The sequence below is a fragment of the Hirundo rustica genome, chromosome 1, assembly GCF_015227805.2.
Source record: "Hirundo rustica isolate bHirRus1 chromosome 1, bHirRus1.pri.v3, whole genome shotgun sequence".
NCBI lineage: Eukaryota > Metazoa > Chordata > Aves > Passeriformes > Hirundinidae > Hirundo > Hirundo rustica.
The window spans coordinates 40,078,082-40,366,439 of record NC_053450.1 but is presented as its reverse complement, the minus strand read 5'-3'; the positions used below and the strand labels follow the sequence as shown (position 1 = coordinate 40,366,439).

At 39.6% G+C, this 288,358-nt stretch overlaps 5 protein-coding genes and 2 long non-coding RNA genes across 11 annotated transcripts; 2 read left to right on the top strand and 5 right to left on the bottom strand.

The window, feature by feature from the left end:
* Positions 1-40,331: 40,331 nt before the first annotated feature.
* LOC120762906 (uncharacterized) lies at positions 40,332-41,881 on the bottom strand. Its single transcript, XR_005703993.2, has 3 exons — positions 41,764-41,881; positions 41,359-41,540; positions 40,332-40,405 (listed from the first exon to the last, which is right to left on the bottom strand). It is a non-coding gene; the product is annotated as an uncharacterized LOC120762906 (long non-coding RNA).
* A 33,280-nt stretch (positions 41,882-75,161) lies between these two features.
* ATP6V1H (ATPase H+ transporting V1 subunit H) lies at positions 75,162-124,938 on the bottom strand. Its single transcript, XM_040074923.2, has 14 exons — positions 124,778-124,938; positions 123,297-123,423; positions 115,137-115,239; positions 113,652-113,741; positions 108,364-108,477; positions 105,585-105,689; positions 104,459-104,512; positions 102,270-102,367; positions 100,641-100,833; positions 97,470-97,648; positions 96,582-96,707; positions 94,326-94,427; positions 89,371-89,484; positions 75,162-78,100 (listed from the first exon to the last, which is right to left on the bottom strand). The coding sequence occupies exons 2-14, from the start codon at positions 123,398-123,400 to the stop codon at positions 78,040-78,042; spliced, it is 1,443 nt and encodes a 480-aa protein (XP_039930857.1). The 5' UTR covers positions 123,401-123,423; positions 124,778-124,938; the 3' UTR covers positions 75,162-78,039.
* Positions 124,939-132,128: 7,190 nt separating this feature from the next.
* Positions 132,129-167,525, top strand: RGS20 (regulator of G protein signaling 20). Of its 4 annotated transcripts, XM_040076418.2 has the most exons (6): positions 132,129-132,488; positions 136,203-136,205; positions 160,015-160,163; positions 164,224-164,310; positions 165,144-165,378; positions 166,606-167,525. In XM_040076418.2, the coding sequence occupies exons 1-6, from the start codon at positions 132,366-132,368 to the stop codon at positions 166,792-166,794; spliced, it is 786 nt and encodes a 261-aa protein (XP_039932352.1). In that variant the 5' UTR covers positions 132,129-132,365; the 3' UTR covers positions 166,795-167,525. The 4 variants fall into 4 exon arrangements, with proteins under 4 accessions (XP_039932352.1, XP_039930796.1, XP_039930003.1 ...); XM_040074862.2 differs by lacking the exons at positions 132,129-132,488; positions 136,203-136,205 and adding an exon at positions 150,000-150,061; XM_040074069.1 differs by lacking the exons at positions 132,129-132,488; positions 136,203-136,205 and adding an exon at positions 151,244-151,342.
* LOC120758694 (uncharacterized) lies at positions 152,070-159,624 on the bottom strand. Its single transcript, XR_005703061.2, has 2 exons — positions 159,285-159,624; positions 152,070-157,125 (listed from the first exon to the last, which is right to left on the bottom strand). It is a non-coding gene; the product is annotated as an uncharacterized LOC120758694 (long non-coding RNA).
* A 4,708-nt stretch (positions 167,526-172,233) lies between the features above and the next one.
* On the bottom strand, positions 172,234-198,540 carry TCEA1 (transcription elongation factor A1). Of its 2 annotated transcripts, XM_040070285.1 has the most exons (10): positions 198,430-198,540; positions 193,582-193,644; positions 189,032-189,137; positions 181,116-181,203; positions 179,963-180,111; positions 178,063-178,119; positions 177,043-177,197; positions 175,545-175,691; positions 174,559-174,630; positions 172,234-173,522 (listed from the first exon to the last, which is right to left on the bottom strand). In XM_040070285.1, the coding sequence occupies exons 1-10, from the start codon at positions 198,496-198,498 to the stop codon at positions 173,514-173,516; spliced, it is 915 nt and encodes a 304-aa protein (XP_039926219.1). In that variant the 5' UTR covers positions 198,499-198,540; the 3' UTR covers positions 172,234-173,513. The 2 variants fall into 2 exon arrangements, with proteins under 2 accessions (XP_039926219.1, XP_039925406.1); XM_040069472.1 differs by lacking the exon at positions 172,234-173,522 and having other exon boundaries at positions 174,484-174,630.
* Positions 198,541-203,826: 5,286 nt separating this feature from the next.
* LYPLA1 (lysophospholipase 1) lies at positions 203,827-217,128 on the bottom strand. The gene is made up of 9 exons (XM_040071917.1): positions 216,999-217,128; positions 216,550-216,581; positions 213,416-213,481; positions 211,840-211,887; positions 210,925-210,995; positions 210,280-210,353; positions 209,474-209,575; positions 208,711-208,887; positions 203,827-207,326 (listed from the first exon to the last, which is right to left on the bottom strand). The coding sequence occupies exons 1-9, from the start codon at positions 217,065-217,067 to the stop codon at positions 207,273-207,275; spliced, it is 693 nt and encodes a 230-aa protein (XP_039927851.1). The 5' UTR covers positions 217,068-217,128; the 3' UTR covers positions 203,827-207,272.
* A 2,874-nt stretch (positions 217,129-220,002) lies between these two features.
* MRPL15 (mitochondrial ribosomal protein L15) lies at positions 220,003-227,226 on the top strand. Its single transcript, XM_040064208.2, has 5 exons — positions 220,003-220,147; positions 221,030-221,187; positions 223,501-223,666; positions 224,134-224,257; positions 225,501-227,226. Exons 1-5 carry the CDS (start codon positions 220,049-220,051, stop codon positions 225,836-225,838), a joined length of 885 nt encoding a protein of 294 aa, XP_039920142.1. The 5' UTR covers positions 220,003-220,048; the 3' UTR covers positions 225,839-227,226.
* The last annotated feature ends 61,132 nt before the right edge of the window (positions 227,227-288,358 follow it).

The window sequence follows — 288,358 nt, the reverse complement described above, 5'->3', positions numbered from 1 at the left end:
GGCTAAAAATTTAATTTCTAAATGACAAGGAGGAGGAGAAGGAAAAGAAAATCAATAGAAGTATAAGAGAAAATTACAAGAGCAACTCAAGCTGAACAAAACCTACAGAAGGAGAAAGGGTTGACTAGGCATCAGTGCAACCAAGTGGCATCAAGAAGAAATATCAAGTGAGAAATAACAGTTTGGAAAGAGAACAAAGAAAATCATCAAAGACTTAATCATTACACTGAAGTATGCTCTATGGCTGGTTTGTTTTGACCTTTTTTCTGATTTCGCCTCTTTTACTGGTAGTATAAATGCTTATTATTACAAATTGTCAGCATATTCATTAAGTAAATGGCACCAAGGCAGTCACTTTTTATTTTAATAAACTAGAATCTCATACCAGCTAATTTTCCAAAGTACTTTTCAATTGTGGTGAAAGAAGATTACTTAATGCTTTAGGTTGGTAATTGCTCTACATACCAAAGGATATTTTTAGTAAATGCAAAGATCCTTTGAAATCTTATGAAAAGAAAGCATTTTTCTTGCCCAATGGCTGTATTTTCACTGTTTTAATAGTGTGACTTAAGTGAAGACACGAGTGTGTCTCTACTGCCTGAGAGTTCATACTTGCTCTGCCGCACAGTGACAGAAACTGCTGCTTTCTACCAGTAGGGAGAATTGGCCAGACAGGCATCTTACACAGGTGGCTGCTAAAAAAAGCGAAATAATCTGTCCATGAAGACTATCGAGGGACGATGCATTAAACATGCTTAACAAAAATGTTTCATTCGTATTGAAAAATAAAATAAAATAAAATAAATCACTATAGCTTTAGAAAATACAAGACATGCATATAGCTGGTCATGTTCCTGGCATGTAACCCATGGTTTTATTTTTATCCTACAGATAGAAACTCTCCTTGAAAATACTCACCTTAGATGAACTGAATCCGGCTGCCAGTTTCTTATGCAGATTTACAGTTTCTAAGAAAATCTGCTTCATAATTAAAACAAATGTTATGCCTAAATTTTATCAGAATGTAAGCACTTTTTATAAGATGCACCACTAAGCAATTTTGCACAAAAAGCAGACAAATTCTCTGAGAATGTCCTGTGATCAACTGACAAAACTCTGTTTTGTATAGCAGGGTTTCATCAAGCCAGAAAGAAACAGGTTGTCCTAAGACATTATAAATTCCCGATCCTTGAAAACATTCAATGTCAGGTTGGACAAGGCTCTGAACACTGATCTAGTTCAGAATGTCCCTGCTCATTGCAGGGGGTTGGACTAGATAGCCTTTAAAACTCTCTTGAAATCAAAGTATTCAGTGGTTCTAAGATCTGCAAATAACTCATTCCTGAACAAAATACCCATTTATTTCAATGGCATATTTTTTACTACCAAAGATGGAAAATGCATATATACGTATTTACGGGGAGATTGAGAGAGAGGGAGCTCCAGCAGCTGAGGCTGCCAAATAGCACTTTTAGGCTTTATCTTTTTCTCTTGGAGCCAGCCAATTGTAGAGAAAAACTGTATTCAGAGAAAGGCAGATTGCTTTTCTAATCTATTGAGCAAAACTCTTGCTAGACATGTTGAAAGCCCAGACTCACCTCCTTGCTCCAAACCAGATGCTATAACTGCCTTGATCTCCCATATAATGACCAAATGAGCCAGTAATGTTTTTAATTTCATCCAGAATATTCATATTTAAATTTCCAATAGCAATTTAACCTGTACATTACAGTAATAAAATGTACATAGTTCAATGTAAATGATAAAATCATCTCACTATATTTTTAGGTGTGGATCTGAGTGTCTTACTTAAGTCATTCAAATCCAAACTTTTGACTGTTGATTTTGATTTCTTTTTACCTTGATTTTACCAAGTATTTATAGGATGTTGTATGCTTTAAATTCACATCACTTGTAGAATGTTTGATACACCTCTTAAATTAATTGTTATGAAAGTGTCAAAAATTATTTATTTTTTCAGCTAGTCAGCAATAAATTCAGACAAAATTATGGGTCTTCTAGCAGGATAAGTTTATTATTTATGATGTCAAAATTGTTACAAAAGAGGCTTTTTAAAAGTCATAAAGTGTTGGGTGTTAGGTTTGTCCTTTTTTTTTTTTTTTTTTTTGGCTTTGAGAATTTTTCCCCATAAGTTGCTAAGAGACTAAGTACTGGTGCTTGACCAACACAAAAGACATGGCCGAAAGTGAGGAGGGGGAAGATCATACGAGTTTTGAGGGAGGGAAAAGGACAGTGCTGGGGGAGCTGGGGTTTTTCTTCTTGCTCTCAGCATCAGAGAGGACAGCCAGGCTGCTGCTTGCTGCAGGAGGAGTCCACTGTCAATAGAAAGTCCAGTCCTGGGAAATCTACCATCATCTGCTCATGTGCCCAGGAATTCTGAGCCCCTTTGCCTGCTCTGCTGGAGCTGGGCCAGCCCTGTCTGGCCATTGTGGCTCCGTCAGCGCCGCTCACTTTGCCGGGACATTCCCCCTGCCTGCTGGGGACACCTCGCTGTTCCAGCCAACAGCCTGGGAGTTTTTACCTTTCCAGCTTGGTGCTCTTGGTATCCCAAGGGATCAGACTGCCCCAGGTTTTGTGAAACAAAGTCCCTTGAGGCTCCTGGTTCTGTTGATTATTAATGCTGTAGTTGTTGTTTGTTTGCCTTGTTATACTTACTAGTAAAGAACTGTTATTCCTTTCCCCATAGCTCTGCCTGAAAAGCCTCTTTGATCTTCTAAATTATAATAACTTGGAGGGAGGGGATTGGAATTCCCCATTCCTAGAGAGGCCCCGCCCCTCCCTAGCAGGTACCTGTCTTTCAAACCAAGACATAAAGGAAACTTATTCAAGGAAAATTATGTTCTACTGTTCTGGAATAGTCATGGGAGTACAACAGAATTAAAATATTTATTTCAGAATTGAAAATGCTGAATCCTTCTCATGCTGCCTATCAGTGACCCACACGGTATTGTTTCAGAAACTACAGAGTACATTTCATCTCAGAAGAGGGTTTCAGAGATCACTTTAGACATTTTCAGGGATGAATCCTCTTTCTAAGAAAATGAGGTTCTGGGTTATACAGACAGATCCACTGAGTGGTAAGGATCATGATGAGGTGTTCTTTTTATTATTCGTTACAATGAAGGATACCTCTGGCAATTAACTTTCCCTCCGTTATGAGGAATACTGAAAAATGGGACCAGCTTCTAGGAACTGAAGAGAACAAAAGAAACAAGAGTTATTCTACAGGAGAAGTGACACTAAATTTTATATGTAGCCCGGACAATAGAAGAATGAACCATTTGATACCCCTGGTCTTGTACCTTTGTTGCCTCTGGAAAAAAAAAAAAAATGGAATGATCTCAAGGCCGCTGCAAAGAGTAACATTCCTGGCTTTCTATGGTTGTCATGGGGGGGAAAAGCACATAAGTTCTTCCTATAATTAGATTTTTTTCTTATTTTAAATGTCTGTGGCAACAAAGTGATGAGGTCTCTTCAGAATTCAGAATTCAGAATCCCTGCTGTTGAGCCAAACCACATGAAAAAAAACCAGTCCCACTGCTCCTGGAAGTGCTTCATGCAGGCACACCAGGTTTTAGGTGAAGGTCTTCTTTCAGGGATGTTGCCATGGAACCTTCTTGGTAACACAGTTCTGATGAGCCTTTGCTGCGCAATTACCAGCAGGTGGTTTGGCTCAGAGAGCCTCCAGTCCCTCGGCACTGTGATTAATCTGAGTGGCGTGTTTGAGCTGACACTGCTATTATGCGTCTGGGGTTTGCCTTGACTTGTTGGCCCTCCATTCAAACTGTTGGTTTTCCTGGTCACCCATTCTCCCTGCAATTCCTATTCCATAGCTGCTAGTTAACTCCATGGCTTAGTATATTTTACCGGAAAAATATATATTGGGGGAAAAAAATGTAAAAAAAATAGAGTAAATATTTAATTATTTACTTTTGCAACCCAACTATTTCTGCATATCTAAGGCAATAAGGTGGTGATAATCAGGTGAAATAATGACCTTGTCTAAATCCTATGAGCTTTCTACAGACATCATTTCTGCAGCAATTTATTTCAACAATTTGAACACCAGTTTTATTTACTATTTTGCAGACTACGTTCATGAATATTGTTCTTTTACAGATTCTGTCACTTGAAAGGGTAAGTAAGACTTCACCATTTCCAGATTAATAATTCCTCCTGGAGACAAGGTGTTTCTGACAAAGGATCCAGGTTCAAGATTTTTGAACCTATGTACCATATATACTCACAGCTACTGCTTTCCCTCTATGATTACCCCATGTTGCTTTAGAGTATTGCACAAATGGATTTTTGGGGTGCACTCTACTTGAACAGTTTGAATTATGATTATTTATCCAGCAGGTAAATGAATTGCATGTGATCGTATAATTTTGGTAAGCTTTGGTACATCTGTGAGGTTTGAAAAAGATCTCTTTAAGAAGTATGAATTGATAAAAGGAACTTCAAAGTGGTGTAGCATTATGATCTTTTCAATACAACCAAGAAATAAGAAAAAGGAAGAAAGGATGGAAAGTCATAAAACATAGTATCATTAAGGTTGGAAAGGACCTCTGAGATCTTTAAATCCAACCATTAACTTAACACTACCCGATCAATCATTAAATCATGTCCCTGAGAACCACATCTACACATTTTTTTAACACTTCCTAGGCTGGTGATTCTACCACATCCTTGGCAGCCTGTTCCAATGATTCATTTAATTCTGACACAGATTTATCTATCGGTGCAACCACCACAGATATTACTCCAGAAGCATATATGAGATATATCTGCCAAGTTACAATTTTCTCCTCTTGGGGAGGATTCAATTTTGGGGGCTTAAAATTCTATTAAATATTAAAACAGATTTCAGAAATGGCTTCAAAGTAATTGATTCCATTAAATACTTGACTCCACACTGTTCTTCTACCATAGAAGATGCATGTATTTTTACTTCTGAAATACTATACATGAACATCCCCCTAGAGAAAGAATGAAGGTATTAAACCTTTCCCATGGTTGTTTTAAACAATATTTTTTCTTTTGTCTTTCAGAATTTTTCCCTCAACAGGAAAGACATATTTCCTTTACAATCAAATCTGCTGCAGCTACATTCTGAACATATGACTACTGATCTCTTCACTGTGAGATCCAAACTTAATTTCTACCACATATGTATTTGAATTCTGAGATAGAGACATCCACATTTAAAAAATGCAATATGAGATAAAATAGGACAGCTTCCCTCGTTCAAATTTAGACTTTTTTATCTCCTGAAGTACCAAATTTGTTCTATCCTGATGAGCTTAGTGACTCTTCCTCAATTAAAAAAAAAAAAAAAATAAATAGTTCTACACCCATCAAGATTTTAATTTAAGCAGCATAAAGACAATTATACGAAAAGAAAGAAAATGGTAGATAATATTGAACATCTTCTGAGAGTTGTATAGTTTTACCAATACTATCATTCCTATTTTCATGTAAAGTCAAATTGTCAGGAGTAAAAAATCATCAAATTCAAAAAAGACAGGTTATGCATGACTAACAAGGAAAACACTTCCAGAATGAATAATATTTGAGAAGCTTAACCTACACTGTCCTAAATATACATCCACTGAAAACTGGAAAACCAGAATAAAAATTAAGAAAATATGCTTCCTTTGAAAAATGTTCCCAATGGCTTAGATGGCTACAAGTAGTTATTGGGATTAAGCCACTTTGTCAAATCACCAAGTTCAGCTAAAACAATATCGTGGCCCCAACCGCCTTGTCCCACAGCAGCCAAGAGAATAACATTGTCATAAATCCCTGGAGGAAAATGAGTGACCTCCATCTACAACAAGCAAAGAAAGTCTCCCCCTGCCCCTTTTCATATTCCACAGTGGAGGGCTATTCCCAGAGGGCTTAAAATTGGCCTTTAAGTTACTGCTGCAGCAGGGAATTGCTCAAATGTCCTCTCTGAGACACTGTTTTTCAGTTTTTAGGCAAACTTTTAATACTGTATTATGTTAATACTGTTTTGTTGGTGGTGGTGTTTTTTTTTTTTCCTTCATGCTAATTTTCAGCCTTTAGTTTATTGTTTTTGAGACAAATTGGTAAAGATGAAAAGCAAAATACACAGAGGGAAAGGACAAAGAGGAATATTATAAGGCTGGGGAGACAGGACAAAGAAAGAGGCAGAGACAAACAAATGCAGATGGCTGTTTGCCTTCTGCCTTTGGACTAAGACATAATAGCTGTATAAACTACATGGATTATTATTTTTTTTTTTTTAATAAGGTCTGTAGAAAGAGTCCCGTCTAAGAAAATAGTCTGTGATTCGTTTTAGCTTCTGAACAGAGACAGTAAATAATACTGAACATAATTCTGAACACTTGAATAGTTTGTTCTACCTATTCCACTTTAACATTCTTTTTCCATAGCATTTCCTATCAATACACAAATCATTGAATGACATAGAATAAAAGCAGCTGAAAGTGCAAGGATTTGAGTGATGTCTCCCCATATTTTTCCAAAACAGAGGGACAGAACAGTAAAATTAAGAAGCTTTGACTTTTCTGGCCTGTAGCAAATGCAAGACTCAAGGCTCTCCCAGTCAGACTACAGGGAATTACTAGTGCAGGGAATACAGTTTATTTTACGGCTTATTCTTTTCTTCTACAAGCCACGTTCAGCAGGGCATCTTCCAAGTTTCCAATATTCAATCACAATGCTCATGCTTTCCTCCATGTTGCCTTTTTACTTCAGAAGTCCATAGCAAATACCATAAAATTACTTTTTTTCCACCTCATTACAAGGCGGATGTGAAAATTATCCCCCTTTACAATCACATTTATTGTTTATTTTTTTTTTTTAATGCTTTGAAGTAAATCACCCAAATAAATTGAATTTTGACTTGGAAAAAAACCCGACCCTCTGAAGTTCTGTAATTTCACTGCTTGATGTCTGCAGGTATTTAGCACTGCAGGTGATGAGGTCATATTTTTGCCCCTTTTGTTAGACTGTTTTATTATCTGCTATTCTGTAGTCTGACATTTAGAACCTTATAGAGCCACAAGAGCAGACTCAGGCAGGCCCATCCATTGATAAACATTTGTTGCCTTCACCTCCACCACTGTGAAATTAACTTATTTTTTGGAATCAGAAAAAGAAAAGATGTCCTCAAAACAGCAGAAAATCTACCCTGGGTTGAAGGGTTATTTCCCATTTCTCTGCCTTTGCCTTCTAGTTTTCTCCATTCAAAACTCTGTAGTTTTTGATCCAAAATGTATTAATAGGAAAAAAAAAAAAAAAAAAGAGAGACACTATTTCACAAACCACTTTGGTACTTCCAATAGGACTAGCTGTAAATCTGAGGTAATAAAAACTAAACTAAAAATAGAGGGAAAATCCTGAGCATTTTCCAGTATAATTACAGAATATCAATCACTCATTTCTTCACCATTATGACTGTATCTGACATTTACAGTGTTTACGGGTTTTAGAAAACATAGTAAAGGAAATTTTGGGTACCTGAAAGATGATTTTTTTTTTCTACACTGAACTCTTCCTAACTGCATATCCTGCCTTCTTTAAAGATCTTTAAACATATTTCTATCGAGTTTTTATGTAGAAAACTTTTCATATGCTTTTGTAAGAAGAATTTGTTGAACTGCCTATTTGCTGTTAAACAATAATAATAATTTTAAAAAACCTACTTGAAAGGACATTTATGCTGCCATGTGAGTGCTTTTAATTAAACCCACATAAAACTACCATGAATAAGTGTCTAAGAAAAGTAACAATAATTTAGTATGAAAGCAATTTTTCAATATTGTTTTGATTATGAACATAATTAAATATTTAATATTTGAAAGGGGGACCAAGGATGGATATCAGATGGCACTTTTTATTTTAGAAAAAAATACAAAAGTAACAAATACTGCTTTTGCTATGATACCAACACAATCTTCATGGCTAATTTAGAGTGCAAAGCTATAAACCAACATAATAGTGTCCTAGGTTACAATGTAAGATGTGCCCAAAGTATGTATTCTATCACCATCTACATGAGATGTTGAAACTAGGTTGGGCAGTGTTTCCCTTGCCCCCTCCCTCCAGACTATCTTCTGTTAATGGCCCATCAATGCCCTGCTGCATGACTCATAGGTAACTCCCTCCAGGAGCTATCTCTGTTTAATGGGCAATCAAGGACCCATTGTAAATTATATCAGCCCATTGTGAGATGCTCTGCCCAGGGGGAGGAGCTAAGCATTCCCACCTGGATATAATCTGGCATTTGGGACAGCACAGGCAGCCTTACCCACTGGATTCCTAGAGGACAAGAGCTACCAGACCTTTCTGCAGGAGCACTACTTCAACAAGATCACTTCATCTGGACTGCTATCACCACGGTTTCAGGTTGTATTCTGACTCTGTCAGTGATCTTTTGTACTACTGCATGTGTTTTATTTTACTTTGTTTTACCTTTTTTTTTTCTCTCCTATTAAATTGTTTTTTCTGACTTAGAGTCTCTCGCTAGTTTTGCCTTCAAGCCAGCACAATACTTAGTTTATATACAATTGATCCAGTTTATATACATTCTATCTAATTTATATATGTTTTGCAGAGATTACATTTTTCCAGTCTAGAGAAAAATTTAGAAGAACATGTTGTTTCTGAAGTTAATCAGCACACTATTCACAGAGAACCACTCATTCCAGAGTTAGAGACACTAAGAGATTGTCATAAATGCACTGTGTCTAGTGGACAAGTGGTGCTCAAACTGGCATTTGGAAAACACAAATTTATAAAACACTTCATCATATAATACATTTTTAAGTGTACTTTGTTTGGAAGGTATTATGTGTACATCGATTGTGTTGGTTTCTACTTTACTGATATAAATAATAAAATAGTCCACTGTGCCCCCAAGACAGGTAATCTAAAGCAAGCCAGATCAGTGATCACCATGGAGACCTTTAAGAAGTCATAAATGCTTAAAAAATAAAATCAACTGTCCTAGAGATACTGGAATAATTCATGTCCTTTTTTAAACCTTCTTCTTCAGCCTCTGCCTCATACAGGGCACCTCATGTGCCCTCTCTTTGCCATCCAACCAATCAACTTTACCAAATGCATCTCATGAATTAAGTACTTTTGATTAATCCTTTGACAAACTGTGTTAAAATTGGCCAATTATTTTAAAATCCATTAAAAGAAATAGAAAGAAAGATACAGGTGACATTTAGTTTTCTTAATTTTACCTAAAAACAAATGATGCAATTTGATACCTACGGAACTGTAGACACTCTGTACATAACACAAGATCACCATGTCAGTCATGGCATAACTTCAAAACTGACCAGGTTTCTAAGCCGGGAGATTAAAAGATTGGATTCTGAAAACACTGTTCTCACCCTCCAGTCCAATGAAGCTGAGGTTTTTATAAGTAGTGACCAGCCTCAGAGAAGTTAAAGATGCATAGAAATTTCTCCTCTTTCAGGATAAATGTGATGCATAAAAATGAGTCCCTGTAGTGGAACGCATTGGAGATCTGGGTTGTAACAACAGCAGAAGGAAGGAATGGTCTTCCATGAATTACTGTCTAATCTATTTTATATATATATATATATATATATATATATATATAAAATGAAAAAAAAAAACCAAAACAAACAAAAAAATGAACATAATAAAAACTTTTTGAAGATGAACTCCTTACAAGGAAAAATGTTGAAAAAAGAAAAAAAAACAAACCTCAATGTGACAAGTTCATAAAGAATATTTTACCAGACATGTACCTGTTAGGGCAGGTTCAGAGGAGGGTCAAGAAAATTATCAGAGGACTGGAACACTGGTCTTATGAGGAAAGTCTGAGAGGGTTGGGGTTGTTCAGTCTGAAGAAGAAGAGCTCCAAGGCTCCAGTGTGGCATTTCCATGCTTAAAGGGGGCTTATAAGAATGACGGAGAAAGACTTTCCACCAGAGCCTATAAAGACTATATAAAGGCAAACAGTTTTAATCTGAGAGTAGGTTTAAACTGGAAGGAGTTTCTTACGGTGGGCATGGTAAGATGCTGGAACAAGTTGCCTAGAGAAGCTGTGGGTGCCCCATTGCTGGAAGTGTTCAAGGCCAGGTTGGACAGGGCTTTGAGCAACCTAGTCTAGCAAAAGATGTCCCTGCGACACATAGCAAGAGGTTTGCACTAGGTGATCTTTAGAGGTGCCTTCCAACCTAAACCATTCTGTAATTCTACAATCCTACAATTTTTTATAAGTCTAGTTTAATATGAAATCTACTTGTTCAATAAAAATTTATTATCCAATGTTTATAAGATTAAAACTTGTACCTGTAATCAGGAAAGATCAGTGTAGACAACAAATTGTTTAGAAAAATCAGCTTCCAGAAGGAAGGAAGAGAACCGCTTGTATTATGCATAAAAAATTGAAGTATTTATCAGGAAGAGAGGAGTTTTTGTACCCAAGCCCCATTTGTGGTTACTAAAGAACTCCTCTCCCCAGCTATTGCAGCTACATTGAAATAAGGTAAAGGAATTGAAGAACAATCAATGCACATTTCATGAAGAAACAGAGATGTTGACTCAGGGTGAAAAGGTCAAAATTAGGCAGAAAATAAGCATTAAGCACGGAAAATACCACGGGTTTAGAAATAAATGCATTATTTTCTTCTGGAAGAAGATTGCTTAACAGAAGCAGGAAGTGAAGTGATGAGAACACTTTTGGTCTCTGTGGTTTGGAAATAAATGATGGTCTATGACACCTAGCTGAGTGATTTCAAATAGATGACAAAGCAGAGTGAGGAGCCCTTCCTCCACTTTAAAGACAGAAGATTACCACACAGGCATTTCCAGGGACAAAATTTTGCTTTAAGTAAAAGCAAGCTACTGGGGTGAAATATACTCGTTTCCCTGTCAGTTTTTTATTTGGACTAATGTTTAAGCTACCAATGAAAGAAGTTGGATTCACAGAACTGATCATCCTTTGAAAAGTGTGTTGTATTGCTAGTTACCTACTGGCTGGGTTAACACTTACAAAGTTGGTGGTTTGCTTAAAAGCTGCATGTGGAAACCAAGGAGGTAGGTTAAAATATTTTATTTTGGTTTAAGATTAAAATAGCTCACATGGACAAAGCCTGGAGAAATGAATCAAAGGTGTCACTGCACACACACAAGGGTACACTCACCATTTGTGACACCCAACAATTCATGGAGAGCCAAAATGTGAAATGCTGCTATTGATGGAGTAGAAAATGTGGCTTTTGACTAATAAGGCAACAAGGCCCAGTTTTGGGGAGAGTCAGGAAGTATATCCTGTTCTTCACTTGGACCTACTGCTTTGGGAAGTGCAAATTTTCTGCAATTCAGGCATACATATGATAGGACCAAAAAACCCAAAAGGCCCCTGCACCTTCATTACCTTATTTTTCCCCGCTCTGAATTCACTGGTGTGATAGTGCCTTGGGATGGGGATGAGAAGACATGACTGAGAGAAGTGTGAATTAATTTTTGCACAGAGCTTTTTGGCATCCACTTACCATACAGCAACCATTTGCATTTGCACCCATTTTATGAGTAGCTCAGTCACGGCCCATTTAAAAGGCCAGTTTTGACTATGTTCAAAACGATGCAATTATCAGACCATTTGTTTTACCTCGATTTGAAGCTAAAATTGAAAAAGAGGAGCGAACTATTGGAAACATTAACTACCCTAAGGAAAAGTCATGCCTTTTTCATATTTTCATAAACCAGCATGAGGTCGATGGCTTTCAATTAAACAATTATATTTTCCTCTCTTTTAAACTCTAATCAACACCAGGGGTTTGTTTTCGAAAATATAAGATGAAGTTTCTTCCTTCCCACAAAATTAGTTTTGCATCTTTGTATTTCTACAGTTGATAGAATTGGCAGTACTTGGACTAAGCTTATATCCTACTTTTTACTTTAGGTATATTTATCATACATTTTATATATTAGATCTCTGAAAGTCTTCCAAAATATTCTTTATTAAAAAAAATAGTAAATACTTACTTTATTTGTAAAATTAATGTTTGTTTCAAGATCAGTAGGAAACGGGAAGCAAGGATTTGAAACAGAGAAATAATTTTGGCAAAAGTAGATTACAGTTTTTTCCTTGTCCAGCACTGATAAAAGTGTAATTAGTAATATAATAGATTAGCTAGAGAATTTTCCTAATTATGGAAATGAGTATAGATTGGAGGTTTTTTATAAAACTCATTTCAAAAGTAGGCAGAAATCTTAGGGTATTCTTAAATCACAGGGCAGAGGGAATAATTCTCAAGAATGATGACTGACTTGCGCTGAAATTTTTCATTGTAAAGGGTAATGCATGCAAAAGAAAACAGAGGAAATAAAGCTTATAAAATATTCTGAAAAGTAAATTATCACACATATCTGAATCAGAGGAAACAAATCTTCTTGGTTCCAAGAGCCATATTGAAATATCCAAGTAGCTGGATTGGAGAGCCTGGAAATTTCTCACAGCTCTACTAGAAGTAGTCATCTGGGTCTTCCAGGAAACTGGGGACCCCAGTGAGAACTCTTTGCTGTGAGCAGCACTGGTCAGGATCCTGCTGACTTGCCCACACATGGAGCAGGAATACAGTCCAGGAGATTCAAAACAGGGATTTCCATGAGATGCCCATGAGGTGGGCAGCAGGAAAATTCAGTCCAGTCCAGCAGCCTAAAGATAGTTCTAGTGTGGGGAATAATGCTGAGTTAAAGTGAGTAGAACAAAACTGATAGTGAGCTGAGCAGATGTGACCTTTTGGCATCTGGTACATCATGGGCTTAATTACTGGATCGGAAACAGGAAAATGAAGAATAGCCATCTCTACCCACAAACTCCTTCTGCTGCACTTAGTGGTAAGAGATACATTAGAGCCAACCGGATAAATGACAGAAGCTTTCCTTCCGCTTAACCCACATTTCCACTATACTATTTCCAGCTAGTTTGAATCCTACTGCTTTTTAAATTTTTTCTTTAATTAAGGTCTCTGATATTTGAGATCTTTTCTCTGACATTTATGTGACAGAAACATCCAAAATTATGTTGTGCTAACCTGTCTTCCATATTGTAAATTTTCTGTTAAAAGAGAAATGCAATGACAAGCATTTAAAATTCACAGCAGTCCATATTGCTGTCCTTACACAAACAGCAAGGAAACCCATTATGTTGTCTTAGCATACTCTCTACAGCATAGAGTCACAAAGTTTTGAGTCACTGAGACAGTGCTTCCCTGACATATGGGAATTAGATAATTTCTAAATTTTAGCTCGAAATTAGTTATAAATGCTGATGCCTGTCTCCTAAAAGGCAAGAGTGCCTTAGGAGTTTCAGGACAGGTAGCAGCTCATGGTCATTCCAGTTTTCAGCACTCATAGCCATGACACTGAGTGCTTGACCAGTTAGTTGCATTCATGGGTGTTTCTGTCTCATTTGGGGTGCTAGTTGTTTCTGTCCTATTTTAGGGACGGCAGTTGTCTCTGCCCATTCTAGGGATGGCAGTTGTTGGGGGCTCCTTTTTAGGAGCTTAAATTCTCTGGCATTCAGGTGGTTTTAGAGTTCTGGCCCTCTGCAAAGCTCTGTGCTAAACGCAGGAAAAGACGGAGTCTTCAAGGTTACATGCTTCGTTTATTAGTTTTTATCTTACAATTTTCTCAGTGTCCGAAAGATGTTTGCTGCGGCTCGGACATCTGGTGACTCCCCCCGTCTCTGGGTTGTCCTTATCTTTTATACTAATTGCTACGTATTCTTTATTTACTATTTCTTACTAATGTCTATCACTATTACTAAAAAGGTTATCTTTACTCTGACTTAATTTTCACTAACTACTTTGTGCTAACGTCACTGCAGAAATGGAGTGAGGGAACAAGAAGGAAGAAGAAAGAGACAACGCTTTAAATTCTCCATCTTGCCCCATTCACTTCAATGCCAAGAATCCCAAACTCACTGTTTTTTCACCCTGTGATATACTAAACTACTATTTTTACACTCTTGTGGCCTGCAATGCTTCCTGCAGTGCAAGAAGCCTCTCCCATGGACTGAAATCAAATCCAGTGTCTCTCTGAGCTCTGGGCTCTGGGCTGGGGTCCCAGACCCCCCTGCCCAGGTCCCTGACCCTCCAGGGCAACCAAAGGAATACCCTGGACTCCAACACATGGGAGCATTCTGAACATTGCCAGGTTCCAATTCCATATCCATTACATCCATCAGTGCTCGTTAGCAGCATGCTTAGCACAACCCCAAATTAAGATCCTTTAAAAGACCTTCCTACACACAGTGGTAGGCCATGTATGCTGCAAATTCCTTATTCCCCAAAGAGAGAAAAAGAGAATTTCTTATTCTCCAAAGGCAGCCCATCTGCAGGACTGGGGCTCTTCCAGGTAACTGGGAGCTTGGTGTCTACTCAAAGTTAGTTCTCCAATTTCCCCCTATAGTCTGTGAGAGAAACTCACCACATCAGGTGTGGGCATCAAGAAGGTTGGACTTGCCGCTTGCTGAGAGTGGTCACTAGATCAGAGGGTTATTTTGCTTAAATCTGAAACAGCAACCTATGAGTATCTCTGATCAAGCGCTTCACCTTGAGGATGCCCTTCAGAGATTAATTCAGTCCAAGCTCTAAATCTCTTTGAAGAAAAGCACAAATCACACTCATGGCTATAAACAGAGTAAGTGACATTAACTCGTCTAAAAGAACATATTGTTGCTAAAATGAAATGTCCAGTGAAGTGTTCTCTGAAGAATGTTTGACTTACCCACATTTCAGTACCTAGGAGGTCAATAAAATTCCTCATAACTTTTGGGACTGCCATTAGGTCTTGATAAATAAATTAGTCTATAGCCACTTAAGCAGGCTTTATTCCTTGCTTCCTTTAAAATTTTAATAGCAAATTTTAACAACCACATTGTTCAAGCGCTTTGTGCAATTAACTTAGACAAGCGCTTCATGCTTGCAGACTCTCCTAATGCCATTCTTTAGAATGATATTCAAGTTATTTTTAAATACAAAGGGAAAAATTATTGAAACCTGAAATCCTCCCCCCTGAGAAATCCAGCATTGATACAGTACATGTTAGACTCCAACACAATATAAAATAAGTTCAGAACATTTTCACTGCTCTAAGGAGATTATAGTCCTACAGGGATATAAAAAATTTATTGGAGTTTCACAGACAGCTATTTTTTTATCCTGTTCTGGTTGGATTTTATTCTGTCCAGAGAGAATGAAGAAAGGTCTCCTGACCTTCTAAAAATGCCTAGGATTACTGGGTTAAATTCCACTCTTATTCAACAGCATGGAGGTGGTTTTTTTTCTTCTTTCTGTTTATTTCCCCTAAAATTTCATCTTTTTTTCTAAAATTTACTTAAAAAATTTTGTAACAACTTACTTGTCCATTGTGTCAGTACATAGCTACACTTCCGTGTACAAAAGTAGAACTTTAAATGAAAATTATTTTTGTCTCTAGGAGATAAAAAATATAAAATATCTCCATAGTTGTTTATTTTCATTGTATTTGGAATATTCCTGTAATTCACAGGGTACTGCAAGGATGGCATCATTGATATTCATGTTTACTGTGTCTCAATACAGTGTACATTGATTTAGAAATAAAAAGGCAGTTTTCTAACCACCTGCACCTTGAAAGCTCAACACCACCCATAAGAATAGGAGGATTTTATGCTTTTTTTATTTTCATATTCCATTCTGATCAGAAATAAATATTTTTTAGATCAAATCTTATCCCTGTCTGAATTTCAGTAATTCTAAAGACTTTACCACCTGCTTTTGGAGACAGCTGTAACACCACCATATTTTGTACAGAGATTCATCAGCCCGTGATCTCCTACAGCAGTGGGTACATATAATTTCTTCACTTTAGCCAGTATTTCTTAGACAAGACAGTAACTGTAGCTTTATTGAATCAGAACAGTCATGCTTTCAAACATCATCAAAAGGCTATTTCATCAATCAAAGTTTACCCTACAAGCTCCTGGGTTTTCTAGCACAGTGAATTTCTAAGGAAAAATAAAAGGGATAATTATAAACCCTTCATTTGTTTCTATACCATTGCCATTATCTAGGGCAAAGGCAAACCAATTTTTAATTTGCTTTAATAAAATATTTTATCTAACTGATGTTTTCTTCTTTGTAAGAAGGTCTCAGGTTGAGTGTCTGGCCTCACTAAATCCAGTCTGATTGTGCCCAAAATTGTCAGTCATACCCTGTCACTTCTGCCACTCCCTCAGCCATTAAGAATGGAAGGGTGTGAGGAAATGAGGCTACGGTTTCTCAAGCAGCCACAAGAGCTTCGGGGAAGTGTTTTTTTGGAGAGACTTAGCAAATGTTTTCCCTTTGATATTTCCCAGCTATGCTTTTGTAACCTTGTAAACAACATGTCTGCAAGCACCAACAAGCCTCATGTTGTTTTTGAGCTGGTGGTACACCCGGACTCGAAATAAAAATGTTTTGCACTTGCATTGAAAAAATAATGGATAGATGTATTCAGACACAAGGGCTGTAAAATCTTGATGCCAGTTATGATCTTCTGGTTTACATTAAAAACCAGAACTCTATCAACCACAACTTTTTCACATAAAACAGATAAGATATTGGTCCAGTGCTGGTCCAGGACAACACATATTTATGTCAGTGCTACCATCATTATACAGATGTTTCCAAAGATAGCCAAGCTGTTTTCAAACATTTTGTATATCCTTGAAATTTCAAAAAATCAAGCCTGGATTGAAGATTAACTTGTCCTTTAAAATGTGCAAAAATTTCAAGTTTGTATAGTATTTATATACTATAAAATGCCACATTTGTCACAGAAGCTTACCACAGGACTCATCCAATCCAACCAGCAGGGAAAAAAAAATCATAGAGCATGAGGGACATCATACATCTTGTAAAGTCCATCCATATTTTTAATTAACACTAAAAAATATATTTCATCTCAGCGATCCTTAATTCTTGTCAAATTATTATGAAATTTTTAATCTTGATTCTGGTATCAAAATGTTATTTTAAATGTTATCAGTAAACAGACATGATTTTTAGAATGTATTTATTGGACAAACATTTGATAAAACATTTCATAAAATATTTTAGATCTCAGATAGTCTCACATAACTTCTGAAAATACATAATATTATCCATATACAAGTGCATGTCTCTGTGTATGTATGTGCAAAGATAAACAGAAATATTCAAATGTAAAACTGTAACAGCTGATTAAATTATTAAAGCAATTTTAAAAAGCTTTTTTTTTGCTGTGTTTAATTCCAGTAGCCTTTTCCAGATTACTGAGGAGCTATTATTTATCTTTAATTATTATGGTTGAAATTTACTTATTTAAATGCAACATTTTCAATGTGGGAAGATCCCTAATCTGGGCACAGAAAATCTTGGGTTTGACTTGGCTTTATCTGTGCAATTCTCCCTCCTGTGTATACGCATTGCCATGGAGATTTTGAAGGAGATGAACTGTTTTGTTGTTACCTTCAGGATTTCTGCTTCATGCAGGGAACACATTCAGGGGAGAGATGTAGTTAAAATATCAGTATAGCTTTATTCATTATGATCGAGGTGAGCTGGTGCCAAGAGCAGCCCAACATCATCATTGCAGCTGTGGGATCCTGCAGGAGTTCAGGCTCCAGTTTAATCTCAGAGACAAATTTCTTTGTAATGTTAAACAAGCCCTGCCGGGCATCACATTTGCTAAGGGAAAGGCAGCAATATTCCTCAACCTCACAATGAGAGATTAAGAATAGCATCTTGCTACAAGCATGCATTTGCTCACAACTGGACAATTTTAAAATAAATTCAAGTCTTAATTCCATGCTGAGTGAAAAGAAGTTGCATGGGCTGTGTTTCAACACCTCTCTTCACTCTGATCTTGAGATACTTCTTATAAATCTACAAAGCATGCAGCCTCTCATTGCAGGCTCTTTAATTCACCAACTATCACAACCACCTATCTCCACAGTTAAGAAGAAAGGTGAACAAAACATATATGTGTTCATCATCTATTCAACATCCACTCACTTCTAACCTTGCTCAGATAAGGAATTACTCATTTCAGAACCTTATTGAAATTATGTTTATTTTCTAAATTTTTGTCTGTTCTCCTGTTGTGTTCCTCTGAGGAATGGTTTTTCCCCTCAGAGTCCCCCTGAAACCTGTGCTATGTAGTTCAACCCTTTTTCCCTATCATACCTACTCCTGACCCTATTGGCTCAGGGCCAATATCTTTCCTTGGCCCAAAACTAGATATACCCCTGTTTCTTCCTGGTTCTCTCTCTCTCTCCTCGGCCTCCTGGAACATCACATCGAGAATAAAGCTTGGACGGAAGCTGGGGGTGAGAGCCACTCTTTTGAAATCTCTATTCTGTCTCTCTGAAATATATTTCCCTAAAACCCCTGAATAACTGAGCTAGCGAGAGCCGGGGGGTGGCTAGAGGGAAGTATATTTTCATTCTCCACCCCAACTGATTTTTAAACAGCATCTTTATGTCATGTATCTGTAGCAGGTAAATTTTTGCTGAATGCCAGGTCCTCACCCAGCTACCCTCACTTCCCATCTTCAACAGCACAGGCGGAGAAAATAACATGGAAAAGCTAGCATCTTGAGGTATAAACAAGGAGATGACTTATGAAGTGGTCCAGAAAACCGGCTCCTGTGTGGGCTCCTCTCCACAGGCTACAGTTCCTTCTTACAAGGAACCTGCTCCTGCGTGGGCTCTCTCCGTGGTCTGCAGGGGACACATCCACCTGCTGCAGTACAGGATCCTCCAGAGACTGCAGTAGGGATATCTGCTCTGCTGTGCTCCTCCATGGGCTGCATGGGGACATCCTGCCTCACCCTGGTCTTCACCACAGGCTGCAGGGGAATCTCTGCTCCAGCACCTGGAGCACCTGCCATTCCCTCCTACACTGACCTTGGTGTCTGCAGAGCTGTATCTCTCACATATTTTCACTTCTCTCTCAGAGTTGCTGCACAACATTTTTTACTCTTACTTCAGTATCTTTTCCAGAAGCAACAGCCGCTGATGGGTGCAGCTCTAGGCGGTGATGGATCCATGTTGCATTTCCCTGGAACTGGCTTTTACTGACACGGGAGCAGCTCCTTAGCTCTTCTCAGACTGTTCCTGCTGCCCACCCCCTCCCCACCCCCAAAACTAAAATCCTGCCACACAGACACAGTCCCATAGACTTTATTGCATCTTTCCCACTCTATCTGAATATCAGTTCACATTAGGCCCAAACTTTGAGACACATCAGACTCCAGTGTGTGCATGAGTAATATGAGAAAAGATGAAGAATCATAAAAAGGCCCTGAAAAAAAATTTTTATACTTTATAGAAAAGAGAGAAATATTTCATCAATCTTCTTGCAAAGTATTTGCCTCAGTATTTTTGACATTTGCTAAAGGCAATATTTATCATTTTCCTCCATAACACTTCATCGTTCTCTTTCAATAGCACTTAAATAACACAACACTTTTTTTAAACTCCCTGTGAAGTCTGTAAACCAGTTTAGTGCTTAGAACACATGAAATTCATTATTCAAGCACCAGTGCTATTGATAGAATATCAAAAAGGTCAAATGAGCAGATTAAACCCTTGCAGTATGAATTAAACGTATCAGTTGATCTTTATGACATCGAATACATTTCACACAGGCAAAAGAGACTTGTACATTTCCTGTTAACAAATTTGGGCACATCTTTTGCACTTGCTGCTTGAGGAAGTGCAAAATATATTTGGAGAGAGGCAGATGACAAGCATAAGGTAATAAGAATGAGAATTTTTTCCAGTAATTTTAAAGGGAAATACTGACTGAAAGTTGTAATAGAAAGAGCATAAATGTTAATCCTCCTAAATAAAAAAAAATAAAAAAAGATTTCTGACGAAAGAGATGGACAAACTTTTACATTTGTGAATTCCATATATGCATATATATATATATATATATATAATTTTTAAAAGCTTCCCATAATCAGTTTACAGAAGTCAGATTTACTTTGTAGGCTGTACATATTCTTTGCTAATTTAGGAAGCATAATTTTGAACACAGCACATAGGTCAGAGTCCATTAGACTAGAAAATCCAGACACTGGAAAAAATATCCAGATGTAGAGAGTAATACAAATTTCTAATATTTATACTATGGAATCCATTTTGATCTGAAAATGAAATGAAATGAAATGAAATGAAATGAAATGAAATGAAACGAAATGAGGAAATGGTGAACTGAAATATACAGAAATATTCTGTGCTGGGTTTTTCTCCTGGTCTCTGTAAGCAGCAAACTCCTAAGAAAGTAGGTGTGACTCATTTTCCTCACTGACCTCTTTCAGATAAGTGGTGCCATCAGCTCAACTGATGAGTGTGCAGTGTTGCATCCTCCAGGTGATTGACAAAGATACAAAGGTCCCAGGACAGACCCCTGTGGTGCTCTGCTTCTCACCAGCCTCCAGGCAGAATACAACCCATTAACAGCCAACATCTGGGCCCAACCATCCCACCAGTTTCTAGGGTTTAGCAGTGCCAGAGAAATTGTCTGATGAAAGTAGCCCAATGCTGTTGTCCACGCTAGGCCTTTTCTGGTGGAGAGTTTTTTCCTAACTGAGTTTGTTTGTCTGAGTAGCTGCACCTTCCAGATGTCACAAAAAGAGAAAAAAATCAAACTAAATAGGCTTGGTTTTTTCACATGAGACTACATTGTGCCAGGCCATATAAGTGCTCATGGCTCTAAAACGATAAAATACACATTCAGACAAAAAAGAGAGACAAGTGACCAATAATCCACGGGAGACCAGTATTACGAATCAGCAATCATAAAAGACTACTGAGAAACCGAATAGAAAGAAATATCAGTCTGAACCCTATGGAGTAGTTGGGCTGATTCTACTGCTGGTGTTTTAGTCTTTAAATTTCCATTTTTCCACAGCAAATTAAAGGAGAAAGAAAATAGTTTTGGTTGCATCTGCAGCTGTCTGTGAAGTACGACAGCAGAATAAACAACAGCACTACAAGAATGACAGGTATGTTTGTCCAAAAGGAATTTATCACAGGAAACATCAGATCACTGGTTAAAGACGTCAGTGACTGTTTCAGTCAATTGCTGTTGAAACACATGGCTACCTCCTGATTTCACAGCAGAGCAGTACCTACTTTCTGCTCCTATTAAGTTTTGAAAGGACTACACAGTGATTATAGGCCTGGTCGCATGATAGTGCATACACATGGTTTATACATTCTATAAATTTGTGCAAATTCTGTAAACACAACTTGGGTAATGTAAGTTTCTCTGTGTCAGTAGTGATTAAGCATCATTAGGTATTCCAGTCTTCCAAGCTAATGCCTACCACAGCTCTAGAGAATACTGCTGTTCATGTCCAGACCTTTTCTTCAAAAAAACCCTTTAGTTCCATGACCTACCAGTCCCCAAGCTTCAGAATAGAGTACCACACCAATACCCCCTTTAATGATTCCTGCCAGCCTGGGGAGAAGAAACCTGGCAAAATTGATACCTGGATACTGGACTAAAGCAGAGAAAAGAACATCCATACCCACATATAGCTTCAATTCCTCTTAAAATAAATATGTCAAATTCAGGGCTTTATAGATCAGTAGCTCTGGCTGTACATGTCAAAAATTCATGTCAAGCAGAGCTCTCATTCTGAATGCTCAGTCACAAGATTTTTCTTCTCTCGGCTAAAATAGCAAATTGGTATAACGGTGCTATAAGCATGATGACTTCCTCGGAACAGTGGCATCTCTCACTCAGCAACACTATTGATATGTAATTTGTATAGCCAAGCATCTCAAATGACCTGCTCTGTTATTATTATAATAAGACTCTGCAGTTCCTGGTTTGGACTGGTTTATTTCAGTACCACTCCAGTTTTTCCTTTTTAGTGTAGACCTTGGATTTAATCTGAACAACTGCCCATTGCAAAAATGATCAAGCAGTAATCCATCCAACCAACAAAGTTCTTCAGGCAGGATAATTCTCTGTAATATTTCACCACTCTGATTTTAGAAGCCTGAACAATGCAGTTTCCACCATATTCAGCTATTTTGAGATTAAACATATTTTTTCTTTTAGTGGTAAACTGTAGGTGAAAGGAATACAGGTGACCTCATCCCTGATAAGTAACAGCTTTGTTAATTACCCAATACAGCCTCGCCCCTGATAAGTCACAGCTATAACCAATAAAGATAAGTGTGATAAAAGAGAATGGGTTAGCTGGTGAGGGGATCGTGAAGGAGGAGGAACCTTGAGGAAGAGGGACTCATGAAGAAGAAGAAGGATCCTGGGGAGAAAGAATCACTGCTGTGAGTCTGAGTCTGCAGTTACAGCCTGTTGTTGGAACCTACAGTCAGTCTAGCTTGGTGAAAACCTGCAGTCAGAGTCTGCAAACTAATACCTGCAGTCATAGTTTAGCAGAAAATAACAGACTAATACCTGCAGTCACAGTCTAGCAGGAAATAACCAGCAGTCAGAGGCTGCAAGGGAAACCTACAGTAGGAGCTTGCTGCAGCCAGAGTCAGCAAATACTTGGAGTGAGGATAAGCTGTAAACAGGATTAAACCAGGACCCTTTTCATGCTGTGATAAACAAGAAATCTGTGTCTCGGCTCATTTCTACTCTCTAACAGGAGGGCTACTGCAACAGTAAACAGTCCACCACTCTCATTTACACCCACATATATCAGTGAAACCAATGGGTTTAGTTCAAGACATCCTAAGGGGCAAATTGATTAGCACAGCATCTCTGGCCTAATTCCTGTTCACTGGAAATGTAGCTTCCCTGGAGCCAAAATATCAATTAACTGCTTTTTGTCCAGGAACCCCAGGTTGCTAAGACTCAGGAGAAAATGTCTATAAAGAGAGGAGACATTCTTTCTGAAGCAGGCATTTCATATCTCCAATTGTGCATCTGTGCTGCCATTACAAGCATCTGAGACTCAGGAAAAACTAAAAACATGCTGTAGCTTAAATTAAAATAATCATCAAACATTATTCCAGACAATGCAGTGCATAAGCAGTCAAACTACAGATAGAATTTGCATTTTTACCTTCAGAAGTATCAGTCTAATTTTAACTGAAATAAAGCTAATACCATAAAGTTTTAGAATCATAAAATTACAGAATTTGCGGAGTTGGAAGGGTCACCACAGGATCATTGAGTCCAACTTCTGGTCTAGCTGAACATGTAATAATGAAGATGGTTTCTACTCACAAATTAGTCCTTTCTTCCTTCCTGTTTTCTAAAAGCGTTTTTTAAAAACTGTCTAAAGTACTGCATTTGCAGATCTGTTAAATAGAAAAAATACCTATGTCCTCTGATAGTATTCTCCTGTACCTTAAGACCAGCAGAAACCTGTCTGGTTTTCCTCTGCATTTATATGATTTGTCATAATCAAGTATCACAGGATTACAAAGGGTTAAGGATATCACCAACTATAGTTAAATTGCTGCCCACTGTCACACCGAGATTTCTTGGCTATGTTTTTCAAGGTTTGTGCTTTTACGGAACTTTCCAACCTCCTTTCCATTCCCATTTGCATTTTTTCAATTTAAATGTGATTTTAGAGTGTTTTGTCTCCAACTCTAATCTGTCTAGGTAGCACTGAGTTATTCTGATTTAAATGGTTTTTGCATATTGTTACTCCTGTGGACATTACTTTGCTAGCAGAGTATTTCCCAAAGATCTCTTTGTTCCAGCTCTGACTTAAGTTCATATACATATAGATATATAGACATAGATAAAAATAAAAAAGGAAGCTTGGATGGCTTCTTCCTGCACCTTTTTTAAGTTATCAGACTCCACAGTCTAAGATTATCATTCTGTCTTCTTCCACAAGACTTGAATGTAAAATACTCCCTTAATATATCTAACACATCAGTTCAGAAAGCAAAGGAGTTTTAAATTAACCATGTTTAGAGCCAATGGAACTGTCATGTAAACTACAGATGTCACTCCAGCTCTGTCACCTTAGTTACATAAAGCAGGTGGTTAGACCATGTGTCCATGTGAATTTGAGCTTCTGATGCATCTTTCTTTCTGCCTTCTCCTCAGAAACTAGGATAAAGTTAATGCTTTTAATTGACCACAAAACCAGCTTTTCCCCATGTCCTGCACAGGGGCTTGTAACAGGGTCCAACATCCTGCACAGAGGTTCACAGCAGGTAAGACAGGGTACAGACAACCACAGTGCCAATCCAGGCTCCTGAATCCATAGAGAGTCCACCTGCTCCGAGCCAAACACAGCTTTGTGCAGCATCAGCCCTTAACACCTTCAGGAGCTACAGTTCTCAAAAAACACCCCCCTAAACAGCCTGATCAGAGGGTATTGGTGTACTTTTTTGGGCTGTGACTATTCAAATGGGCTTCTCTGGAAGAGAAAGAAATTTGGGTTAATTCCCTATTGAATGTCTCCACTATTGTAGCTCTGTCAATATAAATGTTCTCATTCTGATACGCACATTGTGTCACTTAGAATTCATTATGAATATTTGATAAGGTGTTGTTTATTTGTGGCAAGTTGATTGTTTATTTCTCCCCCACAGATACAGCTTCAAGCAGTTACATAACCAAGATACACTTATATATCTGTATATAAATACCCTGTTAAGTTCAGTCCATGTTCTTAGGCCACAGAGACAAATTTAAGCAACAGCAAAGTTCTTTGAGTGATAAGGAGGACACATAGAAGGGGCTCTTGACAACAAAATGTTTCAAAATATTTCACCCACCTTCTTTATAAAGCCTGCATTTCTGGAGAAGTTCAGAGATGCCTTTAACTAATAGGTGAAAAGCCTCCCAGCCAGAAGTATAAGTAGAAACGCTCAGCAAAAGAGGATTTTGTCAGAAAAGCTAAAAACTGTGTTCTGACTTTAACAGTCCTTGAGAGATCTCAATATGCAAAAACTGGAGTAGACCTGCAAACATAAATACCAAGTTTAAGTTTCCCTTATCACAAAGTAGTTCCAGCTGAAGCACTTTTCTTTTTTAACCCATCATTTAAGGGAATAAAGCAGAACTGATAATGGATAACCTTCCAAACATTAATATATTGGTCTGTAAACTCCCAAGAGGCAGATTCCTCTTGCTAAAATGGGTTTTATCTGTTTCTAAGGGTTTCTTTCTGAAACTCCAGATCCACTCGCACAGAACAGAATGAATTATAATCCGTTGCTTTCACCTTTATTATTACTGAACACCACGTTCAATTTCAGACATAGGTCTATCACTTCTGCAGAACTATTTCTACTTGCTTCTAGTCGGAAGAGTGCTGAAAGGAAGGAAATAAGGTAATTAAGATCATTCTCCTCGTTCATAAGAGCATGCACAACATCCAACTAAATTTATATTAATATCACTGAGATATTAACTTGTAACTTCTTATGACAGTTTGAGAACCGGTGTAAATTGATGTTGTTAATTTGAAGGAAAGTAAAGCTTTTCCATAGGTAGCTCCTTAGAAGTAACAGTGATTTATTCTATCTGAGTCTAAGCTGGAATCCAGAAAAATCAATGTTACTGTAAAAACATCAGCTTGCATAGAATCTGCTTAATAAATAAAATGCCTTTGCTTTAGGACAAACAGTTTTACAGAAATACCTACTCTGCACTGAGCAAAGCATCAAATTCTGAATATCAGATGATCTGCAGACCTTACTGCAGGCTTCTCCCCATGCAATGGACTTCTTGCTCAGCCTCCACTTGGAGTGGAAGTGTCCTCCTGTCCTTGCCCAGGCCCAAGCCATTCTGCGGTGCAGTGGTTTTCTCTAAAGAGTACTGCGGCAACACTGAAGAAGCACGAGGACCACGTTTGCCACATGGCGGGGCTCAGCTCTTGGCCATGCTGGGCATGCTGGCATGACCAGCTGACCTGGTCAAACACAGAAGTCTGGTGTGCCACTAGGTGATATCAGTGTGCTTATCCCCTTTTACTGCTGGTGAAGAAATTTTCCCTTTTAAGCTGTGGGAAAACACAAAATGCCACCCAAATTTCCTTTCATAAATGCATTATTCATCCCACATGCATGTTTTTCAGACTCCTGCTTATGAAGGGAAAAGTCTGCACAGGGGAGTTCAAAGTAGATGAAGAGACAGGGAGGTCTTTTGCCACACAAGCAATTCTGCAACCCAATGCAAAAATGGCACAAGCAGCCATCCAAATACCACGTGCAGTCACCAACTGCCTGCTGACACACAGCCACCACCTTTCCCGCCACCATCAGCTCCATGGGGCAGCACCTGGTAAGTCCTGCCTGGGCCAGCCACCCTGGTGGTGGCTGTGGAATGTACCCATGCCAGCGATGGTGGATGACTGACTCAGGACAACTACGCCTTCCAGGGTCAGTGTCTGTTGCTTCTTTCCCTTGGGCATGTTGTGGAGGGTGATTGGAGGAACCTTCCCAGGCTTGATCCACCATGACCTGGGCTTTTCTGGATGATCACTGTCTGGCATTTGGTTGGATATTTACCCAACCATCTTGCCACGATTTTATCTAGTCATCACAGGTCTCCAGTAGACCTTGTATCCATTTAGTGATAGCTTGAAAAAGGGTCATTTAAGGTCAACAGTACCTTTTTGAGTTGTACTGATGTCTTACAGCTCATCAGTTAGTCTTGTAGATGTATGGCACGCCCCAGGTTTCAAGGGAAGGCTGAGTGGTCTTCTACATACATGCCAGCTTCTTAAACAATATCTTCTTCTGGAAAGAAGCTCAATAATTGCATCTTCTCCCATATTTTAGCATAAATCTGTTCCTTCCCATCTTGAAAAAGACTACAAAAAGGCCACATAAAATGGAAAGTGGCACTGAGAGAGATTGTTGCTACCTGTTGCCTTTTTCCTAACCTGGAAATGAAGCTCCAGATAATTTTAATAGGGAGGTAATATGAAAGAGGATCTTTATTTGAAGGCCTTCAGAGGCAGTTATGGAAAGATGTCCACAAAAGCTCACCCCCAGAGGGATGAGTACGTATTTACAGATTTTAGGAAATTAGCATAACTGATAAAAAGCACCAGTTAGGAGGACAAGTGGTGATGCAATTCCCCCCCCCACCCAGGTCAAGCCCCTTCACTGGAGCCCCTCCTTCAGCACTAGCTGTATTTTGTCCGTGAGAATGTATCTCAAAGAGCTGCTCTTGGCCTTGGTTCCCAGGAAGAGCCAAGACAGTACAGAGCCTTGTACCCCCTGGGGCTTGGAGCTCTGGAATTTATTTTGTCTTTCTGTTTAAGGAAAGGCCATGGAAAAGTACTGGGAAAACAAGTCCCTAATACAATAGGCTCCAAAGCTACAAATACATGTGCAAAGAATCCAGACAACATATAAAAGAAAAAAAAGGCAAAACCCAAACCAGCATCATAACCATGGATTAATTCCCAGTCTGACCAGCTGTACATGCACTTTTCTGACTTCAGGTTAATAACAAAAAACAATAAGACACTCCATGATCAGAGGCAACTGGGGAAAATAAATGTGTAAAGAATCAATGTCCAGTGCCATTCTATTATCCTGTCTCAGTAAGAACTGGAAACTTCTGGGAGAGAAATTGCAAGACATAAAAGAAGGATTTGTATAGCATGATTTCATGAACAGGGACTGTCATTTTCCCCAAACAGAGCTTTTCTCAAATAGGATCAAATATAGTGAATCAATACTTTAACCCAGATGGGTTAAAGGAACCAGAGGAACCCTTCTGGAGGAAGGTACACATTTCCTATAAATACAGCTGATATTTTGAGATATTATAGCTAAAGAGAGTTATAGCTCCGTTTGGTTTAATTTTAATTCTGTTATCATAGTTTGGGAGAGGGGGAAGGGGAAGAAAGGGAAGAAGAAGGGGAAGGGAAGGCTAGCTGTCCTGACACACTAGAGCACAGACCAGGTGCGGCTGGAAAATGCTGCTGCTTCCCTAGAAATATTGTATCTGTGGGTACAATAGACCCAGGAGGTTAGTGAGCAATAAACAAAAGTATGTTTGTTATTAGCTCATGTTCTTGCTTTTATCAAGTCTCATGTTTCTTTTCCAGAAAGAATATCATTAGCTTTCCTGCTTTACCTCCCAAATTTATTCAGGCTGTACAAACTGGGGAGGTTATTCCTCAAATACACTTTCATGCATTTAAATAAAAAAACATATGTATATAAAGACACAGAGTGTGAGGTAATTTTGATATGAGTAATATGTGTAAACAATATATTATTAATTAATAATTTATTATATATTTAGGAGGTTTATAGGTAAGTATATATGTATGAAATACATATATTTGAAAAAATAGCAGTGATTTTTTTCAATCTATTTAGCTCATTTTATGAGCTGTGGGAAGCGGCAGTGTAGCAGCCCCTGGCAAATAAAAAGGAGCAGATGTTACACTGAAGAAGGGAGATTATTTTCCTTTTTATATTCAGTATCTGCTTTACTCTCCTTTGACCTGTTGAAAGATTAAGCTCCAGTAAGACTGTTTGCATTTAGATCTTCCTGAAGCCTCCTCTTACCAGGAAGGATTCTATGACTATTAAGAAGGATTTGATGATCTACCTATTCAATATTAAAATAGATAATTCAGCTGCTTCTTTGTTTCAAAAATAGCATGTTCCCTTCCTGTTACCTGGTCACTGCTTTGCGTAGAAAAAGTACTGCACTGAGAATTAAGACATTTTCCCTTTGTACAGCTTTTGCTTGTAAACTTGGGTCACTAAAAAAAGCAGTTGTAAATATACAAGATGAAGTAGAAAGACTACATTATGTATCTGTTACCACTGAGCAGTAGAAGTCTCTCATCTTGAAAATGCTAATATTTGAATACTAATGGCAGACAAGTGACCTACTGTGAACTCTTCCGGTTGCATGCATCTGTTTTGTCCAGACTGTACTTCCAATACAAATGCTGGGAGTTGTAATTGTTGGTGGATACAGATTTTAATGACTGAAATAGAGACACATAGAATGTTGCAGCAACCCTCTTATTAGAGAGTAGAAATGAGCCAAGACACAGAGTTCTTGTTCATCACAGCATGAAAAGGGTCCTGGTTCATTCCTCTTTACAGCTTAGCCATCTTTACTCCAACTATTCACTGACTCTGCCTGAAGCAAGCTCCTCCTGTAGGTTTCCCTTGCAGCCTCTGACTGCTGGTTATTTCCTGCTAAACTGTGACTGCATGTATGTTTGCAGACTCTGACTGCAGGCTTTCACCTAGCTAGACTGTGACTGCAGGTTCCAACAACAGACTCCAACTGCATACCCAGACTGACCTCACAGCAGTGATTCCTTCTCCCCAGGATCCTTCTTCTTCATAATTCCCCTGCACCAGCTAATCCACTTCCTTTTATCACACTTATCTTTATAGGATATAGCTGTGACTCATCTGGGGGGAGGCTTTACTGGGTAATTAACATAGCTTCTCAGGGATGAGGTCACCTGTATTCCCTTCTCCTGCAACAGAAGATCTAGCTAAAGCCTTAGCCCAGAAAGAATATTAATGACATATTAAACATAATCAAGTAAAAATTTTTTTCAATGCATCTTATTTCTTTTTCCAGTATATGAATATTTGTTTCCAATAAATATATAAAAAACAGAATATAGAACTATTCCTTACAGCTGCTTCTCTGATGCTACAAACAGCCGAGCCGACTGTTTCTAATCCAACAACTTCACAGAAACATCCTCTGTGTCACACATTTCATCAATTAAAAAGTATGGACTCTTTGGTACCACTTTGATGACTTTAGGTTATTGGTGTGAAAGGAAGAGCTGAAGGGACACCGTCCCCTCCAGTGCCAAATATCATCCATTTCTACCAAGCTGTACCACCTTTACTGGGGTAAGAGTCTATACCCATGTAAGCATGGATGTTCATGGAATACTACTACAAAACCTACCTTACAGTGGAAATCTTACATTTCAGTTTGAAGGAATTGACAATCTACTCTTCTTTCTGTCCTATAAGAAAACATAAACTTCATATACTTTGTAAAAACTATGACAAAACAAAAGGAAAACCTGGAAAAACAGACTCCATACTGAAGAACCTTGAATCTCCTCAGAAAGATTTTGGGGATTTTTATGATGAGGAAAATATATTGTGATGCTCTCACTGACCTCATTCACTATTTCAGTGGTGAGTAACTCCTGAACTAATAGGGTCCTATCTGTTTAAGAGAGTCTCAGCAGGCAGATGAGTAAAGACACAGAGAAAGAGCAATGAGCAAAACACCTCTCTCAGGATCATCTTTGCATACTCTCTTATTTTAAATACCTTTTGCTCATCCTTTCTAATTTTCTGATAAACGTCAGAAAGTATATATTTTCAAACACATTTGGAAGATGAGACAATAGGGTGTGTTACAGCACTACCCAGATACGGGCTGGCAGCTCCTATTCACAGCCATTCAGCACCAACCTGAACAGCTTTGTGCATGAGAACAGGACTAAAAGCATTCACATGATGCAGCAATTGCTGGTAGAAATTCTAATTTTGATTATCATCCTGGTGGCCTTGCAGAATTCACTTCCCTTACACTTGTTTGGAATGGGAATCCTCATACAATTACTGTGTGATAGTAATGATTATGAAAATGATGATAATAATAATTATAATAATGATTGTTATAATAATAATTTCATCTGGTCATTGCAAGGACTGAGTGTTCTTGTATGGCTTGAACACATTACACATCACAAAAATAGAGGTTTCCCAACAGACTATTCTGTATTAAAAAAGTGTATAAGTAACATATGCTCTTAACACAGAAAAGCTATAATTAGGAGCAAGATGCTTGTGCTGTTGGTACCTGAAATTAAATTAGATATTGCTTTCACATTCACTTAGGTATGGACATATTTTTTCAGGAGAACAACTATAACTTCCCCTAAAAAAATCACATTGTTTCCTTAAGCTTTAATGATTCAACAATTATGACTCCCTAAAATAACAGACAGAAGTGTCTTGAGTACCTTACAATGTCAAAATAATATCTAAGTTTTAAGTATTCAATAATTATGCCCCCCCTAAAACAACAGTTGGAGGAATTTTCACTTAGATACCAAGAGAGGCTGAGCATGTAACTTTTATTAGACATGAGTTTCAATGATGAAAAAGTGTGTTAAAACAAATTATCTGACTGTGCACCTGAACTCTGAGAGAATCCACACTTTGACGGATTTTGATCTCCTTTGAAAATGGGGATAACTGCCTTGTGCATCATCAGAGAAATTATATTAGAGCAACCAGCTTACTGGTTATTATAATTTTTTATAATAAAATAAATTATTACACTCTTAAAAACTGCAAAATAACTTTTTCCAGTAAAAAAGAGCTGTGAGAAAACATACCTGGTTGTGGAGACATGCTCCCTTGTCATAACACTGTTGGAGGGGTATCATCATAGATTTTAAAAATAAATTTAAATTATTTTTTCTTAGGACTGCAGACAGAGCTGAGAAATTTATCCTGAAATTTAAGGCCTCACAGAAATGTCTTTAAATATACAACAACAAAGACATATTGATAGCAAAAGAATATTTTGGAACAATTCTTGGTATGTAGATGATAAGAGCAAGCTAAAGATTTTGAATACAAAGCCTTCAGTAGCTAGTCAAAATTAATTACTCCTGCTTAAACATCCACCACAATTGAACCTGAAGGACAGGGACTGTCTTTGCAAATAGATTCAGTATCAGGTGTGCCCCTTGCCAATGAAGCTGTACTATACAGAGAAAATGTGGTTTTCTAAATAGGGAAGGAAGCATTGTTAAATGTTTGTTTCTCCCTGGATTAATTATTTATACTGTGCTACCTCACCTGGAAACTTAACAAATGCTTTACAGACTTTATGAGGATTGTACCGGTATGTCATGTGCAAAAGAGGAAGGAAAGACTACTGCTAATCTCAGCAACAGCTATCAGAACTGCAATTATAAACCCCTTGAAATACCACTCAATAAAACCTGTATGAAGAATTTTGCATTTTAACTGTTTCTAATATCATTTTTAGAGCCTCTAACCAGCAGTTTGCTCATAGTGTGTGCTACAACCCATAGAAATAACTTGCTTGGGATTTTAGAAAACACAAAGATCTCCCAGTGCATCAGTTATCTTTAGCATATGCAAGAGAAAATTAATTTGAAGAATGTCAGTGGCAAAATCCCTCAGGCTGCAACCATTGTCCACAAAGACAACAAGCAGAAAAGTAGCCAAAGCCTGCATGACCCATAGTGGGCAGGGGGAATGATCCAACTACAGTGCAGATTCAGCAACTCACATGATTGGTCATATTCTTTAACAGGTGTGTCCATAGAAAAGACATTCAACCCCTAACAATGTCTGTAGGATGAAAGCAATAACCATGAGCACCATTGGGTGCTTTCCAGTATTAGTCTTGGGCACTCCTCATGTCTTTGAAAATTTAGTCATCTCCATTTTAATTTTTGGTGAAAGTCTCTGTTTTTGAGCTTGATGTCTGTTTAACATAAAGAAAATAAGAGAGATTTTATAGCTACATTGTCATGGGTTAATACAGTTTGGGTTTTTTTAGTTATAGAAGAATGTAGAATAATTCTCCAGGTCAGGACCTGGGAATTGCTTTGGAAGAGACAGGGACCTATCCGAGGGTTAGTTGGAATATTGGCATCTGTTTTGACCACTAAAAATTGTTTGCTACGACTTTGGAAAGTACCATATAAAACCCCTTGATGTCCTGTAGGTGGGTCCTTTTTCTTCTTCCTTTGGCCAGAGAGACACAGGTAACATCGAGCTGGGCCTGCTGCTCCCCCCTTTTGGGGTGAGCTGGCCAGTGGCCTGGCCGGATTCCATCGGCTCCCAGGTGGAGGAGGGGAGGGAAGGAGAGGTTGCTGCTTTACAACTACTTTCTCTAAACTTCCCTGGAGCAGGGAGAGATCTCTGCCGGGCCCCTGATAAGAGCTATGGGCACGATTTAGGCTGAGGCTGCCCCAATTTACACCGAGGGGTGGGCTGAGAAGGCATTTGTGATCCTGCTTCATTTTTTTGTTTTTCCAGACTGCCCGGGTGCTCCAATCTCTGGTGTTTCTGTGTGAGTTTTTCCTCCCTCATCAGCTTGGCCTTGAACATCTAACACCACAAGCTACAGAGGGAGAGACAAAGACTCTGGGCAGATTTAACCCTTTCCTGGCAACATGAAGCTTCCAGAGCTTGGCCCTTCTCTGAGAGAGTAAGAAAGGACAGAGTGAACATAAAGAAAAAAACAGCATGAAGTCAGTAGAGTGAGAGGGAAAAGACTATTGGGACAGAGGGTGGAAGAGTTGGTTGTTCTAGTCTTACTTGAGCCATGGAAATGAACTCTATATTTAGATCATTCCTTTAAATCATAGCAGAGATAAGCATTTGGGGAGATGATTGTTCAGATTTGTGTGTGGATTTAAGCAAAGGTGTTTGTGATGAACTAAGTAATATCCTACAAGATGCTTGAACAGAGATAAAGATGAGAAGCCCCCTGCGCCAGTGAAGAAGTGAGAAGATGTCTCTGTACTTTGAAGTGAAGAATCCTTTGCTTTGGAGTTATTCATCTTTAAAAGGTGACACCCCAGGATGCAAAAGTCTAAGACCCATGACCCATAAGCAGCTTGGGAAACTGCTCCTGGGAGGGTCACAAAGGCAGGTTTTCTCTGGGTGGTTGTTTTTGTGACGGTTTAAAACCCACAAGAGAACTGTTCTAAGTTGTCAGTGGGATCCATGACTCTAAGAGAGACTCCTCCCCTAATGAATTAATAAAAGACTATTGTCAAATAGTGAAACTGACTGAAAATTACAAGTTTTGTTATTTTATGTTGTTTTATAGGAAAGTGAGCAGTTTGTAAGGGGAGGGAAGAGTGTTTTTGAAGTTTCATTCTGTTTTAGTTTTTTTCCAACTTTCTTTTTTCTATTCTTTTAGTGTGTGTTAATAAAACTATTTTTAATTTTTTAGGTTGAGCCTGCTTTGTTTTTCTCCTAGTCTCTCTCCCACAGAAAAAGAGTGAGCACTAAGACCAAAATTTAGTGAACGTGAAACCACTACACTACATATATGTGTGTGTGTGTTTGTGTATGTGTGCACTCAAATTGATATCTATCTATAATATCTATATATTTATCTATATAATCTATATCTATAATATCTATAATTGGGAGTCACTCTGGCAATAAGAAAGATAACTTCTAAATAAAAAACTGCAACTCCAAGACAGTTCTCTCAACCCTCCTTTGTTCAAGATGAGAGGGATTGGGAATGGGGATATGGCCAGATAAGCGCCAGCAATCTGGGAGCTCAGCTCCTTAATTAGACCCTCATCAGTCCTGAGGAGCTGCAGCACAGGGAGCAGAGTGGCTCTGTAGACAGTGCACAGCTGCAGAATGCTTCCCTCTCTGTCAAATTCAATCCCCAGCTGGATCAGCTGAACCTGGTGTTAATAAGCCAGATGTGAAACATGGAAAATGCCTGACTAATACAAGACCCACCCTTCTCCCACACCTATTTATGAGTCTGGTAAGCATAACAGTCTCTCACAGAGCATACCAACTGAGGTAGCGACCTGTTGGAGTCCAGGGCATTCCTTTGGTTGCCCTGGAGGGTCAGGGACCTGGGCAGCGGGGTCTGGGACCCCAGCCCAGAGCTCAGAGAGACACTGGCTTTGATTTCAGTCCATGGGAAAAACTTCCTACACTGAGAGAAGGTTTACAGGCCACAAGAATGTGAGAAATAGTAGTTTAGCTTATCACAGAATGAGAAAATAATAGTTTTAGGTTCCTAGCATTGAAGTGAATGGGGACAAGATGGAGAATCTGGGGCGTTGTCTCCTTCTTCTTCATTCTCCTTCCCTCACTCCATTTCTGCATTGACGTGGCACAAAGTAGTTAGTGAGGATTGGGTCAAAGTAGAGATGACCTTTTTAGTAATAGTGATAGACATTGGTAAGAAATAGTAAACAAGAAATACGTAGTAATTAGTATAAAAGATAAGGACAGCCCATGCAGCTGCGAACATCTTGTCGGACTCCGAGAAAATTGTAAGATAAGAAACAATAAACGAAGTATGCAACCTTGAAAAATCTAAACCTGAGAACTCCGTCTCTTCCTTCGGCTCGGCTCGGAGCTGCGCAGGGGAACAAGGACCCTGAAACCACCTCAGTGTTGGGGCAAGCCCCCGACAGCGACCTTGCTGTCAGATTAAGAGTTTGAAAAAATTATGCAAAATAAGCAATGATTTTGATTATCTTAGTGAGATTTCGGCTTTCTTTGATTGCTTCTGGGAGGACAAAGAGGCCATTCCCCAAGCTGGAGTTTGGCTGTGGGAGAGGAAACCAGCAATACAAACACCATATTCCCCCAGGAAAATATGATCTGCTGTAATATCCCTTCACACACTGAACCCCTGGGTGAAGCTACCAACCTTTTGTCCATGAAGGGTGAGCATAACCCCAAGAAAAGGGATAAAAACCAACACTCTGTGTGTGTGTAAAACAAATAAATTCTTGGCTTACTTTTATGTAGATGTCATCCTTCTTTGCCAGCAGTCAGGATTTTGAGCATGGCAGCACCAAAAATGTGAGACGTGCCACGCCAATACATCCTTCACAGCACTGTGGCAGGCTGCCAACACTTCCCAGTCTGAGTTCCTTAGCTTGAATGCTGAACAGAGAGATAGTGGGAATGATCTGGTGGTGGTAACCTTTCCACTGGAAAACATAAAGCAGGGTGTCTTCCAGATTTAGGTCATAGAGAGAAGCAGGATTTGAAATACCTCTCTCTGCCCAAAAATACCCTGTGTAGGAAAGTCACTAGTTAGTCACTGATTTTAAGCTTTGTGGTTCCTGTCCATGTACAATTCCTTCTCTTAGCTGCATTCTTGTTCAGCACTGGGCAGTTCTGGGCTTTTTATTAATGTGGTATTATCTAATTTTCATTCATACACTTAATACTCTTGTAATCTTAAGATGAAGGCAACATAATTTTTTCTCCAAGGTAATGGTAATGTAACTCCTTTATTCATATGATCATTATTAAAATTTACAAGGGCATGATTTGTACAATAAAATAACATAGGGAAAAATAACCCTACGTGTGTACAAACACAATACAAAAAATTTGACAGAAAGAGAAGAGAAAACATAAATAAGTTTAACTTTTCATCAAGATGCAATTATTTCCATGTCTTTCAAATAAAAATGGAAACTATTAATACCACCATATTTAGAGTAACATACTATTAGATTCTTGGTAAATCACATCCATCTGTCTTAAGCCTTTAATCAGAGCCCTACCTGGCCTACTAGCCAAAATTATTGCTCACATCAGATCCATCTTCTGCTGTCCATCTCATCAATGCAAATCATTGCCAAATCCCAGTAATTCATAAGCTGGTAAACTTATAAAGAAAAACATGAAAACCAATGGAATGCATGAAATCTCCTGCTATAGAATGATGTGTAAGGAAGGACAGGTTCTACTGTAGAGATTCAAAGCCATGCCAAAATTTAAGATCCAAAAAAACAAGTCTAGATTAAATCCTATCAACCACCTTCAGGGTATTCAAAGGGAATTCAGTAGTAAAACCCAGACCACCAGATATAAATGCCATTATTTATGGAAAACCAGATATAGAAGATGAAATAGGGACATCAAAGAGTGGAGATGAAATCCAGAAGTCTCCTGCTCTGATTCTTCACTGCTTTTTTACCTTGTTCTAGGCAGAATTTGTCAGTTCCAGCTCTATGCTACATTAGTTCATATTGATTTTTTACATTAAGTTGAGCTATAATTCAGGAAAACTAAGTCCTAGGAAAATTCTAAATCAAATTTTGTACACCACTTCTGTACCAAGCCAGTAGCTTGGGGTATACTGAGACATTATGCCTGCCCATTGCATAGACACAACCATGTTATCCTGCAGTTGTAGGTATTCTGATCCAATTGAAAATCAGCACTGGGAGAGAATTCTGGTGCATAACAGAATAACCTTGGCTGAGAAAACACAAGGAAGCCAATAACCCATCTTTCATTTCAGATTTTTTGGTCTAAAACCAAGCTAAGTTCAGCTGTTTGGCTGTGCTCTATCTCCGCACCGGGCGGACGCCGGCCTCTGGCTGGCTCAGATCGGCACAGCGACCAGGATGTTCCCAGTTCGGATAGGCACACAGGTTATCTTCACCTGCTGGCTCGGCTTCTCAGCAGCACCTGGACTAAACAGTGTCGTGACAGCAGCGGCAGTAGAAAAGGATGGCTCTCAGCTTAGCAGGTTATAAGATGTTTATTCAGGCCTAACTGCGGTAGCACCACAGCTAGCCCAAAACCGCAGGCCAGAGAGAGCTTGAATCTCTCTCCTCCACCTTATAACTGGGGGAGGGGTTCAGGGGGGGTTACAACAAGGCAACAAATCAGGGGATTCAGGGGGCAACAAGGAGTGTCCACCTCCAAGCCTCGGACCATTGACATTAAGGGCAAAGGAATTCGCCCCGAGGCAACCCATCACTCAACGCTCTCCCTCTGAGATTTCCCAATCTGGGGAGGGGTCCCGAAGTGATAGACAGGCTGCCCCAGAGCCATGGGGGGAGAGGGGATGGACAAGGATAGGTGGGGGGTGAGATGATTGACATACAACACCTTGTTATACAGAAAGCTCAAAAGGGGATGGACTGTTACAGAACTGGGGATACAGTGAACTGAACCATAACATAAAACTCCTTATAAAAACCTAATAAAACAGTTCTCGCACCGCCACACAGCTGACAGAACAAGTTCACAAAATGCAAGACGCTCTAATGCAGCCTGATGATTTTACAGACATTTTGTTTCAACAAGGCCCAAGCCACCAAAGAATGTGGCCCTTTGCCAGAATACAGCAGTGTAAGAGGGAGGGATGGCATATGCAGGTAAACCCTTTACTGTTTATTTAAATCCAATAGCTTCATATCAAAGGGCAGAGACTTATTCCATTATAAAACCACTTACTAATGAAGCTTATTTTACCCTTGAACAATACTGAATTGATGGTTCCCTGCTCAGGCATTCCCTGGTGCAGACAGCTCCACCCTCAAGCAAGCTTTACCTTGGAGGCTCTAGAGCTACTGAAGTCAACAACATCCACTCACCACAGGGGCCAGGGACAGAGCCTGGAGTCCTTCACAGCCTGCAGGGTTTCTTTCTTTTGTGCACAAAAAACACCTTGCACTTTTTGGATACCTGCCTGCAACATCAGGCGGCTCATTTAAAGTAGCCTTTTAGGTTAATGTAAGAAAATAGATCAACTTTGACAGTGTGCTGACAACAAATTGATTTTCTCTGCCACTCAAAACACAGGTCCCAAAATGCAAAGCATTCGTAAATCAATTAATGAAATAATTGCTATGCAGGAGCACTCTTAGAAGTAATAAGAGTACCAGACATGCAGACTGATCTTTCACACTACTAACAATTCACATGGTTGGTATTTAAAGGAAGGGAAAAACTCACATTTTTCAATACTTTTCTGGAAGAAGGTCAAAGATTATCTGCCTCACATCCCTGGAGGCATTCAAAGCCAAGCTGGATGGACCTCTAAGCAACACAACTGGTGTGGTGAAAGGTACCCTTGCCCATGCCAGGGTGTTTGGGAACAGATGATCTTTAATTTAAGGGCCCTTTCAACTGAAAAACTCTTCTATGATTCTAAAAGTGAATTTTTGTCAATTAGGCTACATTTGTCACACAAACACATCAAGTCATACCTTTTTTCAAAACCTCTTTCAACCTTTTGAATTAAAATTGTTATCCTGGAAGAATTTAAACACTGATTTGGGCCTGGATTCATTTACATTCCTTGTTTTTTCCTACCAGCAAGAAAAAGGTCAGTTTGGTCAGAAAGTATATTTGAGCCAGTCTGAATTCCTCAACAGGGATGTGTTCTCCATCAGTTGTATGGAGAACACAAAATTGAACTAACATTTGCTTTTGTTTTGGGTTGATTTGTCTTTAGTTAAAGTAGCCAAAGTTTCCCAAGAATTTTGAAAAAAAGCTTTTCCCCACAAAATAAGTGCTGGGAAAAGAGAGTATTTTTGTCTATTTTATTTCCATCATTCATGTAAGGAACAGTAGGAGAAAATGTACATCTTTCTTGTTTTCAGGCAACTTGAACCATAAACAAGGTTTTCCAGAATGCCAAGCACGTGCACAGCTACAGATGTGATATACCCAAGCCAGGAGTAGTTTTCTGTGTATGTGATGCTCAGCCTGATGGAGAAGAGGGATGGAAACCAAATCTTTCAGTGGATACACTTCAGTATCCAGTTTCCTCAGCTGAGGATATTAGATGGAGAAGAAATTTTGTCAGCTTGCTCCCACTAGAAAGCCCTGAAAAATGTCAAGTATAAATACTCTGTCCGTCTGTGATCCCCACAACATTTTTGACACTTACTTGAGTGCCAGAGTTATTTGATAGAACAGAGGGACAAGTTAACCTTGGGGAGGTTAAATGAAAATTAAAGAAAATAAAAGCAACAGTAACAATTCAGACAAAAATATTCTGATTTTCAGATCCAATAATTCAACATCAGGTATGCCAAGACTGAGATGATCTACATAGCCTCCAGGCAGGTCTTCTGGGTACTATAATTATGTCTTTGGGTTAAATGTTAGAGTTCTCCTCAGAATGCCTGCTTTATTTGGTGAGCAGGATGACAAAATCATTTTGAGAGCAGGAAATGTGCTACAGAAGTTTGACTGGCTGAAACTAAGCTGCAGATATACTTTCACATAGGTAATATTTTTACCACAAGATCTGTTGTGCAAAGTTTGTGTAAGAAAGGTTTGATTTATCTTTAAAATAAGCAAATTCAAGTGCTCTGTAAACAGTCTAATTTAACTTCCAGACAGAGAGATAAATTTCTTCTGAAACAATTTATTCAAGACCAGACAAACCCAGCCCCCAACTCTGAAGTTGTTTGTAAGTTCCTATAAATGTTTCTAGAAAGGAATAGTAAAAAACAACTTGGAAGACAGAGCAATATCATTTTTCTTGCCAGAAGTTCTGCTCACTTGCTTTAAGTTTAAAAAAAAAAAAAAAAAAAAAAAAAAAAAAAAAAAAATTTAGTCCTTAAATATCCCTGTACACCTGCATACAATGATACCAATCAAAGTTCAGACCCATATCTAGGTCAGTGTTATTCTTAAAGGTGATGGGAAAATTTTTACTGGAATATGAAGAATAAGACAGTAAAAAAAATCCAGTTTAAGAAATATTTTAAGAGCAACTCTTACTTTGCAATTTGAAGGACTAATATTCTTTTATATGAAAGCTGCACACTCAGAGTGGTGCACTTTGCACATGAACAGCCAATGCTTTATCTGCAGAAACAGGAAAACACATTAGTAACAGCAATATTTCAACTGACTAAAAGCACTATTTGCATAAACTGTTCCTGTCACATTCTAAAGGCAATGAACAGAAACTTGTCATCATTTCTGCAAGTTGTCCCCTACTGCACAGAAGCTTAAGTGTAATTTATGACTTGGCTGTTGAAGTAATTCAACCCCAGATCCTTTTGATGACAAAATGACATGAAAAGCAAAATGAAAGGGAAAAGCACAATTAACATTAAAATTAAAAACACAGGGACTTCCATTCATAGTGCATCCTCATGTATAGATTCTTTACAGAACACCATTGTCTCATTTCTGGTATGTCATTCTTCTAATTTTTTTTTTATAAAGAATATTTCCCTTGCTATTAAATCAAACTTCTGATTATGTAGGTGTTTTTTAATTTTACATTCCCTTTAATTATAACAGCATGAAATTTCTTTTACCCTTCTCTTTGAGCACTCAGTAATGAAGAACTGCCTCGTATAATTAAAACAGAATTATTCTGTGTTCTGAGACACACTGAAACCTCTCATTAGTGTCTGAGGCATGTCTGTAAAAATGTGCTTATGTAAACAGCAAAGTTTTCTAAGGACACGATTTTAGCAATATTTGTTCTATGAAGATTTGCCTGTGTGTCAGAGAGAGGTAAAGGACCAAGAGTATGTTTCAGATGGGCTTGCAGCATCTCAAAGAACCACAGAATTGCCTGGGTTGGAAGGAAACTTAATGATCCTTTAGTTCCACCCCACTTGCCAAGGGCTGCGACACCTCACATTAGACCCGGTTGCTGAAAGCCCCATCCAACCTGGCCTTGAACATTTCCAGGAATGGAGAATCCACAGTTTCACTGGGCAACCTGTTTCAGTGCCTTACCACACTCATAATGCTCCATATCCTATCTAAACCCACCCTCTTTCAGTCAGTAGCCATTGTACCTTGCATTTGAAGTAGGGCATTCTGTGCATCCCAAGCTTCCAAAAGCGTAACGGTGCTTCCATGAGAATGCATCCACAGGCATGATTCACTGTCAGTGGGAAAAGCTCCTCCCCTGTGACCAGCCATCAGTGTGTGCAAGTAACCAGCACCATCCCAGCATCAGCCTGACAACTGTTTATCACTGGGGAGAAAAGAAATCGATTAGGCAGTGAAACATCTGAGACACTTGAAAGTGAAGCTGTTGACTGAGGAAATAGCAGAGAGAATTTTGCCAAAATCGAGAGAGTTTCATTCACACCAAGGAAGTGAATGATTTGGGGGAGCTCTGAGAGATCCGGGAATCTTATTTCTGAGCTTGCAACTGGCACAAAACCAGCATAAATGCACCTGCAGCAAGCCCTGACCTCTGCAAGGTGCACAGGCTGCAGGCACGTGTCACTTGGCAACTGTGGGGATGGACAGGCCACCTGCCTGGGGGTATTCTCCCCCTGCAGTGTCACAGCTGCCTTCTCAGGTTGATGCACTCAGTTCCTCTGAGAGTGTAAAAGCTGGTGTTGTCATGGAGCCAGAATTATCTCCCCGAATGTAATTGTCATGGTTTATTCCCAGCTGGCAGCTAAATACTCTGCAGCTGCTCATTCACTCTCCACCCCAGCCCGGGTGGGGTGGGGAGGAGAACTGGAAAGAGGTAGAAACCACGGGCCAAGATAAGAGTGGTTTAGTGAAGAAGAAGAGGGAGAAGGAGAATAATGAAAAGGTCGACTACAAAGAGAGAGAGAGGGATAAAACCCTCAGGTGATCTCAATACAATCACTCAGCATCCTGAGCAGGGATTGTCCCCTCCTAGTCCATTCCCCCAGTTTATGCACTGAGCATGACACTCTGGTATGGAATATCCATCTGGCCAGTTCAGGTCAGCTGTCCCGGCCATTCCTCCCCCCGGCTTGCTGTGTACCTGCACACCAACAGAGGGTGGGGAACTGGAAAGTCCTTGACTTGGGGTAAGCCCTGCTTAGCAACAACAAAACCATCAGTGTGTTATCAGCATATTCTCTTACAAAATCCAAAACGCAGCACTGTAACAGCCGCTAGGAAGAAAACTAACTCTATCCCAGCTGAAACCAGGATACTAATATACCTAAAGCCTAGAGAAACTCTCAACTTTACACTGTAGGGAGGGATGAAACTCAGTATAACCTAGGAGAATATTGTTAAAAGGAGATTTTGTTTAGAATGTAACTAAAGAACGGGTGAGAAGGGGAAACACCACACTGCTGTATGAGAAGAGACCCACAGCAGGCATCCAAGCAGGAAAACAGAAGTGACTAGAAGTCACTTCTTTGTATTAGGAAGTGCTAAAAACATCACCCCAGATCAGAGCAGGCTGGGTCCATGTACTGCCTTTCAGAGCAAACAGGCATCATCAGCCCAAGTGGACAATCCTGAAACAGGATCTATCCAGGATTGCCTCCAGCAGTATAGCAAGTAGAAAACAAAATATCCAGGTAAAAATAATACCCACACCCAGCCCTCTCTTCTGCCCCAAAAGCCCAAGGCACTGACCCACCAGTACAGCAAATGCACCAATTCACTGTCTTATTTGTTATTCTGGGGTAAGTAAACTTTCTTCTGAATCTGGCTGTGATTTCCAGGTTGAACTTTAGAGGTCTGTAGAGGCAGGTGTAATAAATACTATCCTATTCTACAGAGACATGGAAACAAGCCCTTTGAAAGACATTTTCTGACAAAACTGGAAAGAAAAAAGGTTCGAAAGATCTTGAGAAGTTCAGTTTCCTCTAGAAATTAAAACCTTAGTAACCTTTTGTTAACATTAAACAGCCAGTCATGTTAGGATCCATGCTGTACTGATGAAACTTTAGGACTGACTCCCTCAGTGTGTTTGAACACTTTTTTGGAGCAGGGAAGGAAGGCTTTATGATTTACTTTTTTTAGACTTTGATATAGAAGACTGGAGAGCTGCCTTTACAGCCTGTCAAGTCAAAGACACAACAGGGATTTTAATGCAAGCTTTCAAAGCCCCTAACAATTTTTAGATGAAAGATCATTTCCATCTTTTATTCCAGATTCATTTTAGAGGAGCAAGTGGGGGGGTTTGTTGTTGTTTTGAGGACAGAGGATCAAATAGGAAAAAACCCAGAACTTTATTCATTGGTTGCCTTGTTGTTCTGCATGGCTCAAGGACTTTAAAAACAAGCTGTCTTGTGCTTTCTGACCCCTACAAAGGAGTTTGTGACTTTACCGAGAATCTGGACTATGATTTTGTGTTAAGATGATGACAGTGCAATTCAGAGAAGATCAGTTTGCTACAAGATTGCCATGACTTTCTTTTTAAGACACAAAATTGAAGTTAGACTCTCATCAGGAGACCTGAATGCAACTGGCTTTTTAGCCACTATCCCACATCTCCATTTTTCAGCAACAATAAAATAGCTGCAAAAGAAAGGGACTGTAATGATTGCTAATGGTGGCCAAGATAGAAGAGATTCAGGCAATGCACAACACCATGATATCCATTAGGATAAGATACAGCAGTCACCAAGTACTTCTGACAATAAACAGAGAAAGTACAAAGTCTCATCTGCTTGAAGTTAAACACAAGCATTTTTCATCCTCAAAAATAATTTTAAAATCCAGTTAGATGAAAGGATGGAACAGGTCCCACAGCAGGCCCAGGAGAGAGGAATTTTGGGGTAGTTTCAGTGTTACGTCAGAGTCTTGGGAAGAAGAGAAGAGTGGGAAGTGCAGGCACAGGCTAAGGTACCTAGTACAGAAAACACTCCTCAGAGACAGTTGAAATATTCAAAAAATTTATCAGCCATGCAGAAGCAGTTCCTGTCTATTTCCATCCCAGTTCTCATCAGTGAGATGAGTCCAGACCTCCTAAAGATGCTCAGCCACATCTGTGGCAGGGAATGAGGGCTTGCCTACCCAGGAAAGCTATTGTTACAGGGGAAGACAAACCCCTCAGGAAGGAAAAGGAAGTGCTTTAAGCAATCAGTACTGAGCCCCCCTGCCCTTGCTCTTTCACCACTTTGAAACACTAATGGCCTTTTTTTTCCCGATTTCATTGAGGAAAGTCAACTTATCAAAGATTATTGACAAGAATTTTTGCAGACCATTGCCACGCAGTCACATCCTTCCATAGCAACCAGACAATGACTTGCAGGAGGAAATCCTGCAGTGATGCACAGCCTAGCACATCTGGCAAAGCTTTTGCTTTCCAACTGTCATCAAGAAGGACATGGAAAAAGACTGCCCAAAACCACTATTTCTGAGTATTCTGAAAGCTGAAGAGCCACCTGCTTTCTTTAAGAGATAATCCAAATGCTGTCCCATGCTCTGATGCCATAATGAATAAAAAGAAAACAAATTAATAAATTTTGAACCTTCATTAGGATAAGCCTTATATCATTATTTTCTTTCTGCTTACCCTATTCAGGCATACCAACATGAGACTATCAGGATGTCTCAGCTTTTTATTGGAGTTGGTTTTTTTTGAAGTTTTGCAGTCTTTTCAGAGGAATTTTTGAAGTGGTCTGCCCTGGAAATACCCTCAGGTTACAAGAATATCACTATTCTAAAATTCACTCTGCCTACAAAGGCCTGAGCAGAAAACCATGCTTAACAGCCAACCCCTGATGCAATTGAGACCAAAACAGATTGCAGGTATTTTGGCAGAAGATTGCTGACCCTTGTCCTTAAACCTGAAAAGCTTAACGGACTACATGCCACAGAAAAACACCTTGAACGCCTTTGAAAAGTGAGAATTCTCACAGCATGCTTTTCATGCTTGCTAGTAGGTCCACAAGCTGCTTCAGGGTGATTCCTCAGACAAAAGAATGCTTTTAGAAAGAAACAGCATGCCAGAAATAGATGAAAAATCTCCATAGTTTGTTATTCCTTTGGAAAGTTATCAGTGTTTTAGCTTTGCAAATGATAAATTTGTTCTAGGCTCATTTATTTTCCAGTTTCAAACATAAAAAGCAACTGAAAAGTTTATTTTCAATACCACAGTTTCTGCTTTACTTATGTAGTTTAATTAATGTTTGATCAACTTTCTGAAGGAAGAATAAATTGAGAAATGCAGGAGGATGTTAATTCATGATGCTCTAAGAAAGCATTTGTGATTTCAGAGTAAAGAAAACTTGGAGGTTTCAAGCAACTGAGCTATCAGTGCTAGGAATGGGATCAAGTCATGTTAGTACCAATATTATGTTTGTTTTTCAGAAACAAGAATACCCTGAGAGCTTCTTAAACACTTATACTCTAGTGTTTGTCTCCCACCACCTGGATCACTCACTTTCGAGTTTTACGAGGTTTTAACAGTGCAGAAAACCAGCTCACACACAGAGCTGAATATTTCACCAAGTTCTGGACATTTCAGAATGTAATTGCATACTCTGAGAAAAAATATTTTGTCTTTTTGGGATGTCTGCTTGGTGAAGAGTTCAGTACCACAAAAGTGGAACTCAAGGACCAGCACACAGAGCAAGGCCAGCAAAACAAATCACTTCATACAAGGTCAAAAAAAAGGTGTTATTCAACCAAAAATAGAAAATTCTGGGGGAAAGGGTAAGGGTGGACAATAGAGAGCAAGCAATCAAGTTTTCCACAATGCCCTGTTCAATACCATCAAAGCCTGATTGGCAGGCTGCTTACTTCTCAGGATGGAAAAGTTAGAGAATGTTCAAAAAGAAAAACACCTAATGTCAGCATGGTATCAAGCGGAAACCACAAGAGAGATGCTCTGAGGCAGAATCCTAGCTGTATAAACAGGCTTGGAAAATTGAGCAAGGCAAATGCCCACCATTTGCACCATTAGGATTGCAGGGTAAACGTGCACCTTCTGTGTGGAGCCATGGAAAATGTCTCTGCAATTTTTTCTCCCCACACAGCTAATGCATCTGGGACCCAGCCAGCCCCAAAAGTTGCAATAACATCAACTTGGTGCCTTTGCTGTGAGCCAGTAGAGCACAAAGTGTTATAGCAGGTGAATATTAGATGATAAAATAGAGGGAAGACTTAAAACAATAAGGCCGTGGCACTTTTCCCCAGAGGATTTTGCAGCAGGCTCCAGTTTATTGCAAACTCAATAGAAAATAACTGGAAAAGTTGCACATGGCTCTTCTGCTTGAAATGGCTTCCCAGAGCAAACCCTGGGCCAAAGAAAATCGCAACCAAAATTTCAAGCCCTGATTAAACAATCCCATTTTAAATAGCAATATTTATTTAAAATATTTAAAAGCATTATAAACACATCAGGCATGTGGTACAGCATTTTTACACAGATGACTTTGTATTCCGTTCATCTACCTTAAGTATTCAGGTGTAAGTATTCACATATTGTGAATAACTAAATTTTAGGCATAGCTTTTAAGAAGATTTATGAATCTATAAAATACCTAAGAAATTTTAAATTATATTTCCTTTACTGCTCTGAAACAGCAACCATTTAAAAATTGCAGCCTTTTCCCACATTGCCCCTTAGATTATGTAACAGATCCTTGCATTTTTCTACAGGTGCCGGCATGATTCAGATGCCAAACAGCTGAGGGCACCTTTAAACTATTTAGGATGTAGAAGACATGAAGAAGAAGAAGAAGAAGAAAGTGGAAAGAAGTGTTGCAAATAGTGTCTGAATTCCTAGTTACCCTCTTCTGATTTAGTCTTGTCATAGAGGGAAAAAGAAAGGGTCATCAGCTACAACAGAAAATCACCAATCACATTCATAGATGCAAGTTCACTGTGCTGCTTCTCTTGAGCCTGCTGGAGTTTGTTCCCTCATGACACTGAAATCAGAAGCCATTTACTCATGGATAATAAATTAGTAGAAGAGGGGTTGGGGTTTTTGAGGGGTGGGTCCTTTCCAAGTTTTCTGAAAAATTATAAAACCTAAAAACTCAACAGTAATATAAACTTAAGAGCTGATTTTTATGGAATTTATTCCCCACACAAAGTGCTATCAGAATTTCTAGTATTTTCACTAAAAGAATTCAGAAAATGTACAAGAGAAATTGCCCACTTCTCATGCAAGATAAGCACAGAGCATCTGCAATAAAGACCCCAAATACATCAACAGAAATAATTCCATATAGCAACTTCCAATTAATACAAGGAAGAAGTCAGAAATCCACTTTCCAGTTAAATTTCTAACAAAATCAGTTTTGCAGGCAAAAAGGAGGTTCAGTGTAGTGAAACTGGAATAAGGCATCACCTTCTTCATGAGATCTCCTGTATGAAACCAAGTACAGAGAGGTACTGAACAGTCCTCATTCTTGTATAAAAAGTCCCATTTTCTCTCCTCTTTTGGATTTTGTGCTTTTAGACATCCAAGGTGTCTTTCACATACAGAAGCTGTAGCTCTCATACAAGAACACCCAAAGGAGGTCCCAGAGTTCAGAGGGGAGTTGAACGTCGTGGACAGGGTGGGAAGCACACTCCAAGCACATACAATGGGCACGACCTATGGCAAAGTCTCATAGATGCAAGACAGTGGAAACTAGCAAACCTACATATTCTCCCCACTCTTTTGTCTCATATGAGTGTAGCTTGCAATAGCCAGGGCAAAATTCAATAACCTCCTTACTCCTTCCACCATGTAATGAACCTGCTGTATGAGTAAGAAACAGACTTGTGAGGAAAATTTATGTGCTTTCCACATGCCAAGGAAACACAGGCATATAGGATTTTTCCAACCAGAACTTTACTAAACTTGGGACCTAAAACATCTGCAGTGAACACTAAGCAAAGTTTTCTTGAACCACAAAATTGATTGATTCACATCCAGCCTAATGCAAAAATTCAAAACACTTTCACTTGATACTAGAAGATAAAGCTGTCGCTCTCATGAGAAAAGGTAATGTCAATATAGAAAATCCAGCATCTAGTAGTCTAGATGAAGAGAAAAATAAAAGTATGTATATATATGTACTTGCCTCATGGCCTCTGTCCTGCACCATCAGACCTTTGTATGTGCCTGCAACTGTCAGAATAGATCATCAATCTCTTTGGTAAAAAAGGTGACGTGAAGAAGTCATCTCGTATGACTGATGGCACTTACTCCAATGGTGTTACCATTTTCCAGCAGGCATTTTGCAGGCCATTCACTACAAAATGTATCTCTGGTTATATCTGTTCATCTCCAGGCTTATGCTCTTCAGTTGTTTTCCCCTTTGCTCTCCTCTTCGAGTTCCAACTAGATGCTATCTTCCAGCCTTGATTACAATGGGTTGGTGTCACCACTTTAGGCAAGATATTTGCTGAGATCACATAATCCCTTTCTACATGAGCAGGCTATTTACTCATAGTTTAAAACATTTTTGTTTCTCCTTCCTGTTACATCATTTTGTTCAGGGACTGAAGTACTGTGATTCAGTAATCTCAAACTCAATCCTACATTTCCCCCAGTGATTCTTGTTTCACATTACAGTTCAGAATCCGTATGTTTGGTTTCCTGTGTTCCCTCATATAAAGATAAGGTTATCTGCATTATCATCTAATAGTTATACTGACATTTATAATTTGCAGTAAGGGGTACAGAAACTTCTGTAACTGTCAGAGTTTCTAGCTCCTGAATTCTACCACAATAAAAGCAAATGCACTTTATGACAAGACTTTATCTCTTTAACTTATCTTCATTTACATCATAAATACCCTAAAAATTATTTATTAGTACACAAGAAAGTTCTCAGCTGTTGTACAGCAAAGCCAGATTCTATCACTCTGGTACTGCCAGTTGCCAATCATTTTTAAAGCTGTATCTTCTCATTCTTCCCCACTCTTGAATTTTTATCCAGCAGTTTAAATCCATTTAAAACTCTGTGGAAGAAGATTTGTTGAGAAATCTTCCTAAGAATGCTTGACATGCCATCAAAATAAAATGTTTGCAAGCCAGTTTTCCAGATAGGTATCCAAAATGACAGCCAGACATCAAGTGACACAACCCTCAGCCTTTGTCAAAGCCTCTCTCGCTAGCACAGTGGCTGTGAGAGCCGTGTCAAAATGAGCAGCTGTCCCTGACCCTCCTTGGCTCGGGCGGCAGTGCTGAGCAAAGGCTGCACTCTGCTGCAGGGTCAGGTGGGACCTCGTGCCCAGGAGCAGCGGCAATGAAGGAAGGAGGGACTCTTGTGTGCAGTGCCCAAGAACAATTTATTCTCCACTGGGAGCCAGGGACAAGAGCCAGAGAACACTGACAAACAAGGGTTTTTAGGTGGGGGAGGAACAGGGGGGGTGGTCACCACACATCAGCCACTGAGGATTGCTTGGGGGCAGAACACAAGGTGGAGAAAGAAAGCTCTACAACCAATAAAAGTGCATGAGAGGAGGGAACGGTCCATACTAGCCGCTAGGGCTTCGAAGACTGAGGGATTGACGTGGAACCTTCTAGAAGAATGGGAGGGGCCAGGGGAGGATTGGCAGTCCCAGAGACAGAGAGAAGGGCTGGTTCAGGGTAGATGGACAAGTCAGCAGGTGTGGCTAAGGGAAGGATCTGGAATAAGGATAGAGTCAGGGACAAGATTGACATGGGGTTGGGAATGGTACAGGGCAGGAGGGCAAAATGTGTAAAAGGGGAAACCCAATAGAGTAAAAACAATATAGGGAATTTAAACTGGACATTCAAGCACATCACCACAATCAAGCAGAACCACCTTGATGGAGGGGAGAAAGAAGCCTTAATGAGAATGGTTGCATGGCTTCAGAGAGCTGGGTAGCTTCTCCATCGCTTAATTTTGATTAACTAACCCTTCAGCAGAAAGGCAAAATTAATTGTATTTCTAATTCCTCTCAGAATGCTAACAAAAAATAATTATAAACATCACTGAAATATTAACTACTGTCAAATTTCCTTACCAGCCATTCATTTATATGCAAGACATGCTCACAAACATAACTCCCTGTGGTCATTGGACTTGCTGAACTCTGAATGCTTCAGTTGGTATGAAAAACATTTAGAAGTTTTTTCTGCTTATTAACAAAATAAAGGTCTGGAAAGCCATTGAGTTTGACTTCCTTTAACTTAGAACACCACAATGTAATTTAGAATTACATTTTAAATTTCACTTCTTTGTCTATAAAAGTATTATCTTTGCAATATTTCATGGAAGTAGTTAATAGTTCAGAACATACAGAGCTATTATTGGAATATTCAAATACTATAATGTCATAATATTAATTCTTCTCATTTCAATCTTAAAGTTATTATAGACAAACATATTTAATATGAAATAGGACCTTGTCTTTTCTAAATTAGAGCACCGCTTCCCATATTGCCATGAAATATTTCAAGGATGAAAATGATCCACTCAAAAGCCTTTAAGCACTGACTTTGGAAGTGGCAGATTTGTGTTCACATACCCGTTGCAGTGCGTGGAGCTGTTGCAGAAGAGACTGAGAGGCTAATTGCAAATATTCAGGAGTTTTGTGGTTGGCCCATTTCCATAGGAGGCTGATCTGAAATCAGTTCCTTGCTCAAAATCAAGCAGAACAGAGAAAGGTTTTCCTTCAGTCTAAGAAGCACCTTATCCACTGGTTTGGGGATGGAAAGGACATGTGCCTACAGCCTTGCAGTCCCAGAAGTACATTCCAGGACCACTTTTTGTAAGTGGAAAAGAACATTTACTTTTGCATGAGACTGGGCTGCACAAGCAAGGTAGACCTGGTTTAACAATCACCCTGGCTGTGCCATAGCTGTGGCCTGCAGTCATGGCACAAAGGCAACAGCAGCATCTAAATGTTGGCCACAAGGCCCCTGTTAGATCCCTCTTGGACTTCAGCAGTGTTCCCTAATGAGCTGAAATACAGGGAGGAAAAACAGAACAGTGCTGTAGGAGGGAGAACAAAACTTCTCAGTTTTCTGCCGAAAAGTTCTGCATTGCTCCCCAAGTAATTTCTGCAGATGGAAAAACAAGTAAGGTCCAAGTCTGGGAAACCAGCAATCTGAGCTGGTTATCAGGGAGCCACTGTAGAAGTTGTGCTCCTATTGCTTGATGTCCTAGGTTACAATGTAAAATGTTCCCCAAGTATGTATTCTATCACCATCTACATGAAATGTTGAAACTAAGTTGTGCACCACTGTTTCCCGTGCCCCCTCCCTCCAGACTATCTTCTGTTAATGGCCCATCAATGCCGTCCTGCATGACTCATAGATAACTCTCCCCAGGAGCTATCTCTGTAATAGGCAATCAAGGACCCATTACAAAACTGATAAAATGATATCAGTCCATTGTGAGATGCACCGCCCAGGGGGAGGAGCCAAGCATTCCCACCTGGATATAATCTGGGCCTTGGGACAGCACAGGCAGCCTTACCCACTGGATTCCCAGAGGACAAGAGCTACCAGACCTTTCTGTGGGAACACTGCTTCAACAAGACCACTTCATCTGGACTGCCACCACCACGGTTTCAGGTTGTATTCTGACTCTGTCAGTGATCTTTTGTACCATTGCATGTGTTTTATTTTATTTTACTTTTTTTTCCTCTCCTGTTAAATTGTTTTTTCTGACTTGGAGTCTCTTGCTGGTTTTGCCTTCAAGCCAGCAGACTTGAACAAGATCCTGAGAAGGCCCCCATGATTAAAGCATTAACCAGGGCTGTGAGAAATAGTTTTACATACCTGATCTAAAGGAAGGCCTTTAAGAGACAGCCACATCCCAAGCAAGCACTGGGTTACTAGCTCCACCATTTTTCTAAGGGGGGAAAGAGGTCATTCCTGTGAAGAATGAGAACAGATTCCTAGAAAGCAAAGAAGCTTTTTTACACAACAGTAAAAGCAGTCAGTGAAATGGAACGGTGTGTTTGCATACATAGGTGTGCATGGTGTGGGGTCATTCTGCCAGTAGTAGATCATATCTAACTTTTTATTAAGAATACTGGAAACAGCCTAAAATAGGTGTTAAAAATACATATTAATGTAAACATATTAAGACAATTATAGGTGCACTGATAAAGTTGTCTATCTTATTAGATTTAAGGACACTTAAGAATAATTTTAAAATTAGCCAGAAATGCTGTTTACCCCAGAATTAATTATCCATAAATTGCTTATTGTCAAATCTGTATATAATTTTAAATGCACATAAGTAGCTTTAGAGCCTAAGTACCGCTGATTTCCAATGAAACCTCACATTTCTTTTTAGGATCTAGAGAGTAATTCATAGGAGGAGCAGCTGAAGGAACTGGGGTTGTTTAGCCTGGAGAAGAAGAGGCTCAAGGGAGGCCTTATCATTCTCTACCGCTACCTGAAAGGAGCTTGTAGCAAGGTGAGGGTTGGGTTCTTCTCCCAGGCAACCAGCAACAGGATGAGAGAAGGCAGCTTCAAGCTGAACCTCAAGGGAGGTTCAGGTTGGAAATCAGGAGGAATTTACTCACAGAAAGGGTTGTTAAGGATTGCAATGGACTGCCCAGGGAGGTGGTGGGGTTATCAGAAATGTTCAAGAAACAATTGGATATGGCATTTAGTGCCAAGGTTTAGTTGACAAAGTGGTGTTTGGTCAATGGTTGGACTTGCTGATTTTGGAGGTCCTTTCCAACCCTATGATTCTTTCATTCTAATATCTAAGCCACTAGAGAAGTAAATTTAAATCAAAAAAATCACTTGGGCTTTTTTTGAAAATAAAACCTATTAATTGTAACTCACTCATCCGTGATTAAATGATTATGCTCTTTTCTAATCCTGAAGATTTTGCAACATGCCAGGAAAATATAGTGATGCTTCTATACGATACATAGGCATTATAGCCTTGTTCTGTTAACAAAATAATGTTTATTTTGACAGAAGCTGCTGGGAGCCTTGTGAATACCCTAATCTTACTGCCTACCCATTCCTCTGCTAAAGATCTTAGCAAGCCTGACAAAACACATAGCTCCAAGAACACTGAGATGTTTTCAAAGATCAGTAAAATCCTTTTCCTGAAGTTTGTCACTGTGTTTATCTACTTCTCCTCCTCCATGAGAGGGGGTTTGAGGAATGTGGTCTGTAGGTTCTGGGTGCACATCAGGTGGGGACTTCTCCATGTCACATTGGAGAGTGAGTGTTTAAGACGTGAACACCACACTCTTCAGTGAAGGGTTAACCTCTGCTTCTCTCTCCCCCTCTGCCCTGGGGTCTCTGGAAAGGCAGGAACCAGGCTGAGTGCCCAGCCCACACCTGGCTGCAGAAGTGGCTCCTGAGGGATTCAGGCACATTTCAACACCCCTCACAGTGCTCCTCTTTAGGCATGATGCCAAGGAGGCAAAATATCATCAAGGCTAATCAAGACTGGCGTGTGTACATTATCTCCTGAGAAGGAGGGTACACCACAGCCTTAATAGAGGTCTCCAAATTGTCTGCTAATATTCTGCAATAGCATTACTCCCCTTTCCCCATCAGCACCACCCCATTTACTCTTCTCTCCAAGCTAGCTCATGAATAAAATGCTACATGAAGCCTTCATTTTTCTAAAACCTCCTATGCTTCCTTCCCAAATGAACTGCTTTGGCTTCAGCCACAGCACCTGTGGTTTGCACTATTCAGCTTTTCAGGATGGTTTGGCTCAGAAAAACCTACTCTGAAAAAGAAAGCAAGAAATAACTGCCTCATTTAACTAATACGTGTTCATGGCAAAAGGCAAGCTGTCCCCCTGTCATCAAGAAAAACCATGTGCTCTCAGCAACACTCTGATAGTGCACACAAATTTTAATCTGGAGCTAACTGGAACTGAAATATTTGGCTTTGTGCAAAATATTACTCCTCGCCCCATATGTTTTCACAGTGAATGGGTTTTAAATGTCTATTCATTACCCTGAGATTCTGTTACACAGCCACTGGGCTTGAGAACAGTCCAGACCCTTATGCTGCCCAGCACTGTAGGATTCAGTTCCTTTACCATATCCCAAGAAATACTGCTAATCCACAGGCACACACCACAAGGTTTTCAGATGACCTCCCCCTTTTACTGCTTACAGCAGAGCAATTATGCAGAACCCAGGGTGGGGGGAAAGGTATTTCACATGGCTCATTTTGCTGCCCCATCAAACACAAAGGGTGTCAACAGCAAGAGACTGTGGAGCTCCACTCATGTATTTTCGTGCAGAATTGTAGCAGTTTGGGCAATTTTTTTGAATTTACTTAACTTTAAGTTATCGCATTATCATATATGGGAGGAGGTTCAGTCACAGTGGACATTCAAAGAGGCTGAAGGGTCTCAGCCATTAGGAGAAATGAATAAGAATTCAGAAAAATTGGCAAACCAGAGGCTCAATTTTTCCTGTCTGATTACATCACAGAAATTTTAATTACAATAATTTGATGTTGTCCGGATTGTAGCGCTCCATCAAGTTAATGAATTTTAGCATGGTGACAAATGGGTTTTGTTTCTAATTCTGCTGTACAGTGTTCTCCTTTCAGTGAAATTATTTTAAATTATTAAAATTTCAATAAATGTCAGAAATAATTTTGCATGTAAAGCATAGGAGTATTTTGCAAAAGCTTTGCCAAAGTTTCAGCACTCTATTTAAAAACACATGCAGCTAATTTCTGTTAATTGGTCCTGCCATTCAGTGTCACATCCAAAACCTGAAAATCACATAATTCCTTCTACATCCATACATCACCCATCAGATATTGCAGAACACTCTGCTTAAGAGTCAGAGAGGCACTCGGATTTGAAAGTAATCATTTCTGTGTTTTCAGAGAATGAAAATGTGGTGATGACTGAGCAACCTCACAGCTGCAGAAACAAATGGTATTTTTCCTTCTGACTGCCTTCACCGGCATCCTCCCAGATGACTTTTGCATCCTTTTTCCTCAGTTACAGAAACACTCTGCATGTATAGCCATGTACATATTGATGTTCTGCTGTTAACAGGGGCTTGCCCTGCAGAACTTCTGATTACAGGCTTGGGCCCTGTGTGGATGATTGTTAAATTAATAAACTATAACTCCATAATTTATGGCACCCCCTGTGTGTGGCTTTCAGGTGTTTTTTTTATTTTTATTATTATTATTTTGATCCAGAGCATAAGAGTGTTAATGACATAGACACAAAAAGCAATACTGGTTCAGAAAAAGGCTTATGGGATGGCCTAGTCAGGGGCTAATATAAAAACATGCATCCTCTTTTAGGTACAGGTCAAGTATTTGATCTTTTATATTGCATAAACCTAGTGTCTGCTTCAAGAAGAGATAACTAATATAAAAGGAGGCAAATTGCTAAATGACTTGTGGGACAGAGATCCAAGACCTCAATTACAAACAATTTGATCAAGGTCCATCAGGTGCTGAGCACTTCTTACAGTGAGATTCAAGAGGAAACAGAAGACATCCAGCACTTTCCAGGACTCAACTCTGATGTACAGTTTCTGCTAAACAGGAGTAACCTTTGAGAGTGAACGATGCTATACCACAGCAGGTTGAATTCATCCTTATGAGAAAAGAAGAATAATGCTTTTCAAATATTAATCTACACTGAATTGCAATTTTTGTCCTTTTTTTGTTGTTTTTATTGTAATGTAAACTTACGCAAATTAGAATAATCCTCTCCCTCCTGAGTACAGGAAAGATTAGATTTTTAATTTCATCCGCTGCAGCTGAAAAATTTAATAAGTGCTTTTTATGAAATTATGTTTTAAAATAATTACCTTGACAGAAATAATTACACCATCACCTCTGCCTTATATTAGCAAATAAGGTAAAAGAAGAAGAAAAAAATCCGTGTGATATAATGTGCACAGGATGGATAAATGGAGGAAGTCAGTCTAAAAATTAATGAGGTAGGAGATAACAAACATTGAATAGAATAAATAACCATTCCTGTTTCTTATGTAACCGTGGTGAACCTATGAACCAAAACTCTAGGGACACTTGGACTCCAGCAGGGAGAAGCAGCTCCAGTGCCTCCATGCTGAAAGGCTGAATGCCTGTCAAAGCAGCCAAGACCTGACCCCAAGATAAAGCTTTTAAATTCTCTGGTCCTCTCTCACGCCTTGTGTCTGTCATCTGGAGCAGCAGCACTTAGGACATTTGCATCTCTGATCTTATCACTGAGTCAGTTTTTACTTTTGAGTGTGCAATTGTCTATCCTGAATGCACAAGAACACAGTTTATCCAAAAGAACCAGTGCCAAGTTCTACACAATCCTACCGGCTTGCTGCTGCTTAGAACTTTTGTAAATATTCCAAACATTTACAACCAGAAGAGAATCATTAAGGTTGGATGCAAGATATTAATTATAGCCAGGCATCCAGGTATAACTAAAACCAGAATCATCCTAATAAAATATCATGGAATATCATAGAATATTATAGAATATCCTGAGTTGGAAAAGACTCACAAGTCTAACTCCAAGACAATAAAGCATGTCTGCAGAACATTCCTCCTTTTCCAACATGGTACGTTTAATATGCTTTATTGCTGTAGCAGCCAGAGTATTTCTTTTGAGCCTCAAGAGCAGCAATCCCTCAACTACAGTAGCTGCTGCATCATTCAACCTTGGTTGCAGAATTACAGTTCCCAGACCTCATCTTTCATTCATTTAAGTCACTGAAGCACTTGACCCAGACATGCTCCTGGAACCTCAGAGTGACAGAGAAAGTACTGAAAATGTGAATTATTAATTGTCTCAGGCTCTTCCTAAGGAAATATCACTACCATTTTCAAGTGTTCTTCTTAATCATCTATGAATTGTAAACAGAAAATGCAAACATCATCATGCTTGTTAATTCCTCTAGGACAAAATTATATTTTTCCTTTACAAATTTTAGAGGCAGCATTGTGTCTACACTGCAAGATCCCATTTAAATTTACAAAAAAAAAAAAAAAAAAAAAAAAAAAAAAGGTGTATACAGTGTGTATTTTGCTTCAGTAACTCTGACCTTTAGAAATATTCAAGCTGCTGTTTGATTTAACATTTCAGCAGCAAATACATTTTAATGCACAGAGGATTATTCACCAAAGTTCACAAAACTGATTGCATAGATGAAAAAAAGGACTAAAAGATTGTAACAGGAAAAAAAAAAATAGCTGTAGGTTCCTTCCTAGTGTGGAATAATCTGAAACCAACAAGGTTTCTTATACACAGGCTGACACCATGGACTTCTGATCACTCCCAGCTTCAGAGCCGCATTTCATAAACAGCTTGGTACAAAGTTGACCTGGAAAACTTCCACTGTATCAATGGATATTTTCTCTGGATTAAATCCTTCTCGCTTCTATTAGGCATTTTCCTGCAACAATGTCACAGAGCAGAATCAGAAATTATGTAGGAAGGACGTAATTTCTGCCGAATTTCTGATTCTGCTGTGTGACAGGATATGAGGAGAGACACCGGAATAGAGGTGAGGTTACACCATCACCACCCCCTGGCTCCTGTCCTGGTCAGGGATCACTCATCAGTCCACTTGTTTAGACACAGCAGGACCCCCAAGGCAGATTGCTCTCGCTTCAGCCAAATTGGTCTCTTGTTTCTTTTTGCTAGGTTTAGTGGCATAATGCAACTTTAATCCTTCCAACTGGGCAAATACTCTTTTTATGGCCATTGCTTTTCTTTTTCTCTACTGCATTATTTAAATATTCTCTCATAGATAATGGCACTCGGGCTAAATATTTTAAAAATCAATCCTTTCAAAGTATTACTTATGTGGAGGTAAATTTTAGCATGACTGTACTGGATTTCACTTTTATAGGGAAAAAAATTAATTAAATACTGCCAAGTATACTGAAAATTATGCATTGAATTATTCATCGCTTTATTCAACACAAGACCCTTCTGAAAATATATTTTGTAAAATCCAGGAGTAACAACACAGTGTGTGAAGAGAATGACACCAAGAATCCAACTCATGCTTGGACTGATGCTTCGTTATCCTGTTCTCTAAGAGGACAGAGAACTCAAGACCATGTTTTATTGAAGAGTCCAAGAAAACTTTCCTCGTCTTCAATATATAAAACTCTGCTTTTATTGAGGATGAATTTGAATTACTATTTTACCTCAAAAGCCGAAAAGAGGCCCAAAAAAATATCTTTGAGTTGCTGCACTTATTCCCAAAAAAGAGCAGCAAGAGTAAGTGTGCAATTGCTTTCTGACTAAATCCTAAAAGGCTGAAGGTAAAGTGGGGAAAACAGATCTCTAGCAAATGATTTTGAATGCCTATAGAGTTTCTTGCTTCCAAGAATAATTTTGTCTCCTTGACATGCTTTACTGGGCTGTGTGGAGGCTACCTGCCAGTGTCTCTCCCACACACCAACACAGACATGACTCCAGGGTTTGAGTATACAGGGATTGGGAGGAAACAAAACTGAGTGTCTTCACCCAAGAGGTGGTTATACTGCAGGACTTCATCATAGAACTCTGTGGTTATGAAGACCTGGGTTCAAAATGGCTCTGGACAAATTAATGCAAAACCAATTAAACCTGAAGATTATTAAAGACAGATTTTGGTGCACAGAGAAATAAACCCCCTCCAGAAGCTCCTGAGCTTTACTGGATACTGGCAAAGCACTCCAGGATATTACCAAGTTTACCCTGCCCTTCGCCTCTTCTCTGGCTTTCTGAGATTGCCTGGTCTTCCAAATGGACCTTAAGGCTCATCAAGAACAGCCTTCCTCACAGTCCCGTGCTCTTCCTCTCTGCAGCACTCCTGCAGCCAGCCAGGAACGTGCTGGAAAGGCATCCCAGCATGACGGAAATAAAACAAGTCACTAAAGGAGCCATAAAGTCACACTTTACGACAACATAACTTCTCCAGGCAGACTGATCCTACAACAGATCAAAGTTCACTGACAAAGAGATTTGCTTCCCAGAAAAAAAAAAAAAAAAAAAAAGACAATTCTCACAACATAATTTTCCAAGTCCTGACAGGAGCCCCAAGATAAATATTGTCCCAAGTCACTTGTAGCACAGTCATCTTCCCAGGGTGATTTGTCTGAAGAATAGGCTTAAAATATCCTCAGAGCGGTTCAGTGCTTGGGCAGTGAGTTACAAATATTTATTGATTTAGTTTTCCAACAGACTCAAGTGTTCAGCCTGTTATCTGGCATGTAGGTATGTATTTCCCTCTTGAGTCCTGCCAGGAAAGCAGAGGATTTCTGCCAATCTAGTTTATTGCTATTCTCTTTCTCCCATGGCTGTTAGTACCATCGAGACTCATATGCCAACCTTCTGCACAAGGATTAATTTTACCCTCTGGCCTGCTACAAACACGGTGAGGTTGGCTGGTACCTTCCTAATGGACCTGCTTATTCCTCAGAGTACTCTCCCGACTAAACATAACCCAACTAAATATTTATAACCAATATCCTTCCTGAAAACTGCATATATACATACTTTTATGTGACAGAAGAATCATTACAGGGAGAGGTACAATCCAGCAATGCCACCAGATGATTTCCCATACAATTCATTCAGCTTTGTTCTGTGCCAGACATGAGACCATGAGAGCTGCTTTCCTAAACACCTGCTGTACTTCACAAAACCAGACTCAAAAAAAAACCCCTCAATGATGGTAATTTTTCCCTCATGTTAAGAACAGGTCTAAGATGAACAGATAATCAGAAAATTTCCTTTGAAACTATTGTGTTTTCACTGATTTGGTTTCACAAGCTCACTGTTCATTGTACCCTGGCAAACGCTCTGCACAGTGCACACTTATAAAGCTATTATCTAAATCTGATGGTTTACAGCCCCTGAGGATTTGGCCACGTAAGTTTAAGACAATACTTATCAGCTGTAAGTACCATAGGGGTTTTAAATTATTACCAGCCATCTGTAACTAAATTGGCCAAAAAAATTGCTATGCTTTTATGTTCAATTCATCATACACATAATTTTAGTGCTGTGACCTGAAGTTGCTTTGCTTGCATCCTCTTATTAAGCAGAAGGATCGTGATCCTGTTGTTACTGCACCTATGTCACCTTCCAAAGCCCAACCAACCAGCAATACATCAATGAACAGAGGAAGCCAAAATCTCTTTAAATCTCAATTCCCCTGTTGTCTTTTTTACAAGTTTCAACTTTATTAATATGCCTGCTTTTCATCTTTTAAAAAATTGGCAGTTGCTCAATTGCAAACACACGTTTCATCATTTAAAAAGCCCACAAATCTCATTATGCCCTCTCCTCCTGCATCCATGGAGAGCAGCCCAGTAGGCATTTGTTAAACCTCTCCTTTGAAGTGCTATTGTTCGGATGTCATGGATGTTTCTTCCAACCTGAGCTTATGAAAGAGATGATAACGCTTTTCACGCTCTCATTTCCACACAATTTAGAGACCATGTAAAGCAAGGAAATGAGAAATTATGCTTCTGTAAATTTGAAAAAAAACACGGATCTGGGCTGTGATCCCATCTGTGATACCAGTTCCTGCTGCTTCTGCTCCTCACAGTGCTCTGGGAACCCTGGAGTTCAGCCTCCAGGCAGAGGAGAGCCCGGGGAACCTGGTTTTAACCCCTCAGACACAGTGACCCCCAGCAGATGCAGGCACAGGCAGCACAGAGCTGTAACACGTGTGCTGCTCCCTGGCCCTGCAGCTGCTCTGCTGCAGCTGGGAGAAAACACTCACGTCCAGCCCTCCTTTGCCACGGCCTCCCTCCAAACACACCGGCAACAAGCACAGCTCCCAGCACCCGTGGGCTTAGGTGCAGAGGCAAGAAAAGACCCAAAGGGTTGATGTGGCACGATTCCTTACATCGCATCTAACACCAGCCCTCTGCACACAGAGCTATGTCAGGTGCATCTCCTGCCACGGGACATGGAGAGGAACCACACACCCCTGTCCAGTTTCAAGGGGCTGCTCCCCAGGCAGGTGGGGATGTGCTCAGCAAATGCTTTTGGCACCTTCGTTGGCCAGTTCAGCCACAAAGGCCACACGTTCCCAGCAAGCTCACGTGCCATGCCACCAGCCACCACCTCCCATGCTTGCACAGGAAGAGCTCACACTGTAAACAGAGCATCTCCCTGGCACTTCTGCCACAGCAATATAAAATGGTTGCAGCTTCCTACAGCATCTTGTCTCTACCCTTTTGGAGTTCTGTGTTCCTTGATTTTTGCTATGCCTTCATTGTTACAGCCTTTATGCTCATGTCTCATTTATTTGGTTTTATACCTAAAAAATTATTTTGGTTACTTCAGTCTCCACGGTCTTTTGTGCAGTGCCAAATTACATCTGAATATGTATATTTATATACATATATATGTATATACCTCAAGAACACATGAGGCTTCCTTACAGAGCAGTCAGATCTAGAAACTGAAGAATGTTTTCTCTCAGGTGTTTGGAGCAGATAAACTCTTAGGGGGACATTAGAGACCTGTTTTGGGGAACTGTATTTTGAAGAGGAGTTTGAAGACAGAAATTAAGACCCAGTAAAAAAAATGATAACCCTTGCTCTAGTGTAAAATAGGCTGTAAATCCCACTAGAAATGTAATGAAACATAAACCAGAGAAAATAGTATTTTTATTTTCCAAATAATGATCACACATAACAGGATTCTTTAGCTTGAAGTCCATGGTCCATGCTTGCTTATTTCACTGTGAAATTTGGATCATAAATTATCTTTCAAGATGTATATGGTGAGCATATGTTTAAATTTCCCATTAAATAGTTCTTCTGGGTTTTTTCTCTCCTTTTTTCCTACCATTTAACAGGAAACAAAAAACCCCAAACTAACTTCTTTACATAAACTTATTATTCCAATTTTTTTGATGGCTAATTAATCACTGTTCTGCATTTTCAGCAGAACTAAATTAAGAAAACTATTCTCTCATTCAACTAAACAGAGTATTTGAGACCTCAGCAGGTAAAATACATGTGCCAATGTGTTTTTCCTCTGTTTTCTAAATAACTAAAAAAGTGGTAGCATTACAGGAGACCTCTGCCAGCTAGCATTTCCAGAGCGATTTCAGAGAACAAAGTCTAAGCTTGAGAGTGTTCATTTGTAATAGCAAATGATTAAAAAAAAAAAAAAAAAATCACTAGTTTCAAAAGCACTGGAAACTCAACAAAATAAATATTATCCTGTAACACTGAACTCCCCATCATACAGAGCATAAAGAAATGTAATTCTGTGAAGAGCTTTAGGGAAATTTAGAATTTGAATTTTTGGTTTTTTTTATGACAAACATCTCAATTTAATAGGCAGATGAATAAACTGAAGAACCAGAACTTTCCTTTTTAGGATAGAAAACCAGGGATGAATTTTAGAAACTAAATATGAATTATATTGCTCACGCTCTGACAGAAGTCATTCATTTCACCTTCAGCATTTGTGATTTTCTATATGTCAAGAGATATTCAGAGAGAATATGGCTTCGGCCTTTAAAACAAACACAATAAAACCACAAAAAAACCACAAAACCAAACCAAAATTGAAACCACTCCCCAGTATAAAACAGATTATCCAGCTCATTGTACAAATGCAAATGAAGCCACCACTAAAGATCTGTGCAGAGGATTCAGTTCTCCTTTTGACCTTAGCTCTCACATGCAATTACCTGCCTTGTTTTAAATAGTTCTTCCCCAGCCAGTGAAAAACACCTGCTGTTTCCATAGATGTTAATCCCTCTGCAGCTGAACCAGAGCTCTGCTGCAACCGCCCTTTCAGAGAACGTAAGGATTTAGGCTGCTGCAGACTCCCATTTTCTTGGGCAGCCAGAGATTCCTCCCTTCCTAAATCATATATCATGTATCATATGTCATGCAGATATACCCCCAGAAGGATGGGGTAAATCAGACATGGCAAAGACACTGCAGAACCCTGGCAAAACCCTTATTCCCCTATTTTGTACAATTCAGGTCACTAAATATCACAGAAATTCTGAAAGCAAAAAATGCCAAAGCTCCAGGGATAATTTACTGACATTTTGTAAATGTTTGTGGACATTTTACAGACACTTTAAAGGGATTTTCCACACACTAAGGGAATGATATCTGTGTGTTAATAGCAAGGATGGGAAGGGCTGGTGGTGCTTAATGAGGCTAATAATGTATTGGCTCGTGGGGCACCTGAGTGTCACGTTTCCCAGAGAAGTTATGGATGCTCCATATCTGGTAGTTTTCACAGAGTTTTGAGTAACCAGGTCTAGTAGAAAGTCACTGAACCAGATTATATTTAGAGGTCTCTTCCAACCCAAACCATTCTGTGATTCACTCTGTTGGCTTTGCTCAGTTCATGAAGACTCACAGTAAAACTCAGGAACTGAGCATTCAAGTCCATCTGTTAGGACTCAAATCTCAGTGAAGTACTATAAAATAAAGGAGAAACTGCTGCTTTGCAGTCTAGAAGGTAAAACACCTTGCAAATTTGCAAGATAGCACAGTATGGATTTCTGCTTATGGATTATTGTAACCTTGTGGTAACAAATGCAGAGCTGATGCCTTTTCCACAAATAGGGAAAAGCATGCAGTAACCAAAAATTATCTGAATGGGTCTTTTCTCCTCCTAATGCTGAGATCTGTCCCCCACCAAACTAATTCAACAAATTAACATTTGTCACTGTCCATGACTGCTGGTAATTCATCCTCTGCTCTATTCTACACACCTAAAGAAAGAGGCTGAGTAGTAAACTGCTGTCTTGAATGTGATCACAATTTTTTTTTTTTTTTTTTGGCTGAACCATCTCACTACATGTGCTCAAGTTCTAATTATAAATAATAGTGCTCAACTTCCAAACACCCAGGCTCTGCAGCTAATACTGCATGTGAGGGAGGAGGGGCCCTGCTCCAGGCAAACACAGGAGATGTTGTCAGTGTGCTAAAGGCCAAGCAAAAAGGACAGGGAGAAACTGCTGCAATGGAAATAATTTGCAAAAGAAGATTTCATTTCACACCTGAACTCACAACAGATATAAAAACAGGTTATCGTGTCTGGGATTGGCATTTTAGATACCACCTAGGTCAAGAAAATTTCCTGATCCTTTCATTTACTGTTGTTCCCAAGCATCAAATCCTTCTCCTTATCCCATGGCCTCCACTTTTTTTCTTAATAACAAAGCTGTTTTCCTCCAGTCAAGATACATAAAGTGATAGATTTTGACTTATGTAATTACAGCAGCTCATCTAGTTCAAACCAATGTCATCAGTTAATCACATAACTGCTGGCAAAAATCCAACAAACAAAAACCAGGTCTAAACAGAAAATTAAGTCAAATAAATTAAAGAACAAATCACCCTGATGGAATCACAACCTGCTTGTAAGGCACTTTATGAGAAAACTTCATCTCAATAACCCAATAAATTCTGTAGTTATCCACTCAATACCGCTTTTATCCAAGTGGATGATATTTTACATTGAATTTTAGAGAGAAATAATAAACTGCTACATTAAAAATCAAGACAATATTATATCAGCTCCTCTGTGCTCATGAAAGCCATTTCCAATCCAGGTGTTAAGTGGATTAACTTATATTGCCATATAAGAAGAAATCAAGTTTCCCCAGCTGGATTTAATTTCCATTCTATTTAGGGAGTCTTTCCATTAAGTCTGAGAAGCATTTAAGCTGTTTATGAACTTAAGTCTAAATGAAAAAATCTCCAAGCCTCAAAATAATGGTTTGACTACTCGTGTGGCTGCAAATACCCACATTCAAACACCTCATCTGTCTAGTTTGAACTATCGGTTTTAAACCAGGTAGCTCTCCCCAGCTGGGTGTTGTGACCACCAGCATGGAATTCTTCAGGAAGTGTCTCCATTTGCTTTGCTGGAGCAGATCCATTCTGTGTAGCTAATTCACTGACACAGATTTGAACGGTTTTCTGTGTCTATAGCAAACGCTCAGGCTATTTTGTCCCATTCTCTGCCCCAGTACTTAATTTCCAACATGACACAGTGTCATGCATCATGAGACAGTCCATTTCCAGTATCAGCTCCACCATCCACTTGGAGCTGGATACAAACTACAACCAACCACATGTACTGATTTCAAACTGGGGACCCTCCAGCCCCCAGCTCATTCTCTTGGAGAGCCTAATGTTTTCATCATTAATTCAACAGTTAATAATTATCTCTTTTTAAGGTAAATTTGCAAGATGGATGGTAACATGGTCAGAGTATTTACTGATACCATTGCTAAACAATTTATTTAAGGTAAACAGATCACTGACAGCTCCTCACCTAAATTTTTTAAGACTACAAAAATAAGAAAAAATCCTGCTGCATTAACAACCACCCTGTTAAACCTCAGAAACACCTGTGAGCAAATCAGCTCAGGAAGAAGACTGCAAATCCTCTTAATTAGGGTTTGTTGTGCAGCTACATGCATGCTAAAGTAGTCCTGCGTTTTGGGAAAACATATTAGAGGACTTTTAAGTCTTGCCAGAAAAACCAAGAGTTAACATCTCCTTAGGTCCAGAACTACAGAAAGCAGGAAAAGTTTCATCCTCTCTGCTAACAAAATCAGTAAAACCTACATACACATGTATTAGAATATATATAAATATAATTACACTTATATGCAATGATTTTCCAAAGCTTTAAAAGCTTTTATAGACTCATACTAGTTATATCCCTCCAGAATGCAGATGAGCTCATTCACAACAGCCAATATTTAGTTTATGTTGGTGATATTTAGGGTTATCAGCCAGAGAAGGAGGAAGAGAATGAACAACACAAATGGGGGAGGACAGGTAGACCCCAAATACTGATGTGAAATGGGAAAGGCAGTTACAGGAAAGGTAGTAACTCTTTCCTTAAGGACCATCAGATTAATAAAGTAGCACAGAGTTATCTCTGATTGAACACCTATTTAATGCTACATATCTTCCCCTCTTTCCTTCACCTTGCTACGCATGAAATAAATTATGAGGTCACTGTGATGGCACAGATGAAACAAGAATACCTGTGTGATGTGAACAGAACATCCTTGCACCTAGATCAAAAAGAAACTACTCAAAGAGGGAAAACAGCTTTGGAAGGATGGATTTTCAGACAACAGAAGTGACTTCCCTATTATCTTCAAAAGAACATTGCCATGGGAATGGACTGTAGCAATAGTATATAATACCCAAATTACTCAGGATGGTTAAGAGGGAAGTGAAGATTGATATATTTGACCACTGAGTTCCTCAGAAGCAAGAGGAAAAAATAATGAATTCAGGTAATGGTACTGAAGTGTATTGTCATATTACAGGATGGTTCTTTTTGTGTGAAATAAAGACAAGCCGGCAGTCTCAGTCACAAGAAAAATATGAAGAACTAGATTAACAAAAAGCAGCTTTGCTCTCCTACAGAAGCAAACAAAAAGTAGTTGCGTGAGTAAACAACTTAATTAAGGCATTTTTAAATGTAGACCTAACACTGCAACCTTTCTCAGACAGCCATGAGTCTGACCTGGCAAAGACAATATAAACACAGCATACCCATGTGGCAATTGAGGCTCCAGTTACACACCACCTTGTGAGTTCTGCCTGTGCCCTCACGCTTAAGCTCCATTATAGATAACAGATAGACAGACATCTGGTTTCACAAACCAGATCTTCCTAACATGGATGGGAGGTTCGTGTCAGGACTTTCTGACACCTCTAACACATCAAGTCAGTGGCACTCTTAATTTTTGCATTCTGGTTCGAGGAGGAAAGCAGGGTCTGTAATATTATCAGGACCCATTAGAAACAGAGGTAACAGTCATTCTAAGTGATTTCTCTCTAATTTACTAGAGGAGATGTCTGGGGGAGAGCTGCTGTCACCAAAGTTTCAGCAGCCGTAGGAAAATACCAGCACAAAAATGAGTTATAATACCCAGGATGAGGACACAAACTGAAATGCAGGAAGTTTCATTTGAATTTGAGGAAAAGTTTCTGTAGTGGTTTCACATTCACTAAATTTTGGTCTTGGTACTTAGTCTTTCTGTGGGAGAGAGACTAGGAGAAAAACAAAGCAGGCTTAACCTTAAAATTAACAAATAGTTTATTAACATACACTAAAAGAATAGAAAAAAAGAAAGTTGGAAAAAAAATTAAAACAGAAGGAAGCTTCAAAAACGCTCTTCCCTCCCCTTTCAAACTGTTTACTTTCTTACAAAACAACTTAAAGAGACAAAACTTGTAATTTTCAGTCAGTTTCACTATCTGACAATAGTCTTTCATTAATTCATTAGGGGAAGAGTATTTTCTAGAGTCATGGATCCTACTGACAACTTAGAACAGTTCTCTTGTGGGTTTTAAACTGTCACAAAAACAACAGCCCAGAGAAAACCTGCCTTTGTGACCCTCCCAGGAGCAGGTTCCCAAGCTGCTTACAGGTCATGGGTCTTAGACTTTTGCATACTGGGGTGTCACTTTTTAAAGATGAATAACTCCAAAGCAAAGGATTTTTTATTTCAAGGTACAGAGGTATCTTCTCATTTCTTCACTGCCGCAGGGGGCTTCTCATCTTTATCTCTGTTCAAGCATCTTATAGCATATTACTTAGTTCATCACAAACACCTTTGCTTAAATCTACACACAAATCTAAACAATCATCTCCCCAAATGCATATCTTTCCCATGATTTAAAGGAATGATCTAAATATAGAGTCATTTCCATGGCTCAAGTAAGAATAGAACAACCAACTCTTCAACCCTCTGTCCCAATAGTCTTTTCACTCTTGCTCTACTGACTTCATGCTGTTTTCTTTATGTTCACTCACTTTCTTACTCTCTCAGAGAAGGGCCAAGCTCTGGAAGCTTCATGTTGCCAGGAAAGGGTTAAATCTGCCCAGAGTCTTTGTCTCTCCCTCTGTAGCTTGTGGTGTTAGATGTTCAAGGCTGCGCTGGTGAGGGAGGAAGAACTCACAGAAACATCAGAGATCAGAGCACTCAGGCAGTCCGGAATCACAAAAAAAACCCAGGCAGGACCATAAATGCCTTCTCAGCCCACCCCTCTATGTAAATCAGGCCGGCCTCAGCCTGGTGCCCATAGCTCTTATCAGGGCCCGGCAGAGATCTCTCCCTGCTCCAGGGAAGTCCAAAGAAAGTAGTTGTTGTAAAGCAGCAACCTCTCCTTCCCCCCCTTCACCCAGGAGCCGATGGAATCCGGCCAGGACTCAGGCCAGCTCCCCCCCAAAAGGGGGGAGCAGCAGGCCCAGCTCGATGTTACCTGTCTCTCTCTGGCCAAAAGGAAGAAGAAAAAGGACCCACCTACAGGAAATTCACAGGGTTTTATATGGTACTTTCCAAAGTCGCAGCTAACAATTTCAGTGGTCAAAACAGATGCCAATATTCTAACTAATTCTCTGATAGGTCCCTGTCTCTTCCAAAGCAATTCCCAGGTCCTGACCTGGAGAATTATTCTACATTCTTCTATAACTAAAAAACCAAACTGTACTAACCCATGACAGTTTCCTTATTTGGAGTGGGACAGCACTGGAAGAAGCTGTCCGGAGAAGTTGTGGAGACTCCTCTGGTGATATTCTAAACCCACTTGGATGTGCTCCTATGTGACCTGCTTGGGACCTGATGGTCTTCAGAGGTCCCTTCCAACCCCTGCCATCCTGTGATTCTGTGATCCTTACCATAGTTTCAGTAGATCTGGAAGCAGGAGGGTTTAAAGCCAGAGGAACGGGTTTCTGGTCCAGCCTCCCAACAGGAAGAACAGGAGAAAGGATCAACACTTAAAATAAAGGGAGTTGATATTGCATTCTCTGAGAATGGGGACCCAAAACCAACAAGCCAGGCCTTGACTGATCTTTCATGAACTTCTCTTATAATCACAAGACAGTGCTCTGCTTCCACAAATTCTAGGATTCACAGTCCTTCAGGGACAGTGGTTAAACCCTAAGAAATATTAACGGAGAAGCAGGGAGAGGCTCTGACTTTGCTTCAGAGCCCTCCCATCTCCCAGTGCAAACCTCCTCCATTCCCTGCTGCACCATCACCTCCTGCACAGACACTTGCAAGAGCCTGAATCCTCTGGTTCAGGAGAGAGAGGTCCCTGCCAGGATCTGTCCAGGAAAACCAGAGTTAGCCTTTGAAAGGGATGAAATCAGGAATCACTTTTACGGTAGGGCAGTGCACCAGAGCAGCTAAACACAGGAGAACCCTCACTGGTGCCCTGCTCAAGCTGCCATAGCGGTCTGGGGAGAACGGGGTGACCAAGCAACGCCCTGCACTGCTCACGGCGTCTGCTAAAAGAGCTGGGCTCTCCTCATGAGAACCTTCTTGTTTAGTACAAACCAGGGACCTGCTGATGCCGTGCCTCAGGAGGGAGGCTACACAGCAAGTTAGCTGTGGAGCCTGCTCATTTCCCCTGGCGTAAACCCAGCTGTTTTCATAACAAATTGCATCAAAACACAGATTGCTTTTGTTTAACCGCTTTGGCTTATTACACATCCCGGGCTAAAACAGTGATGATTAAACAGCATTCCCAAGCAGTGCTTTAATTAAGCAGTATCACTAAGTTATTTATGCTACACAGGAGCTCCTGATAATGTTGCAACCTTTAGTTTTAATTTCTTTACTGCGAAGCTGTGCTGAGAAAAAGCACTTTCCTCCACTTTGGTCACCACTTAGTACTCACCAGATACTCATTTTCAAAAATGCTAGGAAAAGGGCATGCATTTCAGCTAAAGTAAAGTTTATTAGAAGCAAATTCCCAAATATTTAGAGAAGCTTTATGCAGATCCCGTTATAAGGGCCTTTCATGGCAATTATTGCATTCAAAAGACAGTAGCCAAAAGGTACTTTAAATGGACAGATCAGTTACTACCAGGTCTGGCAGCAGAGGTTCTTAAAGCTGAGAAAAGTCAACAAAACCATTAAGGCTTTTAGCCTTTGGTCATCAGTGAGAAGGCTCTCTGAAAGCAAACCAGAAATGATTACATACTTCAGGTATATAAGGCAACACTTTAATTTGTCCAAGACCAATATCACGAACAAAACCAGGATGTTGGGGCTTGGGACAAGTGAACTTACCAGAACAAGAATCCAGGTAGAAGCTAGAGGAAGCTGCCCATTTCCCTCTAGTACCCCCTTACAGAGCCCAAACCTCCCCATCACCTGGACCTGGATTATTGCCAAGGATCCTCCAGGCTATCTCCCTGCCACAACTCCACAGCCAGCCTACAGGGACACAGCAGAATCCTTTAGCTGCACAGACCCTTTGCTGCCAAGTATCTTTGACTGCACAACCCTCCCAGCTCCTCCTGCCCCCATTTGGTGAATGATGACCTCTCAGGCATGGCACAGATGTCAGCCTAAAGGCAGAAAGCCACGAGACTGTTATTGGCCCTTTGCGTAAAACTCAGCAGTATCATTTGATCAGGTCTGACTCTATTTCCCTCTCTTCACAGGCACTTCAGTAGGCAATAGCTTACCTACCACTTCACAAAATGACAAGTTTTATCTGCAATTTCTAACAGCACCACATAATAGAAAAAAAAGAATATAATCAACACTGAAAAATAGCAGCTTTAAAGGAAGTACTAAAAATTCTCACCCCTGGAAAAGCTGCATGAAGCTTTTTAGCCATAATTGCACCAGGAGAAAATACCACCTCTCTTGGCTTGCTTGGTGTTTGTGCTGCAGGGGGTCCAGGTTTTCCTGCAGACACGGTAGAGGAGAGAAAAATTAATTTTATTTTATATTGATAATACATTACCTAATTCTGTCAGGCTACTGAGTTCAGGGCACACAGATTAAATTTCAAGTATCTGTATGAACTGGCTTTTAAAATCTTTTTTAAATTTTAATTTGCCTTATTTGCCTACCACAAAAATTAAAAGCTGTAGTCTCACAGCCAGCAAGGGTTTCCATCCCCATTGTTCCAGAAAAAAACGTCCCTGTCTCCTCAAAATACAAACTTAGAATTCCAAATTTTCATAAAATGTGCCAGAGATTAGTAGCAGAAAGAAAGGCTAGAGAAGACCAGAGGTCATCCCTGCACAAGAGATGGAAGTCCTCAGTTGTGTACAGTTGTTTTGCATGCAATGAACCAACTAACAGGAAATTCGGACTGTGCATTGAGAGCAGAGGCACAGGATGGAGAACAGAAGATGAAAAAGCAGGTCAGTGGTTTGATGGAATGATCCACCACTTGTCCTCCATGCTGACTTACAACATCACAGGAGTCCATAGATGTTATCAATTACTATAGAGGATTAGGAAACAAAGATCATAAAAGGAAGATTCCAGAAATTACCAAAATTCCTTTCATCTCCACAAAGGGCACGGAGGCATGACAGGACAAACAGACTAATACAAAGAAGTTACAGTGCCTAGTCCCTGCAGTCATGAAGTTCAGCCCAGGTTAAAGGCTCTTCAGATAAGAAAGTTGGAGCTTCCATAGACATAAAATCTATGAAGCTTAATGTATTCTCTTGAAAGAAAAATTTCATCCCATTCCAGATTTCTTAGAAGAAAAAAAAAAAAAAAAATCATCACAGCACATATGAAGTCAGAGGTGATAAAATTCAGGACATTCAATGTCTCTAAGTGAGAAAAAAAGAAGAAGAAAAAAAAAAAAAAAAAAGGCTTGCCAGATTAAGAGCAATATGATAAAAATCTTGTCTATTTTTTAGAAATAGTATTTGATAGAATTTGAACTAGAATATATACAAAAAAACCAAGTAAAATACAACAAGATAGAAGAGGTATAAATAGTCTTTTCTTACCAGAGGAAAGTAACTATGTTTTTCTAAAACATTTCCCTTATTCTAGGTCTCATCCATCACCTGCTTGACATAGCAACAAAATATATTTAAATTGGGAAAGTCTAAAAGAAATAAGGATATAATATAGAAAGAACTAGATTACAACTAAGAACTGAAAATTTGAGGTGTGACATTCAGACAAACAACACAAGGTACAATTTATGCACTTCCCGTAATAGGACTTCACCGAAGACACCCCAGATGGATTTTAGTCTTTCACCAGTGATCTTCTGCCCAGACCCTTGGATAGAAAAGCTCCTTTCAAGTGCACCAGCTGAGGAAGCCAGATAAAGTGATTCCTTCTAAATGCATTGTAATCTTTGCAAATCTCAAAGATTGAGATAGCCTGTGATCTTCTAGCAGAAAAAAAGAAAATAAAAACTGTTGCCAGGATGTCCACACTGACAGACTCATAATCCAAAGCTGCATTTTAGCCACCTACACCCAACAGAACAGGCTTGTTTTGCACTCCTCCTTACCACATGAAAATTGCCTAGAGAATGATGACCTTTAAGTCCATAATTTATCGTGTTTTCTTCCTATAAAATAGTCTGATACTGTAGCAGTTCTGTGATTTCCAAATCAATAGGGTTTCGCTGTCACTGCTGCAACCAGCTGTCCAGTTTCTTTGCCCACTCTTGGCAGAGCTGGATACGTGCAGCCTTTTTAAAACAGTTAATGAATGACACTGAAAAAGTTATTTGCAACTTGACAGTTTGTCTCTGCACAGAATCCAGCCATGGAAAACTGAAGAGCTTTGGGAAAATTATATTATGAATATACACAGAAGGGCACCAAAGATGGCTCTTGAAAATCTTATTTCTTATTTTTCCCCTTTTGCAGATTTAGTTTTCAAACAGAGGGAAAAAATTGTGAACTTCTGGAAAAATCTGTGAGATTATCAAATGTGTGTGTGTGTGTATATATATATATATATATATATATACACACACACACACACACACATATATATATATGCACACACAGCTTTCTGTCCACTTTTATATGAAGAGGAATTTTTTTCCTTTTCCCAGTTTTGCCTCAAATTAAAACTACTTTCCCATAGTACAGAAGTTATCTTGGACATTACCAAGAAAGAGAAACAGAAACAAAACACGGCAAAACAGTCATGATTCCTTTTTTTTTTTCTTTTTTTTTTTTTTTAAATAGACTCCTTAGTATATAGAAATTTATGTTAAAAACAGCAGTAAAGCCAAGGGGCAGGCCATAAAAAATATTCTTAAACAAAGGATACTGGCAGTTGTCAGCAAAACTTATGTTCAGCAATGTCTCATGCATCTCAGAACCAGCTGTGCCAATGAAATACCTTGCACACCCCACGGTAATGAGAGTTCTGAGGTAACTCCCTAAATGCAGCACCTAACATTTGCAGGACAGGTTGCTGCTTTCTGTGGCATTCAAATGATGATCCCCTTGGCCATTTTGCTGAAGAGCAGTTCAGATTTTTTTAATAATCATTTTGGAGTCTAAGAGGAAGCAAACACAATTGATAACATACCTGGTCATGATGAGAGCACTCTTCTCAGCTCTGACAACATATGGCTCTAAAAGGAAAACTAACTATTCTGCAGAAGCTGCCAAATGGAAAAACAAAAGCTTTTGTATGGAGATGAGTCAACCAATTTCCCTCTGAGTCCTTGTCACTTGCTGCACTAAAACCCACATGTCATAATCCTGAAAAAGTATAGACCCAGCAGCTCTAAGTATTAGAAATTAGTGACCATCTTTGTTCACACAGGTGCACAAAGGTATCTTTGAAGCTCAGATGAGGTACTAAATGAGATACTAAAAAGAGGTCCGAGGTAGCATGGTACACTCAGCACCGGGGCAACTCATCCCCTGCTCAGCCCCTTTGTTTCTAGAGTATCTCACACTGGCCAACAGCAAAATCAGGCCTCCTCTTCACCTGACTGCAGGCCTTAAGATCTCAACCAGCTTGTGGGAATAATAAACATTCAGTAAACACATGATTAAAGACATTTTCCTGCCTTATGTTCTAGGTGTCAGTACTGCATCATGTATCCCTCCTACATAGAATTGTTACAGGTTTAAACTCTTATCACAGTTGCTAGGTCCTGAAAACTTACTCAAATTTACTTGCCCTTTGGATTTCAGACCAAAACCAAAGTACAAAGAAAGTCATTTTATCAGAAAAAGAAATCTCTAATGCAAAACCTAAAAATCAGTTTACACAAAGATTTCAAAGGCTCTGTTACTTTAATTAAACTCCAGGAAAATTAAAGGAAAACTAAACTCCATTTATCATTGGATGAAACATGGGAGTGAAATCAAAAGTTAGGAAAATGGTGAATTTCAGAAAGAGAAGATTGATTACCCTAATTTGCAGGACGGGGACTGTATCTCCTCGCTTTAGGAGCAAGTTAGTCATTTGGTCCTTGGCAGCCCATCTCCAGCCGTCTCTAAATCTTCATGTCACCAGAGGGAACAAAGAGAGCTGCTGGCACACATTTCTCTTCCTGACACTGAGCTCTACCCACACTGTCATCACACAGCCTCGAAGCACCCAATCTGCCACCATGGCATCTGCCTGCCTGCACCATGCCAGATTTTGGGGGAAAGAGGCTGAGCAAGTAAAGTGAGTAATCCAAACAGGTGAATAGCAAAAACAATGCCTGGTAGCAAAAGCTAAGCTTGTGATCCATAAAAACAGATTCAGTAGAAAGTTTTATTAATTAATTAGTTAAAATTCAACAAAAACTTTTGGTTGATTTTTCTGATTCCAAAGGTTAAAACCTCAACACCTCTGCCCTTTTCTCTCTTGGGACCACAGATGAAGGCTTTGCACTGCCAACAAGTATGGGCCAGCCATGGGATGGGAGACGAAGAACCCACATCTGGAAACTGCTCAGCAGCTCCCTGCATGCCAAGATTCCCCAGGACCTGTAGGACACTACGAGCAGTCTGGCTCCTGCAGAAATCTCAGCTCTGGCAACTTCAGTGCAAATTACTGGCTGCACAGCAAAGCCCTCCATAATACCCTCCCCTGCAGTTTTCCAGGCTTCTTAAGGTACAATTGTTGGCAGGAACTCATTCAGATCCAACCTCTAAGCCACCTGAACGTTACCATCAGCAGCTGGAGATCTCAGAGCTTGCAGGCTTTCAGGTTTCACAGGCACCAGGGCATCAATAACATACAGGGATGTAAGTGAAACTTCAGAACCATTTCTTTAATTAGAAAGCAGTTGGACACAAGGTAGCAACTAAATGTCAGAGAATGCCAGGTATCACACAGCTTAGAAACACACCACATGATGAAGAATTAAATTATGCACAGGATAATACTAGCAAAGCAGGAGAGGAGAATTTATTTGTATAATACATGAAAATAATACCCAGATGTTTCAGGTCAACCCCTGTAAGCAATTTTGTTTCACATTATGAGTACCTTGGTTATTTCTAGTTTCTCCAGAAACTGAAGAGGTTTCCAGTGGTAGTACTCATCACATTTACTCCTAAAATTCAACCCCAGAACTCCTTACCCAGCAGTGCTTTAGTGTTGCCTTTGGAAAAGGAAATAACACACTTGGTTTTGAAGGTGGGGAAATACTCCTTTCCCATGAATGCCATGTCACAGTTCTTGGACCCAAGATCACGGCTGTAACCACAGGACCAATCTTTTATAGCAGTCTTAGGTGCTGCTTACATTGACAAGCGTGACATGAAAAGCTGATTTGTAGAGCAAGACACTTGGTGCTAATTCAGCATTCTCTCCACACACATTTCTAAAGGCCATACTTCGAACAAAATCTTAAATGGTCCCATAGAACCGGAACACGGAGTCAATACACACAGGACATACAGCATGACATACATCATGCAGGACTGTACATCCTGAGCTCCAGCTTTATTGGAGAAGAACCCCATTCATGGGCTGACACCACCATGCAATGTAAAGTGAAGTGTGAAATGCAGGGAGGACTCAGAGATTCATTTCAAGAGCATTCAACTGACCCAAGATAAGAATGGCAGTGTAGGTGCACTCCGTTCTCCCAACTGCTTCCCACACCACCAGTATCCCCCAGCACTGTGGGAATCTGCACAGCTGAATTAAGATCTACTCAGATAAACTGACTTTAGTTGGAGTGAGGGTTAATTCCTTTCAGGCTTCAGCATCTATCCTTGTGATACTGACTGCAATATCAAAGCCTTCACCTTCTATATGCAAAAGTAAGCAATAGCCATTGAGCTACTGTCCTAAGTTACAATGTAAGATGCGCCCAAAGTATGTATTCTATCACCATCTATGTGAGCTGTTGAAACTAGGCTGGGCAGTGATTCCCGTGTCCCCTCCCTCCAGACTAGCTTCTGTTAATGGCCCATCAATGCCCTGCTGCATGACTCAGAGATAACTCCCTCCAGGAGCTGTCTCTGTTTAATGGGCAATCAAGGACCCATTGGAAATGGTTATCAGCCCATTGTGAGATGCACCGCCCAGGGGGAGGAGCCAAGTATTCCCACCTGGATATAATCTGGCATCTGGGACAGCACAGGCAGCCTTACCCACTGGATTCCCAGAGGACAAGAGCTACCAGACCTTTCTGCAAGAACACTGCTTCAACAAGACCACTTCATCTGGACTGCTACCACCGCAGTTTCAGGTTGTATTCTGACTGTCTGTGATCTTTTGTACTAGTGCATGTGTTTCATTTTATTTTATTTTACCTTTTTTTCTCTCCTATTAAATTGTTTTTTCTGACTTAAGAGTCTCTCGCTGGTTTTGCCTTCAAGCCAGCACAGCTACACAATCCAATTTTAATTAAGCAGACCAAGAAATCATCAACCTGTAGTCCTCTAACTCTCTTCTCTCTCCCTTGCAACAGTGGTCCATTTTTAATTACACATGATGAAAATGCAGAGTGGATAAGGAAAGTTTTCCCAAATAGTCTTTTCATTTGATGACAGGGTACTCTAAGCTTCCTCAGAGACTTGTACCTCAAATGACTACTGACAAGATTAAGGATTGAGTTATGTTCATTTTTTGGATTTTTTTAAATTCTAATAATGAATCACAAGAATATTAACTGCTTGGTGTTGCAAGTGCCTGGAGCCAAGCTTCTATCTATGCAACAAAACTGTTTTCATATGCCAAGCCAAGATCATCTTAAATTTATTGATTACATATTTTATACTGTCAGAAGCTACAAAACACAGAAAATATTGATAGCCAAATTATGTGGCTTAATATAAAATAAATACAAATGATTTTAGAATGATTCCAGAACTCTAACATTTACAAGTATTTTCAATAACCAAAAACTCCATGAAATTACAGGTTTGACAGTTCGTGCACATTTAAAAGAAAAAAAAAAACACCTTCAACTTGATCTCTGATCGACAGTCTTAACCACTGGTGTTATACAGCTGGACTAAAAACCTTGAGGGTATGTTTTCACTGATGGAGGAGGGCTCATTTTCTTTCCTTCTTCTCATTTCCAGATTTTTAAATGCAGTTTCTAACAAGAGAATTACCCCACCTCCCCCCAAAAAACCCACCCATACATTTGCTTTTATATACAATTTTAACACTATTTTGAGACTTGGTATATATTTTATTACTGATAACCAATATTTCTTTGGCTATTGCACTTTCTGTGAAACACTAAGTCAAAACTTTACTAATCCGTCTGAGACAAAAGGAGATAACTTGCTCATCTTGGAAAGTGACAACACTGATAACCCACTAAAAAAGAGAACAATTTTTCTAGGCTAATTATAAGATCCATTAAGGAACAGATATCCTTTAATAATAGTCTTTATTATGAGAATAAATACTTAAAACAAATGCAATATATTAGCCACATTTCTTCATATACATTCAGAATAGAACAAGAAGCTAATAGGCATAATCAGCAGAACTAGTTGAACAAACAAATTTTTAGTAAGCCAACAACACTAGAGGAAAGTTGGAATGTTTATTAACCTGCAGCAGACAAAGAGCATGTGATTTCAGTATTTCCTTTATATTCATTTTAAGACAAACACACTGTAGTTGTAAGCACAAACTGCATGAACTGACGGAAGTGTTTAGCTCCGTGCGGTGGCCGTTTGAGGTTGTTCTGACTGCAACTGCTTCCCAAGGTATTCCCTGAAATACAACAAAAAATTAGATTGAGAAATGTTCTGGATAGTGGGGAGTGCAATAGTGGTGGGAATCATGAAGCTGATAAAGAAGAAAAAGCTTTAAGTTCAGAATTAATCCTTCAAATAATGTCTACTGTCAACAGTCAACTGGATTAACAAGAGCACCTGAGCTTTAGATAATCATCATCTGCCATATGAAAATAAAGTAAATCAAACATCAACAAAGCTGTCTAGAAAAGGATGGAGCCCAATGGGAACATTTAGAAGCCCTGACAACTGACACAGAACACCCATGAAGCAGCTAAATTTTGCTTGTTGAATATGTATTTTAGAAGCTGTGGCAAAACATTTAAAAGTATCCCTTCCCACAACCCAGCTGCAGGGGTACAAGTAACACAAAGGACATACTGGCAATACAACCCATAGGCAAGGAAAACAGACACTAACTCAATATTCAAGTTGAGAAAAAGAAAAGATAATCAATCCAGGCCCATTGTATACCAACATTTTCTTTAAAGTGCTTTCCACACCTGAACTTCGAAGGACACTAGGCCACTTATTTTCTATCTCTCCTCTCAACACTGGAACGTCTCCCAGACTACCAGCACTTGCCCTGAGCAATTTCCTAAATTCCACGGAAAAATACTGCACAGTTCTTCTGAATGTTACAATCCTTCACTCTCTCATGAAAGCAGATCAACACTTCACAAAAAAGAACCACAAAAAAGCTGAAAGCGGTCTTTAATAATAGTACCTGGGTTGCTGCTTGTCACAGAAAATACAATAATTGTACCACTGTATCAAGTGAAAGAGAGGTTTCAGGACTCGTGAAACGTAGGCGTTCTTTTTCTACTGCTGATCATACACTTAGCACTGTGCTTTCTCACTACACAAATATTTCAGCCTACACAGGTTAAGCACTAGAAGCATCTCAGAGGGATGATGCTCAGAAAGAAGTCTCAAAAAAACCCCACCTAACTCAAGAGTATGTGCTTTTCCTTTATTAAAAAAATAAATTTAAAAGAGCAAGCTTTTTTGCACATTTAAAAAACTAGTTTTCAGCTAATTGTGCTGCTGAACAGTTATTCTTTATGCAATTCTTACTGCACAATGAAGATTAGCACCTCAATTTCACCACCCAACACCACTTTTCTCAGTTTTAACATTAAGCATCCAGAAAAGCAAAAGTTCCTATAAAATGTTAACTTCAAACACCACTAGCAAAGAAAATAACACATAATTTGTATGCTGAAGCATATGTTATGATTTAGCACCTTCATTTACAGCTTCATCAGGTGTTGCTGTAAAATCACAGTATTTTAAGGCTTGGGCTCCACTCAATAGATACAGCTCTTGCTAATAACAGGCAGATTATCACCCTCAAAGTAGAGGCTCCTGCTGACAAAGAAGGAAATGAGCTGCTCTCTTGTGGTTTTGCAGGACTCAAAACTGTACCATCAAAACAAAATTTGACAGTCATCCAAAACACAGCAATCAACTGTGGAAGAGCTTCCACACTCACCAAACCTCTTTCTGCTCCTTGATTTTGGCTGTCTTTTTTTTTTTTCTTTCATTTGTTTCACGCCTATATGCATGTACTGACTCGTATTTCTTCTCTGACATCCAGCCTTGGAAGCAGCTGACACTTGCTGCATACCTGGCTCTGCTCATCATATTACAAGCCCACATTATTTATTCTTAAAGCACAGATGAACCATATTGAATGTGAAATTCCCATACTATTACTTCGAAGTAGGAAAATCAATCAAGCTAATAATCCATAACACTACAACTATGGCAAAGCTTACATTCTTTCAGATGCCTGACACCAAGGCTTTCTAAAAATGCCACCAGAGTGCAGTGCAGTCAGCAAAAATCTCCAAGGCAGCAGAACAGTAGCACATTTGGTAGGTACTTAGTGCCTTCACAGACATTCAACTTCTACAGTAGGTAGAACAGAATCCTCCCTACAAAACCTTTTGAAGGTGTGAGGTTTAAGTCCAGGGTCAAGGAAAAGCTCTTATCCCATTTCCACATACTGAACGAGTACCTCCAGGTACAACTCTACATTGTCATGATGCAAACCCAAGTGAAAATTGCATTGTGCTCCTACCCCATCACCACTTTAGCCACCACCAAGAGCCATGAAAATGCAAAAACGTTGCATCACAAGCTGTTAGAAAGATCACTTAATTTTCTGTTTGGTTATCACTTCCGTTTGAGGATCACTGGTTAACCCAGGACAAGTTATTGCTCGGTCTAGATTAGATGAACATGGAATCATAGAATGGTTTGGGTTGGAAGGGAACTCTAAAGATTATCTGGTTCCAAACCTGCTGCCATGGGCAGGGACACCTTCCCCTAGACCAGGTTGCTGAGAACCCCCTCCAATCTGCCCTTGAATTCTCCACAGGATGGGGCATCCATAGATTCTCTGGGAAACCTCTTCCAGTGTCTCACCACCCTGACAGGAATTAATTTATTTCTGCTATCTAATCTAAATCAGCCCTGTTATATTTTACAGCCATCACCCCTTGGCCTTGTGAGAAGGCCCGCTCTAGCCTTCCTGTAGGTCTCCTTTAGGTCCTGTATAGGTGCTCCAACATCTCCCCAGAGCCTTCTCTTGTCCAGCTTAACAACCCCAGCTCAGAGGCTTTCCTCAAAGGGCAGGTGTTTCAAGTCTCTAAATCATCTTCATAGCTCTCCTCCGGATCTACTCCAAAATGTTAAGTAGGACCCTGTTCTCCCTCCGCTAAAACACATATTAAAAGAGTAAGAAGATGAAAATATATTTTATAAATATTGCTATTTCAACACATTAGGAGGTTAAGAACCACTGTAAGCTCCAAACTTCCCTTAGAATTTGGACATAAATGTCCATCCCCACGCTATTACAAATAAGGGTCTAAGACTTTATCCTGTATTGATACTTAATTAAATATTCAGAGAAAAACTGGGATTTTAAAATTTCTATTTACCTCATAAAATTAGTCACCTGTAAGAATGGAAGCATTCAACGCATTACACTGTAAGAGCATGTATGATGAAAGGATGGATCTTGCCATAAGATAACAATTCAGTTTAAAAAATATTCAAAATAGCATCTGAGATTTGTGATGCACACTACAATGGAAAGTAATGAGGTAGGTATTAGACTTACTGGGTTTTTTAATTGCAAGCTATAAGCCCATGAATTAGACCACTACAAGATACTTTGAACCATTTGCCTCACAATGTAACAGAAAGGCCTTTATAAAAAGGTTGGATTTAGCCATCTTCTCACTTCCTTCATCATAAAACCACCCTTATTAAAAGCAGATGAAGCTAGTGCAAACAAGTTTGCATTTACAGATAGCATTCAAACATGAGACAACTGATTCAGTATAGATTTACAAGAACAAAAAAATATTACCTCTGCATTGCAGAAAAGCTCCAAACATGCAATTGTGGTACATCACTTTTGAAACTACCTATAAAATCTTCCATTTCTCCATTAAAGCTCAGATCAACAAGACTTGAAACATCATACATTTTCACTTCCCTGGTCACCCAAAAGTCTGATGGTGAAATATAAATTTCCATTTGCAAATTAATCTTTTCATTCTTACTAGAATAACCAAGTGACATTCCTCTCACAGTAGAAACTCCCCCTTTTTCTGGCCTCTTTTTGTACACACATTTTCTGGTGTTCCCAAAGTGCTTTTTCCAAGAAGAAAAGAAAGCTTAGAGGTGAATACATGAATTCATTTTATCTCAAATTCTTATTCTAATTTGTTTCTTCATTTTAATTTAATCAGCTTTTGTTCCTCTGAGAAGAGAAACAAAAGAAACAAAGACACCATGAAGCAGAGATATACTTAAATGTCATAATTGAAACAAATACTTAAAGTTTATTTAGGAAAAGGCACATAGAACAGATCCAACATATAAGCCTCTAAATTCAGTCAACTGTAAACTGGCACAAGACACTACCTACAAATTTTATACTAATATATACCATATACTACAAGATCATTGTCAACAACAAACAATCTGTAATAGAAGGGAAAGTTTTAAGACACATACAACAGTTCCCTAGAGGCCATATGTTAAAAAGAAACAAGCCTTGAAGTTTAAGTAGTGCTGCTTTCAGTGTTATACTCCAAATTCCAGCGCGGTCAGATTTACCTGTCCTTTAAAGAACACTGAAAATTAATAGGCAAAGGAAGAAAAGTAGATGAAGCACAGAATAAAGGCAGGGTGAATTTTTCATATTTTCTCTTTTCTAACATTTAACTCTTGCATCCTGGTTATTAAAGAAGTAAGTTATCAAACATATTTGACAGCCTTGAATAGCTGCAATCTCTTGCTAGGTTTAGGAGACTGAGGTTCCCCAAGAGACAGAATGCCTTTCTTTGACAAAAACCAAAATAAAAATATTGATTTTCTTTTTCTCTATCTAAGCATAAGCCTAGAGTTCCATACTTTTGAAAACATAATTGAAAAGCTAGTTTTAAAGAAAGCCTGCCACTTGACTCAACACACCCAAAAGACATTGCCAACATACACTGTTTACAGACATATCATAAAGACATGACAAACAGTTAAACAAGGTCACAGGACAGGCAGCAGATAGAATAGTTTGAAAAAATTGATCAGTTTTGCCAGCCTTATGTTGCACATCTGCTAGAGGTCTAGTAATCTGGAGAGAAGTTATTAGACTAGAAAGAGACGGGCCAGTTTTACTAATTCATTGTGGCTTTACAAATAGGTATTTGAATTACACCATTGATGAATTCCCAATTCTAAGCAGGCCAAACTAACCCTTGAAAACGTTGTCTTGTGTCACACTCCACAGATTAACCATCACTGGAATCTCTGAGCAGTACACATGAAGTGACAACACCACAACAAGGTTGCAACCATCTGTCTAGTCTCCATCTAATCCAATGTGAGACAAAGCTGGAACATCCACTCTCTAACCCATTCCAGCTGTGTAGGCCTGTCTTTCTCAGGAGGCACTCAGGGTATTCTGGTGAGACAGGACTTTTTAACCCTCAAGTGAATTGCAGTGAATTGATTTCCACAAATAAGGTCCCTTGAACGTGGTTACTGCAGTGCCACATTGACACTGGGAGTGGCTGGGAGAAAGGCAACTGGAGCTCCGCAGGGGCCAGCACAGGTGCAATTGCATCCCCTCTGAGCCACAGTCACAGAAGCCAGGAAAGAAAATAAAGAAGCCAGGCACAAATCAAACCTGGAGCGATGTTAATATTTGGTTCCTGAAATGTAATATTAACATGTCTTACTGCTGGATCCGAAGTTATAATGCTGCACGTTTTTATGTATCTTCTCTATATATAATACAGAAAAAAAATACATACACATATTATGTGCTCCTCATTAGCATGTTCTATCAGAAAGAGAACAGTCATGAAAGTAGTAAAGTAAAAAACAAAGAGACATCTTCCTAGAGTTGGGCTGGGGAAGACTGCCACCACTGGAGAACTGCTGATCTCTTCTGTCATTTGTTTACTGAACACAATTTTCTTCTTTGACTCAGTGGATTTATGCAATATTAAATATTCCAATTTATAAATGGTATTAAAGAATATAAAATATGTGTCTATTACATCAATGCCTACATGAATAGTTTTGAAGGTAAGTCATCACAAACTAACAACAAAAGCAAAGAAACAAGTGTACACAACAGAATCAAAGCCAGTTTGACCAAACAGTTTGGGCCTCCAACACATGAAACTGAAAATATTTATAAATTATCTTTTTCAGTGGAACCATGGTGATTTTCACTATGTATCTCCTTGACCTATAAATGTTGCTGTAGATCTCAAGAAAGAAAAGATACTGCAAACATCTCTGCAATTCTCAATACTTAGTTTAACAGACTCTACTTCATACAAACAACTAGAACAAAAGCCGACTGTTAAGATAAATAAAATCTAGGACATTCTTTCCATATAATTATTCACAGTAAAGAGATCCACAACATTCTGATGTGCACATAAAAACTAAACAGTCTGAATGGTTGTACAGAAGAATTATGAACATTATACATGAGAGGTGCTTTGTGTTTCCAAATGGAGACGTCTTCAGCTGTATGCAGTAACAGACAATCTCAAAATTATCTTGTGATTACTGAAAACATTACTCATAGCATGGTTTAAGGCCCTCCTTAAGACGTGAAATGCAGCACTAACATGAGTCTTCAAACAGACACTACAAGAACCTCCTTTCCTCTCAGCAGTTTCTCCAGTTTTGTCCAATCTTTGAAAGAGTTATTCTAGACTTCCAGTTCACAACTTCACATACAAGCTATGAAGAAACAGCAGATCAATTAGCTCTTATAATAAAGCTATTACTTAAGCAATTGATTTTAAAAGAAAATAAACTGTGAAATTCAATTCAATATGTGCCTTTCTATTAGGGAGACAAAGCCATTTTTCACTTATAAGATGCAATATGAGCTAACACGCAGAGCCATTCTGTAAAATTTAAAAAAACACTTGACTAAACCTTGCAATGTGGTTTGAAAACAGTTTTATATTTAATCAGAAGATTTAGTTATCACAAAGAATTTAGTTGCTTACAACACTTACGAGATTTTTATGTAAGAATGATCAACATCAATAGTGTTTAACTGAATTTTCCTATCAGGAAATCAAATTTTTAAAGAACACTAATCAGAAGTAAATTATCAAAAAGTTACTTCTTTGGTGATATGTTTTTTCTTTGAAAAAAGAAAATGTAAACTGAGCAGAATGTCTTTTATTTTCCATGCTAACACGAGCTCTAGAAATATTAAAACGTGTTTCTGCAAAGAGTACAGATCTCATGACAGAAAATATGAGCACAGTGTGAATCCCAGAGCACATATGCCAAATAAAAAACAGCCTCTACACCTACATGGAATGAAGTTTTACAAGAATACACATTTATGTGCAAATAAAAAGATGGAACACTCCACTAGATAGCAAGTGTGCCTGTAATTAATTGGATTTTTGCCTAACTTGTCTCATTCTAGTTAAGAACTGTTCTCTTTAAAAAGATTAATTTTCATCAGTCACTGTCTTCTCAAACTTTTCATTTCTTTAACTTCTGTTAACTACTGAAAGGGAATTGTAGCGATAATGAAGGCTAAGAACCAGGAGAAATAAATATAGTGGAAGTCCTTATCCAGTAGGGTATTCTTTCCTAGATTTAAGCTTACTACTCTAGTAAGCATTCCACACCTTAGTGTTGGGATGGGGGAAAAGTAAGGAGTGAGGGTGGATGCAAACTTCACAGCTGCCAGTTAACTACAACTACACTCCGGACTTCTCACTCCCAAATGCAGGTATTGTACAGAAGCTATCTATAGAGTAACAGTTTCTAAATATAGCATATTGCAAATCCTAGGCAGTTTCAGATTTTTTACTGTCTCCCTGTAGAATTACTCATTTTAAAAGATGGAGAGCAAATAATTTTGTCTGGGCTGTGCATTTAGAAAATCATGTATGAACTTGTTCCGTATTCAAAGCTTGTCCAATTTGTTGATTCATTCAGCATGCCCTTTATGAATTCCACTTCCATACCACACTTGATCATGCTTAAGTGATACATCCTAACTCCCACTGTTCAGCTCCTGCCAGCATACTCATACTCTTCATGTTGGTATCAAGAAAGAGGTCAGGAGCCCCACGCCCGAGCAGGTGAATATCTGAGAGGAGCCTGTGCTAGAGCAGGGTCCTGACAAGGATCTGCAGATCCATGGAGAGAGAAGTCCATACCAGAGCAGGTTTCCTGGTAGGACTTGTGACCCTGTGGAGGGACACATGCTGGAGCAGCCTGTCCTTGAAGGACTGCACCCCCACTGCAGTAGTTTGGGAGGGCTGTTGCCCACGGGATGGACTCATATTGGAGAAGTTCATGGAGAACTATCTCCCATGGCAGGGACCCCATTATGGAACAGGGGAAGTATTCCTCTCCATAACCAGCAGGAGAAAACACTGTGTGATGAACTGGCCACTATCCCCATTCTATCTCCTCCCAGCAGTATGGGAGGAGGTAGAGCTGGGAAGGAGGGAGGGGTGGAGACAAGGTGTTTTTAAGGTCTTATTTACTTCTCACTGTCCTGCTCTGGTTTTGTTATTAATAAATTCAATGAATTATTTCTAATTCAAGCCAGTTTTGCCTGTGGCAGTATTTGGTGAGTGATATCTCCCGGTCCTTATCCCAGCTCGGGAATCCTTCATTGTATTTTCTCTCTCCTGTCCAGCCGTGAAGGGGAGCGATACAGCAGCTTTGGTGGGTGCATGCACCCAAGGTCAACCCACTACACCGGTTCTTACTATCAGCATGGGGTGCCATGACTAACACAATTCAAGTCAGACTGAAACTCAGGATTAATTCTCATGTATAGGCAGTAAGTGATACTAAAAAGATAATTTTGCTCCTCGCTTCATCAAGTTCATGATCATTTAACATGCAAATATAACTGGAATATTTCAATTGAACTTATCTCATCTGAAGAAAAGCTGACAGCAGTTATTGCTTTTGCCAACATAGCTTCACCATTTAAGAGAATGCCTGACAGATTTCCCCCCATTAATCCCTGACTTAAAAACCCCTAAGGGAAAGCCAGTTGAGCAGCCTGTAATGAACTACTCAAATTACTTAGGAGTTAATCGTCTCGAAGTTGAGCTAACAGTCAAATGATACAGCTGTGTTTTAGGCCGAATGCTACTTCAGCTGCCCCGTGGCAGTCCCTCGATTCAAGTACCACAAGTTTTCCTTACTCTGCTGGCTTCAGGCACAGCACTTGCACCAAGCCTCGTTGTGGCAGACCAAAGCTTTATTTTCTAATTCTTCCTTCAGTTAGCCTTCAGGAAAATCCTGACTACCTCTGTCACACGTGTCACAGACACTAATGCCAAATTGTTCTGTGCCAGTTAAACTCAAGGGAAAAAAACCACAATTGATTTGAATGAAATAACTGTAATTCCAGAATAAGTGGAAGCAAGAGGAAAAAATGTTTATTGTTTCCCCAGCTCTTAAGAGCAAGGGAAACAAAACCTCGAAGCTGCTGAACAACATATGACAATGCAAAGCTTAGTAAGTAGGCACTTAAACCGCAGTGTGCGGCAGTCAGGGGACTCAGCTCGTGTGGTGAGAAGAGACAGCAATGAAACAGAAGAGCTCCCAACACTCATCAAAAGCCAGATCTACACAAAGACAGATCTAGCTTCCCACATACAAACAGTGTGTCATTTCCTTTGCTTAAGTTATAACACCATGCCAGGGGGAACACTACTTTGACAAGTAAGAGCCAAGGACAATGTGTCCCAAGGGCATGTTCCACTATGAATTAAACAAGAAAACATTCCCTACAGAGATGACAATAAGAATGTGAAAGTGGCACTAACTTACACAGATTCTTTTTACTGACACCTCTGAAGATCTGAAACTAGGTACTTTTGCCATCTCCCCCTCAGTCTCAAGTCTAAAGGTTCACAAACTGTGAAAAGCAGGCATAAAAATGTTTATACCATTAAAAAACCAACACAAATCTAGAAGACCAGATGTGATGTTTTTACAAGTAGTATTCTCTCATTGAAAGTGAGAAAAAGCTGGGCTTGGCATTCAGGAAAACTTTTACTACCAGTCAGGTTTGTGCTGGAGAAAGACCAGAGGTCCTCCTACCAGATTTTTAATACATCAGAGGACACACAAAATAAAGCCAGACCCTACTGCAGAAGGCAGTATCAGTAACTAAACTTTCCATCTCTATTTAGTTGCAGTTGCTTTGTAATACTCAGAATGTTTCAAATGTATCAGAACAGCACAGTGAGAAAAGAAATGAATTAAAGGAGAACCAGGGTGGAGCATAATATACAATAATGACCAAAAATTACACGTGTTTATACTCCATCTCCACACACTCAGATATTCCAGGTAATTTATCAAAGTACTCCTTATAGGTGAAGAGCACTAGCTGGATTTTCCATAGAAGGGTATTAAAACACATGTTTCTCTTTAATAGAAGGTTCCCACAGTATGTGAGGGAGGGAGTAAGATAAAATGAGTATAACATGCATGAGTGTTAAAACCTTAAAACCCATATTCTTCAGAAGGAAAGGGAGAAAATCAGCTTTGTTTTACCTATGATACACTGCAGAGAGAGACAACGGGAGCTTTTTGTCAACTTAGCCAGCCGTCACAGCAAGGAAATGACTTAACCTGTCAGAACTTGGTAGACCTTGTTCCCCTACCACTTTCACACTGCTAACATCACCCCTACTCAGCCTTTTAAAAAGTTCACATTCTGTCACAGGTGAGAAAACTGACAGAAGTTATAGATATGTCCAAGCACTAAGCATTTCAGAAATAAAAGGTTGTTTAAATTCAAAATTGAATTAGTTTTTTGTACCCCAACACTTACGTCCCAATATACTCAGATGTATTCCTATATGTTATCTTCCTTTAAGGCAATGGAGACTGAAAATATAAGCTCTGGTGCACTCATAATTAATAATCAGATTAAAAGCTCCTAATTGATATTTTTTAACTCTCCATGCTTTATGTTTAGCATACCTAATTAGTTTGGCAACTTATACAAAGTTGCTCCATGAATGCTGAAGTTTTTCAGAGCTTCAGCTCTACAATGCTTCCCTAAAAAGGTCCTGAGTTCTGCTGGAAATGCAGCATCACCCAACAGCAAGCTCTGTGGCAGAACCTGCCAAGACTTCAGGGTTATTTAATAACTACTCAATCAGCCCACAAACTTCTGCAATTCCACAAGCAGTTCAAATAAATTCATAGAATCATTACAAAATATCCTGAGTTAGAAAGGAACCACAAGAACCATCAAGTCCAGCTCCTGGCCCTGCACAGGGCCAGCCCAATAGTCACACCATGTGTCTGAGAGCATTTTCCAAACACTCTCTTGTCAGGCTGGTGCTGTGACCACTTCCCTTGAGAGCAGTTCCAGAGCACAATCACCCTCTGGGTGAAGAACCTAACACCCAACCTAAGCTAGAATACATTGTTCAAGTGAATTGCTTGTTTGACATTCAACCATGTAAGTTAGCTACTCAATTCAACTGCTTCCAAAATACACAGAAAAACTAAGTTCTTACCTTAGTTCTTTAAATAGCATCATATTGATCTGCTATTTAAAAACTGCTGTCTTTAAACATAAAAATGTTACTTCTCCCCTAAAAGAACTCTACTGTCTTGAATCCTCTCTCCACAAACCATTTCTCATGGTTAGTAGTATGTTAAATAATCTTCACGTACCAGTTGTGAACCATCAGCTTCTGCACAGCCAGTAGTGCATTATAACGAACTTGCTGGTCTTCATGGTGCATGTGGTTCATAACCAGCTGCTTACCACCAAGCTGTTCAATCACTCTGAAAAAGAGGAGAGGAGCAAGTTTTTTGACATTACTTTCAACTCTGGGTAGCTATCCTATCTAACCACTTCACATTCAAGGCATTAAGAGGTTAAGTTTATATAATATTTATTTTATTTAAATTATTTATTTGCCAAGATACACATCTCACTTGGCGTGTTACAAATACAGATTATCTCCTGTGATAACTACTGATTTTTTTATTTTTTTAAGATTTTTTTAACAATTCACATCAGAAAGTGTTTACACTGGACTCCTGTCAGCTACTTTGGAATAAATAATCAATAAAAGAACCTTTTCAGAAAGGGTTATTTACTTTACACAGCTCTCTAAAAGGGTTTGCAGGGTAGGAGAGGTAGTGCCCTCCACCCCATAAATGGATGACAACCAGGTCTCTCTATCTTTTGCAAGAATAAAACCTCAATCTCTTCTGTCTGGCACTGTCTAATACAGAAAAATGCTTGTAATCACACCCACCTCATACATATAGTGCTTTTTGACATTCAAACTGTACTAGAGCAACAGCTACTCCTAAACAAGAAGCAGAACTGGCTGTTAAGGTAGCACTCCCAGAAAAAGGATATGCTCCTGCTGCATCTTTCACAACAAACTTCACCACCATAGTCAGACATAGCTTTTTAACAGCTATACCAAATCCCCTATGAAATATTGATGGAACCTTGTATTGCATGTCATGAATATATAATTTCTTAATAAAAACAGTGGAAGGCAACACACTTACAACCTGAAAAAGTATCACCATCCAGATGACTTCACATGCAGCATTTCAGTCTGTCATAACAATAAGTTTAGAGGGAAATTGCAAGGAATATATAAGCTAATTTACTCACTGACTTTCATATGTTTTTTCACATCAGTTCTCTCACAGGTCACTTAGTAGTTTAATATGCTATCCTGTGAAGACACAATCATTTGCTTCAACGTGATGTTGTCCTGCCATTCTAAGCTTGCATTAGCTATCTGCCTGTAGTACTGCTCTTTTCATGGCCAGATTAATGCATTGCTGCTGCACAACACCACGTATTTTTGCAAACCATGAAACAGGTATGAAGATATAGCATGGAGATGAAAAAGAGAATTTTCAATTTCATAACTCAGTCAAAACCATCCTTAAGACCACAGGAAATATTATTTTCTAATAATATTAAAACATTTATTTTGTAAAGCAGGAATGGATTCAGAAAAGTGTAGTTTTTTCAAGCTGGAAAATCCTTGACAAGAATTCAAGAAGTTATTAGTAATGTAACAGATTCAAAAATACCTTTATGCCTGTCTTATGCTGCCTCACCTTTTTAAATGAGTTAAATATAAAACCACTTCACACAAAGGCAAGTGTATGAAACACAAATAATAATTTTTTCTTTATTAAAGGACTGACTTAAACCACTGGATTTTCAGGAATTGAAAGGATGTGAAAAAGGCATTAAACTCAAAAGCTTCCTTATGCTAGAAGAATGCAAGAACGAAAATGAAAGGTTAAAAGCCTATAATCACAAATGGTAATAGGCTCTTTCAGATGACAGTACATCACTGAAATTACGGCTGAGAACATGAAGTGTTGAAGAACAGCATTATCATTCTTGCATAATTCTGCCTACAGGTAGAAATCACCTCCCAGCCACGGGTTTTCAACCCAAAGTTCTAAACAGCGAAGAAGGTTCACAGTGAATAGTGCTCCTTCAAGTTCCAAATGTGTCCAAAACACAACATTTAGTTTCCCCTCTCCTCAACTGCTGCTTACTTTGCAGAAGCACTAGAGCCCAGTGGAACAGTTATCTGTGCACATCTTCTGCAGCGACTGCTCACCATAACATCACTGCACTAAGCCAAAACAGTGGCATTTCAAAAAAGTTTCTGAATGCTGAGGATTCAGGTTTTAACATTACCCATGCAGAGGGAGAAAGAAGACACTGAAGATAAAGACAAATTAATACAATTTAGACTGTTATAGCAGAAAACAAATATAAAATCCACACTACTTATCTGAAAGCCAGCGTGAAGAAGGGAATGAAAGTTTTGTTCTAAATCCTGAGCTAAGGAAGAGAATGGCTCTAGGTGTCCATCTCTTATACACATAAAACACAAAGCCCACATTCATAGAATTCAAGAAATTCTAAGTGTCGATCATGCCTAACAATAACCCACGGGCCACATGGAAGCTGTGCTGGAGGCCTGCATTTATTTTTAGTGACAGCAAGCACCAGTGCTATGCTTTATTTCTGCTGTCACGCTCTCAGAAACTGCATCTTGCTGAGCCCCATGAGAAGCCCACAGTGCTGTTGTTTCAACAATTTGGTCCATAATGTGTAATTTTAAAAGATATTAAGATTATTTAAGTGCTGAAGAACAGCCATGCAAAAACACAGTATTTCATTAACAAACACTTCTTTTGTCAGACAAAGAGAAAGGATAGCCAGAGCTGCAGCTCTAATTGTCCGCTGTGAGCAGCAGGTGAAGTCAAGTAGTTTTAGTATCCAATTCATCTCTGCAAGCTTCAAAGGCTAAAGGATGATCCAGTTAAGAGCTGACAATAAACACTTCACAGAAACAGAAGTATTTAAGACAACTGAATTCTTCTACTCTTCTAAACCAAGGAACTGTATCCATTCTTAAAGTGAGTCATGCAATGAAAGTGTGAAATACAAATCACACGTGGGAGCAGGACACGTCTATATATCAAAAAAATACAAGAAACAGTCTATTATGCTGGAACAGACACATAATCCATAGGTATTTTAAGCTTTTAGTTAGTTCCAAAATTGCTGAAGTCGTATTTGGTAAGAATAACTGGATTACAAATGAAATTCTTCAAAAGAAAGAGATTGAAGCATTTAAGTTTGTTCAGTGGAACAGAAAAGCTAAATAAGCCACTTCTGTAAACAGAAAGCAGCTAAAATATTAGAATTTGAGATAAGAATGTGGGTTAGAACAGTATCTAGGACAGTTTTTATTTGCTGATGACCACTCATTTTGAAGCCTGGCACATTGCTGAATAGGCTTAACAGCCTGGGAGCTGAGTGGAGCTGCAATCCTAACAACTATACGTTTTCCCATCTACAGACAGGATACAGGTCCTGTTTATTCACTCTTCTGATTTCATAGCTTTGGTCCAGCAACTGCATGGCCATACATAGCCCACACATTCAGGTAAACGCATGCAAGCTGTTTAAAGATTATAGCAAACATGTAATAAAATTATTTCATACAAAGAGCAGCTCAAAGCAAGAACAACCAGTATTAGTCAGTCCTCCAGCTTTGCCACTTGCAGGCACCGCTATTGGTTTCCATCTTACTGAAGGATATCTTGCCTCTCCTCCAAATACCATTTTCAGTTCTGACAAGACTACAAGGGCTGTGAGTATTTCTGGAGTCAACAAACCTTCCTAGCATACATACAGCCTGAAGTTTCAGTCTGTGTCCATGATTCTACTACTATCAAGACAGCAGTCTGCACGAGAAGTGTTCATGAAATTCCCTACAAGGCTAGAAGGCCGTTCTCATCTTATCTATTGAGTTGGTTTTAGCTGAGGTAATTAATCTTCCTCTTTGCACGAAAACCAGTGTTGATTTCATTACTGCTGAGCAGCATTTGCACTGCATCAAGGCCTTCTCTGCTCCTCACCCCACCAGCAAGGGGGCTGGGGCTGCATAAGGACTTGAGCCAGGACACTGCCATGTCAGCTGACCCCAACTGACCAAAGGGATATTCTATACCACATGGTAACATGCTCAGCACATAAAACTGGGAGAAGGAGGCAAAAGGGGGGACCATTCAAAATGCTGGTGTTTATCTTTCCAAGTACCCATTATGCATGATGAAGGCCTGCTTTCCTTGGGATGGCTGAACACCTGCCTGCCCATGGGAAGCAGTGAATTACTTCCTGTTTTGCTTTACCTATTAAATTGTCTTTATCCAAACTCACAAATTTTCTCACTTTTACTTTTGTTTCTCTCCCCCATGCTGCTGTGGGGAGACAGCAAGTAGCTGTATAGACCCTGAGTTGCCAGCTGGGGTTAAACCATGACACGCTGTGCAGAAAACAGGAACAGACTGCTTCTTTCCTACAAAAATTAAGTCACCTTAATTATGTCCCTCTGTATGAGTGATGAGCCAGATTCCTGCAAAAATCAAAGGCTTCGTTCTGCTTCAATGGTCTCTCTACCTCAGAGGTGCAATTACTCAGTAAACATCTTTGCTCACAGGTTTTTAAAGCAGGAAAATATAGCAATGTCTGTGTGTATTTCAACAGGAATTTGGGTTTATAATGAAAGCTTTCACCAAAATGTGTATTTGTGTAGCTAAAACATGCTTAAACAGAAGAGTGACAACTGAACCTGTGCATCACTGAAATCACAATAGCAATAATAAATAAATGGAATAAAACTTCTCCATAGTCTCAAGTCACAAAACAATCTTTATCATTGTTGGAATAGTCCATGTCTACCCAAAGTCCAATAATCACAGTCCAATTAGTCGTTAACAGTGAGGAAAAGTTATATGTTGAATTACTCTTGGTAGTTCTTCCAATTTCTCCTGGTGCCTGGCTTCTGCTTTAGTCTAAACATAGTATTCAAAATTACTTTAAACATTGGCTCCCCTCACGGTTAAGAGACATTGAAGCATATTAAGTCAAAGATCCAGTTTGCAGTTTCTCATCTGATCTAGTTTATGTTTTCTTATCTTCCCAATGAATAAAACTTAAGCATAACCTGCAATCCCTCTGTAGCATATTTTAATATAAATAAGCAGAAAATGCCACAGGCACAGCACACAGCCCAGCTCCTCTCTAGGATAACAACATACTGGCATTTTCCTACCGTTTTCCACGGGGGTAGTGTCGTACGTATTCTCCCACGTCATGAGCAGCTACAGCTAGCACTTGTGGATCATCAGAAACCTCCAGAAGTTTTGTCAGGATTCTAGGAAAGAATTTGAAACAATCAAGTCCCAGGGTTTGGATTGGTTTTTATTTTTTTGTTTTGGTTTTCTTAGGTGTTGGGGGGTTTTTAATCAGTGATAACTTAAAATAACAAAGCCCATAAGCGTAAAAATGTTTTACAAGTCACCCAAACAGTAAAGCTAGAACTTTTTCCAAACATGCATTTGTACTCAATGAAACTGAGAATTAATAGAATTATTTAAGGTATTCACTAGAGTCAGTTTAGTGAGCTACATACACAAATACCTATAACCAAGGATTACAAAACCTCTCCTCTGTTATACTTTGGCTTCAAGACCAACAGTTCTGAGTTCTAGATAAGCTTCATTAAAAAGCAGTTCTCTCCCAGCTCAAAGACTGACATGAAAGCTATACTACCTCATAAATTATTCCAGTGCCACAGGTTATTTTCTTAGCATGCATAGAAACACAGAGCTGTAAGAAGCAGAAAACAGCTTCTAGATTCTTAACACTGTCTTTTTTTAATTAGGTAGTTAAACCACCTGTAGTGGAAAACAGCTACAATTAACACTGTTCTCTAGCCAGTAATGAGAAGGGGGGAAAATGACACAGATTATGAAGGTTAGGCACAGTTTAAAAGGTTAAACATACAGACCAGTGGAAAATTAGAGTATTCTATGATTAGTGAGATGACAAATGTGTTCCAATCAGAGAAAGTTAGAAACAAGCTGAAATAGGTAGGTTAAAAATTCAACTGGAATTAAAAAACTGAACATTCTGGTAAAATTAAATTACCACAGCCACTGCTTCTCTAGAGGCCAGAAAGTGAAAAAGAAAAAGCACTTCTCAAATGAAAAGAACTCCTACTTTTGACAAGAAGCAGCAGCAGAAACTTGAACCATAACACTAAACAGAAGACACCAAAGATCCATATAACGATGTTGAACAAAATACAAGTCCAACATCATAGGAGGCAGTAACGGCAGAAGGTATGAAAACAATTATGTTTAACAATACTGTAAGAGTATTAGATTTAGAAAACTAACAAGCAGGCAGATAAGGAAAAATAAAATTATAAAGCTCAAAGCAAATAAGGATTGTCTGTCAAATGCCTTACAAGGCAAAAAATGAAGTTCTGAGGTGCATTATGTTGTGGCAGAGGGTGGGTAAGATTTTTGTGGACTAGTTTGTTTGGTTTGATGTTGTGGCACTGAGTTTTTCGGGGGTTTTTTTGAGAGTTGGGAGTGTGTTAAAGGAACTACTGAATGTCACTGTCTTCATAGCAACACAAGAAATTGAGTCCCAGAACAGGAGAAATAAATACAGCGATACACTGTGATCACTACAAGAAATACTAAGCTTCAACATCAACTGCATGCTGCAGTTGTCAGCATCTAAAATTTTTAAGTCTGTAATCCTACATATTCAGCAATATGCACTCGGGGAAGAATATATTGGACAGTTTTGTTGAGGTGTTAAGGCCAGCTGAAATGCACATAAAGCTCAGGATCACCTTGCTCTTGCCATGTCTTCTAAAATCTCACATGCTCCACTTGACCACCTGATTTTTGTTAGATCTGACACTTATTAGCAAGCCCCGAACTGAAAGAACACGGTGTGTTATCAGTTAATGACAATGAACATGGAACAACTAAGAGCCAGGCATCATTTCAGGACATAGTTTCATATGCCAGACAACTAGTCCTTGACTGCAAACGAATATGAGTTCAGGTTCACTTCATCCAACGACTCCAAACACAGTCTCAATACAAAATAGACACACTGCAACATAAAATGCATTGAGTCGAAGTTTTCACGGTACAGTACCACAACTTTCAACTTCCAAATAACAGAGAGAGGTGTTCATTACTCAGCTCAACATCAGCACACAATACAAAACTAAGATTAAGATACAGTAAAAATATTTTTAATCAAATCAAACCTGCATGCAAATTAAGCTAAAGATATTCCCTCTATCATAAATATGTTTTGACCAGCAAAAGCAAATAAACAGTCTGGTTTTGAACAGAACAAACTACACACTCTAAAATAAGCAGGATTGTCTTTCATTATTGACACAACTTTGTGTTAAAATGTAAAACCTGTATTACATTCAGGTTCACTTAAACACAAAATATTAAAGGATCACAGGATTCAAGACTTGAAAACTTACTTGAGTAGTTCATAATTCTTCTCATTTAGTCTTACAGCATTCTCCCGCCAAAACTTCTCAGATTTGTGCACAGGACTCCACTCCAGTCTTCCTGACTTCAGCTCAGAGCTGTATTCATCAAAGGAGCTGCAACACAAACCTAAATGAGATCTTGGCCAAGCTTCTACAAACACTTCGAACCATATGCCCAAGCCTGTCCCTAACAAAGTTGGAGCTCAAATTGCTATAACACATTTGGAAGTCAGTGTTCTGCAGAGTATGAGAATTGTTCCCTGTCTCACCATTTTTTAAGTAAGAAAATGCATGAGAGGCAAGAAGAAAAACTTGTTTTCAAACATAACCCTCTGTCTGCCCCAAAACACTATTGCCAGGAGATAAATAAAAAATAAGGAAAGGAAAATCTCAAGTCACACAACTGCAACATTTTGGAATTTCTCTGTTTTGCTGGGTTTTTTGCTTTTAACTTCTCCAGTTAAGGATTTCTGTCTTTACCTTCCATCCAGTTAAACCTTTGAGACTACCTACAATATGCACCTCAATTTAGGCACAAGACCAAGAACTAGGTAAACAGTAGCAAAATCTTGAGTTAATCTGGACAGTAGAACTTATTCTAATCAGGTAGACTTCAGTTTTGCCTGGAAATCCTTTATGATCAATTTTGAGTCCTTTAACAATTTCTCAATTACAAAGATCACAGATTTATTAAAGATTTATTTTCTATTCAGCCTCTAAATACTGACATACAATAGGAAACTAACAACCAGCACACCTCTATATGCTCTTACTAAATAGCATTTATATTTCATCATTCTGTAGATATTTTAGCCTTACAAACGTTCTACCAACATTCACATAACTGTTTTTTTAAATGCACACTGCAAAACATACCTAAGGTCCTGCACGCTCTCGCCAAGCTTGTCCAGTAGAAATTTGATATCTTCACTGATATCTTCATCATCATATTTCTGCTGATCCAAATTCTCTAGCTGCTTTAAAACCTTACACTGAATCATGGCAAGAGCATATTCTTGGCGAGTTTCTCTCTCAGTGGATTTCTCTAACAAATTCTAGGGAAGTAAAGACGTATTTATTTTGTTTAAGAACAGACTACTCTGAGACAAAGCACTATTTTAAAGACACTCTTACTGGAACTTTTTAATTTAGTAAGTGACAAAATTGATCACATCCTGAAATGACCTCTTTCTTCAATAATAGAAATTACTAATTCACCTGTTCTGAATATTTTCCACATGAAAGTAAGGTGACTACAAAGACTATTCAAAGAAAAAGGGCAGGCTTATATCCCAAATACCAGAACCTCCACCATAAACAACCACTTTTACCTTGGATTATCAACTTAGGTTTCTGTGCAGCAATAGTATAAAGCAGAGAGCCTTTAAAAAAATAACCTGAAGTCTTATTTCCAATTCGAAATTACCATCTGGATTAGATCAGCTCTTTTCAAGTCTGGGAATATTCCAACTACACATTTTTATTTAAACAGAAGCTTGTTGGTAAGACTGGATTTATAAGCACAGAATGCAGTAGTCAAGTTCCAATACCATTTATTCATTACATTTCTACTCAGTTTAATCAGCTTTCAATTACATTTTTCAATCAGAGCTGGCCACCTGCACTTTTTGATAAAGCTGAAAACATGAATTTCATATAAAAGACAAAGTCCTTAATAAACAGAACATGTGTTCATATAAATAAGACCTAACATCTGCCAGAAATAAGCAGTGAAACTATACAGAAGGAATTTGACTGCATCACTCTTGCCACAGAACTATTACACTTGAGGTTTCTTAGATATGAGACATTCTATTAGTTACTGAGGCAGAACACTGCAAATCAATTTTAAAACTTGCAAACTAAAAATAAGCCATATTACTGCTTTTAATGGCCATATACAATTACCTTTAATGTGGAAAAAAAAAAAAAAAAAGAAAAAGACACCCCAGTTTCAGTAAGAGAACTAAAAGGCAATTCACAGAAAGTAATGGTAATTTACCTAAGAGTCAAAGCTGCTAATGAGAGCAAATGAAAAAATAATGAATCTTAAAGAAGACAATTCAACAGATTCGAGGAGCAGGTAGATAAATGTTCCAAAGAAGTCCTAGTTAATATAATTGCAAGCAGATGTGGAAGCTATTCCAAAAATTATTACCTATCTCATACCACAGTGAGATACTCAAGCTTTTCATAGTGATTTTGAAAGGATATGTTAACAAAGTAAAAACACAAATATATGACTGTATAGAATGGATCAGTAAACTACTCAGAAATAAAAACCATAATCTTAAGGTATAAGACTAGTTCTAGGCAGGAAACAGACATAGAAGGGAATAAAAGTGTGAAAAATGAGGGGATAAAATAAAAGATAGAGAAAATAGTAGATTCAAAGAGAGAGGAGTGCCCAATACTTGTTGCTTTATAGAAAAAAAAATTACATTTTCAGTTATACACTTCAGACAACTAACTTGACAAAATAGTGAAGTATGTCAAATTAGGAGAAATCAAGTAGTAGAGAAGACATCCAAGTTGCCAAGACTCATGGAGCACCTTCAGTAATGCATAGACAGATTTGGGGAAACATCTAGCCTAGTCTTTAAGACAATTCTCTTCCCCCCCTATAAACTGATACTGTGGCATCTCATACAGGAAAATAACTACTTTGCCTCTGCTACCTATATTAATTTTGCTTCAGAACTCACAGCTCTGATGTCTAATTTCTAATCTATTATGTTCCTGGCTGCCAGTTAACAACTCATCTTCACGCCAACACGAGTCCTTAATGTTGGAGAAAGGAAACAGCTAAGCTACACTCCCCCAAGCCTGTTACAGAAACAACTTATTCTTAGCCTTTATTTTAAAAAGTTAAGCTTCATTTCTGTTTCCTCTCACAGAACACAGTAAATCTAAGAACTAGCAAATATTTCTCCTACTTTTTAGGACCTCAGAATAAGAAGAAACTGGATATTAACTGGTGAGCTTCTTTTTCTATTTTAATTTTTTTTCCAATTTGTCTTGCTATATCTCCCTGCTTAATCCTAACATTAAGATCTTCCAGAACCCTACAACATCTACAGAGTATGAATAGTAAGAATATAGTAATAATAGGTCCTACTGAACACCTCATACCACTGTTCTCCTTCAACACGAAAAACAGCAAATTCTTCTGATCTGCTTTATCCAGATCTCTTTCAGCGGCAGATGTTTTCAGATAGAGAGATAAAGTAAGCACCTTCACATAGCTTATCACTGCTAATCAGCAAGTCAGTAAGCAACAATTTCCCTATCCCCATTCTAAAGTGCTTACCACTATTGGAACACAATCCACATCCAGGAAAATAAACAGCTTCCAAGACCTACATTTCCTACTCAGGATTACAACTTGAAAACAGCATTACAAGTTGTTTCCTGTATTACTCACAATGTATTACTCACAAGACACTTGGCAAGCACACGCATAAAACTAGTAGCATCCATGAACACAAAATGGTACTCTCACAGTGAAAACATCAGGCCTAGGTACTCAGTTCTTCTTAATTATCTTAAATAGGACCAGGAATTTTCAGGTAATGCAGATACAGTAAATCAATTAATCACTCTGACGTATGTATTCTCATCTGCCTTTACGGAGCCACCAAGAAAATTTTTGGACTAGTAAATAAAAATAATTTCTCAGTTGGACAAACGTATGTATTCAAAATAACATTTAGTTAATTAAAGTTTCATAAGGTAAAATTTATCAGCTATTAGTTAACTCCAGGGTTTTTAGGAAAAAGAATCTTAAATTAAAAAAGAGAAATCACTAGTGCCTGTGTTAACATTGTTGGGTTTTTTTAGTCAGTCTTATTTTAAGAAGGCATTGAATAGCAGATATCCATTACTAGTAATAGCCTGTATATTATCTGTAGCAAAAAGCCAAGTTTACAAGAAGAAAAACCCAGAGAATTAAGCCTTCAATCAGCTTATTGATATGGTCCAGCAAAAACAGCTGTGCGTCAGCGACATTTGAGACCTATTTGAGATCTGCAGTCAACAGATACTTACCCGAAATGCTGCAAGGATGATTCTGGTTACTTTCTCTTTGACAGACTCCTGAAGAATATCTGACAGCACAGGGACAATATTGTACCGACGAAGATATTCACACATTTGAGGGCTAAATGCCAGCAGCCACACACAGAAAATCATCTGATACTGGAGCTGAAAACCGCATTTGTTGCTCAAGACACCCATGATGCTAAAAAATTGAAATAGTACGTGTTTAATTTTAAATAATGACTACATAGGGTGCATTTCTCCAATCTGAAACATTAAAAGAAATGGTAACGAGAACTTATTGGAAAGAACTGCTGAGGATGAACATACAACACACACTTCACAGTAAGCTGCATCACTATCTATCACTGTATAAGCAGCTTGTTCAGAAAGCCACATTTTAAAGAGATGGTTATTTCCTTACTAGCCTTAGAGCCACAAAGCAGCTTTTTCCGTGTGAACTGATGTGGTATTGTATCCATCTTCTGGTTCACCGAGACAATTTTTTTACTGGCATGTTTAAAGCACTATTTGTCATTCTGGAAGAAACAGAGCAACCTCAGCTACTCTTTCAGACTTAAGAAGAAATAAACAGAACAAAATCTACACAAATTCAACTTTGTTCCTTAGTTCACTTGTCCACAGGAGTGTCTGAAATGAGCCAAAGTATTCACTATTTAACAGCAAGTTCTCAGAAAATAGCTTATAGGTACCAATATACAAAGTACTGCTAGAAAAAAACAGTATCACAAGATTTTCAAGAAGACATCATGCAGAACGTTTGCTCAGCTGAAGTTTTGAAAATTTCATAAGCAATTTACAGGTCAACTTTGAAACAGCTAATTCAATTTAAAATTTAATAAAGAATCTACATTCAAAATCATTCTTATCAAGTTTAAGCCAAGTTCAAACATGGTAAAACACAGGCTTATTGTAATGTTTTAATATTTGAGTAAAAAGCTTCCTTGCTTTCAGCACAGTCATCCTGATACATAGGAACATCACTTGAAATTTTACTTCACTGGGATTTTTGACTTTTCTCCATTTCAGTCCCAAGGGGTATTTTTCATTAAAGTGCAAATTATATACCAACCATCCCCAGTAGAAGCATAGATGGCAGAAAAATTATTTATAGGCAAGCATTTTTAAAATAAAGATTAGTGCTGAAATCCTACTCTAATGCAACACTATTTAGTAGGAAAATTGGATAAAATAATTACCTACTTGAAGCCATATGTGGAAAAAGATTGGCCTTAGCTCTAGAAAATGTTTCTGCTTTCACTAATATTTTCAGACAGAACAATTCCAAACTCAAAGACTAGGATGATTAGCAGAAACTTATTTCATTAGTCCTTGTTCTATTAAAAAATAAACAGAACATCTTCAGCTGAAGACAAATGGTTATATTCCTGTTCAGATACATACTTAAGCAGTTCTTCTTGAACAGGAAAGTGGCATTAAAGTCTCAACAGTGCAAGTTTCATTTTTCTGTTTGACTGTGCTAATGTTTGAAAACAAATCTCTTCTGTATGCAAACAGAACAGCTGTCTATTACAAAAGAGTTCTATTCCAAAAAAAGGTCACTGGGAAATGTAACTAAGTGCACGTATATCCATATCAATTGAAATAGGTGCTCACCAATTTACTCCATCTGCTTCTACCCATGCAAAGCGGTATTCATTGACCCTGAGCATCAGCTGCAGACATCCAGCAACACACTGTACATACTGGGAACTCTGGGTGAAAAGAACAACACATTACTTCAGGTAGTAAGTGATGAAGTACAGCTTCCCGAATTAGGCTTTATTGGCATAAAAGGAGAGAGTTCTGAATGTTAAAGAAGTGTTATGCAAGTGATACCACTTCACATTATCAGAACATTGGAACATGCCTTCCTTCAGTATCTATGAATGGAAGCTGTCTTCTGTTTGAATAAATTTGCCAGAGCATGTTTTTCTCTCTTCTTGCTCAAGTGTCAGCATTACCTTCACTAATACAGACATTAATCAGATATGCTGCTGTTAAAATATTCTTTGCTTTTTTCCTCTCTATAAGCCTTTTCCTTGAAAGTCTTATGGTAGCTCACTCACATAATACAAGATCAAACCTTTCAAACATTTAATGAAGTAAAAAAGTTAGGCAATCCCATATGAAAAGAAAGGAGGCAATAAACACAATTGAAAATAAAGAGTAACTCATTCTGTGTCTCTCATGAGAGATTTAAGTCCTTTATGTAAAAACTAGGTCTGTGCATCTGGGCTCAAATCATCTAGAACATCAATTTCCCTGTGAAAGTATTCATTTTCACACCCCATGCAAATAAAACAGCTAAAACACACAGACAAATGCGAATCCAAATAATGCATTAATTTATCTGCATCATCAACCCATTGAACTTGGGAGTTTTCTTTTTAAAGAGTATGCCATAAAAGCACTGTCTTCCAACACCATTATAATTGAAATTTTGTAATACATTCCAGCTCTCATTTCCTGTATAAAATGTTACAACTGCATCTTTAATTTATTCTGCAATTAGCCAGGACCTGCTTGAAAATCCTGCATAAGCTAGATCTGAAATCCGAACACTAACGAAGTTAAGATAATACCTACCCACTTTAATTATCCTAAAGCATATTTGTACTCTGCTGCTCTGGGACTGTGCCATGGCACAGTACATCCATGCAGTGCCTTAGTGCAATGAATACCAATTTCTGAGCAAGTCAGAGGAGCTCATGGCTCCACAGTGGGTGGTGTAGTGTGCTGCAGAACTATTTGCTGTTTTATGGCTGTACCACAGGTCTAACAAAACCTAACACAGGTCTGCACATGAAGTACTGAAATACTTCCACTTACATGCTCAGGCCATTGTTTTATGCCCTACCATACTCATGCCTAACAGTCTTGTATCTTTTCTACTTTAAACCCCAGACAGAGGGTAATTTAAGAGGCTTCTCCTCTACAGGAAGCTAACGCTTTAATGCCATGACTACAATTCAAAGAACAACAAATTTCACATTAAGTCTTCTGAGAAACTGTGACCACTTTCAGGCTGCAAAAGGAACAAAAGTTCTACTCCACATTCAAGAACTACGATATACTGCCTCATCATGCCACAACGCCATAGAAAATCCAGTTACAATGATCATTTGCACTTTTTATACAGCCACAGTTCACCTCCAAGCTCAGTTGCTATTAAAGTTACATGAAATTCAGTATTTAAAAAAATATTGATGCAAAAAGGACAATCTATTTTCCCCTGAATTCAAGCTGTTCAAATATGAAAAGCTTACAGCTTTGAAAGCACTCTTGCAATTTCATGCTACAGTGGTTCAGGAGCAGTATCAGCTTTAATATCTGATGTGCCCTTTTCTAAGTTCTGCACAGCACAGCAGCCAAAAGCTTCTCGGTTTCAGGTTTCTTCTAAAAGTCCAACAGCTTAGTGGTAAACAGGCAGTACTGAATCACAGAATCATCTGGGCTGAAAAAAACCTCTAAGATCACCAAGTCAGGGACTTAAAATTGATTGAATATTAAAATATTTATTTATAATTTTTTTCAAGTTTTAAAAAAGAGAATCCTAGATACATCCACAGCTTTAACAAGACAAACTAACTTGTAAAATATACACTTCCACTGCCAATATTCTACATGAAATCAGGGTTTAAAAATACTTTTGTTTCTTGGCGCCATCACCTGGCACTCTGTTGTACAGTTCTGATTCCAAGTACTTCTTATCACTGGCACCAGAAGAGATCTGCACCTTAATCCAAGGAGGGAATATCACCTGCCCAAAACAGCAGACTGACAGATTTCAAAGATATACTCACATCACTTGTGGAGACTGCTCCTGTATCCACAGAACCCCCTGTACCACGTAGTTTCTAGGAAAAGAAAAAGTTTAAAATCAGAGTTGTTCTTCAGCCTTAAGGAACAGCTGTTAACAAGTTTCTTTCAGTTCTCCAATCTTTCTAGTCATAAAGAAAAAAAAAAAAAGGAGAATCTATTAGATATTTATTTTTCCTGATTAATATATTACCATAATATATTGTATTTATTTCCCACACACACTTCATGTCTAGAAGAACGTGCTTGGAGCTGACCTGGTACATCAACATTTTTAACTATTTAAGTGCGGATTTATTAAAGACATTTATTTATCTTAGAATGTGCAAACTGTACTCTTGCATCTGTCTGAAGGAAATTACAACTTTAAGATTCTCCTTCCAGAGGGAAAAAATAAAACTCCTTTTTAATAAGCCCAATTTAGAAAACTATAAAAATATACCATTAATAATAATAAATCTACTGAATGTTTCTCAGCTCTCCAAAATCCACTTCTACTACAGCACTAGGAGAATGAGTGACAAATCACTGTGTTTTGAAGGAAAAATGTCCAGAAATTAATACAAAGGAGAATGATCCATCTTTGATGGACAAGCCAGAAGTAAGTGGTTCAAACTGAGCTAATACAATAGAAACACTGCCCAAATAAGTTGGAATTTATTCCGTTTCAAGACACAGGACTAAAAGTAAAGGCTTTGTACTACAGTGAACTGGAAAAAGATTTTGATATTCAGTTTCTGCTGCCATGTGACCTTTACTGCCAGAAAAAAGCTCTGTTAATCAAAATAGTAGAGGCAAGACAAAAAAAACCACCTCATCTCATATCTTCTCAGTGTCCAAAAGAATAAAAAATAAAACTGAAAGAAATAAACTAAAAGGCAAAAAGCTTTCTCATTAATTTACATTTCAAGGACTGGAGTAAAACACTTAAAATACCAAGGTAAAAACTAAGTGCTTGAATAAAGAACATTTTAACTTTAAAAATGACAAAGTAAAATTTCATTTAAAAAAAAACAAAACCAAAAATACACCCCTTGTTTGCACATGTATACATTCATATTCTTGAAAAAAGTTTCCAAAGTTAAAGTTTAAACAACAGCAGATTTTTACCTGTGAACTAAGCTGAGTTTTAATCCAGTTGAAATAGTAATTCAAGTCACTGCCTTCCATAAGCTCCCTCCCCCAAGCAGCCAGTTTGGCAATAATTCTTGCTGCCTGAAAAAGAACGCAATAAACTGATTTTTCAAACACGGCGATTTCAGAATTCAGTGAGAAGTTCCGTAAACTCTGGAAACCAATTTTAGATAAAAGATAGTCCCTTACAAGAAATCTACCTGTTTTCTGTGTAGCAGACTCTTCGTGCCTGTTACCAGTTACCTGTAGCTGCCGAAGTTCACAAGGCACCACTAAAGAACTCAGAAGGAGATGGAGAGAAGCTGTCGATGGGCTACTGCTGTAGACACCACTACAGTCAGAAATTAATCAAAAGCAAGGCACTTGATGGCCTAACACATGCAGGCTTGATTTAAGCAACTATGGCATATGCCAAACAAATAGTAACATAGTATTGACAGGTTTTTGTACTTAAACTGAAGGAAGTCATCTTCAAGAAGGAAGAAGTTTCAAGCCCACAAAAGAAGAGCAGAAAAGTAAAATGGAAGGTACAATTTAAGAATGAAGTTGGGGAGTAAAGATGTGGTCAGGTTAAGAACTTTCATGATGCCCATGGCTTTAAGAATACTTAAACAAGAGTGTATTTCTACATCAGCCTTTCCAAATTATACTTGAAATAAATCTACAATGCATTCTGCAGGTAATTTTCAAAAGCATTTGAGCCAGCTTACATATAAAGAGGCAGCATAACCAAGAAATTACTGAAGCAAGGGTTCATTTGCATGCACACAGTTCCTTGGTGCAGTGAGGACACTATTCCAGCCACCTTTCCACCTTACTGCATTCACATGTGCAGCACCAACACGACAGATTTCTCGAGAGATTGCAACTGTGAGTCTGGAACAATGATCGCTACACTAAAGTGCGTCAAATCCTCTTCTAAATGGAAGTCACCCTATAAAATCCCTCCAGCTTTAAAACACAAGATATTAGCTCTCCTGTCAATCATTCTTCTGAGTTAAAACTCTTACCTGGCCCCTGAATGGGAGACCAGTAATGCTTAGCAGAATTTGAGCCTACAGAGAGGATGGGTATTTTTATCTGCTTCGGGAGATGCAATGACATGGCATCAAAAATCTTCCAGTGAGCACAGTAAGAAAAAAATAAACCCAACAAAAATAACAATCTTAAAATCTGGGATTGAAAACATTCATGTGCTTTAAAAAACATGCACCGTACTAAAAGGTACAATAAGGCAGTAAACTTAGTGGAGCCACTTTAAGTGGATTCACTTCACATAAGATTCTCTGTGTCTTGTTAAATTATATGTGTATTTTTGCAGTACCTAATGAAAACGATATCTGAATAACACAAATTTGAGAAGAGAAATGCTGACCATCAAAATTTCTATACCATATGTTTAAAAACCACCATTCCAGGGAGATTAAATAGTTTGCATTGCAAGGGTCGAAAAATTATGCTTTACCTGCATATTTGGGCAGTCACCTTTGACTGCTCAAACTGCAGTTTTGCAGGATGGGTCTTCAGTAGCACTACCACACACACACACACCAAAAAAAAACCAAAAAAACACCCAACCTGCACTGGCCAAAAGATACCCCAGCCACCTTTTCCCTCAGCTACACCAAGAAAACTGATTCACATCCACGCAGTCAAACAATTAGATTAAATAAATTTAAAAAAATAATAATAAATCAAGCCTGACATTTTTCTTGAGAACATGTCAGCTCACTGTTGAAATTACAGTACAGTCCCAAACACAGCTGCACTGGCCACAGCCCAGGGCAAACAGCATGGCTTGCTCGGTGTCCTGAAATCCTTGCACCAGTTATGCCCCCACAGCCTAATGCAGGCCAGGTAGTGGGTTTCTAGTTTGAGTCTCTGATTTGACTCTACCGTATCATTTCAGCACAAATATAGGCAGTGCAGAACAATTCATAGCTGTGCAGTTTTCCTCAAGCTATAATATAAGTTTCACTGCTGGAAACTGTGGTCTCCTCTACCAATTTACAATAATACACACATATTTTTGTCCCACAAGAAAAAAACCTGCTGAGATGAAATAGCCAGTTTTCACTGACAACAGAAGAATATTAAGATTCCAGAAAAGCTACACCATACACAGGAGCAGCAAACAGTAGCCAAAGTATAGCAGAAACCATGCACAAGGCTGTACTGGGTTTGGCTGGGACAGGTTTAATTTTCTTCACAGCAATCCATACGATGCTGTGGCTTAGACTGGTCCAAAACATTGCTGGTAATATATCAGTGTTTTAGCTGCTCATGAGCAGCACTTGAACAACATTAGGCATTTCTCTGTTTCTCATTCTACACTTCCAATGAGTCAGCTGATAAACTAAGCATATGAGAAAATAAGGTTAACCGAGGTAAAAATATTTCCTTCGCACAAGATGAGAACTCTAAAATGTAATACTGTAGAGCATAGACTGGCAGCTGTGATAAAAGATTTTCAGGTATGTTTTACCATACTTATTGTTCTCAAATCCCTGCTTCTCTGAATTTTTCAAATCTGCCCTAATCTCCCAGAAATAAACCAAGGCAAATTAACAATGTAACTTTGCTTCTTAAAATGTAGTTAGGTGAAGCTTGCATTAAGAATGCCTCGTCTAGACTGCAAGAAGAAAACATTCCAGTCCAGGCAGAAGTTTAGTTTCAAATTCAAAAATCTCCTGAAGAAAAATAGAACCAGCATTTTTCTCCACCATCTTCAGAGACAGGTTCATTTAAAACTTACCATATGCACAGTGAAGAGATCTTGTCGATTCAACATTGGCAGAAAATAGGACCATGCAGTGTTTTTACCACGTTTTGCATAATCAAAGAAGATGCAAACACGCTGATGATTTTCCTGTAAAAATTGAGAGAGAGGAAAAGATGGCAGACTTGTAAAAGCATTTGACATAAAGCAGTTATTTGCTCCTTGGTATGCTGGCATAGATTATCAGAGTGTATCCTGGCTTGTAAGAGCCCACGGAAATTTTTCAGTTAGACTCAAAAATTACTTGTGGATACAGTAATTTCAGCACACCAACATTAAGCCTGGAGATTTGGGGTGGAGGAAACAAAACTTGAAGCCTTAATTGTACCCCTGTACTTCAACACCTACTTGAGCAAAAACACATATATTCTTTTGAACAGGCAAGTGGAGTGAGGCAAATGAGAAATGAGCTAAATACTGTAATTTTTTAAGAATAACACTGCTCTTCATCTAACCAATTATGCTTGATTAAAGTCCACACAAAGTTTTCAATGTACTGCTACTTCCACACAAGAGTCTGTTGCTCAACTTCTTCTATAAGTGAAATCTTGGGGGTGTAAATAAGCTTTTCCATTCCTCTCAATGGGAAATGAGCTCTTCTCTCCCAAATGAGGCTCAACTGATTCAGCAGTTATCTCAGGCAATTTACATATCTATAAGAGGACACTGCCACCAGAAGTCTGTTCTCTAGGGCTCCTATCCTGAGCCACAAGAGACCACAACTACCTGAGCCTGGGCACTGGGTTCTTTTTTATGTATTTCCCCTAATAATCACTATGCAAAGCAGCTATTCCAGTCCTCCTTACTGCAGACCAGAGAACAGGCCATACAATCATGAACGAGAAAGAAAAGCTCTGCTGTTTCCTAATAGCCTAGAATATAGACAGCATCCAAAAAAAATCTCACATCTGAATTCTTGCTTTTCTTCAATTATTTCCATATACTTTCCAGCCCGGTGGATTGAAAACTTTCCTTCTAAAGAGATGTCTCAATGTCCATTGAAGTCAAAATACTACCACCAAGTACACAACTATCAAGGAAGGCAAATGAGAAACTCACAAAAGGACAGTATTTCAGTCTCCACAATCCAGACATTTTAATTTTCAAACTCTTCTAGCTAGAAGGGCTTTTCTCTATCAATTCTGCACCCTATTATTAACTCAAGGGATGAAGAACCAGCTATGCAAGCTGAATACGATCCATTAAGCACAAGATGACCGGAGCGTATCCATGATTCAAACAGTGGCATCTTACTATGCCTTAGAGCTTCAACCTTGAAAAAAGTAACAGTCCTTACCTAGGAACATAACTTTCCTCACTTTTACTCTTCCAATTCTCTTCCCCACCCACCCACCCGCTGGAGGAGTGAGTGAGTGGCTGTGTGGTGCTTAGCTGCCAGCAAGCGTTAACCACAACAGTATTGTAGCACATGGGCTGCAAATTGCTGCCCTGATCACTGACTGGGGAAGCTCAGATGTCACCAGTTATCTGCCGGTTATAACCCTTACAGTGATCCATTCTGTACATGGCATGCATAAAAAAGCATGCCCAAAAATGTTCTCAAAATTTATTGTTCAAACTATGAAATAAATAAAAGTAAGATCTCAGGAACACAGAGCCTTTGGTGGAGAGCTTTTATACTGTGAGGGCTTGCTTGATGAGAAATGGCAGTTTGATCAAATAAATCACCATTAGCATCTGAATGTGCTAAACAGTCTAGCTAAAAAAGATCAAAACTTACCAGATCAATGAGTTCAGTTTACAATATAACTAAGGAGGAGACAGACAAGTCTGGAAGTAGAAATGCTGAAATAATTTCAACATGCTGTCAGTCAGAAGACTCGTCTGGTTTGCTGCTAGGGTGCAGGATCAAGACAGAAGGGAAGGAGTGGAAAACTTCCAGCAGCCCTGAAATAGGTAGTGCAGCACCTTCCTAGGAAGCTACTGACTACACTGATAAAAAGAAAATTCTGAAGCTCTCACATAAACAGTTGAATAATTTAGTAGCTGTCATTTCTGAAGAAGCATAATGAAGCTCGGATGGTACTGCTACCTGCACCAACTAGAGTGTAGGTTCTTAAAAGATTTCATAAGTAACAGACGGTGCAGTACAAGGTCACTAATCCAAAGAAATTGTTCCAAGAATTTATCAGATGAAGACAGTAAGAAATGTTTCCTCAAGGACAGCAGTACGCTAACATTATCCACCTTCAGAAGTAAGCAGAATGGCAATAAATTAATTATATGGCAAATACCACACTCACTTCATGTTTGCCAGTGTTCAAAAGAAATCTTTCTTAGAAAGGTCATCAAATCAGTAAGTAGAACTGCTGGAACAATCCTAGACACCCAAGTAAGCTTTTGGTGAGCTCAGAACACAGTTGACATAATTTTTACCACCTCACAAGCAAGGCATAGAAAGATAATAGAAAAACCACAATCCGCCATTATCAGACAAAAGCTGGATACTGCTACCTGTGATAGTTTCTAAAAGTTCCAGCTATCAAAAGCAGCTTCAAATATTATTTGTTCATCTCATGAAACTGCAGCAAACCTATTTTCTCAAGGCAAATTTTACTCAGAGTCAATGGCACCATGACAGGCCATGTCCTTGAACAATTTCTTGCTTAAAATTTTTGAATGTACTGAATTAAGATGAGTCAGGCAAAGATTGGAGACTTCATATCCACAAGAAAAATGGGGCAAGACTATTCACATGAGCATGTACTGACAGAACAAGAGGGAACGGCTTCAAACTGGGAGTAGGTTTAGGTATTAGGGAAAGATCGGGAGGGACTGGAACAGGTTGCACAGGGAAGCTGGGGATGTCCCATCCCTGGTGGTCTTCAAGAACAGGCTGGATGGGGCTTTGAGCAACCTGGTCTAGCTGAAGGTGTCCCTGCCAATAGCAAGAGGGTTGGAACCAGATATCTTCAAGGTACCCTTCTAACCCAAACCATTCTACAATTCTATGATACTGTGGGTTCTTGTGCCCAGGCAGTTTGCAGGGACCCTAAACTCACAGTCACACCATTATTGGCCAATATGCTGCTTTCTGACAAGAATCTTACACCTTGAAAATGTGCAACCAGGGGTTCATAAGGCACCACTGGCTGTATGTTCCAGTCCCTGAACATGACCTAAACAACTCCTGTTTCAGCCTTGCTAAGTGGAGATGTCACAGGTTACAAAACTAAGATAATGTGGATGCCTGCAGACAAGTCTTCTATGCCAGCATCCCTCAATCCCTAAAGAATGCAATCACACACAGCATTGCAAAAGTCAGTGCAGCCTTTTGGATACTGAAGGAGAATTTCTAAGGTGAAAAAAGCATTCAACTTCAAACAAAAGCAAATATGTAGTGTGCACCAATATCCCTATTCTGCAGTATCACTATAAAGCCTGAATAATGTAAAGCCATTACATTTAACATTAAGAATTCCATACATGCCACTTCTAGGGCAGGGTAAGGCCCAAAATACAACCATGTCATAAAGTCAAGAAAACACATACATCTAACCACTTATGACAGAAACAGAGCAAAAAAGAAAATACTCAAAACTACATTCTGTGACTACTTAGAACTATTCCATCTGTTCAAAAGTGGGCCAATGAAAGCATTACCTGTGAGATATTAATTCCACAGCACAGAAGATATCATCAGCTATCATATACTGTAGCTGCAGGCCATGTACTAATGCCAAAGCACATTAGCAAAACAAGACCTATGAATGCTCACAAGTTCTGAAAAAAAGCAAATGAAAATGCCATTGCAAATGAAAAAGGACAAATGATGACTTCTCTGGCCACTGATGCACTGATACACAGAAAACAACACCCATTCCTCACAAAAGTACCCATAATGAACAAAGTTCTCACAACACAGAGCCAAAGTCTGTCATCCAATGTGTAAACCAAAACAAGGTATTCCCAATTCAGTGTCCTAATCAAAGAATAGCACTGAGGATCATTTTTGTCTTCTCTGCTTCTTGATGTTTGTGTCACATGTGAACAAAAGTAAAACTAAATGAGAAAAAGTGACCAAGCTACAGATGAGTAAATTGCTGCTACCACCACCAGCTATTATCCTATTAGCCGAGGTGCCAGGGCACTCACTTAGGGCTCTATTTTGCAGACAGGCACATGAAAGAACACCACGGTTCTCATGTTATACAAACTGTGGAGAGGCTCACACTTCTCAGCTTGCCTGTTGAAATACTGAACACTCAGAGCTGGAATAAGAACTCCCATGGTTCACCTCCTAGAGCAGTACCCTAAACCAATAGCACTAAACACATTTCACTGTAACCTTGGGTCAAATATGTCATAAAACAGGAGAAGAGAAACTATCAAACACAGATAGTTTATGTGAATAGTAGTAAAAAAACCTCACAGAACTCAACCCATCTTGTTACATTACTCCAAATGCCTTCTCTTAGCCAACTTCAGAGCAAGAAAACATAAAAGCAGGATTATCTGATTGGGAAAGGCCTCTTCTTGAGTTGTCCCAATCACCTCAGCAGTCCTGAGATCAAGTTTAATAGCCTACTATTATAAGTCACTGTTGTCCACAGCTACAAAGAGCTGCATGTTACACTGAATTAAAAGTTCCTGGTTTAGAACTAAATCATGCAGAATTTCAGAACATGTTGTCCCAAAACAACCTAACTTATGTTGGAAACCTGAAGCTGCAGAAACTACACCTTGCTGAGGGTGGCCAAATTATCATTTTCATAGGAAAATTTCAATTTCATATCAACAACTTCAAATGATAAGTCATAGCTTTCCTATACTATAGGAAAGGCCTGAGGTAACAAGTCATAGAATTTTAGAATCATTTATGTAGGGAAAGACCTTTAAGATCACCAAACCCAACAATTAATCTAACATTGACAAGTCCACCGCAATATAAACTGATATATCAAATGTAAAAAGTATTTAGAAAAAAATTCTGCTAATTAAGATTACATCCAATGAAAGCACTATGAAACACTAGCCTTAACAACCAAGTTTTGAATTAAACATAGCTGAGAACCAACAGACAAGCATAAAATTTTGTTTTATTTTCAGAATTTGAACATATTACAAGCTATGTTACCCTTACAACTTTAGGTCTAACATTTAATCTCTCAAGACAGGATGTGAAAATTTAATAGAATATTTTTAACACAATATGACAAACACCTGAAAATACATTAATTACACTAGGGAGACATTCAAGCATCCATTTAAAGACTTAAAAATAATACAGATTATTGACCTACTTGCAGCATATCATCAACCATAGTCAGAATGTACTGAACAGTCTGTTCCTTGGAGATATGAGTCATCAAGTTTATAAATGTTTTAGCACACTAGAAAAATAAAAGAGACATTAAAATTAAAATTAGCAACTGTCTTTGTTCCTTTTGATAATATAAAACAGGACTTTATCAATTCACAGTTAAGACTAACATAAGCATTGAGCATCCCAACATCTTATTCAATTGCAGTAAGAGATGAATACATTTGACATTATCTCACAAAGAAAATTTTCTATCACATTGGTTGCTACCCTTTATAAATTGTTTTATGGCTTTCAAATTGAATAAGTACTTGCTAGTGAAAGTCACCAATATGCTTGGTTGAAAAATTAGAAAAGCCTCCCTCAGAACCCCTTTTTTATGGTAGTGACAGGATCATGTAAACTGACAGAACAGCAACTAAGAGTACAAAAAAATTTCAACAGTTTGAATGGAGGAAGGAAGACAGGTAGCTCCTCTGTTCACTTACTATATACATTGTAGAAAAAACTTTGTTCATCTTGAAGAATGTTACAATTTCAGCAACAGGCTGAAATAGTTACAATATTACTTTTTATGCTTCCTCCTTCCCCTTCACCACATTCAACTAAAACAGAAAAAAAATCGAATTCTGAACTGCTACATCGTAATTATATAGTGAGATATAAGGTACACAACATACGTTTTTGTTACTATGCAAACTATTATCCATTAGATGACAGTAACACAGTACATCTCGGAGAGAAAAGAAATACGAAACCAAAACAAACAGCCTAAAATTAAATTTAAAAAATGGCTAGAAATGTTTGTTTGTGGAAAGTATCTACTATTCACCTTCCTCCCTGCATCTCCCAATCCTCTTGATGTCTGACATTCTGTGCTAGAACCTCAGGCTGAGATTCTGCTGATTCAAATATTATTAAAGTGTCTTTGGGCATCCTGCCTGGATTCCATAAGAGCAAAGGGCTGATTCAGTCCTGAATCAGCTCTGTCCAATGCAAAAGTCTCATATCTTAACCATGCCTAAAATGGCACAAGACACCCATGTCTATGTGAATACACCTTAGCAGTCAATGGACTTCATGCTGTAACTAAATTGTAATTGCTTAGCTAACTAAGCAGCAATCTTACTGGTAGCAGCTGTCATCAATAAACTATAAAGAAAAAAGCTCAAAAAAAAAGAAGTGACTCAAGTACAAGTGTGCATGATTAAGTAAACTGGGATGAGAGAAGACCTGAGCTATCTTGTTCCACAACAAAATCAAAGTCAGATGACATTTAACAATTATTTAGTCGGCTTTAAAATTAATAACACCCAACCCATGTCTAAGAAAAAATAAAAGAATTACAATTGCAAGCTTTATACTTATTCCGTAACATCTTAACTGTATACAGCCAGCAATAAAATAAGAGTTGATACGAAAATTTCCTTCCTCCCCAAAAGAGACTTCATTAAAAGGAAGTTACTTGATTGCCTTCTGTTTGCAACAACTCCTGTTTTTCTTCTGGATTTCTTTTCTGTTCAAATCTTTGAATAAATTCACAGTCTTCACCTGAAATCATCTGACCTCTGAAAAACAAAACATTAAATCGTAAGTAACATGAACAGTTAAGTTGGAAATAACTGTACTGGGTTCACATGGCAAGGTTTTGTTAGTAGGGGACTGCTTGGGTGGCTCCTATGAGAAGACACCAGAAGTGGCCCCCACGTCAGACAGAGCCAGTTCCAGCCAGCTCCAGGACATACCCACCACTGGCCAAACCTGAGCCACTCAGTAATGACTGCAACACCTCTGTGATAACTTGTTTAAGGAGTAAAAACTGCTGTGCAACAGCAGCCCTGAGACAGGACTGACAATATGTGGAAGAAACAACTCTGCAGACTGCCAGATCAAGGAGGGAGAGGAGGTGATCCACAAGCCAGAGCACAGATTCCCCTGCAGCCTGTGGTGAAGATCATGGCGAGGCAATTGTTCCCCTTCAGCCCATGAAGGTCCTAGGTGGAACAGAGTCCATGGACTCTGCAGTCCATGGAGGACACCCATGCCAGAGGAGGCAGATGTGCCTCACGGGAAACTGCAGTCCAGTTTTCTTGCAGGACCTGTGACCTCAAGGGTGATGTATGCTGGAGCACTCTGCCCCTGGAAGATGAATCTGCAAGAAAGGATCCATGCTGGAGGAGTTCGTGAATGACAATAACCCATGAGTGGGACATAAGCAGGGGAAGAGTGTGAGAAGGAAGAGACAGAGTGTTATGAATTGACTACAGCCTCCATATGCTATTCACCTACACCATTCAAAGCAAGGAGGCAGAGAAGTTGAAGCAGAAGTTGAGCCTGAGAAGAAGGGAGGAAGTAGGAATTTTTCAGGTTTTTTTCCAATTTTTCATTAACCTACTCCATTTAATCAGCAATAAATTAATTTCATTTCACCAAGTAGAGCCTGTTTTGCCCATGATGATAAGTGGTGAGTGATCTCCCTGCCCTTACGCCTCAATCCCAGAGCTTTTTCATGTCTTTTCCTCTCTTCTTTTGGTGGAGCAAGAGAGTCCTGTCCAGATGGGCACCTAGTGACCAATCAATGTCAAACCACATACAAACCTTGTTTTCTTCATCTTGGGCTATCATAGAATCATAAAATGGTTTGGTTTGGAAGCAACCTTGAAGATCATCTAGCTCCAACCCTTCTGCCATGGGCAGGGATGTCACTTACAAGATCAGATTGCTCAGAGCCCAATCCAACTTGGCCTTGAACACTTTCAAGGATAAAACAGCCACAACTCCCTGGGCAAACCGTTCCAGGGCCTCAACAACCTTACAGTTAAGAATTTCCTCTTAACATCTAATCTAAACCTGCCCTGTTTCAGTTTAAAACCATTGCCTTTTGTTCTGTCAATATATGCCCATACAAAAAGTCTCTCACCCTCCTTTTCATAAACCCTTTTTAAGGTACTGGAAGGTCTCCCCAAAGCCTTCTCTTCTCCAAGCTGAACAACTCCAACTCTCGCAGCCTGTTCTGGTAGGAGATATGCTCCAGCCCTCCAACCATCCTGGTGCCCCTGCTCTGGACCAGCTCCAACAGGTCTTTGTTTCTTCATTGTGCTGAGGAGCCCAGAGCTGGATGCAGCATTTCAGGCAGGGTCTTGCAACGGCAGAGTAGAGAGAATACAATATCAACCATATCACTTTACCAATGTTGTATCCCACAAAAAAAAATGTAATGGGCTCCTTCCTGCAAAGGGTCTCATGTAAAAAAAAAAAAAAAAAAAAAAACAAAAAACCAAAAAAAAAAAAAACACCTAATGGTGGAATAATCTTTCAAAAGATTCATTGCCTCTGAACAACATTCTCTAAATAATTTTTAAGCTTCCAGGGGCTGAATGCAATGTCAGTGGTAAGAACTGAAATACACACAGTTAGCATGTTATGCCAAAATGGTAATAGATAACATGAGTAACGGTCTAATTCAACCAAGAAATAAGTGCTGAAAACCAAAATTAATTGTCACTTTAAGTTTGCTGTAGGCACTGAAGAAAATTGTAAGGAAAAGAGAGACCATGGTTCCTTATTTATTTTTAGCTTTCACTTATTACATTTTGAGTTGAAAAACTGATGCGCATGCAAGTTCACCCACACAGCAAAGAGGTTTGATACAGTGAACTGTTGTGAACATCTATATGATAACAGATGTCTACTTAATCTTCTCTTCAGATTAATATTCACGTGGTTACTGCCATCACCAGTGCTATCCCAGAAAGCTGTTGACTCAGCTGAAGAGTCAGACAGATTTGCAGAAAAGTACCAGTGGTTTTTTTAATAATACAAAACTTCATATCATAAGAAATAAAAAAAAAAAACTTGTCCAAATAGTACAGTCAGGTACTCTTCAGGTAAGAAAAGTAATTTCAAATCAAGTAGTCCCAAAAATATCCAAGATTTTAATAGGTGACTAGCTTTACTAGGTAATACCAGGAGGGCTTCAGGAAAGAATAAAATCATGCACAGTCACAGGGGATGAAAGCATTAGACATTTCTGCTTCAGTTATTTCCAAGACTCATCTCCTCTTAACATTTTCACTGAATAAAATGCCTCTTCAACTTTGCAAAGCTGTGTAGCATGGACTCTTCATCCATCTTTTCCATATTCAAGGTCAGTTTTCAGATGTTCCATGACAAGAGACTACATTAAATACATTGTAAACTTTACAGGAGGTATTCACCTTTTTTTTTTTTTTTTTCCCCCAACTGACTCACCTGAATTCTTGAAATAAACCTACAATGTGTACTTTTCTCTTACTTAAATGATTATGTCTTGAGTATGGCCCCCTGACAGAGCCATCTTTTATCGATTTACAATTCAAACAAAGAACATAAGTAGTCCAGTGCCATGTGTGCTATTCCTGTATTCCAGCTGCTTTGTTACAGATATCCTCATATGCACTGAAGAAAGGCAATCAAGATTTACCAACTGGAAGATTCCTAAATCCAGTGGTAGCGTAGTCCTTGCCCAGCTTCTGCAAAAACTTAACTAATTATAGATGAATCATATGTGATTAGCCAATGATGACCATGCTGCTACCATGCCTTTTAGACTGACCTACGTTCTTTCTTGCTGTTAAGGACGGATTTGAAAAGTTATGGGAAGAGGTGAACAATTAATCTGCCACAAATACTGGATTTAAGGACCGGTAATAATGATGACCAAGCCAGGGACTCATGGATCATACTGATACAAAAGTAACCAGATAAGCAGCTTGTTTATACGAATATTGCCATTTACAAAACACTTCAAAGACAATATAAGAGGAACCTTTAATTTTCAGCTTTAATGTTGGAGAAAGCCTCAGCCCATGAAGAGAGATACTTCTCTACAGTCAAGCTATTAGAAGAGGTCAGCCAACTGCAAAGGAAAAAAGCTTTCAAGCTTTTGCTTTTATCCTACATTAGGCCACAGGGAAAAAAAAAAAAAAAAAAAAAAAAAAAAAAAAAAAGATGTGGGGATTGATATTGCTGTGAGGAAAAAAAAGGCAATAAGTTTACTCTTTTATCGCTTTGTTAGCACCATTCGGAAATACATCTTCCAACACATACAAAACATTACAAGGGATCTGACAGCTTTTTAAACAAGCTTAACATTTTATCAAGGAACTCATACATCTGATTGTTTTAGTAATTTCAAATGTATCTACTTCTATTCATCTCATTTTAAAATTGAAATAACTGATTATACAGTAAACCTTAACCAGTGGTGGGGGAAGGGGAAGAAAAACCAACAAAAAACCATGAGAAAGTGCGGAACAGCCTCAGACAACTGATACTGAGTCCCATGATGGTATTACACATTTTCCTCATCCCCTCTTCAAAGCAACAGAAATTTCCCAGCACCTTTTAGCAAACAAACAACCAAAGCCTCCCTCCATCCCCCTTTCTAGCAGCCATTTAATTTATTTTCCAGGATGTGTCTACCGTCTTTTGCCAAGATAAAAGTCACTTTGAGCTTCAGCTGTGTCTTGGTTTCAGCTGGGATGGTTAATATTCTTCCTGATAGTTGGAACAAGTTTGTGTTCCAGACCTAGTATGAGCCCTTTATTATTATTTTATTATTTTTTTCCTCTTCCTTTTCCGTCCCATTAAAGTCTCTATCTCAACTCACAAACTTTCCCCTTTTTTCCCCCCCCGTTGGAGCATATCAGGTTTAGGCCAGGAGCCCTGTAAGCACCTTTCAAAGCTCTATGCCTGGGATACCAAGAGCTGCCTTGGAGAATACATGCTAGGAAACAAAACAAACTCTAGGATCTAGAAAGTATGCATTTGCAAGACCACCATTTTTAAATCTGCCTGACCACTTAATATGATTCAGAAGCTTGTGATTCCTTCTTTTAATTATGCATTTCCTCCAGCAACTCTTGTTCCTTTTTTTTAGGTTTGTTTGTTTGAATGATTTAATAAAAGACACCCTGGAGGTTAGGATTTTTTTGTTTGGTTTTTAGCTTGTTTTTGGTTCTTAATATTAAAAAAAATTACTACATATGCAGCACATATGAATCTCATATGAAGCCATCATACCAAGGCATTATTTCTTTTATCCAGGTATGTACAGCACTTTTCATGTACCTAGAGACACTAAATTCATCCAATTGCTCAACAGTTTCAGCATTACAAAATTAAAACAGACTGAATGTACTCTACAAGAGTACACCAGATTTCAGAAAAAAAGGAAAAAAAAAAAAAAAAAAAAACAACCAGAAGAAAACCCCTCACACACTACAAATTAGGAAACTGATATATTTCCTCTACGACAAGACTGACTCGTAAAGTCTGACATATTTAACCTGCTTTAGTAGGTTCTTCCGCCCCCAGAAAAATAGAACAGATATTATAGCATCAGAGTTCACAAACATGAATGAGAAGTATTTGAAAACACACAGGAAACTATGTACAAATTAGGCATCAAGTATCTCATCTGCTTGAATAAAAAGCATTATCAAATGCTGTGTATCTAGAAAACCTACAGTGCAGTAAGGTGCAAGTTAAACTCTGAAACAAGTTCAATTTTCCACAGAATTCATTTAAAGAAAGCAAACCCAAACCTGCTTCAAGCAAACCAACACACTCTCCCCTGGCATTCTGACACCCTGAGACAAATGCTAAAACCAACCACACAGAGAAAAACAGTGGCTTGCCTTTTCAATTCAGAGCAGGGCACCCACACCTCTGAACTGCTACAAGTCTCAAGATCAAAGATCAGCAAAGTCTGTACAGAGCTAATAGCCTCCACAGGCAGACCAAAACATCACCCTCCACTATTACAAGCCTTGTAACTTCCCTCTCCCTCAGACACAGACCCCAGCTAGAATCCAACATAATGAAAAGACAAATTTTAGCACCAGGAAACAAATTATCTTTTCCACAGCCCAATTTTGTAAGGAGCAGTGAACACACTAGCAAGCCAGTAATATAGACAATTGTCAAATCTAACAGTATACAGGAAAAACATCAAAAGTCAGCAGTTGTGTGTTAGTTTAGTTTGATATTTAGTTTACAGTTACAACCTTCAGAGATGGAGTAAACACTACGTCAGTTAATCTTTAGCTTGAACTGACTCTACAAGAAAAGTCAGGCTACTGAATGAAGTCTGACCAGGTACAAGTAAGCCATTTTACTTTTGTACTGAAGAACAGAGAGAGCAGAAGAGAACTTCAGAATGCCCTTCTATGCGTCCCTGAGTCCAATGCTGTTAAAAGTGATGCCATCTTTAAAGCACCTTATTTTCCTTCTACCCTTCCTTCCTACAAACCAGACCAAATCGAACCACTCTGACCTGCCTCTAACAGGTGTATCAAAGAAAGTACTTTCCACTCATTCAATAATGGGCTTCATTCCAGAAAGGAATCAATATAACTGCACTAACTGACTTTCCAAGAATTCCCTTAAAACTCAGCCTCAAAGACACCATCACATCCAAACCTGTCCATTGTAAAAAAGGACATGTCCAAATCAAGGTATGAGTTTATTCTCTTTGGAAGCACCAAAAGTTCTGCTGATGTTTTTGAATAACTCATTATAAGGAAGCTCCTCAGCCAAAGAAGTAGCTATCTTCAAGGTGTCCCACAATCCCTCTGGCACCATTTAAGTCAACCCTTGAAGCCAACTCAGCCAGACAGCCAGGCTGTTATCTGTAAATATGAGGAAAAAAAATTACATTTATTTCAGAGTACTAATAAAGAGGACCCACTGTTATTGACACATAGAGGACACCAAGCAACAAAAGTCTCACTTGTCCTCTCATAGGATCACAAACAATAGCCAGATGCATTTCAAGAGCCTCCAGAACCTGGCTAATTCAAAGAGAAGAAATAACTAGTTTATTCTTCCTTCATAGATTCCAGAACAAAATCAAGTCAAATTCTACAGGTAAAATCTGAAAAAGAACCCCGCCCTCTGGTCAAAAAAAGTTACATAAAAATTTGTCGCCAGGTTTACAAGCAAAACTCCCTCTTTCTTGTACTGCAGCAGAGAAAGAGAAACCCAAGAATGAATGAAAATGATTAAACAAAAAATACTACATAAACACAACTTGTTAAATAGGACCATCCCCAATAGCAACAAAAGTAACAGATTTTTCCCACCAGCCCTACAGAAACACCAGAGAAGCAGCAAATCTCATATTCACTTCCATGAACAGTGAACATCTGTACTCCCACTTTCATTCCAAGTAACGGCAAACCAGCTGTTCACTGCCACTAGGACAGCACAGGAACAGCTGTACAGGTCTCCTTGGAACACACTTCCTATAACAGGGCACAAAGTAACAGCCAAAGCCACTTAAGATTGTTTGAAAAGTGCCTGGGAGCTGCCACTGTCAGGTTACCATCCCAACCTTTCTCTTTCGCCTGCAAAGCCACTGAATACCACATTCAACCAGGAACCGATCCATTTTAAAAACAGCCTAGCAAAAGAAATGTTTTCTCAGAAGATCAGTTCCTTAATGCAGATTTATCATGCAGACATACAATCACATAGAAAAGAATAGTACACTTCAATTAATGGAATAAGAAAGTCTGAAATACACAGGACAGGGCAAAGCAGGTAGTCATTATTAAGCTTCCACTGGGTTAGCACTTCTCAGCTTACATGTGTGCAGTTTTTCAAGTTTATTTAAAATACCACATATTTATATGTACCACGGCAATCTGAAAAAAAACCTGTTTTTAAGTGGTATAATGTTGATAATCACAAAACATCATTAGTATGGTTCGTACATCTACAATCATGAAGATTTCTGCCCCTTTAGTTACAAGGCAATTAACTATACAGTAATTTGCTATTATAAAAAATAATAATTTACACTTTGTTACTATTTCTCATACCTACCTGTCACAAGGAACAGGCTGTAAGAATGTTGCATTTCACTTCAGAGTACAGAGGACTAGTGAAATTCTGTTTCTTCTCCCCTTTTCCTACCTCACCCATTAAACTTTTCCTCAGCTTGACTCTATAACCTCTCAGGACAATATTTCTCTTGCTTCTCCTAGTACCATCATAATCGTGCCAAAGGAAACTCTGAGTTTGCCTGGAGCAGCAGCACACCTCTCCTCTGACGGAAGTATTTGTTTCAGCCTACTCCCAGATTTACTCGCTTAAGTTCTCCTCCAGTACTAGTGCTGCTTCACTAAAGGTAGAGATTATCTTTCTGGACTACCACTCCAGTTTTGCTAGTACAATCTGTATTCCCACAAAGATCACCTCAGCAATAGACATCCCACACCTACACTTAAGACAATTCTTACTGTAAGCTCTTCTTAATTCAGCAGTCATTCAATAAGGCTAAACTTGAGACTGGTGTTTGAATTATCAGGAGAGAAAAAAAAAACTGTTTTACCACACATTTGTGCATTACAGCATTCAGTTGACAAAAGTAGAGTTCCCCTTCTGGTAATAAGTCATAAGAACATTTTCCACAGCCACTTCCATTTAACGTGGACTTTTTCCAACTTCCACGTAGACAGAACATTCTTCACTGCAACATAATGCTCCTATGTACACATAGGAGTACACAACTGTAGCCTAAAATCTCAAAAAGTCTAGCACTTAAAAGAGGAAAAGAATGTGGAAATTTTTTACTTACTGGAGATATGACTGCCAGTTTACTTTGTTTGCCCGAACTTCAGCAGCTTTGGCAGCAATGATGTTTGTTGGGACAGCAGCATCTACAGCACCTCGGATATCCATCTTGACTGATAATTAAGATGTACCTAGAAATGCAAATCAGATTTGAAACCTCTTATTAAACAGCAGAGTATTTGTCCAATATTTTAAAGAAATGAAAAAAAGAAATCTGTTTTCAGGTGTCCCATTCCTTAACATTGTACTAGTTAGTTTCTGAAAAAATCCAAGTTTTATAAAGTATTTAAAACATGGCTTACTGGAAACAAACAAAAATAAGCCATACCTACACACATAACTGTAGCAAATCATAAGTTTACTAAAATAAACGGAACAGACCATTACTAAATAGCTCCCAGTCTTGTGCATCCTTAAACAATGAAACTAAGTTATTTGAATTGAAGTGGCTCCTCTGCATCTTCCAAGTAGCCCTACAGATAAGAGAACCTGTCTTCTTTCCAAATCTTCTTTCCAGGGTTAAAATTCAGTGCACATCCTCCCCACCCTCACACACTCAGACTGATTTACTGCAGGTATTTTTGTCTAAGCATATTCAGACATTAGAAACATGCAAACTACAACTTCAGGGAAAAAAAAAAAAAGTAAGTATATAAATTAAAACCATGCTACACAGACTTAACAAGAAAATAAAGATCATTAATGTACAGGAAGCAAACTGAAAAAATAAATACGAACAGAAGCTCTTTATCAGGATATACCACGTTACCACAGACAGTGACCTTCACCACTTCTTTCCTCTTCCTTTATGGTTTTAATCTCCACCTGACTTTGATGCCAAAACAAGAAGTGTGTTGGCAGAGACTTCAGATCCAGCTAGAGCTGGAATTCCTTACAACCTGAGCTGTGCCCAGCCTCTCCTTGCAGCCTATTTCTGGACTGTTCTGGCCCCCCTTACAGACCAAGCAAGAGCAAACAGGCACATTCACCCCTATCCCTAGCAAGCACACCTCGCTTTTGTAACTGAAGGAAAATACAGTTCTAACAAAAGAAAGGAAAAAAATGAGGAACTATCCTGGGCAAACAGCGGAAGACAAATGCTCTCCCTTAGAAACTACTTCTATGAGCAGGCACGCACACAGACGGCACCACTATGTCCTTCAAAGACCATTGAAGGTTTCCAGGCTCTTACTGACCCACCCAGAGCCATTCAAATGCAGCCCGAGGGCAGAGTTGGTAACAGCGGCCGCAGTTAAGCCGAAGAAGCAGAGAGAGAGGCGCCTGGGACAGGGAGAGACCAGGCACGGCCCTGCCGCTCCCTGCACAGGCTCGCGGGCACGGCCGCCTCCCGAGGGGCCCGGCAGGGCCCAGACCCTTCGGAAGCAGCGGAGCCCTCCGCACCCCCAGGCCCGCCAGAGCCCCCGCGAGAGGCACGCCCCGACCCCGGGACCCACCGCGCCAGGGCCCGGGACAGCTCCCACTCACCGCAGGGACGTGCCGGGGTGGAGGCCGTGCAGGGACGGAGGGAAGGAGGGATGGAGGGAAGGAAGAAGAGAGAACAGAGGCGGCGGGCGGCCCTGGGCAGCGCGGGCAGCACCGCGCACCCGATGGCCCCGGCGCTGCCGCCGTCATGTGACGCCGCTCACGTGAGCGCGACGGCGGCCTGCGAGGGACAGCCCGCGGTGCCTGCGCGCCGTCCGGAGTGTGACTGCGTGGCTGTGCTGGTGGGGCTGTGTGCATGTGTTTAGAGCACAAAAATGTACACATTTGTACATACCTACGCACGTCATAGGGCCGTAGGACGGTCTGGGTTGGAAGGGACCTTCAAGATCATCTGATTCCAACCCCCCGCCAGGGATGCAGCCCAGAACCGGGTTGGCACTCGGCTGAGTGCACATTGCCGGGTCATGTTGAGCTTCTTGTCAACCAACACCTCCAAATCCTTCTCCTCAGAGCTGCTCTCAATCCATTCTCTGCCCAGCCTGTGTTTGTGCCGGGGATTTATTTCCCTGACTCACCTGCAAGGCCCGTGTGTACGTGTATGATTTTATACAGGGGGTGTAGTCCCGTACCGGGAGGGCAGGATGTGCCCACAGGTGCTCACCTGTGCTATTTGGAGAAACGGCTCAGCTTTTCCATAGAGACAGCGCGAGTCTGGCTGGGAAGGAAACTTGAGACTAAGGGCCCAAGTGTTTCAGAAGCTTTGGCCTTAAACTTCTATGCTTCCGAGAAAGAGAAAAAAAAAAAAAAAAAAAAAAAAAAAAAAAAAAAAAAACAAAAAAAAAACACAGTGCATTAATTTGCTGAGTGAGGTTTTCCAGTCATACCGTGCTGAAGTGCACAGACATACCACCCCTGGTCAGAAATGATCCCGAAAAATCATTCCTCTAACATATAAGGAGAAAACAAAAATTATCAAGGTTTTGTGTGTAAGCAGATCGAGACAGCCAATGCAGAGCTGGCTTAGAGCTGGTCTGCTGCTAACCTAATTTTTTCTAGGGTCTCTGTGTTTTCCATTTAGAGGATGCACTGTTCTTTAAATTATGCCTGGCCAGTATCTCAATAAGGGGGGTTTTAACTCCAGGACAGTTGTCACTGCACCACTGATTTATACTTTTTCCATAGAATTTTTCTTTTAAAATGGGCCTTCCTTCATACCACCAAAAAAAAAAAAAAAAAACCTGTTAGTTTCTTCATAACACAAGTATAAATCCCAGGTACAGTCCAAGTAACAGCATTTGCATGCCTTTATGCTTCATCAGAAAAAAGCTCCCTAAGCCCTGTGCCCACTCTGTGTCATCTAGTCTGTAATAAGTACATCCATTAATGTGATTCCATGGATTACCAAACATGTGGGACTTGGAAGTTTAATCTAACAAATTTTTGTCCTTGCACATTGCTTACTCACAGTGATAAGAAATGCTGGCACAGCTCCTGATCTCTAGCATAGAAATCTCCGCACAATTCTGAAAAATCTGTTACTTTGAAAGTTCATTTGAATCTGATTTTTGCTTCATAGCTGACAGTTAGATCTTGGCCTTATTTTAACCAGTTCCCCTTTTAAAAGAGTGCTTGTAACTTCTGTCCTGTGGCATTCAGTATTTCCTGCTTCTGCTCTGCCTGTTTATGCCATGTCTCACTTGCCATTCCTTTTGTGTCCAGTATCGGGCATCTGGAATAAAGATATTCACCTTTTCCACAGTTGTTTCAAATCATGTTACCAATGATGATACATATGGCTCTACCCATTTTATAGAGAAACCAAAGGCAAAGGTCTTGCAAGATAAACAGAACAAGGCTTGAAGCTTTTTACATGCAATTTGCATAATGAGGGCATGTGATGGTTTTGGCTGGGATTGAATTAGGTTTTTTTACCGTGACTTGAATGAGGCTATGTTTTGATTTGTTCTGAAAACAGGGGAGTTGTCATTACTGCTGAGCAGGGCTTGCACAGCACCAAGGCCTCTTCTGCTCCTCCCTCCAGCCCACCAGGGAGAAGGCTGGGGGTGCACAAGGGGTTTGGACAAGACACAGCCAAGTGACCCCAGCTGACCAAGGGGATATCCCACACCATATGGCATAATGCTCAGCATATAGAGCTGGGGGAAGATGAAATGAGGGGATATATTTGGGGTGATGGTGTTTGTCTTCCCAAGTACCTGTTATGCATGATGGAACTCGACTTTCCTGGGGATGACTGAACACCTCTGTGCCAAAGAGAAATGGTTAATTCCTTGTTTTGCTTAGCTTGCATGAGCAGCTTTTGCTTTCCCTATTAATCTGTCTTTACCACAAACCATGAGTTTTCTCACTTTTACTCTTCCATTTCTCTCCATTCCATGGGGTAAACTGAGCAAGCAGCAGGATGGTGCTTAGTTGCCAGCTGGGGTTAAACTACAACAAGTCTTCAAAGGCCTGTGCAGTGATCCTACAAGCTACCATTCAGCACATCAGGCTTTGCTTCCATGAAACTGCCTCAGTTGTCTGCAATGATACTTCGGCCCAAGCCCCAAACTGCCCCAGCAGTGAAAACACTGAAGAGTATGTACATTCTCTTACCTAGGCCAAGTATGGTATCCTTCCATCTTCACCCTTCCAAGCTCAGTCCAATAGTTTAGGTAAGCCCTTGGAAACTGGATCAGCCCCTTCTAATGTGTATTTCCAGCTGCCAGTTTTAAGACACAAACAAAGTTGCTCCTCACCATGTGCCCCTATGTCTAGCAGGGTAATGCCCTGAATTCTTGCCTAGACATGCAAAGCCATTTCTTCTGCCAGGAATCACCTGTTTCAAAGAAATCATCCAAAGTGCTGTAGTCTTTTTTGCCCAGCATATTTCTCCCAGCCCTTAGCATACTTCTGGCTTAACCCAAGAGTACCACAGTACTCTGTCTGAACCTGTGTACAGGTATACACAGGATCATGGTTCTCTCACTTCTGGTACCTGCTTCCAATATTGTTTCAGTACCTTACTGTAAGGAGAAAATAAGAACTTCATGGTTTCAGTTTGGTGCCCAATGTGATCTCTTGTTCAGAATATGTATCAGGTCATCAGTGGGGTGGGTTTATTTGTTTGTTTGTTTGTTTGTTTTAATAGCAGAGTAATTTTTTTTTTTTTTTTTTTTTTTTTTTTTGCCTAATTCCTCCACCTGCAAGATCACCATCCATTCAGCCTGAAGTCTGGTTAAAAGAAGGTGGATTGCTATTTGCAGTCAAAATTTTTTTACTACAACAACATAGTCATTTGTCTGTAGAAAAAATATTTTAAAAGGTCTGATTTGGCATGTTGATTTCATCAAAAATTTCAGACTCTGGCTTTACTATTCATTTCCCAGGCTGTTGAGAGGCTACAGTAAAAAATACTTCCCTGTAACTTTTCTGTAACCTTGGAGTGAGGCATACTGGTTGAAAGTAAGCATCTACTGAGTTAGCAAAAGGTAGAGGGGAAAAATAATAATAATTGTGGTCGTGATAATTTTTTTTTTTTTTTTTTTTTTTAAACACATATTCCAGGGATTATTTAAGGAACTATGAGAGTAAGCATGGCAACTGTGCCAGGCAAGGTAATAGAATCTCTAGCAGAGGAATCAAAGTAGTGAACCCCATGTGTCATGTTAAAGATTACAAACAATATATTCTTCTTGAATATACCTGTATACAGATACACTTAATTTACGTATTTTTCCATGCCATGCAATGGCATAAAGGCAAAACATTAACACAAAATTACTATAGCTCTGTAAGGGACAGTCATGTCTCACACCTCTTCCTGAAGGGTTCTTCATGTGTACAGACAGGGTGTGTAAGCTGTGGTACTCCATCCAACAACTCTCCTGGGTTAAGAGGGAAAGTCTGGCCATTGATTCATAACTCTCGAATGAGATACATACAGCAGAGGGTAGGAAGAAATTAGCAGCTTTCATAATACAGAGGGGTTGTCAACAGAGTGCAAAAAGCATCTGGATGGAGTCTGTGTTCAGCACACTCAGAAATGTATGAGAAAGGAGGTGAATAGTGTAACTTTGCTGGTGACGTTGTTACTCCTTTGACAAGTGCACAGCGGAATTATGAACCACCTTGTCAGAGGGGGGTGGGTAAGCTACCAAGATGTGCTCTTATCCCCCATCTTCAAACACTTGGGCACATCTGAGAATTTTCACCAGTGTGAGTCCCATGAGGCACTCTCTGTGTGAAGGAACTTCATTGCATTGCAAGGGAAAGCTTTGAGAAAGGAAAGAATTGTACTGTTATTAGAGGAGCCTGTCTTGTGTGCTTGTCACCACTATGACAGCAAAAGGCAATTGTCAGCAACCAGTACAAACCCATCCTGTGCCATCAGCTTGGAGCATCCCATGGCTTTTTAGAAATCAACGTAGAATATGTCAACCAGATATTAAGTCACATTTGGAACTCTAGAAGAGGTTATTTGTGCTGGTTGATTCTCTGGATGTTGCTAAAGGTAGTGACTGTAAAAGTGCTGTGTGCCTATTTTTTGGCAAGCATCTATCCTTTAGGAGTCAGGTGTGCAAAACAATTCTCATTTAGCTATTTTTGGTCACGTCAGTGCTTGTCCATTAACTTCTGGCAGTGCGGCTTCACTTGAAGTTGCTATGTTTAGATGACTTTATTGATGTGTGAAACAGAGTGAAAAGTGAAAAGCACATCAGCATGCAGGACTAAAAGTCATCAGTTTCCTGGATCACAAAGAATAAGAATACTCAATAGTTTAATACTGAAAATTAACGCAGATGAGTCATCCTCACACTAAAACTACAGACAGCTGGGTCGTGAGAGTGTTTTTCTGTTCTCCTTTCTTTTTTCTAATAAGAACAATGTATCATTGTCGATCACATATTCTCCAAATTACAGAAGTGCTTTGCACACCTGCTGTTTAACCTTTCAGCATTCCGTACATCAACTGGCTCCTGCATGTCTGCTCAAGTATTTAACACATGTAGAAGAAAATGCTTTGAAAATTTATCCAAGTAAAACATGCTTAGAAGGTTAGGAAAGTGACCACACTTCTCTGATTCACAAAATGTTAAAGTAATTTTTTTTTCTCTCCTTCCTAATTGTGGAGGGTTGAAGAGACCTCATTGAAGAGGCCTCCTTGCATGGTAACAGAAGTGATTTCTCAGTATGAGAAGATGCGGAGTACTTCATTAGATGTATGAATGAATTATATATCTGAGAAATTATAGCAAGATTGGCCCATCATGAACTGGAATTTACTGCTTAATCTGTGTCTGTTTTCTCCTCTTATTCTATCTTCATTTTATTCTGTGCGTCATGGTGGGAAAACATTCTTTTATGAGTAATGTTACTTTTTGACAAGTAACACCTGCTTCCTGCAGACAATACAGACTTATCAGACTCCTAGGCCATAGATCCTTTGATAATCATAGATCACTTGGATCATTTTTCTTTTAAATTAATCAGATTCTGGCTCAAAGGATCTGGCAAAGCTAATATGCCACGGTTGTGTGTTTGTTATAAGAGGCAACCTTCAGATTGCTCTACCACCTCTTTGAAATTAAGGTTCAGTGAAGAAAACACACAAAATTTATCTGCAACAGGAGCGGTCCTTTTGAAAGAAATATAAACTAACATGTTATTGTAATAAATACATCTTCTGTTTTTCCCCCTAGTATAATGGAACAATGCTGTAATGTCAAAAAATTGGAAGGGAAGTGCTATGCAAAAACAGGAACAGAATGTCCAGTGCAGGACTGTCTGTAGCCTTGAGAAATAATGCATCTGGGTTTAACATAGTAGAGTGTATTACTTTAGGGAGTAGGGACACGTGTCTCTTTCTCATGTACATTTCCTTCTCCATTGAAAGCTGAAGGGTCTCCAGTCACTCTTCGAGCCTGCAGCATCTCCTCCTTTTATCATCAGTCTCTGTTGCTTTGTGCCAATAGCTTTTGTCTCTACAAGGGGGTCCACACCTGGAAGTGTAGAAGTGCTCTTTTTTCAGAAATTGCTGCAGTACCAGGTGAAATAAATCTCACCTCTGGGTTAAATAAAAAAAAAAAAAAAAATAAAAAATAAATAAAAAAAAAATAAAAAAAAAACCACAAAAAACACAAAAAACACAACAATACATCCTCTAACTTCATCCTCTCAGAAAAAGGTGGTCAGAACAGGAACAGTAGCTTTTTGGAGAAAAAAGGAACTGCTGAGCTACCCAGTGCTGCTGATGGTAAGCCTGGCTAGAGGACAGAAAAAAACAAAGTTGTTTCCCTAAGCCTCAGCTTAGGAAAAGCCTCAGCAACTCTGACAAAGTCAACTTAATACAGAAGCTTATGCTACAGCTTTCTGTAACCGAGTTTACTGTATGATGACTTCTAGTGCATTTTACCTCATCAAACCTCATTGTTCTTAGTTTTTCTCCTCAGCATTTATTGGATTTCTCTGAAAAGAGGACAGAAATGTGACCAAGGCAGCTCTTCTCACAGGAGATGCTGTGTGGGCAGGTGTGTTATATCTACCTCGTATCTGCAATGCTGAATTGTCACAACTTTGGACTCTTGGTATGTGGGAACTGACAGTGGTCAAAGAGGAATTTCTTAGGCATCAGGCAACTTGTGAGAAAGTAAGTCAGACAGACTTTCCCAGGGATTGCTTTGGAGGAACCGGGAGAAATCATTCCAAACAATTTCTAATCTCTCACTAGCTGTTCTAACCAATTTGCTTACTTGCAAAGATGTTTATTAAGAGGCATTGGTCTGAAACAACCAATAATATTCATTGTACCAAAATACTGTATAAAAGAGCTTGTCTTTCAATAAACTTTTGCTCTAATGCCCTCTGAAGAAACTGCAGTTGAGCCATCTTGAATGGTAACGATATTTGTAGAAAACAATTGTTGGGTTAGACATATTTTTCATCTTGAAAAAGGATGTAAACAATAGCAAGTGAACATTGGCAGAAACCTGACAGCCCTCTATACAGCTGGGAGAAATAATCTATTTATTACCAGGAGCCTTAGCCCTTATATTTAGTGTGTCTCTATCCTGAGACACGGCTGCGGCTCATGTGCTGTTTTCACTGGCGCTGCAAGGATTAGCCATCTGTTCAGCCAATGAGGAAAAACATGTGATTGGCAGGTACCACTGACCTAAGACAGACATCTCCATTTGGTGCTGCCTGCTTCGAGTTGTAAAGGAAATATATTCACTCTGAGGTGGTAAAAAGTGTCTCATGATTGTTACAGCTTGTGTCTCTGGCATGTTCAATCACTCTATGCCTGTCTTTCTCCTTTGCAATTTACTAAAACCTACAAAGTTGTAAATCTAATCTCTAAGCTGGCACATGCTGAAGGGATGAGACACTGCAGATATCTGAGGGCAGATAATCCTGTTTGTCTCCAGAACTGCGGAGACTGCAGGAAGAACTGGAAAGCTGCGAGAGGCCTGGACATTTGTCCATCAGTGTAAGGAGAAGCAATCTTTATGTTGTTGTCATTCAGTCCAATGTCTGGGATTTGGTTTAGTTTCATCATTAAATATAAGTGGTGCTTTTCCAAGAGAGTCCATTGTAAAATTTGATTCAGGAACAGCCTTTTTATTTCTCGATGTGGAGGCAAGTTGTGCTCTACTTCAGGACTCACAGCTATCATGCAGACAACTGTCAAGCAAAGGAGAACCTCCAAAATGAAGATGAAGCAGATATTAAAGCTGCACAGTGGATTTTCAAGGTAAGAAAAAAATGCAGGATTAGTTATCCAAATGACCTGTAGGAGGGAGTGAAATGGTGGATCTGGAAAAGTGAAGAAAGAAAATATTAATGTCATGAATAATAGTCATAGGCTGTTTATCACTAAGACATCACTATTCATGTAGTTTTCCTTTTTCCTGAGCCTCATCCTTGCCCCCTGTTCCTCAGCATGGTGCAACCACCGTGACAAAGGAAGTGGTGATCCGCCTTCCCACTAAGTGTCTGCTTTCAAAGAATATAATAAACACATCCATCTAACAAAAATTATTCATATTTTATGAGGCTAATCTGTTGCTAAAAAGGTGAGGGAAAATAAGTTGCTTCGTGGTGTTTAGACACTGAAGAGTTCTGCAGTTTTTACTGATACTGTGTCAGATTATTGATAGTTCACAAAAGATGATATGTCAAAGAAATCAAAGTGCATAACACTGAAGTCTACTAAGGAGTTACAGTAAATCCCTTTTAGTGAACCTGTAGAGTATTCCTTAATTAAAAACAGCAGTCACATATCTTCTAGATTTTGTCACAAGCCAGAAAGCTGCCTAAGGGGTGAAGTGATACTATTTATTTATTTATGCATGCTCCTGTGCAGCACAGCAAGAGAGACAAATGCAAGAGAAACTGTATCTTATTAAAGCTTTGGGGCAAAAGTAGTGCACCAGGGAAATTAATGTGATTAGCAAAGTCCTGCGCTCCTGGAACCACAAAGGTTGGCTTTTTTCAGACTTAAAGCTAGCATAGAGAGGGGCTAAGGCAACCAGTTGAGTTTGTTGGCAGGGTTGGTGAAACCTAAGACAGGGGAAGAAGCCATTCCCAATTCCATGTCTGCCTTACCAATATTCAAGTTAAAGTTAGAATTGATCTCTCCATCCCATTTCCTTAGCCAAAGTATATCCATTTCTAAGAGGCCATTTCATTTGGATTATTGCAATGCACTCATCAGAAATCCTAAATTACTTTCATTGCTTTTGCTGAGAGGAAGTGCTCAGCCTGGTTTGCTGCTATCAGAAAACTGTTCCTGATAATGAACAAAGTACACTCTGTTCAGAATTTCATGTAATTTTGTCCTGTTTTCTGTCCATCTGGCACATGAGCCTGGGGACTTCTTGACCGTCTTGAAGGCATAAGGGGTTTTGTCATAGGCCCAATGGCCCCTGAAGTTAACCACTGACAGTCATAGTTTCTGAAAGCCAGACACTGGGATCTTAGTAACTCATCTCCTCAGTCATTTCTCATTTAGCCATCCTTTAATTCACTCCAGGTGAATTGTTCCCTTCAGCTTGCTGATTGCTTTTGGGGATATCACCTGAATTTTTGGTTTGGCCCTGAGTCTCTGAGATCATGGTGCACAGGACTGAGTCAGTGACCTCACAGAGGATAACTTATTATTTCTGTGTTCTGCAAAGGATTTATCTATAAAGGCACATAAATGCCACTGGAAGGTTCAGAGCCAGCTACTGTCCACAGTTCCTTTAACTGCAGTGCTGCCAGCTTCCCATCTCCTGCTTGCTATCTGTCCCATTAACTTTATTTAATGCTTTTGTTTCTAAATGCTGCAGCTCTACTGCTGTGGCTCTTCTCCCTGGTAGCACAGACAGCCTGCAGGGTCTGCCTAGGAGATGCTCTCTAACCAGTTCCTGAGATCAGCTGTCTTGAAATTGCTGTGATGTGGAAGCTCAGGTATGAGGCTACATTCTCAGGGGGAACACGTCTCCAAAACTTCATAGACCATATCAGCAAATGATGCTTTCACATAGGTAATGTAAGCAATGTTACTGGTAGCTAATGAGTCTACAAGGGTTGTGTTAGTGGTAGGAGGTTAGAAAACTTATCCTTCTAGAAATGTGTCCAGCCCTAAGACTGGGGAACTAAAATTAACTGCAGGCTTTACTTTATAGGAGGGAGTTGCCTCTACTTTACTTTACTTTACATGGGAGGAAACCAAAAGGGAACCACAGCATGAAGGGTTTACCTGATTTCCTAGTAGCATTTAAGAAAATAACTTGTAGTTTGTAAGGTTCAAGACCAGTTTGTTACTTGCACTTCTAGGATAGAGGAGATCACATTAAAACTTTCCTATTTGTTTAATAATTCCTAGAGGTATTGAAGTGTACAGAAAGCTCAGGTTCTTTTAGTAAAACAGTTCTATATGTTATACTGGTTGCTATTGAGAGATTATGTTCTTAGACCTCTAATTTGTGTGACTGACAGGGTCCTTGATCAGACTGATTCCACAGTCGTCATTAATTCCCGTGTTCCCTTCCACTTTAGGTGAGATTTCAGATTTGATACTTCTCAGTGTGACTGGTGGCTGTTTCTGAGAGCAAGCTGGAATCTAACTCAACATGCCAAAGAGTAAAAAAGCCAGAAGATGATCAAATAAACTTTTCAATTAAAAAAAAACAAACAAACAAACAAAAAAACACCACCAAAAAACCTAAATATTTTAACAGAACACTTGAATTTGGTTTATTTATGCTTGAATGCATTTTCAAAGAGAAGCTGAATTACAAGAGAAATGTTTTTAAAAAGTGGTAGGCAGAGCTTAAAGGCCTTTTAAATTCTCTTCATGACATTTAAATTAACTCAACGAATTGTTTGTTTCCATTTGCATTGCTTAAAAAGCCTTTCTCTCTGGCATGTTTGCAGCTTGATTTATAAAAGTGTTAAAAAGCATAAGTGAATAAACTGTTTTTTACCACAATCAACACAAAGATACAAGGACTTTCTTAACTTTCTTAGCTAACACAGACACATTCTTGTGTGCTCCCAAGGAGCTTTTTGCAAGTAAACAAAATAAAACACCCCAGAAAACATTACATAGGGAGATAGTGCAAGATTTCAAATATATCACAGGGGTTTGGTTTTTTTTCCCCTATGGACAAAATTTTGCCAAATTCCTGTTCCACAGAGCTCATTGCTATCCTTTCCTCACAGGAGAATGTTCCTCAGAGAGCTGCCACGTTTTAGTTCATGTCCAGATTGCACCTGGATAGATCCTGTTTCACTTTTATAACATAACAGTGGCTTCTAAGCATAGAGTCTCCAGATTTGGTTGGGTTTACATGAATAATACACCTACAGGTTGGGAAGTGACTGGGCAAGTGCAGATAGGAAAGCAGTGCCAGGGCTCTGAGGGCATTAATAAATGTTCATGGCCCTGAGCAGCCTCAGCTGGGGCCTCCACCCTCACCCATGGATCCAGCAGCTCTGTTTAAGTTTAGCCCACAGGGCCTGTTCCCTTGAGCTGAGCCTGAAGGAGTGATGGTCTCCAGTCAAGTGACAGCCATGTAGTGGAGCCTCCCACCCTGGACTGACTTCCTGGCTCAACCTTGGCTGTCACCTGTCAGTGTGGGCTTGTCTCATGGCTGTGGGACCTGATTGTAAATCTGATCTGAGGAGCTGACTTCTACCTTGCTGTGATATTGTTTTGTGATTTGGATCTTTCTTGAATTTGTCTCTATGTATAGTTTGCCCTGCTCAAGCAGGGCGGGTGGGATGTGGGATCCCTTTGCTTCCAGCTCACCTCCTGTGAGAGAGCAGCCCTGTTCTTATGAGGGATTGAAGCAGAATCCTTTCCAGATTCTGCTGACATTTGCCTCACCTGTAAGGGCTTTCTTTCCTCTGCAGGGCGTGGAGCAGAGAGGTGAAGAAAGGCATAGCGTTAAGGTGTGTGCCGAGGAGGTGCAGAGAGCAAGTATTAATCCTCCTTAAACAATAACCTGTAGGCTGAGGCACCGTGATACCTGGTTACACCGGCATGGCTTTTCTGCTTGCCAGGTCCTATCCATTTAGATTCTGTGTGAGGGACAATGTAGGAGAAGGGAATAGAGGTGACCTCCTCCCTGACAAGTAACAGCTGTGTTAATTGCCCAGTACAGCCTCACCCCTGCTGAGTCACAGCTATATCCAATAAAGGTAAGTGTGAGAAAAGGGAGGGGGTGGCTTAGCTGGTGAGAGGGAATCATGAAGGAAGAGGAGCCTTGAGGAAGAGGGAATGAGAGGATCATGAAGCAGAAGGATCCTGGGCAGAGAGAATCACTGTTGTACGGGCAGTCTGGGTCTGCAGTTAGAGCCTGTTGTTGGAACCTGCAGTCACAGTCTAGCTAGGTGAAAGCCTGCAGTCAGAGTCTGCAAACATACATGCAGTCACAGTTTAGCAGGAAATAACCAGCGGTCAGAGGCTGCAAGAGAAACCTACAGTAGGAGCTTGCTGCGGAGTCGGTCAAGAGTTGGAGTCAGGATGGCTGAGCTGTAAAGAGGATTAAACCAGGACCCTTCTAATGCTGTGATGTACAAGAAGTCTGTCTTGGCTCATTTCCACTCTCTAACAAGAAGGCTGCAGCAACAGGCCAGGCAGAAATGGAAATGGCCTCAAGCATGCTGTCTGAAGGAGCAGCCCCAGGGAAGTACGGCATTCTTTATCTTCAACTAGTTGATTGCAGCTCTGCAGGAATCTTTTCAGCCTGAAGATGTCAAATGTTATTCAATGAACAGCTTGTAATGTGAAAGTCACTTATGTGAAAGTCACTTATGGCATAGTCACCTAAAATCACCTAAATTACTGGCAACTGGTGTGACTCATAATTTCTTTGATAAAGTAGGAATCCATTCACAAAAAAGTCCAGAAAGGTCAAAATTCATAGAAGTTTTTATTTGCTAGGGAAGACATGCCAGTTGAATAATTGTACTGCTTTTATCCAAGTACTCCAGTGTCTTCAGCTGATGAGTGCTGTCAGTCATTATATGCTATTACTCTTAACAGTCCCTCTGAAGTCAGGTATTGTCTATCTTTTTTAAGAGCAGGAAAAGTCCTGGTATTGGTAAATATGCTCCCCCTTTTCAGTCAATATAACCCCAACCAAGTACATTTTCATGTCAGGAAGGTTTATTTGTTGCAGTATGTTTTTCATACTTAGTCATGGTAGCATTTTTGTGTCTGAAAGCTTGTGATTGTCAGAGGGTGTTGTGAACAAACTAAGCAGTAACTTATACCAAGAATATGGTTCTTCTGAACAGGTCTTGTACATAGTTAAACAGGCTGAAACAATTAAACAGTCCCATACTATCTCTTATATTTGAGATGGGCAGAGGATGCAAACTCTATGGCTAGGGATTGAACCGCTTTCAGATATAGGCAGCATTCTTTGTCTGTGCCAAAACAGACAGCAGATATAAAATTTGAGACGTGTTTCATGCTCTGTTTTATTCAGGAGCAAGATTTCAAAGGGAGACAGAATTCTGGGAGAGATATAATAGTATTATGGGGCATTTAGGACCACCAAGTTATGAGCAACTAGTCATACTGACAACTTCTTTGATGATACAGTATACTGTTAATAGGGAAAAGAGTGGGTATTTTCCCAAATAGTTATAGGTTAAGATAATAAAGTAAAATTATATGCACTAAGTTTTAAAGGTAAGCAAAGTTATTTCTAGGACAAGCGGGAGAACATTATATCTCTGTTGGTTAATTTTGTTTTCTGGACATGTATCCTTTATAACACTATTATATCCTGACCCTGAGGTGCTTTCACTAGTTAAGAAAGGGCTGCTCCTGCACATTTTTACAGACTCTATCAACCCCTATGAGACCTGCAGTGTTGTCTTTGTTTCAGCTGGCATAAACTTAATTTTCTTCCAAGAGGCTGGTACAGAGCTGTTTTGGATTCAGTGTGAGACTAACATTACTGACAAAGTGAAGTTTTAGGTGTTGCTAAGCACCATTTGTCCCAAGTCAAGGACTTTTCCATTGGCTGTATTCTGTTGGTGAGCGGATGCACAAAAACTGAGAGTGAGCAGGCCCAGGAGAACTGACCCAAACTGGCAATCCATACCATGGGGTGTTGTGCCCAGTATATGAACAGGGAACAGTTGGCCAGTAGAGGCCAGTTCAGCTCTGTGAATCCTGCTGAGAGCAGTGGAGGAGCACAGTGTGCTGTGAATGGGGCACCCTTCAGCAGACCTAGCCTTGAAAGACGTGCAGTGAGCCCCTGGCTTAGCTTCTCTCAGAGCATGAGACTCATTTTCACTATTTGCTGGCTACCCCTGCACAGCCTTGCAGAGACCTTTCATATTTGGTTTGGGGTTTTCTTCCTATATATCTCTCCCAGGTGCCCATAGTATACTAGTCTGCTCCAGGTGCTCAAACCATTAAATAGAACTCCTTTTAAAACATTATCTTTTAATACTTAGCATTATGCATGAAAGTAATAACACATGAATGTGGCTTAAGCAAGAACTGTTCTTTTTACTGTGAGGGTAGGGGGACAGGTTGCCTAGAGAGGCTTTGAAGTCTCCATCCCCAGAGGAATCCAAACCCTGCTCAGCACAGATCTCGGAAGCCTGAGTAGGAGAAAGAACTAGGCAATATGCAGGGCCCCCCTTCCAATCTCAGCTATCCTGTGAAACAAAGAGCTCTTCAAAGAGTCTTTCTTTTAAAACTGTTCTGTAATTACATGGCATAATAATATTTTTAATTCATAAATTCTTTTTTTTTTTTAATATCTAAAAACACTTTTCTGAGAATAGTTGGCTGTATTGCTCAGCATTGTCTACGAGCCAATAATAGCTGCATAGACAGCAATCATAGGGCATTCTTTTGTAAAAGTTGTCAAAATAATAATGTACTACCCATTAATGGGTAGATTACTTGCATATTAATGCTGTGCAAATTTTCTAATCCTCGTAGATAATTTTTACTAATTTGCAATAATGTGCTTTTCTAATTTAGTGATTTACATATTTTACTATTGAAATAGTCCTAAAGCTTCCTTTTCACATGTGCACCTTTGAAATGTGCAAAATGCAGATTCCTGGGCTGATTAAGGTATTACTGTCAGAAAGAATTTCATGAATATGAAAACCAGAAGGCAAAGTGCTTTTACACTAGTTCTGGAAATTTTTCAGCAAAACAGTCCTAGACTGACCTGAATTACAGAGATTGTTTTTATTAATATGCAATGACCTTCTTTAAGTGGAACAAAATGTCATGCTGATTAATAAATTACCTACTCAGTCTAAATCTAAATCAACTCATTTGAGATAGGGGAACTTCAGATTTACAAATACATTAATTTACTATATCCTTTCCCTGGCAAGAATTAACAATTTAGATAAAGGGCACTGAGAAAAGCAACATTTCTCTGGAAGACCAGAGAGACCTACTTAAAAAGGCATCCAGTTGGGTGTCTGGAGTCAGAAAGAATTTACCTTTACTCCCTGATATACATCTCACACTCAAATTTGATGGAAGCAAATGACTTCCAGTAAAATACATAATTAAAATGATGTGCCTTTCTACATCAGCAGCCCAGCATAATGCAATTGGTGTTGCTCTGACTTGCAGTTCAGCCTCAGTGCCATGATGTGTTAGAGATCACCCGAGCAGAGCATTCCCATTGTACTCTGATTTATTTCCAATACACCTTATTTCTAATTGAAAGAGGAATTGGTGTACAGGTTTTTCAGCCCATATTTCTCAGGGATTTCTGGGTGCCAGAGGAATCCTGAAATACCAGATTAGCAAATGCTTCCACTGGAGGACACCAGGAGAATGATATGGGGTGCAGTATCATGGTCACCAGAGGGCTGAAACAGCTCTCCTCTCAAGACAGGCAAAGAGAGTTGCGGTTGTTCTGCCTGGAGAAAAGAGGGTTCCAGGGAGATCTTAGTGCTGACTTCCCCTTTCAGGACCTAAAAGAGGCCCACAAGAAAACTGGAGAGAGACTTTTTACGAGACCATGGAGTGACAGGACAAGGGGAAATGGCTTGAAACTGAAAGAGAGTAGGTTTAGATTAGATACAAAAAATAAATTCTTTAGTGTGAGGGTGGTGAGGCACTGGAACAGGTTGCCCAGAGAAGCTGTGGATGCCCCATCCTGGAAGTGTTCAAGGCCAGGCTGGATGGAGCTCTAAGAAACTTGGTCTACCAGAAGACGTGGGTTCATAGGGTGTGGGGAGTTGGAAAGATGATTTTTAAGGTCTCTTTGAACCCAGTTCATTCTATGATATAAGATTATCCAAGGTAGTTCTGGGTGGGAGTTTGAAAGTGTCATCTGACTTTTGCTGCTAGGATCAGCCTAAATATGCCTGCCTGCTATTTAAATTCATTACTTCTTGTATATACCATGAGCATGAAGAGTAATCTTCGTGTTCTCCTTGCCTGTTTGTATACAATGCATGCTACCTGAGATGCATTTCTCATGACTGGAGCAAAGGCACAAAAATCATGATTTCCACACGTGCTTTTTCACAGTAATTTCTTTCCACAAAAATGTCAAAGAGAAAAAAAAAATCAAATTTTTGCAGGAAAATAATGTTTATTTCAAGCCTTCTAATACTTAGTCTTACATTTCTGGCCCCTTCTGTGCAATAACAGGACAGTTTTTTATTCCCATTTATTTGCATAAAGCAAATAATTTACATAAACCAGCTTCAACCAATCAGAAAAGAGATTAGAATCCTATCACAAATATCTTAATTTTAAAGCCCAGCTCCACATAGCCAGATGACAGTTAGGTGCATCTTTCTGAGAAGGTCAAAACCAAAGCCATGCCAAGGCAAGAAATGCAAGGGAGGGACCATCACTCTTCTCCCAGAGGCCACATGGGGGATGAAAACACCTTGTTTAGGTGCAGCGTAAGTAATTGTATAGTTCTTCACAAGCATTAAAATTTAAAAGTGAGACAGGCAGAACATTATTTTTCCATCAGACTCATCCAAAACATGGGCTGAGGGTTAGCGCTTGGGAAATGGCAAGGATCTGTGAGCAGATGAACTGGTCAAGGCTGGCTTGCAGCCACCTGTGCCAGCTTACTGACAGTTCTGGATGTCTCAGAAGGCTTGGCCTTTCCCAAAGCCCCTCCCTGTCCTAATGCTGACTCCAAAACTTTCAGGAAATTAGATGCTGTGATCTTTAACCTTAATAGATATTTATTCTACTACCATATGTGGTTGGAAACAGCTCCAGAGGCTAATTGCCTTCAGTATTATACTTTTAGTGTCATTCTCAAAATAAATCTAACCTAAAATACCGTATCAACTGTTAAAGGTAAGAACAGGCTAAAATAAATCAGGAGCTGCCCAGTGATGCCTGCCAAGTAGCAGCTGACTGTCTCACAAAATGTCATGTCATTTTTTCTGGATCGCTGTAACAAGCACTTAATTACTCCCGCAAGAGGATGAAATTTTTTTTCAGGAGCCTAGAGAAGTCAGGTCTATGCTGAGGAACTCTTACAGAAAAAGGGGAAAGGCTCAGGTTTGTTTTGTTGTTTATTTGGTTCCAGTTGTGAACACAGCTTCATTTCAGGAAGTAGCTGTGATTTTTCCTGTGACATTTTGTGTGATTTACTTTAGGACTAAATAAAGAAGAAAACAGTTGTTACTGTTCTGTCGACTTCACTGTTTCCTTTGAGAATAATCAAGTAAAGAGTAAAAACGGTGGGTCAGGCTTAGATCAAAATAGGAAAAATTATTTGTTCTTGAACTGTATAACAATTTATTATGAGAGGCAGATTATAATATTTTAAAGCATTATTTTTTCTTGCATTGCAGTGCTTAATTTTGTAAAAATCCATGCTCTTTTTATTACCAAACCAATTTGTTCAAACACATGGATTCTTAGGAGAGACAGTTGTCTTTGGCGAAGAAAATCTCCTTTTAGGGATTCTTTGCTAATGCTGTAGTTTAGTATCCCAGATGAGCTTTGGCACTTACACCCTTTGTGCCTTTTGGTACTTGGAACTCATGCTCAGATTTGCAGAGGTACTCAGACTGTGCTGGAGAAACTGCTGAGTTGCTCCTCTCTGACCCCTTGTCCCGTCTTCTCATTTGCAAATTCTTGCTCCATTTACTGATTTACAGTACCCAGAATTCTGCATGGTAATGCACGGAACTTCTATAACATTTATATTTGAATATAGGCACTCAATAAGAGGGTTAAACAGTGTTTCTCAGTCTACATCCAGATCTTCTGAATGGCTTTGCGTGGAATAATTTTCCGGACATAAGACTGACGCAGTGATTCACAGCCCTTAAAAGACAAGGACATTTCTTCCAACTAGCATAACCTAATGTTCACTGAAATGTTTGATTCTGAAAAATGGTTGTTATTTTGATGACAGACCAGTCTTTCTGATTGTTCATACAGACTCTGCACAGATAAATGCATGCACTTAATTTCAGTAAAAGAATAGCATCATACTGAATGGTTTACCTGGAAAAGAGTGGCACGCTCTCGTTATAACTTTGTTTCAGACTCATAAAGAAACTATGCTTTCTTATTTATCCCTCTGGGCTCCAAACAGGCACACTTTAGACAGGTTCTTATCAACCTTTCCAAATCATCAGGAGAAATAAGTTAGAGTTGTTGCAGAACAGAGGAAAATATTAGGCTATTGCAGACATGACAATTTCAGTCTCACTTTGTCTTTGTCTTTGTCTTTTTTGTGTTTGGTCAGGAGTTACATTTGAAATGAAGTGCAGGAAGGGGGTTGGAAGAGATATGTTGTCTGCCCAGGAGAACATGTCTTTCAAAGCAGTAGGGTAATGGACAGAAACAAGCCTCCAGTGTGGCCTTGTCTGTGAGTTGATTCGAACAGTGATGCCCAAAGGTGGGATACAAAAATAAGAGTGTCCAAAATTCAATCCATCTGTAGTGCTGTTCTCCCTCTCTTGGGACAATTCTAGAATCCAGAGCAAAGTGCAGTGCAGGGAAACATGATAGACAGCCCTGGAGTGGCCATAGGAAAAGCCCAGCCTGCTGAATGGAGGGTCAGTCTCTCTGTACATCCAACAGGAGAAATGTGGTTTCACAGGAACACATGAAGCACCTTCCCCAAAAGCTCGGTAACTCTGAGTTGGTTTTTTGTTGTTGTTTTTATTGGCTTGTTAGTTGGGTTTTTGTTTGGTTGGTTCTTTATTTCTTTGTCTACTTGAGATCCTCTGTCTTTAACTCGTAACTCGGTATCTGCAGTGTCAAGGGAGACCTGGGAACTGATACCATTTGTTATGCTGCTTCAAGCCTAAAGCAAGCACAACATTCAGCCAGTGACTTTGGCTGTCTGTAATTACAGTCTCTCTAATCTAGGCAGATACTCCTATAGGGGCAAAATCACATAAGGCATCTCTGAAATAAAGGTTTGTTAGAGATTCTTCAAGGAAACTCCAAGCCTTTCTACTCACTTCCACAGGGATACTCACTTTTAAATAACAGCGATAATCTGACCTCTTTAAAAGAGTATTTGTTTGGTACCACTGATAAATCAGTACACTGGGGTAGATAACACCTGAAATTTTCCCTTTTTCAAAATATGTTCACACTGTCATTCTTATCAAATCAGCTCCTTTTCTTCTCATCATTTATATGTCTTTTTAAGATGTTGCATAAATATTCCTGGTCACCAGTTCAATCTAGTTTGCAATGAGACAAATACAGTTTTCTTCTCATGCAGCACCAGCCTGCAACATTCTCCTTGATACTGCCCTTTAACCTCATACTCTTCAGCAGTCTCTCATTGCCTGCTCTTTATTCTTTTGTTCTTCTTTTTCAAAGGAATTGTAGTGTATTTCTCCTTTCATGTTCTCCAACACCAGTCCTCCAAGTGGATTATATTTTGTCCCATCAAGCTTTTAACGTGGCTGCATAATTTTCCAATTGATCCATATTTTATAAGGTCCAAAACCTGATGAAAATTAATGACAGAAATCACAGTGTCTTCCTCAGGAATCTTGTCAAGCTGGAATGTTACTGTGCAGCCACACTGTGCAATCAGGCTTTCAGACTCACTTTGAACTACTCAAAGGCTCTGAAACCTTGATCTGTTCAGGAACACTGGTTGCAAATTACCCTGTTAATCTTCCTGTCTGAATCAGCTCTGGAACATAACTACAAACTGCTCTATAAGACCTAAAAATTGCATTCGTGGCAGTTTTGATTTCTTCCTTAATTTAACTGTATTTATTACCTTGCAAGCACTTGTGGTAAGGATGCTGTGTAATAATTAGGTTATGCATGACCCAGAAAGAATATCAGAGATACTTCTGCAGCTAATGGTTGTATAGGTACCTCTTGAGTGACAGTGATGCTATGAAGATATTTTCACTTTTCCTATCATGAAAAAAGAGAAATATTATTCTCCCGTCGATCACTTAATTTCCATAGGGGCAGAGAAGAGGAGTCCTAATAGGACAAGGAGGAATAATGCTTTGGCACGAATCCTTGAATGCTGAAGTTCCCTGTTCAAATTGTAGGGGCAGAGTGACACCTTCTGGAAGCTTGTAATGAGCGTCCCTGAGCCGCTCCCTCCATCGTCTGGAAACTCACAATTTTTGTATGTAGAAGCAGATTTTTTTCTGATCAACATTTTGACCAGAGATTTACCACAGGGTCTATCATGTCACTGGCACATACACCAACAGAACATGGTCGTGATGGAAGAGATTTTTGTTTTTAAATCAAGCCTGACCTGTAAGGATTTTCAATGGTTCCAAATAGTAAGGGGGGGGTGGGGGGCGGAATATAGGATAGAATTAAAGACGTATGCTGACCTCATGGCTTAAAACAAAATGTAGTTGGCATCATATTTTTAATTATTTAATATCATACATCAAGTGAGCGGATTAGAGAATATAGTGAAGATTCAATTTGCCAAACATGACAAATTAAATGAATGACAGAGTTTCTTTGCACATTTGCACTTCAGCAAAGATTTCATTTTGTGTGTGTGCATCACACACCAGTTTCTAGTTAGACCTTCTCTTCCCAAGCCACCACCTTCCTGTGTAGTCTGTAAATCTGCCAGAAATTCTGCATCGCCAAGGACTTTAAGCACAGAGCACTGTCCAAGGGCTCACAAACCCCACAGAGCCTGCAGCCATCAGCTGGACTGGGCCAGAATGAGGAGTAGAGCCATCACGGAGCTGACTCTGATGCTCTGAAACCCGGCATTCAGTGCTGTTACTGGAGAACATATCCTTATCTCTAATATTGAATTCCATCTCAAATGTTGTTTCACTTTAAGTTTCCTCTGCCTTACAAGTAATAAAGATGTGATATGTAGGAGTGGAAAAGAAACAGTTGTGAGTGGAGACAGTGGAGCCTTCCTGCAGCTTTGGAGCAGACACTGATATAAATGCTGAAGCTGAGGGGTTTGTCAGAACATACATATGGGACTGGACAACCCCAAGAAAATACATCACCATAGAAAATGACCTTACAGTGATGAAATAATTATCAAAGCACTAAGCAGAGCCACCAGCTGCAAAAAAAATTCTGCCTGCACTGAGATATAAATCAAGTCTAACCATTCTGATTACATTTCAAGCCCTAATGTAATACAATCACAGGTTTCAACATCAGATCTTGAGGAAACATAATCCTCCAGCAAAAGGCTGAGACACCCTGTGTCTGCATGAATGACATGACAGTGGGACTTTCAACTTTGGCTTACACAAAATATATTCTACTGATTAATTAACACATCACTATTGATGCTAATGAATAATTAAATATTATTTTGTTGATGAAAAATTAAATAAATATTAATTAACATATTATCCCTGCGCACAGGACAACTTAGTTAATGCTCTGTGGGACCATGCTACTCTATGGCTGGTCTTACATGTTTGAAGACACCAGTTTACTCTTCTTCCCATGAAAACTGAACCTATATTTCCTACTTGAAACCAACTACTGGTAGGTCCATAAAGAAATGTGGCTTATGCCTGTAAGAAAGTGATGTTGAAAAAATGTAAGTATTTAAAAGTTCAGCAAAGCTGCTTCCCATAATATCACTGGTATTATGTTCATTTCAAAATATGCTTATTTAAATGCATCTTTTATTTTATTTTTCTTTTTACATTTTTAATTTTTATTAAGGGGTAAGGGAAAGTAAATACTATAATACTACTGATGCATAAAGAAAATTGAAGCTCAGCTGAAGTCCCTGGAAACTCATTCTCCTTCTGAAAATATCTCCTTTCCCAGAAAAGCCTATCAGTCTTCAAAATGATTTGTAACAAGTGCACGTTAATGTCAATGAAAAAGGTGAAAAATGGCTTCTAACTCCCTGTTTGAATTGCTCCCTAATTCACTATGAATCAGCTCCATTCAATGGTCTAGAAACTGTCTTTTTAACAATTTAAGGGAGCGGCAAACACTGAAATAGATTAGAACACAAAAGCTGCCATACAAACGGGTATGACCTCTCCTTGGGCAGGGAACAGAAGCTCAGGTATGAGACCAGCAGTCAGCCCTCACACCTTAAAGGCAAAACAGGCCCCAAAAGAGCAGATACATGCATTCTGTCACCCACTGATGTGTGACTGCAAGAATGTTGGAATACAATGTTAGTAAAATACAGATACATGTTCTGTATTGTCTTTCTTATCACCTCTTCTGAGCTGTGAGAACAAACGAAAAAAAGAGAAAGGTGCTATCCAAGTTTTCACTAAAAATTAAAACAAATAAAAAGCCGTAACAGATTTCTTCATTTCCACAAAGGTAAAATAAGGAAAATGTGTTAACTGGATGAGTTCGCAGAAAGAGGGAGGGTGTAGTCTAAGAAACATCCAAAGGGACAATATTAAATGGCAAAGGTACCATCATATAAAACCATTCCTTTCTGATTTAGAATAAAAGAAAACTACTGCATGCTGGATAGAATTTCCTCCAAAAAGTTTATCAAGAATTTATGCATCTAATGTGAAATAGTCAGAAAAATCAAGTAAAGGGTTGAGGTGGGTTTTCTAATGCTTATATGTAGATAATATCAATATTGAAATCAGATCTCTGGATTTATTATTTGCTTTGTATGTCACAGAGAAAAAAAGGTGCCAGTAGATGGGATAATTATATTAAATACACAGCTCACATGTGAGCTCTCAATTTTCCGTAAGTTATCTTTTGAAACAGAAATAAGTGCAAGGTCAAATGCTCCCATACCTTGCTAGGTTGACATTTTGCTTTCTCTCTGTCCCAGTGAAGTTGAATTAACCTGAGCATAGTAGAGCAGTAGAGGGGACTGAGAGTAAGGTCACAGAGACACATGCAGAGCAAGCTACTCTGATGACTGAGGGAATTTTCTTTCATGCATGAGAAATGCATGCTCATATTCCTTTAGAGAGAGAAAGGGTTCCAGTCTGTGTCTCTCAGCTCTCTCAACTCTAAACCCCATTTCATCAAAGTGCAAGCCCTTGTTTATGCAGTTCTGTCTCATGCAGCTGGACATCAGCCTGCATCCATCATTCAGGGAGAAAGGAGAAGATGACTGCGTTAACAATTTTGTGAGGTCTTTATGCCTCCACACCATTCAGCTGTTTCAGGATGTGGTTGTTTACACATGCAGTGATGCAGAAGTACCTGCCTACAGAGCGAAACAGAGTTTCCTACAAACCCCAACCACTGGAAGATAGTTAACTTAGGTGACTTTGTTTATTTAACACCATTTATACTAGGGAGCATAAATACTATATTTTTATATAATATGCCATCACTATACATCATGAATTAAAAAAAAAAAATAAATAAAATAATACAGCCTTCTTTAATAAGGTGTTAGCTAGAACCATAGAATGGTTTGGGTTGGAAGGGACCTTAAAGATCATCTCATTCCAAACCCCCTGCCATGGGCAGGAGCAACAGATCATTACTCTCCCGAGACTAAAGGAAAGGATGCCGGAGCAAGAGCACGCCTTCCAAATGGGTTACACTCTGCCAGCACTTTAAACCCAAACTTGATCAAGCATTCCTGCTAAAATTTAGGATGCCACCTGGGACCGTAGTCTAGAGAGACCTTAGGGGAGTCACATTTACTCACCAGTCTGAGAAATGACTGCCTGTCCTAATAGAGCTGAATTCCAAGGCCAGTGGTGTTAACAAGTGTTTTGAGCTTGGTCTTAAGCCACATAAACAACCACCTCAGTACACTTACAGAGACTTTGTTCTTTTTTCTCTGCCAAGGAACGAAGCAGTGTCATTTAATCCTACTTGTCAAACCTATAATATCTCCACAGGTCCTGTCTGGCCCTTGGCAATTGTAGTTTGGCTCAGAAATCTGTTCAACATCAGTTCTATGCTTTCTGCCACAACCAAAAGGGCAGAGATTTGCAGAAGAGCTCTTTGCCACTGGCCAGGAGGAATACTGAGTGGGGTTGTGGGGTGGGAATCAACCTTTCTATTTTTTCTGCTCTCCTGGGAACATTGTCCAGCTTCTGCCGTAGTTCACCTCTCCAAACAGACATAGGGGAACTCTCTGCTGCTAAGCAACAGCAAGCTCTCCTTCTGTGTAGGAATGGCCGCTTTTCAGCTCTAACAAGCACCTTCCCTGGCATCAATGGCACCACAGCCGAGTTCTCCTCTCCCATTGCTGTAGCAGTGCGTTTGGCCTTCAAGGGCAGCACCATCACTGTGGGAAGGGCTTCCTTCACACTGTGTAGACTCCTCTTTGATGTCTGGCTGTAGGCCAGAAATAGGGACAATGTTTTGGGATGGGCTAAACCTTGATGAAATAATGAACCCCTCCAAAAAAAAAACAGGTAGAAATCAGTGCTAGAGAAAAGGGAAGCAGAGCGGTGATTTTCGTCCGTTCCTGCTCAGGGCCCATGCTCCATCAGGGTGGCTCCTTCTCTGCAGGATAGTGGAATTCAGCAAGGAAGGGCAAGGTCCCGCTACCCTGGCGCCCGCAGGTCCGGGCGGGCCCGCCGAGCTACCCGGCCGCGGCGGGCCAGGTTCAGGACCCTGGCCAGGTCCGGGCGGCAATGGCTCTGTTCCGCTCCCCGCCGCAGCTCCGTCCGCCGTCTGCGGTTGGCTTTTTCGCGTGGGGATTTTTTTGGGGGGTGCTCTTTGAGTGTAGGTTGTAAACGGCCAAATTCGTCCCCGTGCTCCTCTGGAACTATGGCCAGCCCCGAACCCCGATGGGCACTGGCAGGGTACAAGAGCTGTCCTCCAGCCCTCGTCTGAAGGACCGGCTTAGAAAAGTTAAAAAGACAGAGCAAGGGCGGGTTGCGAGGGCAGCAGGGTGTGGCTTCACGGCTTCACGGCTGCCACCGCTCCAACCCTCATCTTAGCACTGCGGGGCTCTGCTGGGTGTGCTGGGCCCCCGCCAGTCGCCTCGGTGATGCTCACTTTGTGTTTCTCTCTTTCTCTCTCTCTCTTCCCGTCCCGTCCCTCCGCTCCCACACCTCCCCCGCTCGCCGCAGACTCCGAGGCCTGCCAGGCCCCTCGCCTCTCTGTCAGCTCTGCTCTCCAGCCCCTTCCTGCGGCCGCAGCTCCCTGCCCGCCGGCCTTGCCCGCGCTTCGTCTCGGCGCCCCGTCGAGACGCCCCGGAGCCCCGCTTCTGTCCCGCGGGCTTGGCGGCGCTGCTGGCCGGGAGCGGGGCTCCCGCCCGCTGCCCGCTCGCCGCGCTGCTGCGGGGCCGCTGGGCTGAGCCGCCGCCGGCCCCCGCCCCGGCCCCGCCGCCGCCCAGCCGCCTCCCCCCGGAGCGCCGGAGATGCCCGGCGTGCCACGGAGCCGCGCCGCCGCAGCCCCGCGCTGCCCCCGAGCTTCTCGGCGCCGTGAGTACCGCTCCCGGGCCGCGTCCACCCCTTCCCTCTCCTCCTCCTCCTCCTCCTCCCCGCGCCAGGGAAGCCACGTGCCTTCAGCCGGCACCGGCGTGGGAGTCTCGGGGGCGCAGGGCGAGCAAAGCCTCCGGGCGCCACAGCCAAGCCCGCTGATCCCGTCTGCCGTCCCCAGCGCCCCCGGGTCCGCTGGCTCCAGCAAGGCGGCTCCTGCGGCCGCCCTGCTCCGCACCCGGTGCGCGGGCGGGAAGGGAACAGCCCCGACGGCAACCGGCTGCCCAGCGCCGGGGACCGGGAAGGCGCAGAGCTTTCGCGGACCGGAACAGTCTCGCTTTCACGGGGAGATGGTGTCTGTCTGCCCGGGAACGGCGGAGGTAGTAGCAAGCCTCAGTCGTCCCGTTAACCCTTGTCCCGTGAGACGGCTGCCCGGGGGGCTGGAGGCGGCGGATCATTATCAGTGAGAGGATCCCCTAAACGTGGCTATGTTCCTAAGGGCGCTTCTGAGGAGCGGGGTGGGCGCCCAGCCCGGCGGCCCCCGGTGCTCTCCCTGCGCGGAGCCGCAGCCGTGTCACACCTGCCCCGCTGAAGCGGAGAGCGAGCCCGGGAGAGCCCGGCGGCGGCGAGCCCTGCGCCGCTGGAAGGCAGGAGACGGCTAGGGGAGGGAAGACGTGTATCTTAACACGCAGTTGCTTAAAATGCGAGCATGTTCCAGGGCCGGGTTGACAAGCCCAGCTCTCCTCTAGAGCATCTGTGAACACTGAAGCACCAGCACCGAGCCCCGCGGCGGCACCGCCGCCTCTCCAAGCCCTTCCCACTCCCTCCCATCAGCGCACACACATACACACACACACGCGCACACACACTCTCCACGCACACGCTCTCACGCCGGTCTCTCCGGCATTTCTCCCTGCGGCGCTTGTCCCATGGCTCCCCCCGCGCCCTCCCCGGTCCGCCGCCGCGGAGCGGGCGCTGCTGCCTTTAATCCCGTTGCAAACCGGCCCTGAGCCGTAGCAGCCCCCGGTGTTCGCCTCGCCGGGGCCGACGCGGCGCCAGCGCACCCCGTCGGGCCGTGCCGGGGCGGGGAGCGCGGGCTGCCGGCCTCGCTCCCTCCGGCTCCAGCCACGGCGAGCGAACCCACCCGCGGCCGCACCGTGAGACGAGCCCGCGGGGGCCGGGCGCATGCGTGGGGCTGGCGAGCCGCCGTTCCCGGTCGCCCAACCCGCCGGGACCGGAGGGGAAGCGTGCGAGGACTCCCGGCCGGGCCCCGCCGCCGACACCGTAAGTAGCGCTCGGTCCCGCTCGGCCGCAGCCGGGCACCGCATCCCGCGCTCCGGGCGGCCGCGGGCTCGTCGCAACCCCCGCGCCGCAGCTGGAGCCGCCCCCGGTGCGACGGGACGGGACGGGACGGGCGGCGCTGCCCCCCGCGGCCGGGGCAGGACCGCGGCTGTGGCCGCTCTCCCCGGGAGGAACGCCGGGGACTCGACGCAAAAGGCGTTTCCCCCGTCTCCCGGAGGGTCGGGAGCAGCCGGCACTCGGGCTCTCACCTCCACGTCCCTCCCCACGGGCTCCCAGCGCAGAGCCCGGGTCGCACTCGGCTGACCTCGTCTCCGGGACCGGGGTCAGGATCCCTCTCTGGGGCGGGATCGCACCCCGGGCCGCGCCACCTCCCCGGCCCCAGCGCATTTAACAGCCCGGCTCGGCCTCCGTCCTGCTGCCTGTCTCACTAGTCCCGAAGATGGGACAGCAGCCTTGCCCCCGCCCCACCGGGAAGGGGGTCCCGCGGTGCGTCTGTTCTCGGAGCCCGGGGCTCCCCTGCCAAGTTGGAGAGATAAGCAGCAACAGGCGAGTGCTTCGTAGAGGGTCTTCCAGTACCAGCCAGCCTCATTAAGCATCCTTAGAGAAGAGAGCTCTGTCATTAGGTAATGTCAGTGGGTAAGAAAAAGCAGGTAATGAAAATTGGACACAAATACAGAAAGTGAAATAAGATTATCCTTGTACACACCAGTAAGAACCTACAGTAATTTAATTGCAGTGTAATTTACATGATGCAACCGTTCCATTATTTCATTTTTGCTGTTGAAAAACATAAAGCGATAACTTTTCATCTGACACTGGTCGTTATGATGTAATGGCAAGGGATCTCCTTGTACCTCTGTTGCACAAACAGAATGTCAGCATCGAATCCAGTGCTCTGCAGAGCTATGGGCTGTGGAGGTAGCTACACCACTGCTGTATTACAGGACCAGAAGAGGTACACCAGTTCGACTAAATGGAACACCGGCATCATAATCTGCTAGGAGATTCCTAGTTGTGGTTCCTAAAATTAGGAACGTCATGTTGAAATTAGGAGCATCTCTCTAAACTCAGAGCCAACTGAATGTAAAACTGTGCTTTATAAAACACTCAAAGGTGAGAGAACAGTTACTTTATTTTGCCTTTAATTTTTTATCTCCTCCACACATCAATACTTACTTTGATACCTTTACTGTAGGTCCCAAATATTTAATCATAGAAGCATTACCTAAGCTGTTGCATGCCTCTCTACCCCCTGCTTAGTGCAGTGAACATATTTCAGAGTGAGCAGTGATGTCTGAGGACTGAGTTTAAAGTACCAGGAAGGAGTTTTCAGGCTGCAGGGTGCCTGTGTCTCCTGGAGCTCAGGTCAAATGTTGATGAACTTGAAGCATATCAGCAACTATCAGTACTCAGTCTCTCACAGAAATTCATCCCATCTTTTTTTCACTAAGAAAAGTGACAAAGGAGACGGCAAGTCTCAGAAATACTCTGGAGATCTGGCATTCAGAAGTAGGAGGATTCTTAGCTAGAGGTTCGTTACTCCTCACTTGCTGTTTTCAAAGCCAGGTGAAGCAAAGAAGCCCAGAAAGCGTCATGGCCAAAGTGAATGTGTACTAAACCATACTCTGCCCTTCGTTCAGCATTAAATTGACTTTGGTACTACTCCTGCTGGCTGACACTGCCTGCTGGCGCTACAGCCGAGCTCACCAGGCAGAGGGTTGCTATCTATCACAGCGCCTGCCCTGCAGAGCAGCCAGATGCCAGCGTAGTACAATCCGAAGTGAATCGCGACAGTCGGAATCAATAGGAAACAGCGTGTGAATCACCGCTTAATGAACTCCAGGGTGAGTCATCCCGATTCAAACCAGCTTTCAGACCAGTACAATGTCAGTCAGCTTCTCACACAGCTCGGTGTGAGTCAGATCTCAGCACCGAGTACAATGTGAAATGAGTCACTGGCTAATACAGCACCATGTGCCTCCAGTACCCAGTGCGAGTTGTCGGAGCTTCTGTGTGATATGAGTCACTTCATAGTACAGTAAAACGGGCTTCTTGGAGGCCATTCATAATTAAGCACAATACAACCAAGTGCTCGGGAGGAGATAATGGGAGTGAGCAGAGTAAACTGCTTACAGGCACCAGTTTCACTGCATAGTAGAGAGGTTTGTAAAACATTAGGATGAATGATATTTTTTTAAAATGTCATTGTTTTAAAATAAACAAGCAGCATAAAAATAACTAGAAGCAGGTACTTTGACATCAGAGCCAGCAAAACCAGGGTTGAGGTGGCAGTAAAAATCCCAGCACTAGAGAAGCCTGTGGGGTTTTATGTTGGTTTTTCTTCCAAGAGAACCGATCAGTCAATGTGACTGACATACATCCACTGAGGCCCTCCCCAGCTGCCACAGAAGACAATACAAGGGATGCTGACAGCTTGTGCTGTGCAAAGGAGAAGATCCTGACACTGATTTAACTTAATTGCAGCTTGCAGTGACCTAGTTTGTGAAGGACTCAACATGGGATGAAATTTTATCCATACTTACATTCATACTGCTCCACTGTCATAGCATCCACATAATCAGTTGGACAGAAACCACAGGTTGCTTTTGTTGCTTTTCCTATGCAACTGGTAAAGAATTCTTTCACATCTTTCCCTTATTACAGGAGAAATAATGACAGCGATCCTGCTAATTACATGTTAAAGTGACATTTTCAATGAAGTCTCTTGTGATAAAATCCAAACTAAAGAAATTCTTTCTTCCAGAGAGGATATAGGGTATCTCTCTAAAAAACAAACAAACACAACAACAAAACCCACACAAATCCCACTGAAGCCCCAAATAACTAGGTTTCTAACAGGAAAGTCAGATTTTACTCAGGGAAAGACTTTAGTGCAGGAAGTTTTTGCAGAGGGTGGTCTCATATGATGACCAACTGGGCAGAACTGAATACCAAAGAGAAAGGAGCAGAAGACATCTAAGGCATTGGTAGAAAAATACCTGTTACAGGTGACATGATCAAGGCACAATTACCTGTTACCTGCACATTGTGATACCCTTTCAGCCATTCCTTTTGAAATGTAAAGCAATGCTTTAAGCTGGATAGATGAACGTGGCTCCTCTGAGCTGCTGCTTCCCTGGAAAAATAAATTAACTAAAACAAGCCAATGTACTCAGTTTCCGGGCATTTGACATGAAAGCGTCCCAGAGCTGATCGTTTCAGGGTAACACTTTCACTTGCAACTTTATCCATTGAAGCCTTTAGCAGACTCGGGCACAGCAGTGACATAAAAAACTGGTTTGTTCCACGTGCTGTTAGTGTCCTTTCTGCTAACCTTTGTCTTGCAGCCACAAACTCTCAACCATTTCTGCCACCCCACTACAATATGCCAAATCTCCAATAACACAAAATAACTTTCGAGGAGCTCTTGCTCTTAACCTAGTAAATGGGCAATCTGACAACTATGCCTTAAGCATGTGCATATGTGTGGGCGAGTTCATTAACATATATTAGAATTCTTCTCTGTCTAAAATAGCACACTGCTTGATGCAGAAAGCCTGCTTGTCACATTTGTCAATGAAAAGGAAGAAGCACGAGCATCAAGTTTCCTGTTCATATTTCAGTTGACAGTGAACTGCCACAGGCTTCAGTGGGAGTTTGTTGCAGCCCCAAATATATCTGAATTGTTAAAAAATAGATTTAGAGATTTATTTGGAGCTTGACCCCAGTTACAAGCCTCTTATGACATTAGTAGATAAGAACAGAATCTCTTCCAACTCACTGGTTACCATTACTGGGAGGATCCAAAGTCAAAGCAGCAACTGTGAGAGTTATATAACCTCACCTAAAGCTTGCTGACACCAAGAGGTGGCTTTCATTGCTTTAGTGGAGTTTGGATCAGGCCTGAAGTATTTACTGAAAAGTAACAGATCCACATCTGTGCCCTCACTCCAAGTGGCTGTTAGCTAGAGTTCCAGCACAGGGCTTCCCAGGCTGCAGAGTTACTGGGAAAGCTCCATGCTGTGGCCATGCAAATCACCCTCAAGGACAAGCTAAAGCTTGCACACCTGCCTGATTGCAATGCATACAAGGAGGAAACATTACATCTCAGTAGTTAAGTTTAAGTAATAGAATCTCTGCACTCTGAGCTGAAAAAATGTCATTGTGTTTTAGCATAATGTGGGGATAAAACTATAAAGTTTTGTCTACAATCTTCTGCATATTCCTGGGCTTGGGGCTTTGGTTTGTTTTTTTTTTAAATTTACATTTGTGGGTTAGATTTTAAACACTGCTCCTTTGGAAATGCTATTTTCTTGATAGCCCACTTTTTTGTTGAGAAATTAGCAAATATTATAAATGTTACATCTAAGCCAAATATCACCTGAGGTGTTTTTAACCAGGAAAATAATTTTCACTCCTGACCTTTTACACTCCTTCGTGTTTATAAGGTTATATGGAGAAATGCTTCATAATCTGAATGTCAGATAGGTGTGCTTTGGAGTGGAAAAAGTATGACAGACATTCTTATTTCACCACCTCAACATTACTCTTAAGGCATACACTGGTTTTGCCACTATTGTCCAAAGTGGCATCTCAGATGCTTGCTTTAGTCCTTGGACATTTTTAAAATTACTTATTAGCATTTGATGATAGGAGCACATACTTTTTAATATGATTCACAGATGCTCTCTAGCAGGGTAAGAAGTGAGAACATGTGCCATTAGTTTCCCTCTGTTTTTGATTCATTAGGGACATTTCATTGCTCTTTAGGGACAATTTTATAATGGACTAAATTTGTTGTTATCATAACATAGAGAAGGACATCTCTTTCCTTGGGAGATCCAGAAACTCTGCACGTAGGCATCTGCAGAGATGCTACATTAGATTGACTTGAAACCATCAACCAACTGGAGACAAGCTGATCACCTCAACTTCTACTTCTCATTCTCACTTAAGTATTTGACTAAACAGCACTCTCCGTGTAGAATTTGGATGGTTCTGTGGATTCCTCCAGGCAGGACACACTGTGCCTAGACAAGTTTATGTTTCAGTATGCTGACGAATAACTTGTAAGTGGCCAGCCACTTGTCCATAGTCAGAAGAAACTTCCTGCAGATGCAAAAACGATCATGCAGAATAGACTCACGTACACAATTCAGGGAGGCAGAAGATGTTTTGTAGCTCCAGACAATCACCAGGGATAGATCATGCATGCACCGGAACAGTCCCAAGGCACATGAGACAGCTGTGTGTAGGATCTGAGCAATAATGCAGGTCCCAGGGCCTCATGTGGTCTAGCCAACACCACCATGAGGACTTGTGCAGCAGAAGCTCTTCTCGCCATCTAGACACTGACTGTCCCACTCAAGGATTTGATTCCTCATAGTGACCCATATTAGCGAAATTAGACCCTACTGACTATCCTTGTTATACCCAGCAACAGGCTAAAACTGTACCCAGTCTGAGTATGAAGAGAGCATGATATGGTAGGGGTTGAAGTCCTTTGGTTAAAGGTATCTTACATCGTCCTGTCAGTACCCTCATGGTGTTTCTGGACTCCTCAGAAAACATGTACAGGACAGCAGTCCATCTCCAGTTTTCAAATCCTCTGTGCTTTCTTCTCTAACCCATTTTCAAACGAGGCACATTGCTGTTCCAGATGGTGGGGACAGAGAAGGCAGACTCTATTTCTCAAAGTGCAGAGAACATCCAGTACAGAGGGTTCTCATATAATTTTTTCATTCCCATAGCACCTTCAGAGAGGTCTGGAAATCAGATGTCCCAAATTACCAACTATAAAGCTACATGAATAGAAGACCTTTTCATTACAAGGTCTAAGAACACCCTCTCCTTTTTGCCCTGAAGGAGCCTGAAGTCTACTGAAGGCAAAATAATAACCACCTCAATTCCCACAGATCCACAAATCAATCAAGCAACTGCTTAAATTGTTGCTAATGTGGGCTGTACTATAAAGGAGTAAGGACTTTTGTTAATTCCTGCAAATAATATTCATTGGAGTAATTGATAAATCTACTACCCATTCCTGCACAACTCAAACCAGCAACTGCCTGGCAAGGTTCATCACACAGCTCTGGTGGTTGCAGCAAGAAGTGACAAAGTGTGATGGAAATCTTCCATGTCTACATGAAATTCTGGATATATTAGAAGCAGCAAAGCAGAAAGATACCTACACACATAAAATAAGGCTTTTCTGAAGTTAGGTAAACAGTGTTGAGATAGATCACTTATTGCTTGTTCTGTGAACCTCACCAGCCTGACATGGTTTTGTCCTATGGGACTCAATACTATGTGCACCAAAGGAGTTTCTACAACTCCGTAGTAACCTGCACCACTGCTCAGCACTCTGCCTTGCCATCCTACAACATGGATCCTGGATTGTATTTAGCCCAGGCTAACTCATTATTAATATGAGTTAGAGATATGAATGTGTGAACATAGAATATCTCAGAAGTAAGAGTGGATGTATTAGGCTATAGAAACAGCACATGTCTGAATCCAGGTTACATTTTTCTAATCAATAATAATTGCTTACTGTCCAAAGCAGCCTGAAATATTGTTAGATACATGATCCTTCCAAAAATGTTTTATATGCTATCATTCTCTAATTGAAATCTGAAAATGTTCCATTTAAAGCAGTATAGTTATCTGGAAATAAATTAATACTTATTCATTCCAATAATGTGAATCCAAAGCTGTCAAAGAAACCTGAACCTACAAATGCATTCTACATTTCAGTTATCCTTCCACTTTTTGAAACAAGAAAGGATGGGGAGGGGCAGTTGGAAGCTACATTCTTTTTCTGATTTTCTATTTCTGGCCATTTAGGCATTGCTTGTCAGACTGGGCTTTCAGAGTTTCAAAACGGGTTATAGTTTCTATCTGTATTGTTATTCTTGTATTTTATTCCTTCTGCTACACAGGTGCATCTTCTGCTACCGTGTCATGCATTTGTCTCTTGGGAGAGTGGGTGGTTCTCACAAATACGAAAACTACTAAGCTCTACAAGACAGAAATAAACTCAACATTAAAAAAAAAAAAAAAAAAAAAAAAAAAATCACAATAGCCAAAGTGCAGCAAAATGTAATTCTGCACTCGCTAAAATAACATTCTTTCTTTTCCTGACACTTTTGTCAAGTCCATGATGCCATCTGTACATTTCCCCTCAAGTTAAAACAACAGCATTTCCTAATCATGAATGAACATGATAGAAAGGAAAGTAACTTTTAACTCCCAAGTATTTATCTCATTAGATACAAGTCTGATACTACAGATTTTAAAAAAGGACTCAAAATTGGTAGCAGCTAATTTTAGTTCCCAGTTGTCATGGCCTCAAAAGGTTTAGCAACCTGAAACAAACCTACACACAAAGGGATCTCGTGACACAGGAAGATGACTAGCTATATATCCAAAAAATCAAAAACAAATAAAATTAAGAAAGCCATACTCATCTTTGTACAAGCTAGCATTTCATCTCTCAAAGGCATCTGTCACTTACATACGGCACAACTTTCAGCATAACAGGGAGAGCACTATTAAGTGCTGTAGAGCAAATATGAAGCTCAGAAATAGGTTAGAAATTAAAAGGGACTTCAAGGGGCCTTATCATTTCATCAACACCACTTGTCTGCACAATCTGCAAAATGCAGTCTCCAAAAAGGCTTCCTACAACTGTGAAAAAAAACCAAAACAATAAAAAACAAGCAAACAAAAAACACCACAAAAAAAAAACCAAAAAACAAAAAAAAAAAAACAAAAAAACCCAAAAAAAAAAACAAAACCCACACACACACAAAACAAAAAAAAAAAAAAAGAAAACCCAAAAAAACAACTAGTGCATCCACCAAATATTGTTTCATACTGTCTTCAGTTGTGCTCAATGAAAACCATAACACCTCACTTGTACCTGTTGCAGCAGCCCTCTTGTTAGAGAGGGTAGAAATGAGCCAAGGCAAGCACAGAGTTCTTTTTCATCGCAGCATGAAAAGGCTCTTGGTTTATTAGCCATGCTCACTCCAACTATTCACTGACTCTGGCTGCAGCAAGCTCCTACTGTAGGTTTCCCTTGCAGCCTCTGACTGCTGGTTATTTCCTGCTAAACTGTGACTGCAGGTATTAGTTTGCAGACTCTGACTGCAGGCTTTTACCTAGCTAGACTATGACTGCAGGTTGCAACAAGCTCCAGGCTGCCCTTACAGCAACAATTCTCTCTCCCCAGGATCCTTCTGCTTCATGCTTCCCTCCTCAACAGCTAAACCAACCCCCTTTTATAACACTTATCTTTACTGGATACAGCTGTGACTCATCAGCGACAAGGCTGTATAGTGTAATTAACACAGCTGTTACTTGTCAGGGATGGGGTCACCTGTATTCCCTTCTCCTACAGTACCTTTTTTTCTCTGCATCACCACCATGTATGTGAAGAATTCATTAGTCTTTGCCTTCCATCACAGCACTTAAATGAGTGAATCTTCCAAAGGATTCAACACCTAAGAAATTCCATGTGGGAAAATCAGTGATTTAGCTTTTCAGTTCCTTTGAGGCTGTGGCCTTCTGGGTAAGATTTTTAAGGAAAACAAAAAAAGGGAAAAAAGAGAGAGATGTTTCTTACTTCCCCATTCCTTTGTTGCTTGCAGCCCATGGGATCAGAGAGGACGGAGATACGCAAACGGCAGATGGCTACAACCCCGGAAACCCCAGGTGCTGCACAGGCTCAGCTCAGCACAGGAAATCGAGGGTCCAATGCCTGCTGCTTTTGTTGGTGCTGTTGCTGCAGCTGCTCATGGTAACCCCTCATTCAAGCCTCTAGGGAACAGAATAGCAGGGAAAGAACACATAGCTCCTGCATAGGACAACATAAGCCAAAGAAAACAATTGCATAATTCTGCAGATCTGGGGCACAAAGAGATAGCTGTGCTCTACTACTAGACACAACTCTCTACTCCAGTGCCCTCTTTGTTTCCCCTGCCATTAAGATAACAGATTTTAAAAGAAAAGTCTGTACAGTATCTCTATTGCTCTTTTTTTGCTAATTCTGTTGTAGTGGACAGGGTCTCCTCAGCACTAAGCTTCAGCAAGGCTCCTACTAAAAACTGAAAGCAATACCAGAGTATGTCACAGCTTTAGATTTAGCCTTGACAAGCAGTACCAAAGAAGTTAAGAAAAAGTGGAAGGATTTGTAGGTCAGAAAATGAATAACCAGGTGCCCAGCACTCTTCCTCTGAAGGTAACTGCATCTGTTGTGATTAATTAGTACTGCCAACTCATGGCACCTGCAACTTGTATGAAGATAATTAGGACCAGAAACTTTAAACATTGTATTTGCTGAAGATGAGGAGCGAGGCAAAAAAAAACAAAAACAAAAACAAACAAACAAACAAACAAAAACACAGAAAAACTCCCATTACAAAAGTTCCATTCCTGTTAAGGAAGAAAATTTATCAATCAAAGCAAAAGAGAAGGAATCACTTGATTCCTTAAATTAACAATGTGTTAACCTTCACTTTCTTAACCAGCTCCTCCAGATCCAAGAGATTTCATTCTAAACTTTATGGGAAGAAAATCTTCCCATACTCAAATGCCCTGTATCTGTTCAGGGCCAAATGTTAACGGGTGAGAGTAGAACTCGCATTCAAATAAACAAAAAGTCTTAAACAGCCATATAGAGTTCAGCCAAAACACTGAGAGCAAGTGGAATGCTTCTTAGAAATTCACTATCCATCACATAAAACACTTCAGAGCAAGCAAACCTGGCACTGAGCTAACAGAAGCGGTCACAAATAACCTTACAGCCTGGGCTAGGAATCTGTCCCACTAATGTTATTTTCCAATAGCACCTTGTAGCAAATGTTTTGGAGAATGCCATTAGAAGGCAAGGGAAGAGCAGACTGATCATTTCCTTGCTGTTGGTACAAGTCACACAAAATTCTGCCTTCCCTAATGCAAACAGTGAATATTTTGTAATGGCAAAATGCTGCTTGGAGGTTTGGGATTTTTTGTGAGATGCCAAGAACTCTGATCCTACCAAGCTTTTCAGCAGGTGCTTAGAGGTAAACTAAAGTAGAATTTAGAGAGACATTAACACTGACTGTATATTGATGATTGATGGACAGGATCAGTTTGCTACCTATTGCACCTATGTTAAAGCATCCCATACAAATTCCAATACCATTTCAACAGCTGTCCACTGCAATTGCAAGTGGCTCAGTCCAGAGCTACATTACACAAGAATGGTTTTCCATTCAAGGAAAAAATAAGACACATTTATCTACTATCTATCATTATCTAAGTCATGGTCTATAAAATTTGCATTTTACCTTTTAAATTGCTGATAAAGTGCTTTTTTTTTCTTCAATTTTACCTGATATTTTCCAGGATGCTCATTTTCTGTGCATCTCACTATTCAAACAATTCAAAGAAAGCTATTTACTCAACATGGGTTTGTGAAACTACCCACATTTCATGATGCTTAAAATTCCTATTTGCATTTCCGAATCAACTGGGAAACCAATACAGGCTCAGAAACAGAGCAGCTTGTTTCAGCTTTAAAATAATGTCTGTTTTTTTTTTAAACAATTGTTTTCTAGTAGCAAGAAATGCAAAATAAACCATAATTAAGCTATTTATATTCCCCATTCATAGACCATTTCCTCAAAATAGCCTAAGCTCTTGGAACAGAAAAATTATGAATAGGAATAAAAATAACAGTCTCCATGAGTCATACAGCTGAGCTGCTGAACATCCAATATTCAGCATATTCTTAATAGTAGATTTCAAGTGAACTGAAATGAGTCTCTCAGCTGGATGCTCAGAGCCTGTGTTCATTCCTGTGTTCAGTCAAACCCAAGCCACCAGCCTGTTACTCTTCCAGTATTGCACTAGTCTCTTTATTATTTACTTGTACATTTCTAGGGAAAGAGCCTGCCTGTAAGTAATTTTCCAAAGTATGGCATGTTCTCTTAGGGAGACTTTTGTTATTTCTTTGGTCTTTTTCCTTTTCTGTGCATTATCCTATTAAAATAGTATTCCTTTCTCTTGGATCTGTTGGTTCCCCTCGATTCAAAAATAGTTCTAACAAGAGTATCACTTCCTGTCTGTGTGTGAGGAATACATATCACTTTACATATTCAAAAAAAGGGTCAGAACCACTAGTAAAAAGGGTAGTAAAGGCTTGGGGCCCATATAACCTACCAGAATAAAGAACTAGCACCAGTACTTAATTTTTCTCTTTTTTTCCCTTTTTTTTCTTTTTTTTTTTTTCCCTGAAAAGGAAAGTTGAGATAGTTCATTGGTTTGAACATTTGGTTCAGATGTTGCTAAAAAAAACGTGTTTGCAGTATCTGCTCTCTATCTTAGCAATACAAAAGCTTTCCTATGTCTTCAACACATGGACTGCCGTGGCAAAGAGAAAAGCAGGTTATGGACTAACAGTAGACAAAGACAGAGGAGATACCAAGTAAACAATGAGGCTGCAAATAAGACTTGGCCAAGAATTTAGAATGCAAAACAGGCAGAAAAATCCACTGGTCTAACAACAACAACAACAACAAAACACCAACAAAACAAACAAACAAAAAACCCCACAAACAAATAAACAAAAACCACCTAAAAACTTCCTAGAGATAAATGAGATTCTTAGGGATTATGGCAGCAAAACTTAGAACACTAGCATGAGAGAAAGGTAAGATACAAATGAAGAAATTAAGTTTGATATTTCCCTAGAAGTTAGAGCGACTGTGTTGCCTTGTTTCAGCTGGAGGACCTGTTTCATATAAATAACAGGTTATTCACTGGGACCTTCTCTTCTTGACATTTTTTAAGCAGCTCTACAGATTATATGACTGCATGTGTGTATGCATTTCTCACTAAGCTACCATAGCCTGGATGAACTGGAATGTAGTCCCCCCTACCTAAAGAAATATTTATCATTTCAAACCCAGTTTCAAATGAAAATGAATCATCTACAACTACAAAAGAGATTTTTAAAAACTAGAGCTATCTTAACTAACATTTGATGAAAGAAGCAGGAACATTACAAAGAAGCAGAAGCATTACAAAAACAAAGTAATGCTACAAACAAGTGTTTCCATTCAGACATACTCAAAATGATATTCAGCAATGATAGATCTGCTCTTTGTGCTCCAGATCTTACATTTTGACACGTGTATTAGCAATTTTGCAAGATGCAATCAATCACCACGCAATCTGGCTATATCTACATCTGAACTCTGAAAGATGCTTACCCTTCCAATATCACATACAGAAGTCTCCAGCTCACTTAAATCTTGTGTTCTGCTTCTGAACGCTGACTTTCCTGTAACATGGCATCATTACTCCAAACCAGAGTGCAAACAAACAACTCCAAACCCACCTACCTTGAGATCTAACTCACATAAAACCAGCGCATCAGGTCCAGCTTAATTAAAAGCACTGCACTGACCATACACAGTAAAAAAATCAATATAGAACAGATTTGGTATGTGACAAAGGGTATGCATGTATACATATATATCCCATATACATACATATACATGCACTTGTGTGTGTGTGTGTATATATATATTTATATATATAAAATTGGTCTTGACCATCCTAATGGGTCCCTTTAACTTGAGATATTTTATGGAACTATGCTCCTTCTGCAGAAAATCTTTGTTACAGAATATTAAACAGCATTCAACTACACTCAAGGTTTATACAATTGCAAAATTAAGGTCAGAATGTAACTGTGGGTAATGTGCCTATCATTAGCGTCTGTCCTTTTAAAAATTAAGTACAGAAGGAGAAGTATCTGCTTTATGTTCAACTCTATAAAGTTGACTAAAACTTTGTTTGCTACTTTGCAGTCTTACTGTTAGAAATCAAGAAGAAGAGAGAGCAAGGAGAACATCTCATGAACTCCAAGCAGAGGGTATTCCAAACTGTGAGGAAAGGTATGGTCTTTATTAAGTGTTCTGCCAAGCTAAAATGAAACAAACCCAACAAACCGTATTAAGTAATTGAAATTATTTACCTGAAATATGAAAATAACTACTATCTTCTTGTCATTTACACTCAATTTGCAAGTCACCTTTTTTTTACCTTCTAATGAACCACATGTCTGATCTATATTTTACTTTATTTATATACAGCATGTAAGCACATCTCCACTCTCACAACAAATTAAAACCAGCATCGTAAACCAGTCTCCCTTTTTCCTGAAATAATTTAAAAATACATCCTGTTCCCACCCAGCAAGTACACAATGATCTTAACCAGCAGCGCTCAGCCTTACAAAAATAATTAAGTGGAGCTTACATCCTCCCCAAAGTCAGGCAACAGTTTCTTCAGAAATGCTCAAACAGGTAAAGGTAGCTGCAAAATGGTAACATACTGGTGGGTACCTTTCAGAGTGTTTTGAATAATTGCTTCTTAATACATATTTTCATTCAATTTTTAACCATAATTTAAAAATGAATATTAGGAATAGAATAAATGTCTAGCTGCGGGACAGGTACTTCTTTGTTGCAATTACTCTGAGCAGTAAACTGCAATTTCTGCATCAAAGCAATCACCTGCATCAGAGCTTTTGATAAGCACACTTTCAAAAAACATCTTGTAAATGTGTTTACAAGAGTTTGCACTTGGGTAGTTCCAGTGAGGAATCAGAAACCCATGAACCTTACAATTTTGTTCCATGGTGACGGCAGATGCCTCCTGCCAGCTGCAAACATCTTGAGTAACAATCATTCATTTCTCTCTTCTTTTGCTCTTCTTCCTCCTTAAGCCCTGCTCCCACTCTCGAAGAAGTAAATGCCTGGGCTCAATCATTTGACAAGTTGATGCTTACTCCAGCTGGCAGAAATGCTTTTCGTGAATTTCTACGAACAGAATTCAGCGAGGAAAACATGCTTTTCTGGATGGCCTGTGAGGAACTAAAACAAGAATCCAACAAAAGTGTCATTGAAGAAAAAGCAAGACTAATTTACGAAGATTATATTTCTATCCTTTCTCCAAAAGAGGTATATTGCTTTCCCTAATATTCTGTGATGTTTCTTTGCACAGTTAGACCCAACATGTGTTTAAAGCTACAGCAATACTCAGGGAGAACTTTCCCCCCACCCCAGTCCACAGCCATCAAGTAGATATTTAGGGGAAGAAGGCACCCATCGTTGAGGTAGTTTTGAGATGGTCAAAACTACTTTCACTGGTTGTAAGGAAGCTCTTCCTGTGCTAGCCTGGCATGCTGATGTGGAATTTTTAGTTTGAGACACAAATATATGGCTGATCATGTTATCCTTGCTCAACTCAAATTTTATTTGTTGGACAAATCAGTTCCTTTTCTCGTTACATTCGGAAGGGGGTGTACGCATCTCTCCAAAAGCACAGTAACCAGCAATAAAGTGTTATTTTCAAAGCACAAATTTCTCAAAGAGCAGATGACAAAATAAGACATAGAACAAGCACAATGACTTCCCCAAAATTTTCAAAACCACTTGTCACTTTGCTGTTAGCAAATATGTCAAGTTTCAACGACACCTCAGTACAGTTTGAATGTAATGCTGCCAAGCTGGCTGGAATTTTAACCCTTCCAACATCCTTGCAAAATTGCAATTTAATTATTTTTTTTGTGCCAGCTGTACTTATGAAAATGCTGTTTAAATCTACCTGGTCTGTTCCTGCAATACTAATATTTCTCTACAGACACTAGAGACCTGCAGGAAAAAAAAAAAAAAAAAAAAGGTATTACTGTATGTTGTATGGAATCATTATATATGCAGTTCACATCAATTCACTCTGCTTTTTAACAGAAATTTGATTAAGCAACAGCTTCCCAGGTTACATTGTCTGCCTGCGTCATACTCTTACTCCAAATACAGTCTCTTACAACAGCACTAACTCTCCAGGAAATGAACTGTCACAAAAAATTATAAATCCTCTCTACTACAGAGCAGAAAGTTGGTCTGGAAATAACCCATCGGTCTCAGTAATAATGGGATTGCAGACAGCTTTGTTCAAATAAGGTACCTCAGTGAGGACATTTCTCTACCCATGCTCAAGATATTACTCCATTCAAATTTTAACAGAATCATTTTTTGCCTAAGTATATTTAGCAATTTTTACAGTCTTGGAGGACATCAGCTGAAATGCTTCAAAAAGATGGCTTTTTCAACCAATAAAACAAAACTAAGACCCCACCTGTACTATTCACCACTATTATTTACATGACTTTCTATTTTAATACGCAGGTCAGTCTGGACTCCAGAGTAAGAGAAGTTATTAACCGAAATATGCTGGAACCCTCACAACACACCTTTGATGATGCACAGCTTCAAATTTATACCTTAATGCACAGAGACTCTTACCCGCGGTTTATGAACTCTGCTATTTATAAGGACTTGCTTCAGTCCTTGTCTGAAAAATCCATTGAAGCATAGAATTTTTTCTTAAATGTATTATTTATTTTAAAACAGATGGGACTCTGGGCTACAGAAATCTACAGGGAATTTAGAATTAATCAGATATTTACCTGAAAATAACTCAGGCAAGTTTTACTACAGACTGAATAATTTAAATCCGCACAAAGTTCTGACACAATCAGTTAAGTACAGTTTCTGATTAAAATCAGTATTACTTTGCAAAAGGAAACGAGAAAGAAGAAGAAATGTTGCTCAAAATACGCAGAATTTTTTCAAACACAGCAGACAATTCAGACACAAGGCTATTACAACTTATGTCTGAGGTGCAAATACCAACTGAGCACAAAACTAAAACTGATTTTTAAGTGGAGTGTTAGAATTTTCTGGAAAACCAGACCAGTTGCCCTTTACACACTGTGATCTAAGTAAAAATATTAATGTCAATACTGTTACTCTAGGCAGTGCCATCACACCTGGAATAGGCACACTCCACTTGTTTTGGTATATTTAATGCATACATGGTGCACTAATGGAAATCGGCATGGCAATCTCAAGTTCATGAAAGTTACTGGTTGAAATAATGCTGCTTATATAAAAAAAAGTCTTTTGCTGAAGAATTGTTATTTTAGTACTAGAATCTGCTGAAGGCATTAAGTTCCCTTTGTTGATGTTCATAAAGTTAAATTATTTATTTCAGAGGAAGACAAGTCTGGGCATTCAAATTCCAAAATAAAGCACAAGAATTCTCACATATTTTTCTCTTCCCACAGTAGGTGTTTGTAAAACCATTCACTATTTGCTCCCAAGAGGATGGCAGTTTCAGCCAGCTTGGGTTTGTAAATACAAAATTCTCCCATTCCCTGACAGATCTTGTAAGACATTACAGTTATACACACAATTTACTTAACAAAGGAAGGAAGATGGAACTTGTGTTCTGATACAGCACTATTTCAGACTGCCCAAGACTACCAGCTCTATCCAGTTATAAACCATGTTCATTTACAGTATACCAAGGTATTACACTTAATTCCTGGTTATATCTCAAAATCAGTAACCACAGGAAATAATAGGAAGCAAGTAAATTGAATCCACATAAACTACCTGTAGATCTGTTACTCTAATGTCTTCTTTCTTTTGGATTACAAGATTCACTACAATTCCACTATATTAAATTCTTAAGTTCACAGTGGATTTCCACTGAATTGTATTTTTTTCCTGTGTATTTATTTAAATGAGTCAAATGACACATAGAGGTCGGAAAAAGACATATGGAAAACAGAAAGAAAGAAAAAATACCCCTAGAAGGGAGAAAATGACAGGCATAATTCAGTGAAACCTACTCTTTGCTTAATTCCAGCACTATGGAAAATACAAAATGAGAACTTTCTCAAAAAAAAAAAAAAAAAAAAAAAAGGAAGTGGGAAGAACAAAACAGAATTTAAGAGATCAGATCAATTTAATTGTTTCCTCAATGGACTTGGAGACATGTTATGCTCTTACTGCATTTGCATTTTGAAGCACATAATGATTTGATTTTTTCAGTACACAGTACCACAGGAGAAGAGCTGGTACACAGTGACTTATCCATGCTATGGGCTGGTTCAAGCCAGGTTGGATGGGGCACTGAGCCCCAGCCTGGTCTAGTGGAAAGTGTTCCTGCCACTGGGGTTGGTACTAAATTAAGGTACTTTCCAACCCAAATCATTTATGATTCTATGACCAGTTTTCATCATCTCCTTCCAACAACAAAACACTATTCAACATGTCAGCATGAAAAAGTAAACAAAAAAACCTAGAGAGAGCAAAGCAAAGTGCTTCTGCCCACTGTAGCACAGTGCTGGATGACTAATCTAAGAGGAAACCTTCCATACACCATTAAAGACATCGATCAGTTACTGTTTGCCACTGCTTAACCTGTCAGTGCTGGTTACTTCAACTGAATTTCTACTTAACACACCCAAAGCACTACCAACACAATTTCAGTTTATGTGAAACATTACAATCTAAGTAGCAACTTCAACAAAACAAACCAGGTATTTTCAAAAGGCAACACTCACAGGGAGCTTGCGGTTAAACAGACAACGCTGTACTTGTTTTAATCAGGGTGGGCAGGAGTGCTCTAAACCTCTAAGTTGACAAATTAAGTTTAATTAGGTCAAATCCAGCTTGTTGGGAAGATCATACATACACATCAAAAAAAACACTTCAAAGCATGTCACCTCACAAAATGGAGGATTTAATTTCTTTTACGTTATCTCTCTTCCCTGCAAAGATACTTCATTAAAAGCTGGAAGACAGACTGAACCTTCATAGTCCATATCAAACCATATATTCTATTATTCTCCAAGAAAAAGAATGAAAAAAGACGCAATGAAGTTAGAGGGGAGATAAAACTATATTGGTTTGGGTAGTTTTATGGTTAACATTAAATTATTAAAAGAAGAAAGTAATAATTTCTAAGCTTATTTTCCATGTGCCAGAACTTCTAAGCAATTGACATTCTCTAGGCAATTTTAATTTTACTTCTGCATTACAATATGTTGACATTTGCAATGTGTATTCTTTCCTGAAATACCTTAACAAATCTTAATGCAGTGCTTTAGGCTTAAGCTCATACCCACCACCAGTAGCAGAATGCTGACCCCTAGATATCCTGAGAATATCTCCTAAAAACCCAAACAACTCACTCCCTTAAATATCTTATTTTGAGTCTGGTTAATGCTGGATTTAATTGATGGCACAGAGGCAAGGAGGGGGAAGATAAAAACAAAAACCCACCCACACAGACAACAAATTTTTAATTACATTTCATTGCTATATACCTGCTCACGGTGCATAAACTTCTCAGGGCAAAAGAAAAGTGCACTGAAAAGGAAAAGTTTCCAAGGACAAGCTGTTACATGAATAGCAGGAGAAAATAAGCATATTGACATAAGACATTATTTAATCATGTAAGAAATTATCACAAAATCAATTTATCCTAGGTTGAAAATGAGCACGGTTGGTTTGCCTTGGCATTTATTGAACTGCAGGATATCATTAAGCTGTAACAACTTTCCAGTCCACTGGCATTCTTCCTTCAATGTCTGCACATCATAAAGCAGTAACTCCCACAGAACATGCATACTATTAAAGACTGCTCCTTTCACCAGCCTGCTAAGCACTATTAAAATTGCATGGGGCTCCTTCAGCCAACATACTGTGCTTTACAGTGACCTTTAAATTCCAAAGTCATTAGCACAGTACAAATAGAGAGAAAAAATATATATACGTATATATATATTCTGAAGGGCTCTACCTTATAAAGTTAGATTAAAATTCATCACACAAGCACCTGCACTTATGCAGTTTCTGATTACAAAGGATATCAGAAAAAAAGATAAAGTGATGAGAAAGGCTACCATATCATGACGTTAAGTAATTTTCCAACAACTTTGCTGTAAGCAGTCTTTAAGAACATGTGTCTTCTGCCATAAAAGGTATGAGTATAGTTTCAATGACATTATGAAAGGTTTTTTTTATACTAGTGTTGTAACTAAATTAATCCCAAACTCTTTGAAATGGTAAAAAAATTTAAGAGTCGTGATGATCTAGTGAAACAGAAGTTAATATACAGTTGTATAAAATTGTGCTTAAAAGAAGTGAAACTCCTCAGGTTTGTTTATATGACTACTATTTCAAGATTCATTTCCAGAGGCATGTGTTTTAAAGGTAATGCAACTGCATTTTACAGAATGAAGACTTCATGTTGATTATTTTTAATGTCTAGGCTGGTAAGGGTTGTGAGTTTCAATTTAAAATTCATGTATGTGATCCCAAGTAGAATCCTGAACTCTGGATAAAAACGAGAGACCCTTCCTTAGATACACAAAAGCCAATACCACTGGACAGATATTTCCTTTCTGCTTAGTCATAGTCAAAAAGAATCATACAGTGCAAGATAATTTAAAACTCATACTTTTTCCTGAACGAGATAACAGAATATATGAGCAAATGTATAATGTATGAGAAAATGTCTTCTAAGGATCCAGAAGTTGTGTTTTCTGAGCAGCAGGATCCTCTAGCCTTGCTTACAGAAGACTGGATCCTTAAAGAACCACACGCACACACATACACACATTTTAGAAGGAATGTGGTCTCCTCTTTCTCTCTATTAGAATTGTGTACAAACTACCTTAACATGTAGGACAACTCCGTTCCATCAGAGAGAACTGAAGTGTCCATAAAGGTAATAAGCAAACCTGCTGTTCTTAGATGGGAGAGATTCATCACCAGTTCTGCTGGCACGTTTCAGTGCATGAAATATCCCCGTGTACGGGGTTAGTCATAGCACAACTGCAACCCAGCAGACAAGCCAGCCAGCTGGAGAAACGAGACAGTCCCAGCCCCACCTTTGCATCCTCTCCTATACAGGAAGGCAGTTTCAGACAGCTGTGAAAACTGCAGCTACTGTTAAACAGAGGTCCATCCAAAGATCAGTACCGGAAAAGTTTTATTTTGGGATTTGGGTAACCAAAATAAAGCATGAATAGAACAGATGCATTTTTGGATCAAGTTGTCACACTCCATCTTTCATTGGGCAAAAGAAACAGTTCTTTTTACCATGGGGGCAGAAGAGAGAAGGATGAAGGCTCCTACTTAGCCATCAGGTATCATCAGGTGAAATAACATTTTATTTCAACTCCTATTCAGATACACCTGCATCACAGAAAGTGCTACCACAGTTCTGATTCTTTAATAAGGTCCAGATATAATCTGGTGACTACAGAAAGACAATTACTACATTTTCTCAAAAGATAAATCTTCTAAGTGTCACAATCAGACACAAAGATTAAAGGACACACAGTGTGAGGAAGGTTATGCAAACCAACCAGTGCCTGCGCAGTATATATATATGCTGTGAACAGCTGTGGAAATTTAGGTCTACTTGGCATCCAATTTGCTGTCATTTTTAACATAATTTTTTGGACTTGTTCTTTTAGAAAGGTCCCCAAACAAAACACTCTAACTAAACATCTATAATTGGTTTGTTGTCCTCAACAACTTGAAAAAAAAATTAATTTTACATCTTTTCATGATTCTTAGGAAGCAATCCTGACAATGGACCTACACGACAGGCCAAAAATTAACCCACGCTGCTGGTAGAAAAAAATTTTTTCTAAAGGGTATTAGTATAAATTGAGCTAAAAAGTTCATATATAAAAAGCTATGCAAGAAACTTTAAATGCTAAGCAACTTTCTGCCTAAAAAAATAGTCTGTAACAAAACTTCTATTTTAATAATTTTTTTCCCTTCAGCAGAAAAGCCATGCTTCCTTGCATAAGCTGACTGGAAAAGCTTGCTGTATAAAGTATTAACCAAACACTTTTTGTCTCTCAAAGTTCAAGTGTCATACTATCTCCAGCTCATTTGTTATGGTTGCCACCATCACACAAAAAACATTCAACATAGAAAAACTTGGTTTTCCATTACATTCAAGGAATTTATTCTCCAGGAGCTGGGAATACCCTTCCCATCCCCTCATGAATAATTTACACAGTGCCAAAATAGACCTCCTCAGCCCCAAACTCCAGCAGATTAAGTAATATAAAATTAGATATTATGAAAGAATTTAACCTCTTCTAAAGATGTTGACATGTTTTTCCTTGAAAACACATTTGCAAATATTTCTAAACATGAGCAAACTCTAAAAAAGCAGCATTTATATAATTTCTCATATGGATAAGATAATAACTTTAATAATTTATTCCCACTTGCAGGTCTATGATTGACACTGGATACCCTACATCTCAAAAACCATTTCATGAACAAAATCAATGGCATTTAAATGAGAGGAGTGTAGTATCACCTTCCCAGCCAGTTTAGTGTGATGAATTGGTTAGCTGGTGTTAGTAGGATAGTCTACAACATAATGCCTTTGCTTATTTACAAAGTCTAAACCCAAGTTGGTTGTCAAGCACATTAAGCAAGACTGAACACTCAAATCAGATTTAACCACTATTTTAAGACATTCTTAGAAATAATGCCTCCTGATAGAACATAAAATACATGCTTTGGGCAATAAAATATATTGCATTGATCAAAGCTGGTTACATAAACAAGCTTAATCAACCATTGCAAAAGAGGTCATCATATCCACTAATATTCAAACCCCATGTCTGCAAATTTAGTCCTAGTCCAGAAAGAGCACATACAAACTAGAGAGTTAATTAAATTGTGTTTTAGTTAACAACCGAGTTTAATGTTATGAGGAACTTATATACCTTTTCTGTTTGCAAAGCAAAGTGAACAGAGCAGAGAGAAACAAATTTCATTCTTACAACCGAGGAAATACGGAGAGGCAAAATACACACATGAGGAGCATGTATATTTCAGACCACAAAAAAACCAGTACATTATTCACATAGCTGGAAAAAAACCAAGACAATTACCAAAATGTTTAACTGGTAAAAGTTTAATGTCAACTTACTTATAAAAATGAAAAAATATTTTAAAATTCACCATACAATTGAGCAACCTGGCCCTACTGACTACCAGCTACAGGAAGGCATTTAAGGAAATGATGGCTGTGTCAAAACAAAAGCTAACTTGAGGCATGTATGCTGCTTTGAAATAAAAAGAAAAGAAAAACCAAAAAACCCTCTCACTTGCAGGAAGCTAGATGCTTAGCCTAGTTTTTAAAGCTAATTACAAAATCCTCGTTCATACTGGTCCAGATGTCTTGACAATTCCTTCGTCTAACAGAACTGTCAAAAGAAAAGAATTTTTTATGAGATCTTCATACAGCTTAGTTCTAAATTTTTGCTAGAAGAAACAGAAATACAACATCATATTTAGGATATGGAAATTACTAATTAAAGCATTTGTTTATATTTTAACCATTCCTTCAGGCATCTGTATACAGACGCTTCTCTAACTGCCCCCTTACAAAAGGTTTTAAGGACAAACATACTTTTTCAGGTACTACAAACAATTTCTAAACTTTATATATTTATTTCGATATCTTGGAGCACATATTTGAACAATATTCAGCAATAAGCTATGTAAACCAAGATGCATAAAATGTTTTTTATGTGGCAGCCTTAATGTATACCGTGGCACAGCCCTGCAGAGCTGCAGCGTTCTCAACACAGAAAAATAACAGAATGAGGTTATCATGCTTCCTATGGCATGCCATCACACCTTAAAGTGTAAATTTTTCAGTGTTTCTCCATTTGAACTACCAGTGTTTCTTAGAAGCTTTATAAATTCCCGTTTCCCAAATGTAAAAAAGAGATTCAATCCAGTTATCACTGCCCTACACTTACCCTGGCACAGGAATATAGCAGCAGAAATTGCTCTTTTTTATTGCTTCTTCTTTCCAGAATAGCAAAAAAATCAGAAACTAATAACAACAAAAGGCTTAATAAAGGCCTGTTACACTCACCAAAGCAGAAATTAAAACCAGTTAAAAGAACTTTGGGTGAAGAAAGAGAAAACACAGTGACTAGTTTGTCACCACTCTGTATGGCAAAGCTGTACTCTAACTAAATGTCGCGAGGACCAGGTCCTGACTTCTGTACCCCTCTGCCACCAACCTACCTGAGAGATCTCACACTGTCAATCAAAAATACATTTCCAATTTAAAGCTATTTAGCAACTTCAACATGTAATATCATTAATGGGTTAAGAAGCAACTAAAAGTCAACGCAGAGTGGTTTGTTGCATTTACTGTAAACCCAAATTAACCACAGAGGCTGGCTGCCTTACTATCAAATATGCAGAGCAGTCTAACAGTCTTACCTTCCATCTGTTTCCACATTCATTACAGACAACAAACGTTGTCATGGGTTCATCAGCACTGCGGGTTTGAACCTTTGGCAAAGGCAAGAGCCAGAGGAGAAAGGGAAAATTAGCATCTCAAATATTTGTTAGTGTGTGTTCAATGTAACTGTTTAAATCAAAGTTTAACATTAAGGAAACAAATTTGCACAAAAATACAAGTTAACTTTATGTATCAACTGAAACTGGACTTTTTGCCTCACTATAAAGCCAATATAAACTTAGATTTTGAGAGACGTAGAAGCACTAAAATACCAATTTCTGCATTGAAACCGTGCATGTTTCTAGGAGCAGATTCTGCACTGAAAATACAATGTCCAGTACAGCTTCACATACATTTACTGATGCAAAGGCTTAAAAGCCTCATGACAGAGAAACAGTTTGCTATTTAAAGCATCTAGTAAACAATACAAAATATAAATGCAGCTGATCCCATGATGAAAATCACATTCCCTGAAGCACTGTTAAGCAAATTAAAGCACCCTTTCTGTGTTTGTAGGAATGACTGTCAATCAGGGTCTAGTGTTAGTCAAATGGTACATTAAACATATTTTTAAAATATACATGTGTATATATGTAAATATCACTTTCTGCTACTAAGTCCCTCTGTAAAAATAAGCTTACACACATTCAAAACATTATCTCTCCTCCACATAAAACCCTCATGAATATGACCTATTAAGAAGAATTAGCAAAAATTCAGCATTGCAAAGAAACTGAAATTTCAGTCTATAGATACCCAGCTTGGATCTATTTATTTGGCAAATAAATACAACAAACTTGCTTCACCTAAGCACAACTAAGTAGATACAGCTATCTTCACATTTTGTAATCTGTCAGCATTTTGCTAAAAGTTCCCTTTGCAATTCCAATCTTTTTCTCTGGCAATCTTTATATAGGACTTAAGGATTGAAAAAAGAAAATGAAGAGTCTGAATAACCACGCACCTGGGTGTATGTACAGTTCTTCTTTTTGCACTTGCCACATGTAAACAGATCAGTTTGGGTACCTCCTGTTTTAGCCATCTGGTGCTCTCTGATAGCTTCTTTGGTCAGATTTTTGCGCATTTCTTTCAGCTCATCACTTGCCATTTCCTATAAAGGACAAAGAGCAGACAGAGCTTACTGGAGTCTTAGCTTTAAAAGTTACCAGTGTGCGAGCCAATACAATTTTTTATTTAGAATCCATGAACAACAACTCTGTTGAAGGGCAATGTAATTCTACACATTTTTAATTTTACAAGACTTAAGCTGGGATATTTCACAGCACAGAAGCTACAAGAAGTTAAAAATGTTCTCTTTTTTAACACAGATAGGAAAAAAAAGTACAAGTTACAACGTCAAACATCTAGAAACATTTCTATGCAAATACACTTCTGAAGTTCAGAAATGTAAGCAAGACCAGGTGGAGGACTGAAAAGTCCTCCAGAGAGGCAAAAAAGATGCCCCCCCTAGGTTAGATCCTTGGATAATTATCTCATTGACCTACATAACATTTATTATAGGAAAAATTTACATTATTTTGACTACTTCCATATTTGTACTGATAAATACAGTACACCTATAATTTACCATATGTCACCAGAAATCATATAAACTTAGTTTCTAACCGCTAACTAAAGAGTCCAGAATCACCTATTTTCTTTTCCCTTTAAAACAGTTTTAGTGCACAAGATCTCTACAAGGTCTAGTAATCAAGTGTGTACAGCAAAACAAATTTGTTACATTTTTCTTCCACACAATTTTATTTGCCATCCCATGTAGATGTGGAATGAAAATCTTGTATCAATGTTGTTTCACTTCAGAAGTAATCTTAACACTAAGGGGGTTTTAGCCATTGACATTTTAATCCAAAACTTTAATCAAACAGAGAATGTGCAATGGACAGGACAAAATATATGTTTGTGCATATGTACATAAATATGTAGAACAAAGAAAATCAAAATACATACTGAAGGTACAATTTGCTTTTTTTACACATTCTTTCACCACCCTCTGTTTGGCCTAACCTTTACGTAAAGCTATAGTAAAAAAAACCCAAAAAACCCAACACAACTTTCTTTTGGAATTAAGTTAGTCACGATTTTCATTAGTTGACCATAACTAACTTCTCTCAGTCTCCTTTATACCTCATTTGAGGGAGCAGAATCTAACACATAGAAGCAGAATTACAAAACTGAAACAAGATGTTAACAAGATGCGCTTTCATTTTTCTCTCCCATAAAATATTATTTTTCATTTAACTTTGTAGACCTACTTTGACCTGTAAAGACACTTTCATGCCCTCTACCCCTACACAGCCCTATAATTCAGATTCTGCAAGCCACAAAAATTCCAAATCTTTCAGAAGTATGGGCAGCTCACATAAATTACTTTTATGGCTAATAAATACAGGCCAGATTGTAAGTCCAAGAGGGAAACAGTTCAAGACCTGTGCTTTACTTACCTCCGCTGTCATTTTGGCAAACTTGTCAGGAGGAATGTTTCCACATAATACATTTTTCCTTAGGTTAGGGTTCTTTGCATCCTTGAGATTCGCTATCCTACTTCGTACCCTATTTTTGTATTTCATATCAGTGTTTTTTAATTCTTGAAAAATAGGTGCTTTGGATTTAAGGAACAAAACACAGATAAGTAAAATAGAGCAAAACATTAACAAGTAAAACAGAGCATTAGAAAGGATTCATTCTCGGGGGCAAGTTCTAAACCAATGTACTTCTCCACTGCCCATCAAGTCCTCCTCCCACCCCAAGCAACAGCTACTTCCCTGTTCAACACAGCAGAATTCACAACCTTCTGAAGCCTAATCATAGTTTAGCCCACGGTCAGTGAAATATGATTTTTTGGGTAGTAGGACCTCCACTGAAATTGTGAAAAGTCACCCAAAAATTTATGTCCAGTTTCTTGACCTCATCCTGAGAATTAATTAATTTCTGAACCAAATATTCAAACAATGACAGCTCACTAACACCTTTTTTTTTGTTGTTAAAAAAAGAAACCCAGACCTCTGTTCTGGAACTATTCAAACACTGCTAACAGAACCACCCTTTCTAAAACTGCAAATTCACTAGAAATAAACTTGTAGAAAATTAAATAAAGACACTAGGAAATTATTAAGACTGTTAACAAGAAAAGATTTTTAAATAGCATAGAAGAGCCCAGCATTTTATGTAAGAATGCTTCAGTAAGAAGTAATATTGCTGCTACAAGGAAAACATATGGAGCTGAAAAGAACCCACACACTCACCTACATGCATTCCTACATATTTTAAGGCAAATCATTTAGGCTGGGCTGTTTTTTTAAACACTGAATTTAAGTACCGATGTGTTGAACATAGTTGCCATTTTTGTTTTATATGAAATATAAAACCACTCAATATATAGATCAAGTTAATTCATTTGAACATTACTGTGTCCTTTAACAATACTCCTGCTCTAGAGCACGCAGGTATACAACAAAGGATATCTTCTTCAATCTGAGAACCCAGCTCTTCTTCATCAGCACCAATAGCAATGTAATCATCTGAGGAAAAGAAATAGTAAAATATTAGCAACCTGACACTCTGTGTTCTATATCCCTGAGATCCCTATAGTTCCAGAATTCTGAAACTCAGCAAATTATGAAGCACCTGCAGTTAGTCTTCTTGTACATGCAATTTTAATTTACTGTGTACATAACCTTTCAAAATTTATTACCTGGAAGAAGACAAACAAGTGAAAGAAACAGAAGATAAGGATAAAGGAGTTAAAAACATTTTAAAATGAAAAAAATTCTGACACCTAGTTGTAAACACAAATAGAAAAAACACTGCCATACAGAAAATTATAAAATATTCCAATAGGCTTGGCATCTCTCCCATCTCCACAGCCTGTGCAGAGAACAGACTAACATAAATGGGAAACATTTTATATTGTGTTTAATCAATTGTTTTCGTCCACACAATACAAGAATAAGCACATAATACAAGAATAAGAATAAGCAAATAAATGTTTTGCATGCATGGAAGAGGAATATTTCATTAGAAACACAGTAATTAAATAACTAACAATGTTATTAGATTTTTTTAAATGCAAAGCAGAGATGTGTCATAAAACATATAAATTAGAAGAAATAGACCACCGCAGTCTTGAAGGCAATACAACACTTGAACTAGAATGTCTCAAGATAACTTGAGTTTACTGTTTCTGACCAAAACGCCTCCTCACAAAGACATCTACCTTTCCAAGACAGCTTAAGAACAAATTACATACAGTGTTTGCCTCCTCATTTCAACATGGGTGTATTTCAGTGAGTAATCCAAACACATTTGTCCTTTGATCTCACAAAGTCCATAAAACAAGAAAATAACCTTATTTTTTTAACTCGTGGATCATCACTTTACATGCGCTGTAGAAACCAACATAGCAAAAAAGGGTTTTGGAAACTCTTAGAGTTTCTACACTAAGAAGAAGACTACATAGAATTATGAATACTATGTGTTCACACATAGTATGTGACTGTCTGGTCCCAAAAGAAGTCTATGAACTATATATCCAGATGACCACAATTTCATGGGCTTTAGTCAGCTTTCCTTACTGTCTATACCTGAATTCATATGAATTAAAAAAAGAATTAAAGAGTAAAGACAGTAAAGACAGATGATATGGAAGTCTACTTACACTGGGTTACACTGGGTCATAATTTGATAAAGAGAAGGATGCACCAGAAAAAAATCAGGTAATTCTGAAAAGTCCAGCATTCAGTTTGTTCCTTATCTAGCAAATCATTCAGTTTGTCAGTTAAGTCTTTTTATCTCTCATGTACACCCAAGAGTACATGAGTCAAGGACTTTACAGGTACCCAAAAGGCATGAGGTTAAGAGCAACGCAAGACTCTCTTATTGCAAGTTACCTTGATGAAATGTCAAGAAGAAATCAAAATAGAAAGGCAGCCTTCAAAAACTAAAACTAAAATCTGAAGGTTCACAGACCTGTAAGAAAGGCAGTCTTGTACATAGTCACACCCTCTCAGTCAAAAAGACCAAGACAAAAAAACCAAAAAACCCAAGCTCTGCAAAAAGATTTAGATGAAGCATTAAGCAGGCAATGACATTCCTGAAAAAAATATGTTTGCAAAGTATCAGACAAACTGAGCCACAAAATGTCCCGAATGAGCAGCACCAAAAATGCATTTTGAAACTTTCCCATGCTGTCAAGGTTACTCATTATTTGCACCTTGGGTGAACTGGTTTACGGGTCTACACACACAAATGGACACAAACAGGGTTTATTCTATCCTACAGAGCAGGAGAAAAAGTAGAGTGGGAAAGACAGAAATAGAGAAGAAGGAAATAGTTAAACTTGAAAATATAGTCTACAAAGCTCACCTCCTGTTCTGAGAGCTGCAGAGAGCATTTCTCTACATTTCACTCGTACAGAGTCTGAAGTGCTTGGAGCCCGGGGAAAAGAAGGGATGAAAGAATTTGAGGGAGCACTACCCTCCTCCTTCCTGCTGCTGGAATTGCTACTTGAACTGCTAAAAAAAGGCAAAATGAAAACCAATATTAATGTTTTTTCCCCTCCTTCTTCAAATAACTTTGTTTCTGGGCAAAATACGGGCCTTTTGCTACATCCATTTGATGGTATTCTAAAATAAGAACGCAGGCCACCTTTTTAAAGTTATTTATAGTTCTAGAGTCAATACAATTTTTAAAGTGTCTTTAGACTATTCACTTGGGTATTCCACACAATAGAGACACAGCAGGTATTTCATTCCATTATGTGGCACATAAGCTTTAATTCTCAGTTCTTTACATTAACATTAAATCTTTTTTTCCTCCCACAGAACTTTACTTCAGAAAACAGCGACAATACATCTCGCCAACATTCATTCTGCAGCGAATGCCTTGCATTCAATCTGCTTACCGTACTGAAGGGGTGCCATGGTCACACCCCCCCCCCCCACAATTTACATAGTTTTGCAAACTGTAAACCAAGTTTTCAGCTTCCATCTGGACACAGAGTTAGAGGCTGAACTTCAATTTTAAAACTCAGAAATGTATAGAAGAAATGGGCTTGCAAATACTCTTTTGTAAATGGGCTTCAGCTCCTGCCGTGACATTAATGTACGCTTCCTTTTCAGGTAACATATTTTGTGTTTACCAAAAAAAAGTGCAGAATGTTTATTAAATATAAAAGGTAACACACGAAAGAAGCATATGCAATTACCACAAAACAGAGACTGAAAGCTGTTTTACAGTTCTCAAAGTTGGGTGCTAGTACTGAGAGGACAGAGTATTTGACAGACCCAAGAAATGGAATAAAAAACTTGTCTGGCCATATCTTGACCGCTGTCTCTCTTTTTTTTTCATGTCAACAGTAGCACAGTTTATTTCCCCAACAACACACTGTTTCTTGTATCACTCTGTCTTCCAGAAAAGAACAGGGCAGCCGTCTCTAATATGACAAATTTGGACCAAATAGTTTAGTGTTAATTTATACTGAGTGAGGTTATTTGCACACCCATTAAGAATTAAGCACCTTTCTTCTCTGGCTTCAGGGCTGTTTTGTGAGGAAGATGCAGGCTCCTTTTTCTTTTCTTCAGAATCTTTATCAGTTGAAGGTCCATCTGGAAATACAAAACATGAGAAACTCTCTTCCACCCAGAAATAGTAACTGATTTAAAGCAGTGGTAAAATATCATGATTTCTCCTGAGCCAGTTGGAAATGCTATCAGCTCCCACTCTCTGCTTTGACCTTCTCTTGCAGTACAGCCTTCTACTTCCCAACACCCTCCCAATGCAGGAAATGGAAAACATGGCAACACTTCAGATCCTTCAAGTCCAGCATCTGCTTAAACTGGCAATGAAGACATGATGGAAACATAGACTTTCATGATTTATTTTTTCCAACACTCCTGCACTAGGTAGACAGTAACTTCCTAGATATTGCATCAAGTCTCTGGAATTTGTCTTCCAGGCTTTATATACTTAAGTTCCTTCTACATATATGCCATTCTTTTAAATTATATTGTGGAAGATATAGTTGGCAAAATATAAAGTCATTTACATATTTTCAAAGGAGTTTTCCAGACACACAGACAGGATTTGCTGTGATAGCTCTTGAATTATTTGCCTCAGTATTTAAACATATTTGAATCTGCCATTCCCATACAGGTTACGTTTCACTATGATTTTGTAAAGAGTAAAGAGAAAAGTCTGTATAGAAAAGAGAAATCACAACATTTAACTCTAGCACAGCAAGAATGTGTGCACCCTTGCACACCTTCTATTGTAAAGAGTGGATAAATTGAGCACCTGCTTTGATTTGTTCTCTAGAAAGGCTGGCTCTCTACTGCCTACAGAGAAAGCCTAGTGAGATTGGCATCACTGATTGACAGATTTCGTGAATTCCTCTTTCCAAGCCCTTATAAAGCTGCTATTACGCTTCTAATTTTGTAGACTGTATTATTGGAATGAGCATATATTACAAACTTTAAAATTAATTAAAAACAGAACAAGAAAAGGAGGGAAATCTGTTAAGGCTCAGTCTTGCCAACAAAGATGTCCTGAACTAAGCACGTAAATCCTTGTTTAAGCAGCTGAAAGTATCCTTATTTCCAGAGGAACACCATCCCTGTGCTTCTCAGAGGAACTTGGTTGCACAAAACACACAAATTTGGGTCTCTTCAAATATCAAGCTTTTTAATTTTATTTTTATAGAGTAGAAGATAACTGTACTGGCTTTCTTTTCACCTGAACAATAAACTGAACATGATTTTGATCCTTTCCTTAACCTGTGAGTTAATGAATTTATCCAATCAAATACCACTTTATTAAAAACTCATCAGAAAAGGAGAGCAGAGACAGCAGTACTGGATCAGACCAAGCACCAATCTACTCTCCTGTCTCCAGCTGCACCTATAAAGAGATGCACACAAGACAGTAGAGGAACCAGAAAAGCACAAGAAGATACTTCTCCAGGGTATTCCCCCAGGCTTCAAGAGCCCACCCATTCTTTGCAATGTTGTATTCAATCCTTGATGAATTTTGTTTAAGAAAAAAAAAAAGATAATTGAACACAGATGATGCACTCAGGCTGACTGTCTTTAATAAGCTGAAGATGTTATTCCAAAAAAAAAATTCCTAATAAAGATACCAATTTAACAAAATAATTTAACTAAGAAAGCAAACAAGACTATAAACTGAATAGATCACGAGTTTTCTGCTATGACAACTGAAGTGCACTAAGAGAAAGAAAACAACTCCCATTTTTAACATGCATACTCACTCTCTCTATGGCAACAACTGATTACATGATATAATCTTTAAAGATGTTCCAAATATGCATGCAATCTCATTTAACTTCATAATGTTTTAAGTACATGCACATTTTTGTCAGAGGCTTTAAGACAAACTAGCAGATCAAACAGAGATCTTGGGGTACAGCTCAAGTCCTGCAAAGCAGGAGCTCTGCTTCAGCCCATTCACCTACACATTTTTTTCTGCACACAAGTTGTCAAATTCAGGTCTGACCTGTGCATCTCCTGTTTATTATGCACCATACACACCACAGTGGTACAGCAGGCACCCAGATCTCTTTTATCCAACACTTCCATTGAGCCCAGCATCATTTCACCCAGGGTAGGCACCTGCCAACACCTCATGGCTTCTTCCCCTTATGGAGGGCAGGGTATACCCAAGGCACACAGACAAAAACTCAGTTCTTCCTATAGCTGCAGACCTATGCAAGGATGTCTCAAACCAAGGTCAGACTTGAGCAGCTGAGACTGGACATCTCCAGCAAGTATGTCTTCAAAACTGCAGCTTCTTAATTCACTTAAGAGTTCATAGTATTTTTGCTCAATCTAGTTTCAGAAAGCTGAAAACAATATTATCCCAACAATATTATCTCTTATGGATCATAAATTGGAAAGCACGAAAAGAGATGCTTTCCATCTTTAAACTCACACAGTAACAAGGATATCTTGTTTTACTGAAATACTGCGTTGACAAAAGAGCAGAGTGCAATTAACAGCCTGCTAGGCAGCATTTCATCTATCCTCTGGGGAAAGAAAAATTATCCTTGACAAATTAAAAGCCCCTACTAATTAGCTTATTTTACATTCAATGACCAGACTCTAATAGAAAGGAAGAATGACATTTAATGGGAACTATGAACAACCACAGAAATTCTAACAAAGTAAGGTGGAAAAAAAATAGCCCTTCTGTGAAATGTCTTTAAAAATTTCCAATGTGATCTACCTCAGGAAGTCTACAGAACATTATAAATATTTATATAATATAAACTACAAGTTGTGCAGTTCCTTTTTGCAACTCCATACAGCTATTCAAACTTACCTTTTTTTTTTTTTTTTTTTTTTTCCCCCAGAAATAAATGGAAACTGTCACCAATTTTAGGACTGAAAACTGTAACTTTGCTGTTTTAGCTACTGCCTCTTCAGGCAGCCATAAAAAAAAAAACCCTCAAAGCTTTGTTTTTTTGTAATAGAAACTAATTTATATTAATACTTCTTATATTGTACTTCTATTAATACTTATATTAATACTTCTTCTTTAAAATACAAAGAACCTGGTAGTAACAAGAACAGACTAATAGCCATTGGAATAAGACATATAAAGTTTAACAACTGCACTGCAGTTTCTACCTGGGACTTGCAATTAATTTGAAAGATACTTGAAGCTTCTCCAGAGAAAAATCTCTCCAGGGTCAAATAAGATGTAATATTAGCTTGTTTTATCAAACCAAAAATTTTAATGTAATAACACACAGCCAGATAACATAATTAATCTGAATGTTCGAAGTCATTAATAGCTTTCTCCCCGATTTTTCTAACTATGTTACAAGCCAACACTAGATGTTCACTAGTAACAAGAAAAAATCAGAAAATATAAAGATGTAACGTTATTAATTTATAAATCAAACTTCAAATTAAGAAGAATATTAAAGTAAATAATTTTTCCAGAAACATTAAGAAAAGGTGGCTAGTTATTACCTGGAAGCACATGAAAATTTAATTTAGCGGAATATCATGCGTTGCCTACTCAGGAATCACCACCACAACTTGGAAAGTTTTCTGAGTATTCAGTTTAAATAAATTAAAGGAAAGAGATAAGAGAACAGGTATCAAATTACATAGTTACTAATTTAACGATGACCTTGATATTCAATAATTATTTAGACTCCATTTGCCAGACTCTGACCAAATTATCTTGAGATGCACAAGCAGCTACACCAGCCAGCTATTCCTCTATAATATGTAGCAAGGCATGAAGGTAAGAACAGTAAAGTTTCTTTTCAGTAGTAGCACTGGGAGGAGGAATATCTAAAAATCCATAAATAAACAACAAAATTATAAACTGTTTGCTATTTTTAAAGATTTTTTTTTTATCATCAGTGACAAAACACACATGGACTTATTCACAATATGTGTTTTTCTATTATATAGTATAATGCATTGTGTCTTGTTATCTCTTCACTGATTAGCTTAACAAACTACAGACCTACTAACAGTACATGAACAGTTCCAAATATACACTTGACAGGAGGTGATTTCTACAGTTCATACTCCATATGAAAATGATACTACTGAAATTGTTTTTGCACTTGACTCTGCTTGATGTCTCATAAAGACATGTACTCTTCTTATCAATAGTAAATACTATTCACAAATGCTATTAGACTCTAAGAACATGTTTTGCCAGGAATATTTTTTTTTCTGAGCAAAGCCAGTAGGTTTTGAGATGTCCTTGAACAATTTCACTTGTGACAACATGTCTCTAAGATAGTCCTAGACTGCACCTGCTGGCTCCTGGAGAATCCAATCCAGGTTTGAAATAACAAAGGATTTTGTATGCAAAGTAATCTTAGTACAATACTTCTGTGATGCCTGACTGGTGTTATCAACACTTATGCACCCTTTTGAAATAAAATTACTCAGGCATGCCCTTCTTTGAAATAGGCATTTCAAAACGTTTGTGGCTTCACTTTTAGTTTTCAATACTGGCAACAGATGACCACTTAATGTTAAGAATCTCGTGCTGTAATTCTGCATTTTTAGTTCAGTATATAAAGTTACTGGAGGAAAGTTTACTTAGAGGTCTGGACACTCTTTTTCACTGTATACTGTACTGTATACAGTTCAGTAAGTCTATTTATTATGAGGGTTCTATTTCTTAAGGAATTCTTTACATTGCTTTTCTAACATAAGAAACACTCGTGACAACCTAAATGAGCGTGCATAGATACATTATCTGCACAGCATACTCTGTATACTCAGCTACTTAGCAAAACAATCATTATTTGTAAATCCCATGCTACAACTGAGCAGCATTGTATTCTGAGAGCTGAATTTAGCTCCTTATGCAAATCGTGACCATCTCTGCTGTGTAGTTTAACTTTCAGAAAGTATCTGAAAGGGACCTTGCACTGTGGCTCACTCAGTGAGTCACTTTAGACAATGGTCACAAGCCCACTGCTGCACAGCTTCCGACCCCTCCAAAACACCATTGGTGACCTGGGAAGGTTCGAGTCAAGCCACAAAGATCTGGTGATTCACAACTCACTTTAATTTGTTCTCATGTTTCCCATGCATTACTAAAAACTAAATTCTGGTAACATTGAACTGGAACATTACATGCAGCCTGAACAGTCAACAATTCTTGCCTAAATTCAAAATGTCATTTATAAAAATAACTCACAAAGACTTCAGAGCTCTGAGTACAATGCTTGGTACGATTAACAGCTGTCCGCTTCTGCTGCCATCTTTGCTCCATACCATTTTACATGCACTATAAACAGCATAATCGAAACTGATTTCTCAAGCAGCTCAACATACGGTATTTCGTATTCTTCCAAGAAAGTCAAAACTAATGATAAAACAGAATAAGAGTACTTTGTAAGATTCCCACCCATACTTATACCCTATCTTTCACAGTTACGAAACTTTACGTTCTAATGAGTTACCGAGCAGTGATAAAAGAGGCAAAACGTTTGCCTTACTGTGCTTTATTATCAGATCTACATTACAAGCTAGGAAAATTTAACTACCTAAGTATTGAATGCAAGCAGTGCTGTATTTTCAGGATTAATTTGATTTTATGTAGTAAGTACATTACCACAACTATACTAAAGCTGGCACAATAACGTACACACAATAATATCTGTTCTGTACCAAAAATTAGCACATCAACGAAGGTCACATACCCACTGCCTCAAGTATTCAGTTCTGATAAATGCCAAATATTTCTTACTTGCTTTCCAGCTCCTTCAATGTTTAACTTTAACTCACACAAAAAGCCCTAGGTAGAGTCTCTCCACTGTGTTAAAACAATCGGAATCTAGCAAGCTATGAAAGAAGAAACTCCACCTTGTCCCAGCTGTTTGTTACTGCTACAATCTCTGTGCAAGAAACAGTAGCTGTGAACAGGCTGGACCAAAAAGTAACAGCGGAAATTTAAGCCAGAAGAAATGAACAAAACCATTCGTTTCCAACTGGCCAGTTCCCAGCTCTGGTCTCCTGGATGGCTCCAGCACTAGCTGTAACACAGGAGGGAGCAAAGAGGCACCTGTGCAGAAAGGAAGTCAGGACCGCTCCTTTGCACAGCAGCCTACACCCACACTGACCTGCTGTGACCTTCAGGTTCTTACCCAGACTTCTACACCCTACAGGAAGGAGTGACACTCCCCTCGTTTCACAATGTTTGAACACTTAAACACCCGTAAACTTTAAATAACAGCAGATTAAGACAACTTTTACTGACTTAAGGTAGTCAAGTATTAAAAAAATGAGATAATTATTTTTAGTGTCTCAACAAACAAATCCTATAGTCAAAGGACAGTGGTAATCAGGCAGATCTCCCACTCCCAAAGCGAGCAGCATCTGAATACACTCCCAATAAGAATTCTGTTGGAAATGAGAGTATCTCCTCTACTGTGTTGTCTAAGCTGAATTGCAGTTTTAAAATTTAGAACGTACAAGAAAAAAATTAACTCCCACCAAATATTGATAGGATTTTGTTTTTAAAACTTAAACTATTAACTTTTAATAACTTGAGAGCTAAATCACTCAATCCAGCAGGTACTTTTAGAAGTCTTTAGAGTAAGTGATGCTAATATGCAAGTCAATTTCTCCACTTATATACCTTACCACTTTTATATACTGATATAATAAAGTTGGACTTCTCCATTTAAGTTTAAAAATAAAAAATAAATTATTTTCACTATTTACCAGTCAACTCTGATCAGATCCTAAACTAAGACCCTGTATATACATTTACTTTTATTACCAAGGTTATTATGAATTTAAAGGTATTTTATCAGCATGTCTAGCATTATCTAATTTTAGCTACTGAAACTGACATTATTAGTAGGTAGGTTAAAAGTCTTCAAGGCGGCTTAAAAGTTTGCTGTAGAGGCCATTGTTTCTTACTAGAGCATCAAAGTTTAAGGTTCTGACAAAATGTCGATTTCTACAGACAGACAGTATTTTCTATATCATTTACAAGACAGCAATAAAGTAACTGATAAAACACTTCACAACTGATAAAAATGAGGCTGAGTTCAAATGGTAGGGGATTCACACTCTCCTGGTATTTGACTTATTTTTCCAGACAGAATGGTAAATATTTAAATCACATTGTAAACTGTTCTCTATTTTAAAATTTTAAGCTTCAAAAATCTTGATTTACCTAAGCTTACATACAAAGAAACAAAACAGAGTGCACCACAGTGTATGAATAAAAATACCTGGATACATTTTGAGATTTAGGTACTATATTAAGTAGCGCCAAATACCCTTGAATAAAACCCTAACAGAAAGGTTTTAAGTGTATTAATTGCTTTTAGGGAAATGAAATAAAAAGTATTAAGTCACTAAGTAAGTCATTAAGTAAGCTGTTTAAAATTATGAAGGTTTTAGAAAGTGCAGCTCTGTTTCTCACTAGTCTTTAAGTTCTAACAGATTTTAACATAATTTTTGCTTTTTTTTCCTCTTCACAAATCACTTCATAACCAAACTTCAAACCCTCCACACTCTCACATGAGATTAAGCACCAGTTCTTCAGAGTACTTGTTATATTTGACAAAGAAAATAGTCAAGGAGAGGTTTGTTAGTGCTTAGTGCTGCAGTACAGTCACTCCAGCCCAACTGCAGGCAATGAGACTTTAGAAATTAATCATGTCAGAGAGGCTGATTTCCCACTGCCTGCCAGCCCCAATAAAATACATTAACTGTTTCTCTGCATGCACTCTCACAGTAATGGCCTGGTGACAGCCAAGGAGTGAAAAAACAATTACACCAGCACAGGATGTTTCCACAAGCACAAATATATCTAAAAAAAGCACTAATATATCTAAAGTAAGGCAGTGTTGATGATGAGCACCAAGGCTACACAGAGGTAAAATATGCAAGAGCAAGGACGTTTCTGTTGTCATACCTAACAGCTTCTTCCAAGACTTGATAAGGGATTTTGCTAAAGATGTAACCTCTTCATCTGTGCTTTGCTTGCGTATTGCATTCACTGACATTCCAATTCTAGTAGACTGCAAAAGAAATAGAAATATACATTATCAAAAGTGACATGAAGACAATTTAACAAACAAACATATATGAATTTGTACTATGACATTAATTTTTACAGTATCCCTTTTCTTTCTGTTTTGTGGTGGGTTTGTTTCCTTTTTTTCTTGTGATTATCAGGACAAAATACTGCAAGCCTTTATAAAAATTATTTTAACAACATGGACATTTTAAAAAGAAATACAACAGTATTACCATTTGTTTTCATCACAAAAGTTGAGGGGGTGTGTGGGCAGTGATGATGGGCACAAGGTTTAAGAACTGTGTTTATATTTCAGTACTATAAGAAGCTTGCTAATTTCTCCACTGGCATCACACTCTTAGATTCCCATTTAGTGGATGTGGAAAAAGCTGTAATACCAGCTGGGAGCAAGCATTTTTTAGCTACCTAAAAATTTTAGTGATACTGACATTCTTTAGAATCCTTAGCACAGAAAGTTCTGACTTTAGATAGAAGCAGAGCTCACTGTGTTTAAGATTTTAAAGAATGAGCTATCCTAGCATCTGAAAAGGTCGAGATGGTGACAAGCTTTAAGCCTTTGCCACTACTGCCACCTACAGAGTGAATATGAAAGCAAGTTACAATTTACACCCTTCAAGACTCAGAAGGTGAGGACATAAATGTAGCTCAACAGTAACATTTTAGAAGATTTATGGCTAATGTGTACCTGCTACAAGGAGAAAATTTCCAACCTTTTAGCTTCACAAGGGGAGAAAAGCATTTAACAATACAAATAAGGATTTTATTATCTTCTTGTATTTCGACTGATGGACTACATTTTTACATTGTTTTGTTGTTAAGATGCTCAGTTTTGTTGCACTACCATGTACAGGACTTAGTAAATTCAAATTACTCTACTTACTTTTCCAATGGATTATCATAAATTTTCATTTTTTTTAAAAGGAAAATTTAAATCTTTGTGGCTTGCTAAAAATGGAAATTATTTGTTCCTGTAAATTACTTCTTACAACCTAAACAACACTTTCTGAGGCACCACGGATGCACTAAATGACTGGAAACATACTGAAATAATCCATATCTGTTTCAGCCAAGGAAACACATCAAATAATCTCAGGCCTGAACATCAGCTCTAAACACGTATCTTGGATTAAAGAAAACAAATAGCTACTCACCTGTAACTAGTGTCCAAGATGACTCTGCTCACTCACATTAACGGTACTGGCCATTTCTCTTGATATTTTGAACACTTAAATCTCAACATTATGTTCGGACAATAAAGAATAACATGTCCTTGAAAATCCATAAAATACCACATCTGGATGACAAAAATGTATCTACCAAAAACTCCAGCCCTCCATTTATACCTGGGCACAAAGACAACCTTGCTTATCAGCAAAGGGAAAACACACAAACTTACAGACTTACTTAGCTAAGTAAAATCCAAAAACTCAAGTAAAACTCAAAACTAACCAGAAAATTTTCTTCTGATCACACAAGAAAGACAGTTTATGAGAACTGTCTGAACTGCCAGCTCTCTTAAAGCAGTACATAAAAACAACTCATTTGTTTGCTTTTGTAGAGCACTGGATCAGGTTTACCTGAAGAGAGGAAGTAATGCAATGATCTACTAATTTAACTGGCACAGATAGGCACAAAAGATCAGTGTTATATTCTCAAAATTACTATGTTTTAGTGACAAACCAGCTGACAGTATTTGAAATGTCCGTAGTCTTCCTGTCTGTAGGGCTGGTTTTGTGATTGCCATTTTTAAGTGAAAAACTCCAGCAATTTCATTCTTCCCCATTTTAAATTCTAGAGCACTTTTCATCTGCTTTGAGAGTAAAGACAGTCAAAGACAGAAACAGACAGCACAAGACAGCTGTTTTCACCCTGAAGCATTGCAGCTTTGGCCAGCAGCCCTCAGCAGGGGCGAGCAGCAGTGAACATGAGTAACCTATGACTTAACCCAAAGCAGAGCACACGGTGGCAGCAGACGTTCTCTAAAGTAGAACAAATACAAAAATGTAACGAACGCAGCTGGGAAGGAAGAGCAACCACCAAAGCAAGCAGAGGTGCTACCAACTTTAAATTGAAGGTGCATGAAGATAGAGAACTGGACCAAAGCAGAGCCAAACCAGCCACTGAAGAACAACCACCTCTGGACTCCCAGGTCTCCACAGCTTGCTTGCCAGTAAACTGGCCTGAAGCCAGTAACAAGGGCTCCACGCCACAGCCTAGTTCTGCACATGTGTATGCAACTTCCTGTAAAACCAGTTTGTTAAAATAAAGCCTGTCTCACTCACTGTTTAGCTGTGCACTAACCACAATTAGCACCAGGGACACAATGCCTTTAACGCTGTGAAGCTGCTAAACAGATTTGCAAGTCAGACCACCGGATAAATCGTGTGAGGAAGCCTACTGGCTCCCTGCCTAGCTGAGCAAGGATCAGCTTGCTTACATAAAACTCATCAGGTGTAACACAGTGGTATTATTGCCCATAATCACTTCAGCTTTCTGTGAAAACAAACGTGGCAAGAAAGACACAAGACACCAGCACAAGTCCAGATGACTAATATGCATCTTCCTATTGCACATACCTGTATAACTAGTTAGAGGACCTCATCATTTCAGGCTAAAGTAGCAGAGGAATTACACGAAAAACCATCACTTCTCTTATTACACAGGAATAACAGCTAGCAGAGCTTTTCTCAATGTAGCCAGCTTTCAAAACTTCTTAAAAATGGGTATGGAAGTACGCTTTTCACTTATGTCCTGTATTTCATCAATTCAAACACATTTGTCAAAAGTTTTGATCTACACAGAGGAAGACAGTGTCTCCACTATCTTATGATAATCACCCTTCTTGACACTGGCATACTAACGATCCACCACTACGGCAATGAGTATGATTACTTCACATTTCAACTCTCACTCCAAGTTCACCGTTGCTTAAGCAAATTTAGGAGGCCAACAAAGAAAGTTTAGGTCAGACTTCATCTATTTATCAAACTCTCAAGGAAAAAATAAAAAGTAAATTTGACTCCAAGTATGCTGCTAAATGCAATCTTATGCAGTGGAACTGTTTTGAAGCCAGCAATGGATATATATGAAAAGCTTCCTAACTAAGGTACAGGCAATGCACTATAAAAGAGTACCCTAAAGTACCTGAATTTCCAGAACACTTGCAGAGAGATTTTTAATTCCAAAGGCAAAAGAACATTATTATACTTAATGCAAAATATAATTTGCATTGAGACCTGCACAAAGAAACTCCAAAGAATCAGGTCAACCAGAGGGGTTTTCTGGATTTTGTTCCCTTTTTGTATGGGCAATTTTTTCTGTGAGGTTTTGTTTTCTTTTTAAGGAAGAAGGTTGAACATAGGGGACAAAGTATCAGAGTTGTATCACATTCCACACTTAAATGACACCTTAAAATTCCTACTTTCTGTCAGAAATAGTATTAGTAATAACTTACCAAATACATTCTCCAAGTATATTGGATGCATGAATCAAAAATGTCATTGCTCCTGACACCTTTAAAATTTGAACTTTATAGCTAATTCTTTAATCTGTAACCATTAATTGCCCCTTAGAAAACAAAGTTACTTTTCAGTCTCCTCCAATTTAAGTGGCTACTACAGATAATCAGGTCTCAGATTTAACTCTGACATTTGAAAATTTTCACAGATAGGGAATATCTTGCTAGTTTGGAATAAAAGTCGTTCAGTGATGAATTACATGACAAGCTCTGAAACTTAACAAGTAAGGAAAGTTGACCAAGTTTATTTTCCAAAAGAATTTACAAATAATATACGAAATGTTGTTAAAGATGTAAACCTAAGCAACATTAGTGAGAGTATCTATGGAACTGGGAGAGATTGTACCTTTTCATCATTCCAGCCCAGGAGAGTAAAAGAATATAATTACCTTAAGTGATACATTACTCAGAGTGAGGGAGGGGGAATGTGGAGGATGTATCAAATACAACTTGCCTAGAAGATATCAACTATGTTTCTCCGCACTTACAAGGCAAAACCAGAACTAACTACATAAGAAAAGATGGTATCAGCTCTAATCAGGTGCATTCTCTTTAATCAGGAGGAAGCAAACACACCATATTTGTGTTAGAGTAAAAATATAAGATTCTATCTCCGGTAAATTTGTAAGCAGATCTTCACCTTTGTCCATGACAAAATTCACTACTCTCAACTTAATCAGAAAGATAAGCCTTAAGCGTTTGCTACTGTAAGAAAATTCTTAAGGTAAATGTCCTGAATCAGATGAAGTGAGACTAGATTACCATGTAACAAAACCCATGCTTCCAAGGACTTTGGACCTAGGAATCTACTTTAACACTGTAACCTTTCAAATCCGCTAGCTCCACCTTCTTCAGTATGGAGTATGGAGTAAACATTTACAACGTAACAACAATAAGAAAATCATACCTGTAGTAACTCAAGGGTCATGGGAATATTCTTAAGCTCCTTCAACAAATCAAGAGCTCCAGCCTAAAAAAGAGAAAGAAAATAAAAAAGTCAACCTAGTCGCAATTAGGAATATAATTCAAGTATAATATCAACAACATAATCTTATCTGCCTTCACAGTCACACACTGGGTTCAAACCACCAGTTCTCAATTTATCCACAGAACTAGAACAAGGAATGTTCCACTTCACAAACTCTGGAACTTCAGTGTCACATCCAAAACCCCTCAGCTTTGGACACCTTCAAATATCTGCTGCAACCTTTGTTTTTCAAACACTTCTGACTCAAAGAAGCCTCCAAACCCAAACATTTCACCAAATCCCACCTTACGCAAATTCAATTAACATATAAAGCTAAAGTTTTACTATTTTGCCATGACAGCAAAAGCCTCATTTAACTTTTATTCATGATACACAAAACTTCTCCAGTCTTAACCACAGAATTTTAGCAGCAATGATGCAAGACTGAGAAATGTCACGATGTTTTCAGGTGCTAAATTGAGTTGGCATACTAAACCATATTTTTCTCTCAACAGCCATAAGCGTGGTTTCTTCTGTGCAAACACAGATCCAAATAAAGCAAGTTAATTATCTTCACTGCTACAAAACAAAATCAAATACAAGAAGATTTTCTTAGCAAAAACAAAATTAATGACAGAAGTCAATGTGCAATTTTAAAAAATATAATCTGATAAGACTTACCTCCAAACCAATTAAGTTATTAGCAGAATGTACACAGCATGTAATTTGTAATTTCAAAATAAACACAGCTTATTGTAGTCGGTCAATTCAATATGAAAGTAACACTGTAATGCAAACTAGCATTCTCTTCATCTCATCTTAGAAATACAGTCTTGTCAAAATTCCTTTGCCTGTTATATCCTTTCCCGGCTGCACATGTGAAAAATTTATTATTCCCAGAGTAAGTGTTTTCTAATGCTAGCAACTTGATACATAGTAGGTTAACAAATCATGTAGCAATTAAAAAAAAAAAACCCAACAAAAACAACAACAACATAAAAAACAAACAAAAAACCAACAAACCAGAAAACAAACAAACAAAATACCCACCCAAAAAAAAAAAAAAAAACCAACAACAACAAAAAAAAACCACAACACCAAAACACCAACCACAAACAAGAACAAAAAAACCTACCAAAAACCCCACCAAAAAAAATCAAAAACAAAAAAGCCAAACCCAACCAAAAAAACCCCAGGTTAACAGATGTTATCTGTATTTTATGCTGGCTTCTGTACCAAATTAACAAAATTGATAATGCACTAATCCTTTCTAAGCCTCCACTTCTCTAATCAATTATACTCTGCACCAAGAATTAGATGCTTTAAAATTAAATTTAAATTGATTTTAAACTCATACCAACTAAACAGTTCTTCATAATCACTTTTCTTAGCATAAAGTCAAATGCTCTCTGTATCTCAAAACTACTGTGGAAGTTGCACAGTATAACTTGTAATTACTTTTCTCCTAAGGTTCTGCATTCAGAAAACCCTCCAACTATTAAGGTCATTGTTATAAACCCTCTATAATTTTGCATAGAGGCATGTCTATAATTTTACAGAGAATGAAAGGCAATGTCCTGTTCTCCTTGGCTGTATGGTTTTCAGTTTACCCTGTTACTTAAATCAACAGAAGTCAGATGCAGTAGATTACTCCTCTCAGCTTCTTTCAGCTGGTCAGATAACAACAGCACAGAATAATATTTTATTGTCATATTTTAAAGCTGAGCTTCAGGCAATAGAAAACAGTTTTTGAAGACACCAGAGCTATAATTCTGTTCTACTTAAAGGAGCATATGTTTAATAACAGAGACAATTTTCTTCTCTAAACTTACTCAAGCATTCTTGATTTTTTTAATCCATGGGTGCAGCCTTAGCTTTCATACCTATCCATTACAGCAGCTTAGTGAAAGAAGGGTGTACTTACATGCAACAGAAGCTCAAAGGAGGACACTACAGCTTTTAATCCAATCACAGTTATGAAGGAGGAGCAGTATCTATTTCAATTTGAAGTAACAGCAGAAATACGTATCGCACAGCACACATTAAATACTAAATCATATTATTTCCTCCTTCAAAACAAAAGAACTGCATATATCATTTCACTAAAATAGTTATGAAATCTGCACAGCTACAATTAAATCCTTAGTCAAGGCAAATCACAGTCTGACTCAGAAAGAGTGTCTGCATGGCCTGCCCTTTTAACTCATCAAAAGAAATGCCACAGAGTGCTTTGCCACAAGCCAGGGTCACCTTTTGTATGAGATCAGACATTTCTTGTCATTTGACTCTTGACAGCTTCAGAGCGAACAAGTATCAAAGCTTTTTTTTTTCCTTTCTTTTATTATTAATGCATCTCATCAAATCATTCTCATTCAAAGACACAGACCAAATACCTGTTCTTGATGAGTAAAAATGGAGAAAGGAACATAACAGGTTGTCAAGAGCATCATTATTCAGTGGGTACTTGGTAAGAATGCATTTCTCAATTCTACTTCATCCTTGCGAGACAATAAAGTACCTCTTCATAGAGACTACCTTAATAATTTTGCTAAAGTTAGCATTTTAACTGCAGGGCAGAATTAGATAGGAAAACACTGTGCAATTAAAGAAACACCTTGTAAATGACAAAGACTAGTAAGAAAAACACAGAGACAACTCCTGGTTTAGAAACTAATGTACATCCTCTCCTTCAATACAGCTAAGGGTTTTTATCGTGCTACACACATCTGCTTTGGACAAACTGTCAGATCTCCACTCTTGCCCGCAGTGGCAGCTCATTGAGAAAGCATCACCCTAACAATGGAGCCACTTGTCTGTAGTACGAGCCGGAGTGAAGGAGCTCTGTTTCAACACAGTACAAGAACACCCAACGCCTCTGGTGCTCCCACTCTCAGTCCTGGGACCGAGGTGAGAATGAAGGTCCAGCTCTGGCTCCAGCCAGGCACAGCCTGGCCCAGCTGTCCCTGCTGTGTTCAGCCACGTCAGACCTACGGCTGACCCCGAGCAAGTCACCGCAGCGCTCCCCAGAGCTCTGAAAGTTAATGATGTTACACAGGCTGGAGTGCGAATACATGTTCCCAGCTGCTGTTAAGAATTTTATCCAAACTCCTAAGCCTCTCAGATCACAGAAAATTATCCCAGCAGCGTCCCGGGTATGGCTAATCCCCAAGGATCAACAGTTGTTCTCATACTGCCTGAGAGCTGTTGTTTTCTTTCTGTTATCAGAAGTTTTACAAATAAAATTGAGCTGGCTGCCCTTTATCATTCTCATGACTGTGATATCTAAGCATTTCAATCAGTATGTTTTCAGCCTTTCAACACCTTGTAGGAAAGAGCCACTACTTCAGTTTCAGAGAAAGTGAGACAGCAAATGCTTTTGTGCTTAAATGTAAGGAGAATAGAAGTAAAAACAAAGAGGGAAAAAGAATGGAATTAATAAATGCCAGTCATAAAATATTATTTCATATTATTTCCTCTAGACAAGGGTCTTGCTGCCACAATGTATCCTTTGAGAGTTCAAATATACCAGAGCTAAGCCGTGCCATATTATGGAACCTCATGGATTGAAGCATGGCTTGTGTGTACTTACAATGAATTTGTTTGTATTCTGAACTAAACAAATATCATTGGTTTAATACAATCAGTATTTCTATAGATACGTAAATATTATTAATTAGGCTCTTCATACTGTCCAGTACTAAGCAATAACAAAACTATTCTATAAAGTGGAATTTCACAGTGTCGAGTTCTGAACTATTACAGTTACTAACCTTTTAATGCATTATCATAACATATAGAAAAAAAACCTCAACTTTATGTATACAATAACACCTTGCAGGAGAAACAACAATCACATATACAAGCACAAATTTGCAGAGAATACCAATGTGCCCACCCGATAAAAAAGTCGTAATCAGAGTTTACAACTTACTTGCATGCTACTCTATGTATAACCATGATCAGTTATCTGGCTGTTGCTCTACACTCTGGTTTTACTTACTTTGATGTGTCTGTAGGCACCGTATAAATATCACATGTTAGCTGAGTTCTGTATGAAGGGCATACATGACAACAACACCTGAGTTAAGCCAATTAAATCCTGCCTAGCTATATTCTTCCTCCGTTCGGAGGCACAAGTTATTCTCCAGATTAATAAACACAATTAGAAGCGTTACAGGGTTAAAAAAAAAAAAAAAAAAAAAAAACCAAAAACAACCACCTCACATTCCCCGTCTGCTTGGGAAGTTTACCCACTCAACTCTAGCCCTACCGCAGCTGGGTTTGGGATCTTCACTCATATCTTACTTAGTTTCTACATCCCACTTAAAACTCCAGCTTTCACACCTAAAAGCGACAACGACCCGTGTACAGGGGGCCATCTCCGCCGGCGTTCTCCTCGGGGTGACAGGTTTTCCCCCGCACGAGGCCAACACCGCGCTTCCAGCGCGCAGGAAGCGGAGGGCGCAGCCGCTCCCAGCCAAGGCCGGCGCCCGGGCGGGAACCTCCTCCCGGCCGAAAGCGCTGCAGCGAGGGCGGCGGGGCCGCCCCACCGAGAAGCAGAACCGGCTGCCGGCCCCCGTCCTCTGGCGAGGCCGGGGGGCGAGGCAGCGCAGCGCCGGGGGGCGGCGAGGGAAGCGCCGAGGCCGCCGGGCAGCGCGGGGAAGCGCGGCGGGCGGGAAGGGACAGGCCCCGCGCCCGCGGGAAGGAGGGAGCGCGGAGCCGGCCGGGGCCGCGCCGGGAGCCGCGGCACCGCCGCCAATCCGCCTCCCGCCCCGTCCGGGAGCTCACCGCGTTCTTCTTCTGCACCATCTTGTCCATCTTCTTGGCGATGCGAATGATCTCGTCTTCCGTGGCCATGGCGGCGGCGGCCCGGGCGGCGCCAGGCAGCGCGCGTCGAGCGCCGGCCGCTGGAACCAGACAGCGCTGCCGCTCGCCGAGAGCAGGGGCGGGGCTGCGGCCGCCGGCGCGCCGCGCTCCCCCCGAAAAATCCCCAAACCCAGCAACGGTACCGTGAGATGTCCGACCCTTCACACCCTTCGTTTTGCACTACAGCGTGGCTAACTAAGTTCAAGAAGCGTTTGGACAACGCTCTTCAGGCCCATGGTGTCATTCTTGGCGTTCCTGTGCGGGACCAGGAGGCGGACTCCATGCTCCTAGTGGATCCTTTCCAAATCAGGGTAGTCTGTGGTTCTGTGCCCTTCTTACCCTCTCCATCTCCCAGCAATGCTGCTAACGCTGCCCCTGCTCGTACCCGCTGACACAGCGCGAACCACGCCGCCCGGAATCCCCCTCCTCCCAGCGAGCTTTTCTTCGGCTGGCGGGAGGCTCAGAATTACACCAGACACTTGATTTCTATTAGTGTCAAAGGGATGGGGGAAAGCCCCCTGCCCCCTCTAACAGTGAGGGGTTTTATACAGACATCTTTTTAAGAGGCTTAAGAGTTATTTTTATATCAAATGGAGTGAGGGTTTCAAGGTGTAGCTTTGGAGTGAAGCGTGGAAGATTCAAGTTCCGAAGCAGTACAACAGAGCTGGAGCTAAACTTTAGCATTGGCCAAGCAGGACAGTGAGGTGCCACCGTGTTTCTAAGGCTTAGATCTAGTATAAATCTTGGTTTGTTCCAGTGGGACATACCACATTTATAAAGTTTGACATATAAATATTACACATCCTTACTAATGGAATTCTGTTCATCAATGGAGCTAGATGCCTTGTTACTGTGATTTTTTGATTGAGAACAACATCATGAAACCATTTTTGCTGCAAAACAGGAGTGTTTACTTCACAAAACCAGTAGGCACATCTGAAGGTCATGGGAAGATTATCCCTCCCTAAGATCCAGGAGGGTGTTTACACAGCCACTCAAATCCATTATCAGTATGCAGTGCAATGCTGTGGATGCCCCAGTTGTGAACTGAGGACTGTAAAATACGGACATTTTGGAGAATAGGCAAGGCAGACCTTTTCCTCCAACAACACAAGGAAGTCATTACGGCAAAAGCCGTCAACATACTTGTCTGTCATGCAAGGCAGCAAGACTCCTGTGTTTTGAAGGCAAATAGAGACAGGTGGTTTTGAGACACTTCTACATCCTGCTGAATGGACACAATGGTCAACACTAAGGCCTGCATGTATTAGAAACAATTAAAATTATTAATTAAAATTATTTGGGACCTACACATGATCTTCCCCTAGGTTAGATCTGGGCCATGAACCAGACAAGCATACAGAAACTTTGTCTGCTGCTTTTTTGTTGTTGTTTATTCTGCCCAACAGGAGGTAAAAAAACCTCACAAGAAAAAAAAAAAATTCAGGAGCGGATTTTGGGGAGACAAAAATACAATAATGCTGCTTCTCACAATATTTAAGGGACTGTGCCAGTTCAGATTTAATTCCATTTTGTCTAGATTTAGTTACCTAGTACCTGTAAAAATCAAACACCAGTATTTAGCCTGATGCTAACCTCAAAGGAAGTTTAGCATTATTGTTCCCCACAAACACATCAATGAAAAAAGCAACACACAGGGTTTTGATAGCTCAGAGCTATTGCTACACTACGGGATTAACAAGCTTGTACATGTTCTACACTAGGTGCAAGTTAGGTCAGGGACAACACAATCACAAAACTAGATATCTCAAATCAGATAGTTTGGTTAGTTTAAATGTATTTAAACTCTGGAACAAAGTCATCCAGACTTTTCTAAAAATTCTTTTAAAAATACAATTCAAAACCTACTTCACTGGAAATGCAGGGAAAGAGTTCAAAATGCAGATGAAATCTATTAACATCCAAAATGTATCAGGTGAAAAACTGACAATTATAAATTAAATCCCAAGAGAGCACTTATAAAAGGCAAAGCACATCACACTTATTTAACATCTAATCTTAAAAAATAGCATCAGAGAAATATTTCAGTAGGGAAATCAAATAATAATCAGATGGCAATGAATATCCTTTTTATTTTTTGCAAGTTAATGCACTAAAAGAAAACATACTAGAGCTCATGTTATTTATATTGTATGCTACAATACCTGAATTGTATCAATTGACTGAACCAGTACTAACTAAATTCTTTATATCAGCTGCTCCACCAACCTTGGGACAGCAAGTCTTTATCCAAAAGGAACACACAGCACTCCACATGCTTGTTCTCTTTTAGCTGGTTCCAAACCAAGCAGCTTTGTACAGCACCAATCTCTTCTATAACATGCCCACTCCAAGTCCAAAGAAGAATAGGAGAGGGAAAAGCAACCTAACTGACCATTTCCTTTCAATTTAGCATCTTTCTCCTAAATTAACACATGAGAAAGAAGAAATAACACACTGCTAATTTCACTGCACTTACCCGTTATGGCACATCCTCACCACTCTTTTGCAACATTTTCTAAAGGGTATTGCACACCTGCTCATGCAGAAAACCTGTGTCCATAGTTTTCTGGACTATGAGGCCTTCTACAATACTAAGACTTAGCAGGCAGAGATGACTATTTCTAAAAGAGTGCACTTACAAAATAATGTAAATTTTTACTGACTAGTCTCATTTGATATGAGACAGCATCTTCAGAAATTTCGGGCAGGAGGGGCAACACGTAGCGCATTCACTACTACAGAATTCGAAGTAAAAGAATCTCTGAACTGGTATCAAGGCACTTAAAATCCTACATTTTCAGGACTGATTTTCTGTATGGAAAAAGCTCCTCTAATTGGGTAGTAACACAACTGTGTAAAATAAAACATTCACAGCATTGGAAAAGGTTTTATGTAACCATGTTATGGCTATTAACCCTCTCCTCTTTATTTTGAGCCCTGAGTGCAACATCTTAGATCTTCCAAAACAGAATCTCAGCTGGTCTGAATCAGTCAAGTGGTCCCCAACCTTTGCAGAGGGAGATGAGTCCAATCACAGACATAGAAGGGGAGCTATAGCAAAGAGAAGTTCCAATTTCTCAGAAAAAGATTTTCTTCAAAACCTTCTGAAATAACAATAAACATCTTGATTAGTTGTTCTATAGCTATATAACAGATGGGTTGCACTTTTTAAATTTACTTTTTCAAAATCTCTTCACTTTTTTCAACTTAAAAGCAGTAGCTGCAGGCATTTAAGTATAAAAAAATTAAGCTAATGTTTGGGGGGTTTTTACTTCTTTTTTAGTTTCTAGAGCTTTTAAGTTCATTAGACTTCTCTATTCTGTGGCAGCTTTAACTATTTTTTTTCAATATAGACTAAAATACTTAAGCCTTTTAAAGATCCCCTCTGATAATTTCAAATACTACAACACAGCTAGTAAATTATTTCAAGCACAAACTACTTTGAGATTTTGTTTGTATTCACATCCAAGGAACATTCAGAATCCATCTGCTCCATCTGTTAATACAGAGAAAGAGCTCTTTAAAACAAACCTTAGACCAGGGAAGTCTATCTTCTCCTCAAAAGCTAAACCTCCTACTTAGATGCCTGAAGCAAATTCACTGCACGCCAGCAAACTGGCTGGAAGTTTTAAGTTTTACCAGTTTTGCAGATAAAAAAAGGAGGCAATGGGTTGCTTTTTTCTAGCAATTGGTCCTGAAAGAAAAACATTACCTACTGGTTCACTTTGTGGATGCCCATTAAATTATACAAGTACTTTGTTTAAATCAACTTTAATCACCTACATCAAGGGTACCTGTTCAACTCAAAGAGAATTAATAAAATCTGTTATCCCGAAGGAAAATGTGGTAAGATGAGAGTGGTAAGCAATGAAAAGGAAGGAAAAAAAAGGAGGGGGGGGGTGGGCCAGGAAGGGAGGGAATCTGTTCTACAGCAATTAATCTTCAAAGAATCACATTTTCAATCTAACCAACAGACATTCTGAAAACTTCTTGAGTCACGTTCTTCACTTACACCACTGCCCTTATACTATATTTGATAAAGTTTAATACACTACATTGTCTTGTTTTGTGGGTTTTTACTATGTTAGTTTTAGGCAATTTTTCTCCTCACAATTACCTTATCAGGGATGCCAGGGCTTAATGTAAATAAAAGCTGAAGATTACTCAAAATGTTTTTCAAAAAATGTAAACTGGCAGATTACTTGTGTAAAATATTGCATCTTTATTGTTACTAGCTATTCTTAAACACTTGATTTGCCACAACATATTCACAGAGAGCACTGCATCTACCACACATTCCCATACATTCATGAAATGCCTCACTGTACTCCACACTGAGTTATGGACATTGCAGTCTGTGGAGACAAGAGACCTTTAAGTTTCTTTAAGCTGCTTCAAGGGGGAAGTCTGCCTTTACCACACATAGACTCCATTCTTGCTCTTCCCAGATAGTCCCACGTTTTCTCTAGAGTGCCCTGCACTATGTATAGCACTGTTCACCCTCAAATATTAAATTAAATAGCATATGTAACCCCTGACCTGAAAATTGTTTCTTTAACAAGTCTGTTAAGTGGTGTGTATGCCAAACCATCAACTTCAAAGCCTTTCCAACAACATGAAACGCAGCAATACACAGTGGGAAGACTTTGGCTCTTCAGTGTCCTAGAATAACTCCACTAGAAAATACCTTAATTTCTTTTATCTTTCAGAATTATTGTAAATTCCAAGAAAACAAGTTAAAATAAAATGAACCCATAATATGAAAAACAGCCTCCAACCATACTCAGGATTCTTTCAACAAAGTATCAAAACCTAACTTGGCAAGTGATTTTTTTTTCCAGTGACTATAAAAATCACTGTTCCTCTGTATTATAGTATGCATACATTACCGTGCAATTCATTTTCAAGGAGCCTCTAGAGTGCATGTTTGACAGCACGTAAAAGCTCAACTTCCTTCCGGTAAGTATTAAAAAAGTCTTTAGTACTTGCCCAAATACCAATGGAAATTTATTTCACAATGATTAAAAATGGAAAGCTCTTACATTTTCCCTATACAGAAATAATTTCTAAAGTTAAGGTTTCTTATAAATAGTAAAATAAATTACATTTTAGATGTTTATAATAAATATAAATTATATTTCTTAACACAAGGACTAAGTGTTCAGTATTTGTTTATAAAGTTTAAGAGACACAAGCCTTGTACATATGGCTTCATTAGCATCCTACAGTTTGCCCTCAGTCATATCCATCAACCCAAATAGCACCTCTACATAAAAGATGCATCCAAATGATTTCAATGAAGTGCAGTATACTCCATTAGAGAGAACATGTTTTAATTAACAGTTCTAATACCAGTTGCAGTGTACAGTACTTTCACCAATTTACTGTGTTGTAATTATACAAGGTAGGACAAAGAGACCAAATCATATAGCCCCCACCACAGTACAGATCCCAGTAAAGTTTTACCTGAAGAATAGCTGGAAAATTTGGCTTATAATATGCAATTCAACATGTTTATTCAAAAGTGGGCAACATATTCCAGCAAGAAGTCAGACTTCTGACAGCAGAAAACTGCAGTCCAATTTAAGTACCATACTGAAATTAAGAACACATTAAGGAGTTAGATACTCATTGAAACAAACTGATCTGCAGGCAAGAGATTTTCTTATCAATGCTTTCACAGGTTTGATAGACATCATCTCCTCTGGTAGAAAGTCCAACAATTCAAAATATAACATTATTGGACAGTTTCAAATTGCAGTTTATGAGGATAGGACATTCATATTTAGAACACTAACAGTCAAACTTCTCCATTTAAATAGAATACTCTGGAAACTCCCCCACCAGACTGAGCTATTATTCAGCCTCAAGTACATAGACTATAACAACAATCCCAGCATAAAATCACTTCAGGTAGTGAAGAAGTCCAACTTCAAGATCATATCAGCTTTCAAACCAGCTGGGAAGCTACAAAAGACAGGAGCTCAACACACACACTGTAATAAGCCAGGACACATAGACTTTAAGTATCCTCTAGCTTCTAGTCTCTTTAAGAATTGCCAATTACAATATAAACAGACTCCTGAAGAAAAGAAAAATGAGCAGGATTCTTCTTAGAATACAGAAATTCAAAATATGTCAAAACATTTACTTATATTGACTTTGGTAGCACAGCTCTTTGATAAAGCAAGCAGCAAAACAACAGTATGAAAGAGAATCTTGTTATGATAGCTGAATGTTTGAACAAAGTTAACACATAAAAAGCATTTCTAGAAAAACAACTGAAAGCATCATGACAGTGACAGTTGAAGCTTACTTGGATTAGAGTGTCTAAGTACTAGGATGTGACCACAAACTGTAAACACAGTTCACGAAGTTGAAGAAAGTGTTATGAAGCTCACACAGAAGGAAGCTAGGGCAGATCTCATTTTAACACCTTAGAAATAGTTTTTTAAACCAGTTCTTACAGAAGGAAAAATATGTGAAATGTGCACACAATCAATTAGAAGTTAAGACAGATGAACAGAGTCATCAACAAATCTGCAAACAGAACATGAAAATAATGAAGGAAAAATTACAAGTTTGTGCAAGAACTTTGGAAACACACCAATACTCAGGAAATTATTTGGAAAACAGGGGAGTGAAAAGAAATCTAAAAACTAGGTGAAATAATATATAGTTTGCTTACCAAGACTGCAATTCAGTAGAATTGCAAAATCAGCTAATGCAATTTGGGAATGACTCCAAGCTAGGACATAATGTTTTCTCAAAAGAACTTTGGCACAACTACAGTAAGAATATTATGGTTTCTTCTGTGAACTAAATTAACTGAAAGACAAATTGGCAGATCTATAGAAGAGAGTGACTGAGAGAAATCACTAATTAAACTTGAAAGTTAATAAAAATGCCCTCTTAACTACACAGATGGAATATATCAAACAGTTTCATTACCACTTAAGAAAAAAAACTCCTTCTCAATTTTACATATTAAGAGATGTTTAATAATCCAGAGAAACTGAATTAGAAAAGAAGCAGCTTCCTAAAAATGAAGTGCAACATTAAAAATAAAACAGCACTGAAAACTGGTAACACAGACTAGGTAAACAGTTCAGATCTCTGGCAGCAGCAATGTTAAAGGAGAGATAAAAAGGTGCAATTCCTCACATATGTATTTGTACTGGCAGATACCTGATGTAAACCCACATACACTGTAAGAGGACCCCTGGGAGTGGAAAAGTACCTTAAATGCACAGTGCTGACATGACAGATACATCCAAAATAGAAATATTCTTTGACTGAAAGTCTATTACAGGATAGAACATTGTTACAACAGCAAATTATGCAGTTAGAAGTGTAGTGCATTGTTTAAACATTCCTAGTGTGCTGACAGCCTCTGAACACTACAGCACAGCTGTTTCCAGCAGTAAGTTATGGCTCTTAACTGAAAAAAGCTATTGAGTGCACATCAACTCCTGTAAACCAGTGTATTCTACAATTTTAAGGTTCTGAAAGAAGAAACATGCTGTATCTTGTAAATTTATTCTTTTTTTTTCCAGGATAGATCTTCATATTCCTAGGCTATACTAATCTGGGGAAATGTAGAAGGATAGATTTGAAAATAAAATGCTTTGTTCCTATTCAGAAGGAAAAAAAAAAAAAAAAATCAAGTCTTAACATGTAATATGAGAAAGTATTACACAGTATCATCTAAAAGTATCACTTGAAAGTTTAGGCAAGTTATATCCCAACTGCACTTACATTTCTAGTAAAAAAATAAACAAGTGTGTGTTACAGATGAGAGCTCAACAATACACAGAACTATGCAGCTGCACTATTTTCAGTTATTTACTTCAAAGCGCAGAGAAAAAAAATCAAAACAATATTTTGTAGTTGTTAATGTGAAATACATAAACAAATGTACTACAACTAAAGCATCAGATGAATATTCAGTATGAAAACAAGATTTTTTGTAATGAAACTCAAATTAATCCTATGCACTTCTACAGAATTCTGTTCTAACTCAGCTCTTGCAATGAGCTTAAAAGAAAAAAGACAATAAGCAACAAATAACATAATAATAAGGAATGAGTCCCTTTAGAATTTCCACAGTATTTATCTAAATTAACATTTTAAAATTGAGGCAGTTTTAACATAAGAAATACCTTTGCTGACTTCTAGCCATTATAGAACATCCTCTCTATCTGTTAAACAATTAACATATAATCCTGAAAGCTTTATCTTTGGTAGCATTTATTCTACCATCATATGCCCACTACATTACATGTTCTGTACTTTATGCTCACTGTGTTTTATGTTGTGTTCTTTATGCATTCATTACATAAAAGAAATATTGTCATATGTTTTCAATGAGTATTAAGAACAAAATCACATCTCAAGTAAAACTGGACTGGTCACATCTATGTTGCTCACCTAAATTTAGAGTATTTTTATTACTTGTACAAATAGTTTGAAATTCTGCAATCAAGGAAGAAAAAATCAGACATCTTAAACCAGTTACATTCTGTCATTGTTACCTACTTTCCTCATTCACATCCTTCCCACCACTTGGTGATAAATACTAAAAAGATTATAATTTCTTGTACATGTGTATTATTTAATCTTCATTGTAAGTATAAACTTGCAACACAGTAGTAACACTGCAGGTATAGAAATAATGTTTCCTATCAGGCATATGAAAAGATTTAACACTCTACCACAGTTGATGCTGGTGTATTTATATAGAAGGCTTCTCACAGATCAGTTCAGTCTACGGGAGGTAGATGTTTGTCTATGAATTGTTTTACATCCATCATTTCCTGTTTAAAGATAAAAGTATGTATCAGTCGAAGTCCTCTACTACCACATAATCAGCTACACTAAATCATGCTTTAATATTTGAGCAGCTGGGCTAGAAATATTGAGCAATTAGTTACTTGATTACCACTCTGCACACAAGCCAAGGCTGTTAACTTCATGGCACTATGCACTCGGAAGAGGCTAAAATACAAGGGGAAAAAAAAAAAAAAGCAAGCAGACGACCCTTTCTTTCTCTCTAAAGTTTAAGAGGCAAACTACATATTATTCATCAAGTGATCTTGATAGCACCAGGCTGACTATGTACAGGGTTTCAATGTAGCTAAGGCCATAGCTTCTGGTATACTTTAAACTTTCACAAGTTAGCAGCAGCATGAAAAGCCAGCAACTCCTCCTCCTAACCATTCAGTTTCATTTTCAGCATGCTTCCTCCCTTAAGGAAAAGCAATACAGCAAATTGAGAAACGAATCCAAGGTAATCTTTTTTCATTAAGTCACTGTTGTAAGAAAGAACACCTTATTAATATATTTGTGCAACAACTCAGCAATATTGCATTCTAATTGCAAGACTACTCTATAAATGCTACAAAGAAATTGTTCGAAGCCATAGTTCCCACAAGATGAAACAATCTAAATTAACAATGTTACTGACAAATGGCAAATCTGTTCTTTGCCTTCTCTTCGATTTCTTGCTCCTATCACTTTGTGCGAGCCCTGATGCTCCAGCCCCTTACAGCTGCAATCGCTGAAAGCTGCAGTTTTTGCCATTTGGGCAAATTCAGATGAATCTAGGAAGTTTCTGATCTGCCCCAGAGCTTGTACAAGGAGGAAGTGAGAGCCACAAGGTCACGAGCAGAGGGAGTCCACCCCTTTCTGGCAGCAGGAAGTTATTACATCAGCTCAGCTGGCTGCTGAGCCAGAATCATAAATACATGTTCTGAGGCTGCCTCTTCCATAATGTCAGCCCTCTCTTCCTATTCCTTCAATGTCTCCCTCCACAGAGCTACCAGGATTCTTCTCTCCAAAATACCATCTTGGATTTATGCTATGAAAATTGTCTTTTAATTTTATTTTTTTTTTAACTAAGCAAACAATAAAAATTTCGGAAAAAGAGCATTTTATAGACCAAGTTTCTTAGTCCCTAAAATACAATCCTATGAGGAAGTTCTCACTAGTTACATAAACTTTTGTTTTGGATGCTTTTTTAGCCCAGAATTCAGTTACTCACCAAAAATAGTAGCATGAAGCACTTATTCAAACAAACTAACTAACTAACAACTGAAAAAACCCAAAAACTAACCCCCTCCCAAAAAAAACCCTACAAATACATTTTGAGGGAAAAGAATTAACTGTACCCAGCTAAAACAGGGTGTATTAGAAAATTACCTCAAGAGATGAACTATGCATCATGCCAGAGTAAGTCTTGAAGGTTACATTGGCTGGATTTATCATAGTCTTCAGCCTCTCAACAGTGAGGGAACCGAACATGATAGGAACCAGAGGGTCACAGTCCCCGTGGCACTGAAGAACAGCAATATCCTTGTTGACACCACTGATAGGGCCCTGGGAGGGGTGGAGAAGAAAGAGACATGGAGATAAGGCTAACACCTTTGAAATAAAATAGCCCCATGGCACTCTACCCTGTGGCATGACAAGCAAATTGAATTCTGAGGAGAACTAGTACAATGTATACTCCACAGGCAGCTCCTTATGAAGTAAGCTCTGTACCTGACAACACAGTAAACTCAAAGACCTGCAAATAAAGTCTTGGCAAAAAGTTTTATAACAGAAAGTCATAATTTCTGGCCAAGCAAAAAACCTGAAACTTTGTTCAAACACCCAGTCACTAATAAGATAGTGCCTTGCAAATGGAACAAATGGCAGACAGAAAATTAACCTTCAAGGAAAATTTGTTATATCCTCTAAGTTTTCTAGTAGCGTCATTTTAAGCAAAATAGCTACTGAGTGTTTCTTTGTTTTCCTTACTTAACAAAATCTAAAATTTTAGGGCCCTATTTTAAAAGCTTCCAAATTATCAAATAACAGTCATCATCCAGTAAAAAGAATGAGCACTAATTCTTGCACAAGATTCAATCTCCAGATATACTCACTCTCCAAGTGTAAATCATCTTAGGAAAGAAACAAATACCTGAGGAAAAGAGGCCCGTAGAGGAAGCCAACAGCTGAGGGCTATGACACCTGCTAATTTTTGATGTGTTGTAAGAGCCGTGTACAGTGATAAAGCACCTCCCTAAAATAAAGAAATATAATTATTAGAATAATGACAGTAAAATTCTTTTTAATGTTTCCTTCAAAATCTCTGATTTCTCCTTTGAAAGTCTTTTCCTACTGCAATCCATTCTTCTTTAGAGCCAACAACTAAACCAGTATTTATGTACAACATTTGTTTTGCTTTTTCTCCAAGTCCACGTGGTCAATTCAGAAGTAAGCAAGCCAGCAAATTTGCTGTAACTAACAGCTGCCAAAAGAACCCAAAAGTATTATTACTACTTTAATATTTAATTTATTTGCATGCAGACTGGGAGAATTACGTATGGACCAATTAACCTACTAAGCTACCTACCACAGATGCCTTACAAATACTAACTAAAAGATTTCCCAGATAAATCCAGACCATCAAATATCTACCAAATTCAATTAAAAATACTCCCAAAATTTTCAAGCAAAATTATGTAGGTTATGTGCATAAAGATTTTAAACAGAGTATTTATTTTAGTACTTCTTTTACACAGGCATGTCCCAGTGAACAGTAATTATTTGCATAAAACCAAAAAAACCCTTCATTTCTTAAAGCAAAGGAAAATCGACATCTTAAAATTTTAGAAGAATCTAATATCAGCTGATTTCAATTTAAGTGTCTGGGTTTCTTAAGCTTAATAAGGCCAGGCTGCTTCCCTAGAAAAAAGACAATGGTTCTTTCCAATCATACCTTACCTGAGAAAAGCCTCCCAGAATAATTCTATTAGAAGGAATTCCATTTTTTACTTCTTGATCTATCAGTGCTTTAACTGCAATATAAATAAAAGCCAGTTGTTAAAATTCACTCCATTCTCTAAAAAGTCCAGAAGAGCAGAGATGCCTTCTTCCTGGCATCAAGAGAAAGTTACTGAAAGGAAAATCTAGGCTGCTATAGATTAAAAATACCAGAAGATCTAGAGCACAGTCAGAAATTTCAGTGCCACTGTATAATTTCCAAAGAGAAAAACATGCAAATAGGTCTTGCAAAAGCGCCAGTGCTGGGAAGATGGTATCCTCTTCCAAGTAAAAGCAACATGACTGAATGCTAATACTGCTCTGATCTGCTATGCTACCCAAAAGCTCTTAAAAAAACACTACACTTGTTTCCAAATTTCAGAGTATGAGGTGTTTATATTGATGAATTACCCCACTTACTAATAATGTTAAAAAGCAAACAACAAACAGTTCACCTAGCTAAACTTTGGTCAGTGATGATACCATGTACACATATTCTTTTCCTTAAAAAAATGTTATCTTTGGAAAACCTGTTTCAGGTTGATAGTTCATTTTCAAGAATACCTGGAAGTACTTTTAAGACATAAAAAATGCTCCTAAGCATACCATTCTCCGCCGCCTGCTTGATCCCAGCTTCATCTTCCTGTGAATCTGGAGAAAGTCCAATGATATCAAACCTTACAAAAACATCAACAAGAGCATTACTCATTAGAGCATCCATTCTACTTCCTTAATACACAAATAATGAAACCTGGATGTTTTCCAGACAAAAATGTTAGCTGTCATACTGCTTAGTACCAACTACCCATAGATCACAAGAAACTGTGCACAATCTGTGAATGTGGCTTTAAAGACCTATAAGACTTAAAAGATCTAGTCAAAAAAGCTTTTCTGAGTTTTGACACCTTCTGTAATTTACTGTAGATTAAGTAGCACAGTTTTGATATTTGCTCAAAAAATATTAGCAGGAATTTTGCTGCATGTACAAATTAAAATATGGTTTGAAGACATACAAGAAAAACAAATACAAGTTATTTTGCAGGGGGGGAAGCCCCCAAACCCAATAAAACTGGAGACTGGTTTAAGATCATTGAAATCTACCATATTCTTCTTGTTGTCTATTCAAAATTGATGTTCTAAAGAACACTTTCTACATATCCTACCAACCCACCAAATATTACTCACTAGTAGCAGTAATATTTCTACTCCAATCTCTACTTCTACTGACTGTGAATTCAGACACAATGCATACTACAGATCATACCCATAAAATAAAATGGGGTTTAGTTCTAAAATACAAAGATTAGTCTTGAGGAAAAATCACTACCACAGATACAAAAGGATAATTAGTGTACTCATGACAGCCCTTTTATAAGATCAGAACTAAAGTAAAAAGGTTTTTACACTTGCATGTGATTAAAACCGATACTCAGGTTGTTGATGATTTTAAATTAAGAACAATGACTTCATGGCCCCAGATATAATTTGATTAGAACCATCTGCATTTGAACAAATACTTACCATGATGGCATAGACATGTTCATGTTCAAAGAAACTGGCATAACTGGCCTAGAAATGAGAATGAACACTCCTGACATAAGATATATACTGAAATTCAACAATGCAGATGCACTAACGTCATGACATTACATATCCTCTAACTCTGTCTTACTTTTAAGCAGTAATTAATGTTAGCTGCTTTGCAGCATCTGTTGAAGAAACTTTCTTGAAACCTGCCAGCCTAAACACATTTAATATTCAGGATTGAATCACCACTCTCTATGGAGAGCAAGCAAAATGTTAATGGGCTGCTTTAAATGTGTGTGTGCGAGTGCACGTATCTAATATACATATTTTTAATATACATCTATTATTTACTTATTTGAAATTAAGAGTTATTTATCACAGTTCCATTCACCTATTCAGTGGATTAAGGCACCTTATACAGCAGCACCACCAGGAAGCAGCCAAAAGCAGCACGTGGTGGAGCCTGGCCACACGTGCTTCTGTCAACAGCTGAATCTGCTTAGGCACTGCCTGCCTTCACTGCTGGACTCCACCCCTGTGCTGCTTCGTGCCATATTTTCAGCCACAGCAAGACAGCTTCAATAGATCATGCTAAGGATCAAATCTGGCTTTAGTTTTAATCTATAGGAACTGAGCTGTATAAGTTCTGCGGGGAAGGACTGGAAGAAGACAAAGGGCAAGCAAAGAAAACAGCAGATACTGCTAAGCTCCTGTTGAGTGGTTCAGCAAAGCTAGGCCACGTGGTAAAACAAATGAATAAACCAGAGCTCCGTAATACACCAAAACATTGCTTCCTTCTCCTCCTATCATTTCTACTCCGCGTCTGCCAAGACCACTGGAGCAAAAGAATCTGAATTTTGTGTTAAAATAAAGATTATACTTTATTAGTTTTTCTGCCACCAAGTCGATAGTAAATAGATCTTCCTGCATTATTTACTGATGCCTGACCGTGCTTAGAAGTATTTCAGCTCTCAAATTACACACAAAGACAGCTTAAATTGCATTATTTGCTGAAAATATCAATATCCTGTCAATCTTTAAATTTCTTTGTAACCTACAGCAAGTTTCAATCTACTATACAAACACCCAAGTTTAAGTACATGTAGCTAATGCAAATTCAGTGTAATGGTAAGTAAGATACAAAAAAAAAAACCACCACCAAACCCAAAAAACCTCCTAGTCCTTGATAAAGTTGTTTTTTACAAAAGACTGTTGGGGGAGAAAAAGAAACCAACAAACAACTCAACCACTGGAAAAAAATGTCAGAATAATATAACTTTGTATACCTAAAATTTTCCAAATATGTTTTCAGTCTGAGTAAGTGCCAGAACCAAATTACTAATAAAAATTCAGTTTTGCCCCAAAGTAAATCACAGAATCACCTGAAACAAAAAAACCCCTTATAATAGCATCAACACTACTTTACAATGGGCTTTAATATAAAAAAAACAAAACGCAGAGATAGCTAGATACCATCTTACATCTGAGATGTCTCTCTGATATCTGTGGAAGTATCTCAACAGATGACATCTCTACAGAAAAATGTAGAACAAGAAAGTTACGAACTTACGCATGGGGGCAGATGTATTTCACATGGGGGCTTTTGATACCGGCAAGTGCTTCTGACCATCCGTGCCTGTAACAAAAACATGTTCAACTGCACTCCTGTTTTGGCTTAGCTCTTATTTCCGAGTTGGTGCATCAGCACAGACCAAGTATGAAACGTGCTGAATTAGACCAATATAAACACACTTCTAGAAAATGTTTACATCAACCACAGTATATTATGAATGTAGTACTAAACTTAGAAAGTTTGTTCAGCCCTTGAGTGCTTGTGGCATGTATACAGCCAAGAAGACTTGATCTAATTTTGCTGCCATAGTTGTGGTGCAGCTACAGAAATATCACTCTGGCTCCAGGCAAAGCCCACTCCATATCTGTCTGGCTTCATTAATTTGTGTGCCACAACAGATGCACACAGGTATCCTGCTTCCAGGCAGCTCAGAGACTGCTTTGCAGCTCCTGCAGAGTTAAGACAGGTACTCTGACAGCCAGCTTGGCATTCTGTGAACCACAATTCTTGACATGGAACAGCAGCAAACCGGCACCTAAGCTAATTCCACATGGAGCCAACCCAATCAATCAGCCCTATTAACTTCAGCGCAGCTTGAATGCTCTTGGATTCAGGCAGTCCTGAACAACACCCCAGATTGCAGTAGCTTTTTAGTCTCATGCAGCTACTGTATATGAATGTCCATAACAAAACAAGATCTGCGCAGCAGGTGAGTTAAGGAGCTTCCTCCAAACCAGAACACTGGAGAGCGTAAGGTCAAGGTTCACTCCAGGCCTCATCTAAACAGGGGCTGACCTTGACCCAAATCTGAACCCATGCACAACCACTGCACGTGCCTGCACTTGGCTTTTCACTCAATAGCACCTGTATGTCCTGATTTTTCTCATCATTTAGTATTCCTAACTCACCCACTAAATTAGACAGTGGAAATTTTGTTCTAAGCAGAAAACACCTTTGACAAATTCGACAGTTATACAGTTGAACTAATCAGACCAACAGCAGACCAACCATAAAAGGACGTTTGGTTTAGTTTTAATATCATCCTGAAAAGTTAATTAATGCATGCTACCTGACGTTGAAGGCATTTCCAACACACTGATATCACACATTTGAAGCACTGACTGTATCTCAGCCTACTTCCTATCAGTACTTTTAGATATATTATTAACAAATTGCAGGAAATATGATTTGCACAATATTTGCAGTATCACAGAAGGCCGAATAAGAATCTAAAGGAAAAATATGACTGAGAAAAAATAGTTACATAAGAAATTGGGGACTTTTTTTATCCCGTTCCAAAGACTAATTTGATAAAATTGGAAAGCAACATTGTGTACCTATTAAGGCAGGCTCCTTAGAACAATTCTCTACATTGCATCTTTCGTTCAGATTTTGACAAGTATGTACCAATCTTTAAGTGCCATTTATATAGGAGCTAAGACAAAAAAAAAGGATGTAACCTCTGTTAGACACTTCCCAGAGTAAGAAAAATACAGCTGGTAAATGGACGTGATCAATTTAGAAATTCATGTGAAGCAGAACAGGTCAGTTTAAATTGGGGGAAGTTATAAAATTGTTAATAGGTTTGCTTCAGACAATTTTTTGGGTCACTATTACAGCTTTTACTTAAAAAAAACCCCAAAGAGCAGCATGTCAAAGGCATTCTGTCTAGTCTAATCTGCAGCAGACTAGAAGAAGAAATACACCTAAATCACTGCATTTCCACAGACATGTCATGTCTTGTCAAATGCAGACATTCCACTATGCTCAGTGCATTCACAAGGCTGAGGCTGTGCATTAGCTCTGACACTGACATGGAAATGCCACCTTGCCTATGGAATACAACTTAGGTTAAAGAAAATGTCTCTATTTTTTACCCCCTGCCAAAACCAACATCTAAGCCAATTTGCAAGGACTCAAATTCCAAAAGCTCAAAAGATTCTTTGCTGAATGTTTGGTGCCAAGATGCAGGCAGTAGTGCTGCCTCAGCTGCGTCCTACCAGCAGAAAGGAAGAGCAGTAAGGCAAACAAGGTGTCGGCGTCAGCACAACAAATCAGAGCAAAACCCTCCACTTGTAGAATACTGCCAAGTGCATGAACTTGACTCTTTTTTAACTTACTAAATGCCCAGGTTATGCAAGTTTTAATTCTGATAGCTAACTTCCGTTAGTTCTTTGGAAAAAAATAACATAGCAAGTTTCAACCTAGAGGCAATATTCAAGTTCCAGGTAACAAAAAAAAAAAAAAAAAAAAAAAAAAAAAAAAAAAAAAAAAAAAGTTCTTAAAAAAATATTATGTAATTTTGGCCACAAGGGAGCACAATAGACAAAGCATTCATGCTACTTATTTTCAGTATCTAAGTGTCAATTCCTTTAAAGTCTTCCACTAAAAAGGCTTCAACACTCTCTTGTTAGTTCAATGGCTTTAAAGAATGCATGCTTATTTCTGGGCTCACACAAGCTTCAAACAGAAACATTACACCAGAGCTAGAATGCCTCCCAGAAATTCCCTACTCTTTCCATTTCTACTCAAACATGGAAATAATAGGAACAAGGCAACAGGGCATTATACATTTTATTTGGGTGGGGTTTTTTGGAGTCTGAAGACCACATTTCAGAGACAGAAATCTGTAGACATTAGGTGACTACTTAGGAGTTTGCTTATACAGATCAAAGAGATCTGGATTTTAGTGTAAGTACAATGTATTGATGAAGAAACCACGGCCTAACAGCAACTGTTGGCAAACCAACAATCCACAAGTCTGGAATAAAAAAGAACTCTAAATTTAGACAAACAGGAATAACCAGAAACCCACTCTCAGGAAAGCAAATGATCAGAAAACCATAGACTTTTTTTTCTACAAAGTTTGTCTCAGGAACAAAAGAGAGATCACATTCAGACCAAATTAGGTAAATGAATAAAGTTTTCGAGGACTTGGTGGAAAATCTTAGTTAAATAGTTGTCATCATCATTGCAGGACACAAGAAGTTTTATCTGTTGTTGGTCGCTGCATTCAGTAAAGGGCAAATTAAGAAGCTTAAGTAAATTTTAACTGCTCACGAGTTTAAAATATGCAGATTATATCTGAAAATATAATAGCTACTGAGTATGCAATAGATCAGAATACACACCCGGTATCTCCTAATCCGTGAAGAAAAATGACCTGAGGGAAATAAAACAACGACAAAAAAGACAACGGAGGTAGAGGTTTAGGATCATTAAACAACCAAACGCACCTCGCCCACGAGCCCCAGGCGCCCAGCCAAGGTCAGGCACAGTTCGGAGCGCGGCACCACTTTCTCCCAAGAAAACTCCGCTTCGCTCACTTCCCCTCCCCGGCCCCGCCGCCATCAGCGGCCGCTCCCCGCGGGCACCGCTGACCTTCCAGGTGCCGAGCCCGGCCCGCCTCTGGCAGGGAAGGAACGGGAGAGACCCGCCCGGGCCGTGCCGCGCCGTGCCGCCCGCCTTCCCCTCAGCCCGCAGCGCGGCCGCGCCTCGCCCCCCGCCCGCCCGCCCGCGGCCACCCGGCCAACAAAGCGGGGCTGCGGCGCTCCCGGCCCGCGCTGCCGCCCGCACTCACGGCGGCCGTCGCCTTCCTGGCGGCCGGGACGATGGCAGGGAGAGGAGCCGACATGTTGTTGCCGCACATGCACCGGGCTGCGGGGCGGCCGGCGGGACACGGGCCAGCGGCGGGGAGGCGGCGCGGGAGGGCGGCGGGAGCCGGGTGGGAGGGGCGCGGGCGGGCGGGCGCCTTGTGCCGTGCTGTAAGGCCCGGGGGGAAAAAGGAAATTGCGGTGTTCCTAAATAGGTAAAATATAAAAGGTTAAGTGGCGGGAAGGCAGGAAAACCAGCACAAATATAGCAAGCAGCACGGTTTAGATGGGGCTGATCTGTCCACATGGGGTTAGATGCCTTCACCGCCGAATTAAATCTCTCGGCTTACAGCTCACAAGTCACTGATTCTTACTCATCTTGAAACGTGTTAGGCTATTCAGGCACTCTGGTTGAAGTTACTGGGTCATTCCAGTCCATTCCGAATACTTGGACCGACTCTGAATATGTACGGCAAACGCATTTCTATAAAAATGGGATACTTTGTTCTTTGTCTTCTATTCCATACATCTTTGTCAGATATTCACTCCCAGAAAATCAATATGCTCATTGTATTTGCCAGATGGTAAGTGGCTGGCATGGATGCTTGTTTGGCAGCTCCAACAGCAGCTGAACGCACACTATACTTCTTTCACATCCTTCCCACTGCTGTGTTCCATACCAAACAGGGACAATTTTTTTCACAGAGCTTTTGCTCATCAACATCACCAGCATTGGCTGCATAAAATTTATTGGAGGAGCCTTTATGCCAGCTGTGTAATGCTGAATACACATCCCCTCTTGTCACGATCGCTAGGCTACTTTGATACATAATATTGATGCCAGGGCATCCCTGTTATTGCTAAAATTTGATCATTGTCCCAGGTGACTTTTTTGTTTGTTTGATTTGTCTCTATTTTAGCTTGTTCTCCTGCTTTATGTACTGTACCCAATTCAAGTCTGTTAAGAAAATAGTTTATGCATTAAAAAAAATCTCCAAAGATTAGGAGCTTCACATTATGTCAGGTGCTTATTAAGTATGCCAAGCCTGACTCTTGCTCTAGATCACCTTTTTGGAACATGAACAAAATTTTGCTTTCCCTCTGTACTCTGCTATTTACCATGTAAATGTCACTTCTATAAGGTGAGCTGCTGCTGAACCTGCAGCCTAAGAAGTAATAGTCTTCTAATAAACAGAACAAATTTTTAATATTTCAGTCAGCAGAGCTGGAACGATCTTAATTGAATTCCCAGTTGCTGTTAGCATGGCCCTGGAGGCACTGGGGAAACTTGAGCTCTGCATGGATTGGGCATGGGGCAGTCTGCTGGTTACAGACAAGCCTTCAAGAAACTGACCTTCAGCAATCCCAAAGGAATTGGTGAAAACATCTGAGCTTTGAACCTTTCAAAAACTGATACATTGTCTGTCCCTTCAGAGTGAGACATCTATCTTAGGTATGATACTTTTCTACCTGATTTGAAATTTCTCTTTAAAGCAGTGAGAGTTTTACAAGGCAACACTTGCTCTAAATTATGTCGTTTTCCCTGCCCGAGGCTAAAAGGGGCTTAGATAAGAGGATTGTTTGTACCAGCATCTTGTGTATTGGTACAATGTAATTTTTCTTAATTTTTTTGAAGGGGGTAAGAAGCTACACAGATTTCATACTGAAACTCAGAGATTTCTGGAGCATGGTTTCCATTTTACCTTCATTTTTTCTCAGGGCTGGCAGAGCTGCTGCCTGATCCCTTCTCCAATCTGAAGCAGACATTCAACATGAAAGAAGGTACTGTCAAACAGATGTTTCAGGATGGAAAGCAGGATATGACACTCAGGAGTATCAGCTTTGACAATGGGAACTGTCCTTTCTCCTTTGTAACTCCACAATGGCAGCTTCTACAATTCAGTTCTTCACTGCACTGAGCCTGCACCCTGCACCCCCTTCCCACCAGAGCAATATACCAATGGAAGGTGATGTATGGTTTTCCAGTAGGTACACGTTTATATTTAAAAGACTGAAATAATACATGTGATCAAGTACTGCAGCTGTACTAGGAGTGCCTCTGTCTCGCTCTTGACTGGAGTAATTTTTCTTCCCCGTGGCTATATGGGGCTGTGTTTTGGATTTGTGCTGAACACAGGGCTGATAATATAGCGATGTTTTTGTAATTGCTCAGCAGGGCTCACACAAAGCCAAAGCCTTTTCTGCTTTTCAGGTTGCCATGCTCATGAGAAGACTTGGAGGTGCATGGGAGGATAGGAGGAGACACAGCAAGGACAGGTGACCCCAATCACCAAAGGGATATTCCAGACCTTATGGCATCATGCCCAGTATAAAAACTGGGGGGAAGAAGGAGAAGGAGGGGGGATGTTTTGGGTGATGGTGTTTGTCTTCCCAAATAGCTATTACACATGATAGGGCCCTGCTCTCCCGGAGATGGCTGAACACGTGGTAAAAACGTGGAATTAAAAAGTATTGTGAAATTAAAAAGTAATGCAAAAAGCGAATTAATTATTTGTTTTGCTTTCCTCGGATGTGCAGCTTTTGTTTTCCCATGTAATCTGTCTTTATCTCAGCCCAGGAGTTTTCTACCTTTTATCCTTCCAGCTCTCTCCCCGATCCCACTGGTGTGGGGGTGAGCCTGTGCGAGGCTTGGTTGATGTCTGGGGTTAAGCCACGAGAGTCTCCAGCCGCAATGGATATTGCCAGTACCTGCACAGCGTGCAGCTCAGCAAGGTTCGCTGCACCCCGGCCCAGCGGGGTTTAGGTGCAGCCTGACGTTTTTAAAGACTCAGCTTAGAAACGACTGGCTGAGGTGTCAGTAATAAAACAGCAGGTGCTGGAAAACGACACGCAACGAGCGCCCTTTGCTCCACCATTGGCGTTCTGAGCTCCGGCACCCGCGGAAACACCGGGCCCGCCCCGCCGGCGGCGGCAGCGCGACACCGCTGCGAAGGCGCAGCAGGTGCGGTTTACGGCGCTGCCGTAAAGCGCCGCGGCCGGGCGGGAGCCCCGCGGGCGCCCTTGGGAGAGGGCGGCCATGAGCGGGAACGGCGTGAACCGGGCCCTGGAGCTGCTGCGCTCGCTGCCCAGGGTCAGCCTGGCCAACTTAAGGCCCAACCCCGGCTCCAAAAAGCGGGTGAGTGCCTGCAGGACTGTCCCGCTGGCAGCGGGCGCGCCCCGTCCCCGTGTGGTTTGCTCGCAGGGTTGTGAGAAGGACATCATCCTGGCACGACAAGGAGAGCGGCCTGGCCAGGAGAGGCGTGGAAAGGCAGAGGAGTGGGTGGCACTGCTGTGTGTGTGTGTGTGTGTTTGTTTGTTTGTGTATATTGCCCTTTTCGGGCCTTGTGGCGATGCGTGTGGCCATCTCCACAGAGAGCTGGCTGATGACTGCTGCTGGTTGAACCTCGGCGCCATTGCCGGGGCTGGAGGGGAATAGTGGAAGGTTTCTAACTCCACATGTTTGTGGGATGAAGTAATATGTTTGGAAATAGAAGGTTAGAAGGCGTACAAAGAAAAGGAATGTAACGCTAGCTAATATTCTTGTTCCTATTTCTCGAAAACAAACCTGTGATCTGCCTCCTTATAAAGTGGTGGAGAAATTACAAAAAGAGAGGAGAAACCCTTGTGGTTCGGGGGGAATATTAGTGAACAGGGAGATGAGGTTCAAAGGCTGAAGCCATAGGAACAGAGGAGGAAACAGCAAGCAGCACTCTCCTAAAAGTGCTGAAGACTCCCTAAAGCTACTAAATAGTGCAGAATTCAAGTGCAGTTCTGTGCTAGACTCGACCATCCCTGCCACAAAAGGAATCTGACTTGTCCCCAGACTGTTTGTGGTGCCAGCTGTGCTCTGAAAAATCACATTAACTGTTTCTCTATTTTTCCACTAGAAAATATCTATAACTTAATTTTTCCTCAGGAATCATCATTTTGCTCGGTTGTCTGTATCTCTGAAATGTAATGTTTTATAGGTACTGAATTCTGAAATAGTTACCTAAATGTCTCACTGATTGTTTTGAAGGAAAGAAGACGTGGCCGTGGAAGATACGGAGGTAAGAAGTGTGGCCGAGGTCACAAAGGAGAAAGACAAAGAGGGAATCGACCCCGATTAGGCTTTGAGGGTGGTCAAACTCCATTTTACTTGGCCATACCAAAATACGGCTTTAATGAGGGACATAGGTGAGTTTCTAAACATTTACTTGGAAATTAATCATTGTCTGCTTTTCTTGAGCTTTCTCCTGAAGCAAGAATCTAATGTACCAAAACAGGCCTAACTGAAAAAGTTTGGCTTCCCAAATTCCTCTCAAGTTGTTAGCTACTTTACCAGAAGAACTTCCCATTTCTTGTGAGATTGTTCTTTTAATTAATTATTTCCTGTTTTACACATCTGTTTATTTACTCTCTCCTCCTCCTAATCCTTCATGGGTAGCAGGTTACCCTTCCTCTTCTAGCTGAATTTTTCCTCTGAAACTATTCCTTCATTCCTGCTTGTTTCTCTTTTTGCCTCATAACTCAGTGAACTGACTGGGAACAGTCCCAGTGACTGGAGTGAGGATGCTGGGCATGGAAGGGTAATCCAAAGCCTTGCTTTGTTGTTTCGCTTTGCTTTATTCACCAGAAGCTCTGATCTGCTGCCAGCCAAACAATTCTGCTTCTCTTCATGGTTCTACCTTTTCAGCCCTCTGACACTGTGATGTTTGTCTCTCTGTGCCCTGCCTGTTCCATCTAGGATCCTAACAAGCTCTTTAATACCAAACCTGCTGGATGAGACATTAAATCACTTTTCACCGTTGTTCTCCTTGGGCATTTTGCCTTGTTTAATGCTTCTGTCCTTTTTTCACATTATACTTATTTGTGTTGTGTCCTCATTCCACCTTTTTAATGTTTAAGGTTATTCTTCTACAAGTCTTTTCTTCAGTCACTGTTCCTACCTGGAGAGATGTATGTCAGCATTTTCCAAATTTCCTTCACTGATATTGATAATTAAAAAAAATTAATTAAAATTCTTTTTTTTGTTTGTTTTGTTTTGTTTTTGTGGGTTTTGTTTGTTTGTTTTGGTTTTGGTGGGTTTTTTGGTTGTTGTTTTTGTTTTTTTGTTTTGTTTTGTTTTGTTTTGAGCTGGGTTTGTTTCATCAGATTACCTGGGCCAGCAACCATTTTGTTGCTTTTTGATCTGGTCTTGCAAACTTCGGTGTCCGTACAATGCTGTGACAGGCAGTAGCAACAAAAGCCTGCTACACCGAGCGCACAGTTCAAGGATGAAAAGACTAATGTGTATTTGAGAACTGTTAGGCTTGATTTCATGTTCCATTTCCTGATACCACTTCGTCAAATAGCTGAGCACTTTTATGTTTTCATTCTTAATGCATGCAGTAGAACTTACAGACTTGTCCCAGATGTTAAAGGGCTTCCTCTGATGCTTAATAGTTTTGAAATGTGACTCAAATTCTATTTTCAGGTGCTGTTACTTCCTCCTGTTTGTTAAATTATTATAAGGGTAAACAAGAAGCACTTTCAATAGCTGAAGGCAGAGTGTAAATCCACAGTCCTGCAAAGGAAATGCTGCAGAATGCAGACACTTAGCTTCTTATGTTAATAGTGGTCACAAGTTCATGAATAACCAACAGCAATAACCCAGCCTCCTGCAGTGACAATAAGAAATTATTAGGATCTTGATGTTTTTAACAACATCTGACAGCATGTGAAAACAAAAAAAGTACTCTAGTTTCAATGTTGTTTGCAGAATTTCAGTGTCAGGCTACTGTAAATGTTCCTGTGGTGACCACTCTAAGTGCACTCAAGGGACACAGTTGGGACAGGGGGGAGCACTCTGAACAAAGTCTCTGCCTGTTTATCTCCACCCTACTCCTCCTTCTGCCTCCACTTCTTGAACTTTTCTCTGTAAGGCACTGTGTGGCAGCACAAACTCTTGTTGCTTGGCTTTTGTACGTGGCTTGCCAGTAGCAGAGATCAGTTGCTTCCCAGTTTTTGAGCTGCCACTTCTGATAGCAGCCATCAAACAGATCATAGGAGGAAGTTTTGGGTATCAGCATAGGTGGTATGCATAGACAGGAATAGACTTTGGTGTTGGAAAACTGCTGGGGGGGGGGGTTGGTTTGTACAGTAAAGTTAGAACTCGAGAAAAAACAAAAGTAGGTTCTGCTGAAGCCAGTGGCTGTTGACAAGAGATTCTACCCCCCTTTGTGGAATGTGGGTTAATGCATATTTTCTCAATATTTCTCTTCCTTGATGGTGTTTTGAGGGAGATTCCTTTCAGGGCTTTCTGAAATGTTCTGTAATGGTAATGGACCAGAAAATCTTGCTGTATGTAAGCTATGTATGTACAGTATTTTGCTGATAGTCTTTGACTAAGTTTGTGTGGGAGGAGATGTTGGGTTTTTTGACTTGTCTATCAGCGAAGCACCCCAGGTGCTTGAAAGTGGTAGTTATTTACAGACCATGTTGAAAGTGTTTTTTTGTCTTTCTCTCCAGCCTCAGACGTCAGTACCAACCTCTGAGTCTTCAGAGGCTGCAGTACCTGATTGATTTGGGCAGAGTTGACCCCTCACAGCCGATTGACTTAACTCAGCTCATTAATGCCAGGGGTGTGACAGTGCAGCCCCTCAAGAGGGATTACGGTGTCCAGCTGGTGGAGGAGGTATGCAGACAACACACTTGGTACCCCAGGCTTTCAGGTTGTCATTCCCATGGTTTGGAAGCATCTTTGGTTCTCCCCAATTAGTTTGCGGTGGGACTTTTGTGGGTCACAAATCCACTAGAGGGCACTGTGTGTCAGCAAAAAAGAGAAGCAGCTCGGGAGGATGTCTTCATACTCAGGGGACTGCAGTAATGAGAGTTAAGGAGTACCTAGCAAAAGGCTGTAGAAATACTTTACAACAGAAAACTCAAATGTACTGGAAAAAGAAAAAAGAATATTTTGGAAATGGAAAGGGTTTTTTTATTCAACCCAATGAGAGCAATTTGCTTAGCTATCTTGCTGCAGGGAACAAGCAATTAATAATATTTTGTGGGATTTAATGTTCCTTACAAGTTTTCTGAGAAGTATAAATGTATATTTTAAAATACTCGTTTTAATGTTACTGTGATATGTGTTGAAATTTACAGGGTGCTGATATTTTTGCAGCAAAAGTAAATATTGAAGTGCAGAGGGCATCTGAATTAGCAATTGCAGCCATAGAAAAAAATGGAGGTGTAGTAACAACATCATTCTATGACCCAAGGAGCTTGGGTAAGAACTTCTTTTAATTTCTGCCTTTTTTTTTTTTTTTCTGAACGTGCAAAGATTAAATGGTCCAAATCAAAGTTTCAAACACAATTCTTAGTAGAAAATCATCAGCTTCTAAAAGCTTCAAAGTTACATATATATTTATAGAATTATGGAATACTTTGGGCTGGGAGGGACCTTAAAGATCATCTAATTCTGGACTCCAATGGTGAATGATAATGCATCCTCAGTTTTGCCTTTCTTCACCATTCACCTGTTTAGTCCTTCTGGTGTTAGTAGTTGTATACCAATCAACCAGTTAAGGAAATCTGAATAGCTTTGTAATAGAGGAACTAAAAATAATGTTTTGCTGAATTTTTGTCTTCTGTTTCCCATGTTTAATAGCACTAAGAAAACTCAGGAAAAAATAGATTTAAAAGACATGGTGGATGTTTATATTTTTAATTTAAAATGCTTTTCCACTTAAAGTGAGGAAGTAAGTTACAGAAGCTCAGAATCATTCCAGTTAAAATGGCCATTGTTTTCAGAACACTTTCACTGAAGAATGAGGCTTTGCTTTGCTTGAGGCTGCATCCTGCCTAACATTCATTCATGGAGCTTTTATTGACAATAACACAGCTTTCATGTGTGAATGAGGCTGAGAAGAAGAGGAATAGACATTTTTAGTGAGCAAAATATGTTACCCTGGAGTGATATAAGTTCTGGGATTTCTTTCATTCCACAAAATAATAAAAATAATAAGGTTAAAAGGTTCTGGAATATAATTTGCCAAAATCTGTAAAATTTGAGGAAGAGAGGACAGTACCAAAAAGGACTAAATGGGTGCATGTGCCATTGATAGTTTATTTAAAATACTTATAGAAGCACTAAATTTGACATTAGTTGGTACACTGTGTAAATAGCCATGCAGATGCATTTCTTCAAACCTGGAAATAGTAATTTAAATAAGCTTAGTTATGGTTGTCTTTCACAAGTAGGCATTCTAAACATATTAGAAGTGGCAACTCCAGACTGGCTCTATAAATATCAGTTAAAACATAAATATCAGTTGTAAATATCAGTGTTTGTGTGGTTAAGTGAAACTTGCAAAGCACTATCTCATTCTGAGCAAGGATATTCTTGAGAGTCCATTTTTTTGATGTGAATGTAGTAATTAATTCAGTACAAAATAAGGAGGTGTCATTTAATGTCTTGAAATCAGTGTTATGAAGTGTAGTCACTAATCTTCTCTCGTGTTTGCTCACAGAAATTTTATGCAAGCCAGTAGTATTTTTCCTGCGTGGCAAACCTATCCCGAAACGAATGCTCCCACCTGAAGACCTCGTCCGTTACTACACAGATCCCAGGAATCGGGGCTACCTGGCAGATCCATCTAAGGTCGCAGAAGCCAGACTGGAACTTGCCAAGAAATATGGCTATGTCTTACCAGACATAACTAAGGATGAACTCTTCAAGATGTTAAGTGCACGCAAGGATCCTAGACAGATATTTTTTGGTCTTGCTCCAGGATGGATCGTAAACCTGGCAGACAAGAAAATTCTAAAACCAACTGATGAGAATCTGTTGAAATACTACAGCTCATGAGTTCAGGACTGGACACAATTGCAGGTGTACAGGAAACATCTGGGTATGAAATAATGGGTAGAAGTGGTGTGTGTTTGTTTTTAAGACTCCTGTTATACTAGAAAAAACTTCTTCATGTTATCTTCTGGTGTTGCTCTCAACTTTTTTATTGTCATAATAGAGTGTATCAGAAGCCTTAACATTTGCAAACAATGTGGAGTCGTGACATAAAGTATGGGTCTGGGCACTTTCTCTTCCAGTGGTTTGCCAGTTATTTTTTCAGACAAAAGGTTTCGGTGTTGCATTTGTTTCAGAGGATAATTCCAAAGAGTCATTTGACCTAATAATTAGTTTATATTTCCCCCTCTCAATTTAAAATTGGAAACATAACAAGTTCTAGAAGATGTGTCTTGAATAGCTCTAAGAGGTATTTGTGGTTGGGGAAAAACAAAAAGAACCAGAAATAAAAAAAGTACTAAAGATTGCATTCACCTCTTCAGTTCCATAGCTGTGATTTGGATTTTGCCATCAATAGCACTAGAGCTTGAGAGATCTTGATTTTTCTTTTATTTCTTCATGTGCAATTGAGGAAGACAAGAGTGTGCAGCTTAAAATAACTTTCTATCTAAATTTGGGGCTGGGGGAAGATAGATGTCTAAATTAATGGCTTTTATTATTTGAACAGAATTTAAAATTTGTCCTGACACAAATGCAGTCTTATTAACAAAAATGCATAGCAGGACCCAGAGTCAATAGATGACAGCGGTAGCAGATTATGAAGGATGGGGATGTGATGTACACAGTTAAAATTCAGTTTTCAACTTGATCACAGATTGCATGTGTGAAAGGGACAAATTAATTTAAATGTTGTGAAAATTTATGAACAAATTGTGTTTATGAGAAAACAGCATTTTAATCACACCAATTTGATTAAGTCTTGAAAAATATTTTTCAACAAAGGTTTGTTTTATCAGTCTCTCCAGAATACTTTTTTATTACTGTGCAAGAGTATTCTAGGTTTTATGTAGAAGCTTAGAATTGGGCATTTGAGACACTGAACCAGACAGTGAGGAAGGATGAGAGGGGAGACCAAGATAATGTATCAGAATGTGCTCTGACTGCTCAGAAGTTAATGGGCTGCTTCATAATTATGTAGTTTAATGGAAGCTGAATTTGGCTTTAAAGCAGTCCTAATTTGATTATAAGAACACAGGAAACAATCCAGGAGACCAGAAGATGAGAAGTCATCTTGCTTTCCAATTTTCATGTGCCTTTGGAAATACTACTTAGAGTTTCCTGTAGCTGCCAAACCATCCCATCTCATAGAGAAAGTCGTTTGTGTGCAACTATCTCTTTCTCCTGTATGACATCTGTATTTTGCTGGGATACCTCAATGTGGGGGAAGATTTTTCTTAAATCTTTTTTCTTTCAGACAATAAAAAGAAGCAGATGTATTTTTGTTGGTGTTTGTCAATCAGCCCAGATTTTTCCTTCCCTCAACAACCTGCCTTATCAATTAATATGACCATCTATAATCACAGAACAAAATAAAATAAATTTTCTCATTCTGATTAAATAATCTGAAATGAAGAGATAAGAATAAAAGGGCACTAATTTTTGACAATTTACTCTTCAACTTCTATTGTTCTTTGTTAATGTGTGTTAAATGCTATCAGTAATGGTCATTCCCCTGACTTGGGTTTTAAGTGTAGGTAAAACGGCAAAACAACAGCAATATAAAATTGGACTATGAATAGCAGGAATTTTGTTTTATTGACATTAACATTCATATTTTATAAGCTGCTCAACTCTTTTTTGGCACATTAAGAACAATACTGTGTGCCAAAAAAAGTACAGTTGGTGTTAACTTGAATGCAAAGTAAATAACTTTCTCACTTTAGATGTATCCTGTTCTGCATCCTGATGATTGTTGGTATGGAACCTTAAATGACAAGCAATACTTTTTTCTTTTTCTTTTTTTTTTTCCAAGTTTTTGTTATTACAATAACTTTACAATAACAATATTACTACTGCCTCCATTTGGGGAAGGAGTTGGAGAGGGGGAAGAGTATTTATTGCCTTCCCTTATTTGTGCCATAATGTTTCTGTTTTTATGAATCAATTCACAATTGTATTTTGTGGAGGTGGTGGTACTCAACAGGAAAGCTACTTAACTGGAAGTGAAGAAGGAAGTTAGTCATATTAGTGAAGACCAGAAGACAAAAGTGTTTATGTATCATTGTGTATTTTGGGGAGGAGAAAACGGGGGAAGGCAAGTTTGTTTCCATTTCTGCTCTTTGTATTAAAATGAACAAATTGCTCTCAGCAGTTTTTTTTTTTCTAAATCCACTTCTTTGATACACACACCCGTGCATGCGCTGGTTTCTGTAGGTTTCTAAATGGTTTTCAGGTGAAAGGGTAACTTGGATAAAATGATAACAGTGAAAGAAAGAATGAAAACAGGAAACAGATGTCTGGTGACGTCGAGGGATTGGATAGCACTTATTCAGTGAACGATGTCTTAGTCACAAGGCAGCTGTATCCTGGCTCTGATACTACAACGCTACAAATACCTTGGAGCCAAAACAGCCACGTTCCACAAAATCCGGTCATTCTACTTTATAAAGGTGATCTTTTATCATCTTATAATTGGAGAGGGCAAAAAAGGGCTTTATGTTCCTTTATTTAAAATATGCAATGCTCATCTTTTTTTCTCACTCTTGTTAACAGTAGCCAGTATTTTATATCAGTTGTTGAATTTTTAGTTACTAGTGCAGAAAGTCTCAAGGCTATAGAGGATTTCCTGTTCATTTTATCTCATCAGGAACATGGGTCTCCTAGCAACCAAATACAGAATTATCAAAAGCACAAGTAAGTTATTGACAAGGTTTCTAATAAATCCATAATAAACAGTGTCCCAAAGGACTTGTTTATATGTCAGGCTTACCGATGCAGGACTAAGCCAATGCTGGCATCTAAAGCCGTTCTCATTACTTAGGTATATGGACTGTGTTTTCTTGTTCATAAGATAAAGGATTGTCCTGGGTATCCTGTTTTGACAGGGGTTTTTCATGTGCAGCAATGGGTGACACAGCAAGAAGTACCCAATCTGCTGTAGGTGGAAAAATGTTATAGGGTAGCTGAGGAAAAAAACCTTATATTTGTGTCACAAAATGCTTAAAGCTGTGTCAATTTTTATCAGCAGCCTCATACTTCTGAATGATTACTTGATAGAACTGATTACAGATGTGAGACTATAATCTAAATAAAGGTCTTAAAACAAGTACATACCTTGTAGTTTTATACTGTGATCATTGACAATCACCTGTTTCTTAGGAACAGATTCTACTGACTGCAGCCAGTGAATGCTATACTTACAGGTGGCTGACTGCAGACTCAAAATGAAGTGGATTAAAATACTTGTGTTTTCCCTTCTCTCATATGTACAACAGTGATAACCTGGCTTCATGATACTTCATATAGAAATTTGTGTTTAACAGTCAAAAGTTGACTGTACAATCCACTGATTTCCAAAAAGGAATAAATTAAATCAGTAGCCCTGGTCTGATCTTTGCTGGCAGTGTGCCAGCATTGTTTTGACAGAGAAGCATAATTGATGTTAGTCCTTCAGGAAGTCATATAGAAGTGATCAATTATGAAGATAGCGTCTCATTGCTATTTTATTATTTTCTACTATTATTTCTGTTTTCTGTTATTTTCTATATTAAAAACTTAAATGCTAAGCTAATTTTGCACTGTTTAACACTCTGCAAGCAACTTGAAATCGTTACACAAGTCCCATATTTTAAATATTTAACTTTTACGTATATCTAAAACAAGAAAGGTGCTCTGTATGTCCAAAATGTCTGGTTTAATATTCGATATGCAGCTTTATGTTTTTAAATTTTCTGAAAATGTGATCAGACAGGAATAGTTTTAAGGTAACTCACAATCTTCACTTTAGTTTAAAGTTATGGTTTAGTCTATGAAAAGAGATGTCCAAGTGTGACAGGGTTCTTGCCCGTTAGAGGAAAATTCAGACCTTTTTAACCTCCTTTATCTCCCACCCAGCTGGCTCATCTTGGTCTTTTGTAGCAGAAATATATAGCATTGTTTAAAGAAATACGGTTTCTCAGTGGAAGCAAACTATCCTCAGATGTATTCTGTTCCCTGTGCTTAATATTCCCTCTGAAGCATCTGCATCTTCCCAAGGTCTCTTCTCACCTTTCCCGTTGTAGTGGTGGGAACTACAGGGTTCAATCATTCTCACAGTGTCATCCTGTCTGGCCCAATCTGGGTTTGAGAATCTGGTTGTTTTATGTGCCTCTGGAGCAGGAAAAGTGTTGATCATTCCTGCATCTGTTTATATGGGGGGGGTTAGGGGGGTTGACTTGAGTTTCCTGGACTGGTGTTGCTTTTGTTGTTAAAAATGTCAACAGCAATGTTGTTTACTTGTTAACCTTGTAGATTCCAAGCCACATGCCAAGCAACTTGTAGGGCCTTTTGAGCAATGGATCTGGTGTTTATCAGTCAAAGAATACTCCCAGAAGAGTGCCTGTGCACTAAAATCAGAATTGCACACACTAGACACCAGTATGAAAAGAGAGGCAATTTTGCATTCAGTGGACCAATGCCCAAATCTGTCTCTCCTTGCCTTTTTGTCAGCCTCTGTAAGATTTATTCTGTCTCATGGTAGCATTGTTCTGTCTGGGCTTTAGTCTGAATATGGGCAATTAGTCCATATTTAACCTGAAAACCTGCCATTTTTTTTATTTCTTGGACAGGTAATGATAGCTAGAAGTTTGTGGACATAAAGCAGGCCTCTATGAAAAATAGGTTAATATGTAAATTTATAGCAAACTACTTCTCTAGGGGTTTTTCTGATGCTGGTGTAGTTTCATCCCTTTGTGGAGTACTTTAAATTAAGAAAATAAGTTCACTTGGTATCTGACAAGGGAGATGCATTTTTAGTTGAACCTAACTGTGGTACAGTGCTTCAAAAACTGGAATCCAAGTTCCTTATAAAGTTATTATAGTGAGGTATTGTGTTAATTTCAAAATTAATGCAGACCTAAAATTACATTGCTCACATGTAAACAGTACTTCAGACTCCTCTCATAAGAGTCTCACTGCTTTTGTAGTACCATGGTTGATACAGTTAGCATCTAGAGCCTAGAGAAAAGCTATGTTCAGCTTGGAGCAGACATCCAAGCAAATCAGTGACGCTCTAGACTCCACTGACTGTGACAGGAGCTGTAACATAGCACTCTTGTATGTACCCAAATCTTCAGCATCTGGGGCTGAATCCCACTCTTTGTTTTTAGTGACCCAAGATGTTTGAAGTGAATGGTCAGAACTTCTCCACAGGATCAACATATCACCGGTGTGTGTTACTTAGCTTGCCATTGGGAACTTGTGAAACCTGATGTGCTAGATTGCATTTGTCTTTGAAAATAAGCATGCTTTTAAAATTATTTAGTGACAAAAGCAATCTAGAGGATATATTGGTGCCACAAGAGGCAAGATGCTGGCAATCAGACAGTGTTATTTTAAAACTATTGGAGACAGCAGCTTTTCCAGGATACAGAAATTGGTGACATCCCCACCTGGCAGCTTCTGACTTTCAAGGTGGATGGCTCCCAGTTCCCAGCCCTGCACTGATATTTTTACTCAAAATTTGCCTGCCAGCCTGCCTTCTTTGACTCTTGTGAAATACATGCTGATGTTTGTCCTAGTTCTAATGTGTATGTTTATTCTATAAGCAAAGCACAGAAATTAAACTCACCTCCATTTGCAAAAAAGAAAATGGGAGAGCAGGATGATGCCTCTCTCAAGGTGTTTGCTTCACAAGTGCTGCTCGTAATGGCTAGAGAAGATGACTGAGATGCTTAAACACAGTTGTTTCACTGCTGAGAAGATGCATCCAGTATATATCTCATAGGGTACCCCCTACAGCTACTGTGATGGCTTGTGATGTTCATATAAAACACAGATTTGGTACTGATGCACTTGGGGTTTGTGCACAGGCAATCATTTATTCCCTCTTTTTAAATTTTTCCTTTTTTGTTTCTTGGCAAGGCCATTGCGCTTATTGCGGCAGGCAGTCTGAGTACGGGCTATGTACTAGGCTTGATACTGTTCCAGACAAAATATTATTCTACTGGTTTTATGTTTGCCTTGGGTGATGTGATGTTGCTGCTGCCCTGACTTCTAGGTAAAATATCTGAGCTAATTGCGACTTTGTTGTTGGGCTTTGTTGTTATTGTTGTTTTTGGAAGGCTCCAGCCCTTCCAAGTTCATCATTAAAGACAGGTGTTTACTGTGGGATGATCATGAAATGAATTACCATAGGGAGGATGTGACTGTGTAGTTAAATTCTTACCTAGGTCAGGCTTTTTGCATTCATTTGTATGTCTCTGAGGGGACTGAAGCACGGGAGTGCTCTGATTTTGTGCAAGATGTGGGAAAGCTTATCTGTCCATTATGAGAACCTAGGAAGAAAATGGGAGGTAAAAACCTGTCAAGTAGTTTTTGCTGCATCTTGGGAAAACTGCATGTTGTTCCAGTTGTTCTTGACTGAGCTGGATAGCTTTGTTTATGGCATATTGAGAAACTGCAATGCCACCAGACCACCATGGGCACTGACCATAGTACCTAGGGTACTATAGCAGGCCAGGGCCAAAGTAAAAATTATTCTGGGGACTTGGGAACATGAGAATTAAGGAATGAAAATCCACGTGAAGAGATTACAAAGTCAGAAACATATCTGTATTCTTCAACACCACTGAAACTCTGCTACATGTTCAATTCATTTTTGCTGACTATAGTGTTATGAACTGTAAGTAGTCAAGAAATTATTTAAAGAATATACATTTTAGGTTTTCTTTGTTGTCCTTAGAGTTTTCAGCTCTGCAGGAATCTTGTTTCCAAGCATTGTTCCTGTATCCAGCAAAACCAGAAACAAATTTAAGAAGTGGGAGCCAGCATTTTCATGTGATGGCACTATTCCAGAAACTGGTGCTCTAGGATAAACAGTAAATACTGTGAGGCTTGCAAAACACTTACTCATTCCTTGCTAATACCCTGCTGATATTTTCATTGTTAGAGAGCATAATTTCTCTGCTGTCTCTGCAGGTGACATCCAGTCACATCTCCTCAGCATGAAACCTGTCTTTGTTTCCAGCATCCAAACCTGAGGGTAGCAAATATGCTCTTACCAGGTACACAAGCACCCCGCACAAACATCCTTCTCCATCTGCTCCTCTCCCCTAATTACGAGACTGCTGCGGTCATTCGTAGCGCTGAGAGCTGCATCTGCTTAGTGGGGACAGGGAGTCCTGCCGGGACAGGTCCGGTGTCCTCCTGGTAGAGGCAAGGCTGACACCTAGTGACCAGAGGTATTTATTCCTGTGGGAATTCGGCAGTTTATTTGGTGGTCATTTGTGGCATTTGTTTTCATTGTTTCTGGTATACTCTCCTGAAGGTGGAGTTCAGCTAGCTCGCTGGCTCGTTCATGCCTGATGTTGTAGAGGATTTTGTGTGCGGTCTCCTGGGAGCTGTTCGTACCAGCTGTGCTGAGCAAACTGAGGTGGCTGACTGCAATCAATGTTCAGAACATCATGCTTTTTGATTTTCCTTAATAAAGTCATGGCTGCCTGCAGTATTTGTATTATTTTTGCTCATCCTGTGTTAAAGAATCCAAAATCAAATGTAGTGGGATGTTCTCAGAGTTGCAGAATTTTCTTCCTGCAAATATCTGCTGACCAGAGGTAGCATCTTGCAATTAGGCTGCCACCTGGAAAGCGCTACCTGTTCCATCATCACTGCAGATCCTGCTGGACATGCTCTGAGTTCTGGGCCTTAGCAAAGTGCTTAATAAAGAGGAAGAGTAAATTCTAGCTAAAATACCCTCACAGAATGCTTTCTTTGGTTATGTAGATTAACATTTCAAGAGCATAACATATTGATGAGAATTGCTTTTAACCTTTACCAAAAGGAGTAGAGATATCAATTTAGGAAAACAGCCTCCCAACCTGAACCAAAGGAGTCATCTCCTGTGTTGACTCCAAAAGCTGACTGCAGAGGGTCTCAGTGGTTGCCCATGCTAATGGATTTCACACAAATCCCTGTCCTGAAGCCCTAAAAAAGCCACCTTGGAGCATTCCTTGCGATTAGAGGAATATTTTGTCTTTTAAATATCCCGTGTCATTTACATGAAGTATTGGAAATAAGGTTGATGCAACATCACTGTTTGCTACCAGCACTGTGTTTGACTACACAAAGAGTCAGAGCTCAATGTTTTTCTGTGCCTGAAAGGAAACTTTGATTCTTCCTGAATGAAATAACTAGGAACTTGCACAAGCCCTGTGTTGTTGAACGGAAAAGGCAAGGGTTTTTTCCTTCAGATAATCTTTTATGCCTCCCTCAGAACTTTATGTGTTGCTCTGATTCTGTACCTGTGGCATGTTTCTAATTAGCCCAAGAAAAAAAAAAATATTCTGTATTTTCAAATCTACTGATTTTTCCTCTGGTAACTATTGTTGATAGGACAAGCCTCTGGAGAGAAGGCTAGCATATTCCCAAGGCAAATTCCCCTTCGCAGTGCTGTGACACTAGGAATGAGGATATCAAACCTGCTAGAACACGTACATACACTGAAGATTTTTTCCCTCTCTGAAAACATGATCCAATTCCATGTCTCAGAACCATCACCCAGTACTGTTTGCCTGAGGTGAAAGTTGTGTTTTCTCACTTGTGCTTGCAGCCATCCTTGGTGTCTCTCACAAAAAAAGATTATGGGGTTGTTTGCTTGCATAATCACTTGGAATAATTATTTTTAAAATTAACAAAACTTGACTTCTAAACTTAATTTTAATTAATTAATTAATCTGAACAAGAGCCACAGAACAGGTAAACATCGCTTTGACCAGGGGTAAGTTATGGACTTAAAATTATTCACGTTGAAAGAGAAATACTGCGGATTCTGAAGACCTGAAGGCCTGAAATGTGATCCTTGAATTTATAAGGAATTCGTTATATAATAATTTCCAATTCCTTTCTTTTTGGTAGGTAATGGAAGTTTTGTTGATTGGTCAGACTAGAGCCAATTGTTTTCATTATTTCAGACCCCAAGTGCAGGATTCCTGCCTTTGTTCAGAGCAAAGGGGGAAAATAAAAATCTCTAGTATCAAATAAGTAGGCACAAAAAGAACAGGGCATTTGTTAGAGCTCCATCTCTATGTAGACATCACTCCTGGAAAACCTGCTCAGAGCCTCAGTCTTTGTCAGTCCTGTGCTCTTGCGCTGGTAGCAGTAGTACCAAAGTAGTAGGTGCCAAGGGTAGATCCAGGTCCATATGTCTGCTCCAAAATAACTTGGTGTGGAGTTTCAGGAGTGTAGACATGGGAACATGTGCAGGCAGAGACAATGTGTGCTGGTTTTGGTTGGGATAGAGTTAATTTTCTTCACAGTGGCTGGTATGAGGCTCTGTTTTGTATCTGTGCTGAATAGAGTGATGATAATACAGAGGTGGTTTTGTTACTCTCTTCTCTGCTTTTTGTGCTGCCATGCTGGTGAGGAGGCTGGGGGTGCATGGGAGGGTGGGAGGAGACACAGCCAGGACAGGTGACCCCAGCTGACCAAAGGAACATTCCAGACCTTATGGCATCATGCTCAGTGTATAAAGTGGGGGGAAGAAGGAGGAAGCATGGAGGCATTTGAAGTGAAGTCATTTGTCTTCCCAAGTCACCAAGTTACATGTGACGGGGCCCTGCTCTCCTGGGAATGGCTGAACACCTGCCTGCCCATGGGAAGCACTGAATCAATTCTGTGTTTTACTTTGCTTCTGTGTATGGCTTTTGCTTTCCCTATTAATGTCTTTATCTCAACCCACGAGTTCTTTTTTACCCTTCCAAATCTTTCTCCCATCCCACTGGTTGGGGCAGCGGGTGAGTGGTTGTGTGGGGCTTGGCTGCTGGCTGAGGTTAAACCATGACGCAAAGGAAATCACTCAGAGCAATCTCCTGTGCTCAAAACTCCCCCTGAAACCTATTTCATGTGGTGACTACAGTCCTCCAGCATTGTATCATCCTGGAGATGGTGGCACACAGAGGGCCCTGTGACCCAGACAGGTGATCCCATGTTCTCTCCGCTGCTGCGACCTGGATGGGGAGGAGCCTGTGTCCTTCCTGGCGTGAATCATAGTTGAAATGCTTTGTGGCTGGATTGGGAGCTGAAGGGTTGACCTGCCTCCTGGCCTAACACAGGGGTTTGGAAGAGTTCTCCTCTATCAGCTGCAAGGCCCCACTCTCAGCTGCCACATGGCAAAGGGGGAAGAATTGATTTTCTTTCTTTGTGCGGTGTCAAACCCAGTCAGGATAGTCACTGACCTCATTCTGCACGCTCCTAAGACCAACTGCCATCATACTAAAGCAGAGAATGATCTTTCAGATTCACGTGCCTTTGTCAGAACCCTGCATGCAGTCATGTGCAAACCAAGTAAGGACTGTCGATCTGTGGCTCTTCTGATTGTATTGTATCCAAAATTGCCACTTTTGTGGCAAAAGTGCTACTTTTGACTATCCAAGGAGTCAGGCCACTTATATATAATAAGCTTTACCACCACTTCACTTGGATTTTGCCTGTGTTTTATAGGTAACGCTGTTGAATTCATCATACACTTGCATATATGAAGTGCAATGGCATTTCCTAATTTCATTCATGGCCCAAGTTTCAGTTAAATGAAAGTTAAAGCTCAGTGTACCTATTTGATCTTAGTTTTGCTTCTTGTGACTCAGGATGTGTCCCCACTGCACATTCCCTTGTATTTTACACAGCTGTGTTCTAAGGATGTCAGTTGATGACTCCTTAAATTCTTAGAGTGTTGAGATAGTTTGTTGGGGTTTATTTTTGGTTTTATTTTTTTAAAAACCACCACAAAATACATAATTCTACATGGAAAAACTGTTTTGTGCCTCTGTCCACTAATACTCTTTATCAGAAGAAGTCTACTGTTTGTGATAATTTCTGCCTTGGGTGTTATTGACTCCTTTTTGAAAAAGGAATTTTTAAAAACTCCTAATTCCACTTTCCTATAAAAGCTTATCAACTAAATAAAGACATCATGGCGAAGCACGGGCCCATACATTAAGCTATACTCTATAGAATTACTTAAACAATGATGGAACTTCTGTGGTCATTGGAGAATGAATTAATTTCTCTTTGTGTGTCTGATCAGCTTACTCAAATTATTAACTTGAACAGAAAATGCTCACTAAAATAAATAGGTCACAAGTCTATTATGAAAGAAAAAGTTGTTATGACATGAAGAGAAATGAAGAAAATGACTGAGTCCCACCGGACACAGGTCATCCTGACTCATGGCACATTTCTATTCTGATTAACCTATCTGTACGATTTTGTTCAGATCAATTAGATTACATATCCTTGAGTTCTTTTCACATCCAATCTGAAAACAAATGTGTCCCTTATTTACTATGAAAATACTGTAGTTTGTTGCCCCTTGACTGATAATCAAAATCCAATCAGCAAGCTACTCCCTGGCTACTACTTTGTTCTGGTAGAAATCATAGCGTACATAAACCACTGATTTCATCAAACTGCAGCCTGGCAGCTGAAAATACATCATCCTTGTATATAATCTTAAGGAGTTTTCAAGTAAAACTTTGACCTGAATGCCTGGCAGTCTACAGAATTTCTGGGTTGATAACTAGTATTCCATTGATCACAAAGTTTGGAAGGCACAGGCAGAGCAAGAGCTGGTTCATGTTGGCTTTTCCACTGCTTGACTAGATAGCAGAGCTCTCAGGTGTAGGCCCTCCTGGGAGGGAAAGTGTGCTTTGGGAGTTAACAATAATGCCAGCTGGCATTCCTAGAATATGACAGCTTCTTATAATATCCACTTACAGTCAGAAGCTGATTCCCTTAATCGGGTTCAGGGAATGATACAGTCAAGTTTTCCTGTGTTTTAATCTGGTTTGCTAAGGAAAAACGTTGTGTAGCAGCACACACTTGCATGTCTGTGCATGCATTTGGCTCATTTGGCTTTTCTTTTGAAACCCTTTGAACAGTTTCAGCTCTGCTTTATGGAAGAGAAGAAGTGTTAAAGAAGGAAAGGTCCCACAAGCCCTGTGAAGACAAGCAGAAGACTGGGAGTGGAAGTTTATATTGTCCCCCAGAGACTGGGGTTTAAAAGTGAGTGATTTTACTCTCACAGACACCACTTCACCAGACAACAAACACAGGCTCCTAGATTTCAGCTGGAGAACACAGGCTTTAGCAAGGGTGCTGCTCCTAAGCCATGGGTGAGGGCACATATCTGCCGCCCTTGGTGCTGTTGGAAAGATGCACACACAAAGGTCCTGACTGGAGAGAGGAAGGATGAAATCAGATCCACAAAATATCCTGTCAAAATTAAAATAGAAATATTTTCTCCCTGAGTATTTTACAGCTGCAGGTCATAATACTTCTTGGAACAGTAGTAAGAACAACTCCTCCAGCTGTGCTGTGTGGTGATTAACACCTAACAAGCTTAACACCCTTTAATGTTGGAAAATTTAGATCTGTAATCTTCTGAGTACTAAGACCAGAATTTAGTGAACATGAAACTACTACACCTTCATATCTACAGTCCTAAAATTTTTGAAAATTTTACAAGTGTATTTAACAGAAGTCCAGCTCTGTAAGTGGAATTTTTATATGCTGCCTTGTTCCAGGTTTGCCTCCACTTACATGCTGCTATGCTGTATTTTTTTTTTTTTTTTTCACTTGCCACTTCTAAACAAGGGAGACATTTTGTTGGTCAGTGTCAGAACAGATAGACACAAAGCACAAATCAATGCTGAGAATAGAAGTTTTAATTGGTAGCTGCTATCAGCCTTGAAGGTTCTCCTAAACCAGATAATTTCCTAAACTTCTGTGAAAGGAACATTTATCCTTCTTCCTAACTTATGCCATGCAAGACTTTCTTTCATTGATCACTCACACAGTCATAATGTTTTGCTTAAACTGATGCTGCAGATGTAGACGAATTTCAGATTTCCTAAAAAATATCTTTCTTTTGATGCTAATAGTCTGCTTTATGAGAGAAACCAGCTTCTTTTCCTCTCTGGCTGGAACTGGGAGAATGCACCTTCCTGGGTGACTGGGTAGGAAGCAAGAAGGGAGTTAACTGAGCCATGCATGGGGGCTGGCAGGGTCAACATGTTTCACTGCTGGAGAAAGAGACCGGCTGGTGATTCCTGGCATCTGCCAAGGGCATCTTGCCACCAAAATATGCTTTTGCTAAAACCCCAGCACCAGTGATGTGGAGCAGCCAGCTGCTCTGTGAGGGCTGCGGCAGGACTGGATGTCTCGCACAGCAGCAAGGGCCAGGAGTGAGGAAGGCGGCAGGAGCATGTCTCCAGTTTGCAGACATGTTGTTCTTCACTGTAGGGTTTGTGCCACGGGCAGATAAGATGCTCAGGTGTGTTTCTTTCTGACGCTGATTAAGGAAATCTGTTGTTCTTGTGTGGAAATGGCAAGTGAAAAAGTGGAGACAGCTACAAAGCGGCATGAAAATATTCAATCCACGGGACTGAATTTGAGTTTAACTCACTCGGAATACCTTTGCCAGTCCCTGGTGAACTGCAGGGCTTTGCGCGTACAGCAGTACCCGTGGCTATCGGCAGAGAGACGCGCACGGAGTTATGCGGTGACAGGAACACCCATCACCTCCGCTGCCCCACAAGAAATTACAATTAAGGCCGAAGCGGTTTCGGTCGGGTCCCGCCCGAATTGAACGTGCAAACCACAGGAGAAGGCGGGCGAGCGGCGCAGCGGCCGCTGGGGGGGGATGTTCCCCCGGGCAGCCCGGGCTGCGAGCGCCGCGACAGCTCCGGACCCCAGGCGGGGCGTCTCGGGGGCTCCGGGGCAGGAATGCTTCAAAAGGTGTTTTGCACCGCAGCAGAACGAGCTCTTTAAAACGGTGGGAACTCTCTCTCTCTCTCTCTCTCTCTCTCTTTTTTTTTTTTTTTTTTTTTTTTTTTTTGTGTTGCCAATTACCTCTGAAAGCTTATAACACTTTCAGTCAGGCGTGGAGATTAATGAAGCAACAGCTCTGGGGGGAGTTTTGAAAGATAGTGCTTAGTAAATGGGAAAGCTGCCATTATATTACCTTTACATTTCCTGGTGCTAAAAGCTGCAGTCCTTGAGGACATCTGTAAGTCAGCAAGGGTAAGATGAATACTCTTACTACACTGAAATAATGAAGTGGTAATGAACCCTTTAAGATTGCCAGGAAAAGGAGTATTACAACACAAAAAAAGCAAAGGTCTCTTTAATGGTGTCTCTGTAAAGACACCTTTTCTTTCTCTTAATAGATTTAAATGGTGATGGAAGGTATTAATTAAGCATGATGTGTTTGGACCAGATTTCAAGAGGCTTAGAATTACATTAAGCTACATCACTCTCCAAACAACCCCACTGACCTGCTTGTGATATTACTGTTTCGTGGGAGTAAATTTATTCCTCCCGCTTGCAAATTACAGAATTGAAGGTATGCTGAGACTTAATCTTCTAGTGGGAAAACAGCACCAAGCAGTCAAATATGGGAACAAGTGGCCCTGGAAAATCAGATACAAATACACAGCATTTTCATGTTAATTTCCATAATCAAAGTTATGGAAACTTTGGTTATTGTTCCATAACCAAACCATTTTGTGACGTGCGGTCCCTGTTCATAACATGATACTCTAAATATCCTACAGAAAAGGATAGTTTTCACCCTGAAATCAAGTAATGTGCTTTTCTGTGGATCCGAGCACAAAATGGCCAATTTGAGGATGACAAAAAAGTAGGAGCAGTGTATTTCTGCTGCTGATATATGTCTGATATATAAGACCCTTCTCCAGTCTAATAAGCTGAGTAGCCATAGCAAATATGATGTACTCTGCATAAGATGAATGATGACTGAGAGTTTTGCTGTAGAGTTCAGTAAATGCAGATTATTTTTTCAGAAGGCAGTAGAGATTCCTGAAATTGCTGTCATCATCTTTTCAAAAAGATCAATCACAATAAAATGCTGAGTAGGCTAATAAAGGACTACTCAAGCTCTCCAGCTAGCTGATTAATTTCTTATGATTTTGAGGTAAAACTATGGATCAGCTCATGATATATGGCCCAGGCTAGAAGATGGGTTCCCAGATATCATGAACCAGGTTTATGAAGTAATCTGAGATCTTATTCTTCAAATGCTTTCTTCAGGTGTAGATCAGAAAATAAAATCCTAGTTATTTCAGAACTGCCCTTGGTGTTTCCACAGGTTTTCCACTTTCACAATGGATGGAAACCTAGAAAAAAAGCACAGGGGCAGATTCATCTCCTTCTGATATAAATCTTCCTCTATGCTGAGTCTCTTGTAATATAAATTCCCTACTGAGGCAATCTTCTACTTATTTATTTCAGGATCACATGAACTGGTAGAGAATGTCCTAAACTTTCTTCCTAATTCCCAGTTTGACAAACTGTCCAGAGTCAGAATAACCCTGGCCTCATACTTCTTCCTACAGTCTCCTGCTGAGTGTAAAATATGGCTGTCTTGTGGTTTGAATAAGGCTTTTAATGTGCCATGGGATGTCACGGTCCACAGAAGTGGAATACAGTGTTCTCCTTGCTGAGAAACAGAAAAAAAGCTAACCAAACTGGTTTCTTCCTCCTGAGTACATAGTGACTGACTGGAAATCCAATCACTGAGACTAAAAATATCAGCCTTGATCACAAAAAAAAAAAAAAAAAAAAAAAAAAGCACCTGACAGATGGATTTAGTCTTCCTTCAGCACAAACATCTATTTGCCCCTAAAAGTTTGGTGAGTTCACTGATCTTGTCTCCCAGTGCATTATTGACAAACTGTGGGGTAAGGTGGATGTTATTTCTTCCCCTATTAATCCCTCCAAGAGGGGATTGTCAGAGCTCTCATGGGAATCATATTGGTTTATAGTTCATACATGGCTGGGGGAAAAAGAAACCTTTATCTGATCATATAGAAGAAACAACTCCTAAAATAAGGGCTTGATCCCTCCCCACTGCAATGATTAAAAGAGCTGAAGTGCTGACCCCAGAGTCCTCACACCTCTGCCTACAGGCACAGCCTGCTCTGACCAGGCTGGGCAGTGAGTTCTGTGCAAATGCCAATGAATATAGAAGCACTTCAGGAACAGCACACAAGGAGTGTAGCATCAAACATCTCCAGCATTGCTGAGCATTCCTAGAGATTTTTTACTGCCTTTTTTTCTTTCCTTCTTCCTGAAGAAAAAGTTGTAGAGACAAATGAGATGTGAGATGGGTAAGTTCTATCCAGCTCTTATGAAGACTTAACTATGAAAATGGACACCAGCTGAGGATGAGATTTCACACACAAAATAAATCAGCATTGCTTTGAGTCAAATTTTGTCCAGTGGACTGGAAACCTCAGAAAGTGCATAATGAAGACCATGGCCACAAGCTTTGTTCCTAAGTGCTTGAGCATGGAGAGAAGTTGGTGAGAGAGCTTAAAGATACCTTCTGGAAATTTTTGCTCTATCTCACTCATCTACCAAGATGGACCCTTGCACAGTCCTGATTCTGAGGATAATATTACTTTTCAGCACTTTCTTATTTCCAAGCATACACTAAGATGTGTTTTCTTCTAGGCTGTACAGCACACTTTTTCATGTTGCACTCAACCAAGGCTAGTCTCCATTTTAATAGATGTATTTTCCACAGGAAATTAATGTATTGTTTCCCCAAAGCTATTTCAGTCTCCAAACTTCACTGCAGTCTGTCCAGTTGCACGATATTTCAGCCAGCCAAACAAATCTAGTGCCCCTGACAGTCCTTTTAGTAGTGCTAGCCAAGGGAATTGTGTCAGGCTCAGATTTACTACTTGGATCCTCCAAATGACAGTGTCCTGCAAGAGATCTGGTGGATGAATTGCCCTGTGATATATTTTCTCCAGCAGCCCTGTGTGGAGGGAGTATGGTGTTTTCCCAATTGTCTTGTTAGTTTTCTGACCACATGTGTGCCATGATACCTACAGGTACCAGGATATATGGTATATATGGACAGCATTTGTATCATGGTACCCATAGACACCGAGATACACAGCATTTATGGACTGTACGTTTATATAGATACCAGTGTATTCTGTCTTTGACGGTGGATTTAGATATTTGCAGAAGTCTTTTAATTCCATATTCTGGGGATTTTTAAAATTAGCATGGGTAGTTTGATTTCTTCCTTTCCTCAGGAGGCATTAATAAAATGGCAGTGGGGGTGCCGCTCCACTCTTACAGTGGCAAATGCCTGCAAACAGCGACGATCCCTTCCCTGAGCCGTTCTCTGTCGGGATGACAAGTCGCTGGCGGCTGTCAGGTCTGCGTAGGAAATCTCCACAGCGGTGCTGAGAATGTTTATTGTAGGGAGAGAACTTTTGCCCTGTGAAGTCACCTCCTACTAGTCACCAGTAGGTTTCTGATATTCTATCACAGGAAATTCCTGGTGGACCACAAAAGCAATCCCCTGAGTCCAGCTGCTGGCGGGGAGCAGTGGTGCACCGCACTGCCCGGCTGAGCCTCAGCCTCCAGCGTGGGGCAGAGCACCTGTGCCCTGCAAAATGCAAAGTCTGTGCTCCTCAAACAATGTTAAAATGAACTATACAAAGGGGCAAAGGTCAAGTGAACCATTATTGTGCTGCATTTTATGCAAACAAAAAAAAAATGTATTAGAGGATGTGCTTTGTATTGTAACAAGGTACTGTAAGATTATATTTAGGCTTCATGTCTTTGAAGCCCTTGGTAACACAACTGTATAATCACAGCTCTTGATGTTAATGAGGAAGTTATATTATAAGGTACCCCGTCTAACTGGGAACAGTGTAGGAAGAATTAATAACCTTTAGGAAAGCGTATAAAACCAGCTCTTAAGACCTATCAGGTGAATATATACACATTTCTACAAAGGAGAAAAAAAGGAAAAAAGGGCAATTGACAATTACTTTTGTCACCTTTGAATACAAAGGTATTGCTTGGCAGGTGCCAGTCCTTTTTCTTGCATGGCTTGGAGGGCACAACTCTCATTAACACTCCATTTTTCTCTGCTCTTTTGCCAGGGTTTGAAGCATTCTGTCACAGTAGCAAGACTGGATGAACCTTTATCTGTGTGAGAGAGTGCACAGCAGGGAAGCAGCCTTGGAAAAGATGAAGATGATGAAGATGCGGCTGAATGCTGTGGGGCTGTTCATCCTGTAACTAAAAGACATCAAACTCCTCCTTTCTTTATGAAGATATGGATATTGTGAAAGCAAAATAGTTACCCCTGCTAAAAATGGATGACACAGAGACCTGCTATTAACCTCTAATCAATGCCTAATTTCATCTGCCTGCAACCTCAGGATGTGTAAGTCCTCTGAAAAAGGCCATCTCTTGAGCTTTTAGGATTTTGTTGCCATGCTCCTTGTTTGGTTCTTCTGAAGTTCTTCCCTGTTCATTGACTTTTGTATCACCATACCATGGCTGACCAGCCTCATCAGGGCAATCTGTGTCAGGGTGTGCAGGTGCAAGCAGCAAGGAGCCAGCACTTGAGGCATTGGCTCCTCTAACCAGAGCAGTGCAGCAGAACAAAATCATGCTTTAAGATGTTGTGTGGTTTGGGGTTTAGGTGGTGATGCATTTTTTTGAGTTAATGAGTATGGCTGCCTCATCTGTTTTTTTGCAAAGAACACTTCTGGGAGGCAAAAAACTATGTGTGGTTGATAATGAGCACTGTGGAAACCTGCAGCAGCTGCACCAGGTCCTTGTAATCCTAGAGCATCATATTTCCAGACCTAGGAGAAAGGCATTATAGATGTTATCCAGAGTATCTGTGTTATTTAGAGGCACATGCACCGTTTTTAAAAACTGACTTACTGAGAAGTGATGGGCTGGGTAGGGCCTGTAGAGAAGTCTGATGGGCATTTTTGAAAACTGTACCCCTTATTTTAAAAGAAAGGAAAACGTGAGGCAATCGCAGCTGATTCAGCATCCGGCAGTCTCAGCCAAGCCATATTTTACCTCTTCCCTTCCCTCCCCACACAAAACTTCCAGGAAAACCTGCAAAGAAAAGGCATATGTGGGTAGGAGGAGACCTGCTTTTAATTTCTGTACCTCCTATTCAACACAATGCCACACAATGCACAGGATGCGAATATCCCAAGGCACCTTATACAATACAAGTAACAAAAGCACACACACATGCACCAGAAATGGGGGAGAAGCAAGCATGACATGGTTCTAAAACAAAATCCAGGTAAATCTGCCTGTAAAATGCTTAAGTAAAGTGGAACAAAAAAAATCATCTTGCAAAAGGAGAAGGTGGATTCAGGTGATCACAAGAATTTGATTTCCATTTCAGAACAGGGTTTATCTGTTTTTCCCTATCATCTTGAAAGTAGTGTTCCAATCTTCATTATCAACAGTGCAATCAGTGCCTGCCCAGTGAAACACCCCCGATGCTTCTGTGATCCCACCTTCAGAGCAACCTGGAATCAGCACTGAGTCATTTAATGGTTGTAATGATAACAAACAGCAAGTGCTGTGGCTGGAAACATATCATGGCTGTTCCTTGTTCCCCGATCTTTTGACTGTAGGGAGAAAGAGCGTGTAGGAGCTGCTCGCTCCTACCGACCCACCACCAGCTGTTTAAGAGAGATCATTCACGGGATCACTATTCTGGTCAAGTGATGGAAGGTATTTGGAGAAACACCCAGCATTTGGAGAAACACCCAGCATTAAAGCTACTGTCAACACTAAATGAGTGCATCAGAGCCTGAACAAAGAAATCTAAGTTTTCTTCAGCTCTCTGGCTGATGCATTGCTCCACATTTCCATTAGAAAGACAGTGTTGTGGATGAAGCACCTGGATTTGCTACTGCTTGCAGGCTCATGAACAAGTTAGTGATGGAGGAGCTCACAAAATCTGAAAACCTACAATCTAAAAAAAAAAATAAAAAAAAAAAATTACAATCTACAAAAAAACTCCTGTGTAGTCTTGAGACATTCACTGCAAGAGTGTATTCTGTATTTTTGAACAGGAACAAAAGCAAAACACCTTAAATAAAAAGTGAGAGACAAGATCTTAGTCTTTCTTTATTAAATTCACCATGTTCTATTGTAAAGGGGTTTGTACCTAGATAGAAAACACTAGATGATTTTTAGTCAAAGCAGTGCTAATTAGGGTCTTAAAATCAAATGTGAACATACAGAGACATAAAGGAGAAACTGCAAGAAATTTAAGAGGTGTGTAGCCATGAATCCCTTCTCCCTTTTGCATGTGGTCATTGGAGGAACTTGATATACATTACTTCTGTGTTTAAGAAAAAATGGAGTTGGCACTTTTTTTTTTTTTTTTACATTTGTATGTTGATGAGCAATGTTATCAGTATAATGTCATTTTAGCGGCCAAATAGGATTGTTTGCAACACCCTAGCTTGCCTAATCCTGAATCCAAATAAAATGAACAATACAAGAATTTTCTTTTATAGAGGTCTGATTACCACATCAAATCCATCCTTGGTGTACCATTACTAGGAAATTTACTAGGAAGGAGGGCAAAGAACAGCAAAAATACCAGAGAAGTATTTTTTTCATTACACAGTGAGACAAGGCAGATATTTTATATATTGATCCTTGAAATTGTGACTGGAAAAAACAAATGGCCCAAACCCATCCACACTCAAGGTATGGCAGCAGTGCCTTCTGTGGGGTGTAAAGCTGTAATTGCTGTGCTTTTAAAAACCACATCCAAGTTTTCTGTAAAATATGTGTGCTTGCTATATAGTATTGTATACCACTACTTACATTGAACTCTAGCCTTTGATTTTGTTTTTCTAAAAAAAAAGAAATGGGGGAAAAAAAAAGCAAAAATGAACACAGTTGTTTGGAGTTTTCTTAGTATTAGGTAAGTAAATGTTACTTAAAAATTAGTTTATCTTTGGTGTGCATTTGTACATTATATCCGAAATCTTTTATTTTGATGAGTGATTAGATAAATAAAGAGCTTCTCATTCGTCAGGGTACACCCCCACTTCCCAGTCAGCTTCTCACCTATGGACTGCAGATTGAAGGCTTCCCCTTCCCGCACAGCTCTGGAGAACCTGGCTTTGTCTGGCATCTGATAGTCCTGACCAGCTCAGGAAAAGGAGTCATTTGTTGCTTGGACATTGGACTGAGCGGTGAAAGTGACCAAAAATGAATCAGTATGTTCATTCCAGTAAGTGATTTCATTTTTTCTTCTGTTGAAAAATTACTTGGCTGAAAGCCAGCGATTTGCCTCGAAAGACGCTGAACATAAATGATGTCTGCTCTGTGAAAGTTAGCTTGTACTATACATCAATACCTTTTTACATGTTCTAGTGTCTGTAAGTGTGCACTTATAAATCTGTATTTTTATAGTAAAATAACTCCCAAAGCTTATCCCGTGGATACTCTGCCTATAGTTCCTGGCAGAAGATAGAACTCTTATCTCTGCATAACATCTGTTGATGTATTTCCAGTCATCCAGAATCCAAATTACTTTGTGGACAAGTGGTTGTAGGCAGAGTCAATGTTTGGAGGGTCTTGTCTTTTCTACAAGAATTGGATAAACTGAAGGAAAAATTTAATGGTCTGATTACCACTAAACTCTTCTACAGTTTCAATTCATTTCTATTTTGCACTGTAGAAACCAAGACCTTGTGGAGGGACTGAAGCTGTTGGATTTTGAGTATGCAAAATCAGAAAGACTGAATCAACACAAAGTAGCCCTGAGATATGTATCCATGAATTTAAGATATATTTAATAGTATGTCATGATCAACAGAGCTCAGTCTGCTCCATAAAGGAGTAGCTCTGTAGAGCATCCAGAACCTCTCACTCATGGACTACAGTATCACTAAATTACTTCAAGAAAAATTTACTTTTTCAAGCAATTAATCCTGTTGTTTTCCACAGGTCTACTTTTGAAAGGCAGATAACCTTTCTCTGTACAAAGTACAAGCTACATTGGATCTGCTAGGCTGTCATTCTAAATTTCCTCCATCAGATTCCAGGGCAAAGAAAAATGATAAAGCTTTAAAAAACCAAATAAAATATATAAACCCCACATAATGAAAAGCTGATACTTTTAATTAATCTTGAGAGAAAAAAGAGTTTTCTATTGGGACAATCTGCACAGATGGGAGCAAGCTCCATGTGACCAGAGGTGCAAGGAGAATCTTTCTGAGATCTTTGGAGTGTAATAAAGGGTAACCTAATCACCTGGGGAGACAGCTTCACACAACCAAACAGGTCTGACACCCCAGTGTTTCTTTGGTGCATGCAGAGCTCTGATGCTGTCCCTGATTAAAAACAGTCTCAGAACCCAGATGGATATTAATCTCTGATATCGACAACCTCAGCCTGGTAAGGCAGTGGGAAATTTGTCCAACCCCCAATCTCTAATTTTGCAGTTAAGAACTTCTCTTTCATTTTGGTTTGCTCTGGAACCACAAACATAAGCATCTCCATTTTTGTGGGTTGTTAACACACAGAACTTGAACTGAAGATCACAGCCATCTCCTTCCTCTACTTGTCTGCACTGGATTTCACCAGAACCTCACCTAAGAGTGATGACAGTGATAACAGTGAAATTTGCTTTCAACTAGCTATAGTAATGTCTTCAGATCAGAAACAGCACTTTGGCAGTTTGTGACCCATATTCAGTTTTGACTCATGTTTGTATTTCCAACTAATAACCTAAAAAAAGCCCCCAAACAACCACAAAGCCTTCTGTTTCCACCCCATCCCTGCAGCACAAACACATCAGACAAAATGACACCTTATTCTAAAGCTGCTGGTAAAGTGTTATGTCTTTATGATAAAGCTCCTGGCTTATGCTTAGGTACAATACACACCACGACAGACTTTAGTGCTTGTGCCAGTTGCTATTAGGGGAAATGAGCAGTTGACCATATTACTGACTCCTGCATCTCCCAGGGGTAACATTTATTTTAATAGCTATATGTTAATTTGAATCCCCTTCTCAGTCTTGAATAATTAATCTTGGGAAGGCAGGACAAGAACACCCTAAGTATGTCACTTAACTGCAGGTGGTGAGCATGGGATATTCTCTTTTTAATACAGATTTTGGCCAGGAAGCTTCATATCCAATGGACATTCTCATATTTATATAATTAGAAAAAGTCACAGCATCTATCTAGGATTGTTTGGATAAGAATTGTACGTTATTGTCTCAGTGCAGCAAGAATGTCAGCTATGAAGAGAGGAATTCTTCACATCCCACCCATGGGAGCAAGAGGGAATCTCTGGCACATCCCTGTGTCCAGTCCAGCAGTGAGACAGCTTTCAACAGTTGGACACAGCATAAATTAAAAGTGAACTGCAAAGCAGGGGGGAGCATGGGTGTGTTTTGTTTTGACTGCAGTGCAGTGCACAAAGGACACATTTTCCTCTTTATTTTTTCCCCTCTCTACTTGTGTTTCTTTTGTTTGTTTGTTTTTTAACATCAGGAATTTGGGTTTGTTTGTCCCTGGAAGACTCTGTGACTAAGCTGAACTAATAATAATACTGTAGTGAATGCTGAGAAATCAAATGGAAGGGATTTAGTGGAAGATGTGGTAGAGTTAGGTAAATGGTTTCACTCAATCTTTAAGGCCTTCCAACCTAAATGATTGTACAAATTCTGCTACTGGGGCAGTGTCAGCAATCCTCACAAGGCACAGCACATTATGAACCACCTCTGTCATTGCTAACATTGCACTGACAATTGGAATACTACATTTCTTGGCCATATACCTGTGGGGTGCTGGGGTGGCCAGTTCTGAATACTAACAGTGTTAGGTACCCTAGGATGTATTTATAAACCATTATTTATTCAAGAATTCTGACGCTGGCCAAGAGAGTTGAGCTTTATATGTGGCTGTATAAAGATCTACTTCCACCTTTAAAATTCTCACAGTCAGGTGTACTTGCTTTTTCCCTCTGTGCTGCTTGCCCTGCACTAGAGGTGCTGGATCACATTTCAGGACACCACAGAGATCACTACATGCAGAGTATTTCTTCTTCATGGAGGCTGCCACCACAGTGCTCAAACCTTCTGTGGGGCACATCACTGCTTTGTGGGGTTAGCCACCATCTCCCATTTGCTCTGTATTTATCCAGCTCCAGAAAAGGCACGCCCCCAAGCAAAATGTCCAGCTACAGGTCCTTATCAGAGAAATAGAAGCCAGGGGTGTTGGCACCTGCAGTGCCCCCACTAACACCTGCAGTGCTGAGCCCAGTTTAGCAGCAAATTTAAGCTTTTCCATGCCCAAGTATTGCCTTTATATTCTCTTATTTTTCTGGCTATTGTTTTTATCTACTTTTAAGTAGAATACATCCTATTTGAATTATTTTCTTAAGTAGTGTTTTAAGGAAACTCACAGGTTACTGGAAGGTGAGGTCTATCATGGAATGGGTGTGACTGTGCCCAGCACAAGGGAAAGGCTGAAAGGAGCTGTGCACTCACACCCCATAACAGCTGCTCCCCAGCCAGACAGGTCACAGCTACGGAGTGCAGCATGCATCCAGCCACACTCTCTCCTTGCTGGCTCTCTGTGGAGATGTTGGTGGGTATGTCTGTTCCCTAGAACCCAGGCTGTTTCTGTGAGAAGGAGGTGTGGAAGATCTCTGATGAGCGGCAGCCACCACCTCCAGGTTTCCAGGGGGAAGAAGAAAGCATAGATGGGTGACTTTGGAAAGGAAAATCTTCCAGCATTTTCCTTCTTGCAGCTGTGGGCTGCTGAGTGCCATCGGATGAGCGATCATGGGCTTCTCCTGCTGGTCAGTGCCTTGCTCCTGCTGAGAGAGTCTTAAAATGTTAGCTGGGGGAAGTGTGCATGCCAGAGCAACAGAAGCAAGGAGTCTTGTTGTGGGTGCAGGACACCCTCACACAAAGAACAGATTCCTTGGGTGGGCCCTGGGGCATCAGATACAGCTGTGTCACTGTCTGGAGAAAGCACCAGAGTCTGTAGCACCGAGCAGTGAACAGAGCATCAGCACTGAGCTAGGGACATGGATTTGGATCGTATGTGAGCTCTGGAGCTATGGTCAGTGCCTGTATCATGGGGATGTCTTCTGCCATCTTTCTGTTCCTCCTTTAGGGCCTTCACAATTGTTTCACCCTTTAAACTATACATGAAGTGCTCAGGGCAGGGGTCTTTGCAATATTGCCTGGCAAGGGCATGGAAGATAAGAACAGCAACATGCAAACATAGATTCAGAACTTCTTAGGTCTTCGTTTCAGGCCCCTGGTTTCCCTGGTATTGGTGTCGTAAAACCCCTTTCCAGCTTAAGTCTGTTTCTCCTGGGGAACTTTGAAGCCATGGGGAAAATAGAGGCTTTTTTTCCATTTGATCCACTTTGTACACCAAAAGAATAGAAAAATAGGTGATGCAAGGTCACTTCAAGTAAAAAACAAACAAACAAAAAAAACACCCCAAGAGGGCTAATCAATTTATGTAGCTTTAGAAGTGATTATTAGACATAATAATTTTGTTTCTGTTTCTGTATTTGTGTCATTGATTGTAGGTCACAGCAGTACCTGAAAGGATAAGTCTGTCCAGGGAATCCTGAAAAGCAGCTTGCAGGCAAGATGGCAGGTATAGGAATACATGGGTGAACAGTGGCTAGGCTGGCTCAACATTTTAATGAGCTAAGTTTGATTAATACTTCTTTCTAATGCTACCTGTATGAATCATATAGGTCTTTGCCATTTAATTCAATATCCATTCATTTGCCATAGTTTAGTAGCAAATTTAAGCTTTTCCATGCCCAAGTACTGCCTTTATAGTCTCTTATTTTTCTGGCTATTGTTTTTATTTACTTTTAAGTATAATGCATCCTATATGAATTATTTTCTTAAGCAGTGTCTTAAGGAAACTCACAGGTTACTGGAAGGTGAGGTCTATCATGGAATCCTCCAACTTGCAAGCTTCCAGTACCTAAAGGAAACCTACAAGAAAGATAGAAAGGCGTTTTACATGAGCATGTAGTGACAGGACAAGGGGCAAGGTTTTCAAACTGAAAGAATGTAGGTTTAAATTATATTGGAAAGAAATTCTTTACTGTGAGTGAGGTGAGGCACTGGAACAGGTTGCCCAGAGAAGTTGTGGGTGCCCTGTTCCTGGAAGTGTTCAAGGCCAGGTTGGATGGAGCTCTGAGGGATCTGGTCTAGTGGAAGTTGCCCTTGTCCATGGCAGAGGGGCGGGAAAGAGGTGATCTTTAGGGTCCCTTCCAACCCAAATAATTCTGTGGTTCTGTGATTTCATAATCCTTGTATTTAACATCTCTTTGAGCTTTCTATGAGATTATTTCAGTTTAAACCATGATATTTTTCAGAATTTAGAATGCAGAAATTCAGTAACTCTTTCTGAATCTACTTGTTAGTCTCACCTACCTGGAATGGGCTGATTTGGGATCTTAATTGCTCTATACATCTTCCTTATCCTGATTTTTCCTTTGCTAATTTAATGCCTCATGTAATTTAAGGCTCTGAACACCAATGGTATCTCATTAATAGATTTTTTTTTTCTTTCTTGTACTTTGTTTTGACCTTAGATCTTTTAGCTGTGGGTCGCTATCTGTAATGAATAAATTGGAAGTCCAGAGTGCTGGCTGGCAGATTCAACTAAAAAGCTAGGGCTAGAGTGATGAAGTAAAAGACACACTTCCCAGTGTCAACAGTGCATATAGTTTTCAATACATATATCAAATTATTTCTTTCAGGTACATCATTGTGCAGTTGAATTGTGCATCTTATGGGACTACAAGTTTAATAAAAAAATATTTGTTAGCAGCATCCAAAAAGAAGTTATTCAATGGATGGGCATCTGTTCTGCATGAAAATTCCCACTGAATGAAAACTATCGTTATCTACTGAAAACCAAAATATGTCACTCTGCCATATCTCTTTAAATTCAACTTAATGGTTTCTGTCTCTATTTAGTTTGCAGCCATATTACCTCATCCCAAGCTGGCAAGGCTGGGCCACCTGGGATCTCGTGGGCGCTTTGGGAAGTGTTGGTGATTCAGCACAGCAGTTGGCATGCTGCCCTCTGAGTTTCCATGGAAAAATCCTTCACCACTGCACCTGGGCACCATCTGTGGAAGGAGGTGGCATCTGTCAAATGAGGTATAAAACCGACCCTTGGAAAACTCCGGGGTGTTTTCTTCAGGTTGTTACACTGACAGTGTTCTACCTAAGTAATATTTTTACAAATATTTCTATTGAATTACCAAAATATAGACCAGAATGCACATCAGTAACTTCAGTAACTTCAGTAACTTCTATGTTTGGGAGATTCATAAATTAATAACAGACCCATGGATGCATTAACTTGTAACACATTTGAAGTTCCACTATTCCGGTAAGTATTGTTTAAATTGGGAGTATGTAGAAGGCAAAAAAATCTTTCCTGTATAACAAAAAGTGATTGAGCTAGGTTTAACTAATATGCTAGCAAACCCCAGCCAAAATTCCTCTTGTTTAATCAAGACAATATTCAAGGACTCAGATTTTAAAATGTGACTCCTAGCTGGGCTGCTGTGAATAAATGGCATTAACAGGCAAAGGGGCTTCTTTTTGGCTATATTTAGTAGTGAGTGTGTGTTGAAAACATGAATGGCCCCAACACATCCTCCTGTGATTGTCACATCTTTCTCTCCAGTTAGCTTTTTGCAAATGCTGGGGCTTTTAGGAAGCACTTTTGGCTTGTTTTGCTAGCAAGGATTTTGGTTTCTTGATGTGTTTTGTCGAGGAGAGAAGGACATTTCTGGTCTAGCCCCAGCCCCATGGACTTCCTGCTGCCCTCCTCTGTCTTCCTGTCCCTAAGGGCTAGCTGGTGTGGGGCATAGTGGTTGCAGGGAAGAGGTAGGCAGGGGGTCACAGAGCAGAGAAGAGGCAGTCCTGCAGCCACCCAGATCTTTCCCTCCTCTGAAAAGTGCTGCTGTTAGGAGCTGAGGAGACAAGAAGGGTAGAAGTGAGCTGGGGGAATGGCTGAAGTTTGGCCTCCCTGGCTCGGCTCCCTTTCCACTGGTGGCTCCATCCGTGAGCTTGGAAAAGCTTTGCACAGTGGTAGGCACAGAACCACTGAGTGGCCAGGTACAGGGGCAGCCTCTCTGGAAGGGAGCAGAATTCTCTGTATGAGACAACAGAGAAAAGGAGAAAGGTCTTGTCTCCTCCATACCATGTACATTTTTCAGTATGTTTCTGAAGTCCACACCTCCAAGAAGTGGCATATTTTAGCTCAAAAGCTACAACAGAGACACAAAGTTTGGCAAGTGAAATAAAATCAAATTTAACACATGGCAAAGATGTTTCTGGTTTTAATTCAAATTTTTTTAGGGATTGTCAGTTCTGCTGTGCAAATACAGTGGCCTGAGAGATTTAAAATACCTAAATGGGCAAAATCTGTGTGATCATGTATTTGAGGCAGATTCCGTCTCACTTTTATCTGCTTATCTGAGCTTGATAACTCCAGTGAAAATAGTGCACTGGACATAATTCCAAAGTTTCTCCTGATGCTTCTGTGACATTGATAGATTCTAGCACAGCTTCTGAACTGTAGTCTGATGTCATATTCTGGACAACACACCTTTAACCCTACCTCTGCAGAAGGGGTTTGCATTATTCATTCTTACTTGTCTCTATCCAGTCCGAGTTCAGGGTGATAAATCTAGCTTATAAGGCACTTACAAAGATGGGTGTGGTGTGCTGATAGCATTCATGATTAAGTGCTTTCCTGTGTCAAATATAGCCTGTAATATACTACAAACAGGCAGTTGATTTTTTATACAAACTGATCTGGCTGCTATCAGACTCTGACATTTTATACTAATACTTAAAATAAATCTAGAAACAGGAAAGAAAGTACAGAATTATTGTTTTAAGCTAACTGTGAGGGCTTATCTTCAAAGTGACAGAGTTTCTATTGTATTTAAAGAAACTGGTCGGTATACTGGCATAAAGGTTAGAAGTACGCATGAAGCTGGAGTTATGTTCCAGTCTCAGTTTTCACTTTTGATATAGACTCTCTAAGATGCTTTTTTTTTTTTTTTTTTTTTTTTTTTTTTTTTTTTTTTTTTTTTTTTTTGTGTTCTAACATGAAGATTTAAAAATACTTCTGCTTTATTTTTTTCCAAGCTTTCCAACTTTGCGTTAAAACCTTCTCCTATTGAAATCTCTGGGAGTTTTGCCATGCATTGTAAAAGGTCTGGGATGTGGCAGCATGTACTAAAATCTTTGTCCTTTGTTCAACTACTTGGACAAGGGCAAGGGATATGTGAGCTACCATCATCAGCCTTTTCTTTCCACATCTTATCTCAGGTAACTTTTGCATGCTTATTGAGATCCCTGGTTTAATGGCCAAAAAAATGCCAAAAGCTGGGTCCCCTTGAAAATGAAGAAGACAATTTTCTGTCTGAAAGAGCTCACCTTAATGTATTTTAAAGAGTTGGCACTTCATTATATGTAAGGACTAGTTAGAGACATTACCCAAAATCAAGCTGAAAACAAAACTGAGTATAAAATATTTTAATGAAGGTCATAAAATGGTTGTCTGATAAACAGAGGGCACATTTCACAATCATGTGTGAGATTTGGACCATCTTGAGGCTACTTTCACTGCCAGGCTCTTTCCATGAGCTTGACTGGGGCTGAGCTTGTGAATCATCTGTGCAACACACACACCCACGGTCACATTAGGCTTGGCTCCAGGTGTGGTGTGCTAGGGGAAAGGTGGATCACACTTACACTGTGATGTGATCTGAGCTTCCTTTCCTGCAGGCTGGACAGATCAGGTGTGATATTACAGACCCTGGGACATTTCTGGAGTCTGGCTCATCATAAGAACAACATGGGGGTTTGGAGTTTGAGCTCCACCTGGGCAAAAAGGCAATGGTATGAAATTCTGAATGAGGACCAGGAGAATGGAGTTTCCCCTTGTGAGCCTGTTCTCAGGCCTGATGATAACTTCATAGCATAGATATTTCTTTTGTCATTTTGCCTAGAAGTGAAAATTACTAACTGTGCCGTTTCAATATCAAATTCTGAATATAAGGAAATGTGACACTAACATAAAATGATGGAGAGATAAAATTAGGGAGATTCTTTGAAATGTGAAAATTTGGGGCCTTGAAAGAATGGAGTGAGACACTGCTCCTGAAACATGTAGGATCCTAAAAAGTCTATTGAATTTATGGATGACTTTTTAATATTACTGTTACCATATTTTGTAACTTCCTATAGGCCCCAAACCTATGAAACATCAGCAGGGAAAAACTCAAACACAAGAGAAATCACATTATTAGAATTGCTTGCATGTTCAAGGTTGCTGACTGGCTTACATGTCCTTGATTACAAGAAAATCCAAACTCCAACACTTTTTTGGCAACTTGATTAGTGTTTTGGGTGAGTATTATCAAAAGAAAATTATTTCTGTCTCCAACTGACTAGTCTGAAAATCAAACTCAATTTTTTTTTTAAACTAGTATAAAACTTTTTGAGTCAATAGACTAAGTGGGGTCGTATGTCTGGGGTGAGTGGCTGATGAAGGAATAAAGCTTTTCTAAGGCATGTGTGAGAATATTTTTTGATTAGAAATTAGAGCATACATTCCACCAGTTTAATTACCCAACACGTAAAATGCTGTTACTACAGCCTTTGACTTTCTGAAGCCATCTGAATAATTAAAATCATTTTTACCTAATAGAAAGAGAGAAAAATAATTTTAGTGCAAGTCCATTTGTTTCTTCTTGCTGACCAGTGTTCTAATTGAGGTTAGAAGTGGGATTTGTGTGTCATTCCTCATTTTACTAGAACAACACTTCTTTCCTCAAAGGCAGAAATTGTTTCCCAAGAAATTATACTAAATATTGAAATGATTGCAAAAGTCACATTCCTTTTCCTGGAGTGTGGAAGTTTGGTGAGTCCTTTTAACAGGCTCTGTTTAACACACTCTGATGGCAAGGGGTGAGGCAAAATCGAAGGAAAAAATGCCTGACTGACAGCACCCCACCCAGATAAGGCCCCTGCTTAGAGAAACTTGGGAATGTCTCAATGCAAGTGCTGTGCCGGGAACACACGCTCCACTGCACCCAGGAGTGTTTTTCAATCACCCAGCTCTTAAAGAGGTCAGCAGCAGCAACAGCCTGCAGGCTTGTTCTCTCCTCTCAACACAGGAAAGACTCATGCCCCTCCTCAATCTGATTTAGCTCCTTTTTCTTGCAACCGCTACTTTATTTATAGATTCACAGAATAATTTAGATTGGAAAGGACCCCTGAAGGTCATCCAGTCCCACCCTTTGCTCCTGACAAGGCTGATTTAAAGGCCAGATGAGGTTATTCATGGCCTTGCCTCATCAGGTTTTGAAAGTATCTGAGGGTGGAGATTCCCCCACCTCTGTAGCAGGGTTTAACCACTCTTACCACTTTTTTTTTTTTTTTTTTTTTTTTTCTACTTCTTATCCATGCTGAATGTTTCCCTGGATGCAGGTGGGCATTGCCTATTGCCCTTTGGCTGCACATCTCTGAGACAAGTCTGACTCCGTCTTGTCCTTCAAGCAGCTGAAGATCAGAGTCATATTCCTCTCCCCCCCTAGCTTTTCCCTCTCCAGACCGGCAACCTCGGTTTCCTCCGCCCTCCTTGCACATCATGCCCCACAGCCTCGGCGCTCCTCCACTGCCCTTGGTCCAACACTTGGCCTTTTACTGGGAAGCCCGAGAGCGGACGCGGCAGAGCGCTCCGAAGGTGGCCTCGCTGGAAGGGAGCGGCTGGCGGCCGCTCTCTGCTGAGGCGGCCCGGCGTGTTTTAGCTCCCGCCGCCTCAAGGGCGCACTGCTGACTCACCCTCCGCAGGCCCCGCGCCTCGGGCCCGCCCGGCTCACTGCCGGCCCCGCCGGGCGCCGCGGGGGCTTCTTCCCACCCAGGCCAAGGACCTCGCATCTCTTCTGATGAACTTCATGAAGTTTCTGTCAGCCAGAAAGGATCTAGAGTATATATCGGCAAACCCATCATCCTTTCCTTCACAAGGAGACCTTTCCTATCTGTGTGTCTTTTGGGTTTTAGCTTTCTGGCTTTTGTCAGAAGCCTGACAAAAGCAGTGGACAAGGAACTAGCTTGCACCCCTTAGATCTGGCTCTGCACCGCGGAATCTCTGTGCTTTATAACACTTTTTAATCCCTATATATGTTCGCGGACAAGATTTATCTGGTCCCTCACAGATGAGGGCAGGTCTAACTCTTGCAGATGAGCACGCTACCCTGTGTTAAGCCAAAAAGCAGCAGAGAGGACTACAAGAGATTGTATCACCGGCCAAAATGAGGAAAAAAAACAATGAACAGAAAGGACACAGACCTAATTAAGCTATTTTCAAGCATCTGGAGAAAGTATTCAAGAGTTAGGGAAAATTTACAAAAGAGAAAAAAAAATAAAGACCCAACCAAAACCTGAGGAATATCATATAAGAATTGGAACAAAGGAAAATAGCATATGAGACATTGTCACCAGAAGATATCTGTTAGTTCACCCTGACCTTTCTTCTCTGGAAATGAGATCAGTGCCTCATCCCTGAAAGTGTTCTAGGCCAGGGTGGATGGGGCTTTGAGTAACCTGGTTGAGGAGAGGGTGTCCCTGCCCATGGCAGGAACTAGAAGATATTGAAGGTGCCTTTCAATCAACCATTCTATGATTCTGTCTTGCTATGAAATGTATCATAAACAGGACCCTATTTCAGCTCTTGCAAGTGAAAAAGAGTGTAATAGCAGCTTTTTTTTCCCCTGCTGAAAAATCAAGAGAAATTTCTGGACTCACATGCATGAGAAATTAAGAAATAGTCATTATCTGGGAGTATGTTCTTTTTATCACAGGTGGCAGGAAAAGAACCTCAGAGGACCTAATTTTATATTGAATTCCATGTCTCCTATTCTGGTGATAGTATTCAGGAGAATGCTAAAGGAGTCTATTGAGAAGGCAAGACTTTGAGGAAAACCAGGATATTTGCACACCTGATGGAAATTCTGCCAGGCTTGTCCCTGGCCAAGAGATAGTAGCCACAGACTGTGTATCAAACAGCTGAATATATAGTCCACAATATCTTAAAAACTTAATTTAGGTCCTAAACATTTAAGCAAATCTTATATAATTCGTGTTAAGCTCTTAGCTTTTCACTTGAAATCCAAAGCTTGTCCCTTGCTGACTCTTCACATGTGATTATGTCAATTTTCTGTGCTGTATTCTCAAAAAATATTTGAGACTTTTTTAAGACTTAAAAAAGCGAGATTGTCATCTCTTGGGTGAGCAATATGTGATTACTATCCTAATTAGAAAATTACTGATAATCATACTAATATTTGTGAGAGCTCTGCTGTAGAATTCACCTGAGACAGAATCAGTGTCTAAATTATAACTAAATTTTTGCATGGTCAAATGAGAGAGGCAAAGAAAGATGCAATAGTTCCCTCCATCACAATTATTTGGATGACTGTGTGGCTATCCTGCAGAGTAGAAATACATTGGAGCAAGAGATAATTATGGGAAGGGCACGAAACCCACCTGTCCTTTGTTCATGACCCAGTGAGGAGGAAACTCGAGAAAGCCTCAGTGCCTGACTCATGGCAGACCACCACGGCATTGACTTTGGAGTGAAATCGAAAATGTAGCTTCTGACAGCAGCAAAGGTGGCCAAAGGCATTGACAAGGCTCAAGGGTCAGACTCAGAGGTGACAGACTGATCTAATTTCTAGGATTCGCCAAAAACAACACATCTGGTTTAAAAAACAAAACAAAAACTTATGTGAGTAAAAAAAAGATGGCTCGGAGTGTCTGAAAGGCCTTTGCCAGACGCTCTCACTCAGCAGTGCAGTTGTCACTGTTCTGGAACACTTCTTTGCTGTTTATCTTGAGTAAAGCCCTTTGTAATTAAGTTAATACTGATTTAATCATGACAATCATAGCTGGTAGATATCCAAGGAAATGATAACAAAAATTAAACAGTGTGCAGATCGCATCTATGACAAGAGATTGAAGAATAAAATCAGACCATACTGCAGTTTTCCTTTTGAAACTCCTGTTGAGAACAAAACCAAACAAGGCAGAAATCCAGGGCTGCTTCTTCTGCAAGATTACATGTGATTTGTGTACTATAGTTGGACTAGTTTGTTAACACAATCCCATGGAGTGGTGAGGGCTTGACAGCCACGTTATTATATTGAAACTTTGCTGAGAGGTTGTGGGAGACGAACTCATTGTGTTTTAGGTCATTTGTGCTCATTAGCAAGTGCAAAGTCATCAAAGCCATGTTTGCCTTCTGCTTAGTGGAGCTGCAGCTCTCTCACCTGGACTCAGCATCATTCAGATATGCAGCAAGGTTGTCCCATCTAACACCTCATCTTTTAAAGAAAATGAGTTGGGATCATGAGGCATTAGGCACAGCTCCACTGTTTCCTCGGGTTTTCTAATTACCTGGCGAGCTGTCTGCCCAACAGTAGCAGTGGATTGGAGGAGTCTTGGGGGCAGGTGGTGGAGCCACTACCTGCAGTGCCAGTACAATACTTCATCAGGCTTAGGTCTCCATCCTTAGACTGCAGCTTGCTTAGATAAGGTAGCCAGTGCTAGCAGAGGAAAACCCTTTAGCCTGATTCATGTGTTACCTGAAACAATGTCACAGCGCAGTTTTAGATTAGAAAATGTAATTACCCTGATCAGTTGTTTACAAAGAAATTGTTTGAAGCTTTCCAAAGACATTGTTTGCCAGCAGGGCAGTATCACTTCCATTGTGTGTTTTGTGTACTGGCCTGATAGATAATGATGGGAGCTCCCAGAAAATGACTCTCCCTCGGACCATCAAAGTTTCTGTAGTATTTGTAACCTAGCTACAAAATCTCATGCAAGATGCAAAATGCAACAGTCTTTAAATCTGTGATTATTAAACTCATTGTGTTTTAATTTCAAAATTGGATACCCTGTTTTCAAAGATTTATGGCCTCATCCTTAACACACTAAAATCAATGGAGGTTTGGTCTTTGGCTTCATTTGGAACAGGATAGAGTCCTTGTGATGTATTGTTTGATCTCCAAGTAATGGATTCAAGAAATAACTAGATCTGAGTAGGTATTGAGATCACTTAGAGCTAATCAGATAAAAACTCTACAGTTTTGAGGGAAAGAATGAGAGTGCCAGAAATTCAGGGCCACTGAATGCTGCAGAAAGACATAGTGGAGAGCATTTCTGTGCTGACAAAATTTAAATCACAGTCAGAGACATTCTAAGCTGTCTCAAGCTGGAAAACTCATGGCTGACTTGCAGAGCTGAGCAGCTCTGAAGGACTGCCATTTAGTTTTAAATTGCAGTTCAAAACTTGTGCTGAGCTTAAATGTTACTTCTCCCTGGGGTCAATATAAGAGTCAAATCTCTCACCAGTTATAATCTGGAAGTAAAATAGGTTTGGAAATATTTGAATGCTGGGGATCTCTGAAGATGCTTGAAAACAGCGAGTCCAGCACATGCAAGATTTTGTGATACTTAATTCACCAGTTTTCAGCTATTATAGAGGAGTGTCATGTGTGTATAAAATGTATGGGTTTTGATTGAAGGGATAACTTTATTGTGAAAGGTATACTGAATGTAGCATGCACTGCTCAGAAACCCAGCTGAGCTGAGTGAGCGCAAACTGCCAGCAAGCTGATTTGCTATCCAGTGACAAAACTGGATTGCATTGTTTCCTCTTGCTGTGGTGCCGGTGGCTAATTTCATGCCCTGCATCGGTATGATGTGACACAAAGATGGAACAGGGATTCATATTTGTAAAATCTGGGATTCAAACCTGAAAACAGCTAGTCTGAGACAAGTGCAGAGAAATCTTTCTATATGGCATTTATTAACTATTACTTTTCAAGAGTAAATGAGGGACATCTATAGCAATCTTTCACCTTTGCCAACAAAAGAAGTAGTTTCAGCTATCTTTGAAACCCAGTAGACTCCCTGTTCCTATGCAGAAGTTTAGAGAGCTGCCAGACCCACAAAGGCATCCCCCTGACAACTGTAAGCAGTGGTTTCAAAGATCTCCTCCCCTTACACACACCCTTTACCCCCCCTCCCCTTCACTTTGCCTTCCTCCTCCTCCTCCAGCCTGCCCCCAATGTGTTCCTTGCTGGAAGCTGTGCCAGAAAGAAAATGCAAATCCTTATTTTAATCACCCTTAATGGCTGGGAGAGCTACAATACCCCACCACTGCCCCTTGTGTCAGAGATCTGCCCCATGAACTTGGCTCCTGTGGGAATTAATGGCAATTAAATGTTGGCTGCAATTCATGACACTGGTTTTACAAACCCAGAGCTAAGTCTCACCTTCTCCTCAGCTGGGGTGTGCAGATCCCTCAGCCGGCGCTCCTGCACCATGATGCCACTCCGATGTCGATTCTGTCATCGGCCTTCCACTCTTTCTTGGTAATCAGATCACAGCATTTTCACATGCTTAGCTTGTCAGTAGGGAAGCATTTCTTGCCTCCCTGTGCTCGTGACGGCATTGCATAAAGCCACTTCCTACACCCAGCATAATGAACCGGAATTTCTCCTCCTAGAGAAGGCCATATCCTCCCTCCAGCTGTACACATAGAGTCGGAACCTGTAAGTGCATGCTAACCCATGGCCTCACACATTCTCCTGGTCTCTGTTGGAAATAGCCATCCAGATGGAAATCCAGATTTCAGTTTTTGTGTGTGTAGTAGATTTCCAGTATTCCAAAAATATTTCTTTAGAAGGGAGCAGGATAAAATTCTTGAAGACTTGAACTCATTGATCTAAGCTATTTCTCCCATTCCCAGAACAGCACAGAGACAGCCAATAGACCACATACAGGTAGGATTGTAGCAAGAATATCCAAGTGGTTCCAGCACTGGAAGACACTGAAAATGTGAAGGGGTCTGGAAAACTGGTATTTAATGCACTGATCTTTGGAGCCTTCACAATGAGCATTGTTAGATATAGGATCTGCTAAACAATGAGTCCTTGATAGGACATAATACCTATTCAGAAGCTCAGCTTTGCACACTTGCTCTTAAAACATCCTTAGCTCAACTTAAATTTACCTTTGTTACACACAATGCACATGTGACAGACGGTTGCATTCATTCATCTACTTTATTTAGATCTTTGACAGGCTTACCTACTGTCTGTCGTAAAGCTGGGATTCTTATGGGTTCCTGAATTAATGTTATTGTTAATTAGTACCTTTTGAAATGGTCACTGTCAGAAACTTCAGGTGATGCTGAAATAACATTGAGGTAAAGTTAGAGACCTGGAGGTCTGTGAGCGAAACCTGATTCTGCCTAATTGCCTTCCGTGCTTACCTTATATTCCCTGCTTGGACAGTTTCTCCTTTTGAATAAGAAATGTAATTTCCAGCACATACTGTACTTCTTCTACCAGCCAGTAAAGACCCAAAAGTACTGCTTGTTGTTAGCAATCAGTTGAGCACCTCCTATTACCTCAGGCTGGTAGCCAAGCTGGCAGGTCTGGGAAAGGCATGACAATCCAGGATGCAGTATCCTGACTGTACATAATGTACTCTGCCAGCCAAGCAGAGGCTTTCCATAGTGAGAGGCATTCCCCTAGTATGACAGTAAATGACAGGGACAAAAAAAATAGTGAAGTTTTTGCCCAGAAACACTCTGTTTTACTTTAGTTTCTTAATCAGGAACTGACTTTTAAACTGTTGCAAGCTTGCCTGCTCTTCCAAATTTTGCCAGTGGCTCCTACACACACCTGAAGAAAAGTGGCCATTTGAAAATATGCACATGTTTAAAATATCACAAATTGGAAAAAGGAAATTTCACGGCTTCAAAACCTATAGAAATATGTTTGTGCATTTATTCAGCTGATTTGAGAAGAGATGTTAACTACTTCCAAGATCTAAAGAAAAATTTAAAAATAGTGGTGCTGCTTGTATAAAATGTGTGCTTAAATTGTAGATTTTTATGGCAGTTTCTGGAGACTTTCAACTGGAAAAATATTTTCTGAAGGAAGTGCTGGCATGATGCAGTTCCAAAGAGCAAATCCATAGTGTGGCCAGACACTCCCTAATAGTAGTTAAGGTTTTAATTAGAGGTAAACACTACTTAGTTCATCTGATACAAACCCTTCCCAGGAGCTAAGCAGTTCACAATTCAGATTTCTGTCTGCCACTGTAAAGTGCAGTGCTAATGGGGGAAAGAAGGAGGAAAAGAAAGGAAGGCTGAAAACACAAGGTCATTCGTGTCCTTTGGACAAGCCTGTTCTTGCTTCCCTAAGAAGAAAGTTTGCATATTAGTTGAAGCAGAAATGCCAAGCTAACCTTTCAAGGAGAGGAACTTATGAAGTAGAAGTAATTGCTGGTGTGATTGACCAAGTGACCACCAGAATGATCTGAAAAGCTCTTCAGGGTGATTGTGATTTTGATCAAGTACAAAGAGAGGAGGAAGTAATGTATTTGCTATGTTCCTTAACAGTTAAAAGAATAGATGGAAATTAAAAGTGGAAGCTGTGGAATCTCCTGGAAGCAAAATTATTACCTTTAAGATATACAACACTTGGCAGCCCACTCATCGCTCACATTCACTGCCAATTTAGGTGCTGTGGTAGAGACAGACTAGCCCAAATTTTACAGCTATTTCTGCTAGTCCTTTCATAACTCCCAATTATCCCTCTCCTTCTGCAGTGCTTTAAAATGACGTTGGATGTTTATGGTGTTGATAGTGAAAAATATAGACCTGCCTTTTAAATGGCCATCATTTTCTGTCACCAGGCAGCCTTATTATCTGTGATTGAAGAGGGTGAAAATCATTGGCATGGAAATAAGGTGCTTGGCGAGGTGTCAGACGAAGAGGCTGTGGATTGCCATGCACAGCCACCAAGGGGGAGCCAGCGTCAGACACCCTGGCTTGTCGGCTTTGCTCGGAAGGCTCAAAATCAACATAGAATTATAGGATCATCTAGGTCCCCTCGTAAACCTCATCGGCAAGTCCACCACTGAACCATGTCCCTAAGTGCCACATTTACACATCTCTTAAGCATCTCTAGGGATGGTGGCTCAACCACTTCCCTGGGCAGCCTGTTGCAAAGTTTGACAACCCCTCCTTCTAGGAAATGTTTCCTATTATCCAGTCTAAATCTCCCCTGGTGCAGCCTGAGGACATTTCCTCAGGTCCTGTCTCTCGCAGCTTGGGAAAAGAAACTTAGACCCTCTTCTCTACAGCCTCCTTTCAGGTGGCTGTAGAGAGCAATAAGGTCATGGTCTGTTCCCTCCCCCACCCTCCAACACTCCCCCAGCCTCCTTTTCTCCTGGCTAAACAACCCTAGCTCCCTCAGGCTCTCCCCACTGGATATTTTCCAGACCTATGATGAACTTCATTACAAAGGGCTTGTTTCTCTTTCGACTGTGGCTGCTTCTTTGTCCAAAACTAGGAGATTATTCTAGAAAATTAGAACATCTTTTCTGCCAAATACTCATGTATCTTAAATGTCATTCTTACCTATTTGTAGGAAGAATACTATTTAATCTACTTTAAGATGAGGATAAGTACTAATATCTGTTTATTTTTAGAGACTAAGTTAGCTGCATTAGAATTTGTCTTTTGTTTGCTTTGTTTACACAGTGTTTTCAGACCTGGTTTTCTAAAGGTTAAGGAGGAGAGTTACTGAGGCTTTGAGCATAAATCTCAGCTGCTCTCTGTGCTGGGCTTTACCAGCTCTGTGGCACCTACTCACAAAGATGCCTTTATTATCACTTCAACCATCTTTGCCTTCCAGTTTCCTGGTGCAAACTGGAAAAGAGGGAGCCAGAACTCACTGTGCCTGGATTTTACAATGCTTTCACCCTGCACTGGATATTAAAGGCAACTGGAAAAAAGTCTGTTTGGATTATCAGAGCACAAGTACACATAAACAACAACTTATCAGATATTTGTATTGTGAAAGAATCATTTGGTAGTACTGAGAAATATCACTAGAGACACATATTTCAAGTGCTTTATGACTCATTGTTTTTCAGCTGTCATTTTTGAAACAAAACCTTAAGTATTTTGGATTATTTCTTCAACAAAACTGCAAAAGCTTTGAGGAATTCTTTGGCTGAAAATTCTGATGCAGGTGTATATTATTTTTTAGGGATAGTTAAATAATATTCTCATGCACTGAGGTAAATAGAACCAGCTGATTCATGGCTACAGCATCCTGTGCAATTCTGAGTACCTCACAGTGTTCTGTTTATTATCTCACCACTCATCGGAAAATCAAGATCGTTCTCCTGTATCGTTTAAGGTTGCTGCTGTGTGGCATAGGGAAACCTGTCCATGATTGCTCAAGATGTCTCTATCAGAAACCCCAGTGTCAGTGGCTTATGTTCTGGATTATCCCTCTAATCAAGTTTTCCTTACAGGGAAATACAAACTTTCCAGACTAAGTCCTCACTTCTCTTCTGTGATTTGACAGAAATCCCAACTTATCCAACTGTCATCCCTGCATATTTTTGTGTGACTGCTTGTGCATCCTGCTCCTGCACTTCCAGCCTGTCTTGTACCCAGCACTGCCTTCCACTGCCTTAAAATCCTTGTGCTTTCAGCAACTTTTCACCCTCTTCCCAAAGATCCCCAGTGCAACATTGTGGGGACACGCAGACTTAGACAACTAGTTTTATGTTTTCCTGGGGGCCAGATTAGCTTAGAGTACCCAGTCACTGCAGCACCAGGACTGCCAGAGGTGGCTCCAAGTTCACCTGGTCACTGATTTTTTTTATGCCAAAAATTTTACAAGGAGTCATCATTCCCTCAGAAATGTGACTCTCTGGGTGTGTTTTGATGTTCTGACTGTCTTGATCAGCCTGAGCATCCCCTGGGCAAATTGGTAGTCCCATGTGGCTGAGGCAGCTGCTGCCCTGTGGTTTCCCAACACTTTGAAAAGATAGGTGAGGAAAGGGAAGAAATAGGTGAAGAGAGGAGCAAATCAGCTGCTGCCAAACCCATGTGGTGAAGCATCCTGCAGCCTAACTCTCCTGGCTACTCCACCATGCACACTGCATCAGCATTGTGTGATGAGGATGCTGGGGAGCTAGAGAAGGAGGAGAGCACTGGTAGGCCAGAGGGGAGGGCAACAGAAAGAGGAAACTAAGAATGGAAATTCGGGGAGAAGCAAAATTAAGGTGTTTTGCTGGTGTAGTCCATGGTCTTATCCAGTCCTCCTCATAAAAATCCTATCCCATTTTGAGAACTATTTCTGCATTGGGGAATGAACAAGACTTGCACCATAAGGATAAGGGCAGGCAGAGGCTACTAGGTTCTTCTTCATGAGTCACTGCTGTATGGGCAAGGCCAGCATTTTATCTGGGGAAAGAGTTTTCCTTCAGAGTAGGGGGCAAAGAAGAGCTGGCTTTATTGCTGGATCTTGCAAAACATGCAGAGCTAAGGAAAGAGAGAGACCAGCATTAATTACTCCACACTTGATTCTGTTACTGCTAGAAATCTCTATGGCACAACTAAAACTAAAGTATTAGAGTGAGGAGTAGGGCCCAGGATGCTGTGGGTAATAATAAGCCTTTTACTAATTGTTTGATTGTGACCTTGGTCTGAAGCTGCATGGTTTCTAATTACAAATTTAGACAGTAAACTGTGGAAACGTGTGTGGATCAATAGGCAATCTGCCGTCACTATCCTAATGGTAAATATATTCTGGGTAGTTTTATATTTGTTTCTAAGGTGATGGTAGCCTGTGTCTGTAGGATCCTTCAACCTCTTTATATTTTTAATTCCTACTACCCTGAATTCAGAGTTCCCTCTTTGGTGCTATATCTACCTTAGGCTTGTGACATTATTGACATCATCCACATTAAGAAATTCAGAGCCTTTTGCTACTACTTTCAGCCTTTGCTTTGCACCCACCTTCTGCTTCAGCCAGTTCTAGCCCCACTTTTATAGCTCATTAAGCCCAACCCTGTCAGTGCCAGTTGTTTCAACACTAGTCTGCATCTTATCCATTTCAGGCATCTCTCTGGGTGCCTGCCCTCATCATCAACCTCCAGGTATTGTAAAATTCAGTGATAAAGCAATCTTTTCATCTCTTGTTGCGCTGAACTCTAACTGTAAGGTACAGACAGCACAGCAAACTTGTTTCTGCCAGAACTCAGCACTCTTTCACCATTTTTTTTTGGCATAGTCTTCATCCTACTGTAACTCATGTCCAGGTAGTAAAATCAGGTCTGTCCTGGGCACAAGCTCTAACCTCAAGGTGAGACTGTAGCCTGATTATGTTTATAAGGATGATGGCAGAGTCAGCATAGCCATGAATATGCTTTGAAGTATGCATTTTGTATCATTGTTTATGCTGCAAGCTATACAGAGGCACTCTGCTATGATTATGCCTTAACCCTGTGCCACCAAGGTGAAGACCGTTCACTGCTGGATCCCACAGGCCCGGCAGTGCTAGGATGAAAGTTCATTCTGACAAGTAAAAATTACTTAAGGCATGCTTTTAAAATATTTCATTTTAAAATCTTGGGTTCAAGACAGGACTTGGTAAAGTTTCTCATGATGTGGAAGGTATGTGTTTGTGCTAGGTCTTGTTAGAGTCAGAGTTCCTCAAGGTACTGACAGGGGAAGTTTTCTTGTTGTGGATAGATGCTGCAGGGCCATAATTAAATTATGATTACTTTATATTGCCTGTATAAGAAGACTGAAGAATTGAGATTGTTACTGGATGCTGTGTTACTGTTCTTGTAGGAAGAATTGGAGTGGACCACAAATTGAAGAATTTTGTGACAACCATGAGTTACGTGGGCTTTGGGTTGGGTCCGGGCTTAGGTTTAGCATGATTCTAACAGTGTCAGCTTTATAGTTGGATAGATAAAGCCCTTAGAGATAAATTGAAGACCAGAACATTAACATATTTAAAGAACAAATATGTGCTGTTTTTTTTTCTGTTGTGGAAAGGATTTCTGAGATGCAAGGAGGTTATACTGGGGATAAGGATAAGGATTTTCGACAGCCTGAGCCAGATACACTTCTGAATCATTCAAATCACTGCAAGGATGTGAGCTTTTGCTAGTCATGAGAAAAGTCTTCTGATTAGTGCTGCGGCAGGTATAAGTCACTGGGATAAGGTTCAAGGTTAGTGTATGCCTAAACACAGCTTTATTCTATCTTCATTTGCCTGTGGACAACAGCACATGCGCTTCCTGTTTGTGACTTTTCTAAAAATGAGTCTGAGTGGGAACAGTTCAGGTTTGAAGGGTCTTCAGGTTATGAGGAAACTGGGGTCTCTCTTTGAACCGCATGGTTCCACTTCGGTTCATCTGGAATTAGGAAATATTAAATATGGAATGGGAAAATATCTAGAATGCTCTGCTTAAATGCTTGGTTTTGACTTTTAGAGAGTAAATGTTACAGCAGAGCTGGATCTGTCTTTCCTGGTGCCTGTTTAAACTGTGCTTTTTTTTTGAAAAAACAGCCTAATTGCTCAGGGTGAAGAGTTAAAGTTTATTTTTATGCTGCTCTGTTTTTAGCTGCAGATTGACATAAGTGGTTAGCAGTGGAAGCCCCTTTGTATGAAACATCCCTTATCGTATTTGTCCCTCGAGCATATTCTGTGCCAAATTATCACTCCTAATAGGCTGGTTGACTTTCTGGACTGAGGAAACATCTTGATAAATTTGCTAAATATGTTATATCAGAGAAAGTGCATTGCCGATATTTTATTATCTGCATAGGGACACACTTGGTTCAGCTCTGAAGTGCCTAATTCCCTAAGCTCACCTGTTGAGCTGCCTGTTATTCACAGCATCTGATTATCCAACTGTGTGCACTTGGCTGCCATTTTTTCCAGAGACACTTACGCAGTGGCGTTTTGCAATGACGTCAATTCTTTTCCTGTCTGACCTAGAAGACTTCGGTGACTCAATGTTGGCTAAGCAGCCTTAAAGATTAAATCGAGGACACTAGCTTAATTACTTTAACAGTTCCTTTAAAGGATTTCCCAAGAATGAGAATCATGACAAATTGTAGCTTAGGGGATTTTAGTAATTCCTGAAACTGAAGCTAATGATGCAACCCAAGATATGCTCTGCGTTCCTGTTGATATGTTGAGGATTTTTAAAAGAACAAACAGCATTGGGAAGACTTTTGTCATACAAATCCTAAATGCATGAATTTGTGAAATAAATCCTACTAGCTCAGACCTCATCTAAGTAAGACTGCAGGATTTGGCCATAGTGGGGAGTTTGCAAAATATATACACAACTTTCTTAAGTCTAGTTATGGCAATTTGTGAAAAATTAAAAATAATTGTCAGTATTAGATGTTCACACTTGTCATTTAAAATTATCTTCAGATTTTATTTTCATCTGGAGAACTTGGCCATGCAATTCAGAGAAGCTATATTTGCAGTTGTTACTAAAGTGAGTGCCTCTGCTTCTCCCCTTGCTAATAAGAACAAGCCAGATTCTGATTTCTGCTACTCCTGCTTAAGTGAGAAGTAAAGCCTGTGACTTTCACCTTAGTTCTCAAGTATTTTTACTGCTTTTTAAAAAATGCTTTGCATTTATTATACCTGAGCAGAAGTACTGTGGGGTTTTTAGATTCCCACACTAAGACATTCTTTATTAGTGTTATGTCATCAAGAAAGAGAGTCAAAACTTTGCCTCATTTACAGTGAGATATTTCCAAAACAACTTTACTACAGTTAGTGAATGACTCTTTATTTATAATGGAGCAAATTTGAGAGATTATTAGCAACTTATTTATCATTATGATTGGAAACTGTCATCTATCACAAGTTTAATATTTGCTAATTCTGCGTAGTTTCTCACTATTTGCAACTTTCTCCAGCTTGCAGCAATGGAAATGCAGGAGGAAGAGGATCTACTTTTGGAGACCTGGAAAGAAAGGAGGCTGACTAAGTATGAAGGAATTTTGGGGACTTATATGCCATGCTTAAGACTTGCTCATCGCCTCAGAAAAACCTTCTCCTTCCATTGTGAAGTTCTCCTAACTGCAAATAAATTGTTCTTCCCACAGAACTGCTTTGAGAAAAAAACTAAGGTAATTCCTTAAAATACTTTTCCAAAGGTAAGTTAAGATTGAGAATAATTAATGGTGATTAAAACATAGTATTGCTGAAGGTAGTAAGTCCTCAAATCCAGGAACTCAGAGTAAGATAAACTGAAAAAGGATACCACGTCCTTGAAGCTGAGGTAGCATGATCCTCATTCACAAGTTAAGGGTGGAGGAGATATCTTTGAAAGATTTTTAGATTTCTGGGGTTACTTTTAAATTAAAACTTTTAAGGTGTTTGGCTTTTATTATTTATAGATATTATCTGTGTTGTTTAAAGTATAGTTTTGTAAGACAGAGTGACAAATTGAAAGTAGGACACTGTGTGGGAATGCCTGGCCATCAGCTGCATGGCATGTCCAGAAAATGGCAAAGGAAAGCCTGTAGTTTTGGCCTCTTTTGCTAAATTTAGTAATTTGAAAGTAGTCAATATTGAATTTATGATAAAAAATCAGATACCCAAATTATTTACAATGGTTATAAAACCTAGATAGGTATGTTTTAGCTTGGTATCAACCTACCTCTCAAAACTGTCTGAAGAAAAGGTATCTTTCACAATGTATCAGTTTGAAAAGTAGCGCCCAAACCTATAAAGAGAATGGTCTCTCCTCCCTTAGATGGGGTCCTCTGGTTTGACCTGGTATTTTAAGAATATCCTCAGAAAACCCTTGAGTTCTACAAAATGCCCAGCCTATTTACCTTTGATAACAGCAACAAGAAATGCAAAGAGAATTGTTTGCTCTAGGGGAGAAGCAGACCTGGATGATCTGAAGAATTTTATAGCCAGCTGTGTGTACGGAGCATCCTGAATTCCACAGTAGCCCCATTTGACAAGGATGGAGATTTCTTCTTTCCCAGCACTGAACGCTTACTCCTGCTGTCTGTAGCTTTTTTCATCCACACTAACCACACTCGGCCCTCTCAGTAACAATTTTAGGGAGTATATTCTTAAAAGCATGTGGTGATTCCATTAATTCCATTATATCCAGGCATCTTAGATTTTTTATTGTCTGGGGTTTTTTGGTAGGTAAATTATTTACTTTGAAAGAAATAGGACATAAAATAAGTGCTAAGCTTGAGTTTAACCTGCTTATGTTCAAAGTGGTGGCGGGGGCAGAATTTCAAAGATACTGTCCTGAGATTCAAAGGAGTTGCCTTGGAGCTTTGTGGGAACAGACGCAGAGGAAAAGAGCACTTTTGAATGGTTTGGTATCCCGGGAGCACACTAAAGTATAAAAACGAGCTTTGAGGAAATTGCTATGTCCTGAAACACAGTCATTATTTCAAAGTAAGTAACATGAAAGAGTCACAAGGAGATGGCTAAGTCATGAAGGTAACATGCACATGCCACCTGGGGGGAAAACAGATTCTCTTGGAAAATATCTTTGCCTTTCTTTCTGACTTGTCATACAGATGTGAGGTATAAACAAAGAGTAATCAAAAGGGGCTTAAATCAGGAATAAACTGATATATGACTCTTCATGAAATATTCCTATCTTCACAGCTATTGTGCTCTTTATCTAATTTCCCTAGTTATCTGATCAGAGCTGTTTATTTCACTCTTGAATTATTGCTGAAGTCTGAGAGGGCGCTGCTTTAAACAATGGAGCTGGTCAACAGTGTTAGCAATTCATTTCCATAGTATCTAGTCCTGTTTGGGGCTGCAAAGTCTGGGTTTGCCCTTGGAGTTCTCTCTCATCCCAGAAAACTTTTGTGGATATAACCAGAAGCGCACCAGAGTTTAATGAGGGCAAGACATATACATTAGGGGGCTTTTGTGTGATGAGTGCACTTGATATTGCTTTAGAATATGTATTTGCTGCTGGTGGCTGTTTAATTTGAATTATAAGGCTACTTGGGTCCTGATCTAGTTGAAGGTGTCCCTGCCCATGGCAAGAAGATTTGACAAGTTGGCCTCCAAAGGTCCCTTCTAACCCAAACTGTTCTGTGATTCTGTGAATGAAAAGGAGGAGCTTCCAACATTAGAGTGCCTTATGTGATATTGTAGGCATTTTGTTTAATGGTTGTCTCCTGGTTTTAGCAGCAAGGAGTTGCAATAGGGAGTTCTTGTCTGAAGTACCCTTTGTTACTGAGTTGGCTTCCCAAGCTCCATCTCCAAAGCCTGTATTTACTTAAAATCCTAAAGCAGTATTTCCATAGTGACTGGGAAAGGGAGGTGCAGACAGAGCTCCCCCTTTTTGACTTCACAAAGATATGACTAAGCATTGTCACTCTTGTATCATTTAAATCCTGGACTGCCTGAGGGTTACTAAAGTCTTTAAAACATAGCTGTGTTTTCACTTGCCACATGTCACCAGTCTGATGGTGAGGCACCTGCATGCAAAAGACTATGACAGGGCTGAGGCTGTATCCTTTTCTTGTCTGATTGCAGTTATTACATGGCATGAGGCTGAGGCTGTTTTTTAAAAACCTGGTGGTACTAGACATTATTTCTAGTGAAAACTAGTTGGTTCCCCATCATTACCACCCTGAAACAATAAAAGCACTACTAGTATGTCATGTGAGAATTTAACCTGCTGCAGTTGAGGCACACAGCAGACAGCACCAGGGATTGTAGAATAATAGAATGGCTTGGGGAAGGGACCTCCAAGTTCCAACCCACCAGCCATGGGCAGGGACACCTTGCACTAGGCCAGGACATAGTACAGGTTGTTCTCAGTGCTGATCAGCCAAGCCAGGAGATATTGTCAGCAGTTTTCCTGTTTTCTGTAAGTTTGAGACAGGCTATAACAGAGTAGCATACCCTTGGAAATGCCTCTGTGTATGTAGGGCTATATGGTACTGCTATTTTTATACTTTATTTTATCAAGGACAAGCCCACTGTGGTTTTCATGAGAACTTAGATGCAGATGGGCCAAGACAGTCCCTAAATATGCAGTCACTGCAGACAGTGGAGCAAGTGTCAGCTGCTCAAGCCTTTGGAAGCACATTATGGGAATGCAGTTGGCCTTAGCTTGCATTGCTGGACAGTAGATCAGACTCTTAATCTTCTGTCCCTGCTGAGGGTCTGTATACCACCTGCAGGGAGGTTTCCTCTGAAGGGAGCAGCAAACAAACTCCCAGAGAGAGGCTGAGCCCTGCCGGCAAGCTCAGCTCCCTGCCTGCCGTGCCTGGGGAGACCCACTGGGACCTCGTTTGTTGTTTTATCTCTGTTCATCTGACACCAGAGGCGGGCTGGGAGGTCCTGTTTCTCAGTTATTCTTAGGGATTTTGACACCTGCTATAATTATCCCAATGGTCATTCGCAGGGGGTCTAAATTCAGCATCCGTGTGCATTGTTCTAGAAGGCAGCTTCCCTGGACACATCCAGATCTAATGAAAATAGAGGGAAATTTCCATTAATGCTATGAGGCTGCATCCTGGTTAAGGTTGTGCTGGTTTTCACACCAATTCTTTCTGGAGGAAACTATCAGTGATAATGAGTGCTGACCTGTAATCAACCTCACACTCTACCTACCCTGTGCTGTGCTCCACCTTTTCTAGTTTTGGACAAAAATAAGGTTTTAAATGCTAACAGTAGAGGAGGTTTAACTGGGTTTCCTTTGCAGATGGAGAGCTCCAAAGCAGCTTACAATAGTTTAATTTCTAAGTCTTATTCCTCAAAGAAGCCAGAATTCCTGAAGTTTGTATCAAGGATATTTCAATGTGCTCAAATTAAAATAAAATAAGTAGTTACTGGCTCTTGTTTGTGTGGTAAGCAGAGTTATTTCTACACACCGTGAGCTAAGAGAGATGGCACACTACCTAGAAAATGACATCTTTGGGAATTACCAAGTAATATCACTTGTTTTTCATCCTGAACATTATACAGTACAAATAGGAAATAAAGTATTATTATTGGCAGTGAGAGACGACAAGCCTTGGTTTTTTGCTTGTACACAAATTGTTTCCATGTTTCATTAGTCTCTGGAGGTATTCTGCTTCTTTCCTCTCCTTTGGGACAAAAAGAGGAACTTGAGCACAAAGTGTAACCCCTTCCACACCATCCTCCCTCTGACTGCAGAAATATTTGCAGAAATTTAAAGAACTATCGTGATTTATCTGACTGTTGCTTTACTTTATTTTTGTGCAGGATTTAGAAAAACATCAGGCAGGATGGAGATAATTGCAAGTGAATAATTACAAAGAATAGAAGGGGATAGATGTGTAATTACAAAGCTTCTCTTAGGGACAATATTGCTTGTCATTAAATTTGATGGACTGATTTTCTTTAGCATAAACAGGCAAACCTGCCTTCCTAAACACTTAAAGTTACTTCCTAAGAAACATACATTTTGTTTAGGCATAATTAACCCCTCCTGAAAAGAATAAACATCTGGTTGGAATAAAATCCTTGGCCAAATTGTTAAGAGTTACATGTATTTTACAGAAAGTCAACCACATAAAATTTTCATTCTCTCTGATTGAGAAACAGGAAAAACAAAACAAAACAACACAAAACTTGTTTGTTATTTTGATTTCAGAGGAGAGTGTTTTTTTTTTTTTTTTAAAGTAACATTACTTGTTTCATAATGATTCCTACGGTGGGCTGACCCCAGCTTCTTACATCTGAGCAGTCAAAAACATTTGAGGAATCTGAACCCAGGCGTAGATCAGTATTTTAGATCTGGATCCTTTGGACTGAAACCAAATCCACTTTGCTTTCAAGACATTTCAGCTGCAGTGAGTACAACCTAATAGCAATGAAATATAACACTTCCAAGGTGGTTGTGTTTATGCTTTTGCTTATACTTGTGGTTCAATCAATTCTCTGTTCTCTGCCTCTGAAACTGATAAAAATTCTGCCTTAGGCAATTCAGGGAGTACCTGCCCCAGTGCAAGATTTTCTTGGGATGCTCGTCCTCAGTATTTAATCTGTGCTCCTCATTGCTTGGTTTCCCGTACAGTCACTGGGTGCACTGCAGCCCAGCTCAGAGGGGTTGGCGGGCCATGCTGCTGCCCTACAAGTGCCTGGGGACTGCCTTGGAGTGGTGTGGGACATCCTGCATTTGAGGCCCTCATAAGGCCCACATAAAACAGCCTTACTGTGGCTCAAGTCCATGATTATGTCATTTTGACAGTAGTGTCCTAAAGCAAGAAGACTTTCATAATGTTTTGATGGCAGAATCCTTGTGGTGGATGTCCTCATTCCCATAAATGTCCAGTCCTTGTGAATCCTGGTAATAGGAAAAGGAAGCATCCTAGAACTATCATTTACAATAATAACCAAAGACAGAGGTTAAAACAACCACAACAAGGCAAAAATATACCATAGGGCAGATCCGTTGCCATGCAGCCGTTGCGTGATGGAGTTTCCATCGGCATTCCCTTGGCAGCGCTGACTTGTGAATAATGTACACGTCCCCAGTGCCTGGCAACACCACTGAAGGGCATGTGTATGTGCGTGCACCGCCTCACACCACTGCAGTCTGTGCACCAAGATAATTTTTTCCCCCTTCAGGGTCGCAAAGAGCAACTGTACAAAAGACTTTTTTTAATAGAATATGTTCTTATCTTTCGTAAAACATGGACCCACCCGACACTTGGACTGGTCTGTGGGCCCCACCCTTGCCCTTTTGTTTGGAGCCTGGGATCATACGATGAACTGGGTTACGGTGCTGTTTATGTTCTTCAATCCTCATCTATTTTGTTTTACAAGAATATATCACACTGCTCCTGACTTACTTGTGCAGTAGTAGGGGGATTAGTGGGTAGCAGGGAATGGGGACCAGAAAGGGGAAGGAGGATGTCATACATCTGTCATGAACTGCCAGTGTTTCGAGGCTTGGAGTTGGTGACAGCACAATGTTGGCATTTTAAAATTAAAAGGTTGGAGCTTGACCTTACAGTTCTAAAAATCAGGATCAACTGCACTGAAATCAGTGTCTCCTCAAAAGTGCTAAAATCATGTACATGAAATGAGATTCTCGCCTTTGAACTCTCCGGTTTTCAAGGAGTCTTTATTTGTTACGATCAGATGGCTTATGACATTTCAGCAAGCACCAGGAGCAGGCAAAGTGTGTGTCCTTGTCCTCTTTCTGATGCTTCTTATTTTGATCCACTCAATTCACCAGGCAATGCTCAGTTCACAGTGGTGTTGCTTGTGGTGTTTCTGGAGCCCGAGGCCTGGCATTGATGCTCTAACACAGACTCTGGATGTTGGCTATTGATCATGTGCTGGTATTTACCACTAAGCACTTTTCCCACAGGACAATGGACTACTAAATCAATACAGTCAGACTCAGTTCCAGACACACGGGGGCTGATGCAGGGCCTCTGTGGAGCCAGTTGTCATAAAGGAAGACCTGGGAGGAACATTGTCTCCAGAGATATAACCCTGGCTGTCACAGAGGACAAATCAGCCAACCCTACCACCCTGATGAAGAAGGGCTTTGTGCTTTGGCTCAGAAAACAGAGGAAGGCAATGAGGTGAGGGATGGCCTTTCTTGCCCTCTGGCCTCTCTCAGATGAAGAGGAGTGAGGAAGGTAAAGCTTTTTCCTAGCTCTAGCAGCAGGGTTCAGCATTACCTCTGACACTGCTGTGTCACAGCACTGCAGTTACAGCAGGTCCTCCGTTGGGCAAAGGGCTTGAGGGACAAATTGTACTGGAAAGGAAGCTGTTGAATTATCACTAATGTCCACCTTGGGCTGCTTTTGTCTGCTGGTTTGTGAGTCTTCTTTGCTGTGGTTCCCATCCAAATCATGTTTTTAACCACGCCACAGCACAGTGTGTTTTCTGGGATGAGAGCTTGGTATGAAAACTCTCCTTAATTCCTGCCACCCCTCTCCTGCCACTCAGCTGTGACACTGGCTATCACATAGTTTTCCTGAGGGTACATGGGGTGCCAGGGAAAGAGGGTGGCTTTAAGGAAGGTGGGGCACCCAGAAACTATTGGCCTGACTGCAGATCCATAAGGACAATGGTGGTTGATGGGGAACCTGTAATCTCAGCCGCTTCACTCCGTGGCACAGGACCAGAAAGCCTTGAACAGTGGTTTTGGAGCCAGAGGTTCCTCTGGCTAAATGAAGAGTTGTACTGTTGGAGGTGCTGTACTCAAACCTTAAACCTCACAAGTAGAGTGTCTTCTGCTGCAACATATTAGAGCTAGAGCCAAGGACCCAAGAGAGCACTAGCATCCCTGGTTCTACATTACTGTGTAGAAGCGGCTGGAGAGTTCCACTGGGTGCCTGCCTTGGGTGTGATGTAAGCTTTTTGAAGTACATATGATGTACACAAAGCATTTTATGCTCTACAAAATCCCCAGCCCCTTTTGGCGCTGACACACAAAGAAAATACTTTATGTTTTTTAGCCAGACACTGAGCAGCACAGCTGATACTAGATAGTACTTTAAAATCCTACATCCTAAGCTTGATCAATTCCTATGTTTTGCCAAAATATCAGACTGGTTTAGAAAACAGCAAGATAAAATACATTAAAAATAAACAGCATTAAGGCTTGCTTGCAACGTCTGCTCCTACCACAAAAGGACTCATAGAGTAAAATGAAATTATTTACCAAAGAAGTATAAAATTGTAAACAAAGTACTCCTGTGTCAGTCCTGCGGTTACCTGTTTCAGAGGGCATCCTTTGAACATTTGTTCCGCACTTGATTTTGGTCTGGCAGGATAGCCATGTTAACAGCATGCTTCCAGGTATTCATCTGGGTGGGGTGTAGAGCTGGACACCTTCCAAAATTCTGCTCAGTGCTCTATTAACACCCTGAAATCCAACTTGTGAGTGCTATGAAACAGGGGAAAATAAGGACTGGAAGGGTGGGGAGAGAGAGAGAGAAACCCTCCCCGTACAGTATTTGACTCTTTTAACCATAATAAAATTCCAAGTGAGGTTTCTGTATCTTGTGTAAACCCAGACTTCATATAAACTTATGACTTAAGAGTTTGCTGCAGCTCAGGTGAGTAGCGCTCATGCAAGAGGATGTGATGCTTGCAGGGTAAAACTTTGGGAGTCTTCAGGCATAAATGAAATAAAAGATGATGAAACAAACACAACTTTGAGAATATAGAGCCTGCCATACACAGGACTTAGTATATCTATTAATTTATTTGTTTATTATCCTTTGATTCTTTCGTGTTACCATATAGAAATCATCAACATCTGCCTATTATATTGGAAATACAGCTCTTTCATCCCAGAACCTCTATCCTTAATAGGACCATGTAAAAAGCACACTGTGGTTGGAGCAGAAAGACTGGGATTTATTTTATTAAGGGCGAATTCCTGTATCTGTCTCGTTATTCACATTTTCTTTCTTGCAAGAAATGGCAGTGAGACACAAGAAGCATGAACAAAAAAGGAATCGTCAATTTAGAAAAGAATTTGCAGAGTTGAAGAATCAAAAGCCAAACTACATATTTAGTATCATGTGGGCTAGTGGAACAGTTTCCAGACATTGTTAGGAGAGAAGTGTGAAAAGAAGACCCCACAGCCTACATACCATCCACTTGCCAAAACAGATGTGCCAATAGGGATGATAATTACTGCTAGCCCAGATGACACGCTAGGGATTACGCTGGATATTTGAAGCAGGAGCTCTATAACCTGAACTAAAGGTAGAAGACATATATGCTGTAACAAGTGTGTGCCCTTGTGCACATCAGCACATCTACAGGACCTGTTTTTTTTGCCAAGTCCAGTAGTAGCTTTTTTTCCAGTGGAAGAAACTGGATTTGTTAGACTACCTGTCAAGGAATATACACGTTGAGCAGAAGAGAGGATAATATAAACAAGTAAAATTCAGGGATTTTCTGTGAGGCACAGTGTGATTTCTCTGTTGTTAGTATGTTATAAATGCACTCTCTATTTAGGATCTGTCTAAATATTCTGAAGAGTAATTTCATTTTTTAACAACTTTACCACAATCATTCCTTTCTTTCATAAGCAGGACTACGTGTGTCAAAGCGCTCAGAAATGAGTGTCAGAAGAAGAAGGTCCAGACTTGCTCATGAACAACACAGATAAGTCTTACATAGAGGCTTGCTTCTGCAATTTCTTTTCTTACATTTCTGCTCTTATTTTCATAATGCTGTGGGAAGTTACATGTGGAATATATCTTAAAAAGGAACAAAATAAAGAAGGCTCTGTATTTTCATGAGTACAGCATTTGGTTATCTTCTCATTTTGACACTGCAGATCTTGTCTCCCAGAGCTGTCCCTCTTAGCTGTATTAACACTGTCCTGCTACAATACAGATTAAGTCTATAACTAATCACAGACTAAGTCTATCACTAATCACAGACTGAGTACTGGTTTATATTTTGTCACTAAAAATTTTGTGGACAAACTGTAGTGGTTCAGAAACTGCCTTGGAGGGAACTTAGCAGTTGGGTCAGAGACAATTGCCCCATTAGACAGAGAGTAGTCTCATCCACCAGGAGCATGAGCCAAGGACTTGAACCAGGAGAAAGATTGGGGTGAGATTTCAGAGGAGCAGAGCTGGGTAAATACCATTTTTTTCTCAGGCAGCACCTTCTGGTGAGCTGCTCACAGACATGGGTATGTGATTGAAAATGAATGAGTTAACACATCCAGAGGAGTCACCATCCCTCAGCAGGAAGTTATTATCCTTCAGCTGAGGAACAGTAGCTGTGTGTGTTCTGCTCTATTGTGGTGTTAGGGACAATGGGTTGGTTTAAATCATCCTAAAGCATGCTATTTTGATAACTTGCTTCTGTAGCAGCAAGCCCAGCTTTTGCACCACTTTTTTCAAGGTAATCTACATTTTTATAGTTTCACCAGGCCTCTTTTGAGATGACATATCTCACTGAGTATCATAGGTACTTTGGCTGGGGGGTCTTATTTGGAGGACTACACTCTAAATCTGAGGCTTTCAAATGCAGGGTATTTTGAATTAACCTCACAGGCCTAGACAGCTAGATAGATTTTTTTTCTTTGAATGAGATTTATTCTTGTATGGCTGTAACGTCAGTGATTGCATAATAAGTTAGCAAAATTGTCAGTGAAGAAATTCACATGTGAATAGAATGTAAAACTACACAGAAAATATTTTCTAGTGAGAAGCATATGAAAACAGGGATTTTGAATAGAGTATTGCAGAATTACCACTAACTGGAGCAATAACTGCTAACATTTGTGGTATGAATTATTTTTTCCCATTCTGAGTTTTTGTAATTTTAATTTTTTTATTCTTTATCTCACATTAACTAGTTAATTTGCCTGTGGCAAATCATATCCCAATTCCTTTGCTCATTCATTGACCTATACAATGACTTAAGATATTCTGTCTTCTAATCATGACTCATAAATGGCATTCTAATGGCCTCATATTTTCCAGGAGGACTAGCTATATAACAGATATGAGACCACCAAATGAACCATATCCATCCATCTATCCAGCCATCATACTTCTGTTTGTGCTGTCCACAAAATGAAAGATTACTAACCTCTCAAAGACTACAGAAGATGAAGATTAGAAATCTCTGTGGCTCTTGCTGAGTATCATAGAATAAAGGCTCCATGTAAAAATTAAAAATAAAAGAGGCACTCTTCTGGCTAGAAATGAGATCTTGTTTGAGCGCATAGATTTCTCTTCAGATAATGGGATATCTGGTCCTGATTTTAAGAGGTGAAATAAGGCAACATATTACATTGGCCAGCAGGTAACATTTTCAGGCTAGATCTGTACAAATCATTGAGGCTAGTTAATGTAGAGTGGAATTTTATATTTGATTTTCCCATCATAAAATGAAGAGACTAATGGTTGAGAAGACTTGTAGAAATCATCATTTGGGAGGACTCACTTGCATGATAGGTCAGACATGAGGTTATTTCTGTTTAAAAATTAGCAGACTGAGTCATAAAGCTCAGATTGAAAAGAGTGGAGGCAACTGAGCAATACCGGTGTTTTATTTTCGATGAAAGCAAATACAAGCAGTTCCATGTCTATCTCAGTTCCTGCCATACCCAGTGATTTCTATATTCTTGCCTTCTCCCTGTTCTTGTGTGGCACTGAGTTTGACTAAAAGAAATGCGCTGACTTTCAGAAAGAACCTTTCTCCCATCCTGCCTTTCCCTTCCTTGCTGAGATGTTGAAGGGTGAAGATGGGAGTAGTTCTCTGCAGTCTGCGGCTGGAGGAGCAGCAGGTTTCCAGTATCAATCCCATACAAGTATTGTTATTTTTCCTGTCATGTTTGTTGGGGTACAGCTTTTTGGTTTATTTTTCTTGCAGAAAGGCAGGAAAGCCAATCTGGAAAAGTACTGCTCACATGTCATCAGTAATTACTTGGCCGTTGTGCCAGGCACTGTCTTGCTGACAGTTTCAAGATGGAGAGTGGGTGAGACCCAGCTGCAGCCAACAAGAAGAAAGAGGGAAAAAGATCTTAATCTGCCACAGGCTGCACTTGCCCTCCCTTCTTTTCCCCTCCATCTTTTGCTCTCCTTGGGGAGTCACAGCTATTACTTCACACAATAAGCTCTCCCTATCCTTCGCAGGACTGCCAGTCCCTGGTGGGTGCAGCTTTCCGTCCAGTTTCTTCCACCCATTAAATGGAACATCTAAAGAAATCTTTTAGCCTTGGGAGGGAAATGCCTTTTGGGAATAGATGTCTTGCTCCACCTCCAGGAATAAGATAAGTAATTTAACCTGTAGTTTTTGGGAGTAACAACAAAACTTATGATTCTGCAGAAGGTTTTCAACATCTATTATTAAACTTGGGCAGTTACTAAATGACATCTATAATTTACCTGATATCTTAAAAACCATTCAGGTCATTGCCTGGAAGGCATGAACTATGTTCAATACAACAGCTCAATATGCCAACCTCAGATAAGATATTGAATACAGAAATTAAGAATGCCTAATGTTGCTTAGGTGGGAGAAATGAGGGGACAGAATGTCCCCCTGCAGTGATGCAGGGAGGGTCACCAGACAGGACTCCTCTCTCCCAGACAGCACTGGAGAAATCCTGAATCAAGGTTTGCAAAACAATCACAAGATGTGTAAAAAGAGAGTCTGTGCTGCACAGGACAAGCCTGCAAACTGACCTTGTGCTATTGCCTCAGATAGCCTTTAACACAGCCAGCCTGTGAGATTTTCAAGATTTTCAATATCTTTGTGGTTTTTTTTATGGTCACACTCACTTAACTTTAAGTCAGGACCCAAGTGTCTATAGCTGTAGTGTCGGTCAACTGCTGTCTTTGCTGTGGTTCTTAACTCATTACAATGTGGTGCTGAATTTTGCTTACAAAATGTGAGAATATAGGTGCAGGTGTAAACTTGGACATGGCAGAAACTGTCATACCCATGGTCTTAAAAATGTGACAGGGGCAGCAAAGGCAACACTGTCAGCACAGCTAATTAGTGAGTTCAGTCTGTAAGGCTGCAAATTCTTACTCTTTCCCTTCTCAAATGATTTTCCAGCAAGCCTATTCCAGAAAGCTGTACAGTACACCAAGAGAAGAAGCTTCACCCCAAATGTCCTTTATGAATACAGGCTAAGGCCTGGGTAAAATGTTCATGCATCCTCCCCTCCTTGCCTTGGTTGGCACAGCTGTGAAAAGACACACTGATATACTGCTAAATGGCTATTCCCACCCTTTTCCTTCTCTTCACTCAAATCCTTCACTCCCACAGACTTCTGCACAGCAGAAATCTTCTCCTGTATCTGAAACGAATGCTGATACCCTCACTGCCAATTACAGAGCATATACTTAGAGAAGAACTTGAAAAGTTTGCCAAGAACCCTTTTTATGCACAGATTGCAGCTTCACTTCTTCAGTCATCTTGCTGATTGGACTCCTTTGGCAAATACAGATGCTATGTTCAGTGTCCTCTGAAATCTGTTACAGCATTGGCATCTTCCTCTTTTTTACCATACACTGAGATTTTCCTGAAATTTGTTGTTTATTGATGGAAGCTTTGTTGATGTTAGTATTGTTTTCAGTTTTAAAAATCACTTCTGTTTTTAGGAAAAATCTAAATAATTCAAATTACTTTTTACAAACAACAGACAACATCAGTTCATTGGTCCTCTTTTATGTGACAAAAACAAAAGCATGTTTCTTTGTGGTGAAAATCGAGCTCAATCTGAGAAATCTTTTTCTCTCTGACTAAACCAGCCCCAAATTTTCTAGCACTTGCCAACACAGATTTAGAATGTATTGATTGGCTTAAAGATCAAGAATGTGATAGGGAGATACTCCTCACTCTGTGCAAGCTGTGTCAAAGTTCAGCAAAGAAGAGATCTGGGGAGCCAGGATGGTTAACCTGTGAATTTAGTGTGTGCAGACGTAATCAATAAAGCTAAGAGTTAGGTACTTCACTATTGATCAGCAGTGCTTTGGTCTAAGAATCCTGTATTAACCAGTGATAAATGTGCTGCATTGCTTGGTTTTTTAATTGCTGGGGTTTTAAAATGTTCTTTAAAAAAGGTACTTTCTGCGGGTTGACAGATCTTCATGTGCTCTGTTTCAGCCATGCAGGAAAAATTAGAGGGCTGAGTGAATATTAATATGACAAAGACTTTTAAGGCTTAAAGAAAAGGAGTCGCAAATTTGCAGCTGTTATTTAGTAGCAAAGGGAACTCAGCAAATCTCTGTTAGCTTTTAGGCGAGTGCTACAGTCAATAATGTAGATCTGTTGCTATCAAACTGCTATCAGTATCATGCCAGTAGGTATCTGTCTCAGTATTTATAACCTGCTAACAACAGGGAAGTGATGTGGTCTAATGACCTGAGGACAGGACTAGAAGCCAAGAGGAAGTGGGGAAAGGAAGCTGCACAGAGGAACAACTTCTCTGAACAGGATGTCTGCTCCTACCACAGCCCAAATTTTGTTGTATTTTTCTTTGGATTTCAGTACATCTTGGAGGGTAATTCTCCTGATTCATTAGGCATGTTTGCAAATGACAAAATTACGTGACTGACCATGGTATTAGTTGGTCAGAACTGATCCCTTCATCATGTCACCTGGAGTAAAGCTAAGTGCCTCAACTTGCCAGAGCTGGCAGAGCACTGAGGTCACAAAGTCACTTCCATTGCACCTCTTCAAATCCTTAGTGTTTGTGATGTTTGATGAGTTTAAAGTTTTGAGAAATTTAATGAAGCAACATTCTAAAAAGGTTCCTTTGGCCAGGGTGTGTGTCAGGTAAAGGTGAAACTAGACAAATAGAACGTTCCTAACTGCAAGAAAGAGCAGCATGGAAGAAAGTGCGGATATGTTTGTGAGATAAGAAGGAGAAAAAAGCATTATGTGAAGGAAAGATTGATGTCACAATGAAAATATTTGCAGTGATGTTGTTAACAGATGTAGGAAGATGTGAATAATTTTTTTTATTGTTCTTTAATTTAAATTCCTGTTGTTTTCCTTACAGTGCCAGTAATGTCCTAGCCTTCCTTGTCCTTGTCCTGCGTGGGATTCTCACAGAAGAGGTGCTTTGTGCTCCATCTTGCTTTTATGCTGCAATACCTATATTTGTTACACTCTGGAATGTGTTTCTGGCACCTTGCCAGGCATGGGTGGAAGAAGGCAAAGAAACCCTTTTTGAGGGATGACGTTTAGGACAAGTGGTGGGGCTGGTAAGCATGGGCATGGAACATTCTTTGCTACCATTTTTTGTGAGTTTGTAAACAAAATGTGGTTCCTAATTAAAGCAACCACTAAACCGTTTAACTTGCATAACTAGAACTGACTCAATAGATTGGCCCAGGTCTCACTGACCCTGGCAGAGTGACAGGGCTTGTATTTAGTGTGGATGAAATGTTCAATAATTTCTCCAGAGCATTATGTGCAAATAGGCTTTTCTTTAACAGCAGGCATGCATGTCTTTTCCTTTCACCTTTCTGCTTATCAGTCAGCAGATCTTAGCTAGACAATGTGAGAAATCATTATTTTCTCTCATCATTTTGTTCCTACTCGACAAAAAAGGTATCAGACATTTATACAAAAAAAAAAAAAAGTTTGCATTTTTCTACAAGGAATGCAAACCTTGCCATATGCTACCTCTAATTTAGAGGCCTAGGCTCCCTGTATATGCATTGTAAGCAGTTGTGACTTCTTTCATTATTATTTAAAGCATTTGGTGCTCACTCCCATTCAGAGGCAGGATTCTGTGTGGATCCATGCCCTATGTGGCATGTTTGAGAGGTAGCTCATCCCCTAATAGTCTGAATTAAATATCAGTATAACATTAAACCTAGGAAGAGCAAGCAAAATGTGAAAACAAATACACACCGTGTTGCTGCTGAGTCTGGCAATCCATTTTTATCCTCTGTATGTTCTGGACTTTAGTAACAATATGTGGAGTTCACATAGCATTTCCTTGCAAACTCCTCAAAAGTGCATTGCAAACACTGCAATGAGTACCTTTAGAAGAAATTCTGTGTGCTTTCTTCGTTGATGGAGATCCAGAGATCCTCTGGAAGTTCTCCAAAACATGACATGTTTTAGTTAAGAACCCCATTCCTTAGTCCTGTAACTGTGCTAGAATGAGTAGGGAAAGGATGAATAAAAAGTCAGAAAGAAAAGAAGAGAGTGGACAGAAACATGAGGGCAAGCTTTTACTTCATTAGTAGGTGAAGGTCAAAGATGGAAGGAGAGAGACTTCAAATAAAGAAAGTGCTGGACTACTTGTAAAAGGAAGCAATTAATAATGTTTTGGTTAGTTCATTCATTGTGGTTTTATCTGTTATCTTTCAGATGTGAGCTCTTAGGTTCTCTTTGTTTCGCAGAAGAATTGAATGCCGAGTACTTCAGGTATACATGTGCTAAACTTCAAGACTAAAATGAACACAGTTCCCTATGGTGATAAGCTTAAGTGCAGGCTCTTTTGAGGGTAGCATATGAAGGAAAGCCAGCTGATGGACTTTAACCTTTTTCTGTAAGTCTCAGGCTTGTAGTTTAAATTGGGGGGAAGGAAGATTCACTGAATGAGGAAGATTCTATTAAGTCCCCATGACTTAACATGAGAAATACCCTGCACATTCTGAGTATGGCCTGTGTCCACAGTCTAACTCCAACAAGACAAGAGGAGATGGTGTCTGGGGAAAGGTCTGCAAGCCCAACCACATCCTGTGGTATTTTCCCATTACAACAGCCACACTTGCTTCATGAGGAATGTTTATGGTGATGTCTCTGCCTATTCCCTTCAGAACCTCTTTATGGAGATGTTCCCAATGAATTTGAATAAACCCTTTTGAACCTGCTGCCTCTGACTGCCTCAACTGCCTCATATGGCAACAAACTCATGAAGTTTACTGACTGCCATGCAAAGAAATGTTTTACCTATTTTAAAACCATTTCTAGTAGTTTCAATAAATTTCCTCTCATTCTACTGCTGCAGAACTGGTGGTTGACCATTTCATCTTTGTCTAATGCATTTTATTCACTGTCTTTGTGATTACCTTTGATCACATTCCCCTCAGCCTTTTCCTCTCCAGCCTGATGAGAAACGATCTTTTTCCTCAGTGTCTCCTTGTAGGACAATCCAGTTTTTGATATAACCCACTTGCACTACAGCAGAAGCTATTACATTTAGTCTAAAGGTGAATTTCATAATAATATAGCTAGTGGATATTAATAATTATTATGGAAGGAAAACATTGCTTAAGTGTCTGTCTGCATCCCAAGCCCTCAGTCTCTTTTCTTACAAAGCTGCTCTTGGAAGATTGGTGGACTGTCTGAGGAACTGATTTCTGTTATGCCTCACAGTAGCTACCAGCTCCTAAAGAAGAATTATTCTTTTCATTGTTCTCTACTGATTTTTGCAGGTACAGCAGAGTCAGTGCTAAAACATCTAATTTTTGTGCTTCCACTCGGCTTTCCTTTTTTTAAAAGAACCACATTGAAATTCTAGTTAAGGAAGTAGATAATTCAAAAGGAGAATGTGATAAGGTTTCACACCAGCCCATGGTTTATATCATTGAGCACAGCTTTTGTCCTAGTTCCCCCAGTTTTCAGTAACTCAAGACTTTGTCACCTATATATTTGTCAGGTAGCACTGTGCTTGTATGGAGTTATAAGGCAATCATTAAACAGCTTATACTCTCATCTGGCCTGAACGGCAGATCAAACAGAACACGCTTGAAAATTCTCTTACCATCATCAAGTCACAGCTTAATAAACAGAGGCTACTCTCTCTCTCTCTCTCTCTCTCTCTCCCTTCAACTGCAGGCCCCTCGAATGGTCCTGTTTTCTGCAAACAAGACAAAACAAGGAAATGAGCTATCATCCCTGCCTTTCAGTGCAGCACGTCCGCTGTCCTCTTGACAGGTAAATCTTGTGAATGTGTTCACCAGGGCTGTCATGTTATTGTTTCACATTCCTCTGGTAACAGCATGTGATCACAAGAGGACACGAGAGACTTCGGGGCGGTACAATGAAGACCCTGTTTGTTTGCTGCTGTACTCTCCC

Coding starts and splice junctions, on each gene's coding strand:
- ATP6V1H (XM_040074923.2), bottom strand. CDS start 123,400: ATGGATATCCGAGGTGCTGTAGATGCTGCTGTCCCAACAAACATCATT. Junction 115,240..123,296: donor AACTGGCAGTCATATCTCCA/GTAAGTAAAAAA, acceptor TTTGTTTTTCAG/AGGTCAGATGATTTCAGGTG. Junction 78,101..89,370: donor AAGCTGATGGTTCACAACTG/GTACGTGAAGAT, acceptor GTTGTATTTCAG/GGAATACCTTGGGAAGCAGT.
- RGS20 (XM_040076418.2), top strand. CDS start 132,366: ATGTGGAGGCAAGTTGTGCTCTACTTCAGGACTCACAGCTATCATGCA. Junction 160,164..164,223: donor TGTTGCTGCAGCTGCTCATG/GTAACCCCTCAT, acceptor GCTACTTTGCAG/TCTTACTGTTAGAAATCAAG. Junction 164,311..165,143: donor ATTCCAAACTGTGAGGAAAG/GTATGGTCTTTA, acceptor TTCCTCCTTAAG/CCCTGCTCCCACTCTCGAAG.
- TCEA1 (XM_040069472.1), bottom strand. CDS start 198,498: ATGGCCACGGAAGACGAGATCATTCGCATCGCCAAGAAGATGGACAAG. Junction 181,204..189,031: donor GTCTTGGAAGAAGCTGTTAG/GTATGACAACAG, acceptor TTGTATTTCCAG/ATGGACCTTCAACTGATAAA. Junction 178,120..179,962: donor TGCAGCTCTCAGAACAGGAG/GTGAGCTTTGTA, acceptor TCTTTTCCTCAG/ATGATTACATTGCTATTGGT.
- LYPLA1 (XM_040071917.1), bottom strand. CDS start 217,067: ATGTGCGGCAACAACATGTCGGCTCCTCTCCCTGCCATCGTCCCGGCC. Junction 213,482..216,549: donor CACGGATTAGGAGATACCGG/GTGTGTATTCTG, acceptor TTTTTGTTACAG/GCACGGATGGTCAGAAGCAC. Junction 208,888..209,473: donor TACGGGCCTCTTTTCCTCAG/GTATTTGTTTCT, acceptor CACCCCTCCCAG/GGCCCTATCAGTGGTGTCAA.
- MRPL15 (XM_040064208.2), top strand. CDS start 220,049: ATGAGCGGGAACGGCGTGAACCGGGCCCTGGAGCTGCTGCGCTCGCTG. Junction 220,148..221,029: donor ACCCCGGCTCCAAAAAGCGG/GTGAGTGCCTGC, acceptor ATTGTTTTGAAG/GAAAGAAGACGTGGCCGTGG. Junction 224,258..225,500: donor CTATGACCCAAGGAGCTTGG/GTAAGAACTTCT, acceptor GTTTGCTCACAG/AAATTTTATGCAAGCCAGTA.